At 34.9% G+C, this 288,358-nt stretch overlaps 3 protein-coding genes and 1 long non-coding RNA gene across 5 annotated transcripts; 3 read left to right on the top strand and 1 right to left on the bottom strand.

The window, feature by feature from the left end:
• The first annotated feature begins 121,698 nt into the window (after window positions 1-121,698).
• LOC146996969 (uncharacterized) lies at window positions 121,699-128,676 on the top strand. Its single transcript, XR_015041839.1, has 3 exons — window positions 121,699-121,832; window positions 122,881-122,990; window positions 128,391-128,676. It is a non-coding gene; the product is annotated as an uncharacterized LOC146996969 (long non-coding RNA).
• A 26,945-nt stretch (window positions 128,677-155,621) lies between these two features.
• On the top strand, window positions 155,622-199,570 carry DCTN5-p25 (Dynactin 5, p25 subunit). Its single transcript, XM_085819551.1, has 6 exons — window positions 155,622-155,917; window positions 166,603-166,671; window positions 169,357-169,475; window positions 186,150-186,261; window positions 190,587-190,689; window positions 198,705-199,570. The coding sequence occupies exons 1-6, from the start codon at window positions 155,870-155,872 to the stop codon at window positions 198,800-198,802; spliced, it is 549 nt and encodes a 182-aa protein (XP_085675677.1). The 5' UTR covers window positions 155,622-155,869; the 3' UTR covers window positions 198,803-199,570.
• LOC118198722 (tether containing UBX domain for GLUT4) lies at window positions 198,778-287,750 on the bottom strand. Of its 2 annotated transcripts, none has more exons than XM_085819549.1 (14): window positions 287,550-287,750; window positions 243,226-243,281; window positions 221,359-221,568; window positions 221,205-221,265; window positions 216,899-216,969; window positions 215,438-215,879; window positions 212,503-212,560; window positions 209,113-209,188; window positions 208,781-208,929; window positions 207,660-207,722; window positions 203,669-203,718; window positions 202,929-203,056; window positions 200,959-201,143; window positions 198,778-198,869 (listed from the first exon to the last, which is right to left on the bottom strand). In XM_085819549.1, the coding sequence occupies exons 1-13, from the start codon at window positions 287,634-287,636 to the stop codon at window positions 200,975-200,977; spliced, it is 1,620 nt and encodes a 539-aa protein (XP_085675675.1). In that variant the 5' UTR covers window positions 287,637-287,750; the 3' UTR covers window positions 198,778-198,869; window positions 200,959-200,974. The 2 variants fall into 2 exon arrangements, with proteins under 2 accessions (XP_085675675.1, XP_085675674.1); XM_085819548.1 differs by having other exon boundaries at window positions 200,983-201,143.
• LOC118203543 (lysosomal cholesterol signaling protein-like) lies at window positions 250,565-259,381 on the top strand. Its single transcript, XM_035375827.2, has 2 exons — window positions 250,565-251,108; window positions 256,597-259,381. Exon 2 carries the CDS (start codon window positions 256,645-256,647, stop codon window positions 259,021-259,023), a length of 2,379 nt encoding a protein of 792 aa, XP_035231718.1. The 5' UTR covers window positions 250,565-251,108; window positions 256,597-256,644; the 3' UTR covers window positions 259,024-259,381.
• Window positions 287,751-288,358: the final 608 nt, after the last annotated feature.

Here is a 288,358-nt window from a genome sequence, read left to right as displayed (position 1 = left end):
CTTTACCGTCCTCCAAATCGACTTGACCTCTCTCCAACTTCCACGGTGTCATTTGAACGATCGCGTCGGCTGTTGGAAAAAAATGTCTGACAGCTGAAAACAATATCTCCACACACCTTCACAAAACCTCTTTTCAGGAGGAAGAAGCGTGTATTCAGCTCCAGTGCACAGCACAGACTGATTTAAAGCTGAAACGCGACTGGTTTAAATAGATGAGAATCCTCTATAGAAATAATTTGAATATATCTGGTTTTGTGAATTAAGCCGACTGGGAAAAGAAATTCTCAGAGCTCAGAAAAAAATTCTGAGATGTAAAAAAAAAAAAAAAAAAAAAAAAAAAAAAAAAAACAATATTTTTGTTAATTTTTATCATGTCTTCTAGACATGATAAAATTAACTCCCTTCTCTTTTTGTCTGGGAATGTTGTCTCCCTCTTTCTAAAAATAGACAATGACACATTCTTTCTAAAGAATAGAATTCCAAAAAAAGATTGGATGAGTCATGGTCTATTTTTAGAAAGTTATGTTCATGGTCTGTTCAGAACCGTGTGGGCTCGCCATGGTGCAACATGCTTGTTCTCTCTCTACCTCATCTGCAGCTCTATGACAGCTAACACGCTTGAGCTTTAAAAATGTATGAAAGAAGTTATTTTTAATCCATTTCAGCGATTGATTGGGCTGGGGAAAAAAAGGGCCCTTTCCATGACAGTTAACACGCTTGAGCTTTAAAAATATATGAAAGAATTTATTTTTAATCCATTTCAGCGATTGAGTGGACTGGGAAACATTTTCTTAGAGCTCAGGGGAAAAAAAGGCCCTTTCTATGACAGTTAACACGCTTAAGCTTTAAAAATATATGAAAGAATTTATTTTTAATCCATTTCAGCGATTGAGTGGACTGGGAAACATTTTCTTAGAGCTCAGGGGAAAAAAAGGCTCTTTCCATGACAGCTAACACTCTTGAGGTTTAAAAAATGTATGAAAGAATTTATTTTTAATCCATTTCAGCGATTGAGTGGGCTGGGGAAAAAAAAGGCCCTTTCAATGACAGTTAACACGCTTGAGCTTTAAAAATATATGAAAGAATTTATTTTTAATCCATTTCAGCGATTGAGTGGACTGGGAAACATTTTCTTATAGCTCAGGGGAAAAAAAGGCTCTTTTCATAAGAACTAACACGCTTTAGCTTTAAAAATATATGAAAGAATTTATTTTTAATCCATTTCAGCGATTAAGTGACTGGGAAACATTTTCTTAGAGCTCAGGGGAAAAAAAGGCTCTTTCCATGAGAACTAACACGCTTAAGCTTTAAAAATGTATGAATGAATTTATTTTTAATCCATTTCAGCGATTGAGTCTGCTGGGAAACATTTTCTCAGAGCTCAGGGGAAAAAAAGGCTCTTTCCATGACAGCTAACACGCTTAAGCTTTAAAAATGTATGAAAGAATTTATTTTTAATCCATTTCAGCGATTGAGTCTGCTGGGAAACATTTTCTTAGAGCTCAGGTAAAAAAAAGGCTCTTTCCATGACAGATAACACTCTTGAGGTTTAAAAAATGTATGAAAGAATTTATTTTTAATCCATTTCAGCGATTGAGTGGACTGGGAAACATTTTCTTAGAGCTCAGGGGAAAAAAAGGCTCTTTCCATAAGGACTAACACGCTTAAGCTTTAAAAATGTATGAAAGAATTTATTTTTAATCCATTTCAGCGATTGAGTCTGCTGGGAAACATTTTCTTAGAGCTCAGGTAAAAAAAAGGCTCTTTCCATGACAGCTAACACTCTTGAGGTTTAAAAAATGTATGAAAGAATTTATTTTTAATCCATTTCAGCGATTGAGTCTGCTGGGAAACATTTTCTTAGAGCTCAGGGGAAAAAAAGGCTCTTTCCATGACAGCTAACACTCTTGAGATTTAAAAATGTATGAAAGAATTTATTTTTAATCCATTTCAGCGATTGAGTCTACTGGGAAACATTTTCTTAGAGCTCAGGGGAAAAAAAGGCTCTTTCCACGACAGCTAACACTCTTGAGCTTTAAAAATGTATGAAAGAATTTTTTTAATCCATTTCAGGGTTTGAGTCTACTGGGAAACATTTTCTCAGAGCTCAGGGAATGTGTCTCCAGGTTAAATGCACAGCACACACGGATGGGAAGTCGAAACTCGAGTGGCTTAAAAAATAAATATACGAAAGTTGGGTTATCGAGCTGACTAGGAAAAATTCTCAGAGTTCTGGAAATAATTCTGAGTTCAAGCATGGGACATGAGAACCGAAATGTATTACAATCATCATGTCATCATTGTTTTCGAAAGCCAAAAGAACATCTCATGAAAGAACATCTTTTTTTCCTGGTTGTGGGATGGAGTAGAGTTGCTGCATCTTGAACAACCCACACTGATCTGAACAGAAAAATGAAATGTTCTTATAGATATAAGAAATGAATTGAAAGTGAAAGTAAAAATGAAATTGTATTGGCTGGAAATATTTCTTGGCTGTTGAATTGGAAAAATATTTCCAGAGCTATAAAAAAAAAAAACTCTTCCTTTTTTTCTATTAATTTGATGTCTTCACTTTGTTTACTTTGGAATGGAGAAACCCAAAGACTTTTTAAAACATATCCTTTTTAAAAACTTATCTTATAAACTTTAAACTCATCCTTTTTAAAACATATAATTCCTAGAATGAGTCATGGTCTATTTTTAGAAACAGTGAGACAACATTCCCACACAAAAGGGGGTAGGGTTAATTTTTATCATGTCTAGAAGACATGATAAAATTTAACAAAAAGTTTTTTTTTTTTACATCTCAGATTTTTTTTTTTTTTTGAGCTCTGAAAATTTTTTCCCAGTCGGTAACCAATTGAAAAATTTCCAATCGGCTTTTACTTTCACTTTCAACTCTTTTCTATAAAAGCATTCCACGTTTTCGGTTCAGAACCGTGCGGGCTCTCCATGGTGCAACATGCTTTTTCTCTCTCTACCTCATCTGCAGCTAGGGTGTTTTTCCTTCTTCAAGAAGTGGAATTCTTTGGGAATACTTTACAATTTCACGAGCTAGTTGTTTCTTATATTCCGAAGAAACACTTTAGGGAGGGAAACAGGCATGGTGTGCCTTTTCGTGACACCCATGTGGCTGAACAACCTATCGGTCACCAGGGATATCTCTGGAAGGACCGAAAAAATTTATCCACTGTCGTTGGAACTGTGTTCACTGGAGGGTATTTCTTTTTTTCGCGATCTCCCTTTCAATTTTCTCTGAGATCCTTTAGGAATGGGTGAGGATGGGTAGCGTGAAGCGCGGGAAACCTGAATCAGCAGAACGAAAATCCCTTTGAACAACTATTTAAAAAGGAAATGTAAAAGAGGACCTAACTTTCGTTGAAAGCATTTCTGTGTAGACGAAAGTAGGAAGAGATTTCGAAAAAATATTCTATCCTAGAACTATGAAGTCAGTCCATTGAAATCTTCTTCTTTGATCCATCAATAGCTTCGAAATACGAAAAAGAAACATTCAGCTTGTCTAAGATTCAGGAATTGTAAGAGATTCTTAAAGAATTCTTCTTAAGATCATCATGGGTTCCAGATTTGGGTAAAGAGAGAGGAAGACATGTTACCTTTTCAACAGCCCACACTGTTCTGAACAAAAACGTGGAATACTTTTATAGAAAAGAGAAGAATTGAAAGTGAAAATAAAAAAATGAAATGGGATCGGCTGGGAAAAAATTTTTCAGAGCTCAGGAAAAATTCTGAGATTAAAAAAAATAAAAATAAAAAAAAACCTCTTCCTTTTTCTTTATTAATTTGATGTCTTCACTCTTTTGACCTTGTAGAATGTCAAAAAGTGAAGACATCAAATTAATAAAGAAAAAGGAAGAGTTTTTTTTTTTTTTTTTTTTTTTTTGATTTAGAATTTTTTCTCGGCTCAGAAATTTTGCCAGCCGATCTGATTTCGTTTTTTTACTTTCACTTTCAATTCTTCTCTTATCTATAAAAGCATTCTACGTTTCTGTTCAGAACAGTGTGGGCTGTTGGAAAAGCAACACGTCAATGTTTTCCCCCTCGACTCGATGAGTCAAACAAGACCTATCTAAAGGGTTATTAGAACGAATTCATACTTGTGTATTGAAATCACTCCAGTTTCGACTTAACATCAGTCTGTGCTGTGTATTCTGCTTGGATACATACTTTTCCTTCCTAGAAAGAGCTTTTGTGAAGGTAGGCCATCCATTCTTCACAGCTCTTAGACATTTATTTACAGCTGATTTGATCGACGAGACATCACCTTATTTTTAAGCATCCACTCTCTGGGATCTATGAAAGTTTTTATCGTTTTGTTTCTGTTGAGTCTGTGCTGTAGAGCCCTTATTCTAGAACGTATGCACTGTTTTGACGTTTCATTTCATAGCTGGGGTGATGGGTGGGTCACCTTCCTTTCAAACTGCACCGTGGAGGTAGAGATGTTAGAAAGTTTCGAGCCTACGTGTTTAATTCATGGGTGAACCACGGGTCGTGAACAAAAGAGGACCCTTTCGTGGATCGTCCCTAGGAAAAAGCATAGAACTGAAATGGCTACTCGTGTTTTGTCTATTCGACATTATTCAAAAGGATCTCTACTCTCTTTTTGGTTCGAAGTATGTCTCTACCTGTCGTCTTAGGTGTCTAAAGAAATTAGCTTTTCAGGAAAGGAGTTGTCTTAGGTTTCTAAAGAAATTAGCTTTTCAGGAAAGAAATGTTACTTGAGAAACATGACGAGATAGGTTGAAAGAGGTTTCAAAGAGAAAAGAGATATGTCGTTCATTTTTATCATGTCTGAAGACATGATAAAAATGAACAAAAAGTATTTATAATATATATATATATATTATATAATATATATATTTTTTAATTTTTTAAAAATTTTTTTCAAATCTCTCAGAAAATATTTTCCAGCTCATCTCAAAATGACACTCCTACTCAGTTTCGAAAAAAGAGACTGTGTCTTACTACTCTCTATTTTTTTTTCAAATTTCTAAGAAAAAAAAACACTTTACAGCAACATCTCTCACCATGAGCCTGCTTCATCCTTTCCGAAAAAAACGACACGTTGCTATTGTTTTCATAGGTGTTTCTCTGAGATCCTTTAAAAATGGTTTCAGAATCCACTCGACAGGATTTGTCAAAGTATTCCGAGCTTCACTTCAGAGGACTTGCTAAACATACCTGATTTCAGGGAAAAGAGTTCCACGAGTCGTTGGAGGAGATATCCAAAAAAATATAACGTGGTTGTGAGTCAAAATAAACGAACCCTTTTCACTTGAGCCATCACGAGATTTCAGCCACCACGAGAGGGTGGAGATGACTATCTCGTAAGAGAAGAAATCTAACCGTCCCACCACACCTACACAAACACACATGTTTTTTTAAAAGAATCATGCTTTTAGAAACTCATTTCAACTTTGAATAGGAAAATCGTGTTTTTAAGAGAGGGTCTCATCTAAAACGTAAAGTAAAACATATGAAACATGCCGGGTATAGGTAGCCCTAAAATTAGGCATTGAAACTTTTTAATAGATTCATGATCAACAGAAAATGATACAACGTCTTACTTGCAACTATTTAAAAGAATCCTTTAAACTCATACTTGAAAAAGAAATGAAGAAACATCCAGCTAGCTCTTCTAAAGTTCAGAAAGGTTAAGAGATTCTCAAAGAATTCTTCTTAAGAACATCATGGATTCCCGATTAGGGTAGAGAGGGAGACGTGTTGCCTTTTCAACAGCCCACAGTGTTCTGAACAGAAACGTGGAATACTTTTATAGAAAAGAGAAGAGTTGAAAGTGAAAGTCGAAAAACGAAATGAGATCGGCTGGGAAAATATTTTCAGAGCTCAGAAAAAAATTTTGAGATGTAAAAAAAAAAAAATAAAAAATAAATTTTCTTAATTTTTATCATGTCTTCCAGACATGATAAAAATTAACTCATCCCCCTTTTATCTGGGAATGTTGTCTTACCGTTTCTAAAAATAGACCAGAACCCAATCTTTTCTTGGAATTCTATTCTTTAGAAAGGATGAGTCATGGTCTATTTTTAGAAAGTGGGAGACAACATTCCCAGACAAAAAGAGAAGGGAGTTAATTTTTATCATGTCTAGAAGACATGATAAAAATTAACAAAAAGATTTTTTTTTTTTTTTTTTTTTTTTTACATCTCAGAATTTTTTTTCTGAGCTCTGAGAAATTTTTTCTAGCCGATCCCATTTCGTTTTTCGACTTTCACTTTCAACTCTTCACTTTTCTATAAAAGCATTCCACGTTTCTGTTCAGAACAGTGCGCGCTGTTGATGAGGCAACATGTCTCTCTCTACCCAAGTCTGGAACCCTAGTCACGAGAGAATATGAGACTAGAAAAAATAGTTTAGCCTATTGATTTAAAAAATGTCCCATGCTAGAACTCAGAATTATAATCAGAGCGGGGCTTTCCAGTATCCAGTGCCAAGATTTTAGATTTGGCATGGTGACATGTTCCCAAATTCATAAATTCTTCAATTATAATCTCCTTCATTGACAAATGGCTAAGAAATTCTTAAAGAATATCATGAGATTGGGTAAAGAGAGAGGGTGGAGCAGATATCCAAAACACATCTCGTGGAGATGACTATCTCGTAAGAAAGAAAGCTAACCGTCCCACCACACCTACACAAACACACATGTTTTCTTTAAAAGGATCATGCTTTTAAAAACTCATTTCAAATTTGAACAGGAAAATCATGTTTTTAAGAGAGGGTGTTATCTAAAACGTAGAGTAAAACATATGAATCATGTTGGGTATAGGTAGCCCTAAAATTAGGCATTGAAATTTTTTAATAGATTCATGATCAACAGAAAATGATACAACGTCTTACTTGCACTATTTAAAAGAATCCTATGAACCCATACTTGAAAAAGAAATGAAGAAACATCCAGCTAGCTCTTCTAAAGTTTAGAAAGGTTAAGAGATTCTCAAAGAATTCTTCTTAAGAACATCATGGATTCCCGATTAGGGTAGAGAGGGAGACGTGTTGCCTTTTCAACAGCCCACAGTGTTTTGAACAGAAACTCGAAATACTTTTATAGAAAAGAGAAGATTTGAAAGTGAAAGTCGAAAAACGAAATGAGATCGGCTGGGAAAATATTTTCAGAGCTCAGAAAAAAATTATGAGATGTAAAAAAAAAAAAAAAAAATCTTTTTGTTAATTTTTATCATGTCTTCTAGACATGATAAAAATTAACTCACCTCTCCTTTTGTATGGGAATGTTGTCTCCCACTTTCTAAAAGTAGACTATGACTCATCCAATCTTTCTTGGAATTCTATTCTTTAGAAAGAATGAGTCATTGTCTATTTTTAGAAAGAGGGAGACAACATTCCCAGACAAAAAGAGAAGGGAGTTAATTTTATCATGTCTAGAAGACATGATAAAAATTAACAAAAAGATTTTTTTTTTTTTTTTTTTTTTTCCATCTCAGAATTTTTTTCTGAGCTCTGAGAATTTCTTTTCCCAGTCGGCTTAATTCACAAAACCAGATATATTCGAATTATTTCTATAGAGGGTTCTCATGTATTTAAACCAGTCGCGTTTCAACTTTAAATCAGTCTGTACTGTGCACTGGAGCTGAATAGACGCTTCTTCCTCCTGAAAAGAGGTTTTGTGAAGGTGTGTGGAGATATTGTTTTCAGCTGTCAGACATTTTTTTCCAACAGCCGACTCGATCGTTCAAATGACACCGTGGAAGTTGGAGAGAGGTCAAGTCGATTTGGAGGACGGTAAAGCATTTGAGGGCTATTTTCCTTAAGAAATGCCTTCGTGGAGGACTTTGGAAGGGAAACTGGCTCGTATTCACGTTACACATGGGGAAAAACCACGAAAAAAAACACCCATGCAGCCAGCTTGAAAGTCAGTCGTTCACGTTTAACAAAATATGAAATGGATTTTATAAAAACATATTGGGATCGTATTCAAAATTGGATCATTCTGTTGTTTTATCAGAATATGCCAGTATAAGATTGAACAATTCTATTGAATCACATGATCTTGCCTTCTTGAAAGTCATTTGTTAACGTTTCACAAAATATATATCAGTATAAGATGGAATCATCGTGATCCGTTATCCTGTCTGATGGAGTCAGCTGCGGATCACAAGACCTTGCCTTTTTTGAAAAGGATTTGTTAAAGTTCCACAAAATATATTAGTATACAATGGAACTATCGTGATCCGTTAATTCTGACGGGTCTAGTCAGCTGTGGATCACGACATCTTGCCTTCTTGAAAGTCATTTGTTAAAGAAGTTTCACAAAATATATCAGTATACAATGCAACAATCGTGATCCGTTAATTCTGACGGGTCTAGCCAGCTGTGGATCACGAGATCTTGCCTTCTTGAAAGTCATTTGTTAAAATTTCACAAAATATATCAGTATACGAGGGAACAGTCGTGATCCGATTATACTGACTGCTCTAGCCAGCTGTGGATCACGAGATCTTGCCTTATTGAAAAGGATTTGTTAAAGAAGTTTCACAAAATATATCAGTATACAATTGATAAAATCGTGATCCGTTAATCCTGACTAGTCTAGCCAGCTGTGGATCACGAGATCTTGCCTTGTTAAAGTTTCACAAAATATATCAGTATACGATGGGACAATCGTGATCCATTGATCCTGACTGCTCTAGCCAGCTATGGATCACGAGATCTTGCCCTGTTGAAAGGGATTTGTTAAAGTTTCACAAAATATATCAGTATACGATTGATAAAATCGTGATCCGTTTTTCCTGACTAATGGAGTCAGCTGTGGATCACGAGATCTTGGCTTCTTGAAAGGAATTTGTTAAAGTTTCACAAAATATATCAGTATAGGATGGAACAATCGTGATCCAATTACACTGACGAGTCTAGCCAGCTGTGGATCACGAGATCTTGGCTTCTTGAAAGGAATTTGTTAAAGTTTCACAAAATATATCAGTATAGGATGGAACAATCGTGATCCAATTATACTGACGGGTCTAGCCAGCTGTGGATCACGAGATGTTGGCTTCTTGAAAGGAATTTGTTAAAGTTTCACAAAATATATCAGTATAGGATGGAACAATCGTGATCCGATTACACTGACGTATCTAGCCAGCTGTGGATCACATGATCTTGCTTTGTTGAAAAGGATTTGTTAAAGTTTCACAAAATATATCAGTATACGAAATAATAGCATGTTTTCTATAAAAACAACTATTGAGTAAAACATTTCTAGCCTTGAAAAACAAAAACAGTAGCACGGGGGAAAATATTACCCTACCTCAAAGTATTGAAAGGAAATAAGAATACATTTCAATAAAATGGGTGAGTCAATAAATATTTGTAGTCTATGAAATACAAAAGAGTAAGAAAAAAATGTTCACAAACCTTCACAGAAGCTCTTCCCAGGAGAGTGAGAAGCGTGTATCCACGTTGGGTGCACAGCACAGACTGATCTGAAACTGAAACGCGAGTGGTTTAAATACATTAACGAGTTGCTTCTAGAAACCGACTGGGAAAAATTCTCAGAGCTCTGGAAAAATTTTAACACATTAAAAAAAAAAAAAAAAAAAAAAAAAAAAAAAACTTTCTTTTTTCTTTCTTAATTTGATGTCTTCACTTTTTTTTATTTCTACAAGGTCAAAAGAATGAAGACATCAAATTAAGAAAGAAAAAGGAAGTTTTTTTTTTTTTAATCTTTTTTCAGCTCTGAAAATTTTCTTCCCAGTCGTTAACATTTCGTTTTTGGACTTTCACTTTCAATTCTTGGACCCATGATGTTCTTTTCTTGATGTTCTTGTAGTATATTTCTATACAAATTCACTTCTTTTCCCCAAAAAAGATATCTTTTTTTTATTTTTTTTTACCTTCCAATTTGTATAGCTATATACTGAAAACAGGCATTAAAGTCAGTTTGTAGTATATTCCTATACAAATTCACTTAATTTCCCGAAAAAAAAAAGATGTCTTTTTTTTTATTTTTTTTTACCTTCCAATTTGTATAGCTATATACTGAAAACAGGCATTAAAGTCCGTTTGTAGTATATTCCTATACAAATTCACTTAATTTCCCGAAAAAAACAGATGTCTTTTTTTTTATTTTTTTTTACCTTCCAATTTGTATAGCTATATACTGAAAACAGGCATTAAAGTCCGTTTGTAGTGTATTCCTATACAAATTCACTTAATTTCCCGAAAAAAAAACAGATGTCTTTTTTTTTATTTTTTTTACCTTCCAATTTGTATAGCTATATACTGAAAACAGGCATTAAAGTCCGTTTGTAGTATATTCCTATACAAATTCACTTAATTTCCCGAAAAAAAAAGATGTCTTTTTTTTATTTTTTTACCTTCCAATTTGTATAGCTATATGCTGAAAACAGGCTTTAAAGTCCGTTTGTAGTATATTCCTATACAAATTCACTGCCTTCCCCCCCGAAAAAAAAAAGATGTCTTTTTTTATTTTTTTTTACCTTCCAATTTGTATAGCTATATGCTGAAAACAGGCTTTAAAGTCCGTTTGTAGTATATTCCTATACAAATTCACTGCCTTATCCCCAAAAAGATGTCTTTTTTTTTAATTTTACCTTCAAATTTGTATAGCTACATACTGAGAACAGGCGTTCAAGTCCGTTTGTAGTATATTGGTATACATGGTCTATTTTTAGAAACAGTGAGACAACATTCCCACACAAAAGGGGGGTAGGGTTAATTTTTATCATGTCTAGAAGACATGATAAAAATTAACAAAAATTTTTTTTTTTTTTTTTTTTTTTTACATCTCAAATTTTTTTTTTCTGAGCTTTGAAAAATTTTTCCCAGTCGGCAACCAAGTGAAAATTCTACAGCCAAGACGATTGGCCTTTTACTTTCACTTTCAACACTTTTCTATAAAAGTATTCTACGTTTTCTGTTCAGAACTGTGCGGGCTGTCCAAGGTGCAGCATGCTTTTTCTCTCTCTACCTCATCTGGACCCAGGACCACTCTTCTAGAAAGAGCTTCTGTGAACACAAGCTTTTTTCCAATTTTTGACGTCTCACAGAATAGAAATCATTCCTCCGTTTAGGGGAAAATGTTTCCCATTTGAAAAGCTAGGACCCCTCGTTTGGATTTCATCAGCAACCGTTTATCAAGGTCTAGCGAAATTGGATGATCCATCCATAAATCAGAATTTCCCATCCGTGGTTTTTATGCATCAAGATTTCAACATAGTTTAAGAAAAATCCTTCAATCCTATTTGAAAGGAGATGACATGATATTGAAAGACATTTTCCCATGACGGACATTGAAAGACATTGAAAGACATTTTCCCATGACGAAATCTCTCTATCCCACACCTTCTTCTAAAGTGAAGTTAAAGAGATTTTTTATACCGGGTTTTCAATTTTCACCTCAAATCATACCGTTGACGACGTGTGACACACAAACCGTGACATAAATTTCAGTTTCCATGACAGCTAACACGCTTGAGCTTTAAACATGTATGAAAGAATTTATTTTTAATCCATTTCAGCGATTGAGTGGGCTGGGATAAAAAAGGCTCTTTCCATGACAGCTAACACGCTTGAGCTTTAAAGATGTATGAAAGAATTTATTTTTAATCCATTTCAACGATTGAGTGGGCTGGGGAAGAAAAGGCCCTTTCTATGACAGCTAACACGCTTGAGCTTTAAAAATGTATCAAAGAATTTGTTTTTAATCCATTTCAGCGATTGAGTGGGCTGTGGAAAGAAAAAGCTCTTTCCATGATACCTAACACTCTTGAGCTTTAAAAATGTATCAAAGAATTTATTTTTAATCCATTTCAGCGATTGAGGGGGCTGGGAAACATTTTCTTAGAGCTCAGGGAAAAACAAGGCTCTTTCCATGACACCTAACACTCTTGAGCTTTAAAAATGTATGAAACAAATTATTTTAAATCCATTTCAGCGATTGAGTGGGCTCGGAAAATTTTCTTAGAGCTCAGGGAATGTGTGTCCAGGTTGAATGCACAGCACACACGGATGGGTAGTCGAAACTCGAGTAGCTTAAATAAATATACGAAATTTGGGTCATCGAGTGGACTAGGAAAAATTCTCAGAGCTCTGGAAATAATTCTGAGTTCAAGCATGGGACATGAAAACAGAAATGTATTACAATCATCATGTCATCATTGTTTTCGAAAGCCAAAAGAATTCCTCATGAAAGAACATCTTTTTTTCCTGGTTGTGGGATGGAGTAGAGTTGCTGCATCTTGAACAACCCACACTGATCTGAACAGAAATATGAAATGTTTTTATAGATATAAGAAATGAACTGAAAGTGAAAGTAAAAATGAAATTGTATTGGGCTGAAAATATTTCTTGGCTGTTGAATGGAAAAAATATTTCCAAAGCTGAAAAAAAAAAAAAAAAAAAAAAAAAAACTCTTTCTTTTTTTTCTATTAAATTGATGTCTTCACTTTGTTTACTTTGGAATGGAGAAACCCAAAGACTGTGACTCATCCTTTCTAAAACATATAATTCCTAGAATGAGTCATGGTCTATTTTTAGAAACAGTGAGACAACATTCCCACACAAAAGGGGGGTAGGGTTAATTTTTATCATGTCTAGAAGACATGATAAAAATTAACAAAAAGTTTTTTTTTTTTTTTTCTGAGCTCTGAAAATTTTTTCCCAGTCGGCAACCAAGTGAAAACTTTCCAATTGGCTTTTACTTTCACTTTCAACTCTTTTCTATAAAAGTATTCCACGTTTTCTGTTCAGAACCGTGTGGGCTCTCCATGGTGCAACATGCTTGTTGTCTCTCTACCTCATCTGCAGCCCTATGACAGCTAACACGCTTGAGCTTTAAAAATGTATGAAAGAAGTTATTTTTAATCCATTTCAGCGATTGAGTGGGCTGGGGAAAAAAAGGCCCTTTCCATTACAGTTAACACGCTTGAGCTTTAAAAATATATGAAAGAATTTATTTTTAATCCATTTCAGCGATTGAGTGGACTGGGAAACATTTTCTTAGAGCTCAGGGGAAAAAAAGGCTCTTTCCATAAGAACTAACACGCTTAAGCTTTAAAAATATATGAAAGAATTTATTTTTAATCCATTTCAGCGATTGAGTGGACTGGGAAACATTTTCTTAGAGCTCAGGGGAAAAAAAGGCTCTTTCCATGAGAACTAACACGCTTAAGCTTTAAAAATGTATGAATGAATTTATTTTTAATCCATTTCAGCGATTGAGTCTGCTGGGAAACATTTTCTCAGAGCTCAGGGGAAAAACAGGCTCTTTCCATGACAGCTAACACGCTTAAGCTTTAAAAATGTATGAAAGAATTTATTTTTAATCCATTTCAGCGATTGAGTCTGCTGGGAAACATTTTCTTAGAGCTCAGGTAAAAAAAAGGCTCTTTCCATGACAGCTAACACTCTTGAGGTTTAAAAAATGTATGAAAGAATTTATTTTTAATCCATTTCAGCGATTGAGTCTGCTGGGAAACATTTTCTTAGAGCTCAGGGAAAAAAAGGCTCTTTCCATGACAGCTAACACTCTTGAGCTTTAAAAATGTATGAAAGAATTTATTTTTAATCCATTTCAGCGATTGAGTCTGCTGGGAAACATTTTCTTAGAGCTCAGGGAAAAAAAGGCTCTTTCCATGACAGCTAACACTCTTGAGCTTTAAAAATGTATGAAAGAATTTATTTTTAATCCATTTCAGCGATTGAGTCTACTGGGAAACATTTTCTTACAGCTCAGGAGAAAAAAAGGCTCTTTCCACGACAGCTAACACTCTTGAGCTTTAAAAATGTATGAAAGAATTTTTTTAATCCATTTCAGGGAATGAGTCTACTGGGAAACATTTTCTTAGAGCTCAGGGAATGTGTCTCCAGGTTGAATGCACAGCACACACGGATGGGAAGTCGAAACTCGAGTGGCTTAAAAAATAAATATACGAAAGTTGGGTTATCGAGCTGACTAGAAAAAATTCTCAGAGTTCTGGAAATAATTCTGAGTTCAAGCATGGGACATGAGAACCGAAATGTATTACAATCATCATGTCATCATTGTTTTCGAAAGCCAAAAGAACATCTCATGAAAGAACATCTTTTTTTCCTGGTTGTGGGGTGGAGTAGAGTTGCTGCATCTTGAACAACCCACACTGATCTGAACAGAAAAATGAAATGTTCTTATAGATATAAGAAATGAATTGAAAGTGAAAGTAAAAATGAAATTGTATTGGCTGGAAATATTTCTTGGCTGTTGAATTGGAAAAATATTTCCAGAGCTATAAAAAAAAAATCTTCCTTTTTTCCTATTAATTTGATGTCTTCACTTTTTTTACTTTGGAATGGAGAAAACCAAAGACTTTTTAAAACATATCCTTTTTAAAAACTTATCTTATCTTATAAACTTTAAACTCATCCTTTTTAAAACATATAATTCCTAGAATGAGTCATGGTCTATTTTTAGAAACAGTGAGACAACATTCCCACACAAAAGGGGGTAGGGTTAAATTTTATCATGTCTAGAAGACATGATAAAATTTAACAAAGAGTTTTTTTTTTTTACATCTCAGATTTTTTTTTTTTGAGCTCTGAAAATTTTTTCCCAGTCGGTAACCAATTGAAAAATTTCCAATCGGCTTTTACTTTCACTTTCAACTCTTTTCTATAAAAGCATTCCACGTTTTCGGTTCAGAACCGTGCGGGCTCTCCATGGTGCAACATGCTTTTTCTCTCTCTACCTCATCTGCAGCTAGGGTGTTTTTCCTTCTTTAAGAAGTGGAATTCTTTGGGAATACTTTACAATTTCACGAGCTAGCTGTTTCTTATATTCCGAAGAAACATTTTAGGGAGGGAAACAGGCATGGTGTGCCTTTTCGTGACACCCATGTGGCTGAACAACTTATCGGTCACCAGGGATATCTCTGGAAGGACCGAAAAAATCTATCCACTGTCGTTGGAACTGTGTTCACTGGAGGGTATTTCTTTTTTTTCGCGATCTCCCTTTCAAATTTCTCTGAGATCCTTTAGGAATGGGTGAGGATGGGTAGCGTGAAGCGCGGGAAACCTGAATCAGCAGAACGAAAATCCCTTTGAACAACTATTTAAAAAGGAAATATAAAAGAGGACCTAACTTTCGTTGAAAGCATTTCTGTGTAGACGAAAGTAGGAAGAGATTTCGAAAAAATATTCTATCCTAGAACTATGAAGTCAGTCCATTGAAATCTTCTTCTTTGATCCATCAATAGCTTCGAAATACGAAAAAGAAACATTCAGCTTGTCTAAGATTCAGGAATTGTAAGAGATTCTTAAAGAATTCTTCTTAAGATCATCATGGGTTCCAGATTTGGGTAAAGAGAGAGGAAGACATGTTACCTTTTCAACAGCCCACACTGTTCTGAACAAAAACGTGGAATACTTTTATAGAAAAGAGAAGAATTGAAAGTGAAACTAAAAAAATGAAATGGGATCGGCTGGGAAAAAATTTTTCAGAGCTCAGGAAAAATTCTGAGATTAAAAAAAATAAAAATAAAAAAAAACCTCTTCCTTTTTCTTTATTAATTTGATGTCTTCACTCTTTTGACCTTGTAGAATGTCAAAAAGTGAAGACATCAAATTAATAAAGAAAAAGGAAGAGTTTTTTTTTTTTTTTTTTTTGATTTAGAATTTTTTCTCGGCTCAGAAATTTTGCCAGCCGATCTGATTTCGTTTTTTTACTTTCACTTTCAATTCTTCTCTTATCTATAAAAGCATTCTACGTTTCTGTTCAGAACAGTGTGGGCTGTTGGAAAAGCAACAGGTCAATGTTTTCCCCCTCGACTCGATGAGTCAAACAAGACCTATCTAAAGGGTTATTAGAACGAATTCATACTTGTGTATTGAAATCACTCCAGTTTCGACTTAACATCAGTCTGTGCTGTGTATTCTGCTTGGATAGATACTTTTCCTTCCTAGAAAGAGCTTTTGTGAAGGTAGGCCATCCATTCTTCACAGCTCTTAGACATTTATTTACAGCTGATTTGATCGACGAGACATCACCTTATTTTTAAGCATCCACTCTCTGGGATCTATGAAAGTTTTTATCGTTTTGTTTCTGTTGAGTCTGTGCTGTAGAGCCCTTATTCTAGAACGTGTGCACTGTTTTGACGTTTCATTTCATAGCTGGGGTGATGGGTGGGTCACCTTCCTTTCAAACTGCACCGTGGAGGTAGAGATGTTAGAAAGTTTCGAGCCTACGTGTTTAATTCATGGGTGAACCACGGGTCGTGAACAAAAGAGGACCCTTTCGTGGATCGTCCTTAGGAAAAAGCATAGAACTGAAATGGCTACTCGTGTTTTGTCTATTCGACATTATTCAAAAGGATCTCTACTCTCTTTTTGGTTCGAAGTATGTCTCTACCTGTCGTCTTAGGTGTCTAAAGAAATTAGCTTTTCAGGAAAGAAATGTTACTTGAGAAACATGACGAGATAGGTTGAAAGAGGTTTCAAAGAGAAAAGAGATATGTCGTTCATTTTTATCATGTCTGAAGACATGATAAAAATGAACAAAAAGTATTTATAATATATATATTTTTTAATTTTTTAAAAATTTTTTTCAAATCTCTCAGAAAATATTTTCCAGCTCATCTCAAAATGACCCTCCTACTCAGTTTCGAAAAAAGAGACTGTGTCTTACTACTCTCTATTTTTTTTTTCAAATTTCTAAGAAAAAAAAACACTTTACAGCAACATCTCTCACCATGAGCCTGCTTCATTCTTTCCGAAAAAAACGACACGTTGCTATTGTTTTCATAGGTGTTTCTCTGAGATCCTTTAAAAATGGTTTCAGAATCCACTCGACAGGATTTGTCAAAGTATTCCGAGCTTCACTTCAGAGGGCTTGCTAAACATACCTGATTTCAGGGAAAAGAGTTCCACGAGTCGTTGGAGGAGATATCCAAAAAAATATAACATGGTTGTGAGTCAAAATAAACGAACCCTTTTCACTTGAGCCATCACGAGATTTCAGCGACCACGAGAGGGTGGAGATGACTATCTCGTAAGAGAAGAAATCTAACCGTCCCACCACACCTACACAAACACACATGTTTTTTTAAAAGAATCATGCTTTTAGAAACTCATTTCAACTTTGAATAGGAAAATCGTGTTTTTAAGAGAGGGTCTCATCTAAAACGTAAAGTAAAACATATGAAACATGCCGGGTATAGGTAGCCCTAAAATTAGGCATTGAAATTTTTTAATAGATTCATGATCAACAGAAAATGATACAACGTCTTACTTGCAACTATTTAAAAGAATCCTTTAAACTCATACTTGAAAAAGAAATGAAGAAACATCCAGCTAGCTCTTCTAAAGTTCAGAAAGGTTAAGAGATTCTCAAAGAATTCTTCTTAAGAACATCATGGATTCCCGATTAGGGTAGAGAGGGAGACGTGTTGCCTTTTCAACAGCCCACAGTGTTCTGAACAGAAACGTGGAATACTTTTATAGAAAAGAGAAGAGTTGAAAGTGAAAGTCGAAAAACGAAATGAGATCGGCTGGGAAAATATTTTCAGAGCTCAGAAAAAAATTTTGAGATGTAAAAAAAAAAAAAAAATTTTTGTTAATTTTTATCATGTCTTCCAGACATGATAAAAATTAACTCATCCCCCTTTTATCTGGGAATGTTGTCTTACCGTTTCTAAAAATAGACCAGAACCCAATCTTTTCTTGGAATTCTATTCTTTAGAAAGGATGAGTCATGGTCTATTTTTAGAAAGTGGGAGACAACATTCCCAGACAAAAAGAGAAGGGACTTAATTTTTATCATGTCTAGAAGACATGATAAAAATTAACAAAAAGATTTTTTTTTTTTTTTTTTTTTTTTTTACATCTCAGAATTTTTTTTCTGAGCTCTGAGAAATTTTTTCTAGCCGATCCCATTTCGTTTTTCGACTTTCACTTTCAACTCTTCACTTTTCTATAAAAGCATTCCACGTTTCTGTTCAGAACAGTGCGCGCTGTTGATGAGGCAACATGTCTCTCTCTACCCAAGTCTGGAACCCTAGTCACGAGAGAATATGAGACTAGAAAAAATAGTTTAGCCTATTGATTTAAAAAATGTCCCATGCTAGAACTCAGAATTATAATCAGAGCGGGGCTTTCCAGTATCCAGTGCCAAGATTTTAGATTTGGCATGGTGACATGTTCCCAAATTCATAAATTCTTCAATTATAATCTCCTTCATTGACAAATGGCTAAGAAATTCTTAAAGAATATCATGAGATTGGGTAAAGAGAGAGGGTGGAGAAGATATCCAAAACACATCTCGTGGAGATGACTATCTCGTAAGAAAGAAAGCTAACCGTCCCACCACACCTACACAAACACACATGTTTTCTTTAAAAGGATCATGCTTTTGAAAACTCATTTCAAATTTGAATAGGAAAATCATGTTTTTAAGAGAGGGTCTTATCTAAAACGTAGAGTAAAACATATGAATCATGTTGGGTATAGGTAGCCCTAAAATTAGGCATTGAAATTTTTTAATAGATTCATGATCAACAGAAAATGATACAACGTCTTACTTGCAACTATTTAAAAGAATCCTATGAACCCATACTTGAAAAAGAAATGAAGAAACATCCAGCTAGCTCTTCTAAAGTTTAGAAAGGTTAAGACATTCTCAAAGAATTCTTCTTAAGAACATCATGGATTCCCGATTAGGGTAGAGAGGGAGACGTGTTGCCTTTTCAACAGCCCACAGTGTTTTGAACAGAAACTCGAAATACTTTTATAGAAAAGAGAAGATTTGAAAGTGAAAGTCGAAAAACGAAATGAGATCGGCTGGGAAAATATTTTTAGAGCTCAGAAAAAAATTATGAGATGTAAAAAAAAAAAAAAAAATCTTTTTGTTAATTTTTATCATGTCTTCTAGACATGATAAAAATTAACTCACCCCTCCTTTTGTATGGGAATGTTGTCTCCCACTTTCTAAAAATAGACCATGACTCATCCAATCTTTTCTTGGAATTCTATTCTTTAGAAAGAATGAGTCATTGTCTATTTTTAGAAAGAGGGAGACAACATTCCCAGACAAAAAGAGAAGGGAGGAAATTTTATCATGTCTAGAAGACATGATAAAAATAAACAAAAAGAATGTGTTTCTTTTTTTTTTTTTTTTTTTTTACATCTCAGAATTTTTTTCTGAGCTCTGAGAATTTCTTTTCTCAGTCGGCTTAATTCACAAAACCAGATATATTCAAATTATTTCTATAGAGGTTTCTCATCTATTTAAACCAGTCACGTTTCAGCTTTAAATCAGTCTGTGCTGTGCACTGGAGCTGAATACACGCTTCTTCCTCCTGAAAAGAGGTTTTGTGAAGGTGTGTGGAGATATTGTTTTCAGCTGTCAGACATTTTTTTCCAGCAGCCGACTCGATCGTTGAAATGACACCGTGGACTTTGGAGAGAGGTCAAGTCGATTTGGAGGACGGTAAAGCATTTGAGGGCTATTTGCCTTAAGAAATGCCTTCGTGGAGGACTTTGGAAGGGAAACTGGCTCGTATTCACGTTACACATGGGGGAAAACCACGACAAAAAACACCCATGCAGCCAGCTTGAAAGTCAGTCGTTCACGTTTAACAAAATATGAAATGGATTTTATAAAAACATATTGGGATCGTATTCAAAATTGGATCATTCTGTTGTTTTATCAGAATATGCCAGTATAAGATTGAACAATTCTATTGAATCACATGATCTTGCCTTCTTGAAAGTCTTTTGTTAACGTTTCACAAAATATATATCAGTATAAGATGGAACCATCGTGATCCGTTATCCTGACTGATGGAGTCAGCTGTGGATCACAAGACCTTGCCTTTTTTGAAAAGGATTTGTAAAAGTTGCACAAAATATATTAGTATACAATGAACTATCGTGATCCGTTAATTCTGACGGGTCTAGTCAGCTGTGGATCACGAGATCTTGCCTTCTTGAAAGTCATTTGTTAAAGAAGTTTCACAAAATATATCAGTATACAATGGAACAATCGTGATCCGTTAATTCTGACAAGTCTAGTCAGCTGTGGATCACGAGATCTTGCCTTCTTGAAAGTCATTTGTTAAAGAAGTTTCACAAAATATATCAGTATACAATGGAACAATCGTAATCCGTTAATTCTGACGGGTCTAGTCAGTTCTGGATCACGAGATCTTGCCTTCTTGAAAGTCATTTGTTAAAGAAGTTTCACAAAATATATCAGTATACAATGGAACAATCGTGATCCGTTAATTCTGACGGTTCTAGCCAGCTGTGGATCACGAGATCTTGCCTTCTTGAAAGTCATTTGTTAAAATTTCACAAAATATATCAGTATACGAGGGAACAGTCGTGATCCGATTATACTGACTGCTCTAGCCAGCTGTGGATCACGAGATCTTGCCTTATTGAAAAGGATTTGTTAAAGAAGTTTCACAAAATATATCAGTATACAATTGATAAAATCGTGATCCGTTAATCCTGACTAGTCTAGCCAGCTGTGGATCACGAGATCTTGCCTTGTTAAAGTTTCACAAAATATATCAGTATACGATGGGACAATCGTGATCCATTGATCCTGACTGCTCTAGCCAGCTATGGATCACGAGATCTTGCCCTGTTGAAAGGGATTTGTTAAAGTTTCACAAAATATATCAGTATACGATTGATAAAATCGTGATCCGTTTTTCCTGACTAATGGAGTCATCTGTGGATCACGAGATCTTGGCTTCTTGAAAGAAATTTGTTAAAGTTTCACAAAATATATCAGTATACGATTGATAAAATCGTGATCCGTTTTTCCTGACTAATGGAGTCATCTGTGGATCACGAGATCTTGGCTTCTTGAAAGAAATTTGTTAAAGTTTCACAAAATATATCAGTATACGATTGATAAAATCGTGATCCGTTTTTCCTGACTAATGGAGTCAGCTGTGGATCACGAGATCTTGGCTTCTTGAAAGGAATTTGTTAAAGTTTCACAAAATATATCAGTATAGGATGGAACAATCGTGATCCAATTACACTGACGAGTCTAGCCAGCTGTGGATCACGAGATCTTGGCTTCCTGAAAGGAATTTGTTAAAGTTTCACAAAATATATCAGTATAGGATGGAACAATCGTGATCCAATTACACTGACGGTTCTAGCCAGCTGTGGATCACGAGATCTTGGCTTAGAACTGAAATGGCTACTCGTGTTTTGTCTATTCGACATTATTCAAAAGGATCTCTACTCTCTTTTTGGTTCGAAGTATGTCTCTACCTGTCGTCTTAGGTGTCTAAAGAAATTAGCTTTTCAGGAAAGAAATGTTACTTGAGAAACATGACGAGATAGGTTGAAAGAGGTTTCAAAGAGAAAAGAGATATGTCGTTCATTTTTATCATGTCTGAAGACATGATAAAAATGAACAAAAAGTATTTATAATATATATATTTTTTAATTTTTTAAAAATTTTTTTCAAATCTCTCAGAAAATATTTTCCAGCTCATCTCAAAATGACCCTCCTACTCAGTTTCGAAAAAAGAGACTGTGTCTTACTACTCTCTATTTTTTTTTTCAAATTTCTAAGAAAAAAAAACACTTTACAGCAACATCTCTCACCATGAGCCTGCTTCATCCTTTCCGAAAAAAACGACACGTTGCTATTGTTTTCATAGGTGTTTCTCTGAGATCCTTTAAAAATGGTTTCAGAATCCACTCGACAGGATTTGTCAAAGTATTCCGAGCTTCACTTCAGAGGGCTTGCTAAACATACCTGATTTCAGGGAAAAGAGTTCCACGAGTCGTTGGAGGAGATATCCAAAAAAATATAACGTGGTTGTGAGTCAAAATAAACGAACCCTTTTCACTTGAGCCATCACGAGATTTCAGCGACCACGAGAGGGTGGAGATGACTATCTCGTAAGAGAAGAAATCTAACCGTCCCACCACACCTACACAAACACACATGTTTTTTTAAAAGAATCATGCTTTTAGAAACTCATTTCAACTTTGAATAGGAAAATCGTGTTTTTAAGAGAGGGTCTCATCTAAAACGTAAAGTAAAACATATGAAACATGCCGGGTATAGGTAGCCCTAAAATTAGGCATTGAAATTTTTTAATAGATTCATGATCAACAGAAAATGATACAACGTCTTACTTGCAACTATTTAAAAGAATCCTTTAAACTCATACTTGAAAAAGAAATGAAGAAACATCCAGCTAGCTCTTCTAAAGTTCAGAAAGGTTAAGAGATTCTCAAAGAATTCTTCTTAAGAACATCATGGATTCCCGATTAGGGTAGAGAGGGAGACGTGTTGCCTTTTCAACAGCCCACAGTGTTCTGAACAGAAACGTGGAATACTTTTATAGAAAAGAGAAGAGTTGAAAGTGAAAGTCGAAAAACGAAATGAGATCGGCTGGGAAAATATTTTCAGAGCTCAGAAAAAAATTTTGAGATGTAAAAAAAAAAAAAAAATTTTTGTTAATTTTTATCATGTCTTCCAGACATGATAAAAATTAACTCATCCCCCTTTTATCTGGGAATGTTGTCTTACCGTTTCTAAAAATAGACCAGAACCCAATCTTTTCTTGGAATTCTATTCTTTAGAAAGGATGAGTCATGGTCTATTTTTAGAAAGTGGGAGACAACATTCCCAGACAAAAAGAGAAGGGACTTAATTTTTATCATGTCTAGAAGACATGATAAAAATTAACAAAAAGATTTTTTTTTTTTTTTTTTTTTTTTACATCTCAGAATTTTTTTTCTGAGCTCTGAGAAATTTTTTCTAGCCGATCCCATTTCGTTTTTCGACTTTCACTTTCAACTCTTCACTTTTCTATAAAAGCATTCCACGTTTCTGTTCAGAACAGTGCGCGCTGTTGATGAGGCAACATGTCTCTCTCTACCCAAGTCTGGAACCCTAGTCACGAGAGAATATGAGACTAGAAAAAATAGTTTAGCCTATTGATTTAAAAAATGTCCCATGCTAGAACTCAGAATTATAATCAGAGCGGGGCTTTCCAGTATCCAGTGCCAAGATTTTAGATTTGGCATGGTGACATGTTCCCAAATTCATAAATTCTTCAATTATAATCTCCTTCATTGACAAATGGCTAAGAAATTCTTAAAGAATATCATGAGATTGGGTAAAGAGAGAGGGTGGAGAAGATATCCAAAACACATCTCGTGGAGATGACTATCTCGTAAGAAAGAAAGCTAACCGTCCCACCACACCTACACAAACACACATGTTTTCTTTAAAAGGATCATGCTTTTGAAAACTCATTTCAAATTTGAATAGGAAAATCATGTTTTTAAGAGAGGGTCTTATCTAAAACGTAGAGTAAAACATATGAATCATGTTGGGTATAGGTAGCCCTAAAATTAGGCATTGAAATTTTTTAATAGATTCATGATCAACAGAAAATGATACAACGTCTTACTTGCAACTATTTAAAAGAATCCTATGAACCCATACTTGAAAAAGAAATGAAGAAACATCCAGCTAGCTCTTCTAAAGTTCAGAAAGGTTAAGAGATTCTCAAAGAATTCTTCTTAAGAACATCATGGATTCCCGATTAGGGTAGAGAGGGAGACGTGTTGCCTTTTCAACAGCCCACAGTGTTCTGAACAGAAACGTGGAATACTTTTATAGAAAAGAGAAGAGTTGAAAGTGAAAGTCGAAAAACGAAATGAGATCGGCTGGGAAAATATTTTCAGAGCTCAGAAAAAAATTTTGAGATGTAAAAAAAAAAAAAAAATTTTTGTTAATTTTTATCATGTCTTCCAGACATGATAAAAATTAACTCATCCCCCTTTTATCTGGGAATGTTGTCTTACCGTTTCTAAAAATAGACCAGAACCCAATCTTTTCTTGGAATTCTATTCTTTAGAAAGGATGAGTCATGGTCTATTTTTAGAAAGTGGGAGACAACATTCCCAGACAAAAAGAGAAGGGACTTAATTTTTATCATGTCTAGAAGACATGATAAAAATTAACAAAAAGATTTTTTTTTTTTTTTTTTTTTTTTACATCTCAGAATTTTTTTTCTGAGCTCTGAGAAATTTTTTCTAGCCGATCCCATTTCGTTTTTCGACTTTCACTTTCAACTCTTCACTTTTCTATAAAAGCATTCCACGTTTCTGTTCAGAACAGTGCGCGCTGTTGATGAGGCAACATGTCTCTCTCTACCCAAGTCTGGAACCCTAGTCACGAGAGAATATGAGACTAGAAAAAATAGTTTAGCCTATTGATTTAAAAAATGTCCCATGCTAGAACTCAGAATTATAATCAGAGCGGGGCTTTCCAGTATCCAGTGCCAAGATTTTAGATTTGGCATGGTGACATGTTCCCAAATTCATAAATTCTTCAATTATAATCTCCTTCATTGACAAATGGCTAAGAAATTCTTAAAGAATATCATGAGATTGGGTAAAGAGAGAGGGTGGAGAAGATATCCAAAACACATCTCGTGGAGATGACTATCTCGTAAGAAAGAAAGCTAACCGTCCCACCACACCTACACAAACACACATGTTTTCTTTAAAAGGATCATGCTTTTGAAAACTCATTTCAAATTTGAATAGGAAAATCATGTTTTTAAGAGAGGGTCTTATCTAAAACGTAGAGTAAAACATATGAATCATGTTGGGTATAGGTAGCCCTAAAATTAGGCATTGAAATTTTTTAATAGATTCATGATCAACAGAAAATGATACAACGTCTTACTTGCAACTATTTAAAAGAATCCTATGAACCCATACTTGAAAAAGAAATGAAGAAACATCCAGCTAGCTCTTCTAAAGTTTAGAAAGGTTAAGACATTCTCAAAGAATTCTTCTTAAGAACATCATGGATTCCCGATTAGGGTAGAGAGGGAGACGTGTTGCCTTTTCAACAGCCCACAGTGTTTTGAACAGAAACTCGAAATACTTTTATAGAAAAGAGAAGATTTGAAAGTGAAAGTCGAAAAACGAAATGAGATCGGCTGGGAAAATATTTTTAGAGCTCAGAAAAAAATTATGAGATGTAAAAAAAAAAAAAAATCTTTTTGTTAATTTTTATCATGTCTTCTAGACATGATAAAAATTAACTCACCCCTCCTTTTGTATGGGAATGTTGTCTCCCACTTTCTAAAAATAGACCATGACTCATCCAATCTTTTCTTGGAATTCTATTCTTTAGAAAGAATGAGTCATTGTCTATTTTTAGAAAGAGGGAGACAACATTCCCAGACAAAAAGAGAAGGGAGGAAATTTTATCATGTCTAGAAGAAATGATAAAAATAAACAAAAAGAATGTGTTTCTTTTTTTTTTTTTTTTTTTTACATCTCAGAATTTTTTTCTGAGCTCTGAGAATTTCTTTTCTCAGTCGGCTTAATTCACAAAACCAGATATATTCAAATTATTTCTATAGAGGTTTCTCATCTATTTAAACCAGTCACGTTTCAGCTTTAAATCAGTCTGTGCTGTGCACTGGAGCTGAATACACGCTTCTTCCTCCTGAAAAGAGGTTTTGTGAAGGTGTGTGGAGATATTGTTTTCAGCTGTCAGACATTTTTTTCCAACAGCCGACTCGATCGTTGAAATGACACCGTGGACTTTGGAGAGAGGTCAAGTCGATTTGGAGGACGGTAAAGCATTTGAGGGCTATTTGCCTTAAGAAATGCCTTCGTGGAGGACTTTGGAAGGGAAACTGGCTCGTATTCACGTTACACATGGGGGAAAACCACGACAAAAAACACCCATGCAGCCAGCTTGAAAGTCAGTCGTTCACGTTTAACAAAATATGAAATGGATTTTATAAAAACATATTGGGATCGTATTCAAAATTGGATCATTCTGTTGTTTTATCAGAATATGCCAGTATAAGATTGAACAATTCTATTGAATCACATGATCTTGCCTTCTTGAAAGTCTTTTGTTAACGTTTCACAAAATATATATCAGTATAAGATGGAACCATCGTGATCCGTTATCCTGACTGATGGAGTCAGCTGTGGATCACAAGACCTTGCCTTTTTTGAAAACGATTTGTAAAAGTTGCACAAAATATATTAGTATACAATGAACTATCGTGATCCGTTAATTCTGACGGGTCTAGTCAGCTGTGGATCACGAGATCTTGCCTTCTTGAAAGTCATTTGTTAAAGAAGTTTCACAAAATATATCAGTATACAATGGAACAATCGTGATCCGTTAATTCTGACAAGTCTAGTCAGCTGTGGATCACGAGATCTTGCCTTCTTGAAAGTCATTTGTTAAAGAAGTTTCACAAAATATATCAGTATACAATGGAACAATCGTAATCCGTTAATTCTGACGGGTCTAGTCAGTTCTGGATCACGAGATCTTGCCTTCTTGAAAGTCATTTGTTAAAGAAGTTTCACAAAATATATCAGTATACAATGGAACAATCGTGATCCGTTAATTCTGACGGTTCTAGCCAGCTGTGGATCACGAGATCTTGCCTTCTTGAAAGTCATTTGTTAAAATTTCACAAAATATATCAGTATACGAGGGAACAGTCGTGATCCGATTATACTGACTGCTCTAGCCAGCTGTGGATCACGAGATCTTGCCTTATTGAAAAGGATTTGTTAAAGAAGTTTCACAAAATATATCAGTATACAATTGATAAAATCGTGATCCGTTAATCCTGACTAGTCTAGCCAGCTGTGGATCACGAGATCTTGCCTTGTTAAAGTTTCACAAAATATATCAGTATACGATGGGACAATCGTGATCCATTGATCCTGACTGCTCTAGCCAGCTATGGATCACGAGATCTTGCCCTGTTGAAAGGGATTTGTTAAAGTTTCACAAAATATATCAGTATACGATTGATAAAATCGTGATCCGTTTTTCCTGACTAATGGAGTCATCTGTGGATCACGAGATCTTGGCTTCTTGAAAGAAATTTGTTAAAGTTTCACAAAATATATCAGTATACGATTGATAAAATCGTGATCCGTTTTTCCTGACTAATGGAGTCATCTGTGGATCACGAGATCTTGGCTTCTTGAAAGAAATTTGTTAAAGTTTCACAAAATATATCAGTATACGATTGATAAAATCGTGATCCGTTTTTCCTGACTAATGGAGTCAGCTGTGGATCACGAGATCTTGGCTTCTTGAAAGGAATTTGTTAAAGTTTCACAAAATATATCAGTATAGGATGGAACAATCGTGATCCAATTACACTGACGAGTCTAGCCAGCTGTGGATCACGAGATCTTGGCTTCCTGAAAGGAATTTGTTAAAGTTTCACAAAATATATCAGTATAGGATGGAACAATCGTGATCCAATTACACTGACGGTTCTAGCCAGCTGTGGATCACGAGATCTTGGCTTAGAACTGAAATGGCTACTCGTGTTTTGTCTATTCGACATTATTCAAAAGGATCTCTACTCTCTTTTTGGTTCGAAGTATGTCTCTACCTGTCGTCTTAGGTGTCTAAAGAAATTAGCTTTTCAGGAAAGAAATGTTACTTGAGAAACATGACGAGATAGGTTGAAAGAGGTTTCAAAGAGAAAAGAGATATGTCGTTCATTTTTATCATGTCTGAAGACATGATAAAAATGAACAAAAAGTATTTATAATATATATATTTTTTAATTTTTTAAAAATTTTTTTCAAATCTCTCAGAAAATATTTTCCAGCTCATCTCAAAATGACCCTCCTACTCAGTTTCGAAAAAAGAGACTGTGTCTTACTACTCTCTATTTTTTTTTTCAAATTTCTAAGAAAAAAAAACACTTTACAGCAACATCTCTCACCATGAGCCTGCTTCATCCTTTCCGAAAAAAACGACACGTTGCTATTGTTTTCATAGGTGTTTCTCTGAGATCCTTTAAAAATGGTTTCAGAATCCACTCGACAGGATTTGTCAAAGTATTCCGAGCTTCACTTCAGAGGGCTTGCTAAACATACCTGATTTCAGGGAAAAGAGTTCCACGAGTCGTTGGAGGAGATATCCAAAAAAATATAACGTGGTTGTGAGTCAAAATAAACGAACCCTTTTCACTTGAGCCATCACGAGATTTCAGCGACCACGAGAGGGTGGAGATGACTATCTCGTAAGAGAAGAAATCTAACCGTCCCACCACACCTACACAAACACACATGTTTTTTTAAAAGAATCATGCTTTTAGAAACTCATTTCAACTTTGAATAGGAAAATCGTGTTTTTAAGAGAGGGTCTCATCTAAAACGTAAAGTAAAACATATGAAACATGCCGGGTATAGGTAGCCCTAAAATTAGGCATTGAAATTTTTTAATAGATTCATGATCAACAGAAAATGATACAACGTCTTACTTGCAACTATTTAAAAGAATCCTTTAAACTCATACTTGAAAAAGAAATGAAGAAACATCCAGCTAGCTCTTCTAAAGTTCAGAAAGGTTAAGAGATTCTCAAAGAATTCTTCTTAAGAACATCATGGATTCCCGATTAGGGTAGAGAGGGAGACGTGTTGCCTTTTCAACAGCCCACAGTGTTCTGAACAGAAACGTGGAATACTTTTATAGAAAAGAGAAGAGTTGAAAGTGAAAGTCGAAAAACGAAATGAGATCGGCTGGGAAAATATTTTCAGAGCTCAGAAAAAAATTTTGAGATGTAAAAAAAAAAAAAAAATTTTTGTTAATTTTTATCATGTCTTCCAGACATGATAAAAATTAACTCATCCCCCTTTTATCTGGGAATGTTGTCTTACCGTTTCTAAAAATAGACCAGAACCCAATCTTTTCTTGGAATTCTATTCTTTAGAAAGGATGAGTCATGGTCTATTTTTAGAAAGTGGGAGACAACATTCCCAGACAAAAAGAGAAGGGACTTAATTTTTATCATGTCTTCTAGACATGATAAAAATTAACAAAAAGATTTTTTTTTTTTTTTTTTTTTTTTTTACATCTCAGAATTTTTTTTCTGAGCTCTGAGAAATTTTTTCTAGCCGATCCCATTTCGTTTTTCGACTTTCACTTTCAACTCTTCACTTTTCTATAAAAGCATTCCACGTTTCTGTTCAGAACAGTGCGCGCTGTTGATGAGGCAACATGTCTCTCTCTACCCAAGTCTGGAACCCTAGTCACGAGAGAATATGAGACTAGAAAAAATAGTTTAGCCTATTGATTTAAAAAATGTCCCATGCTAGAACTCAGAATTATAATCAGAGCGGGGCTTTCCAGTATCCAGTGCCAAGATTTTAGATTTGGCATGGTGACATGTTCCCAAATTCATAAATTCTTCAATTATAATCTCCTTCATTGACAAATGGCTAAGAAATTCTTAAAGAATATCATGAGATTGGGTAAAGAGAGAGGGTGGAGAAGATATCCAAAACACATCTCGTGGAGATGACTATCTCGTAAGAAAGAAAGCTAACCGTCCCACCACACCTACACAAACACACATGTTTTCTTTAAAAGGATCATGCTTTTGAAAACTCATTTCAAATTTGAATAGGAAAATCATGTTTTTAAGAGAGGGTCTTATCTAAAACGTAGAGTAAAACATATGAATCATGTTGGGTATAGGTAGCCCTAAAATTAGGCATTGAAATTTTTTAATAGATTCATGATCAACAGAAAATGATACAACGTCTTACTTGCAACTATTTAAAAGAATCCTATGAACCCATACTTGAAAAAGAAATGAAGAAACATCCAGCTAGCTCTTCTAAAGTTTAGAAAGGTTAAGACATTCTCAAAGAATTCTTCTTAAGAACATCATGGATTCCCGATTAGGGTAGAGAGGGAGACGTGTTGCCTTTTCAACAGCCCACAGTGTTTTGAACAGAAACTCGAAATACTTTTATAGAAAAGAGAAGATTTGAAAGTGAAAGTCGAAAAACGAAATGAGATCGGCTGGGAAAATATTTTTAGAGCTCAGAAAAAAATTATGAGATGTAAAAAAAAAAAAAAATCTTTTTGTTAATTTTTATCATGTCTTCTAGACATGATAAAAATTAACTCACCCCTCCTTTTGTATGGGAATGTTGTCTCCCACTTTCTAAAAATAGACCATGACTCATCCAATCTTTTCTTGGAATTCTATTCTTTAGAAAGAATGAGTCATTGTCTATTTTTAGAAAGAGGGAGACAACATTCCCAGACAAAAAGAGAAGGGAGGAAATTTTATCATGTCTAGAAGACATGATAAAAATAAACAAAAAGAATGTGTTTCTTTTTTTTTTTTTTTTTTTTTTACATCTCAGAATTTTTTTCTGAGCTCTGAGAATTTCTTTTCTCAGTCGGCTTAATTCACAAAACCAGATATATTCAAATTATTTCTATAGAGGTTTCTCATCTATTTAAACCAGTCACGTTTCAGCTTTAAATCAGTCTGTGCTGTGCACTGGAGCTGAATACACGCTTCTTCCTCCTGAAAAGAGGTTTTGTGAAGGTGTGTGGAGATATTGTTTTCAGCTGTCAGACATTTTTTTCCAACAGCCGACTCGATCGTTGAAATGACACCGTGGACTTTGGAGAGAGGTCAAGTCGATTTGGAGGACGGTAAAGCATTTGAGGGCTATTTGCCTTAAGAAATGCCTTCGTGGAGGACTTTGGAAGGGAAACTGGCTCGTATTCACGTTACACATGGGGGAAAACCACGACAAAAAACACCCATGCAGCCAGCTTGAAAGTCAGTCGTTCACGTTTAACAAAATATGAAATGGATTTTATAAAAACATATTGGGATCGTATTCAAAATTGGATCATTCTGTTGTTTTATCAGAATATGCCAGTATAAGATTGAACAATTCTATTGAATCACATGATCTTGCCTTCTTGAAAGTCTTTTGTTAACGTTTCACAAAATATATATCAGTATAAGATGGAACCATCGTGATCCGTTATCCTGACTGATGGAGTCAGCTGTGGATCACAAGACCTTGCCTTTTTTGAAAAGGATTTGTAAAAGTTGCACAAAATATATTAGTATACAATGGAACTATCGTGATCCGTTAATTCTGACGGGTCTAGTCAGCTGTGGATCACGAGATCTTGCCTTCTTGAAAGTCATTTGTTAAAGAAGTTTCACAAAATATATCAGTATACAATGGAACAATCGTGATCCGTTAATTCTGACAAGTCTAGTCAGCTGTGGATCACGAGATCTTGCCTTCTTGAAAGTCATTTGTTAAAGAAGTTTCACAAAATATATCAGTATACAATGGAACAATCGTAATCCGTTATTTCTGACGGGTCTAGTCAGTTCTGGATCACGAGATCTTGCCTTCTTGAAAGTCATTTGTTAAAGAAGTTTCACAAAATATATCAGTATACAATGGAACAATCGTGATCCGTTAATTCTGACGGTTCTAGCCAGCTGTGGATCACGAGATCTTGCCTTCTTGAAAGTCATTTGTTAAAATTTCACAAAATATATCAGTATACGAGGGAACAGTCGTGATCCGATTATACTGACTGCTCTAGCCAGCTGTGGATCACGAGATCTTGCCTTATTGAAAAGGATTTGTTAAAGAAGTTTCACAAAATATATCAGTATACAATTGATAAAATCGTGATCCGTTAATCCTGACTAGTCTAGCCAGCTGTGGATCACGAGATCTTGCCTTGTTAAAGTTTCACAAAATATATCAGTATACGATGGGACAATCGTGATCCATTGATCCTGACTGCTCTAGCCAGCTATGGATCACGAGATCTTGCCCTGTTGAAAGGGATTTGTTAAAGTTTCACAAAATATATCAGTATACGATTGATAAAATCGTGATCCGTTTTTCCTGACTAATGGAGTCATCTGTGGATCACGAGATCTTGGCTTCTTGAAAGAAATTTGTTAAAGTTTCACAAAATATATCAGTATACGATTGATAAAATCGTGATCCGTTTTTCCTGACTAATGGAGTCATCTGTGGATCACGAGATCTTGGCTTCTTGAAAGAAATTTGTTAAAGTTTCACAAAATATATCAGTATACGATTGATAAAATCGTGATCCGTTTTTCCTGACTAATGGAGTCAGCTGTGGATCACGAGATCTTGGCTTCTTGAAAGGAATTTGTTAAAGTTTCACAAAATATATCAGTATAGGATGGAACAATCGTGATCCAATTACACTGACGAGTCTAGCCAGCTGTGGATCACGAGATCTTGGCTTCCTGAAAGGAATTTGTTAAAGTTTCACAAAATATATCAGTATAGGATGGAACAATCGTGATCCAATTACACTGACGGTTCTAGCCAGCTGTGGATCACGAGATCTTGGCTTCTGGAAAGGAATTTGTTAAAGTTTCACAAAATATATCAGTATAGGATGGAACAATCGTGATCCAATTACACTGACGAGTCTAGCCAGCTGTGGATCACGAGATCTTGGCTTCTTGAAAGGAATTTGTTAAAGTTTCACAAAATTTATCAGTATAGGATGGAACAATCGTGATCCAATTACACTGACGGGTCTAGCCAGCTGTGGATCACGAGATCTTGGCTTCTTGAAAGGAATTTGTTAAAGTTTCACAAAATATATCAGTATAGTATGGAACAATCGTGATCCGATTACACTGACGTATCTAGCCAGCTGTGGATCACATGATCTTGCTTTGTTGAAAAGGATTTGTTAAAGTTTCACAAAATATATCAGTATACGAAATAATAGCATGTTTTCTATAAAAACAACTATTGAGTAAAACATTTCTAGCCTTGAAAAACAAAAACAGTTGCACGGGGAAAAATATTACCCTACCTCAAAGTATTGAAAGGAAATAAGAATACATTTCAATAAAATGGGTGAGTCAATAAATATTTGTAGTCTATGAAATACAAAAGAGTAAGAAAAAAATGTTCACATACCTTCACAGAAGCTCTTCCCAGGAGAGTGAGAAGCGTGTATCCACGTTGAGTGCACAGCACAGACTGATCTGAAACTGAAACGCGAGTGGTTTAAATACATTAACGAGTTGCTTCTAGAAACCGACTGGGAAAAATTCTCAGAGCTCTGGAAAAATTTTAACACATTAAAAAAAAACTTCCTTTTTTCTTTCTTAATTTGATGTCTTCACTTTTTTTATTTCTACAAGTTCAAAAGAATTTTCTTACAAGGTTTCTACAAGGTCGGAAAATTTTCTTAAAGCTCAGGGAATGTGTGTCCAGGTTGAATGCACAGCACACACGGATGGTAGTCGAAACTCGAGTAGCTTAAATAAATATACGAAATTTGGGTCATCGAGTGGACTAGGAAAAATTCTCAGAGCTCTGGAAATAATTCTGAGTTCAAGCATGGGACATGAAAACAGAAATGTATTACAATCATCATGTCATCATTGTTTTCGAAAGCCAAAAGAATTCCTCATAAAAGAACATCTTTTTTTCCTGGTTGTGGGATGGAGTTGAGTTGCTGCATCTTGAACAACCCACACTGATCTGAACAGAAATATGAAATGTTTTTATAGATATAAGAAATGAACTGAAAGTGAAAGTAAAAATGAAATTGTATTGGCTGAAAATATTTCTTGGCTGTTGAATGGGAAAAATATTTCCAAAGCTGAAAAAAAAAAAAAAAAAAAAAAAAAAAAACTCTTTTTTTCTTTTAAATTGATGTCTTCACTTTGTTTACTTTGGAATGGAGAAACCCAAAGACCATGACTCATCCTTTCTTAAACATATAATTCCTAGAATGAGTCATGGTCTATTTTTAGAAACAGTGAGACAACATTCCCACACAAAAGGGGTAGGGTTAATTTTTATCATGTCTAAATTAACAAAAAGTTTTTTTTTTTTTTTTTACATCTCAGAATTTTTTTCTGAGCTCTGAAAATTTTTTCCGAGTCGGCAACCAAGTGAAAACTTTCCAATCGGCTTTTACTTTCACTTTCAACTCTTTTTTATAAAAGTATTCCACGTTTTCTGTTCAGAACCGTGTGGGCTCTCCATGGTGCAACATGCTTGTTCTCTCTCTACCTCATCTGCAGCCCTATGACAGCTAACACGCTTGAGCTTTAAAAATATATGAAAGAATTTATTTTTAATCCATTTCAGCGATTGAGTGGACTGGGAAACATTTTCTTAGAGCTCAGGGGAAAAAAGGCCCTTTCTATGACAGTTAACACGCTTAAGCTTTAAAAATATATGAAAGAATTTATTTTTAATCCATTTCAGCGATTGAGTGGACTGGGAAACATTTTCTTAGAGGTCAGGGGAAAAAAAGGCTCTTTCCATGACAGATAACACTCTTGAGGTTTAAAAAATGTATGAAAAAATTTATTTTTAATCCATTTCAGCGATTGAGTCTGCTGGGAAACATTTTCCTAGAGCTCAGGAAAAAAAAAGGCTCTTTCCATGACAGCTAACACTCTTGAGGTTTAAAAAATGTATGAAAGAATTTATTTTTAATCCATTTCAGCGATTGAGTGGGCTGGGGAAAAAAAGGCCCTTTCAATGACAGTTAACACGCTTGAGCTTTAAAAATATATGAAAGAATTTATTTTTAATCCATTTCAGCGATTGAGTGGACTGGGAAACATTTTCTTAGAGCTCAGGGGAAAAAAAGGCCCTTTCTATGACAGTTAACACGCTTAAGCTTTAAAAATATATGAAAGAATTTATTTTTAATCCATTTCAGCGATTGAGTGGACTGGGAAACATTTTCTTAGAGGTCAGGGGAAAAAAAGGCTCTTTCCATGACAGATAACACTCTTGAGGTTTAAAAAATGTATGAAAGAATTTATTTTTAATCCATTTCAGCGATTGAGTCTGCTGGGAAACATTTTCCTAGAGCTCAGGGAAAAAAAAGGCTCTTTCCATGACAGCTAACACTCTTGAGGTTTAAAAAATGTATGAAAGAATTTATTTTTAATCCATTTCAGCGATTGAGTGGGCTGGGGAAAAAAAGGCCCTTTCAATGACAGTTAACACGCTTGAGCTTTAAAAATATATGAAAGAATTTATTTTTAATCCATTTCAGCGATTGAGTGGACTGGGAAACATTTTCTTAGAGCTCAGGGGAAAAAAAGGCCCTTTCTATGACAGCTAACACGCTTAAGCTTCAAAATGTATGAAAGAATTTATTTTTAATCCATTTCAGCGATTGAGTGGACTGGGAAACATTTTCTTAGAGCTCAGGGGAAAAAAAGGCTCTTTCCATAAGAACTAACACGCTTAAGCTTTAAAAATATATGAAAGAATTTATTTTTAATCCATTTCAGCGATTGAGTGGACTGGGAAACATTTTCTTAGAGCTCAGGGGAAAAAAAGGCTCTTTCCATGAGAACTAACACGCTTAAGCTTTAAAAATGTATGAATGAATTTATTTTTAATCCATTTCAGCGATTGAGTCTGCTGGGAAACATTTTCTCAGAGCTCAGGGGAAAAAAAGGCTCTTTCCATGACAGCTAACACGCTTAAGCTTTAAAAATGTATGAAAGAATTTATTTTTAATCCATTTCAGCGATTGAGTCTGCTGGGAAACATTTTCTTAGAGCTCAGGTAAAAAAAAGGCTCTTTCCATGACAGATAACACTCTTGAGGTTTAAAAAATGTATGAAAGAATTTATTTTTAATCCATTTCAGCGATTGAGTGGACTGGGAAACATTTTCTTAGAGCTCAGGGGAAAAAAAGGCTCTTTCCATAAGGACTAACACGCTTAAGCTTTAAAAATATATGAAAGAATTTATTTTTAATCCATTTCAGCGATTGAGTGGACTGGGAAACATTTTCTTAGAGCTCAGGGGAAAAAAAGGCTCTTTCCATGAGAACTTACACGCTTAAGCTTTAAAAATGTATGAATGAATTTATTTTTAATCCATTTCAGCGATTGAGTCTGCTGGGAAACATTTTCTTAGAGCTCAGGTAAAAAAAAGGCTCTTTCCATGACAGCTAACACTCTTGAGGTTTAAAAAATGTATGAAAGAATTTATTTTTAATCCATTTCAGCGATTGAGTCTGCTGGGAAACATTTTCTTAGAGCTCAGGGAGAAAAAAGGCTCTTTCCATGACAGCTAACACTCTTGAGCTTTAAAAATGTATGAAAGAATTTATTTTTAATCCATTTCAGCGATTGAGTCTACTGGGAAACATTTTCTTAGAGCTCAGGAGAAAAAAAGGCTCTTTCCACGACAGCTAACACTCTTGAGCTTTAAAAATGTATGAAAGAATTTTTTTAATCCATTTCAGGGATTGAGTCTACTGGGAAACATTTTCTTAGAGCTCAGGGAATGTGTCTCCAGGTTGAATGCACAGCACACACGGATGGGAAGTCGAAACTCGAGTGGCTTAAAAAATAAATATACGAAAGTTGGGTTATCGAGCTGACTAGGAAAAATTCTCAGAGTTCTGGAAATAATTCTGAGTTCAAGCATGGGACATGAGAACCGAAATGTATTACAATCATCATGTCATCATTGCTTTCGAAAGCCAAAAGAACATCTCATGAAAGAACATCTTTTTTTCCTGGTTGTGGGATAGAGTAGAGTTGCTGCATCTTGAACAACCCACACTGATCTGAACAGAAAAATGAAATGTTCTTATAGATATAAGAAATGAATTGAAAGTGAAAGTAAAAATGAAATTGTATTGGCTGGAAATATTTCTTGGCTGTTGAATTGCAAAAATATTTCCAGAGCTATTAAAAAAAAAAAAAAAAAAAAAAAACTCTTCCTTTTTTTCTATTAATTTGATGTCTTCACTTTGTTTACTTTGGAATGGAGAAACCCAAAGACTTTTTAAAACATATCCTGTTTAAAAACTTATCTTGTCTTATAAACTTTAAACTCATCCTTTTTAAAACATATAATTCCTAGAATGAGTCATGGTCTATTTTTAGAAACAGTGAGACAACATTCCCACACAAAAGGGGGTGGGGTTAATTTTTATCATGTCTAGAAGACATGATAAAATTTAACAAAAAGTTTTTTTTTTTTTTTTTACATCTCAGTTTTTTTTTTTTTTTTTGAACTCTGAAAATTTTTTCCCAGTCGGTAACCAATTGAAAAATTTCCAATCGGCTTTTACTTTCACTTTCAACTCTTTTCTATAAAAGCATTCCACGTTTTCTGTTCAGAACCGTGCCGTCTCTCCATGGTGCAACATGCTTTTTCTCTCTCTACCTCATCTGCAGCTAGGGTGTTTTTTCTTCTTCAAGAAGTGGAATTCTTTGGGAATACTTTACAATTTCACGAGCTAGCTGTTTCTTATATTTCGAGGAGATTTCAATGAAATTGTTTATAGATTTCATCTGTTGCAGATGGGGAAAAAGTCTATACTGGATCGCTGGAGACATCTCATCCAGATAGGTCACGTTATATTTTTTCCCACACCTAAATAAACTGGACATGAGCCATCCTTTTGTTTTCTCATTCAACAAAGATAGACACTGCAGACCGTTTTGGGTTTTCACTCTTCGCGAACCGAGACGAGCCGCAGCCACACTTTGCGTTTTCTTTGAGCGCAATAATGGATTACGTGAGCAGCCATTTTGTTTCCCATCTCACCTAGATAGGTCATGTTGTATTTTGTTTCATACACCTAGCCAATTTTGGACATGAGCCATCCTTTTGTTTTTTTTTTTTGTCTATCGAACCAAGATAGACTCTGGAGACAATTTTGTTTCTCGACGGAAAAGTAAATTTTCTGAATGGGTACCGGTATTCGAATACTTTTGTGACCGACTGTACTTCCTCGCAATATGGCTTTTCGCGCCTTAAGCGATCTGACGATGACCTACATAAAAAGAGAACCTTTCCAGTTAGAGCATTGCATGCGCCTCCGATTTTTCAAACGAAATACGCACGTCTGGGAATCGTGGTCCAACTGGTATCACTATTTACATCCCATGCTCATCCTCCACTTCATACATTTAACGGGACAAGCTGCGAGTGCTCAATTGGCTGCCAAACTTCATAAATTGTGGAAACGCTCCCTTCCACCTTACCTGCATACGGATTCTATTCCATCGGACTTTTATACTTGTGAAATTACTTTTGATGACACGAAATTAACCGGTGTTTGGTTTGTCGTTTTGAATATGTCTTTAGTGATATATGTTTCTCCCATGATTGCGTCATTCCATCATGAAACGTTCCTCGACGTGAATCGTGAACAATGTAATTATTGGCTACCGTTTTACCGAAATAATGAATTATGGACCCGAGAAGGATTTAAAATATACGTTTCCCACTTTAGAAAGAATCGTCGCTACTTGAGAGAAGTCATGATTTGGTTATCGTCCCGCTCCGAAGAAAAATATCAATATATGTTGCTCGATTTGAACAAAGTAGCCTACCTTTTAATGATTTAAAAAAAGCAAAAAGAAAAGAATGATACGAGAACTGGTTCGATGTCTTATTCAATACCAGTCCGACCCCACTTTTATATCTTTAAATGTTGTCGATGGTCTCAAACAAAATCTTCGAGACGACGTGATCGATGCTTTTCTCCTGAGTCGACCTTTACTCCATCTCTATCCTCAACTGTATAAAAAGAGTTCGAGCATCATCGATTTCTTGTTTCGCATTTCGGGCTTGCATTTGGAAGAGATTGTTCCGATGGAATCGCAGGACCTGGAAAACAAAATCGCTTCTTTGGAAACTCAATTGGAGGCAGATCGGAAAGCTTTTGATAAACAAATCGAGACGCTCCAACAAGAGCACAGGAACGAAATGCGTTATTTTCTAGCGGAAAAAGAACAATATGTGAATACCGCTCGATTCGGAAAAGAGCATTCAGTCGTGGATTTGCAATGACAATTGGAACGCCTTACATGGGAGAAAGAAACCCTGCAAACTGAGTTGGAGCAGCTGAAACGGAATCACGAAACCTTACAAACTCAGTGGGAGCAATTGAAACGAGATCACGAAACCTTACAGACACAAATTCGAACGCATGAATCTGAAAAAATACAATGGCAGAGGCAAATAGTAGAACAACAACAACAACAACAACAACAACAATTGAATAATAATAATAATAATATCGAGTTTCCAAACCGTTTGATGAACGAATGGCAAATGCTCCACCAACGCTACGAAACGGGACTTGAAGAATGGATGCAACGAACGGAAAGTTTAATCCGCCCTTTGCAAATGGCTTTACAAGAAACGATCGAGCAACTGAAACTTCCTCCTTCTTCTACGACTACGGTCATTGAAACTTTACCGCTCGAATCGCCTCCTTCTCAGCAGCTCATGATCGAGTCGTCGCGATCTAAATTAGAGCAATTACAAGAAACACTCGACCAGTTTTTAACATCATATCAATCGGAACAAAAACAGCACGTCCAGCAATTGAACGAGGAACTGAAAGGACAATTGACCCTTTGTCAAAACGAAAAACGGATATTGGAAAAGCAGTTGGAGCAGGGTCAGAAAGAACGAACCGACCTCCTGCAAAAATGGAAAATCGAGTCCGAAACACATTTCCAGGAAGGTATTCAACGCGTTCTTGACACGCTGCAAAAGAAAAATCCTCATATCGAGACGATTCTTCGAGACGAAATGGCTAAACAAATGAAGGAGTTCCACGAAACGCAGTTTATGACGTTTTTACAGACGATCCTTCCCCCCTCATTTTGGAAACCTTTAGGCGCGAACCAAGATTGGAAAACGTTTTTCTTCCAGCAAATTCAAACGTATATCCAGTATTTACAAAATTGGCAAACCCAGCTTTTGAACCAATTAACACTTCTCGGGAATGCTTTAAATCAATCGCTAACGCCCGACAATTTAGCTCATACCGTTCTTCACAGTCTCCCTTCTTCCTCTAAAAGCATGATGGAAGACACGACCCTCTTGCAACGATTGCACGATCTTCAACAATCGATTGAGAACCAGAACGAAGCGAAGGAGGTCCTACAACAAATCCAAGCTCAACTCCATCGGGATCGTAGCCAAGAACATAAAAAATTACAGCAGAGTCTAGAACATGAAAAACGGCAACGCGTCGCTTTGGAAAAGAAACTGGAGGCCTGAAAACGAATTTGGTAACTCTGATACGGACTAAATGGAATGCGTATTTTGGGGCCACGGATTACGATCAGATTCTCGCGGAACTCGAAAAAGTATTCCATTTCAAAGAAAATCTAGAGAGGACCCTCGAAACGCAATTGGCGCAACTGAAAGGTCATTTTCCCGAAATACCGGTCGTTCAATTCGATAATTTGGCGTCGAGCATGATCGAATGGGCTCGACAGGTCGAGAATCACAACGATTGTGAAGTCGAGCTCCGTAAAACCAAAGAACAACTTTTCGAATTGAAACAGAAACTCGATCAAGTCGAAAGTAATTATACGAAATGTAATGAGTACCTCCTCTACGCCAAAACGAAATTAACCACGTTCCTAAAAACGATCCTTCAGAATGACCCTAGTGATCAAAGAGAAGATTGTCCGCAAGCTGTTGTCCATCAACTCCAAAACGTGATTCACGAGCATCGACAATTTCAAGATCTCGTTTATAAACAAATTGTCACGCTTCGAGCCCAGTTTCCGAACATACCGGATCCCATTGAAGAATTGGCGAATTCGGTGATTTTATATTTCGAGCAGGAACGAGACCTGTATCGACGGCAGTTGGAGGAACGTCCTCACATTACCGAAGTGAAAGAACCCACTACTGTACCGGCCATTACGTATCCTACGGATCAAGTGGAGGAATTACAGCGGGAAGTGAAAGATTTACAAAACCAACTGGAAGTGTCTCGGTCTCGAAACCAAACTTTAGAAAACCAACTGGCTAAAGCTCTCGTAGCTCCGCAGGATGTAGAAATGTCCGATACTTCGAAATATAAACGAAAGCACGTATCGACGGTCGACGAAGACTATGTAAGAGGTCTGTCATTGGATTTACAAGAGGCCAAATACGCTTTAGATCGATGTCTGGACGAAAAAGCCCACTTGCAAAAGGAATTGGAACACATTAAAACCGAACCAACCCCTTCTCCCTCCGTATCGTCCGATTTCAAAATGCTCAGCGACCTGTTTTATCAATTATACGTGTCCTATTTTCGATTACGATTTGATGTCGTGTACGGAAAAACCGTTTTTTCGTCGGAGGAATATATTAGATCCGTGCTGAATAAATTGTATTTCGTGGATCGAAGCATTCGATCCAATATGACTGTGAAAGAATGGACCGATGTTTTATTGCAATACATCAAGTGGGACGTACAAACTCTGACAGGAGGGTTAGATTGGCAGGGGTCGCATACAGCCTACATTAAAGATGAATTCTTAACCTATTGCATGAATCAAACGATTGAAATCATTGACCGGTACGCGAAAGAATTGAGGAAACAGACCGAGATGTTTAGAAGTCATTAAAATAATAATAAAGGGAAACTATGGAATATTCAAAGTTAATCGATCGTATTCTTGCGCACCCGATTTTAAAAGCGGGGATTGACGAAATCGTTGAAAATAACCCGAGAACGTTAAACCTCGTGAGCCGGGAATGGAAAAATATATTAGCCAACAATCCTCAGTTTCAAGATTTTCAAGCTAAAGCGATCCCGTTCCAGCATCCCGTAGAAAAAGGTTATATTCAGATTGAAAATATTAAAGATTTCAATCATCATTATAATATTCTCGTAGCGGGGTATTGGGTTCTCTGCGCTACTAATTATAAGAGGAATCTGAATGCCCATTCTTTCATATGTAAACTCTGTCCTCCTCTGGTGGACATTACCAAAGCCGTGGCCGCCGATCATTCCCAAATGCTGATTTCAGAACAATGTCGGTTCTTCATTGAAAAATGTAGACCTTCTCTCTGTAAAGCGTGTCGGCAAATGAGTCAACGAAATGATCTGAATTCTCAGATGTCTCAAAATCAATGGTGTTTACGCAAAACCAAAGTGTTTGATGGAACGACCCTTTTAAACGTGTTTCAAGAAACCCTGGACCAAGAATTTGTGAATAACGATATGTTTATTGGTATTTTAAATATTAAAATTAATTCGCGGTACTTTTACGAAACGGACGCTTTGTATTGTAGAGTAGGAGGCATTTGTAGAGATATGATTCTCTTTCAAGAAGATGCTCTGAATATGATCGAAAAACCCGTGTTTCAGTTAAATATTTTAGAACCTTCTTCGAGAAATATTATTAACGAAACCATTTCCACTACCTTCGATAAAGAGAAAATCAAAACTGAAAAGGTGGATCCAGACCAGGTTCCCATCAAAAGCAAGATCAATCCAGATCTGTGCAAACCATTCAAGAAAGAGAAGCCTAAGAAGGAGGCTGAGGATGTAAAAGGCAATGAGGATCCAGTCTATTTAGGTGAGGTTTCTGCCAGTTCTATGAAGAACAAGTTTAGTAAATTTGTGTATAAACCGTACGCTCTCAGGTCTCGTCGTGATCTGGATGATCAGGATTAATAGTTAAAAAAAAAAAAAAAAAAAAACTTTTTGTTAATTTTTATCATGTCTTTAGACATGATAAAAATTAACTACCCTCCCCTTTTTCTCTGGGAATGTTGTCTCACTCTTTCGAAAAATAAACTGTGACTCATTCTTGGAATGATTGCCATTAGAAAGGATGAGTTATGGTCTATTTTTAGAAAGTGTGAGACAACATTCCTGACAAAAAGGGAAGGGGGTTGTTAATTTTTTATCATGTCTAAAGACATGATAAAAATTAACAAAAAGTTTTTTTTTTTTTTTTTTTTTTTTTTTTTTTTTTTTTTTTTCAGCCGACTCGATCAACAAGACCATCATTTTTTTTTCAAGAATGTGTTCTCACTTATCTATTTAAGCCATTCGAGTTTCATTTCAGATCGTTTGATGCTGTGGCCTGTGTACAAGCTTCTACATGATGAAAACAGATTCTGTGTCAAGGTATATTACCATTTTGTTTTTTTTCCTTTTTACATAATAGAAATTTTTCTGTACTGACTTTTTAACCCCCCCAACCAAATCAATTTTTTTCTCCAAACCTTTTCGCATTTAGCAAGTTAGGAACCGCGTATCAGAAAACTGCATGGCATTTTTCATAATGAGATTATCGGGCAAATCCTTTCTCGTCAATTGTTTATTTAAAGCCGTTTCTTTGGGATACGTGATGCATTTGGATTGATAGAGATACGAAGATCCTGTTTCTTCTCCCATCACAACAATCGGTTCAGGGTGACAAATATCTTCTAACGTATAAAACCCAACCCCTTTCTTGTACGCGACATTCGAAATGACGGTTTCGGGAACGAGGTCTAAATTGGGTAGTTTATGAAAATCGAATAAACAATGCGCCAGCAGGAAATTGTAAAAAGGAGAGAATTCCGTTTTAGGGTCGACAAAGAGACCTCCATTCGCCATGTCGCATACCTTTATCTTGTCGAAAAGCGTCGCTACATTTGAATTATTAATATAGTGGTATAAACCGCAAAGACGTTGCTGAAGCGTGCTCTTGAAATGCACCATCATTTCTTCTTGCATCTTCGTGGTATTGTTCACGCCTAAACCAATTTCGTTCGTGTTGCCAACACTTAAATTCCGTAGCAGTTCGTAATGGAAACGCCGATCAAACACATCCATGGCGTTATTGCGTTTCAAGTCGGTCGGGTCTTGAGAATACAGGTGGTTGATATAGTGCTCGATGCACGGGTTGAGTTTAAATGTGAGATCGTCCAACTGGACGTCGTGTAAATCGGGTCGGAAATGTTTATCCAGGAACTCGCGTGTCGGTAAAATGACAGTATTTTTCGGAAACGAGAAATTTTCCTTCACAATCAGGAAAGGTCCAACAACCTTGGTATGCGATTCCGATTCCATTCGATGACAATAAATTTGCAATCCATAAGGATTTCGAAGATGGTTCAGGCAGAGAATATTCCGAAACGCCGAAATATTGTCCGACCCACAAGGAATTTTTCGATTACTAAAAATACAATTGGATTCGTTCATTGTCTTGGTTTCTGAAAATCCGGCAAGGGTCAAGAGACATGCGATTTTTTAACAAGTCTGGAGGCAAAGTCGCTAAACAATTTAAACGATTCGACATTCCTGTTAAACGAGCAGGGGAGGTCGCTAAAGTCGTCGCGAAGAATAAACCCCTTCAAAAAGCTTTTGATAAAGTGTTTAGTAAGAAAGCTCTTCTGACCGCAGGAGGGGTGACGGCCGTCGCGCTCGGTTCTCAATATGTCAACCAATACATTCGGGACAATTCGGGCTGTTTTCTCTACAACGGAGGGGACATGGTTTGTAAACTTAAAGAATTGAGTTGTTGTCAACCCGAACCTGTTCACGGGATCGAATCGTGCACGGGATTTCCTATTCAGCAATGGAATGCGTGTGAAGGGTACGACAACGAGAAAGAGGATACGTGTTGTCGATTATGTGATTGTCAATATCACGATTGTACACCGACGCAAGAATTGAAATGCCGTCGACCCACGATCGGAGAAGCTTTAACGCATTTCAGTCAAGACGTGACGGGTTCCATCACCAGTGGTATTTTAGATGTTTTGGGTAATATACCGTACCTAAAACCAATCTTGTTGGGAATCGTTCCTGTCATCATCGGCCTTATTATTTGGAAATTCGTATAAGAAAAGATGGATATCGTTACACTTCAATCCTTAAAAACTCCTATTGATCACCTTCTTCATCATAAATATCGTCCTCGACTGAATACTGTGGTACCTCAATATATCAAATTTCATAAATTTCCGCCCTTCACGAGCCTCGTCACGCTCGAACTGGTGCGCGATCCAGAAGTACGGGAAGCGGTGCGAGACTATATTCAAACGCTGTTTCGAGAAAAAGAGAAATACGGCTATTTGTATTTTTTGAGTGAACAAAACCTCGTACTTCCATTTACAATTCAATGGAATACAGAATTGGTCGTGGATCCATTGAACTTTTTTACTATCATTACGGAAATAGATCAAATAGCCGACCAGTTCGCTCAACGGGGAGATATGACGTACGAAATAACTCGCGTTGAAATACTCTATTTTTTAGTGTTGATTGTGAATATTCAACTCAATTGGATCACGGTCGATTATTTGCTACGATGTAATCAGATGTATGATTACTTGATTGCTGCTCCTAATCGAATCTTGACCAATTCCGAAATGGAAAAGAATACAATATGATCTCCAAGTTACGAAATGCTTCTTCTTCAACCCTCCTGAGCGATCTGAAGTAAAACTTGAAATGTTTAAATAGATAAGCGAGAGTCCATTCTAGAAAGAATTTTGAGATGTCTTGCCAATCGAGTCGGCTAGGAAAAATTTCTGAGAGCCCAGAAAAATTTCTGTAGATGAAAAAAAAAAAAAAAAAAGAAAAAGAAAAAAAGAAAAAAAAACTTTTTGTTAATTTTTATCATGTCTTAAGACATGATAAAAATTAACTCTCTCTTCTTTTTGTCTGGGAAGCATGTCTCACCGTTTGAAAAAAACAAATCATAACTCATCCTTTCTCATGGCAATCATTGCAAAAATGAGTCACGGTTTGTTTTTCGAAACGGTGAGACATCCTTCCCAGCCAAAAAGAAGAGAGAGTTAATTTTTATCATGTCTTAAAGACATGATAAAAATTAACAAAAAGTTTTTTTTTTTTTTTTTTTTTTTTTTTTTTTTTTTTTTTAAGCTCTCAGAAATTTTTTCCAGCCGACTCGATTCACAAGACATTTCAAGATGACATCATCGTTTCAAGAATTGTGTATATCAGTGGATAACTTTCGCACTTCTTGTGAGTTGAGTTCCTAGCTGAGCTAAGGGAATCACCATTTCTCAATCTACAGATATTTGTTTCGTTTTTTTTTCTCTTTACAACAGAACACATGGAGAGGAAACTGGTCGTTCCATAAATTCAATTCTTAACCGGACAATATCGAGAAATTTTCGAGCTTCCCGACTTAGGCGAATGACGATCGGGGACGATGAATTTCTTGGTACAATGATACCTTCTTCTTCTTCGGTTTCGACCGTTTCGGCCGAAAAGCATATTTTATGTCGAGCCAAAGTTAGAGCCAATTGAAAGAGTTTCAGATTGCCGTACCTGATTTCTGGATCCGTGGAACGATTTTGATGATAAAATTCCAGCCATGATTGAACCAGGTAAGGTAGATGAGCATAGGGTTTAGCAAGTGGAACTGGTTTTTCTTCTTCGATTTTGGTCAGACACCATAAATCATGAGGAATGGAAGCATATCGAACTCGGTGAAGCGCATGCTGACAATCGTATTCGTAACTCTCGAGCACATCTGTGACGGGATGGAACAGACACGCCGTGTTTCTATTAGCAGGTTGTTTCGGATGAGATTCGAGCATGACATAACTTAAACATAAGAAAGCCTTTTTGTATTCAAACCCGATGACCGTCGAACAGAGTACGACCGGTTGAAGTGGATACGTGGTTTCTGGTTCGTAAAGAATAGGAATCCAGTGCACGGTCGTGGGGATGGCTTGATATTCCATGTACCGCTGATACGGTGATCGAACGTATAAAATCGTTTCCGGTTCAGAACCGTTGACGACGAGTCCAATGCATTTCCCGTTAGGATTCGATCGAGTAGCATTTTCGAACCCGATTTGAAACGGGTATTCGATCAAGAGTCCGACCTTCTCAAGCGAATTTCTCTGATCGTACGTATTCAAAATATCTTGGACAATATATTGAGGATGGTGCTGATACGTCCATTGTTTTTGAATGAGCGCTGTACTCTTATTGTACTCAATGGGAAACGGGATGGGTTTCTCAGGATTCACGGACGGTAAAAATTCAATAAAGGAAGACGGAAAAGCCGTTCGCGTTTTCAGAGGATCGTAATAAACGTCCGGTCGATCTTTCCATTCGTTGATGAAATTATGGACGAGGTCGTTCTCGTGATGGACCTGGTTGGACAAAAAACAAAGACGATACCTTTTCCCTCCGTCATCTTCTGGTAAATGTAATCTGGGCACGTTATCATCATCAAAGTAATGTCCTCCTGGATACGGTATATCCCATTCGTCTAAATATAGAATTGTATGATTATTTTGGGAGCGGTACACGTTTTCGAACACGGGATTTTGTAAATACCGTTCGATCGTTTTAGGATCTTTCACAAAAAATGGTGTGGCGAAAAGTTTGAAAAGATTGTGGGAGGATTCCGATGAATTCGGGATCGTGGGGAAAATGACCCGTTCGTTTTCTAAAAGAAGAATCCATGATGCATTGCGTTGAAGAAAAACGGTACACGACAAGTCCGACATTTTACAATAGGTGGCTAGGGCGAGAACGAGTGGTTTCTGACTCGGGACGACTTTATCGAAATGAGCGAGTTTTCGAATCACAGAAGGTTGAAGCCGCATATGGGCTAAGGGAAAAAAATCGTATCTTGAATCACATTGAATCCTCCTAAATGCAAGCCATGAAATTGGCTGTAAAGTGTAGCGTATTTATGAATATTCATTATCCTTTGTTTTTGAGAGGGTCGGATTAAAAAAAGAAGAAAATAGACATCTGAGAAAGTATCCGCAAGTGGAAAAGCTTACGATGAGCCGATTTTATAGTTGGCGTAGTATCCGAACTGACATTCGCTAAGGGGTCTAATAAAATCTAAAATCCATGGCTAGAGAATAGATGGGAAAGTCTTTTATGCTTCTGATAAAAACCGCTCGTTGTAAATCCAGAATCCATTGGTTAGAACAGATGCGGGAAATGTATTTGGAATTCTAATAAACAGACCAAACTGCCTTGAGTATCTGCAAGTAAAAAAATCTTGCGATGAGTCAATTTTATAGTTGAAGTAGAATCTTGGATCCATTAAGGATATTGATAGAACTTGTATGTAATTAGAGAGAAAGGAATGAACAAGATAAAATGAGTTATGAATCATTTCTCCGATCCGTTTTTGGATCTAATTATAAGACATTTATGCCTTTTATTCATACTATTCAGCTTTACTGTTTATTTGTCATTACATTAGTAATTTGTCTGACCATCTACATGATTTATGAAACACAGCAAGATAAATATTAGGAAAACTATGTTCCCCCTTCATGGTATTTGTTTTTCAGACATATATATTATGGATTAAGTTATTTCTTTATCAATAGCGTCAGATCCTGGCACCCATTCAAAAAATCATTAATAATAATTTAATATCATTAATAAAATTTTGAAACCTTCTAGTATAAACCTTTTTATCAAATTTTTAGTAAAATAAAAAAGATCCTAAAATCCTTACCTTTTAAATCTAGTGTGTCCCATAGGACAAACCGGTTTGTCCTATGGGACACACTACATTTAAAAGGTAAGGATTTTAGGATCTTTGTTATTTTACGGTCAAGGAAAATTTAAAAGTTTTATGGAATCCTTATATTTTTTTTAATCAATTTACTTTTTAGGTACCAAAAAAGGATTAGATTAAAAAATATAAGACGAAGTGAAAAATAATAGATAATAATTAATAATGAAGGGTAGGAATCATGATGGATACTGAGGAACCTACAACTTTATCTGAAAGGAAAAGAAAAAGAAAAGCATATTTGAAACATTATTGGTCACTGGAACGAGTAAAAGAAGCAAATCGATGGAGAAAACGAGAAAGGCGAAAAGATCCAAACGTTCGATTCAAAGAAAAAGAATACCAACGAATGAGACGATGGAAATATTGGGATAACGCTCTACCTAAACATAGACATAAGCCTGACAATACAGTATTCAAACAATGTCCGTCGATGGAGGAATGTCAAAATATCATTAAACGTATGAATATTTCGGAAGGAACACGAGCTAAGTATGAATTTTATTTTAATGAATTCTATGATTGGTATCAAAAACATGGTGACGGTATAAAATATCATTATAAAAGAGCACTAGAGATATATGAAAAGTATCTGACTGAGGAAAAGAGGAAATCGTATAATAAAATAAAAAATAAAATCGTGTTTTTATACCGTTTGCTCGGTGAAAAAAGGGAGCGCTCGAAACAAATTCATATTAAAAGATGTCAAGGTCCTCTTCTTACATTAAATGATCTCAAAAAACTTAGAAAAATAGTTATAGATCGCTATGAATATGAAGAGATGGCTTTATTTATTCTTGTCATTCTTGAAACTGACTTAAAAGCAAACGAAATTTTAAAACTTCTGAACGAAACAGATCTTCGACGACATTATGCAGAAAAGAAATTGGCATCGTCCAATATATGGGATCAACGTAATCGGTTTTTATATGAATTTTTGGCTTGGGTTATTGCCGGCCCACTTTTCCCTCGATCATTAGATGGTTGCTTAAGAAAATTAAAACGATTCTTTCGAAAGTATTTTCCGTATCGACCCTTTAATCCTTCCTATACCATCATTAAACGTTCCATGAAAATTGCAAAATATCGTAAATATATACGAGAAGAAGCTAAAAAAGAGATGAAATCAGTGTAACTAATGGGAATCAAGATGAATATTGAGGCATCTACAATTTTGTCTGAAAGGAAAAGGAAAAGAAAAGCGTATATGAAATGGTATTGGTCACAGGAAAAAGTAAAAGAAGCAAATCCATTGAGATCTCGAGAAAGGCGAAAAGATCCAAATGGTAGAACTCAAAACACTTAGATAGGTTCAAAAAATAGGATAATCATTTCTTTCTAGTAAAACAAAAAATAATATAGAAGGAAAAATCTCTTACCTTTATTGAAGCATTTGTCGTAACGTAAAAGCTGCGTTGAAAGATGTTACCTCTTCAGCAGTACAGACTGATCTGTAGGGAATGTCGGATTGTTTAAATAGATAAGTGAGAGTCTGGATAATTAAAAAACCACAAGGATCAAGTCGATCGATTTGGTAGGAAAAATTTTCTGTAAACTTAAAAAAAATCCCCCCTTTTCGTCTGAAATTGATGTCTTCAATTTTTCGAAATTGTGAGACATCATTTTCGGACAAAAAGGGGGGGTAATTTTTAATTACACCCAATGTAAGATAGAGTCACGGTTTGTTTTTTCAAAAAATTTGAGACTTTTTTTTTTTTTTTTCAACTTACTCAATTGATTTGGTCCTTACATTTTTTAATGATCCAGTTCCTTACAGATCCCGATAAAACCGAGCTATATTCCTATGCACACACTGAGGTTTTCCTTGAATCATAGCCTTTACTTGTGGAAATTGACACATGCATTCATGCTGATTGAACCCCCTATAGATAAATGTACCATTTTGACAAACGTCTTCCGCCAATTATCCACAATCCGGTCCATTGTAAAAAGCTGGATCCGTACAGTAACACGACCACTGATAGAATCCATTTTTTTCGGTAAGAATAATCATACCTCCTTTTTCAGTTTGACAGGGGTAAGGATTCAGTTTGGGCATACAGAGTCCTCGAACACATTGCATTTCTTCCCCGTTTGTGCAAAGAAAATCACATGTATCCACACACCAGATTTTTTCTCGTCGATAATCTTTAAGCGGTATAGATTCGTTCATGGGAATGGAATCCGATTCTATGACAGAAGTAGGAAAGAAAAATAGAAAGAGACCAAACATCATCAAGAATATATACATTTCAGCCATCTTTTTTTATTTGGAAAAAAACAAAGGATAAGGATATGGAAAGACGAGTTGATCAACACGAAGAACGTCGATCTTGTCGTCAAACGGCTCTTCAGTCTAAAATTAATACTTGGCGAGATGCTTGTACGGCATGCTTTAAAATCATGGATGATTGGGCCACGATCGATTTTAAAAAATTCCATTTCATATTTGAACGATGGGTCTCGATTCTCAATCATATCTTGGAAAATCCAATTCGTCGATTGGACCGTTACGAAATGTCCATGTATTATTGTGAAGAGCCAGGAGGACCCAAAGAGGTTATTCAGTTATATATTAATGAAACCGAAACCGAGGAAGGAAAAATTCCCGTCTACGTTATTTTTAATCTTTTCGAGTTTATTAAAATTCATCGCAATTACTGCTTAAACTATTCCACTTCGAACAAGATGCTAGTAGATCAAAACAGGGGCACGATCAATATGAACACCTATTATGCTAATCAGGTCAATGTAGATCAAACTCGATTTTATCGTAATGAAACGACATGGCAATTATTATTCATTTTTACTTTACATGCCTTGGCTCATTTAGATGTGTTTGATTTATACGATCACGCTTACTATGATACACACCAGCACGTTCGAGATTCAGTTTTCTTCCGATTATATTTCTATGGACAAGTCATTTGGGAAATATAAAGCAAAAAAAAAAAAAAAAAGTCTTATCCTTCCAAAGTTCCTATTGAGTATTTTCAAAAAGTGTTAGAAGAGAAATTAAATCGAAACGTGCGTCGTTCTGAATTGACAGGGACATGTTCGTTGGGGCACGTTTTATTCGACTTGTCTCATTTACAAAAATTTTTTCCCCGCTATAGTCCAGAAGAGTTTATAAAGTTTTGAGACGATAAATTTATAATCATTCCGGGAAATTACTGGTATGACGCTATGAGTGAAGAACTTCGTGTCCAAGACTATGTAAAACGTTTCTTAAACCGTAATAAAGTAGAAATAAATCCAAATATGCGGCGTCGATCTCAACGTCAACGTTCTAGAAGTCGATCTCAAAGTCCAACGAGAGTCCGAACACGATCTCAAAGTCCAACAAGAGTCCGAAGTCGATCTCCAAGTCTAACAAGAGTGCGAAATCGATCCCGAAATCGCTCTTCGAGTATAGATATACCCATTCGGCATTACTTGGCTCCTCTACCCAAAAAAAGAGGGAGAAAGAGAAAGTCCAAACTCAAAGCTCGTGTTGGCTACGATCAAAAGTTTATAAAAGCCCTCGAGACAAACGAATCGGGTCTGATTCTAAAACCGACTCGAGGAATGGATCGAGATTTAAATTTGCCGGGATCTATTTGTCGGGGTATTCGCCAAGTCTGTCGCTACAAGGATCCTCAAACGAAACGTTACATCAATTTTGTTCGTGACGGGAGTGAAGACGATGAGTACGTGCTGCAACTGGAATATTAACAAATGATGGGATTTTCTAACGGATTAAAAGCCAGCGGGACAAGAGCCTTCCAGTGATCCGAATAATATAAATTATAAGGATCGTAATCATATACATAAGACGGTAAAATGGCTTTATCGGTATGATTCTTCCAAGCATAATCATCTCGAAGGGACAATAATACTGATTTAGAAGTGCACGGTGACAATAAACCTTGAATCATGCGTGTTTCCAGTAAAAGAGATGAACGAGGTCCAAAATATTCGGGATCCATAATTTGATGAGTAATCTTGGCCGTTTTATAGTTATACACCCATAGTCGTATGGACTGGGGTAAATATCGAGTACTTTCGTCGTGAGTTAAGTTCAAAAATTCTCGAATGGCAGGAATGTTACTATTCAGATACATTATGAAATTATAAATTTGTTCTTCGAACATCTTGTATTTAAACATATCAAATTCAGCAAGATGGTGACTGGACAGTTTAACACGAAAACATTTTTCCGGATATTGATTTATATTAAAATCTTTAGGATCGATTTGTCGTCGAATAACCAATTTACTACTCTCGTCCGAAGTGATAAATTCCAGTTTATATGGATTGGGTTCTTCTAAATATCTTTGATTCAACTCGAAACATGGGGAGTCAAATCGTTTTACTTTCCCGTCTGATTTATAAACCTCTTTGTAATAAATATCCATGACCACATAACCCAATAAAATGGGATATTTTTTCTGTTTCAATAAATCGAGGACGAGTTGTTTATAATCCATCTTCTTGTTTATCTCACAGAAAGCCACGTTCGAATGAGTTGACGAATAGGCTCATGGGGCATGAGTTCTTGAAAAGTATCTAAAACCTCGGCCAGACTGCGTTGTCGACTTTTACAAATCAGTTGATGCGTTACATCGTTGAAGACAACTTTCTCGGAGAGAATGCATTGACCACGACATTTCTTCTTAAAATAATCCGGATGCATGAGTTTCACGTACCGAATAATGTCTCGAGTCGTTCGTCGTTTCAAGAACCGATGCCATTTCTTCTCGTTTAAAAATTCTCGATGACCGATGCGTTCTCTCTTTTCCACATTCAGAGCTCCAATATCCACGAGCACGGGATGATGGTCCGTGTACACAAAAGAACATAATTTTAAAACGGGAGCCGTTCCTCCGAGTCGATAACAAATACTACACAAGAAAACAATGAACGTGTAAAACGTTTCTGCTAAATATTCCGGTTGAAGAATGCGAGCACTATAAAGTCCAGGATTCATTTCAAAGAGACCTATTGTATATCCCGAACGTTCTCGGAAATGCGTCGCAAAAGGCAACACATACTCCGAACTCAATTGTCGATGAAGAAGGATCAAATCGAAAAAATGTTCGGGCAAGTCACAAGAGCTGCTGGCACTGTAAGATCTCCACTGCATCGAGTGGGAAGTAAACAGGCAGTGGAATCGTCTTTGATTGAAATTATTTAAAATGAGAAAACAGGCATAATCAAAATGCGAAGGACATTTGGAAGGAGCATAATAAACAATTTCTTTCACGTGTTCAATAATAGTATGAGTGGTGGATCGACTCATCTTCTTCTTTCTTTAAAAAAGAAAGATGGTGGTGGTCTGTGTCTTAGATATGGATGAGACGCTTGGATACTTTGAAGGAGAAACATTTCAAATTCGACCCAAAACCAATTTCCTGATCCAGTTTTTACGTCTTTGCAATATCGATATCATTTTGTGGAGTAAAGGTTCGGATGATTATGTCGAGCGAGTGATCAACAGTTCATTGCACGATATTGCACGATATGCGTATCGGATATTTGGCCGCACACAATGTGAAAAGTCGTGCCGAAAGTATAATATTTCAAAATGTTCGGAACATATCAGAGTCTTGTACGATTACGACATTCTTTTAATTGGGGTCGATGATAACGTCAATGAAAATATGGATGAGCGCTATGATTTAAGAATTCACGTGAAGCCGTACAAGCAGATAGATCCCCGTGATCAAGAACTGTATAAAGTCGTGGAAAAAATTACCCAATTTTGTATAGATCATCAACGAGAGTTGTAGATGAAGCAAGATAGGGTTTTGCTATGTCAGCTGGGAACCCCATTCCGTATAGAGAAGTGAGTACGAGAAAGTTATGTGTATATAGTTCTTGAAGCAATGACGTCATTTTTAAACAAACCAATAGTAAGCCAGTTTTAAAAAATGATGATTGAGAAAAAAATCTGGCTGGAAAAAAATCTGTCAGGAAAAATTTACAACTAAAAAAAAAAAAAAAAACTTTTTGTTAATTTTTATCATGTCTTCTAGACATGAAAAAAATTATGACCCCCTTTTTTGTTTTCAATGATGTCTCAGCACCATGTTTCTAAAATACACCATGACTCACCATTTCTAAAAATAAAATTCCAAGAAAAGAATGAGTCATAGTTTATTTTTAGAAATGGTAAGACATCATTCAGAGACAAAAGGGTGGTAGTGTTAATTTTTATCATGTCTAAAAACATGATAAAAATTAACAAAAAGTTGTTTTTTTTTTTTTTTTTTTTTTTTTTTTTTACTCTCCAGATATTTTTCTTCCAGCTCTCACAAATTTTTTTTTCCAATCGACTTCATCAACCAAACAAGACATTGCAAAATTCTTTCTAGAATGAATTCTCGCTTATCTATTTAAGTCATCCCATTTTTGCTTCAAATCAGTTTGTGCTGCTGAAGAGGTAACATCTAAGGCCAGTAGTCTAATAACCAAGATACTACATTCTACTTTGTTCGAAAAGAAGAAATCTATTGAGTAAGAATGGATTATTCGTTGATTATCAAGAATATTCTTTCTTCTCCCATCCTTGAGAAAGCTATCGACGAATTAAAAGAACGTCAAGGTGCTCTCAACTTAATATGTCCCGACTGGGAAGATGTTTTAAATCACGATCCGCTGTACGAGACACATTGTCAACAAAAAGTTCAATTTTCCAAAGGAACTCGAAAAGATACTGTTCACATCCGAAACATTATTGGTTTACAAAATTGCTATAATGTTCTCGTGGCTGGTTATTGGTATTTGAAACCGGGGGAGAACAATAAAACAGGAACTTCGTTCATGACTCGACTGTGTGCTCCTTTAACTAAAATTGGCGAAAGCATGAAAGAGAATCCGCAACACAAATTTGCGGAGAATTGTCGTTTTTTCATGGACCGGTGCGATCCCGCATTTTGCTCTGCTTGTAAAGGAGTCCAAGATAAATTTCAAATTCATAGAAATATGTGGTGTATACGAAAGAGTCGGATCTTTAATGGAGAGGGTTTAAAAAATACTTTTCAGTGTTCGATTGAAAATATGTTTGGTACGACGACTTCTTTTCTAGGTATTCTAAACCTTCAAATTTCTAACCGGTACACTTTCGGAGAAAATTCGTACAAGGTAGGAGGTTTAGTTCGCGAATTTATCTTATTTAAAGAATCTGTTCTGTTCTCGACCGATCTGGATATCGAAACTCCTCTTTCCCTCCCTGTAGTCGAAGAGATGGAAGAAGGGGAAGAGAAGTGTCCCGAAATTATCGGCATTCCCAATTACTTCAAACCCGTTACTCATTTTTAAATAAGAAGAAAGCATTTAGAAATGGATTTATGGAAAATCCATCGTCGACATTTATTATCCAAACGACGTTACCGATTTTTTGCCAAGATGGCTCAAAAAGAAATGGATCAACTTCCCTATCTCACCCCTCATAATATGTTTATTCATCGAGGTTTATCGGAATCGCTGTTGAGTAACAGTTTTGTAATTACCGATCATATGCTTTCCAGCATTATACACCGAAAAGATAATATTGATCCTCAGTACAGTCAATATTTGAACAAAATCGTTCCTTGCCGCAATTTTAATCAACCTCTCCTCCTTCAGTTAATAGCCACCTCGATCGCGGAAAAGGTGAAAACGGAACAGAAAGAATTACCGATGGACACAAGAGGACTTCCTAAAGACCCAATAGAGGATCCAAACGCTAGGAAAGTAAGTGTTATTAAGGGGGGTCCAGGAACCTCCACGGAGGATGCACTGAATCAAATGTTTGGCGTAAACAAGTAATTTAAAAAATAATGGACGACCCTGTCAAAATGGTGAAGGTTCAACGAAACGATATGGTCTACAGTGTTCGAAAGTATTTATTATCAATCCAGAATCTACAAACCAAATATAAATTTTTGCAATATTTTGAACAAATAGGGGCTCAACGAGATAATGCCTGTCTGGTGCATGAAGATCGAGGCGATAAAATAAAAGTTGTGAACCTCTATTGAAAAAAAGAAGATGACGCTTTGGATATTTCTTCTCGTCTTTTATCTTTACCTGATCATGATCTACCTGTTTCGAAACGAGTCACAAACGACTACAACCCATCCTTGGCAATCCATTTCCTACCACCCTCCTCAGCGGACAACGCTTTATTCGACTTGCATTCACGCAACCGATTGTGACGACGATCAAATATGTTTTCGGGGTGAATGTCTTCCCAAACTCCTTCCCCATGCTACTTGTTCTTCAGCTACGGGAGAGTGGGTTCTGGTGAATCAAAAAGGATTGAAATTCGCGACCTGTTTTTGTAAATATCCTCATCTCGTCACGCAAAAAGAACGCGGGGGGAATTGTGACGTAGACATTGCTTGCGGACCTCACGGCCGATTAGAAAGTTTAGACAAAGATCCTTTGAAAGAAGGTAAATGTGTTTGCGATTTTGGATACAAACCGCTTTTGCAAGGTTTCGGGTGTGAAGAAATGACCGCTCACGAACGATTAGCGTTTTCGAAGGAAGAAGAAAAAAACAACGTATGGGATCCGACCGTATTTTCCGAAAAGTATCTCGCGTCTTTCCAAAAACCCGGTTACTTCCAGCAGCCCTGTTCCTTCGATGCTTTTACAGGTCAGTCTTTAAAACATACTTTTTATCATGCAGAATTTGGAAGTTGTGTGTGTGATCCGAGGTATGAGAATATCGGGGTGCGACTCGATCATCCCTATTATTTGAAAAATAACGATAAGGGCTATAATGCTTGCGCGAATATTTTTAAAAGCGAACCTGATTCCCCGATCCATCATGTGAAACTGTTTGCCTATTTCTACATGTTTGATTATTCGCCGGTCGCGTTCATCGAATTTGAAAACTTAGACCCGACTCAATTATCCTATCCTTTCAATTATTACGTGGTCCAATCCAAGAAACATCATCTACAAATCGAAGAAACGTGGCCTTTTGACTACATGCAATATGTTTTTAAGTACCTTCCCTTTACGGTGCATACGCGTCACTGCCACGAAGATCCTATTTTTCATGTCAAAACGTGCTACGAAACCATTATTCGACAAAACCAGCTCACACGTTGCCAGTTGATCGAGCAAGAACTGGATGGAAAATTAAGTCAACACGCGAACGCCTACACGCTCCTGTATCGATATCCCGTATGTCTTTTTTCAGAGGAGGATCGACGCGTTCCCGAAATTTATCAAGGCCATGTCGTTCTGAATCCTTTCCATTTACTGTTGAAAGCCCTCCCAAACCTTCTTCGATCGAACGGTATTCAGATGAAACCGAATGAGGAAGGCATGTGGCATGTCACGTTTGCTCGAGCTCCTTATGTAGAAACATATGCGGCGACGTTAGATCCAGCCGTCTTTCCCGATATTAAAGGAGAACCCACGAAAGCGTTGGAAAAAGGTCATTTCTTTTAAAGAGAAAGAGAGAGAAAATCAAAATAAAAGAAAGGGAGACATATAATCAAAATAAAAATGAAACGCGCTCATGAAGAATCCGAAAAGGAAATGGACCATGAAGAGGGGGAGAAGAAGGAAGAAGAACCTACCCATAAACGAATTAAACAGTCGGACGTGTCTCTATTATTAGAGCTTCAAAATAAACACACGGATCCCGGTCAGCAAATGAATCGAGAATTGGAAACGGCTCGCGAAAAATATCTCGTTTCTTATCTACGGAAAGTCATTGAAAAACTGCCCATGAGTAAACACGTTCTAGATTCAACGACCGAAATTCCAGAAGGCTACGAAGGATTTTTAAAAATGTACAGTATCGCTAAAACATGCGTCCATTCGGAAATTCAGTTAAAAAAATTGATGGCGTTTAATTCCATCTTTGACATGTTGAATGGCGTGATCGGAAAAGTCATTCACGATAAATATATCGCTCCATATTTAACGAAACTCGTCACCGATCACGATTTGAATCGGGCTTTTGCCGTATTCCAAGAAACTCTGCAAGCAGACGATACGAACGTATCCACGGAACTTCATTGCGTTTCGTTTTTGATTCAAGACGAATTGTCAAAGAAGGAACCTCTCAAAGTCCCCAATCCTTTGTATAATCGTTTCACGCAGCCGTCAGTAAATACGTGACAAGTATATTAATGGCGATCGCAGCGAATCATGCAACTGCATCTACGCCTGACTTTGAAATGATCGGAACACCTAGAAAAGGAGAAAAATAACCAATGAAAAAAAAAGCTTAGGAATACGAAAGTCCATTAGTAGCAAAACATGACAATGTCAGTTGGAAAAATTTTCTAAGAGCTGAAAAAAAAAAAAAAAAAAAACTTTTTGTTAATTTTTATCATGTCTTTAGACATGATAAAAATTAACTCTATCCCCTTTTTCTTTTTGGTTGTGAATGATGTCTCACACTTTCTAAAACTAGATTGCTAAGCAAAAGAATGAGTCATATCGTTCTTGGAAATTTATTTTAGAAACATGTTGACACCTGATTCAAACCAAAATAAGGGGTGAGGGGTAGTAAAGTTAATTTTTATCATGTCTAAAGACATGATAAAAATTAACAAAAAGTTCTTTTTTTTTTTTTTTTTTTTTTTTTTAATAGTCAATTCGATGTGGACAAGAAGTTACCCTTTTTTAACCAGAATAAACTTTCACTTAACTATTTAAATCGTCAGTAAGTGCTGTGGCCTGGATCCAAGCTTATACTCCATCATAGGAAAAAACCTTCTTATTTGGGTCCATATTCTTAAAAGAATTTCTTTTTTTGAATGTCTATTCTCCATTCGATAAACCACGCAACCAACACCAGAAACACGATCCATCGAAACTGAAATATATAGAAGAGTTCAGGAAAGAAATAAAATCCATGGAATATAGTTTCGGCCGCTTCATGATACCGTAAACGCCGATCAAGGTTGACGAGCTGTTTAACCGGTTCAGGAGCGATTAATAATTGTCTGTCTTGATTCACCAGAATCACGGAATGAGCCCAATCCACCTCATTTAAAGAATCCACGTTGAATTTTTCTGCCGAGGGGTAATTGGGATAAACATGTTCCGTTACATATCGTAAATGCGCGTCTAAGAGTTGAGCTGTAAAAATAATATTTTTGGGATACGTTAATAACAATTGACTTCTTAGAAATTCTTCCTGATAAGGAATCCAAGCTGATGAACGATCAAGAATCGTTTCCATCATGATATTATTTCATCTACTCTGTTTTTTCCTTCTTTACCTATTCCAATGCTTCATGTACCGAAATTTACTCGTCTATTATTCGGGACAATCGATCCCTTTACATTTCAATCTTCTTCAATGGTATCGACAAGTCCATCAAGAAATCACATAATAAAGGAATCATTAGTGGATAAAACAATGTTTGGTTTTAATCTTCGTTCGACTCTCGCCATAACCATTTTAATATGTCTGGTGACAACACTGGTCATCATGGCCCTCATCGTATATCGTCTCTCCTACGGCAGTGTGGCTTTCGTTTACGATGCTGCTGATCCGAATAAAGTCACGACCAAAGGAACGACAGCGAGCGATTTCTGGACCAACAATAAAATGTTGCTCATTGCTCCAACGGTTGTCAATGTGATCAATATACTAATGGTCGGTTTATTACTTTACGTGTAACCGAAAAGAGAATAAAGACTAGATTCAAAAATACATCACAATGGATACAAAGGCTATCATGGTAATTATCTTATTAGGAATTGTATTTGTCTCGTTACTCAATTTCGGCTACCTGGCAACAGCTATTTACAGTGATGCGACATCCAAAACAGGAGCCGAACATTTTAATCAACGCAACTGGATGTTTTACGGAAATATAATGCTACATATTATTGCTCTGATGCTAGGTGGAGGCATTTTTATGAAAAAGTAATGATTTAATTCAAAAAAATATGACAAGACCTACCCAAGATGAATCCAAAATCTTTCAGAGAAATACTTTCATAGATAACGATGAGTCACTCGTATTCATAAACACGTTCAAGGTGATGGACGGGCGTAACTTCAATCCAAGAAGAAATATACCAACAACTGCTTTTATTGACATCTTGCCCACTCAAGAAGGAAGAACAAGAATGATCAGAGTCAGCTAGAAAAATTTCTCAAGAGCTTAAAAAAAAAAAAAAAAAAAAACTTTTTGTTAATTTTTATCATGTCTTCTAGACATGATAAAAATTCACTCTACCCTCCTTTTCGTTTTGAATGATGTCAACATGTTTCTAAAAATAGATCTCTAAGAATGAATCATACTTTTCTTGGAAATCTAATTTTTCTCAGCTCTCAGAAATTTTCCCAGCCAACTCAATTGACCAGACATCACCATTTTCTTACAATAATGAACTTTCACTTATTTATTTAAACCATCCCAGTTTCACTTCAAATCAGTCTGTGCTATGACCTGAATACAAGCTTCTGTTCAGGTATGTTAATAATATATTTTTTGTTTCTTTGGCTTTTCGCGTTTAGTTTATGTGATTCGTCTTTCGCTATAGAGATCCAATATCTTATAATGGCAATTTTGATTTAAGATGGTCACCATTTTCGCCATTTTCCGTAGCGCTTGATCTGCTCGAGTGTCCATGTTGCGTCTATCTTCATAAGACATATCTAAATACAGCTCATTGGCGTTCGGTTCAATATTTAGGTGATACACTTCATGATTGCGTTCTTTGTCCATGAGAAACTTGAACACATCAAATTCATTTGGCCGGCGATCTGATTTGAACGGTTTCAGGACTCTCGGACTGTAAAGTCGTTTCCCCTTCGGATCAAAGACGAAACCCGGACAAGGTCTACCTTTTTGAGAACGAACTTCCACCTCGTCCGGTTCGACATCTTCTTCGACCTGTCGGCCATTGTCGGAACGATACTGTAATTTAAACCGTCGCCAATTGTCAATAAACGCGTCGAGAGTATCCTCCGATTCTGGAAAATATTGTCGGTAAAGCGTTTCGGCTTGAGTTTGTTCTTCGGGTAATAAATTGGCATACTCCACATATTCAGTGAACAATTTCCGGAAAATAGGATCTTTCTCACTTAAATAAGTGGCCATTTCATCCAACGTCATTTCGTATAACTGTTCGACAAAATTCATGATGGAAGTGCTTTTTTCTTCTTATTATTATTATTGAATTTTCAAAGCGGACATTATATCTTCCATTCTCTCACATTGATAGCGGTATTTTAAATATTTGAAAGATGTGATGGCCATGAGCGCTAGAAAAATGACGAGCGTTAAGACCGTGAAATGAAATTTAAAGTGAGTTTCTTCCTCATGCACAATCAACACGCAAATGGAATAGAGTAATCCGCCCGCTAAAGCAAAGATACCGAACGGTTCTAGCTTCGAAATATTCATGGGGATCCTAAAAGCGACTGGGCAACTCTCAAGTTAGTAAATACTTTATTCCAAAATTCTTCGTGAATAGCGAGCGAATTTTCTAAAGAGGCCTGGAACGTTTCGTACTGAGGCAGAGTTTGAGCAAACGATAAAATACAGTCTTTGGGGTTATTTATCGGCGTATGAACTAACCATTCGCGTAACCGGTTCCACGTCTCGGGCCAACATTGAATTTCTTGGTTGAACCGATCGGCAATCGAGGGACCGAACGTTTCATTCAAAAACCAAGAAATGCAAGCTACAGTTTGTTTCATAATCGTTTCTGAATTCATGGTTCCTTATTTTTAAATATTTTTTTTTCATTTATTTCAGAAAAAGAAAAAGAAGAGCAAAGAATGAATCATTTAGACGAATTGTTTCAGTACCTTCTCCAACACAAGAAAACAATTGTGTTTGGGAACCTGAGTCGATTACCCTATGTGATCAACGATTACATTTCCAAACATTTATCCCACCTCACCATTTTTGTCATTTGTCCCTTTTATACGTACCCGTCTTCCCCTCATGTGCGTGTGATTAAACCGGAAGAATTGAGCACGAACACGTGCGATTTATTATTCTACATTCAACCTTTTCCGCATGCCGTTTTACACCACGACATTAAAACGGCTCAACACCTCGTCATTTTAACGAGCCACATGATTTTTATCGATCGATACCATACGTGTTCCTATTTATCCTATTTTCATTTCCCGGGAAGTTTAGAAAGGTATATGGAAAAAACCAAACAGCTGATGGATTTGGAACAGACGTTCCTTTACAAAACGGATCTACCCGAAGTTAAAGAGTCCAAGAAAGCTCTTTCGATCGGTCCTAGTCCTACCCTGTATCGATGGATCAGTCCCGAGAATCCCTATCCGACTCCCTTAGAAAACATGTCATGGATTTTAATCGATTTCACGTCCTTCCGGAATACGTCGTCACTGTTATTTCATTTTTGGACAGCTTTTGATTACATGCTGAATCATATCGATCGCATTGAATGCTGGCAATTGTGTTTTAAAACGTCCGCGGAAGCTCGTGCTTATAAGAAACTCGTTCAGAAATGGATCGATTATCTCTGTTGTAGGGAATTCCAGCACGGGACCGTGTTACAATTGAATGAAATTCTCTCCCTCACGCCTTTTTATCGAGCAGGGACGGTCGATCTTCCCATTATTTTAGAAAAGAAACGATTCGAACCTTTGGAATATATTCTTTGCACATCGGTTCAAGATGCGTATCGAGCTTCTATGCGATATAACTTAGATCCTGTCGTCGGATCCGTGTTTCGATTGAAATAAAGTCAGAATGAATGATCCTAACGAGGATGATGTTTCGAAGGAAATTCCACCTCTTGGAACACCCGAAGTTATTTATTATGACGATATTCTACCTTCACAAATTCAAAACCAAGTCGACCTTCCCGACGATTTCGAACTTCAATTTCCTCTCCACACGTATGCCAAATCCGATGTAACCACTAGCCCTTACATTATTCGACCGTCCGTTTCTCCTTCTTTTCGAAGTTCGAGTCCAAGTTCAAGAAGAAGTCCAAGAAAACGCAGTCCGAATCCAAGAAGGAGCAGAAGTCCAAGTCTAAGCAGGAGCAGAAGTCCAAGTCCAAGAAGAAGAAAAAGTCAGAGAAATCGTAGTCGTAGTTTAGAAATACGTCATTCTAGAAGAAGAAGTCCTGTAAGAAGAAGTCGTTCGGCTTCCTTTTCATCGTCTGCATCTTCTTCTTCCTCTCCTTCCAATATCAATCGTAGAGGAACACAAAGACCCATTCGTAGAAGACCTATGAGAAAACGTCGAGGATACGTTCTTGGATCTCGAACCGTTCGTGTGGGTCCTAATCGATTGCTTCATAAATATGGTAACCATTCCATTACGTTTGTGACCGAAGGTGGGGCCCACATACGAAATAAGAAAATTCCCAATAAAGCTTGTCGATATCTATTAAGTCATTGCTCACGACGGCATCCAACAGCTCGAGATCGATTGCCACGACAAGCTCGTATTGTTTTGAGAAAGAAAAGAGCTTAAACACAACGAGTTGAAAAAGAAACAATATCCAAGCAATTCAACAAAATAATAAAGTTCACTTACCAAAATGTGTATATAATAGACTTTAACTGAAGCTCTTTCGAGGCTGGTATCCAAAGCACAGACTGATCTGAAACCAAAACTCGAGTAATTTAAATAGTTAAGTGGAAATCCTTTTTCTGGTTTTATCGATCGAACCAACTGGGAAAAATTTCCAAAGCTGTATTAAAAAAAAAAAAAAAAAAAAAAAAAAAAAAAAAAAAAAAAAAACTTTTTGTTAATTTTAATCATGTCTTCAGACATGATTAAAATTAACTATCCCCCCTTTTGTTCAAATGATGTTAATCTGTTGTCTCGATATGTTTCTAAAAATAGAACATGACTCATTTCTTTCTTGGAAATTTATTTTTAGAAATATGTTCGAAAAGATGAGACATCATTCCCAGACAAAAAGAAGAGAGAGTTAATTTTTATCATGTCTAAAGACATGATAAAAATTAACAAAAAGTTTTTTTTTTTTTTTTTACTACCCAACTTTTGCTTCTCCTTTCTACCTCCCCCCCTTTCGTTTCACAGTATATAAACAGCTGGAGCTGAGACGATTTTCTCATTTCATACTGAGGACAAGATGGATCAGGAAAACACTGTAAGCCTGGAGCTTTTGACATTACCCTTGAAGGATCGTCTCAAGTACGTGTTGGATGAAGTCGTGCTGGAAGAATTTAATCAATCTAATTTGTTTACGACTAAAACCACCGTTCAGTTGAGAGTTTTAAAAAGAATAGCTAATATGATGATGTTTCCGTGGACCTTGATTCAAGATTTGAAACCTCTTGTACCCGTCCATCGATACTGCTTAAATACCATTTGGCGTTTATGGATGGATGTGCAACAGCAGTTGGTACAAAATAAAACCATCTCCACGCCAGATGAATGGAATATGATCGAGAAAGTTTTATCTAAAGACTATTCTAGATCGACCGATCTAATAAGACTTTCCAACATCTTATTCAAACGACAGGAAATACCTAAGATAGAAGTCTATAAATTATTTGCCGTAGACGGATTGCTGGGCGAGGATCTGCAAAAGTATGTTTTTAATCTACAGTACGGAGGAGATGAAAAAACACCTTTAAACGAACAAGAAGCTCTAGATTTTAAAGCAGTTCATGCTCGAATCGTCCGTTGTTTATATCACGAAGTTTCCAAACGATCGGAATCTCTTCTCTACGTGGATGTGATTCGACGTACTATAGAAGAAATAATAAACACTACACCTTCTACCATTGATGAAGTAAGCGAATGGGGTGCATTGTATTTAAAGTATCTTGGAGAGGATCTATTTTCAAATATATTTTACGAAATTAAAGTCTGGAAGACAAAAGAATTGGAACAATACCAGGCGAAAAAGAATCAACAAGAAAATAATTCTCAAAAGAGAAAGAATGTGAGAGAGGATCCTAGAATCAAGAAGAAAAACAGAAATAATATGTCGGACCCTACTTTAGCTTCGAGTGATTATTTCGACCCTTCGATTGTCGATTTGCAACCTTTTCGTTATCCTTCTCCCAAGAGTCCACCTCCATCGGAAAAGGGGGAAGAAGATCCTATTTCTCCCGAGAGTCCACCTCCATCGGAAAGGGGAGGAGAAGATCCTGTAGAAGCTTCCTTCGAAAGACTAGAGTGTGAAGACGAAAATGTAGAAACTACAAGTAGTGAACAAGGCAAAATGAACCCCTAGAGACTCGGAACATTTTTTCCATGGCTCTTTAATGGAATATAAAGAGTGAACAGTCCAATAATACATTGAAGGTATGTGGGAGACTATATATATTTTTTTTGGAATAGATTTAAATACTTTAGATGCACAAATATTAGACGAAATGAACTTGTTTTTGTCCTTTACAAGAAGAACTACTAACCATGATAAAATGTTTTTCGAATAGCATCCTTTCCAAAATATTTTTTCATCAGGTTCCATCCTCAACTGTAAAAACTGATTTTGACAAGATTTTATAGATAAGATAGTTCATTAAAAAAAATTTTTGAGAACTGGTTTTTATCGCTATTCCATACGCAACTGTAAAAACTAAAATTTATAGGATTTTATAGTTGAGACAATTTATTTTTTAATTAAAAAAAATTTTTTTTCGAACTGGTTTTTGTATATGTTCCATACGCAACTGTAAATACTGAATTGAATCTCATTTTATACTTGTTACTATATAAAAAAAAAGAATCCTTTTATTTTTGTTGTTAAAAAAGCAACAACATCGAACATTTTTTCGATATATAGGAACAAAGCTCTCCTCCAAGATGAAATGGGATTCGTTTCAAAATAGAAATGAATATACTGTCACTTCTTACGATCTCGATCACGCTATTCGGTATGCTCAAGAAGCGACTCAACTCTATATTTACGAACAAGCTCTTCAAAGTCGGTACGCTTTTATTTTTAAACATACCACCTTCCAAATAAGAAAAGTCGACTCCAAACGGGATTACTACATTCCTAAAACCCTCGATCCGGAACAATGTCACGTCGTCGAAAAATTTGTTTTTACGCAAACGGGATGTGACATGATTGCCTGCTTCCCTTTCCAAGAAAATTTAGAATCGTGTTCCCTGGAAGATGAACCGCGATGGATTCGACTCGGAACGGGTTTCAGTTTAGCTTGCCAACCCGCCTGCGATCGTTTATATTCCAACACGCAGCAGAGTATGGACACGGAATATCGAAATGGAAAATGTGTAGCCGTAAATCTCGCCAAGAAATTATTAGCTCTCTTGCCCGAACAAGTTTTCTTTCAATCAAATCATCCTTCTCTTCCTCGTCATCATGCCGGCCTCAATCTCGTCGAGGGTCATTTACGACTCAACCAGCCTTATTGTGAAGCGTACGGTCTTGTTTTCAACGGGTCTGATTGTGTGACGACGACGGGGCAAGATATTGGCGAATTTTTCTTGGGAAGCAGTATCTATCGATCTATTTCCACTCTGCAAAAAAATCATACGTTACCACCATATCCTCCTCATCTTCCCGACTTTGTACAAAACTGGCCCAAGAAACATGTGAAACGGTCCTTGGTTCATGAATTGGCGATTGATGTAGGGATCGATATCGGATTAGAAGCCGCGCAAAAAATCCTTGAAAAACGGATGCCTAAACTCTTAACCAAATTGAGTATGCAGTCTCTTCCCATTCAATCGGCCATCCTTCAAGCCGTCGTTCGGACCCAATTAAGTACGCTCGCAACACTTTCCAGAATCGCCGCGACAGGATTCTCGGTTACTTCCAATGTGCTGACGGGTATAAGTATTCTGTCCGCCGTACTCGATATATTGGATCCGTTTCATTTCAATAAAGTGCTGACCGCTCGAACTCTTTACGATATCGACTGGCGATTAGACGTTCAGTTTTATCAATCGGAAACGGACCATGTTCTAGAAATCACACCCGATCTTCTATGGGACGTGTTAGAAGAAGATGCGAGCGATCGATACCTCTTCTTTGCCGAGAAAGTGCAAGAATATTTAGATGCTATCCATAAAGTGCCCATGACCGATCGACCCCAAACGCGAATGTCATTTCTCCAAAAATCACGAACAGACGAAAGAACCCCGAAAAATTGGATTTATTTCACGATAATTGTTTATTTGTTAACAGGATTCACCTTCCTATTTCAACCCTACATGCATTACTTATGCGTGACCATCTTTTTCCTATTTGTGTTTTATTTTTATCGTCATTCTAAATGAAAGCTGAAGATTTTTGGAGGGGAAAAAAACGAATGACTTGGAGGGAGAGTAACTAACCAGTGAATAAACTAAAAATCAGTTAGTACTTACAAATTATAAGAAGATGTTTCTTCTTTCACAGCACAGAGTGATCTGAAGTGAAACTTGGAGTTTAAATAGATAAGCAAGAGTCTCTTCCAGAAACAATTTTAACATGTCTGGTTTTCTGGATCAACTCGGCTGGGAAAAAACTGTAAGAGCTGAGAAAAATTTATAGATAAAAAAAAAAAAAAAAAAAAACTTTTTGTTAATTTTTATCATGTCTTTAGACATGATAAAAATTAACTACCTCCCCCTTTTGTCTGGGAATGTTGTCTCACACTTTCTAAAAATAGACCATCACTCCTTTCTAAAGAATAGAATTCCAAGAATGAGTCCTGGTTTGTTTTTTCGAATGGGTGAGACATCCTTCCCAGACAAACAGAGGGGACAGTTAATTTTTATCATGTCTATAAGACATAATAAAAATTAACAAAAAGTTTTTTTTTTTTTTTCAGCTGTGAAAAATTTTTTCCCAGCCGACTCGATGGACAAGATACCATTTTTTAATAATGGACTCTCGTTTATCTATTTAAGCTTTCCAAGTTTCGTTTCAGATGAGTCCGTGCTGCGGATACTGTTCTCCTGAAGATCTTTCAATAATACCACTTTCTCGGATAAAATTCATCACCATTCGCTTTTTTAGCATAACTTAGATAGATATAGAGAAATTCCTCGTTTTTATGATCTTTCGGGTAATACTCATTTCCATTTTCGTCTCGTGCATATCGGATGTAATTCGTCTCTGGCTTTTCCCGAATTCTATCCTGTATATAATATTCTTTTCCAATGCTGGATTTAGGATAAATCTCTCCTCCCCTCGCATTGACAGCATACGTTTTCACATTTACATCCAATGAATTTAACGGGTATTCTCCTCCATTGTTTAATTTAGGATAAAACTCGTCTCCGAAATTGGATTTGGCGTATCGACGAGGAAGCGCTATATATTCATGACCCCGATATTCCACAGCGTAATATTCATTTCCATGCTCGTCTTTGGCAAAAATAGGTCGATTGTCATTATCGAAATAATATAGCTCCTGTTTAGGTTTTTTAGGATCTTTTGGATATCGTTCTTTTCCAAATTCATCTATGGTGTAAACCGAAACCATGTTTTTTTCCTTTACCGATCTTGATATTTACATGAGTCACCTCCGATTATCCAGTTATCTTTTGATACATCTTTCGAATCCAGTCTTCAATCGATTGGCCCGTCGTTTTGAGATGTTCGGAATTATGAACGGTCAAATAAGCCATGTAAGCAGCTAGAGCAAACGTGAGGACTAATAAAAATAAAAAGATGAGCCGGTTCGTTAAGAGGGTGACTGCGACTAGGATGATGCTGATATAAACCGTAAAGTAAAACAATATGCCTTGACCTAAATAACGATCCATTTTTTTTTCTACTTTATTCCATTTGAATCAACGAGTCAGCCGAGACCGGATAGTCATCGGTCGTGACGGGCTTTTCGGTCATTTCACCTGTGTACAACAACGTCATGTCAGGATCGGGGAGGGCTTTTAATTTTCGGTCTTCCCAGTAAGCTGAACGAGGATGCGTGACGAGAATTCTAAAAAACAATTTCATGTCGCGCTCGGTCCAAATTTCATAGACTGAGGTAAGGAGGGGAATACCTTCGGGATGCTGCGTCGCATCAAAAACAGCTTCTCGTCCATCTATTTTATATCGCGCTCCATGTTCCAGTACAATACGACTCAGCTCTTGAACTTCAAGTCGAAGGGTTAATCCAGCCGGTAAAATCCCTTCATAGGCTTCTTCTTTGAGTACGCATACGTGATACCCGTACAGAGTGGCTCGAATTCCTTCTGTGGAGGAAGAAGGACAAAAGACAAAAGGTTGACGCCAATTACAAGTGGCGTATAATACGGAATCGGGAATAAATCGTCCCGATCGTATGCGATGGCCTTCACGACACGTTTCGGGAACGCTATAAGTCGAAGCCTGTTTCACGAATCGCTGCGACCAAAATTTCAAACCTTGCCGTCGAACGCGTTTTTTTTCGAATTTTTCCCTTTTCGAAAAGACACATGTGAGGAGAAGTGGGTAAATAAATAGCCGTTTTCAATTGTTTGAGGAATGGGTACGGCGTGCAGTCGGGATGAGAACAAATATTATAGCCGGGAATATAAACTTCTTCGTTGGTTTCGTCACAAGAGGCACGAGGTTCATGATCAAGAGTCGTCCAGGGCCGAATCCAATTCGCAACGATCGATAAATGATCGAATTTAAACACATCAAGATGCCGATACTGAAACGCGCCGGGGATGCGCGGTCGACATTCATTTCCGTCAAAAAATGTTTGAGGAGGACACGTTTGAATTTCCCTCCGAGCGCAATCAAAATATCGATCGCTCGTATCGCCTATCGCGAGTTTTGACGATGACGACTTATCCTCACAAGCCCATTCAACCGTATATTGATCCGACACTCGATAGCCTGGTTCTAGAACCGTACGTTTTCGGGTTGGATCACACGTGTAAGCTACAGCTCGATCCAAAGATGTTGAAAATGGATAGGAAGGAAGATGTTTCGTATACTCGTGAGCGGGAACGACAGTTTCTTTTGAGCTCGGTTGAACATTTTCACAGAAAAGAGGCGGTTGACATGTTTGGGACGTTTCGTCGTACACCATCGGTAAATGGAATAAGGCATCGCCGGTCCATGTATCCCAGGAAAGAGGACAGGATATAGTGTCGCGAACCATTCCGTTTTCACAAATCGCGTAACCCGGAGAGTACAGAAAAGATCCTTTTTGGACGATGGGGAGAGGTCGTTGCGTATTATCCGGAAATCCGTAGCAGAGATCAGACACGCATCGCCGATAATGTGTCGAATATTTTTCTCCGGGCGAACATCGAATCATTTTCGGTCGATGGCCACGACACTCGATATACGTCACCTCCTCAATCGGAAAATGTTGACCGTCTTCACAGTAAGATACGAAATGTTTTCGCGAAGTGCAAGCGTCGTAGTAGAAAAATGTCTTGGGCGGACAGGCGATTCGAATCGGTTGTTCGTTCTGGCATTCGTAATAAAAACGTCGATTGGTTGGATCGGGTAAAACCGATCCGTCATGCTGATCGATGCAGGGATTGAGGGGAATGCAGGTAGAAGGAGAATGTTCTTCTTGACACATGAGCACGTCTAGAACACGACCGTGCCGACATCGATAATAATAATACATCATGGACTTTTCGCGGGGTACAAAACTCTGCGATCGTAATAAAAACAGGTAGAGGTTTTTCCCCGTTGCGGGGAGCTGAGTATCATCGGGCTGTCCAAAACAATCATCTTTTTCCCAAATCCGTCCTTCCGCGAAATAATATTCGAGTGGGAGAGGAAACGTCCATGTTTTTCCCGTGGAGGTGTGAAACGAAACCTCGTTGTCGTTTGAGGTCTCGATCTGATATTGGAAACGCGTCGTTGTCGTCGGAGGAGAAGAAGGAACTTTCGGGGACGGGACCGAAAAATTATAGAAATACAAGTAGCAGGAGTATAAACCCAAAACGAATAAAAGTATGGCGAGCATCCAGCCTTTATTCATAAACGAGATGTGCCAATTATGGAAAGAGCAAAAAATTCCGAAAAAGGACGCAGCAGCGTGTTGTTCCAAACCGAATTATCGACATTTTTTAAAACAAGATCGCGCGTTGGATGAAATGCCGGCTCTGTATCGTGAATGTTTATCCTGTCAACAAAAAAGAAAGATCTTGGCGCGATAAAAAAGTAAGTCAGAATGGATTCGTATCGTCTAACCCGACGTTATTTTCGTCAATTGCAACGGCTTCACTTCCTCTCGCAAATGCGGCAACGCGATTGGTATCATCATATCGTCATCCAATACGTGATGGATCCCCAAAAAGGACGCCATTTCACACTTTTTCATCCGGCTATGGATACCCATACAGAAGAGTCGCTGGTTTTCTTTGGAAAACGTCGCTTGTTTCTTACGTTTATGTTGAAACGGATCGTTCACCAAGGTTTGAATGCCGAACAACGGTTACAACCGAACGCGTTATTACCTCTCAAATCGCTCGACGATCCCGTCTATGAAACACAACGCAAGGCTATTCAAAATATTTGGGAGGTCGATGCTCATTGGTATACTACGGAGAATAAAAACGATATTGCCGTAAAGAATACGGCTCCTTTCATCAAAACCGAACCTCAAGCTCTGTAATTTAAAATATCCATCGGATGGGTGAGATGATTCGGATACGACACGATTTCAATCGTATGAGGCCATTTTAGCATGTATTTATAATGTAAAAGATCGTGCCGCTTCAGCGTATCGAGCCGGATAGCTGAAATATAGGTTTTTTCTTCGTTGGTTTTCTCATACAAATAACAAATACCTTGATCGACGAACACGTAAACGTCTTGAGGAAACAGTTGCAGAAGCGACTTGTCCTTGGAAAAGTGTCGAATCACAGTATAATGAGAACTCGTAGGGATCGGAACCGGTTCTAATTTATAAAGGAGGAAAGAAAGAAAAATGATACACCCGAGCGCGATCATTCTATGCTTTGTATTTCTAGTGACTCTCTTGAATCTTTTTTATAAACCCAATCTCCGGATGCCTTCTATTCCTCAATCATCATCATTAGCCTTACCAGAAATTTCAACCGAGACGTATTGCCCTTTCCAAAACTTTCAGTGTCTCGATAGCCATTGCGATTGTTCTCAGCTCTGTGAAACAAATCCCACGTTTTACGAAAAACTCACTCTTTCTGATAAAACATGGAATCATCTCGAACCGGGTACTTATTGTATTCCCCAAGGAATCCGGACCGCTTGTCTTTCTTCCTCGGAAATTCCTATTTTTTCGGCCTCGGGATGGCTCTGTGCTCCTCGTTCCTCTTTCACCCATCCCTGTCAACATCCAGAAGCCCGTGATCCTTCTCTCAATGTTTTAATAGATCATCGAACCCAACAACCCGCTCAAGAAGTAGCCGATTATTACGAAACGTTAGAAGATGGATCGTTCCGATACCAATGTCAATGCCATTCTTTAGATCGACGAGGTAATCGAATGATTCAAACATCTCCGTGGGTCTGTTCTGTCGATTACTGCGTTCGAGATTTGTGGAACGTGCCCGGACTAGGATGGGACGCCGAACGACACGTCTGTGAATGTGGACCCTACGTGCATCGAGTTCTGGGCGATGTATCTTCCCCCTGTGTTTTGGAATATACACACATAGACGAAAAGCATAGGTTAACGGGAAAACGAGAATGTATGACCGACCAATCTGTTGAATTCCGACCGATTTATTGTCCAGAGAATCAGTCGGTTTTACGGTTCACAAAACGGGTCTTGCGAGGCACCACAGCGTACGATTATGTCATTGTACATGGAACAAGTGTTCCTAAAATTTCGAGAGGTCAAGAATGACATCTCATTTCAAACGAATCGAGAAAAATTTTCAAACGGACCAAGAATTGAGTCGGTTTGAAAAGGAAGACGAAAGCCCCAAAGAGGAAGGATGGTCGAAGAGACAAACGTTCGCCATTCATTTACTACTGGTAACGGCAGGTCCTACGATTCTTTTCGCTTTACTGGGCAACGTATTGAAGATTCATTATTATGTCGTCTGTTTAATTCTATTATTTTACTTTGGAGCTCTGGCCTACTTGATACGATACCGATTTCAGTGGCTATTGCAAGCTTTTAAAGAAAGCCAGAAATATATTCGTTGAATATGGGACTTGAAGAGTGGATTATATAAAAAAACTTTGAAAAAAAATGAAGAGGGAGAAGAGGAATAAAAAAGGAAGAAGCAATAATTTAACCATGGCGATGGATCCTGTACTTATTCATCTATCTCCCAAAAATTCTGAAGGTAAAGAGTTAGATTTGGAAATATGGATAAACCCCGATGATACGGATGACAAGATTATAGAAATACATCGTCATAATCGCAAAGACAAAACGAAAGAATTTGAACCCTGTTGTCAAAATCCTTTTTTAACTCCCGCTATCCTCCAACGTAGAGAAAATGAAAAGAATAAGACGATAGATAAAACATTAGAATTGACCAAAGAAGCCATCCACATGTTGAAAGAAGTCTTTTCGGGAAATGGAGAATTCAGTACAATGGAATTTGATGCATCGTCCACTGAGGTAAGAGCTGATTTTAGACAGCCGACCAAAAAACCTGAAGTTGAGAAAGCAACAAGTTGTCAAGGTCGTAAACATAAGAAAAGAGTTAATAAAAAGAAATAATACATTTAAAAAGACCTCCCCATCCTTCTATGAATTTCTTGAACAATGAACTGTTTTCACGAGACTCAATCCACATCTTTGCTGGATCTAAAGAGAATCTTGAGAGAAGACATGGCTTAAACTGTTTCCAGAAGAGTTGAAGTGCAGGCTTTTTCAACAGCACAGAGGGATCTGAATCAAAAATTGAAATGCTGAAATATATAGAAGAGAAATTCCATTCTTAAAAAAAAACTGGGATTTCTTGTCAATCGAATCGGGTGAAAAAAAAAAAAAAAACTTTTTGTTAATTTTTATCATGTCTTTAGACATGATAAAAATTAACTCTACCCTCCTTTTTGTTTTGAATGATGTCTCACCTTTCCTAAAAATAGATTTCTAAGAATGATCATGTTTTTCTTGGAAGTCTATTGTTTACAAACATGTGTAGACAACATGTTGATATCATTCAAAACGAAAAGGAGGGTAGAGTTAATTTTTATCATGTCTAAAAGACATGATAAAAATTAACAAAAAGTGTTTTTTTTTTTTTTTTTTTTTTTTTTTTTACTGAAGAATTTTTTCCTCTAGTTCTTAAAAATATTTTTCAACGATATCTCGATACCTCTACCTATTTTATTCCCCCCCTCTCTTAGTATATAAATGGTTGAAAAAGGAATCGGGGTTCATTCTGTTTCGTAAAAAGATAGCGAACACATGGCAACGGATAACTTAGTCATTTCATGTGAAGAAGATCCCTTTGAGGATATTCCAGATACGGAACCCACTTTTTATGGACCATTTTCACCCGTTTTTAGAGTACCGAAAAAGTCTTCTCCTTCTCCAACTCATTCTTTGGAAATACTGTCTTCTCCTCCCTCGTCATCCACTCATCAGTGCTCTAGAAAGAAGAAGTCCTCACAGACCAAGCTCCACCAAAAAATTGTTGGTGTGTTGGCTGTCACCTCTGATGGATATACTCTTACGAACTGCGTCCGGTTCATAGCCAGAGACCTGAAAACACATACGAAGGAATTTATTCAGCAATTGAATGCGGATCTGGAACGACTTCATATTGAAAAACTGTACGTGCCGAATGAACCCACTCGAGAAAAAATTCATCAAGAGGTACATCTCAAGTTTTTATGGACTGTTATTTACAAACCTCAACATCGTCAGCCACAGCAATGTCCATCTTGTCGATCGAAATCTTGTCATCGATTTATGGCCATGCTAGCGCTCCAACAATTAGTGAAATTTGCTGTTCATAAATTTATTCATTGAGTGGATAGGTAATCAAGGAATTTTTCTCTCTTTTTCCTTTTTTCAGATGATCCAGAGAAACAAATACTCTACTTCATATGGTTTAGTGGTAAAGACCTCATCAGGACAGGTGGTGATGATTCATCGAAAAATGCCATACTGTTTTCAAAATTATTTAATTCAGCTTTTAAAAAATAAACGTATCGAACCACCCTTCGATTTGGAAAAAATATCGGTGCTTCAAGATGAATTTGAAAACCATATTTATCCGACTCTCCATCCCAATTTACAAGACGATTATGATCGGTACAAGGCTAAATTAGCTTATGAAGATGAATGGGATTTCCCGCATGGACAAATGGATAAAAGACGCTTCAAGAAAGACGACGACCCTCGATTCAAATGGTTCAGAGTCGCGTATCAGGAATTTGAAGAAGAGTCCGGCTACCGATTCGCCTACCAACCCTCGGACGTGGCTCAGTATCCCTTAATCAAACTAGAACTTACGGGATTAGATCAATGCATTTATACACAATATTTTTTTATAGTCGAACATCCTAAACATTTACGCCGTAATACCTACTTTGATAATTATTCTCCTTTCCAATCTCAAGCTGCTTATAGAATGGCTCTCGAACGCAATATCGGGAGTATTGATGATCGGATGGTCTATCGGGGTTACTTAATTAAAATCGAAGAGGCTCTAAAGTATCTAACACGTCAACAGGAAATGAAAAAGGACGGGAAGGATCAAGTGTTGCTATATTTTTAGAAGGAGATAAATGGAATCCACCCGATTCTATTTGTTATTTAGAAAAGTAAAAAAAATGGAATAAGATCCCTTAGCCACCCCGCATTTCCCATTTGAAGAATCCATCCTATCTATTCTTTTTTAAATGTCTCGGGATGTCATCCGACGCATTCTCTCCACCAAAAAAAAACGAGTTCCTCCCACCTACCCCAAAAAGAAGAAGAAGAAGAAATTTCCCATGAGTCTTTTCGAGAACACTCCTTCCCCTCTCTCTTCCTATATATAAAAGAAGCCGAGAGAAAAGTTGTCTTTTCTTTTTTTTTCATCTCGTCCTCAGGAGAGAGAAAACCAAATGCCATGGAGTGGTTACGGCGAGAGTCTTTTTCCCTCGCGATTCGTTTCCGTTTCGCCAAGACAATTCCCCTCACGTTTTACTTGGGGTCGGGCACGCTCTATTTTCGAGGATCGGAACTCGTGACTTGCCTTTCCCAGCAAGGGACTTGGATGAGTTCGAAAAGTCAACGGACTATTCAGCAATGGATCTCTCGAGCCCCTTTTCGCCCTTACCGATCCTTAACGACGGATCTCTGGATCGATACGTCGGACCGCTCTAGCCGGATTCTCCGCTATACCCCTTTTACCACCTTCAATTCCCTGGAAAGACTCCTCAACGATTTGGGTCCAGACGCTCTCCTCTTTTCGACCTGGCTTCAGAGTGTGATGAGAGAACCTCTTCAAATCCAAGAAGATTCTCAGACCGGGGAAACTTATTTTAGTCCCGTGGAGAACAAGGTGATGGACTTTCAGTTTCAAAATTTATCGGAACTGTTTCAATGTGCTTTATGTTTTTATTCTTCTTAAAGAGGAGTGGGGGGAAAGAAAACCTAAAAATTGTAGAATAATCATAAAAAATAATTTTGTTTTTCTTTAAAAAAAATATTGAGATAGTCCAATCTTGTGGAGGAGGTGGAAAATTCAAAACTATTATCTAAAACAGATGTGGCGGTCAGTCCATTTCGATCCACGGAGGAGGATATGTGTGAGATTCTCTGATCCATAGAGAGTTTCAGAAAAAAAACTGCGAAAGTTTCCCCTCTATCTCCAAAGAATGGGTATCCAGGTTGAATGCAGAGTACAGACTGATGGGAAGCCGAAACTCAAGTTCCTTAAATAGAAAAAAATGAGAGCTCCTTCTAGAAACAATTTTAGATGTCTTGTTTGGATGAGTGAGTCGACTGGGAAAAATTTCTCAGCGCTGTGGAAAAAAATTTTGAGTTAAAAAAAAAAACTTTTGGTTAATTTTTATCATGTCTTATAGACATGATAAAAATTAACTCTCTCTTCTATTTGTCTGGGAATGATGTCTCACCGTTTCGAAAAATAGAACATATCCCATTCTTGAAATTCTATTATTTTAGAAAGGATGATGAGTGATGGTCTATTTTTCGAAACGGTGAGACATCATTCCCAGACAAAAAGAAGAGAGAGTTAATTTTTATCATGTCTATAAGACATGATAAAAATCAAATTTTTATCATGTCTATAAGACATGATAAAAATTAACAAAAAGTTTTTTTTTTTTTTTTTTCAATTCAGGAAATTTTTCTCTGAGCTTTGCCAATTTTTTTTCCCAGCCAGCTCCATCCATAAAACAACACCTCTCAAAATCTTTTCTCACTTATCTATTTAAACCACTCGAATTTTTTTGCTTCCAATGAGTCCACGCATCTTGGCCTTTCTTCCACTCTGCTCTGAGAAAGATAAGGTAGATTGTTTTCGGTGGACCCTCCTGTTGACGCTTCCGATTTATATAGAGAGTTATATATAGATAGGGTCCCTCCTAACTCCCTCTATTGTGACTATTAGTCTTTTCTTCTTTTTTTTCCAAGAAATATACAAAGAATGATCCACAGTTTTTTTTCCGTTAATGAAAAACAAATATGCTTCTACCTTCCGACTTCTTTTTTAGTACCTCTTTAGGTGTCTCCTCCTTCTGGATCTTTTCCTTCTCCTCTCTTCCTCGCGAGCAGGGAATTGGAAATGCTGTTCAGGATGCAACGCTCGTAAAGACTCCATTTTCTTCCTGGAGAGGGCGTCTACGGCAACCACCGTCTTGTCATGAAATTGGAGTTGGTAGTAAAGAGGTCCGTGAATAATGTACACGGAGCGAGTTCGCAGTCGATAGGGAATCATACGATACCCGTCGGCTTCTGATTCCATTTCCCATCCATAAAGAAGGATAGAAGCTTCTCCGGTTTGAAGAATATGAACCCACTCGCGTAAAACGTAAAACAGTTTTAAAAAAGTTGCAGCATCGACGGCGATCACATTTTCCCATCGCAGATAAGCGTGTAAGCGAAAGGTTCCTGCCTCCATCATCGATTGGAAAGCAAAGTGCTTGAAAACTTCGATGGACGAAAAATAATGCAGGATTTTTCCATCGTAACAGGATAAATAGCACATGGTTTCTTGGACGATTTGTTCCATATGCTCCGGGTCCCGAAACCATTCTTCGAAACGGGAGAGAGGTTCCCATTGATCAGCTACTTCGAGATGACAGACGGGCGTGATTTCCACCAGGGTAGGTAGAACTGCAACAGCATCGGTTGACATTTTAGTTTTGCTCGGTTGAGAAGGAAGAACGAGAATGAACCCTGTAGGCAGAAAAACTCGCATCTATATAAATACTAGAGGAAAAAAGGCGGGGGGGAAGGGAAGTTCTTCCTTCCTCCCAAAGAATAAGAAAAGTGGGTGGAAAGGAAAAAATCATTTCACTCTCAGGAAAAAAAAAAGAATTTTTTTCTTGTCAACATGTTGTCTAGACATGTTTCTAAAAATAGATTTCCAACAAAGGTTCATTCTTTTCTTAGAAATCTATTTTTAGAAAAGAATTGACATATCCTTCAAAACAAATTTCTTTTTTTTTCCCTCCCTCCAGCAGCCAACTGGATGGGCAAGCGTTTCGGGTCAGATCAGTCCGTGCTGACATTATTTTTTTTAAATACAATGGAATTAGTATAGGAATGTACTAGAAACTGACCCAAGGTTGAAAAGAAAATATCAAACTCAATACTCACTTCTTGACGATTTCTTTTTTCCAAAAACCTGTTGAAGAATTCTTGATGGGTTATCCAATCTCTAGACCTGTCTGAAGGGAATTCAATCTAAGGTGAGCGCGCATTTACCTGACGCGAAACTCGGAATATCTGCATAAATAACAAAACGTCCATTCTTAAAAACTCATCGTCTAGTTCATTGAGTTGGTTGGAGGGGGAGAAAAATTTTCTAAGCAATAAAAAAAAAAAAAAAAAAACTTTTTGTTAATTTTTATCATGTCTTATAGACATGATAAAAATTAACTGTCCCCTCTTTTTGTCAAGGAAGGATGTCTCACCGTTTCGAAAACGAAACCAAAACTCATCCTTCTCATGGCAATTATTCCAAGAATGAGTCGGTTTGTTTTTCGAAACGGTGAGACATCCTTCCCAGACAAAAAGAAGAGAGAGTTAATTTTTATCATGTCTAGAAGACATGATAAAAATTAACCAAAAGTTTTTTTTTTTTTTTTTTTTTTTTTTTTTTTTTTTTTTTTATCACTCAGAAATTTTTTCCAAAGCTCTGAGAATTTTTTCCCAGCCGACTCGATGATCCAAACAAGACAGATCCAAATTGTTTCTAGAAGGAACTCTCCCTTCTCTATTTAAACCACTCGTGTTTCCAACTTTAGTTCAGTCTGTGCTGTGAATTCGACCTGGATACACACTTCACCCTCCTGGAAAGAATTTCTGTGAAGGTATGCGAGCATTTTTCTCAGCTCTTAGAAAAATTTTACCAGCTGACTTGATCGACGAGAGACATCTCGAACATTCTGTTATCTGCGGAAGTCGTTTCATTTTCGTGCAGTCCATGCTGTGGACTCACCTGAATATCCATTGCTCCCTCCCCCTTCTGGAAAGAGTCGTAGTTTTTTAGATCCTCGTCGCTCTTTTTACGTTTCGTTGGATATCTAGGACGAACTTTTTTACCTTATTCCTTTCAAACTCTAATATTGAGGTTGGAGAGCCGTCATGGAAAATCAGCCATGATCCTGACGAATCTAAACCGAATCCTTGAAAGCAGAGCTATGTCATGTTTTTTTTTGATGACACATTTCCAAGCTCCGAGTGATGAGAAATTTAGAAATTTTGCAGTGTTAACGGAAAGGAGGAGACAGAAACCTGGAGAATGGAAATGAAGCTGAGAAAAAATGCTAAGAGCTCAGGAAAAAAAAGGCTCTTTTCAGGAGGGAGGAGAAGCGCAATTCTAGGTTGAGTGCACAGCACACACGGATCTGAAGTTGGAAACGCGAGGGGTTTAAATAGAGAAGCGAGAGTTTCTTCTAGAAACAATTTTGGATGTCTTGTTGTTTGGATCATCGAGTCGACTGGGAAAAAAAATTCTCAGAGCTCTGGAAAATATTTTTTAAGTGATGAAAAAAAAAAAAGAAAAAAAAACTTTTGGTTAATTTTTATCATGTCTTCTAGACATGATAAAAATTAACTGTCCCTCCTTTTTGTCTAGGAAGGTTGTCTCACCGTTTCTAAAAATAGATCATGACTCATTCTTGGAATAATTGCCTTGAAAAAGGGTGAGTGATGGTCTATTTTTAGAAAGGGTGAGACATCCTTCCCAGACAAAAAAAGAAGAGAGAGTTAATTTTTATCATGTCTGTAAGACATGATAAAAATTAACCAAAAGTTTTTTTTTTTTTTTTCAATCTCATCTAGAGAATTTTTTCTAGCCGACTCGATCGACAAGACATGACATGACCATTGTTTCTTTTTTTTTAATAATGGACTTTCACCTATCCCTTTCAACCCTCCGAATTTGGCTTTGGATCCGTGTCCTTGCTTCCACATTCAGAGCTCTTTTCTTCAACATTTCGTTGCAGGGGAAGAATCAATTCTCTCACGACGTTTAGATATTCTTTCAGAATGCTAGGAAACTCATTCAAAGAAGAAGTATCTAAGGGTGGAGTTGCCGGTTGAGGAAAATTCACGAGTCTTGGAATCGGATTATGCGAATCCGTCTGTATGCCAAACTGTAAAGGTGAACCACCCGCTTTAGGAGAGCATATAATAGTAAGATCCATCTTTTTCCAATTTTTGATTTGAATATACTTGTTTCTTCTTACTCGGAACATTTTCCTTTTTCTTCCTCCTCATATAGGAACTGAATTCCAGGTGGAACGGAAGCATTTGTAATAAACTGTTGTTTCTTGGTTCCACACGCCTGACATTTTCCCGTGACCATCGGCCGTCGATTTTTCGACATGCGATAGTGGACGTCGACCGTATCGGTCTTGGTTCGGCATTTCACACACCAAATGGAATACGAAACAGGTTCCGCGTCAGAATGCTCCATTGCAGTAACACACTCTTTATTATTTTCTTCTCTTTTGAGAGAGAGATCTTAACCAGAAGTGTAGATATAAAATTTAGGATACGTTTCGGATCCGTCCGCTCTTTTCGCATACCCCACTTCTTCACAGAGGTATTCCGTTTGCTGATCCGCTCTTCGAGGATAAAACTCGTTTCCCCAAGCATCGCGAGCATAACGAATTCGATCGCCGGCCGTTAAACAATATTCGACTCCATCCGCCTTTTTAGGATACATTTCATGCCCCGATTCGTCTTTGGCATAAGGGAATAAAACAGACGTATAAAGCGAATACTCGTCCCCATTTTGAAATTTCGGGTAGTATTCTCGTCCAAAAGCCGTTCGGGCATACCGTCGAGGAGCTAAAATGTATTGGTTTCCGTTTAAATCTACCGCATAATACTCATGACCGTTTTCGTCTCGAGCCAAGATAGGATTTCCTTCAGGATCCGTAACGTATAATTCGTAATGAGGATGTTGGGGGTCGGTCGGGTATCGTTCTTTCCCCGATGCGTCTACTCGATAAACAGACATGCTTAGTTCTCGTCGCCTGCTCCTTCCTTCCTCCCACTCGAGACCCGTTGAGATGAGGGTATGAGGTTGATATCTATAAAATGGGTTGACCCTTTCAAACTATTCCATTGTTTAAAGACGGGTGGGTTAGAAAAAAATATTAATAAAAGCAAATATCTGAACGGTTCAACACAACGGGTGAATGGAAAAAGGAATAGTTCTCTCTATCCAGTCACAGGATGGTTTCTTCTTCTTGAACGGCTCACACTCAACTGAAGCGAAACTCGGAACTCGAAATGTTTAAATAGATCATAGAGTCCATTCCAGAAAGAATCCGGAGATGTCTTGTCCAGCCAAGTCGACTGGGAAAAAAATTCTCAGAGCTCTGAAAAAAATTTCTGAGTGAAAAAAAAAAAAAAAAAAAAAAAAAAAAAAACTTTTGGTTAATTTTTATCATGTCTTATAGACATGATAAAAATTAACTTGTCTTATAGACATGATAAAAATTAACTGTCCCCTCTTTTTGTCTGGAAGGATGTCTCACCCATTCGAAAAAACAAACCATGACTCATTCTTGGAATTGTTGCTATTAGAAAGGGTGAGTGATGGTCTATTTTTAGAAAGAGTGAGACATCCTTCCCAGACAAAAAGGGGGTTCATTAATTTTTATCATGTCTAGAAGACATGATAAAAATTAACCAAAAGTGTTTTTTTTTTTTTTTTTTGAGTAACAGAAATTTTTTCCAGCCGACTCGATCGATAAGACGTCCCCATTTTTTATTTAAGAATGGATTCTTGTTTATTTGTGTAAGCATTCCGAGTTTCGTTTTAGATGAGTCTATGTTGTTGAAGAGGAAACATGGGTACCCTCATTTTTTTTTCCTATCTGATTTCTAAGATGAATTCAGTGAGTTCACCTTGACCTTTTCAAATTTTGTTTGTTTACTTTTAGCCCAGAGGTCGACGGATAAATCATTCTGATTTTTTATACATTTTTTTTGTGTCCCTCTCTCTCTTTCTAAGAAACCTATCTCGTTCCAAGTCTTCTCGAAGTGCTATTGGTTCGTTTCGAGACGAGGTCATTTCACATTCCCCCCTCCTCAAAAAGTATATGTATATAAATTAAAGGAAGTGATTTTCTATACACACACTTCACCTTTTTTGAGTAGTGTCACGATGAGCCTATCCAGTAGAGAACGTCTTAGGGAAAGAATGCGTGAACAGAAACGACGCTGGCGAAGCAATTCAGCTAATCGAGAGCGAGAACGAATACTTCAAAGGGAACGTTATGCTGTTCTTAAAAAGAACTCCCGACCGCGAAAGAAACATCTTCCTCCCAAGCAGTGGGAAAGCTATACGAATTTGCAGTATAAGGATATGTGGTCCGAAGAAGCCTATCAAAAATGTATTCGACAATGTAATAAAGAGCAATACAATTTCCTGATCTACGTTCTCGTCCGTTTGTACACTTATTACGCGTTACCTGAATCGAAACGTCCCCCTCCTCTGGATATTATTGTGCAAGGATCTGCCGGAACGGGTAAATCTTTCCTGATCCAAGCTTTATACCAAACTCTGATTCGAACGCCTCTTTTTAGTGAGGCGTGCTCGGTTCTCAAACTCGCACTCAGTGCTCAAGGAGCGGTCTACATTACGGGAGATACTTTGCATCATGCCCTGCGTCTTCAAATGAACGGGACTCTTGTTCGACCTCTGACCCAAGAGACTTTAGACTATTACAGACCCCTGTATGCTCCTTTACGGATAGTGATTTTGGATGACGTTTCCACGATCGGATCCAGTTTATTTTCGCGCCTCGACCAGCAACTTCGACAATATTGTCATGTGCCGGATAAGCCGTTTGGGAATGTGCATATGATTAAATTTGGAGATTTGCAGCAGCTCCAACCGATTCGCGACACGCCCATTTTTTATTCTGAAGGGTGGTGGACGCCTCAATCCACGCTCTACTATGAACTAGTCGAATGTATGCGATTCTCTCTGGATTACGAGGAGAGACTCGATCGTTTAACGAGAAATCACTTTTTAGAACCGGACGATGTGGCATTTTTCCAGTCCCGCGTTCGCAGTTTCGACGAAATTCCTCGCGAAGCTATTATTCTCTGTTTTTCGAGCAAGGATGCAGAGAAATATAATATGAAACGTCTCCAATCCCGAGGGACGTACTGTTCGTGTCTGGCTCGAGACGTGATTTATTCCGAGAGCGAAAAATTGCGGAAGAGGATGATGAAACGGAGTCAACATTTACATCGATCTCAGATGGCGAATCTCGAATCCGTCCTCCATTTACAAAGAGGAGCGCGATATCAATTGACTAAAACGCTCGACAGATCCAAAGGATGGATGAATGGAGCGATTGGAACACTACACCAAATAGACCAGGATGAAGACGGAGTTGTGACGCGAGTCTGGCTGCAATTTTCGAATAGTCTAGCTCCTATCGATCGCGTCTCTATTCGTATTGACACCTGTTCGACGAAAACACTCGCATTTTATCGCGAACAGTTTCCTTTGATGTTAGCCGAAGCGATTACGGCTCATAAAGCCCAAGGAGCCACCTTTCCGTCGATCGCAATTTACATGCACGGACCTTTTAATCGATTTCAGCAATATGTCGCTTTTTCTCGAGTGACTCAACCCCAGGGATTGTATATTCTGGACCAGTTTCGTCCCCGCATGAAATTGGCGAGCAAGCAAAAATACGAGGAGGAACTGGAGCGATTGCAAAACATGTCCCGGATTCCGTATGATATATCGGCTCGAGAAGAGAACCAAGATCCGTACGAGTTTCTCATGAACCTTCTTCAATGTGGGAATCGTCTTTCCTTCCATCTTTCCAATAGAAACATCTCCCAAGAAAAAGAAGTCGTCAAACTAGAAGAAAAACCTTCTTTCCATGTAAAACCTGTTATAAAATGTGAATCTTAAATCTTTTTTTAAAAATTCAATAAAAAGAAATATTCTCCATCAAAACCCCTCCATTCTTTCAAAGCTTCACAAAACGCTCAACAATGTCCACACAACGGGAAGAGAAAAATCGATCTCAACGGTCCACACAACATGTTGACTCCTCAAAATATGTCTCTCCCAAGTGACAGGATGCTTCTTCTTCAACGGCTGACACTCATCTAAAGCCAAACTGGGAATGCTTAAATAGATAAGCGAGAGTTTATTCTTAAAAAAAAAGGCGCTGTCTTGTCAATGGAGAATCGAGTCGGCTGGGAAAAAATTTTGAGAACCGGGAAAAAAAATTCTCTAACTCTAAAAAAAAAAAAGAAAAAAAAAAGGAAAAAAAACTTTTGGTTAATTTTTATCATGTCTTATACACATGATAAAAATTAACTCTACCCTCCTTTTGTCTGGGAATGTTGTCTCTCCGTTTCTAAAAATAGACCAGAACCCATTCTTGGAATTTTATTCTTTTTAGAAAAGATGAGTGATGGTCTATTTTTAGAAACGGTGAGACAACATTCCCAGACAAAAGGGGAAGGTAGTTAATTTTTATCATGTCTAAAGACATGATAAAAATTAACAAAAAGTGTTTTTTTTTTTTTAGAGATAGAAAATTTTTTTTCCTGCTCTCAAAAATATTTTCCCAGCCGACTCGATTCTCCAATTGACGACACAGCGTCGTTTTTTTAAGAATGGATTCTCGTTTATCTATTTAAGCATTTCGAGTGTCACTTCAGATGAATGTCAGCCGTTGAGGAAGAAAAACACAGATTCCCATTTTCTCATTTCCTTCAGAGAGAGAGAGGCCTAGATTTTCGAGACTCGATGACATTTCAAGCATTTTTTGTTTAAGATATTCGACTTCATATTTGTCTGACGTTCAAGAGTATGATATCTCGTGGATGGATCTCTTCCACCTCATTCTCTTTCCAGTCGATTTAGAAGGGGAAGGGGAGATTTTTTTTCCCTCATGGAGGATGTCTCCTGAATACCGTTCAAAGAGTCTATGGAAAAATTATATGGTCAGGGTTACGGATTTCCAGGGCAATCTGCTTCTCAGCTAAAAAAAAGGATCTCTCTTTCCCAGTCTGTCTTCGATTGCCTCGTTAACTGTGAAACCCATCGCTTTTCCGATTTTATGGTTCTCCCAGTATAATCAGACAGTCGGTCACAAAAGTATTCGAACACCGGTACCCTATCAGAAAATGACAAGATGGCGTTTTTTTTTCTCTTTCTCTCTGTGTGTCGTGTTATTCCATCCTAAGTTTTCTTCTCCCCCCCATCTTGGAAAAAACTGGAAAAAATTGGTTACGATCTCTTTTTGAATGGGGAGATGCCATTTTGAGAAAAAGCTGACGACCCTATCTTGGAGAATGAACATGACCGCTCTACACACCCTTTTACTCTCTCTCTCTCTCTCTCTCTCTCTTTGAATTGGGAAGCCATTTTGGGAAAAAGCAGACGACCCTATCTTGGAGAATGGAAATGAACGCATCTCCCTCTCTCTTTGAAATGGGAAGCCATTTTGAAACCCTCTATTCTTGGGGAGGGAGAAAAACTGAAGTCTGCATTTCGCTGTCTCTGAATACGGAAAGCCCTTTTGGGAAAAGCGGACCCTCTTCTTTTGATCTCGGAGAACTGGAAATGAACGCTCTACACGATCTCTCTTTGAATTCAGAAGGTATTTTGGGACCTTCTAATGTTGGAAAACTGAAATGAACGCTCTACATCTTCTCTCTCTCTCTTTCTCTGAAATGGGTAGCCATTTGAAAACTCCCTAACTTTGGAAAAAAACAGAAATGAAAGCTCTACACCATCTCTCTTTGAAAATGGGGGGGTGTCATTTTGAGACCTCCCTCCCCTAAACTTGGAAAAAAAACTGAAATGAACGCTCTACACTTTCTCTCTTTGGACATGGGTAGCCCTTTGGGGACCCTCTCCTCTTGGTAGAAAAAAAAAGAGAGAGAACTGAAGTGAAGGCTCTACACAATCTCTCTTGGAATGGGATCCATATTTCGGGAAACGTGGATCACCTCATGCTGGAAAACTGAAGTGAACCACCAAGATTGGACTCTATATAATATTTTTTTTAATTGACATCATGATCCTCCTCCCATTTGTTAATAAAAATTTTTTTTTTGTTTTGGTTTTTATCCCATTTCCGATGTGATTTCAGAAATGCAATTCCATAACAGTTCAATTTCATTGGAGGTTAAATGATCTAAACAGTCTTTGACCCACCCATCCGTATGATTATTTTCTTCTCCTTCCTGTTGCACCAAATTTTGTAAGTCCATATAATCATTCCATACGGGAAGGGCTGGATCCTCACAAGGCTGTCTTGAAACACTTGGAGTCGCTTTGGGATGAGTGGAGGGATCTAGGATGTCTGGACCCGGCTGCGATTCTACCTCCATGATTTCTGGACCCGTTGGAACTTGTTTACCCGGCTGAAATTCTACCTCCATGATTTCTGGACCCGTTGGAACTTGTGAACCCGGCTGTGATTCTGCCTCCATGATTTCTGGACCTGTTGGAACTTGTGGACCCGGCTGACATTCTACCTCTACGATGTCGGGACTTTTTGAAGCTTGTGGACCCGTCTGACATTCTACCTCTACGATGTCGGGACAGGTTGGAGAAGAAGAAGAAGAAGAGGATACTGGAAGAGGTTCTGTCTGTGAGGAGTCCAAAAGAGATTGCCTGTTTGAACAAGTCGGGGAAGAAGAAGAAGAAGAAGCTTCTGGATTCTGAAGCGGATCTTGCACGCCAGGTAGGTTCCGGTAAGTCGACCGTTTTTTAAGAGGTAATTTTTTTTCTTCCTCCTCATCTTCAATTGTGATGACTTCAATTTCATTCCGTTGTCGGGTCGATTTTGTTTCGGGAAATAACGGTTTGGTCCAGCTCCTCTTATCATCTAAGGAAGGGATGGGTAAAGGTGGCGGAGGGTTTTCTTCTTTTTTTTTCTTGAAACATCATCGGCGATTGGAAAGAAATCTCCTCTTTCAATTGTTTCCAAAGCGAGTACGAGCACCGATCGACGAGAAAGAGACTCTTCTGGGTTGTGACGATGAGATATTGCGTTTTCGGGGGAACGACATAGTTTTGAAAAGGTCTTAGAATATATTTCTTATATTTCATCCTGTCGCTGACTTTAAAACTTCTTTCCTTCAGATTGGGGGACGATGATTCGTAATAGGCGAGAGGAGCGGCTGTGGTTTGAACAATATGAACTTCGTCCTCAGCCGTCGTTCTCACTCCAAACGTAAAATATCGTTTCGTGAGAAAAATATTCTTCCACCGAAAACTCGTGCGCGGATCTGTATATCGCCGGTCTGTTTGAATGGGCCGTCTCAAAGCTCGATCCATCCGATTCCAAGAGAAGGGAGATTCCTCTTTCGTTTGTTGCGATTCGAATAAATTTCTGTATATATTCTGAACGAGCAGGTTGGAGGATTCGACATCTTGGTTGAAAGAAACGATCGCTTGATGAGGTGGTAAATGCGGAATAAATGTCGCACAATGACACGCCAAAAAAATTTTCAAGTTCGAGATTTGCTTTAGCGTCTTCAAATCTTCCCCGTTCGAAATCCGTTGAGTTGGAAAAACGTCTAATAGCGACATGGCTCCCAATGGAAAAGAAATGATCTCGCCCAGTACTCTCGTCTTTTTATATATCTATATAGACACACACAGACACACATAGAGGCTCTATGACGTCCGTTTTTTTTATTTTTTTTTTGTTTTTTTTTTGTTTCTCTCTCTCTTCTTTCCAAGAAATCTTATCTCCATGACCTCTTTTTCTTTTCTTAAAAAGATGAATGTGTGTGGGAATGAGGAAGTGAAAGTAATAATTTAATAAACAAAAAATTATCCAACCATGACCTTTTTTTTTTCAAAGTCAACCTTTCCAATCCAAGGACGTCCAGAGATAGAGGAAGCAGAGAGAGAGGAGGGAAGGGAATGTCACACTCTCTTTCTCTCTATAAATAAAAGGGGAGAGCCCCAAAGTCGTATTTTTGTCCAAGTGGATCATGAGGAGGCATCCCCAGCACACTACGTGTATTCCTTTCAAATATAAATATGTTGATCTTTCCTTTTATATCATCCAAGGAGTCGTTTACCTGAAAGCTTCCTATTTTTCAAAATGTGCGGGTTATTATACCGTGGGGAGTTATCAAAAGATGCGGGACGAATTTTTGTCCGACGAAAACGTGTTGATGGCTCGTGACATTCCACCTTTGGATGCACAAATTTTGTTAATGAAACGAGCCAAATATTTTTACACGTCCCACTTTCTAACCGTCTCGCAAATGAATAGGATTATGGATCGTCTTGAGAAGACAAAAGGGATTCTCGTTCATTTTAGTGAATGGTTGCACAAATGTTTGCACGAACCTCTCTCGATCGAGAAGACTGGGAAGAATACCTATTATATTCTTCTCGAGGACTCTCCTCGTTCGTCTCATCATAGAGAGGCCACGACTTTTGAAAAAATCCTCGAGCAAGAAAAAATAGAATGGTGGAACAACTACCCCATCCCACTCCCCGAGCATCAAGAGGAGCCTGTTCAGAAGAAAAAGAAAAAACCTTTCCAAAAGCCTATCCTCATCCTCCTCGATAATGATGGGGATGAAGAGAAGCCTGTTCAGATTCCTCTCCGTTTGTCAAAACCCGTCGAGGATGAAAAACCTCTCCCTTCCTCAAAACCCCTTGAGGAAGAGAGACCCCTCGAGAAGGAGAGATCTCTCCCATTGTCAAACCTCCTCGAAGATGAAAAACCTCTCCCTTTCTCAAGACCCCTCGAAGATGAAAAACCTCTCCATTTATCAAGACCCCTCGAAAATGAGGGACCTCTCGATTTGTCAAAACCCCTCAAGGATAAGGGAACCAAATCTTCTCTCTCTTTCGAAGAGGAGGGACCTCTCAATTTGTCAAGACCCCTCGAGAATAAGGGAACCGAAAATCCTCTCCCTTTCTCAAGACTTCTCGAGGAGGAGGAGGAGGAGAGACCGCTTCATGTCTCAAGACAGGACCCCCCTCTATCTCTTGAGGATCCGAGGGAAACGATTCCTATTGAAAAACCATCTATCAACGATCCCCAGAAAAGGTCTTCGGAGGAGATTAGACTTCCATGTAGAAAACGAATCTGCCACAATCATAATAATAATAATAATAATAATAATAATATACCCCCTTCTCAACAACAGAATCCTACAACATTTGCAGATAAATGCATTCAAACCAATCCCTTTATAGTAACCCTTTTGATTGGAGAACCCGTGCATTAGCCTCGAAAAATAAAATGAGATTCTAGACTGTTTCTATGACCAGAATGTTAAGCCAATAGATAGGTCTAGCTCAGAATTTTTCTTTTAAAAGAAAATAAATAAATAATCCAAAGACTATTCGTAAATATAAATGGTAAAGTCTTGAGTCGGCTGGAAAAAAATTTTCAGAGCTGAGAAAAATTCTACAACTCCAAAAAAAAAAAAAAAAAAAACTTTTTGTTAATTTTTATCATGTCTTAGACATGATAAAAATTAACGACCCCCTTCCCTTTTCGTCTGGGAATGTTGTCTCACTCTTTTGAAAAACAAATCGTGATTCATTCATGGAATGATTGCCATTAGAGAAAGGATGAGTCATGGTCTATTTTTAGAAAGGGTGAGACATCCTTCCCAGACAAAAAGGGAGGGTCATTAATTTTTATCATGTCTAAAGACATGATAAAAATTAACCAAAAGTTTTTTTTTTTTCAGCTCTGAGAAATTTTTTTTCTCCCAGCCGATTTGAGACTTTACCATTTTTTTTAAGAATGATTTCTCTCTGATCTATTATTTCAAAATTCCAAGTTTCGCTTCAGAACCATCTATGCTGTTGAAGAAGTAACGTGATATATGTATTTTTTTTTTCATGAGTTCTGTCAAGATTGAATTGTGCAGGATCGACCTTGCGAATTTCTTTTCTGTGTCTTTAAATAATAATGATACCGAACTGCTTTTTGTAGAGCGCAATGGAAAAACCTTTTGTATGGTTAGGACAATTCATGTGTTCGATCCCATTGTATTTGAGAATCTCTTGCGTCGATCCCGAAATGTAATAAATGGATCTTTGCAACCATTTCTCTAAAAACCGCCGTTTCATTTCTCCTCGCACCCAAATCATGGAAAAAGGTTCCGTCAACATCGTTAACACCCATGGAAAATAACTGTACGGAATTTCTCCTTCGTACCACGACAAGCCGTGATAATAATCACTTGCCCACACAGCGGTTCGTTTTTCTTTCTCGGTGAGCATTTGCCATGGAAACGGGGGTTTAAAAACAAATACCCCTCGAGAAGTACCGTCCAATGTGACGTAAGCCAATTCTTTCACAATAAAGGCTCCTTGAGAATCGTAGAAACCTTCAAAGTCGAGCACGAGTTCCATGTTTTTTATTTCTTTTTCTTTCCAAGGTGACCTTTATTATTATGATGATGGATGTGTATTGAGATACGCACGATATTATTCAAAAAACAAATATATATACGAATGTGACCTTTCCCAGAATTCATACGACCTGTCACGTGCAACCTTCTCTCTATATATATATAAAAGAGGAGACGGCGAGAAAACGCTATCCATTTTTTCCTTCAGGACACACAGCGAGAGAGAGAGAGAATTTTGTTTTCTTTTTTTCCTCAATTGAAGAAGATGGACATTTTGAGTACCAAACCTCTCAAAGATTCCTACATTGTTCTGGACATGGAATACTTTCACTCTTATGATCCAAAGACGGGAGATATATGTTTCATCTTGAAAGAACTGGGCTACATCACTTGCGATTTAACCTTATGCGGATCCATGATTTTTCTCCCTCCTGTCCATTACGATGACTTATCGTCCCGCAATCAAGCTGTGGTCAACCAGACTACAAATAATCGACACGGCCTGCAATGGACCGAGGGTCGTCTTTCCTACGAGCATCTTCCTACAATCCTGAAAATGCTGACCGAAAATGTGGAGGTGATCTACGTCAATGGATACGATAAAGCCGAATTTTTCAGCAAGCTCTGCCAGCGATCCGTTTATGAGTTTTACATCCCAGGGAAAACCGAGTGGCGGAACAAGTCGAAATGCACGCGACACCAATATTTCCAAAAGATGATTCATTGTGCCGAGAACAAGGTGAGAAATTTTCGATACCATTTGATGGAGGGTAGTTACGTTTTCCGGAAATTACATTGTTACCCCTCCGAGAGCAAAGCTGTCGAAGACGAAGAGGAGGCGGAGGAATCTCCCAGGAGAACTCGTGCGACGATGAGGAGGAGGAGGATGAACTTTCTAATAATAATAATAATAATAAATGTCTAAGTTGGGATGCTTTAGAGACCAAAGAATATTGGTCTCAACCCTTATCTCACCTAGACCTGAAAGAGGATCCTCAAGTGTACTCTTTGTGGTCCTCTTCTAAAATTTGGTCTTCGAGAGAACACTTGAATGTTCATGAATGAAATGGTATGTAAATCCCTAGAGAAAAAAAAATAGAAAAAAAAGTTCTTTTTTTTTGTAATATGTTGATTTCTTTCCAATCCCATTTCTTTTCCATAACTCCAGCCCAATCGACGAGAAGAAGAAGAATTTTCCAAGTTACACAAGACGAATCTTCCAAGTTACACAAGACGTAGAAAGATTTCACAAGGATTTATAAATCACACGCTCCCACATGATATATGTATAGAGAGAAAATGACCCTCTGTTCTCTAGCCAATACGTCAAGACTTCCCTAAACTAAGAGAGACCATGAGTACCGAGGAAACCTTAGCAGAGCAAGTGGAAAGACTTTCAAAGAGATTAGAAGAGTTAAGACGGGATAGATTTACAGTTCCGCCGACTAAAGAGGAAACTATCATCGATTTCAACAAACCGCTGTACTTTCATCCTCTACCCCAAAGAATGAGACGAATGGACTCGCCGTTGAACAGTTCCAATGAGAAACAAAATGTCACTTATTTGAATAGTCAATTTCAACACATGAATATTTCATAAGTATTTTTTTGTTTTTTTTCCCTAAAGCGTAGGGAGATCGGATCAGTAGTTTTTCCCTTTTCATCGTCGAAAAAGATTGGGAGGAAAAATCTTTCTCAGCTCTCTCAGAAAAATTTTTCAGCCTTAAAAAAAAAAAAAAAAACTGTTTGTTAATTTTTATCATGTCTTAGACATGATAAAAATTAACTCTACCCCCTTTTTGTCTGGGAATGTTGTCTCACACTTTCTAAAAATAGACCATCACTCCTCCTTTCCTAAAGAATAGAATTCCAAGAATGGGATCTGGTCTATTTTTAGAAACGGTGACACCCTATTCCCAGACAAAAGGCGGGTAGAGTTAATTTTTATCATGTCTAAAGTTCAGGGTCCATCCATCTTCTTATGTGAAACGGTGACCCTGACGAGATCGAGATAAACAAGTCCTGTGAGTTGTTTTGTAATCTTGACGCGATCCAAGAAAGACTTTTTATTTTTTTTTTTTTTTGAAATAGGCGGGGGGTGGGGAGAGAAAATATTCTCACGACCCTCAGATATCTTTTCATAAATATATTTTTTATCAAAGTGTTTCTTTCATTCCGATCCTTTTAAGAGGTTGGAATGACCCTGATTTAGATGGGGTCGCGATCCCGACAGATGTCGCGCGAGTATAAAAGTGTGTGTCCTCCACGAGATTTCTTCAGAGAACAGAAGAAGACGTGAACTGAGCTGGTAAGTCCCTTTGATCCTATGAATATGGTTATCTATAAACTCGATTTGATTCTTTGTTTCTTTTTTTAATAATCATAATAATCATAACTTCATTTAAAAAGAACTCTCTTCTTAACCCTTTGAAAAGAAAAATATCTCTTTCAAGACGACGACTCTAAAACGTTTTATTGTTTTTTTTTCCCTTTCTAGATCTTCTCTGTTATACATATATACCTTTTCGATTCTTTTTTTTGCTCCTGTTTGTGGAAGACATCACCGTATTCATCGCCATGGCGTGTTCAGAAAACTTTATCGTGCTCGATCTAGAGGGTTTCCAGTCCTACAACCACAAGAAGGGTGAATTTACCTACGTTTTAAAAGAATTGGGCTATGCGACAAAAGATTTTTTGACCGTGGCATCGTTGACGTTTGCTCCTCCTCACCCCTTCCACCAACTGAATGAAAAAAACCAAAAGACGAATGCCTGGCTGACGAGAAACCGGCACGGACTTCGTTGGAACGAGGGTCATATTCCCTACAACCATTTAGGACGCATTCTCCAATCGCTCACTCACAGCTTCTCCACGATTTATGTGGTGGGATGTCAGAAAGCTAAATTCTTTGCTATAGCCTTGGATTATCAAAAACCCGTGACGGAAATTTATGTGCCAGATGGAATCATTTGGAAGTATCGGGAAAAATGTGCCCGACATCATCAAAGGATGAAATATTTCCATTGTGCCGAAAACAAAGTGCGCAACTATCGATGGCATATTACGGAAGGAGATTTTCATATCAATCACGTCTATCCAGACGGAACGGAGAAAAAGGAGAGGATTCAGGAGGAAGCAGACAATCCTCTGCAAGCTTTTGATAATGCCTACGATCAGTTAGAGAAGGATCCGTCCCCAAAAGCGTACGATAACCTCATCCAGAAATGGGATAATCTGTCCTGTTTCCAAGTGATGGAACATCCGGATGAGCATACGCCTTTAAACTTGATGGGCTCTTCTACTTCTTCTTCTTCTTTGTCGTCAACTTCCTCCAATAACTCGAGGAAGACGGAGGGTTGGGGAGACATACCTGAAAATATTCCCCATTACGATCCAGCAGCCTGTTGGGACAAACCTTCCAAAGAATCTCATGAGACCCCCAAAATATCTTCAGAGGATCCAAAGACAAAATCCACTGAGTGTTGGGACAATGAACGGACGACTCATGATCCAAAATCCACTAAGACTATGTCCACTGAGTGTTGGGACAATGAACAGACGACTCATGCTCCAAAATCTATTGAGAGTATGTCCACTGAATGTTGGGACAATGAACGGACGACCCATGCTCCAAAATCGACTGAGACTATGTCCACTGAGTGTTGGGACGATGAAACCGAAAAGACGACAGAGAATTGGGATGACCGTTCTCAAAAGTATTTGAATTGATATATACATAAACTCAGGAGAAAAAAAATAAAGAAAAGATTTTTAGAAATAAGTAGGGAAAGGTTCTCCGCTTTCCCTATATTTATGGAAATGGACTGAGAAGAGAGAGAGAGACGAATCAGGAGACCAAAAAAAATGGGTCTTGGAAGGAATGAGTGCAAATGCATTCGATTCCTTCCGAGACCCATTTTTTTTTTGGGTCCCTCTCTCATCCAATCTTGGAAAAGAACTTTGTCCTATTTTTCTAGGTCCATTCAAAAAGAAATGAATCTTTTGAAATGAATCCAATAATTTTCTTAAAAGAAAGAAAAAAACAAAAAGATCCATTACCTCTTGACGGTCCAAAGTCGAGAATCTTGGAAAAAGTCATCCACTCTCTCCATCCAGTCAAGCTTCTCTGTAGAAAATCTAGTAGGTGCATCTGCATTCTTGAACACCCGGCAGATATTATTGGACGCGAAACGTCGAATGCTGAAATAGTTAACAGTGATCCCATTCTTAAAGAAACGGGGATGTTTTATTCATTCAGTCGAGTGCGGAAAAATTTCTGAGCGCCAGAGAAAAATTTCTCTGGCTGAAAAAAAAAAAAAAAAAAAAAAAAAAAAAACCCTTTTAGTCTGAAAATTGATGTCTCCAATTTTCCAAAAATTGAAGACATCAATTTTCACATTTTCAGACTAAAAAGGGGGGTAATTTATTTTTCAGAAACTTTTCCCAGCCGAATCGATGTGAATAAAACTTTACTGTTTGTTAAGAATGTTATTTAATGGATCGATTTCAACCTATCGAGTTTCGCTTGAGTTCCGGCCGTGCTGTGAGCCCACCTGGATACAAGTTTTCCCCTTTTGGAATAGAATAAAACTTTACTGTTTTTTAAGAATGTTATTTAATGGATCGATTTCAACCTATCGAATTTCGCTTGAGTTCCGGCCGTGCTGTGGGCCCACCTGGATACAAGTTGTCCTCTTTTGGAATAGAATTTCCGTCAAGGTAGGCTACTTTTCCTCTTTTTGCATTTTTCATGTCATTTCATTTGTATTACAATATACTGAAAACGGGCGTTCGAACTGATTTCTAGGCTATTTCTATACAAATGGAGCTCGATCCAAGAAAGAAATGATGTCCTTTTTTTATTTTGTGGACTGCCAATTTGTATTGGAATATACTGAAAACGGGTGTTTGAGTCGGTTTTCAGTATATTTCAATACAAATAGAGCTCGATCCAAGAAAGAAATGATGTCTTTTTTTTTATTTTGTGGACTGCCAATTTGTATTGGAATATACTGAAAACGGGTGTTTGAGTCGGTTTTCAGTATATTTCAATACAAATGGAGCTCGATCCAAGAAAGAAATGATGTCTTTTTTTTATTTTGTGGACTGCCAATTTTGTATTGGAATATACTGAAAACGGGTGTTTGAGTCGGTTTTCAGTATATTCCAATACAAATAGAGCTCGATCCAAGAAAAAAATGATGTATTTTTTTATTTTGTGGACTGCCAATTTTGTATTGGAATATACTGAAAACGGGTGTTTGAGTCGGTTTTCAGTATATTCCAATACAAGTGGAGCTCGATCCAAGAAAAAAATTATGTCTTTTTTTTATTTTGTGGACTGCCAATTTTGTATTGGAATATACTGAAAACGGGTGTTTGAGTCGGTTTTCAGTATATTCCAATACAAGTGGAGCTCGATCCAAGAAAAAAATGATGTATTTTTTTATTTTGTGGACTGCCAATTTTGTATTGGAATATACTGAAAACGGGTGTTTGAGTCGGTTTTCAGTATATTCCAATACAAGTGGAGCTCGATCCAAGAAAAAAATTATGTCTTTTTTTTATTTTGTGGACTGCCAATTTTGTATTGGAATATACTGAAAACGGGTGTTTGAGTCGGTTTTCAGTATATTCCAATACAAGTGGAGCTCGATCCAAGAAAAAAATGATGTCTTTTTTTTATTTTGTGGACTGCCAATTTTGTATTGGAATATACTGAAAACGGGTGTTTGAGTCGGTTTTCAGTATATTTCAATACAAGTGGAGCTCGATCCAAGAAAAAAATGATGTCTTTTTTTTTATTTTGTGGACTGCCAATTTTGTATTGGAATATACTGAAAACGGGCGTTCACGTTGGTTTTCAGTATATTCCAATACAAATGGAGCTCCATGCAAGAAAAAAATGATGTCTTTTTTTTTATTTTGTGGACTGCCAATTTTGTATTGGAATATACTGAAAACGGGCGTTCACGTTGGTTTTCAGTATATTCCAATACAAATGGAGCTCCATGCAAGAAAAAAATGATGTCTTTTTTTTTTATTTTGCGGACAGCCAATTTTGTATTGGAATATACTGAAAACGGGCGTTCACGTTGGTTTTCAGTATATTCCAATACAAATGGAGCTCCATCCAAGAAAAAAATGATGTCTTTTTTTTATTTTGAGGACAGCCAATTTTGTATTGGAATATACTGGAAACGGGCGTTCACGTTGGTTTTCAGTATATTTCAATACAAATGGAGCTCGATCCAAGAAAAAAAAAATGATGTCTTTTTTTTTATTTTTTGTGGACAACCAATTTTGTATTGGAATATACTGAAAACGGGCATTCACGTTGTTTTCAGTATATTCCAATACAAGTGGAGCTCGATCCAAGAAAAAAATGATGTCTTTTTTTTATTTTGTGGACAGCCAATTTTGTATTGGAATATACTGAAAACGGGCGTTCACGTTGGTTTTCAGTATATTCCAATACAAATGGAGCTCCATCCAAGAAAAAAATGATGTCTTTTTTTATGTTGTGGACAGCCAATTTTGTATTGGAATATACTGGAAACGGGCGTTCGAGTCCTTTTTCCGACTATTTCTATACACATTCCACTATATTAAAATGACGTCATGGTTGAGTCCAAACAGAGTCGTCCTCGGATAGAGTCGTCTCCGGACAAAGTCGTCCCCGGACAATTTTATACCGAATTTGTATAGAAATATACTTAAAATGGGCTTGGAGGGGGGGCGGAGTCCAAACAAAGTCGTCCCCGGACCATCTTGATGACCAGACATATTGCCTTTTCAACAGCCCGTATTATTCTGAACAAAAACGTGGAATACTTTTATAGAAAAGAGAAGAATTGAAAGTGAAAGTCAAAAAGCAAAATGGGATCGCCTGGGAAAAATTTCTGAGAGCCGAGAAAAAATTCTGAGTCAGAAAAAAAAAGAAAAAATATATAATATATATATTATATAATATATATATTATATAATATATATTATAAGTACTTTTTGTTAATTTTTATCATGTCTTCTAGACATGATAAAAATTAACTCATCCCCCTTTTGTCTGGGTATGTTGTCTCACCGTTTCTAAAAATAGACCAGAACCCAGTCTTTTCTTGGAATTTAAAAGGATGAGTCATGGTCTATTTTTAGAAATTGGGAGACAACATTCCCAGACAAAAGGGGGGTGAGTTAATTTTTATCATGTCTAGAAGACATGATAAAAAGTAACAAAAAGTTTTTTTTTTTTTTTTTTTTTTTTTTTTTTTTACATTTCAGAATTTTTTTCTGAGCTCTGAAAAATTTTTCCTAGCCGATCCCATTTCGTTTTTCGACTTTCACTTTCAACTCTTCACTTTTCCTATCCACTGTCGTTGGAATTGTGTTCACTGGAGGCTATTTCTTTTTTTGCAATCTCGCTTTTAGTTTTCTCTGAGATTCTTTAGAAATGGCTGTACAAATTTCACCATCTACATAGAGATGATGTCCAAACAAAGTCGTCCCCGGACCATCTTGATGACCGAATATGTATAGAAATAGTCTGAAAATGGGCTTGAGGGCCGGTTTCTGGACGATTCATCTACAAATTCGGCCGCATCCAGAAAAACAAAAATACATCGTTTCTTTTTGGGTGGACAGGAGATGATAAATTTCTTTTCTCTCTCTCCCAAGATTGGAGGAGAGAGTGGCCCAAAAAAATGGGTCTCGGAAGGAATCGAATGCATTTTGAAATGCACTCATTCCTTCCAAGACCCATTTTTTTGGTCTCCTGATTCAACTCTCCAGTCTATGGAATAGGGAAAGCGGAGAACGTTTCCCCTTCCTTAAGCGACTGGAGACCATATCGCATCATCATCATCACCATCACCATCATCCTCTTTCTGATACTTTTCAACGAAGGCTTGATGTCTCTGGATGATTTTGGGGAGATGATGGATCCCGAATTGAGTGATGAAAAAGAGAGGAATCTTTTTCCTTTCTTGTTCGTCTTGCACAGTCTCTCGGAGGGTGATATACGTTTCCCCGTCCTCCTCAATTTTCGTCAGAGGTCTCATGAATATTTTACACATCCAAGGGAAGAGCGACTTGTTATGCAGGGATTTCGAAGCGACGAAGGCCGCTTCATTCGAAGTGAGGACAATCTGGTTCGGTTGACCCCATTCTTTGGAGTAGTTGTCCAAATCGCCTAGTCGAAGAAAATGGTGTCGATTAGGAAAAAAGACTTGGAGAACACTCGTCGTATGCGAGACGTTCGTAGGCAAGAGAGTCAAGATATCTTTGGCATTCCAGTACAGGAATCCTAGATCCACATACGCGTGCACGTAATAGTCATCGTTATATTCCAGTTTGAGCAGCATGGCTTTTGTATTTTTTTTCCGTTCTCAAGGCGAAACACTCGTCTGATATGAACAAGAGCTCGCTGGCGATCCGTTTATATAGACTCCTCAGAGAGAGAGAGGGAGAGGAGAGGAGGAGGAACAAGGTTGATGAATTCTAAAATAAAAAAAAATGATAAAACATGAGTGTTTGTGAAGGTCATAGAGAGATGATTATAGAGTTGTTTTATTTTTTATTTTCTCAAAAGAAAAAACCAAAAGGGTCCCATTCCATACGACATGGCCTTTGAGAAGGTGACGGGGTCATGTGTCTACAAAGTTGATAAACTTTAGAATAAAAAAAAGCTTTCATCACGTAGCTCTCGAGAAGAAAATGACAGGGGTCTCTAGGAGAAGGTCATAGGTAGTATACAAAGGATGGTTGTTTTTTTTTCTTTCGTTCCTCTCAATCCCATGACCTTTGAAAAGGTGACGGGGTGTCCTTTAGGAAAAAAATAGAAGGTCATAGAGAGAGAGAGATAGACAAAGTTGATTTTTTTTTTCTAGAAGTCAACCGTCACGTCGCCCATCACGTGGTCTTCTCGTATATATAGAGAGGCGAGTGGAACACAGACTCTATTTCCCAGAGAGAGAGACTGCTGTGCGTATCTATATTTCTACTCAAGATGATGATCCGCGTCTTATATAATGAGTTTGTGAGCATTCGCTGTTATGTGGATGACGGAAGATTGTTTTGGAACGCTACGGACATTTTGCCTCTGATTCATACTTCCAGTAAAAGAACCTGGGACATTCTCTCCGTGTTTTTCGACGAACACCACGTCTTCAGGAAAATAAAAGATCTTGAGAGTCTCGGCAGTTCTCAAGAGGGATATGTCCTCTCCAGCGAAGAAATGTTACATCTGGCCGAAAATAATCCTAAAAATAATCAGCTTCTGGCCTGGGTGTATAGCATTTTAACTCAGCCGCAGGTTCGAGTTGTACCCAATCAACCCGTTTACCGACTGCTCTATCCGGGGGAGAAATTTCCCTTCATCACCCTCTTTAATCTGGGAGTGCGCTACATACCGCCTCATCCAGGCATGACGGATTCTTCTACTTACCCTAAACAATATGCCAGCGCTTATTGCCAGACAGACCCCCGTCAAGAAAAGGTCGTCGAGACTCAAACGGATCCTCTGGTGGTCTCTTTAAATGTCACTAAAGTTATCACCTTCTAAAAAAAACAACCACCACCACCCAAAAAAAATTTGCTCCTCCTCCAAATTTTTTTTTATCTTCTCGAAAGAAAAAAAAAGAAACTTTTCCATCTAGCCTCTTTCTTTCAATCCCTCTTAAGAAAGAGAGTTCTGAGGAGGCAAAAGAAATGGGTCTGGAAGGAAACGGGTGCATTGCGAGAAAAAGAGGGTCCTCTTTTCTTTTCTCGAAATGCACCCTTTTCCTTCCAGACCCATTTTTTTTGATCACTTCTTCAAACCAATCTTGGAAAGGTGGGGATACAATAAATTGTGCGTAAAGTCCATTTCGATCAAGACTGGATTTTTTTTTTTTTTTGAAAAGAAAACATAATGTTATATATAGATAGCTAAATCTTTATCATGATATTCTTTAAGAATTTCTTAAGCCAAAAGTCAAAGAAGGGGACTATAATTGAAGAATTTATGAATTTGGGAACATGTCACCCATGACAAATCTAAAATCTTGGAAGTGGATACTGGAAAGCCCCGCTCTGATTATAATTCTGAGTTCTAGCATGGGACATTTTTTAGATCAATAAGCTAAACTATTTTTCTAGTCTCATATTCTCTCGTGACTAGGGTTTCAGATTTGGGTAGAGAGAGACACTGTTCTAAACAGAAACGTGGAATGCTTTTATAGAAAAGTGAAGAGTTGAAAGTGAAAGTCGAAAAACGAAATGAGATCAGCTAGGAAAAATTTCTCAGAGCTCAGAAAAAAATTCTGAAATGTAAAAAAAAAAAAGAAAAAAAAAAAAAAAAAAACTTTTTGTTAATTTTTATCATGTCTTCTAGACATGATAAAAAATTAACTCACCCCCCTTTTTGTCTGGGAATGTTGTCTCCCACTTTCTAAAAATAGACCATGACTCATCCTTTTAAAGAATAGAATCCAAGAAAAGACTGGGTTCTGGTCTATTTTTAGAAACGGTGAGACAACATACCCAGACAAAAGGGGGGTGAGTTAATTTCTATCATGTCTAGAAAACATGATAAAAATTAACAAAAAGTTTTTTTTTTTTTTTATACATCTCAGAATTTTTTTCTGAGCTCTGAAAATATTTTGCCAGCCGATCTCATTTCGTTATCATTTTTTTTATTTTAGAATTCATCAACCTTGTTCCTCTTCCTCCCCTCTCCCTCTCTCTCTCTGAGGAGTCTATATAAACGGATCGCCAGCGAGCTCTTGTTCATATCAGACGAGTGTTTCGCCTTGAGAACGGAAAAAAAAATACAAAAGCCATGCTGCTCAAACTGGAATATAACGATGACTATTACGTGCACGCGTATGTGGATCTAGGATTACTGTACTGGAATGCCAAAGATATCTTGACTCTCTTGCCTACGAACGTCTCGCATACGACGAGTGTTCTCCAAGTCTTTTTTCCTAATCGACACCATTTTCTTCGACTAGGCGATTTGGACAACTACTCCAAAGAATGGGGTCAACCGAACCAGATTGTCCTCACTTCGAATGAAGAGGCCTTCGTCGCTTCGAAATCCCTGCATAACAAGTCGCTCTTCCCTTGGATGTGTAAAATATTCATGAGACCTCTGACGAAAATTGAGGAGGACGGGGAAACGTATATCACCCTCCGAGAGACTGTGCAAGACGAACAAGAAAGAAAAAAGATTCCTCTCTTTTTCATCACTCAATTCGGGATCCATCATCTCCCCAAAATCATCCAGAGACATCAAGCCTTCGTTGAAAAGTATCAGAAAGAGGATGATGGTGATGGTGATGATGATGATGCGATATGGTCTCCAGTCGCTTAAGGAAGGGGAAACGTTCTCCGCTTTCCCTATTCCATAGACTGGAGAGTTGAATCAAGAGACCAAAAAAATGGGTTTTGGAAGGAATGAGTGCATTTCAAAATGCATTCGATTCCTTCCGAGACCCATTTTTTGGGCCACTCTCTCCTCCAATCTTGGGAGAGAGAGAAAAGAAATTTATCATCTCCTGTCCACCCAAAAAGAAACGATGTATTTTTGTTTTTCTGGATGCGGCCGAATTTGTAGATGAATCGTCCAGAAACCGGCCCTCAAGCCCATTTTCAGACTATTTCTATACATATTCGGTCATCAAGATGGTCCGGGGACGACTTTGTTTGGACATCATCTCTATATAGATGGTGAAATTTGTATAGCCATTTCTAAAGAATCTCAGAGAAAACTAAAAGCGAGATTGCACAAAAAGAAATAGTCTCCAGTGAACACAATTCCAACGACAGTGGATAGGAAAAGTGAAGAGTTGAAAGTGAAAGTCGAAAAACGAAATGGGATCGGCTAGGAAAAATTTTTCAGAGCTCAGAAAAAAATTCTGAGATGTAAAAAAAAAAAAAAAAAAAAAAAAAAAAAACTTTTTGTTACTTTTTATCATGTCTTCTAGACATGATAAAAATTAACTCCCCCCCCCTTTTGTCTGGGAATGTTGTCTCCCAATTTCTAAAAATAGACCATGACTCATCCTTTTAAATTCCAAGAAAAGATTGGGTTCTGGTCTATTTTTAGAAACGGTGAGACAACATACCCAGACAAAAGGGGGATGAGTTAATTTTTATCATGCCTAGAAGACATGATAAAAATTAACAAAAAGTATTTATAATATATATTATATAATATATATTATATAATATATATATTATATATTTTTTCTTTTTTTTTCTGACTCAGAATTTTTTCTCGGCTCTCAGAAAATTTTCCCAGGCGATCCCATTTTGCTTTTTGACTTTCACTTTCAATTCTTCTCTTTTCTATAAAAGTATTCCACGTTTTTGTTCAGAATAATACGGGCTGTTGAAAAGGCAATATGTCTGGTCATCAAGATGGTCCGGGGACGACTTTGTTTGGACTCCGCCTCCCCTCCAAGCCCATTTTAAGTATATTTCTATACAAATTCGGTACAAAATTGTCCGGGGACGACTTTGTCCGGAGACGACTCTATCCGAGGACGACTCTGTTTGGACTCAACCATGACGTCATTTTAATATAGTGGAATGTGTATAGAAATAGTCGGAAAAAGGACTCGAACGCCCGTTTTCAGTATATTCCAATACAAAATTGATTGTCCACAACATAAAAAAAGACATCATTTTTTTCTTGGATGGAGCTCCATTTGTATTAGAATATACTGAAAACCGACTCGAACGCCCGTTTTCAGTATATTCCAATACAAAATTGGCTGCCCACAACATAAAAAAAGACATCATTATTTTCTTGGATGGAGCTCCATTTGTATTGGAATATGCTGAAAACCAACGTGAACGCCCGTTTTCAGTATATTCCAATACAAATTTGGCTGTCCCCAAAATAAAAAAAAGACATCATTTTTTTCTTGGATGGAGCTCCATTTGTATTGAAATATACTGAAAACCAACGTGAACGCCCGTTTTCAGTATATTCCAATACAAAATTGGCTGTGCACAAAATAAAAAAAAGACATCTTTTTTTTTCTTGGATCGAGCTCCATTTGTATTGAAATATACTGAAAACCAACGTTAACGCCCGTTTTCAGTATATTCCAATACAAAATTGGCTGTCCACAAAATAAAAAAAAGACATCATTTTTTTCTTGGATGGAGCTCCATTTGTATTGGAATATACTGAAAACCAACGTGAACGCCCGTTTTCAGTATATTCCAATATAAAATTGGCAGTCCACAAAATAAAAAAAAGACATCATTTTTTTCTTGGATCGAGCTCCACTTGTATTGAAATATACTGAAAACCGACTCGAACGCCCGTTTTCAGTATATTCCAATACAAAATTGGCTGCCCACAACATAAAAAAAGACATCATTATTTTCTTGGATGGAGCTCCATTTGTATTGGAATATGCTGAAAACCAACGTGAACGCCCGTTTTCAGTATATTCCAATACAAATTTGGCTGTCCCCAAAATAAAAAAAAGACATCATTTTTTTCTTGGATGGAGCTCCATTTGTATTGAAATATACTGAAAACCAACGTGAACGCCCGTTTTCAGTATATTCCAATACAAAATTGGCTGTGCACAAAATAAAAAAAAGACATCTTTTTTTTTCTTGGATCGAGCTCCATTTGTATTGAAATATACTGAAAACCAACGTTAACGCCCGTTTTCAGTATATTCCAATACAAAATTGGCTGTCCACAAAATAAAAAAAAGACATCATTTTTTTCTTGGATGGAGCTCCATTTGTATTGGAATATACTGAAAACCAACGTGAACGCCCGTTTTCAGTACATTCCAATACAAAATTGGCTGTCCACAAAATAAAAAAAAGACATTTTTTTCTTGGATGGAGCTCCATTTGTATTGGAATATACTGAAAACCAACGTGAACGCCCGTTTCCAGTATATTCCAATACAAAATTGGCTGTCCACAAAATAAAAAAAAGACATCATTTTTTTCTTGGATGGAGCTCCATTTGTATTGGAATATACTGAAAACCAACGTGAACGCCCGTTTTCAGTATATTCCAATACAAAATTGGCTGTCCACAAAATAAAAAAAAGACATCATTTTTTCTTGGATGGAGCTCCATTTGTATTGGAATATACTGAAAACCAACGTGAACGCCCGTTTTCAGTATATTCCAATACAAAATTGGCAGTCCACAAAATAAAAAAAGACATCATTTTTTTCTTGGATCGAGCTCCACTTGTATTGGAATATACTGAAAACCGACTCAAACACCCGTTTTCAGTATATTCCAATACAAAATTGGCAGTCCACAAAATAAAAAAAAGACATCATTTTTTTCTTGGATCGAGCTCCACTTGTATTGGAATATACTGAAAACCGACTCAAACACCCGTTTTCAGTATATTCCAATACAAAATTGGCAGTCCACAAAATAAAAAAAAGACATCATTTTTTTCTTGGATCGAGCTCTATTTGTATTGGAATATACTGAAAACCGACTCAAACACCCGTTTTCAGTATATTCCAATACAAAATTGGCAGTCCACAAAATAATAAAAAGACATCATTTTTTTCTTGGATCGAGCTCTATTTGTATTGGAATATACTGAAAACCGACTCAAACACCCGTTTTCAGTATATTCCAATACAAATTGGCAGTCCACAAAATAAAAAAAAAGACATCATTTCTTTCTTGGATCGAGCTTTCTTGGATCGAGATTTGTATTGAAATATACTGAAAACCGACTCAAACACCCGTTTTCAGTATATTCCAATACAAATTGGCAGTCCACAAAATAAAAAAAAAGACATCATTTCTTTCTTGGATCGAGCTATATTTGTATTGAAATATACTGAAAACCGACTCAAACACCCGTTTTCAGTATATTCCAATACAAATTGGCAGTCCACAAAATGAAAAAAAGACATCATTTCTTTCTTGGATCGAGCTCCATTCGTATAGAAATAGCCTAGAAATCAGTTCGAACGCCCGTTTTCAGTATATTGTAATACAAATGAAATGACATGAAAAATGCAAAAAGAGGAAAAGTAGCCTACCTTGACGGAAATTCTATTCCAAAAGAGGAAACCTTGTATCCAGGTGGGCCCACAGCACGGCCGGAACTCAAGCGAAACTCGATAGGTTGAAATCGATCCATTAAATAACATTCTTAACAAACAATAAAGTTTTATTCACATCGAGTCGGCTGGGAAAAGTTTCTGAAAAATAAATTACCCCCCTTTTTAGTCTGAAAATTTGAAAATTGATGTTATCAATTTTTGGAAAATTGAAGACATCAATTTTCAGACTAAAAGGGGGGTATTTTTTTTTTTTTTTTTTTTTTTTTTTTTTTTTTTTTTTTTTTCAGCCAGAGAAATTTTTCTCCGGCTCTCAGAAATTTTTCCGCACTCGACTGGATGAATAAAACATCCCCGTTTCTTTAAGAATGGGATCACTGTTAACTATTTCAGCATTCGACGTTTCGCCTCCAATAATAACTGCCGGGTGTTCAAGAATGCAGATGCACCTACTAGATTTTCTACAGAGAAGCTTGACTGGATGGAGAGAGTGGATGACTTTTTCCAAGATTCTCGACTTTGGACCGTCAAGAGGTAATGGATCTTTTTGTTTTTTCTTTCTTTTAAGAAAATTTATGGATAGATTCATTTCTTTTTGAATGGACCTAGAAAAATAGGACAAAGTTCTTTTCCAAGATTGGATGAGAGAGGGACCCAAAAAAAATGGGTCTCGGAAGGAATCGAATGCATTTGCACTCATTCCTTCCAAGACCCATTTTTTTGGTCTCCTGATTCGTCTCTCTCTCTTCTCAGTCCATTTCCATAAATATAGGGAAAGCGGAGAACCTTTCCCTACTTATTTCTAAAAATCTTTTCTTTATTCTTTTTCTCCTGAGTTTATGTATATATCAATTCAAATACTTTTGAGAACGGTCATCCCAATTCTCTGTCGTCTTTTCGGTTTCATCGTCCCAACACTCAGTGTACATAGTCTCAGTCGATTTTGGAGCATGGGTCGTCCGTTCATTGTCCCAACATTCAGTGGACATAGTCTTAGTGGATTTTGGATCATGAGTCGTCCGTTCATTGTCCCAACACTCAGTGGATTTTGTCTTTGGATCCTCTGAAGATATTTTGGGGGTCTCATGAGATTCTTTGGAAGGTTCGTCCCAACAGGCTGCTGGATCGTAATGGGGAATATTTTCAGGTATGTCTCCCCAACCCTCCGTCTTCCTCGAGTTATTGGAGGAAGTTGACGACAAAGAAGAAGAAGAAGTAGAAGAGCCCATCAAGTTTAAAGGCGTATGCTCATCCGGATGTTCCATCACTTGGAAACAGGACAGATTATCCCATTTCTGGATGAGGTTATCGTACGCTTTTGGGGACGGATCCTTCTCTAACTGATCGTAGGCCTTATCAAAATCTTGCAGAGGATTGTCTGCTTCCTCCTGAATCCTCTCCTCTTTTACCGTTCCGTCTGGATAGACGTGATTGATATGAAAATCTCCTTCCGTAATATGCCATCGATAGTTGCGCACTTTGTTTTCGGCACAATGGAAATATTTCATCCTTTGATGATGTCGGGCACATTTTTCCCGATACTTCCAAATGATTCCATCTGGCACATAAATTTCCGTCACGGGTTTTTGAAAATCCAAGGCTTTAGCAAAGAATTTAGCTTTCTGACATCCCACCACATAAATCGTGGAGAAGCTGTGAGTGAGCGATTGGAGAATGCGTCCTAAATGGTTGTAGGGAATATGACCCTCGTTCCAACGAAGTCCGTGCCGGTTTCTCGTCAGCCAGGCATTCGTCTTTTGGTTTTTTTCATTCAGTTGGTGGAAGGGGTGAGGAGGAGCAAACGTCAACGATCCCACGGTCAAAAAATCTTTTGTCGCATAGCCCAATTCTTTTAAAACGTAGGTAAATTCACCCTTCTTGTGGTTGTAGGACTGGAAACCCTCTAGATCGAGCACGATAAAGTTTTCTGAACACGCCATGGCGATGAATACGGTGATGTCTTCCACAAACAGGAGCAAAAAAAAGAATCGAAAAGGTATATATGTATAACAGGGAAGATCTAGAAAGGGAAAAAAAACAATAAAACGTTTTAGAGTCGTCGTCTTGAAAGAGACATTTTTCTTTTCAAAGGGTTAAGAAGAGAGTTCTTTTTAAATGAAGTTATGATTATTATGATTATTAAAATAAGAAACAAAGAATCAAATCGAGTTTATAGATAACCATATTCATAGGATCAAAGGGACTTACCAGCTCAGTTCACGTCTTCTTCTGTTCTCTGAAGAAATCTCGTGGAGGACACACACTTTTATACTCGCGCGACATCTGTCGGGATCGCGACCCCATCTAAATCAGGGTCATTCCATCCTCTTAAAAGGATCGGAATGAAAGAAACACTTTGATAAAAAATATATTTATGAAAAGATATCTGAGGGTCGTGAGAATATTTTCTCTCCCCACCCCCCGCCTATTTCAAAAAATAAAAAAAAATAAAAAGTCTTTCTTGGATCGCGTCAAGATTACAAAACAACTCACAGGACTTGTTTATCTCGATCTCGTCAGGGTCACCGTTTCACATAAGAAGATGGATGGACCCTGAACTTTAGACATGATAAAAATTAACTCTACCCGCCTTTTTTCTGGGAATAGGGTCTCACCGTTTCTAAAAATAGACCAGATCCCATTCTTGGAATTCTATTCTTTAGGAAAGGAGGAGTGATGGTCTATTTTTAGAAAGTGTGAGACAACATTCCCAGACAAAAAAGGGGTAGAGTTAATTTTTATCATGTCTAAGACATGATAAAAATTAACAAAATTTTTTTTTTTTTTTAAGGCTGAAAAATTTTTCTGAGAGAGCTGAGAAAGATTTTTCCTCCCAATCTTTTTCGACGATGAAAAGGGAAAAACTACTGATCCGATCTCCCTACGCTTTAGGGAAAAAAAACAAAAAAATACTTATGAAATATTCATGTGTTGAAATTGACTATTCAAATAAGTGACATTTTGTTTCTCATTGGAACTGTTCAACGGCGAGTCCATTCGTCTCATTCTTTGGGGTAGAGGATGAAAGTACAGCGGTTTGTTGAAATCGATGATAGTTTCCTCTTTAGTCGGCGGAACTGTAAATCTATCCCGTCTTTACTCTTCTAATCTCTTTGAAAGTCTTTCCACTTGCTCTGCTAAGGTTTCCTCGGTACTCATGGTCTCTCTTAGTTTAGGGAAGTCTTGACGTATTGGCTAGAGAACAGAGGGTCTTTTTCTCTCTATACATATATCATGTGGGAGCGTGTGATTTATAAATCCTTGTGAAATCTTTCTACGTCTTGTGTAACTTGGAAGATTCGTCTTGTGTAACTTGGAAAATTCTTCTTCTTCTCGTCGATTGGGCTGGAGTTATGGAAAAGAAATGGGATTGGAAAGAAATCAACATATTACAAAAAAAAGAACTTTTTTTTTCTATTTTTTTTCTCTAGGGATTTACATACCATTTCATTCATGAACATTCAATGGTTCTCTCCAAGACCAAATTTTAGAAGAGGATCACAAAGAGTACACTTGAGGATCCTCTTTCAGGTCTAGGTGAGATAAGGGTTGAGACCAATATTCTTGGGTCTCTAAAGCATCCCAACTTAGACATTTATTATTATTATTAGAAAGTTCATCCTCCTCCTCCTCCTCCTCCTCCTCCTCCTCCTCCTCCTCATCGTCGCACGAGTTCTCCTGGGGAGATTCTTCCGCCTCCTCTTCGTCTTCGACAGCTTTGCTCTCGGAGGGGTAACAATGTAATTTCCGGAAAACGTAACTACCCTCCATCAAATGGTATCGAAAATTTCTCACCTTGTTCTCGGCACAATGAATCATCTTTTGGAAATATTGGTGTCGCGTGCATTTCGACTTGTTCCGCCACTCGGTTTTCCCTGGGATGTAAAACTCATAAACGGATCGCTGGCAGAGCTTGCTGAAAAATTCGGCTTTATCGTATCCATTGACGTAGATCACCTCCACATTTTCGGTCAGCATTTTCAGGATTGTAGGAAGATGCTCGTAGGAAAGACGACCCTCGATCCATTGCAGGCCGTGTCGATTATTTGTAGTCTGGTTGACCACAGCTTGATTGCGGGACGATAAGTCATCGTAATGGACAGGAGGGAGAAAAATCATGGATCCGCATAAGGTTAAATCGCAAGTGATGTAGCCCAGTTCTTTCAAGATGAAACATATATCTCCCGTCTTTGGATCATAAGAGTGAAAGTATTCCATGTCCAGAACAATGTAGGAATCTTTGAGAGGTTTGGTACTCAAAATGTCCATCTTCTTCAATTGAGGAAAAAAAGAAAACAAAATTCTCTCTCTCTCTCGCTGTGTGTCCTGAAGGAAAAACTGGATAGCGTTCTCTCGCCGTCTCCTCTTTTATATATATAGAGAGAGAAGGTTGCACGTGACAGGTCGTATGAATTCTGGGAAAGGTCACATTCGTATATATATTTGTTTTTTGAATAATATCGTGCGTATCTCAATACACATCCATCATCATAATAATAAAGGTCACCTTGGAAAGAAAAAGAAATAAAAAACATGGAACTCGTGCTCGACTTTGAAGGTTTCTACGATTCTCAAGGAGCCTTTATTGTGAAAGAATTGGCTTACGTCACATTGGACGGTACTTCTCGAGGGGTATTTGTTTTTAAACCCCCGTTTCCATGGCAAATGCTCACCGAGAAAGAAAAACGAACCGCTGTGTGGGCAAGTGATTATTATCACGGCTTGTCGTGGTACGAAGGAGAAATTCCGTACAGTTATTTTCCATGGGTGTTAACGATGTTGACGGAACCTTTTTCCATGATTTGGGTGCGAGGAGAAATGAAACGGCGGTTTTTAGAGAAATGGTTGCAAAGATCCATTTATTACATTTCGGGATCGACGCAAGAGATTCTCAAATACAATGGGATCGAACACATGAATTGTCCTAACCATACAAAAGGTTTTTTCCATTGCGCTCTACAAAAAGCAGTTCGGTATCATTATTATTTAAAGACACAGAGAAGAAATTCGCAAGGTCGATCCTGCACAATTCAATCTTGACAGAACTCATTAAAAAAAAATACATATATCACGTTACTTCTTCAACAGCATAGATGGTTCTGAAGCGAAACTTGGAATTTTGAAATAATAGATCAGAGAGAAATCATTCTTAAAAAAAATGGTAGTCTCCAATCGGCTGGGAGAAAAAAAATTTCTCAGAGCTGAAAAAAAAAAAACTTTTGGTTAATTTTTATCATGTCTTTAGACATGATAAAAATTAATGACCCTCCCTTTTTGTCTGGGAAGGATGTCTCACCCTTTCTAAAAATAGACCATGACTCATCCTTTCTCTAATGGCAATCATTCCATGAATGAATCACGATTTGTTTTTCAAAAGAGTGAGACAACATTCCCAGACGAAAAGGGAAGGGGGTCGTTAATTTTTATCATGTCTAAGACATGATAAAAATTAACAAAAAGTTTTTTTTTTTTTTTTTGGAGTTGTAGAATTTTTCTCAGCTCTGAAAATTTTTTTCCAGCCGACTCAAGACTTTACCATTTATATTTACGAATAGTCTTTGGATTATTTATTTATTTTCTTTTAAAAGAAAAATTCTGAGCTAGACCTATCTATTGGCTTAACATTCTGGTCATAGAAACAGTCTAGAATCTCATTTTATTTTTCGAGGCTAATGCACGGGTTCTCCAATCAAAAGGGTTACTATAAAGGGATTGGTTTGAATGCATTTATCTGCAAATGTTGTAGGATTCTGTTGTTGAGAAGGGGGTATATTATTATTATTATTATTATTATTATTGTGGCAGATTCGTTTTCTACATGGAAGTCTAATCTCCTCCGAAGACCTTTTCTGGGGATCGTTGATAGATGGTTTTTCAATAGGAATCGTTTCCCTCGGATCCTCAAGAGATAGAGGTGGGTCCTGTCTTGAGACATGAAGCGGTCTCTCCTCCTCCTCCTCCTCGAGAAGTCTTGAGAAAGGGAGAGGATTTTCGGTTCCCTTATTCTCGAGGGGTCTTGACAAATTGAGAGGTCCCTCCTCTTCGAAAGAGAGAGAAGATTTGGTTCCCTTATCCTCGAGGGGTTTTGACAAATCGAGAGGTCCTCATTTTCGAGGGGTCTTGATAAATGGAGAGGTTTTTCATCTTCGAGGGGTCTTGAGAAAGGGAGAGGTTTTTCATCTTCGAGGAGGTTTAACAATGGGAGAGATCTCTCCTTCTCGAGGGGTCTCTCTTCCTCAAGGGGTTTTGAGGAAGGGAGAGGTTTTTCATCCTCGACGGGTTTTGACAAACGGAGAGGAATCTGAACAGGCTTCTCTTCATCCCCATCATTATCGAGGAGGATGAGGATAGGCTTTTGGAAAGGTTTTTTCTTTTTCTTCTGAACAGGCTCCTCTTGATGCTCGGGGAGTGGGATGGGGTAGTTGTTCCACGATTCTATTTTTTCTTGCTCGAGGATTTTTTCAAAAGTCGTGGCCTCTCTATGATGAGACGAACGAGGAGAGTCCTCGAGAAGAATATAATAGGTATTCTTCCCAGTCTTCTCGATCGAGAGAGGTTCGTGCAAACATTTGTGCAACCATTCACTAAAATGAACGAGAATCCCTTTTGTCTTCTCAAGACGATCCATAATCCTATTCATTTGCGAGACGGTTAGAAAGTGGGACGTGTAAAAATATTTGGCTCGTTTCATTAACAAAATTTGTGCATCCAAAGTTGGAATGTCACGAGCCATCAACACGTTTTCGTCGGACAAAAATTCGTCCCGCATCTTTTGATAACTCCCCACGGTATAATAACCCGCACATTTTGAAAAATCGGAGGCTTTCAGGTAAACGACTCCTTGGATGATATAAAAGGAAAGATCAACATATTTATATTTGAAAGGAATACGCGTAGTGAGCTGGGGATGCCTCCTCATGATCCACTTGGACAAAAATACGACTTTGGGGCTCTCCCCTTTTATTTATAGAGAGAAAGAGAGTGTGACCTTCCCTTCCCTCCTCCTCCTCTCTCTCTGCTTCCTCTATCTCTTTACGTCCTTGGATTGGAAATGTTGACTTTGAAAAAAAAAGAAGGTCATGGTTGGATAATTTTTTGTTTATTAAATTATTACTTTCACTTCCTCATTCCCACACACATTCATGTTTTTAAGAAAAGAAAAAGAGGTCATGGAGATAAGATTTCTTGGAAAGAAGAGACAGAGAAACAAAAAAAACAAATAAAACGGACGTCATAGAGCCTCTATGTGTGTCTGTGTGTGTCTATATAGATATATAAAAAGACGAGAGTACTGGGCGAGATCATTTCTTTTCCATTGGGAGCCATGGAAAAGACTCCCAATGGAAAGACGCTAAAGCAAATCGCCACCTTGAAAATTTTTTTGGCGTGTCATTGTGCGACATTTATTCCGCATTTACCACCTCATCAAGCGATCGTTTCTTTCAACCAAGATGTCGAATCCTCCAACCTGCTCGTTCAGAATATATACAGAAATTTATTCGAATCGCAACAAACGAAAGAGGAATCTCCCTTCTCTTGGAATCGGATGGATCGAGCTTTGAGACGGCCCATTCAAACAGACCGGCGATATACAGATCCGCGCACGAGTTTTCGGTGGAAGAATATTTTTCTCACGAAACGATATTTTACGTTTGGAGTGAGAACGACGGCTGAGGACGAAGTTCATATTGTTCAAACCACAGCCGCTCCTCTCGCCTATTACGAATCATCGTCCCCCAATCTGAAGGAAAGAAGTTTTAAAGTCAGCGACAGGATGAAATATAAGAAATATATTGTAAGACCTTTCCAAAACTATGTCGTTCCCCCGAAAACGCAATATCTCATCGTCACAACCCAGAAGAGTCTCTTTCTCGTCGATCGGTGCTCGTACTCGCTTTGGAAACAATTGAAAGAGGAGATTTCTTTCCAATCGCCGATGATGTTTCAAGAAAAAGAAGAAGAAAACCCTCCGCCACCTTTACCCATCCCTTCCTTAGATGATAAGAGGAGCTGGACCAAACCGTTATTTCCCGAAACAAAATCGACCCGGCAACGGAATGAAATTGAAGTCATCACAATTGAAGATGAGGAGGAAGAAAAAAAATTACCTCTTAAAAAACGGTCGACTTACCGGAACCTACCTGGCCTTGCAAGATCCGCTTCAGAATCCGGAAGCTTCTTCTTCTTCTTCCCCGACTTGTTCAAACAGGCAATCTCTTTTGGACTCCTCACAGACAGAACCTCTTCCAGTATCCTCTTCTTCTTCTTCTTCTTCTTCTTCTCCAACCTGTCCCGACATCGTAGAGGTAGAATGTCAGACGGGTCCACAAGCTTCAAAAAGTCCCGACATCGTAGAGGTAGAATGTCAGCCGGGTCCACAAGTTCCAACAGGTCCAGAAATCATGGAGGCAGAATCACAGCCGGGTTCACAAGTTTCAACGGGTCCAGAAATCATGGAGGTAGAATTTCAGCCGGGTAAACAAGTTCCAACGGGTCCAGAAATCATGGAGGTAGAATCGCAGCCGGGTCCAGACATCCTAGATCCCTCCACTCATCCCAAAGAGACTCCAAGTGTTTCAAGACAGCCTTGTGAGGATCCAGCCCTTCCCGTATGGAATGATTATATGGACTTACAAAATTTGGTGCAACAGGAAGGAGAAGAAAATAATCATACGGATGGGTGGGTCAAAGACTGTTAAGATCATTTAACCTCGAATGAAATTGAACTGTTATGGAATTGCATTTCTGAAATCACATCGGAAATGGGATAAAAACCAAAACAAAAAAAAAATTTTTTTAATAACAAATGGGAGGAGGGTCATGATGTCAATTTAAAAAAATATTATATAGAGTCCAATCTTGGTGGTTCACTTCAGTTTTCCAGCATGAGGTGATCCACGTTTCCCGAAATATGGATCCCATTCCAAGAGAGATTGTGTAGAGCCTTCACTTCAGTTCTCTTTTTTTTTTTTTTTTTTTTTTTTTCTACCAAGAGGAGAGGGTCCCCAAAGGGCTACCCATGTCCAAAGAGAGAAAGTGTAGAGCGTTCATTTCAGTTTTTTTTCCAAGTTTAGGGGAGGGAGGTCTCAAAATGACACCCCCCCATTTTCAAAGAGAGATAGTGTAGAGCGTTCATTTCTGTTTTTTTCCAAAGTTAGGGAGTTTTCAAATGGCTACCCATTTCAGAGAAAGAGAGAGAGAGAAGGTGTAGAGCGTTCATTTCAGTTTCCCAACATTAGAAGGTCCCAAAATACCTTCTGAATTCAAAGAGAGATCGTGTAGAGCGTTCATTTCCAATTCTCCAAGATCAAAAGAAGAGGGTCCGCTTTTCCCAAAAGGGCTTTCCGTATTCAGAGACAGCGAAATGCAGACTTCAGTTTTTCTCCCTCCCCAAGAATAGAGGGTCCCAAAATGGCTTCCCATTTCAAAGAGAGAGGGAGAGGCGTTCATTTCCATTCTCCAAGATAGGGTCGTCTGCTTTTTCCCAAAATGGCTTCCCAATTCAAAGAGAGAGAGAGAGTAAAAGGGTGTGTAGAGCGGTCATGTTCATTCTCCAAGATAGGGTCGTCAGCTTTTTCTCAAAATGGCATCTCCCCATTCAAAAAGAGATCGTAACCAATTTTTTCCAGTTTTTTCCAAGATGGGGGGGAGAAGAAAACCTAGGATGGAATAACACGACACACAGAGAGAAAGAGAAAAAAAAACGCCATCTTGTCATTTTCTGATAGGGTACCGGTGTTCGAATACTTTTGTGACCGACTGTACATGGGATGTATGAGGCCCACGACATAACGAAAGAAGTTGCGTCTCAAGGTATCTTCCAGATGGACTAGTGAAACCGCCAGGCTCAAATTTTTTTATTCTCGATGCCGAGCCTGTCAGAGTAGAAATCTTTGCCAACTCAATAAACGGCTGACGGGAGGCGTATTTTTACTTCCTCCATAGGAAACGCAACCTGCGACTAAATTTGGCGATTTATCGGGTCTTGGCGAAATTGTGACACCAAGCGCAAGCGCAAAAGGAAATAACGCTGTCGGTTTGTGTTTCAAATTTGTAATGGCCGCGAGTATCTCAAACGAAGTGTAAAATGAACTTTATAAAATTTTGTTTGATGATTATTCCTACGAAGTAATGTCTTCCATGTGTGTCAACATGCAAGACTAAATAAGAAATAGGCTAGTTTCAGAAATAAAGAATGTTTAACTGCTTTGCATGTCATAATTTAAAAAAATAATAAGCATACAAGATGTCGTGATGAGTACGTAAAAAAGAATCTGTGCACTTCGATTAAAGTTTCATTTCAGCATACACATCGATGTGATGTTGCTGAAGCCTGGAATTGCTTGCGCCCAATTGATTCGGTGAAAGAAGTGTTCATCAACTACTTTCGTGGCTGTCTACAAGATTGCTGTAATAGTCATTCCTCCCAAATGGCGAAGTGGGTCAGCTAGTAAAAATCCTTTATTGCTGTACTGATGATGTAGAGCTGCCGCATATTTACAGCTGGCGATCTCATGTAAAAATTTCATAAATTAATGTATTAATTAAGATTTTCAGTTGTTTAAAATCCTTGAAATTACTTTAGTTATGAATCGGATGAACATATATGCATAATTTACCAACATTGAATTGCGAGTTTCTCTGAATAAAATTACCTGTAATTATTTGCCAGGGAGACAATTGAAGGAGCAAGATATCAAGAGTAAGACATGATTTCTAGACGACATGCATTTGGACAACGAAGACGAATCAGCCACTCAGCTCACTACCACCCCAAAAGACCAACCAAACAAAAGTGACACCATTCCCGCAAATAGAAAACCAAACTCCAGCCCCAAAACAAGCAGAATTGATAAAGTGCCAATTATTGTCGTAGATGTCGTACCAAAAGCGGATGAATTCTTAAAAAACTTAAACAAGCAAACCGGAAAAGAGATAACTGGCACCTTAAAAGGACGCCGCCTTGAAATACAGCCCGCAGACTCTGACTCACATCGATTCATTCGCAAAATAGTCGAAGAAACTAAGCTTAAAGCCCACACCTACTTATTGCCCGAAGTTAAAGTTTTAAAAGTCATAATAAGAGGCTTACCCATCACCACAGATCCCCAAACCATCACTCAAGAACTTCTTGACAAAGGATTTAAGGTTAACTTCATTACACTATTAAGAAACAGAAAAGAAAATAAACCAATGCCGCTTTTCTTAGTACATATACCAAAATCAGAAGAAAATAAGGAAGTATTCAAAATCAAACGCATAGGTTATATGAACGTAACAATAGAATAATTACGCAAGAAACCTGGCCCTCCACAATGCTATAGATGCCAGGGATTTTTTCACAGTTCCCTGCTCTGCACCAGAGACTGGGTATGCGTCCGTTGCGGAGGCAATCACAAACCTATAGAATGCACCCGTAGTCGCGACCAGCCAGCCATATGTTATCACTGCAAAGGTCCTCACCCAGCCAACTTTTCAAATTGCCCAGCCAGACCAAAAAACAAACAAGTTCAGTTCCAACCCAGTCCTCCACCAGCAACCAATCCCTGGATTAACAAAAGACAAGACTTTCCTCCGCTGACATCAAACAGTAACGAAAATATCACTCAAACCTCCATTCAAAACGAAATTCTAACAGAAGAAACTACCAGCACCGCAGAATCCTCCCTGTCAGACCTCTTTGACTTCTCTTCGCTAAAAACAATCTGGACAATAGTGATACAAGGACTCAAAAACATCAAAACCAAGAAATCACCTCTTGATAAAATAATCGCAGTAGTCGATATCATTGAAAAAATAGGAAATCATCTTTAGTGCTAATAAATTCAAGAACAGATGCAACATAAAAATCCTCTCTTGGAACGCTAACGGTCTTCACCATAAAAAAGATGAATTATCCAACCTCATTATTGAAATTGAACCTGACGTAATACTCATACAAGAGACTCACCTTAAACCAGCATTCAAAGTACTTTATGCTAATTATAACACCTACCGTACGGATCGTGAGACAGGAAGAGGCGGTGGCATCATCACATTTGTTAAAAGGAGCATAAAACATGCTCAAATTCCTAATCCCAGTACCACTTTCGAAAGTAACACAATAGAAATTGTAATAGTATCAGGTTCAATGTTCCGTCTTACCTTCTTTGGGAACATGCAAGGACCTGACTCGGAACAGTGATCTTACTAAAGCTATGTTCAATAACTGTGGGAAGTAGACAAGATACACAGGAAGGGTATACAAAACCCTTTATTTTTCACTCTTTACAATAAATTCCGTACTTCGGAATACAGAGACCAACTACTTGTGGTCTGCACGTAAGAATATAAAAATATAACTAAACTCTAACTTAAATTTGGAATAATAAACGTGGAAGATTGGCCGTATATTAACAGGAAGCCGTATGTAGTACAGAGAACTGTTAACACTACAATACGTTTAAAAATTATCACGAGGATTAAACCTCTGGCCTGGAAGGCAACCAGCAACTGAGTAAAACTTCTAAGGTAAGCGGCCTGCTTCGACTAACTCCTTCCTCTCTCTCGCTTGGCAAAAAGCCACATTTTAAGTACTTGGCGTCGCCAGACAAACTTTGCATAAATAAGTTAACGCTTTTAATTCTGGCCGGAAGTAGAAAATAAGAAGTGATAGTAAAGATTTAAAATAAAATAAACGTTAGTAAAACTTAAGATCCTTACATACTTCCCGCCAGAGTTAATTAGTTTGAAACTGAGGTCTAAAACGACCTTGTTGAAAACTTTTAGCTCTAGAATCTAACGCGAGGCCAATCTTTTACAAACATTTCTCACTAGAAACTAGAAATTAAAAAAAAAAAATTTGTTTTTACAATAGCAGCTCCATGGACACCCAATTTTTCATCTGTACTGCATCTAAACAGGAGCTTTTATTCAAATCTGGTTCCTTCCAGAGATCTGGAAGGAAAACTAGTTTAATGAAATGTTACACAATCAAATGGCAAGTAACATGCATATTTATATTTCTCTTAACATTCTTATTTCATTCATGACTATTTTAATTATCTCTCCCCGTGCTCTCTGACATATGTTGTAAAAGAACACCAAACACGAATGTGTTTATGTATACGTGTTCAACACTGCCTCCTACAATCAAAACACTAACGTGTTAAAATTCAATATCACAAGACCTCGTAACACACCCTATCTTCAACTCTAAACCCTGAGGTATTATTTTGAAAGTGGCTAACTCTGAAGTGTAGCGTCAGAGAGCCTAACTACATTCATTCAACCTTTAACACATATTCACCATAATTTGGTCTTTTTACAGTCACACGAATAAGTTTAAAATTTGTGGCATTACTTTCACTTTTACCATATCACAGTATTTCTTAACATTTAAAATAACAGTTCACATTGTATATAAGAACATATTAACATGCCGTTAATTTTACGCATTTTAAAACATACATTAGTAGTACATTGTTAACTTCTATTCTTTTCAAAGCAAGTGCCAATTCTTCTACATTGAAATACTACATTTCAAAAAGTCTTTCAGACTAAAACTTCTTTCTTGCCAGAATGTTTTTAAATAAAATTTATACAATAACTTTTACAATATTTAAGTATTTACACATTCCTATTATACATCAACTTTAGTTTTACGCGCGAGTAATTGAAAAACATAATACCAAAATCGGTAACAACTCATTTCTCGCCTTTTTGGCGATAAAGGTAGACCTCACATGAGGTAAAACTTCTTGAAACCTGCCACTTGTAGTAAGAATGAAAGATTAACTTAAGTTTGCAAAGTAACATAAAATTTTACTTATCTTTGTGATATTCGGACATTCTTTTCTGAGCCCAGTCCTGGAAGGTAGCGCAGATTCTGGTTTGATTTATCCTCCTTCTTGTGCGGGCTCGCCTTTCAGTTCCTTCCTCTAGAAGCTTTCTTTTTCCTCCAGTTCGGTCACCCTTGAATACCTTCTTTTTCGCCTCTGCCTGTGGTCTTGGCCGTTTGATGGCAGCTGGTCTTGGCGGAACCGGGATACTTCTCGCTCGTTCCTGCTTGGACCTCGTTGCTGGCCGTTCAAATTTTTCTTGTATCTTTTCCTCCGCCGCTGATGGCCCTTCCGCAGTTCGGCGACATTTGCTGCGGAGAGTCCTGTCCGATAAGTCGATCTTCCGTTTCGAAGCCGGGTTATACCCAAGCAGCACGTCTCCAAAAATATACGTATAATTTTGGTGAAATAAGGGTATGGTATTTTTTGCACGTTACTTTTACGAAATTTATACGAATGAAAAAGGCTGAAGTTACTGTTAACTCTTGATCGTTATTTTCCACACGTTATTTTTACGAAAATTATACGAATCCGAATGTACTGATAAAACTACCGCCATGATGGTATATTTTATTCGTCACTTTTACGCATATTATACGAATCCGAATGTTCTGAAAGAAACTACTGCCTTTATGGTATATTTCATTCGTCACTTTTACGGATATTATACGAAGTCTAAAAAGATTGAAAATGAAGTTTATTAATTCAAAATATTTAGTGTATTTCTGGCATTTCACTTTGTTTTCCTTGTCCACGAACATGAAAAAAGGGGCAGTCATATATGAGGCTAAAATAATTCTATAAATTTTAACATGTGAGCTAAATCTTTACGTGCATTTTGGCAAAAAATTATATTTTCTTAATTCAAACATCTTCAAAATAACTTATTTATTTTCTTATATCAAATTTGTTATTTTTATTCATATCAACACTTATATTAATTTACACAATTTAATTTCTTTTATGAAAATCCTATTACCCATTTAACTGGAATAAGCTGTATATTAAATTTGTGTACTTACTGAGTTTGATACAATACTCTCCTTATTTTATTTAGCAAATGTGGGCAATTGAATTGGAATAAGACTAGCAAATCTTTCATGTCGAGGAATATAATAATAAATACAGCAGAAGATGCTCGAAAACGTTTAACTTCTTGAACAATAGTTTAATGTAGACCAAAGGATCATTAATTATAATCAAAGATATACTAATATTTTTATTTAATAATAATAATAATAACTCTACGAAATTGCAAGCTGAATCCTGATATTTTACATATATTTCAGTTCCTTTAATCTTTGTTATAAAAATCATTTGAGGCTAATTTTTTTAAATTTTGTTTAATGTACGGAAAAAATGATATAGCGATTTTAATAATTTTTATATGAGGAAAAATTAATAAATAATGTAAATAAATAATTATATTATATTTTATATTTTTCCTGAAACAGTTAAAGATATTCTTAATATGAAGATCTACAGAATAAGTACAAGGGTCCAGTTAAATGAACTCAAAATTTGCATAGTTAATTTTACGCTATAAAAATTAACCGGATTTACGATTATACACTGAGCATGCGCATATACAGACATTTCTATTTTTCGTAGAAAAATTTAATTATTACCTTAATACAGAGATGCTGTGAATATAAATTTATATAATGCAAAAGTAAGTTTATTTCATATGCTAATTTAGAGGCTTTCTTAATATGTTTAATTATAAAGAAAAAAAAGCGTTGCAATTCTTGTTCACTGACCAATGGCAAAGCAGACACTTTCTACTTCCGGTTGTGGCGGGATATTTGTGAAGTCAGCACTCAGCAATGGCGGTCGAAAAGAATGGTAAAGTCGCAAAGAATACTGTTTGTTCGTGGATTGGCGTTTGTGACAGAATCCATCGAAGTTACTAATTATTTGAAGAAAGTAAGTGAATATTTTATATTTTCAGTGTTTAATACTCGTACCTTTTTCACCTATATAAAATTTTATAAATAGCGTCTGTGTAGGAAATGTGATTTTCCATGTGTTGTTCTTTTGTGTACGTGCCTAATGATTCATTTTCAGGATTTGGTACTGTTAAATTTTGCACTAGTCTGTTTCTTACTGTTTGTGTCACTCCTTTTTGTATGTGTCTCACCTTTTTATAGTTATGTTATTTTTACTCAAACGTTTTAATATTTATCTTAAAAGCATACTGTAATTAAGCAGGAAATAGCTTTTAATGGAAAAAGAAAGGCAATATTAACATGACTAATTGTTCAGAAATCTGTTATGGAAATGTTATCTACCTTATGCCAAAAAATAAAGCATGTAACTTTCATTTATTTATGAAATTCAAAATTTTTTATTTGCTTAGTGTTTTCCCTAAAAATAATTTAATTTCTTATTTTTGAATTTAGTTTTATAAATTTGCTTTAATATATAATCTTTAACTCAAAGATATTGTGCTATTAAAAAAGGAAACTTTATGCCATAGAAACACAGGTACTTTGTTCCAAATCTGTGTTCATTTTTTTTTATATATATACTGAATTTTTATGCACTAGTAATTACTGAAATATATCCTTTCATGAATGCATTTCTTTTTTGTTTGTTTGATTTTGTTGTTTTAAAAGATCTGCCATAGTTAAAGAAAGAAAATAAAGTAAGAATGCTTTACTTTCAGTTTTGAATAAATTTATTACTATTTACTGCAGCTTCAAGTTTCTCTAAACATAATTTTCGAAGTCAAAACTTGATAGTTATGTTGATTATTAGACTTGCATGAAAAAATTTATTGAAAAATTGGTATTTGATCTAAAATACCTTAAATTATTTGAATGATATTTTACAAAATCATGTATTTTGATATAACTAGATAGTTAAAAAAATTTAAATTGTAAATGTGCAGAAATGCTTATATAAAACCAAGAAATTGTTTATATTTTTGTTGCTTTTTCCCTTGTAAATTAATTATCTATATATATTACAGTCTGGGGAGTCAACACCCTGCTGAATTGTAGTAAACGAGACGTCCAATCTACTAGACCATCAAAGATGCAGATTTGGATTTTCTAGTTCATAGTTATTGAAATCGTAATGGTATGTTTGTTTAAATTAGTACTGTTTATGAATGTGATAAAAATAAATTCTGATAAGATAAGAAATGATTTATTTTCTATTAATTATGAACTGTAAATAATGTAACAAATTTTCTTCATAGTATATTTACTAAACTTTTTTTTTTTTTTTTTTTTTTTTATAAAAGGGAGGTAGTCTTATTTATACAATTCTTGCAGAGATACCAAGAAATAAAACATTTCAGGAATTTTCACTCAGTATATCTTGATGTGTAAAATCGTGTTGTTCAATGCCATATTATTTTTTCACAGGAAAGTAACATCTGCATAAATCAAACTTTTTTAAGAATGATTACGGTTTCTAAGCTAACTTAAAATTTTCAGATTTAGAAAATGTATGTTTAATGTAGCATTAGTTTTCCATGGAATAGAAAAGGTTTTCAAAATGTTCAGTTGTTAGAGGGAAATAATATAAATGAGATTGTCCTGATACAGTTTAAGCTGGAAATGAAACTGAATTTTCGGATAGTGAAGATTTCATTTAAGAATTCTGATAAAACTGATTAATGTAATTCCTCTGCATTTAAAAATTCTAATAAAACTTATTAATGTAAATCCTCTGCATTAAGAATTCTAATAAAACTGATTAATGTAAATCCTCTGCATTTAAGAATTCTAATGAAACTGAATAATGTAAATCCTATGATTCATGTAGGTATTCTTCTGTTATCAGGAGATTCAGAAATGTGTGTTTATATGCATGCATTTTTAAATGTAGGTGCTCGTGTGTGCATGTGTATATTCTTTATGTATGTATGTGTATATGCGCATACATGCATATACACATGCTTACATATCTACAGTGGAACCCCGAGATACGAGTTTAATTCGTTCCAGCATTCAACTGGTATAGCGAATTTCTCGTATCTAGAAACAAGCTTCCCCATTGAAAATAATGGAAATTCAGTTAACCCGTTCCACCCCAAAAAATATCAATTTTTATATCATCATTATTTTAATATCAAGTCAATTTTTCCTAATAAATAACACTGGTAAATAATATAACAATAGTTTAACTTTGTTACCAACATTTTAACTCATTCTCATTAATCCACACCAACAACAGCTTCTCAACATCTAGGAGTACTTTTATGGTGCTTGGAAGCAACGATAATTCCTTTGGCTACATCAGGTTTCTTAATTTCTTCCTGCTTCTTCAGAATAGTATAGATTTTCGATATTGAAAGGCCGCAAGTCTTCGCCAATTCCGTCACCATGCTTATGTTTATCTACGATTTCTTTCTTGATATCGACGGCCATGGCCTCCTTATTTTTCTTTGCAGCACTATCTGAGGCAACAATTTTCTTGCGAGGCATCTTGAAATAATTATTTTCACGTTAAATGTCAAAACAATTAACTTGCAAGTGCACAAACACGTATATAAAAGAACACTGAGTAATCTGACGAGGGGATTCCCCGAGTTGAGCCGGATAGGGAAATGGCGCCACCCATACCGACAGCCTGGCTCATTGCTCGTTACTCGAATTAATGTCGTATTTTGCTCATACTTTTTTCGTATCTCGAGGTTTCATTGTACATTTCTGAATCCCATCCTAATAACGGAGGAGTACCTTTGCCAGTATTGCAACAGAGCTAGAATGAATTATTGTGTTAAATATGTGGAAATTGCACGCTTAAAGTACTGTTATTTTCTAAAAATATTATGTATGTCTATTTTTTACAAGAAGAAAAAATAGCTAAAAGCTTTTAATTTACTCGGATTTATTAGTCCAAAGTGGCTTTGTCCCTAAAGAACTATTGTTTTTGTTTTGCATTGGTTCACTATAAATATCTGTTTCACTTTTCAAACTGTTCCTACCAAATGTTAGAGTCCCTAGTGTGGGATTAATACTCTCTATCTTAGTGCCCTCTATAACCTGTATAACCTACAAGGATTGCCAGTTTAGGCGAGATATCTAGGTAGTCATCATAATACGTACCTTATTTTTTATTATTTTTAAATTAAATTGAAAGTAATAAACTAGTTTTCAAGAATGGAGTTAAACTAGATTTGCATTCAACTCTGGTTTATTGTATTAATGATGTTTTGCTGTAACAAATATGAATTTTTTGTTTAAGTATACAGTCAAAAGTCGTTAATTCGGACACCCATAATCCGGAATGATCTATAATCCGGACCTCAAAGCTCCAAACTTTCTGCGCATGCGTCGCGTTCACGCATGCGCACAGGCATTTATGAGAGCGCGTAAGACCCTTACGGCTGCGAATATGTTTGTGCGCATGCGCGTTTAAATTGTAACGGAGTTATACGCTAAGCTAAAGTTATCTAATTCAGTTAATGTTGCCGATTGCGTTGTTCCTTAATCTTCGAATTGGATCCGGCTTATTATTTTTTGCAGACTGTTAGAGCAGTTTTATAAAAGTAAGCTTGAACTTTCGATTATGTCAAATAGAATTTCCGATATATATTTACTACAAAGCGAAAGTATGTTTTGAAATCCGAAATCTGTTTATCAATTTCACGCTGCTCTGCGGCAGAGGGGGGGGTCAGAAACGTCATTATTAGATTATGATAGATTAGAAAGATTATGTCAAATAGAATTTCCGATATATATTTACTAATATGTAATTTGTATCTACAAAGCGAAAGTATGTTTTGAAATCCGAAATCTGTTTATCAATTTCTCACCGCGGATTGGAAGTTGATCTGTCAGCACTATTCTTATCTTCAGTGCAGATGTTTTTATTTTATTTGATTTATAATTCCGTACTAAGTGTAGTATTTCATCTCGATCTACTCCGTCTTTGATTTATGATTTAAATCAAGTTCCTCGTCATTATAATTCGCTTCCGATAGTGAAGAAAGTGACCCAGAGGTTATTGAAAACGAAAACATTTCGATTGACAAATTCGGTATTCTCAACACAGCAATTATAGGACTTTAACAGCGGAACTTTGTAACTAAACAAGAAATTATGTCTGTTTAATAGAATTAAAGAGAAAGTATTATCACATGAAACGAAGCAACTTACATTGAAGGAAATGTTTAATAAAGTAAACAAATAAATATTGAGCTTTTTCTTTTTGTAAATTTTGATACCCTTTAGATCATAATTGTTATTTATTTCATAAATTACGGTTTCATATTTTTAATTTTGTAATTTTTGCATGCCATCTTCCTGATTTAAACTGATGATCTATAATCCGGGAAAATCGATAATCCGGAATCGCCGAAGTCCTGACGAGTCCGGATTAACGACTTTTGACTGTAATAATTTAAAATGTTTTTTCTAGAGAATGAAGTACTGCCACTAAGGTAAAGGTGCTAACTTGCAAGGTAATTTTCTATTCTACATTAACTCAATCTTTATGTCCTGTTACAGATATATTGGCAGAAATAATGAAAACCTGACATTCAAAAAGAAAAATAATAATGTTGAATGTAGTATATTAGATGGTTAACTGAGGTTTGGCAACTCATTAATAATCTTACACATATTGAGTACGAATAACTTTGACTATTACCGGTATTTTCAATAGTATAAAATTAGGCAAGAAAGCAGTTTTAGCTTAGCACCGATTTTAAATACAACTCTCTTACCAATATTGGTTTGACAAAGGTAAAATAGAATTGAATTTAATAAGTTGGAAATACTGTCTGTCTTTCCATGAGTTAAAAAATAATTTCAAATAAAATTTCTTTTTTTCAGTTTTTCATGTTATTTGTTTAATGTTATTGTAATCTGATTTATCATATTTAGTCACATATTCCATCCCTCTTTGCACTATACTATATAATTCAAAGGACTTATCAGTTTCAGCAATATTTTTTTTACCAGTATACATTTTTACCATAACTCTGTTTCTAAATCATATCCTGAAAAATTAAGGAGTAAAGTACACAAAGAAGGAAAATATGCAAGTAAATAATGGCATTTAGTGTTGCTTATGTGTCTAATATTTGTACTAGATTGTAAAAGTTATTTAATTCTATTAGCTTTTTTAAATTATTCTTTTTGAAATTCAGGTGCTTCTTTGCACCCAAATGGTTAAAGCCCTAGTGTGACTTTGGTACTTTGATCTAACTTCTATTCCTAATAAATAATCCAGCTGCATACAGTTTACTCAATTTCTGCTATGTGTAAGGTAAACAATATTAGCTTTTTTTAAATATATCTTTTACAACTATTCCATCAGGTAGATTTCTTTCATATTTTGCCTTAATTGAGTCATCCTGCTAATTAAGAATTTATTAAAGTTAATATGTTAAGTTTTTGTGTGTATAATTCATTTTAAGTATGTGCAAGCAAATGCATACATTAACAGTTACGTAGAATTATGTTTTGGGTATCAAATTCAGAAAATTTGGGGCTGTTTTTAGAAGATTTATTAATGATTTATACTATATTAATATTGGTAAAAAAATTCTGTGGCTTTTATATGAGAGTATATATTTTAAAATAGCTGCATGATATGGTAGAGGTAAAAAGCTTCATGTGGATCATAAATTAATATTATGTGGCAATTTTTCATTTATTTAATAAAGAAAATATTCAAGCCACAATTAAAATTTTTTCACTGGATTATTTGCATACAAAGTTTGCAGCAAATATTTCCTGCAACAGAAGTGACAATTTTTATTTTGCCAAGACAGGAAATTTAGTTAGTGAAAGCAGTAACCCTATTTTGAGATGTTAAACAGGAAGGTAAATTTTTGAATTTAAATTGATTTTTGAAGGAAGACTTATTTAGTCTTGCTATCATTCTACGTGGCTCTTAACTTTTTTATGGTATTTATAATTTTATTGTTATTCAGCATTCTGTTTGCTTAGAATGCACATGAATGTAGACTTGAAATATTTTATATTGCAAACTGAGATGCCATTGTTATCATAATTAAAGATTTTTGCTCTGATTTTGGAGGAATTTACTGATAATACTTTTGATTGTGTATTGGTTTCTGGTTTATTGAAATGTGTAAAATAGCCTGTTAATGCATATGCGTATGTTAATGACATGTATATGTTTATGAAGTATTCTGTTATATGTATATAGTGTTGTGATTAGTTTTCTGCTTACTCTTTATTTAAGAAAAAGTTATCTGTAAGAAAGTGAATATTCTTTACTATATGTAGGAGTAAAATTGAAAAGGCTAATGCAATATAATTAATACAAAATTAAGTTTTTTCTCATGTACTTAAATACAAACATAGCCATTAAAGACTTTCTCAACCTTGCAGTTCTAAACAAATCTTAAGTATTTTTCACTTGAAATTATAGGCATTGTGTAATGAAATACTCAGTGCATTTTATATGCATCTTTTAATACTTCAACTATATTTAAAAACTGAAAACCTCTGAAGTGTGAAATTATTACAAATTTTTCTTTTTCTTGTTTAGGAGCTGTTCTCAAAACATTGGGTGACAAAGAATTCACTTTTACAAAAATCGAGCAGGATATTAAAGACGGCGAACTATAGAACAAATATGGCGAAGCTGCATGAAGTCTATGTTGAATTTTATTATTGAAAAAAATATGCTCTTCAGATTTAATGTTAGTTTTTATTGTTTAACAGTAATTGCAGTTTTTGAATACTTGTAAAATAAACCTAATTCTTAAATTAATTTCATGTGTATTTCTTTTGCAAGTATTACAGTTCATAATACTTCAAACAACTTGAAATTTTATACTTGTTAATTTATGTGGGATATGTTCATAATAATTTTATAATTTAAATAACTCATTGTCATCATATGAGCATAATCTAAAATGCACAGCGTTTGACAACAAATTAATAAAAAATTAGCCAACTTCTAATTGCTTTCTTTTGTCCAGTTGCCTCTTTTTAAATCATTTAATACCATAAAGCTATTTGGTGAAAAAAATAATTGATATGTCCACATCAACATGCACATTTTATAATGATGTTATAGAAAAAGTCACATGAGATAAATATTAAAAAATTCAATATTCCTTAACAAATTAACTTTTTGAAATTTTATCTGGTATATAAGATAAAATAAAGAACATATTTAGGTAATTTTGAATTTGCATAATTTTATGAACTTATTTATGAAATTAACAGTTACCTTGTAAAAGGGAACTTTTTAAAAATACCTCAATAAAGCATTTCTTTTGTAGAGGTGAACTTTTAGTACTGATCTAATATATTTATAAGATTTTAAACTGAAAAAGACAACAATAATAGATTACAATACATTGCAAGATTGACTGATAAATGTAAAATTTTTACATATCATAATTATGTGTGTAATTAAAACAGAAGCTACTCGATTAACTTGCATGCAAATTAATATTTTCTTTAACATGTTTGGGATAAACTGAATTTTAATAAATAAATATGTATATATTTGTGTATTATCTGAAGATATGAATGAAATATTTGTGACATTAAACATTCATCTTCAAGGAAAATAACAAAGTCAACTTGGTAAACTATTGGAAAAGGTAAGTTTTATACAATTTCCTGGTCTATATTTAACAATTTTAAAATTTAGCACACTCATTCAAATAATCTAAATGTATGATGTTTTCTTTTGTGCTACATTCGTTTACTGAATTTGTTAATTAACTATATTGTACTTTAGATAGAAATTAACGTAGATATTCCTTGTATTTTATGGTATAAAAACTTATATATTTGATAATAATTGACCTAAATCTTCCCTATGTTTTCTTTGCATATACGAATGACTTTGGTAAAAATTTAGTCCGATGTCTTCTCCTCTTTACTGTGTAAAGTGCACATTTTTGGTAAAAAATTTGCATAAATCTCCAATTACCTATTTACTGCATTTTTCGTAAAATGTGCTTATTTTAATCTCTTATTTTTTATATAAATCTATGCAAAAATGTTCTGCATATTATGATTAAAAGATAAAATTAATTTAATATCAAATTTTTACATATCCACCTTTTAGGTATGTACAGCAATATGGAATATATATAACTGGAAAATTTAAATGCAAAAAAAATTAATTTCTATTCAAAAATTACATAACACTAAAAGGCTGAAAATCACTTTTAATATTTCATTTAAAAGTGACTACAATATATGCAATAAATTTTGTAAACCTGAGTTCTATGTTTTAAATCAATTAATGCTATCGTTCGTTTACGTGGCATAAGAAAATGTCCTTCGGAAAAGCAAATAATTTATTTAAAGTGTTATTTAGTAAACAACTGTTTGCTACAGTTGTTTACTAAATTTAAATTTATGAAATGAATTTAGTAAACAAAAATGCAAATGAACGATAGCAATAATTGATTTAAAACACAGAATTGATGTTTACAAAATTTATTGCATATTTTGTAGTCACTTTGAAATGAAATATTAAAAGTAATTTTCAGCCTTTAAGTGTTACATAATTTTTTAATAGAATTTTTTTTTTTTTTTTTTCCATTTACTAGTGCATTTAAATTTTCCAGTTATATATATTCCATATTGCTGTACATAACTAAAAGGCAGATATGTAAGAATTTGATATAAAAAATATGAGATTAAAATAAGTACATTTTATGAAAAATGCAGTGAAAAGGTAATTGGAGATTTATGCAAATTTTTTACCAAAAAATGTGCATTTATACACAGTAAAGTGGAGAATACATCGGATTAAATTTTTACCAGTCATTCGCATATGCAAAGAAAACGTAGGGAAGATTTAGGTCAATTACTATCAAATATATACGTTTTTGTACCGTAAAATACGGGGAATATCTACCTTAATTTTTACCTAATATATACGTTTATATACAGTAAAAAATCGGGGAAATTTACGTAAATTTTTACTAAATATATACGCATACGTGAAGCAAAAATTGAGATTTACGTATATTATACGTAAAAAGTAGCGAATGAACAGTAGTCTCTCGCGTAAATATACCTAAATTTTACGTAAAAGTTACGTATAATATAACGTAAAAATATACGTAAATATTTAGTAATTGCCACTGGACACTTTTTATGATATTTTTACGTTCAACTTGAACGTTTTTTATACGAAAGGCAATTCGTAAATTGCACGTATTTTTCTCGTGCAATTTACGAATGCATGCTGCCTGGGTAGTTGCCGTTATTTCTCCTGGCTTTCTTTGCATTCGTCTTACTTCTCCCTTCTTCATTCTGGGGGTGTTCGTGAGCTCTCTTTTCTGGACGGTGGAACGGCTTCTTTTTCTTGTTACTTTCAATTTTCCAACGGGGAAACTTTCTTTTCAATTGCTCCTGCCTCCTAATGGCTTGTCCTTGTGCTTGACGTTGTTCCACCTCTGGAGCTTGTGTCTGCCGTGCCGGATCCTGCAAAAGATCTTTCAAAATTTGCATTTTATTACAATCATAGTAGGGTTTTATTTGATCAATGTTTGCGAAGCATATTTTCCCATTCCTGGCTTTTAACACCACTACAGCGTGAGTTATTTTTTCTATGACATATGGTCCTTCAAATCGTGAAAAAAATTTGGCAGTTTTATCTTCTGGTGCTGAAGAAAGTGAATGCTTAATTTTTAACACTTCATCCCCTACTTTATAAGTTACTCCCCGTCGTTTCATGTCATAATAAAGCTTCTGTTTTCTCTGTGCTACTTCAGTATTCTTTTTTGCTTCTTTAATTAATTTTTCTATATCACCCATTTTAAATTCTGGGCCTCTTTGTTGCACATAAAATAATTTATCTAACGGCGTTATAATCTTTCTGCCTAAAAATAACTCAGCAGGAGTTTTTCCCGTTGTATCATGTTTTGCGGTCCTAAGGGCGAAAGCAAATTCATTGACATAATTATCCCAGCTTTTATGAAAATTTTTAACATAACTACGGATAATTTTTACTATATTTCTATTGACCCGTTCCGCTATATTTGATTGCGGCCGATACGGGACCATTTTTAAATGACGTATGCCCAGTTTTTGGCACATGTCTTCAAATATATTACTTACAAATATAGGACCATTATCCGATATAACTTTTAGGGGCGCCCCGTATTTTAAAATATATTTATTTAAAATAGAATCAGTAACTAATTTCGCGGAGGCTCATTTTAAGGGAACAATTTCGGTCCATTTACTAAAATGATCAACCATAACAAGGAGATAGCGACTTTTATTTAACTGACTTTTTGGGAAAGGGCCCAATAAATCGATGCCAATTATTTCATTTGGAAATTCGGATTTAATACTATTTAGAAACCCGGCCGGGCGGAAATTAATCCCCCATAACACAAGACATCCTCAGGATATCCTATTTAAGTCGCAATCTCCCGGAAAGCAGTTAGGATATCCTGAGGATGTTGATTCTCACATATCCTGAGGACTTCTTAAGTCAACATCCTGAGGATATCCTATTCAAGTCTCAATGTCCCGGGATATATGAAGATCTCCTCAGGATGTTGATTTTCAGATATCCTGAGGACATCGTAAATCAACATCTTAAGGATGTCCTGTTCAAGTCGTAATGTCCCGGGATATATGAAGATCTCCTGAGAATGTTGTTTCTCAGATATCTTCAGTACTTACTTTTTATGGAAGCTCATATCTGAAAATATTAAAGTAACCTTGTACCACACGCAAGTCATGTTATAAGAATCGAAATCTTACTCTATGGATTACCTATTCTGCATATGAAAATTTAATTGTTATGCTTACACTGGATTTCGTCTTGTATATGTTGGCTGTAAATATTAAGTAATAATATTTTCAAATTTTTGTTGTTGTTTCACAGTGCCTATTGATTAGATAACTTTCTTACAAGTTATAGGCACGTGTTTTCATTCGTTTTTGAGTTTCATATTGAAAGTGTGTTTACGATTAAATTCTAATTGCTACATAATATATTTTGTAAACATTATTTTAGATACTTTTCTAATATCTTTGAACACAAATATTATGTACGTTACAGGTTAACTCAGAAAATCTTTTACGAAGACATTTATCTTATGAACAGATGGGCATGATGTGCATCCATGCCTTATATGGCATTCGAACTTGAGCCCTTCTGTACGGCAATCGGTCAATATAATCACTTACCCGTCTCTGAGGCACTAATCAGAAATATCAAGTTATAAAAGTATTCTATTAAATTCATCGATAGTTCTTAGCATAGAAATAACTATACTTTGAAACTGCAAAAGAAAAAAAAAAATACTTTTTGATCTGTTACACTATTATATTAGTAATGAATGATGTTTAGTGCTGTGCAGTAATAAGTAACAATATATTTTTTAACAAACGAAATTTTAGTTTACAGACGCAGTTAAAAACTAGTCTGTACGAGGTTTAACTTGCTTTAATTTGAATTTATAAACAGAAGAATAATTTTATTGGGCTAAAAAATTCATTGCAGTTTCTTCGTTCATTTTCTGGTAAGTTCTTTAATAATGAGAATTAGTTTTTCAAAGCGACTAATGTAAGAAGTAACTTATTTTTTACCTCTCTGTAATAGGAAAATAAGGTTTGAGAACGGGAAGAACTAACATTAAGTTCTTACTCTCCTCAAACCTCACTTTGCTACCTCTTTAACCATACAAATATTCGGTCTTTGCTAAACAAAGCGCGAAAAAAATATATCCAGCGCTCTGCAGTCTTATACGTTATGCCGACAATGCTACATGACTCCTCATAATTTAACAATAATTGCTGCTTTATTAATTTATTTGTAAGAAAATGCAGTAAACACTTTTCTTCAAGGTATATAACACAAAGTTAAATGTTGTTATGAAAACTCAAAATTAGAGAACGGATTAAATAGATGTTCAAACTTTAAATTAAAATGATTTAATTTTTAAATTAAACGCTTTCATTAAACTCAGCAGTTTTATTACTTTATTTTATACTATAAATGACAATTGAAGTTGAAAATCTTAAAGTTTTGATCATCATTATCATTGGTCGTAAAACTGTTTCTCAAATTTTCTTTGCTTTTGAGAAACCGAGCTCCGCTCAGAATGTAACACCTCTGAGCACTTTTTCTGTAGCCGATGCCCCAAGAAGATTTCTCTTTTGTTAACGTGGCAGATTTATGTGTCAGACCTTCCCTTCTTTTGTATTCCCCTACAAGGGAAACATCCCTTCCCCCTTCACAACAAAGTCGCAAAACGTCCCCCAACGGTTTTAATTGCTCGTAATAGTGATATCCTTGAAGAACCCCAGAAAGTGGAAAGTACACGTACTTACTTTCTGATTTCCAGAATTCAGCTATTCTGCTAAACGTTAATAGCCGTCGTTCCAAATTCTCTTTCAGTTACGAACTGACTTGCTGACGCTTGCAAGCGTTACATTGACAGAGTGTGAAAAGTAAGTTTCTAAATGTTTCCTTTATTCTACAAAAATGATCAGAACTAAAAAAAAATTATCTCAGATATCTAAAAGACGGATTTACAGCAGAATAAATCAACGTATATTATCGGATTCGTCAGAAGATGAAGTAGTATTTAATTATGAAAAAGGACTGTGTCGAATTTTCGCGCTAGCAAATATTCTTTAAGTTCCATTTCAAACTGTGATTCGGAATACGAACTTTTATGTCTCATGAAGAACTGACTGATGACGATTACCAAAACGATTATCCCATTTTAAGGAATATTCCAAATATAGGACTAATAAATATTCCGTTAGACTTTATGTCCCTTGTGTGCTTAGGAGTAGTACAAAAAATGATTACTATTAGGATAGGCGGAGGCACCTTACAAGCACGATTACCACATAAAAATGTTGAACTAATTTTTTTTTTTTTTTTTTTTTTTTTTTTTTAATGACCAGTTTTTAAAGCCTTATGTACCAATTGAATTTGCAAGAAAACCAAGAAACCAACTCTAAAAGAATTGAAACACTGGAAAGCTACAGAATACCGTCAATTTTTACTGTACACTAGCCCACTTACTTTTTTTTTTTTTTTTTTTTTAATTTAACAAAAAGCTACATGATCATTTTTTACTACTTCATATTTCAATTAGACTCTTATGTAAAATACAGAATCAAACGGCAATTGATGAATACGCACAGTCTCTATTAAAACTCTTCGTAGTAAATTTTGGGCTTTATTATGAAAAACAGTATATTGCTTATAATGTTCAGGCCCTACTGCATATTTGCAAAGATGTAAAAATGTTTGGGCCGTTAGATAATTACAGTGCATTTAAATTTGAAAGCTATATATCTTCTATTAAAAAATTGATTAGAAAATCTTCCTCTCCATTACAGCAAATAGCAAGACGAACACATGAACTGTTTAATCATATTGTAGCCATGAATAATGATTCAATCAACATAACCGACTTAAGTTCAGAATTTCAAAATTTACACACATTTGGTCCACTACTTAAAGGTTATTAAATGCTTAATTTTATTATTGAATTTTGAATACAAATTAACTGAAGTCAGAACTGAATTTGTAGAATAATTTAATTATGAATATATCGAAGAATTCAGTTTTGGGCTATTGAATGGTTAAAAATAATCGAAAGATTTTTTAATACTTTAAAGCAAAATTTTCTCTTATAATATTTTGCATTAATAATTCATTTCAAGTCTCTTGCTCAGTTTTAGATATATTTACAAATTATTAAATAAATTGAAATTCAAATTAGAAAATAAATTGTATAAATATTCTTAACATTTCTTATTTTTCCATAGTAACCACAGATGGAGGACCTGAGACTGTCTGTGGAAAATAAGCAAGTTTCAGTTATCACAACACATTCACACACTTTCACTGAAATATAAAGAAGATTTCTGGGGATATACTGGGATGTAACATTAAGCAGTTGAGAATATGTATTTAAGAGGTTAAAGGGATATTGTAACTAATATTTCAAATCCTGATAACATCCCATACGCTGTCGGTGGGACCTAGATAGGATGTCCTAAGGATATACTGGGATGTGACATTAAGCACTAGGTAGGATGAGTTTAGGAGGAAACTGGGTTACTACGGGATGTCCTGAGGATGTAGTAAGTAGGACTTTAAATCCTAATAACATCCCATACGCTGTCGATGGGACATAGATAGGATATTTTAGGATATAATGGGATGTGTTTAGGAGGTTAGTGGGATATCCCGGGATGTCCTGAGGATGTAGTAAGTAGGAGTTCATATCCTAATAACATCCCGCACGCTGTCAATGGGACTTAGTTAGGATGTCCTTAGGATATCCTGGGATGTGACATTAAACACTCGGGAGGAGGTGTTTAGGATGTTCGCGGGATATTCCGGGATGTCCTGAGGATGTGCGCATATCCCGCGAGCAACATCCTCGGGATATCCCAAGGATGTTTTTGTGCTATGTGGGATATAATTAACTGCTTGACATGTTGGGCAGGACTGGACATACGCCCTTGTTAACTTTTGCAGTTCAGGAAAATAGACTGCCTCGCGTACGCGTTGGATAGTTTTTCGAATACCAGCATGAGAAGCTAAAGGGCTGTCATGCAACTCCTGCAGGATATTTAATCTAAGACTAGCTGGGATAACAGGTCGAAGTTCGTTGTTGGAATTCGTAGTTTTTGTATAAAATAATAGACCATCTATTAGTTCGTAATGGGCCGCCCTATTTCTTATCGCCACAATATCTTGGTGGCTAAAATTTTCAGGATCCTTTAAATACTCATAAATGCTTCCAAACTCAGGATCCTTACTCAGTTCGGTTATTACAGTTTCTCGGGAATTTATTGTACATGCTGTGAGCATTGCCACCTTTACAGTATTACCTTGTTCATCTATTTTAATTCTTGATAGGGCATCTGCTACGATATTTTCCTTTCCGGGGGTATGCTTGATTACCAGATTATATTCTAGTAGCTTGAGTGCCCATCTTATTAACCTTGGGGATAAGTTTTTGCCTGAGTGCAATCTAGTTACCGCCGCATGATCAGAGTACACTGTTATTGGCGCCTTTCCAAAATAGACTCGGAACTTTTGCACTGCTAACAGAACTGCAAGTGCCTCTCTCTCGGTCGCGGAATAGTTTCTTTGTGTTTGATTTAAAGTTCGGCTAAAAAATGCCACGGGCTGCTGATTTTGCGAAAGTACCGCTCCTACCGCATAATCCGAAGCATCCGCTGAAATTTCTAAATTCTCATCCTTTTCAGGAAATTTCAACAAAGGGGCTTGCGTTAATGCTTGTTTTAATTTTTCGAAAGCACTATTGGCTTCGGCCGTCCACGAGAATCTTGCCTTTTTCCCTTTTAATTTTAACAATGGCTCAGCGATAGCTGCAAAATCTTTTATAAAGGACCTATAATGTGAACAAAGTCCTAGAAAAGAAGAGAGCTTCTTCGCCGTGTTTGGAGTCGGATACTTTTGTACAGCAATTATTTTTGATTCGTCTGTCTCTATTCCTTTCTGAGATATTTTGTAACCTAAATATTTTAATTCAGGGGCTGCAAATTTGCACTTTTCCACATTAACTTTTAGACCGGCCTCATTTAATAAAGAAAACACCTGTCTTAAATCCTGTACATGTTGGTCGAGATTATCACTAGTAATAATGATATCGTCTAAATAGATAAATGTGGACTTTCCAAGAACAGGTCTTAACACAATGTCCATACATCACTGAAATGTTGCCGGCGCCCCTGAAAGGCCAAACGGCATACGCAAAAATGCATAAGTGCCAGACTTGGTTATAAGAGCAGTCTTAGGCACGTCCTCAGGCCTAATCCCTATTTGAAAATAACCAGTCGTCAAGTCTAAAGTCGTCATATATTTGGTGGATGTTATGTTCCTTAGAATTTCTTCAATTATAGGTAACGGATATACCGGATATTTAGTTATGGAGTTTAATTTACGGTAATCAATTGCGAATCTCCACCTTTTTGGATGTGTCAAAGGATAGTCATTATTTTTCTTACATAAAACCACCGGGCTAGCATAACTACTTGAGATGGGCGTTATGATCTTTTTACGTAGCATATCGGTGATATGCCATTCTATAATTTTTTCCTTATTCTTATCATACCGGTATGCTTTGTGGCGAACTGGCATTGAATCTCGTGTGTCAATACTATGGTTAGTAACCTGAGTAAATCCTGGAATATCACTAAATAACGAAGCAAATTCACTTACCACTTGTCGGATTCTTCCTTGCTCGTCATTAGTCAGGTGGTCAAGATTTAACATCGGCGGTTCAGCCTTTTCTGCACGAACTGGTTTCATTGTCAGCTTAAGGAACGCTTCATTAAAATCCAGTGTTGCTTGTGCCTCTGAAAGAAAATCTATTCCTAAGATTATATGTGCTTGCAGATTCTTTACTATAATAAACATCACCTTTACTTGTTCGTCCTTGATACGGACATACAGTGGTAATTTACCTATACACTTACATGTTTCTCCTTGCGCCGCTAACACTGTCGTGTTATCCGAATTATATATGCGGTATTTCTGAAAATACCTCCTAAAAAAATCTTCTGCAACACAGGAACACTGCGCGCTTGTATCCAGGAGTGCGGTGGCTGGGATATTATTCAACAACACTTCAATCTTCGGAAGAGTCAAATTTTTCACCATTACTGTATTTAACTTGAAGGAAGAGGGGTTTTCTTGGCCTTCGGATTTCCGCACCCTCCCGTCAGCAGAAATCCATTTTAGTTTAACTTATTTTTCATTTCCGTGCTTTCCTTCTTTTTCCCCTGGCCTTGAGACTTTTTTTCTGGATTGCTATTGAACTGTCGACATTCGCCGGCTGTTTTTGAATGCTCGGGTTTCCTTGCCCACTGATTCGCTTTGCTTCCGTAGCCGTGTGCTTGAGTTTGCTGTAGTCTTGGCGCACCAAATTGGTTCCGCTGTTGATATTGGCGTCTTCTTTCAACGTCCGCCGTTCTTCTACTTTCAAACTGGATTGCTAGCTCAAATATATTTTCCGGTGTAGTCGGATTTCTTAATTCAATAAAGTCTTGCACTTGGGGCAGTAACCTCGGCAAAATCACTTGAATTATTTCAGGATCCGGTAGCTAAGGAAACTTTTTGAAATTCGTGCACGGGGTAGAGCATGAAGTGGTCATCCAATTTTTCCAAAAAACTGGTTACCGGGGAGTTTCCATTAAATGTTGCTTCTGGTTTCATCGAAGCGCGCATGGTCTGGACGATGTAACCAAATCCTTCCAGGGCGGCAGCTGGCATTTCTGGATTCTGAGCCGCTTCTGCAGGCAGCACAGGTTCTTCTTGAAACTCGGCCATGGTTATTCTTCTTCGTTGGGCGCCACTATCAGGTTCAATGTTCCGTCTTACCTTCTTCGGGAACATGCAAGGACCTGACTCGGAACAGAGAGCTTACTAAAGCTATGTTCAAAAATTGTGGGAAGTAGACAGGATACACAAGAAGGGTATACAAAACCCTTTATTTTCTCTATTTACAATAATGTTGTGTATAGAATTTGTCTGAAAGCGTTTTAAAAATTAGGTGAATGATTTTCTGATTTATGGAAATTTTAATTTTATTTGATTCTGAATTATTTACTTTAATGCTTTAATTTTGGGGAAAAACAGATGCTTCTGGAAATATTATTTAGTTTAAATGAATATTATTTATTTTCCTCTATTTGCAAATCTTGTACAAACCTTGATTCATTGTGAAAGAAGCAGGGAAAGGGAGGCAATTTTTGCCAAGTCATGATTTCGCGCGCTTTGTCCTTTAGAATGTTCTAGAAGGATTTTTCATTGTGTAGTTGACCTTAAGAGAGGAAGTACGTGACAAAAAGGTCAAAGGTTGCTACTTGTCTTTCAGTGTAAGTCATTCAGGTTTTTGGCGATTGAGGGTCCGGTTGTTGGCTAAGTGAAGAAGGGCGCGCATGCGCGATCACCCTTATTTCCGCATTCTGGAGTTGAAAACGCAAATTTTGCCAAAATTAAGGGGGCGATAAGTGAAGCCATAGTGGGAGCCCGCGTTTTGTGAAGGAGACAAAGGAAATTCGAGTTGGATTCACTCACTTACTGACTGGCGTGTGGAACTTACTTGGGACGTTACTCGTGAAGCTTGCTCTTGGGATGAGTAAGAACAGGCGAGCCGTAATTGCCTAGAAAAAACGTTTCTGGCCGGAAGCTGCAAACACGCTCCCTTGCCGCGTTCTGGTAAAGAGGCGAAATTTGAACGAGTTACCTGCGTGTTGACTTAGGACTTTCAAGACCAAGCGGATAGCCGTCCTGGGCAGCAGTGCTCCTGTTTCTGTTCTACAGTGGTAAAATAACGTCGACAGTATGAGAACCAGTGTAAAGATGAGCCCGGCCGACGTCAATGCTTATTAAGATACGAGTCCTCCACTTCAAGATGTCCAACCAAGTTAAGTGCTATTTTTTGTGTTTGAACTTTGAGTGGGTTTTCAATAATTTTTCTTGGAATGTAAAAACAGCGTCGACTCTTAAATTAATTCTCAGGCCTTAAATTGTTTCCCTTTACCCTTTTAAATTACCAGACAAACCTTAAGTTTTTTTTATATGAATTTAAATGAAAAAAAAGGGTAAATGACAAATTGATGACTTCTCCTTAGACTCTCAGATGAGGTTAAGATTTTTTTTATTGTGATGTAATTGAATAAACTGCTATTTAATCTGGAAACCCATTACAGTATGTTTTCTTTATATATTTAATATGTTTTTCCTATATATCTTGTATATGTTTTTCTTATGTTTTCGATTCTGGTCACGGCACCAATATTCTATAGAAGTTTCGGCACCAAGGTTAAATAGCTTTACTTCAAGGTACCATTGTTAAATAAGAAACTACTATGAAGCTTACTTCACGGCACCAATGTTATATCTGAAATTCCTATATGTTAAATGTTAAATATGAACCTACTTGCCGTGAAAGGTTTCTACTTCCTCTTAGGGAGGAAACTAAACTCTTAAGAATTTTTGCTAATTACCCAAACTTTTAGTGATCGTATAGTGAAACGGTAAAGCATTTTTGCGTTGTGAAAAAAATGCATTCAAGACCAAGCGGATAGCCGTCCTGGGCAGCAGTGCTCCTCTTTCTGTTCTACAGTGGTAAAATAACGTCGACAGTATGAGAACCAGTGTAAAGATGAGCCCGGCCGACGTCAACGCTTATTAAGATACGAGTCCTCCACTTCAAGATGTCCAACCAAGTTAAGTGCTATTTTTTTGTGTTTGAACTTTGAGTGGGTTTTCAATAATTTTTCTTGGAATGTAAAAACAGCGTCGACTCTTAAATTAATTCTCAGGCCTTAAATTGTTTCCCTTTACCCTTTTAAATTACCAGACAAACCTTAAGTTTTTTTATATGAATTTAAATGAAAAAAAAAAAAGGGTAAATGACAAATTGATGACTTCTCCTTAGACTCTCAGATGAGGTTAAGATTTTTTTTTTATTGTGATGTAATTGAATAAACTGATATTTAATCTGGAAACCTATTACAGTATGTTTTCTTTATGTATTTAATATGTTTTTCCTATATATCTTGTATATGTTTTTCTTATGTTTTCGATCCTCTCACGGCGCGGGCCCGGGATGCATTTTTTTCACAACGCAAAAATGCTTAAAAAGTGTTAAATTTTATGTGTGAGGACTAATTAAGGTTTTGATTTGAATTATGTTTGCTTACTGGTTACTGCAGGATATTAATTCTCTAATTTAATTTAAGAATTGAATTTAAGATTAGTTAAACTGTTTTGGTATAATATTAACCAAAAAGATAGTGTTTTAGTACGTGTGATTCAATGATTTCATACTGTGCATGTTAGGTTGTTTACTAGTACAAAAGTATTAGGTTTTAAGAAGGTTTGTGAATTTCAAATTTTGAGGCTTTCGAAATACTCAGTATGTTTTAGATGTAATGATCGATACTTATGTTTTCTGTAAAAGTACCGGAGTTGTCAATGAGTGGAGGTTTTTTTAAGTTTTGCGCGTAACTGGCAGCTGATTAAATTAGCTTGACAATTTGGAAACTTTTTGAATGATTCAAAAAAAAAACTATTAGAGGGCGATATGTCGAAGAAAACGCGCCGTTCTACTAGACAGCCTGACCCATCAGTAGAGATGTTGGAAGAGACAGCCCCGGGCGTAAAGGGTACTTCAGTTTTTGGCTTGGACCCACTGGAGTCAGTTCCTATTTTTACGGGAGGAGAAAATAGCATTAGCCTAGCTGATTTTTTAGATAGACTCGAACTGATAGCTTCACATGTAGGATGGACGGAGTCAGATAAAGTTACGGTAATTCGGGTTAAACTTGGGGGGAGGGGGTAAGCCGCGGAATTCGTTAGGAATAATCCGCGTTTGAGGAGCGAAGCTGGTTTTTCCTACCTGATAGGTGCCTTGAAGGACAGGTTTACAACAGTTCAAAGTCTACATTCCCATATTCGCTCCCTTATACAGGCATTTCAAAAGCCGCGGGAGTCAGTCAGACAATTCGCTGCGCGTATCGAGGCTTTATCTTATAAAACAGTGCCAGTAGAAAGGATGGGCGATCCGGCAGCAGAGACTCAGAGACAGGAATTGCTATTATCTGTTTTTCTAGAAGGATTGCATTTGCACCTTAGACGTCTGCTTTTGCCCCATAATCATAAATCATTTGTAGTAGCGAAAAACCACGCAGTTTTGGAGGAAGAGATGTGGATAAAAAACCATGCTGAGGCAGATTTTCAGTCAGCTGAAGTTAAGGCGGTCCATACTACGGGTACGGTAAATTCCAAGGACACTCTTTGCGTTTCGGGTGAAAATGTAGAGCTTGTAGAGGCTATTAGATTGCAACAACAGAACTTAACCCAGTTCACACAGATGATGAATACTTTGCAGAGCCAAATGCAATCTTTGATGGTGCATAATCCTCGGTCGAGATCCTTACAGCCTAGATGTTTCCGTTGTAACCGGGTAGGACACATAAGCAGAAATTGTTATGTAAATGGCAGGTCTAATAACGAGCAGGGTAGATCAGATCACAGATTTCGACAAAGAGAGGCAGGAACGGCGAATACACTTAATTCTCATATGGCACCCGAACATTTGACCGTAGCATCTCAGGATCGAGGTGCAACTGGTAGCGAATTGAATCACCAAGCTCAGACATTTAATTTAAACTAGAAAAGGGTGGGGAGAAACACGCTTCCATTTCTTCCTCGAATGCCCTTTTGGAGGTGCCATCCGTCTTTGTAGTCACTACAGGAGAATCTTCATTACCAATAGTAGAGGGTTCTATATTACAGACAGAAATTAAATTTTTGATAGATTCGGGGGCAACGGTTAATATTATAGAGGAAAAAATTATTGCAGGGTTAGGGGATAAAGTTTCATTTTCTCCTTGTAAACTTTATTTAAAAGGAATTTCTAATCAGAATGTTCTAATCACACGAAAAGTTTCACTTCCCGTAGTATTGCAAGGCAGGATTTTTCCTGTTGAATTTCTCATTAAGGACAAGGATTTTTCTTTGCACTATTGTGCCATTTTAGGAACACAGTTTTTACTTGATAATGCACTCATGCTGGATTTTAGCACTAAACAATTACTTGGGCAAAATTTTGCTTTACGTTGGTGTGACAGTTCAAATTGTCTCTTTCCGAGACCGATAGATTCCTTGGATTATTGCTATGCAGTTCGTAAACATAAACTTTTGCCGTTTTCTGAGAATATAGTAAAGGTAATTGCTCCTACGTTTAATGATTCGCATGACACAGTCCTATTAGAGCCGATTGATAAAAACTCTCATAGTAAATTCTCTGTGGCAAGATCAGTTAATTTAAATAATGATTCTAAGACTTTTACGTTAAGATAGCAAATTTTACTCCACAGACTATTCATATTAACAAAAGAACTAAGTTAGCATCTATTCTTCCTGTTACTGTGTCTTCAATAGAAACTGCTTGCGTGAATAACACGACGACCATGGAGAAAGGAGAGGATTTTGAGTCGTGGGGGGGGGAGAATTTGACCTTTCTCACTTGTCACCGGATCAGCAGCAGCACCTGACTAAGATTTTAAGCCATTACAATGACATTTTCGCTTCTTCTGTAACTCAGCTAACGGGGTGCGATACAATTCTACACAATATTAACCTTAAGGATAGTATTCCGGTTCGACAAAAGCCATACAAAGTGCCTTTTCATCTTCGCGAGGAATTAGATAGGCAAATAACAGAATTATTGGATTCCAATATTATTCAAGAAAGCGATAGTCCATATAGTGCGCCGGTTCTTTTTGTAAAGAAAGCTGATAATACGTATAGATTAGTGACGGATTTTCGGAAACTTAATGAAAAAATTGTTGAAGATTCATTTCCTCTTCCTAATATGCTCGAGCTTGTGGAACAATTGGGTGATGCGAATTTGTTTTCAACGTTGGACTTAAGGTCAGTTTACACCTGTCAGAGCGGCTCGGAGCGAGTCGCTCCTTACGATTACTTTGACAATGTAAACGCTCACTTCGACGGAGTATAAACGTAGGGAAGAAGAGTCAGCGCTCCGTTTCTACTTTGAACCTGTTGAAAAATCTCTCCGGGCAGTTACTCCGAGCAGCGTTCGCAGGGACGTCGTGACAATGAGTTCTATAATCTGAGATTAAGCGATAGCCAAACCATGGCATTTTTTAATGCATACGCATCTTATGAAGTGTTTTACTTCTATAATTATGTGAGCTTATATTCATTTTTCTACAAGCATCCCTACATGAGGATGCAATAAATATATGATAAACTATAAAAATAAAAAATTAAAAAAAATTATGAAAAAGATATGTAGATCTGTTTTATTGGGAATATTTAAATTTCTTGCTTTGTATAAAAACATTCTGGGCAACAATTCGTTACAATTCCGCTTGGATGTGAAACATGTTCAGCTTGGATGTGTGAGTGCAAGTACTGAAGGTGTATTAAATTTTTGATACTGAAGGTAAATTAAATTTTTGATAGATTCGGGGGCAACGGTTAATATTATAGAGGAAAAATGTACTGAAGGTAAATTAAATTTTTGATAGATTCGGGGGCAACGGTTAATATTATAGAGGAAAAAATTATTGCAGGGTTAGGGGATAAAGTTTCATTTTCTCCTTGTAAACTGTATTTAAAAGGAATTTCTAATCAGAATGTTCTAATCACACGAAAAGTTTCACTTCCCGTAGTATTGCAAGGCACAAATTATGCTAGATGAATTCTAATCTCCTTAAACTATCCGTTTTAGCATTTTAAAAGTAAAGTATAATCACTATATTTACGGATTATTAATTTTGTTGATATCACTTTGTCATCACCAGAAACACAATTTCAGTATGATCCAAAAGTAACAATTTGCGATAAATGTCTTCCTCTTGGAACTATGTCATAATATATATATTCTTTTAGTGGTAATATATGTAATGCTCCCAAGTTTTTTGCTACTTCTTATTTATTTAAGATTTTCTGAATAATTAGGTAGATATCATGCAGTTTACTTCTGTCGTGTTAATGGTAGCTTTGAATAAATATTCCATGTGTTCATTTTGCATTCTTCTCTAGAAATAACACAGTTCCAGTCAGAACTCTGCATAATTAATTCATGCACAGAAAGCTGCTGATTCTGTGGATTCTGGATGAATAAATATATTCTTTCTATTAATAAATAATAAAACACATTATTACTTTTACATTATTTTGTAAATGATTAATTAGGTGTAAATAAACAGTTGTATATAGTAGAAAAACTTTGTTAATTTGACTTTCAGTAACCACAGTTGACTAAATAACTTCTCTCAAACTGAGTTTCTTTTAAATTCTTGTATCTGATATGCAATAACGTTTTTGTAACTTTGGACATTCTCGTCCGAAATTCATTTAATAGTTCATTTGATACTCCTAATTCACAGCGGCAAGCTACCCAATCACGTACCCATTGAGCAGAAATTAATTCGTTTGAAACTGCTTCGCAGACTTCAAGCACTGCAGCCTAAGAACATCTATTGTATGTTCAATGCATATTCTTTCCTGCAGCTGCGACGTCGGTATCCATTTCGTAAGCAAACGGAGGCGAGTTGTCAGTCCACTCTGATTGGTGTAAACAATCTATCAGAGTACAGGTCCGTTCACTCGGTTCGAAACGCCCGGACGAGCGGCTCGCTACGAGCAGCTTTGACAGATGTAAACTGGCCTTTAACTTCGGGATTTTTCCAAATGAAGATCCACCCGGATGACACATTTAAAAGTGGTTTTTCGACCCCTTCCGGGCATTACGAATGGCTTCGGACACCTTTCGGTATGCGCAATGCACCCAGTTCCTTCCAAAGGCTCATGTCTGTTGTCTTAGCCAATCTGTCCCCGTTAAAAATAGGCATATACATAGATGACATTGTGATAGCTTCGAGTACTTTTGACGAACACCTTGAAAAGCTTAAAATAGTTTTTGACAGACTCAGAAATCATAATCTTAAGTTGAAACCGTCCAAGTGTCATTTTCTCAAAAGCCAAATAACTTATCTAGGATTTAAGGTATCAAAAGGTATCTTACAACCAGATGACAGAAATTTAAAAGTTGTACAAGCATTTGTTGCTCCTCGGAATAGAAAAGAAGTTAGAAGGTTTCTCGGGCTTGTAGGTTTTTATAGAAGATTTATACCTAATTTCGCACAGAAGGCTCTTCCTCTTACACAGCTAACAAAAGACAAAGTTGCATTTAAATGGACCAATGAAGCTCAAAATTCCTTTGACACTCTTAAAAATGAACTTTTAAAGGAACCTATTTTAACTCTACCCAATTTTTCCAAACCGTTTTCGCTTTGTACGGACGCTTCCAATTTAGCCTTAGGAGCTGTTCTTTGTCAGGAGAATGATACTGGGTTCTTGCATCCAATTTGTTACGCAAGCCGGAAGTTAAAAGATCCGGAGACCAGATACAGTACAGTTGAAAGGGAAGTTTTAGCAGTAGTTTGGGCTACTGCCTTTTTTCGCCAGTACCTTTTAGGGAAAAGGTTCACAATTTATTCAGATCAAGCGTCTCTGTCCCACGTACTAAAATTGAAGGATCCCACTTCTCGGATAGCTAGGTGGATTATGGGCTTGTCCCAATTTGACTATACAATAATACATAAACCAAGGAAATTGAACGTAACAGCTGATTTCTTGTCTAGAGCAGTAAATGTAACGCATCTTGTTCAAAATTCTGTCAGTCCAGACTTATTACAGACATTCAAAGAAGAGCAGGGTTCAGATATGCATTGTAAGCAGATTATTTCAGATATAAAAAAAATTTGACTCCTAGTCCTCGTTTTTTGAAATTTTTTATGCGTAATGGCATTTTATATTGTGAATATGCTAAGCAACGTACCCGTTGGCAAAAACTCCACAGGTTGGTTGTTCCACGATCTTTAGTTTCACGTATTCTGCAAGAGCACCACGATTCGCCGGTGGCGGCGCATTCCGGGTTCCATCGCACACTGCAACATATTCAAAAATCCTTTTATTGGAAAGGCATGTATAGGGACATTCATAATTATGTAAAATCTTGTCATTCCTGTATCGGAAGGAGGGGTCACCGGCCTTCTCACAAGGCTCCTCTTCTGAGAATGCCTGTGGCTTCTCGTCCGATAGAAAGAATAGCCATGGACATTGTTGGTCCCTTACCCATTACTTTACAGGGAAATAAATACATCTTAGTTATCACTGATTATTTTACGAGGTGGCCCGAGGCTTATCCTTTGAAAGACTTTACTTCTGAATCTATCATAGAAAAACTGGAACTTTTTATTTCGGCTCACGGTGTGCCTTTACACGTAGTTACTGACAGGGGCTCGAATTTTATTTCACATGCAATAAAGGAAGTATATCAGAAATTAGGCATCACTAAGCACACCACCACCAGTTACCACCCGCAGTCTGACGGAGTAGTTGAACGCTTAAATGCTACTCTAATAAATTCTCTCAGCCACCTTGTGAGTGAGACACAGGAAGATTGGGACAGACATTTGCCCTTCGCACTTTTAGCGCACAGAACTGGACGGCATAGCGCGTTACTGGACTGCCCAGCATTTTTTCTTTATGGAAGAGATTTAAATTTACCTATTGATTTGTTGACACAAACAGACTTTAAGACTTATCGTGACACAGACACTTATTCAAGGGATTTAATTTTAAGACTCCGCAGGGTTTTCTCTTTAGTAAATAAAAACTTAACGGAGGCGGCTGAAAGACAGGAAAAGATTAGAGACAAGGTTGTTTTTTCAAAAAATATTAAAATAGGGGATATGGTGTATCTTTATACTCCTGTGTTGCGGCCTGGATTGACTAAGAAATTTGCGAAGTTTAATAAGGGTCCATTTAGAGTGGTCGAACAGGTCACCAAAGTGAATTTTAAAATTGAGTCAGTTACGAGCCCACAGCAGTCGCAGGTAGTACATGTGGATAGATTGACAAAGGTACCTGAAAGTATAAACTTTCCTTCATTGCAGGCGTGCAACTCTGATGCTCCAGAGAGAATTCATAATCAATGTGCTGATATTCCTTATAACCTGAGACGTAGGGATTCGCAGGGTTTTGTTGCTTACTAATGTAGGGCTTTGCAAACATTTATTTTTGGACTCAGTAAATCAGAATTTAGCGAAATATATACATACATATATATATATATATATATATATATATATATTTGTTGTTGTATATAGTTTGACTTTTTCAGTTTGGCCAAACGTTATTTTGTATATGCATTAGGTTGTATTATTATTATTTTTTTGTGTGTGTATTGGATAAAATTATAATTGGTATTTGCACAGCGTATTCGTTATGTTAATTCTCGGAATTGATTTTGGTTGGATTGAACTTTTGGACAATCACGTTTTCTTTTTTTCTGATTTTTTTTGTGTGGGGTATTTCCGGCTGGTTCCGAGGTTCCTTGTGTTGTAACGTTCTTTTCTTTTCTAATGCTTGGCCCTGATCAGGCCGCTTCTGTTCTTAGATGTGATTGTTTGGGATTCATTCCTGGAAATTATTTAATTTCGTAGTACTTAGGGGGGTCTTTACTCTTTGTTTGAATACGTTCATGTGACATATTTTATTTGGAATTGTTTGAATTATTAGTGTGTTTATTTTCTCAGGAATGTATTTTATGTATCTGCGGCGTGTTAATTATCTTATTTTTATTTATTTCATTTTTTTTGGTGCGAACAATTGGATTAGATTATTTCTTTCTTCGGGTGTGAGTATCCGAACACATTCAGTGGCTTATCTATCGTAAGGGAAAAATTGACAGATACAGTCTTCTTCAACTTTGAAAGAGTGATTGTTCTTCCTTGGTCGAAGGTGAGACGTAGGAGGGTGAAATCTGGTTTCTTTTAAGGTCAAGTTTCTCTACTAAACCTATTGTGGTGCTGAGTTCTTACATTCCGGGGTTGTTGCTTTCACTTTCTCGCGTTGAAGGCTGCAGGGGGGAGTTGCTAACACAATGATTTCTAACTACAGGGTTTTCTCTCACTTGCATTGACAACTCCGTACTCATTTAATGTACTCCATGAATGTGCTCAGCAGAAATTGTCACAATAGTAGAATGTGCTCGACCTCAGGTGAAATTGTTTACATTAATGGACTGAAAAGGAATGAATAGATAAATAAACGTTCAGAAATGTGGCCACACAGAGACTGCAACACTAGTGTGATGTAATGAACTGAAAAAAAAAAGGAGAAATTCTTTTTGTCATGAAATTACTGAATGCTTGATCTTAGACATATTTTGTTTGTGATTAACGCCTTATTTTTTATTTTTATTTTTGTATGTGTTCTGAGTATTTCTAGGTTTAATTAATTAAGTGATTTAATTGATGTTTTTGATTAATTGTTTTTGATGATCTTCCTTGAGTATTTTAATTAGTAATTGCTTTGATTAATCTTGTTGTTTTCCTTGCACATTTTGGACTTGAAATTTAATGTGTCAGTAACGTCACTGTTACCAAGGAGTCGTGTGAACTATTGTTACATTATGTTATCCTTTAGCCTTATTGCACAGTATGAGTCATGGTATTTCAAGAAGTGTCTGTCTTCTAAATTTTGGTAAACCAAAATTTAATTCCTTAGGGGAAAGGAATGTTGTGTATAGAATTTGTCTGATAGCGTTTTAAAAACTAGGTGAATGATTTTCTGATTTATGGAAATTTTAATTTTATTTGATTCTGAATTATTTACTTTAATGCTTTAATTTTGGGGAAAATCAGATGTTTCTGGAATTATTATTTAGTTTAAATGAATATTATTTATTTTCCTCTATTTGCAAATCTTGTACAAACTTTGATTCATTGTGAAAGAAGCAGGGAAAGGGAGGCAATTTTTGCCAAGTCATGATTTCGCGCGCTTTGTCCTTTAGAATGTTCTAGAAGGATTTTTCATTGTGTAGTTGACCTTAAGAGAGGAAGTACGTGACAATAAGGTCAAAGGTTGCTACTTGTCTTTCAATGTAAGTCATTCAGGTTTTTGGCGATTGAGGGTCCGGTTGTTGGCTAAGTGAAGAAGGGCGCGCATGCGCGATCACCCTTATTTCCGCATTCTGGAGTTGAAAACGCAAATTTTGCCAAAATTAAGGGGGCGATAAGTGAAGCCATAGTGGGAGCCCGCGTTTTGTGAAGGAGACGAAGGAAATTCGAGTTGGATTCACTCACTTACTGACTGGCGTGTGGAACTTACTTGGGACGTTACTCGTGAAGCTTGCTCTTGGGATGAGTAAGAACAGGCGAGCCGTAATTGCCTAGAAAAAACGTTTCTGGCCGGAAGCTGCAAACACGCTCCCTTGCCGCGTTCTGGTAAAGAGGCGAAATTTGAACGAGTTACCTGCGTGTTGACTTAGGACTTTCAAGACCAAGCGGATAGCCGTCCTGGGCAGCAGTGCTCCTGTTTCTGTTCTACAGTGGTAAAATAACGTCGACAGTATGAGAACCAGTGTAAAGATGAGCCCGGCCGACGTCAACGCTTATTAAGATACGAGTCCTCCACTTCAAGATGTCCAACCAAGTTAAGTGCTATTTTTTTGTGTTTGAACTTGAGTGGGTTTTCAATAATTTTTCTTGGAATGTAAAAACAGCGTCGACTCTTAAATTAATTCTCAGGCCTTAAATTGTTTCCCTTTACCCTTTTAAATTACCAGACAAACCTTAAGTTTTTATATATGAATTTAAATGAAAAAAAAGGGTAAATGACAAATTGATGACTTCTCCTTAGACTCTCAGATGAGGTTAAGATTTTTTTTATTGTGATGTAATTGAATAAACTGATATTTAATCTGGAAACCTATTACAGTAGGTTTCTATTATGTATTTAATATGTTTTTCCTATATATCTTGTATATGTTTTTCTTATGTTTTCGATCCTCTCACGGCGCGGTCTCGGGATGCATTTTTTTCACAACGCAAAAATGCTTTACCGTTTCACTATACGATCACTAAAAGTTTGGGTAATTAGCAAAAATTCTTAAGAGTTTAGTTTCCTCCCTAAGAGGAAGTAGAAACCTTTCACGGCAAGTAGGTTCATATTTAACATTTAACATATAGGAATTTCAGATATAACATTGGTGCCGTGAAGTAAGCTTCATATTAGTTTCTTATTTAACAATGGTACCTTGAAGTAAAGCTATTTAACCTTGGTGCCGAAACTTCTATATAACAATAACTTCCGTACTTCGGATATACACAGACCCGCTACTTGGGGTCAAAACGTAAAAGTATAAAAATAAAACTAAACTCTAATTTAACTTTAAAATAATAAACGTGGAAGATTGGCCTTATATTAACAGGAAGCCGTATGTAGTACAGAGAACTGTGAACACTACAATACGTTTAAAAATTATCAAGAGGATTAAAACCTCTGGCCTGGAAGGCAACAGCAACTGAGTAAAATTTCTAAGGTAAGCGGCCTGCTTCGACTAACTGCTTCCTCTCTCTCGCTTGGCAAAAAGCCACAACTTAAATACTTGTCGTTCGCCAGACAAACTTTGCATAAATACTTTAACGCTTATAATTCTGGCCGGAAGTAGAAAATAAGAAGTGATAGTAAAGATTTAAAATAAAATAAACGTTAGTAAAACTTAAGATCCTTACAAACTCTTCGGTTTAACGTCCAGATTCGACGGATTCTTTGCTAGAATCACGTGCCCCACTGTTAAATCTTACTTGCTCTTGTCAGTACGTTTTTGTTTCTCTTCTAGTTTCTGTTGATATGGCTGATTTATTGGTAGTTAAACAGAAATGTCAGTCATACGCTGCTGGATTTAAGTTAAAAGTTATTTCTTTCGCGGGAGAGACTAATAACTGTGCTACTTCTCATCAGTTTGGGGTTGACGAAAAATTGATTCGCCATTGGCGCAAAAATAAAGTAAAGTTACAAAAATCCCGAAATCGAAAAAGGCGTCGCAACATGGAAAAGCTCCTTTTCCAAAACTCGAAAATGACTTGTATGCTTGGGTTTTAGAGTGCCGGCAGAATGGTTTCATTGTCACTAGAACTGGCATACATTTACGAGCAATGAAGCTTGCAAAAGAAGAAAAGTATGGTGCTCCAAACACTTTTCGTTCATCAACACAGTGGTGCACTAAATTTATGAATCGCCCTGGTTTGTGTTTATGCCAACGCACCAAACTGGCGCAAAAGTTACCATCTGATTTGGAAGCAAAGGTTCTGGAATTTCAAAAATACATTATCGATGTAAGAAAAAGGACTTCTTTTGAACTTTCCCAAATAGGGAATATGGACGAAACATACCATGTGTTTCGATCTACCAGAAAATAAAACAATTGACTGCAAGGGGGAAAAAAGCATTTTGATAAAAACGACCGGGCATGAAAAAACCCATTTTACGGTCGTTCTTTCGTGCTTGGCTGACGGGAGTAAGCTTCGTCTGTTGATCATTTTTAAAAGAAAAACTTTACCGAAAAACGTTGTGTTTCGATCAGGTGTGTTGGTTCACGCCCATGAAAAGGGATGGATGGATGCTGACGGAACAGTCGATTGGCTTAAAATGTGTGGGATAAAAGACCGGGAGCAGCTTTCAAAACACCTTCTCTTTTAACATTTTTCTGAAGAAGTGACAAAAGTGACAAAACACCTAAAAACGACTGTGCTTGTAATTCCGGGAGGATTGACATCCGTCATTCAACCCCTAGATGTCTGCCTCAATAAGCCCTTCAAAGTAAATGTTAGAAAATATTGGGCAGAGTGGTTTAGTTCCGGTTGACCAACATTTACAAAGGGAGGCAACATTAAAAAGCCCGATATTACATTAATTGCTCAGTGGGTTAAAGATGCCTGGAACGAAATACCCTCTGAAATGATTATAAAATCATTTAAAATATGTTGTATTAGCAATGAACTAGACGGCACGGAAGATGATGCTGCTTTGAAAGTGAAAATGACGACGAAGGCTCTAGTAGTGATTGTAACAATACAGAGTTCGAGACTGAAAATATGTATGATGACGAACCAATGACGACAGAAGAGTTCTGTGAAATGTTTGGCGAATCTGACCATGAATCGGACGTTGAAGGATTTTGATTTTGTTTATTTACCAAGGTATTTTTTATCGTATATTTACTTTTTTTTCTCAGATGATTTTGAATAAATGTAGTACTTAAAAAAAATTTCGAAGTTTCTCGATCGATTTCGGAAGTGGGGGTCGACTTATACACGGGTATATACGGTAAATCTTTTGCGGACTATATGGAAGATACATTCACTCTTAATCCCATTCCGTACGACAATAACCATATTGAACGGGTCAACCAGGTGGTCAATAACTTCCTTAATACTACTGCTCCGTACAACTTCACTTTCCTGACTCCCCCAACAATCGTTGCCAACACCATCAGCGCCTTACAATCAAAGAAAGTCCCAGGGCACGATGGCATCTCGACCAAAGCACTGAAGCATCTTCCGATCAACGCTCTTACCTGCCTAACTAAGATAATCAACAACATTATCAAATTCGCTTATTTTCCTAACTCATGGAAGCAAGCTATAATAATTATTTTTGCTAAACCGCAACAAAATCCAACTCTCTCCCACAGAACTATCGCCCTATCAGTTTACTTAGCCACATGTCTAAAGTTACTGAGAAAATCATACTTTTCCATATCCAAAAAATTCACCCTTCCATGAATTTTCTCCCAGAAGAACAATTCAGTTTTCGTAATCATCATAGCACTTGCCACCAACTTCTTAGAGTTATCAACATTATCACTGACGGCTACAACTGCAAACTTCCGACCGGTGCTATATTTCTCGATATCGCGAAAGCTTTTGACAGGGTATGGCATCGAGGCCTTATTTACAAACTAATCACTCTCAATTTTCCAGATCATTTTATTCGCTTAATAGCCTCTTTTCTCAACAACAGGACATTCAGAATCAAACTCGGTACTGCTTACTCTACCAGCAGAGTAATCAATGCTGGTGTCCCACAGGGGTCGGCACTTTCGCCGTACCTTTTTAATATTTATATACAAGATATCCCTAAAGACCCTTCTGTTCATCTTGCACTCTTTGCCGATGACACCGCCATACTTACTAAAGCCTGCACTGTTATCGCCGTAAGAAACCAACTCCAAAGCTATCACATAAAACTGGAAAAATGGCTTATCCTTTGGAGGATTAAAATTAACACTGATAAAACTAAGGAAATAATTTTCCGTAAAGGAAACATGAAATACTATCCTCCACTCCCTGAAATATTTGACGAAGAAATAGACTGGATTAATGAAACCAAATACCTTGGAGTCACCCTTTACCAAAAACTTACCTTCAGAACCCATTTCCGGTCCGTAGTACAAAAATTTAAAATCACCACAGCTACTATGCGACCTCTTCTTCGTAGAAAAAGCAACTTATTTACTACAAACAAATTAATTCTATACCGCTCCATACTGCGCCCAGCTCTTCTTTCTGCAGCACCGATCTGGGGACATGCAGCTAAAACCAATATTAAACAATTACAAATTCTACAAAATAAAATTTTACGAGAAATTATCAATGCTCCTTGGTATATTCCCAACATCTATATTCGCAGAGACCTTCGAATCGAACTTATTCAAGAGTATATTAAACGATTAGTGGTCAACTTCTTTTATTCAGTACAAACCCACAGTAATAGCCTTATTAGCACTCTCAGACACTCCCCGCGTCCCAGAGATAAACACCGCTACCCTTGCGATATCCTCCCCACATAAGATTCACAACCTTAATTCATTCACGAAAAACTGACTCTGCGGTTTTACCACCCGCGGCTACATCTTATAACGACACTGAACGTGACACCCCCCTTTTTTCGCCGCCGCTAGTGCGGACCTCACTCTCTTTCAACCGTCTCCCACACTCATTTCACCCCTTCTCTTTCTCCCCCCACCCGTTCTTTATCAGAAGTCGAGTAAAAAGATGTTTCTACATCTTGACACTCGAGAATAAAATACGATCTGTGTGTGTGTGTGTGTGTACGATCTGTGTGTGTGTGAAACTCGCTGAGGAGAGTTGTTTATAGTAGCCTTGATTATAACCTATATTCTGCAAGCATCCTATTACGCCGTGTCTTTGACAGTTATTATATTCTTCACATTCATTTTATGAATATTTCCAGTAGTTTTGTTTTATTTACGATCACTGAAGTTCAATCACATCAGAAGAGGAATTTCTGAAAACAGCATCAATTATTTTTTTTAGTGCTTTTCCAAAAGGTTATCTTATTGAAAGCGAAAAGACGTAGCAAGGTGCAAAATTAAATGTTACAGGCAGAGATTGATTTGTTTATAAAAATTTGAGAAACTCATTTGCTCTAAACCCTGGTTCATAATTTCAAATTAAAAATGTTTGCCGGCATCAACTATTAGTACTGTTCTACCCAGAGTAGTATGCGGTGTTACTTATAATACGTTGTTTATAGTTTTTTTAAATATTTTGTAGAGACCTCCTTTTCTACAGACGTTTAAAGAGGAGATATTAAACTGCAACATGGAAGCTGAAGATGTATTTTATAATAAAATGGAGTACATTGAAACCGTAAGTTCTACAATCTGCTTCCTTCCCCATGTTGTAAAAATATAATTATTTTAAAAATAACATTAATTTTGTTTAATTAATTTCAGTTTAAATTGTAATACATGGATTCTGGTTAAATTTTAACGGTAAAAGGGAAGCACTTCCGCAGAGAACTCGGTAAATGTAAACATCACCAACTTTAGCGATAATGGTTCAAACCTGGTAACCCAAGGGATTTATTCTATTCGCTTGTTCGAAGTTTGCAACTATTCCTCTTGCATTCAAATTTTGTTGAATTATCACTGTCGTTGTTCGCATTTGCAGATTTATATTATACTTCTTTTATTTATTATTATTTTTTCTGAATTTTTTAACAACAAATAGATAGAAATATTTGGTACTTTTCCGTTTCGCCGGCGCAAATCTCGCCAAGCAGACTTTATTGGCGACAACATACTGTATACACATAAAAAATTTTAGTTCTAAGAATTCTTTTTTTTTTTTTGAAGGCATAAACATTTTAATATCGCTTAAAACTTTATAAAAAGCCAATAAATAAAGACAATAAATTTGTAAAAAGACATTAATTTAAGAATTTACTATGCTTTCATGGTTCAACATCCTAATTCGCCGGTTCATATCACGTGACTCCAAGCGATCTCATCTCACGTAAACTACTCTACAAAAATCTAATGCTCTGCGTAATTATCTACATTAATTTCAAGTTAAATCTTAATTTGGAACACAAGTTTAAATGCAAGAAATATTTCAATGCGTACGAATAGCTTATTCAGAAATTATGTAAAACTGCAGTGCTTTACTTCACTAATGCATTCTCATTAGAATTGATGAATTTAACCCTTGACTTTTCTTTTCTATATTTTCGGCTTCGGGTAAGCGCTGTGATTGCATCCTAATTGACCTAATTACCGAAAATGGCTTTAGACATAAAACTGAACTGTCTGATAAAAATTCTATGTAATTATATGCCAGTATTGAAAAAAACAATCAATCTGATAAGAAAAAGCTGCGACTTGTTTTGAAAATGAGGCATAAAAGGTTACCAGCGAGAATATTCCGTTTGGCATCGGTTGTACCATTATTGGCGACTTTATCGCTTGCGCCGGCAAAACGGAAAAGTACCAAATATTTTTGTAGATAGTGCCTAGATGCCGGTTCTCGGTTCGAGATGAAAGGAAGAAAATATGGAGGGAGGGGTGGATGCTAATTTGTAATGCGGCTGTTCACGTTGTGTTCTTAATTATTAACATCTCTAAGAACCATGAGCAGAAAGAACATGAGGTTCTTTCTGCTCATGGTTCTTAGAGCTCATAGTTCTTAGTTTCCAACCTCTAAAATAATTTGTTTTCGTAGGCCGCAAAAATGTGCATGTGCATTTTAAACAATTAAGTAATGCTTTTATTTTTATTATTTGCTATTGTCATTTAAAATTATGAGAATAAATCAATTTTTATGGCATAAAATTTTAACAAGATAATATATTGTTAATGCTTTTCTAACAATAACCTTTCAGAGGATGGCAGGTGTGACATAAATAGATGATTAAATTGAAATAAAAAATATTATTGGTTATCAAAGATAACAGAATAGTTGGATGCCAAAATTAGCAAACCACTGCTGGTGTAAGGAATATATTGTTTTCTGTGTTAACTGGAATTTAAGACCAATTTTTTTTAGTATATCATGCTTAACTGGTTAATTTCAGTATATTAATACTAATTTATATTTTTTAAATGAATATTTATTTCTGTTATAAATGCTTATACTTAATACATTCTTTTCTGGGCTAACTTGAATTTAATACAAATTTATTTTCGTATATCACGTTTAACCGGTTAGTTTTACATCTACATGCTTATTATCTGTGAATTTTTACTACCATATGCTTAATATATTGTTTCATCTGCTAACTTGAATTTACATGCACTAAAAATCACGTTTACGGCTCGGCTCATCGTCGATGAACCGCGAGCTTGGCGAGAAAAAATGCAACGGCACCAACGGGTTCTTTCCCGAAGCGCCAAGGAGTTCTCTGCGAATGAAAACTCTGGTAAAAGTTTACGATTGGGTGCCCCTTGTTTTTTGGCTATTCTTTTTTGACGCCAAGATCGGCGCCAGGAATTCAAGATGGCCGCAATACAAAATCAAAATAAGAAGTCAAAGAGTTACACAAACTCTGTGTCCATGTACACATCGATCTGTTTTCACTTAAAAAAACATCCTAGAATTGCACAAACTAGGCATTGTGCACTGGCTTAAATTTGTCCATGTACACATCAATCTATTTTCATTTAAATAAAATCAGGAAGCTAAAACAAAGTTAAAACTATCATGGTAACCAGAAGTGAGGTTTCATCGTCGAAACTATCGCTAATCGAAGGGGCACCTAATTCTACACTAGAGACATTTTAACTTCTACCGTAGTAGCACTTGTGAAATAGAAATGCTCAAGTGACTTAGTACCATAAATTTCTGGGAGAGAAAGCACCTTCATTCAACTGTGGTGGTAACGTTAAGGGAAGTCATTATGTAGATTTTTACACATGTTGTTTTTTCCGAGATGTGCTTTCAAATAAAATTATAGCCTTAATTTTCAGCAAGATATATTGTTTATACTTCTATCAGAGTTACATGGAAGATCAAGTATGTATCCATTCTTGATCTTCATTCTGCGAAGAAGTTATCGCATCATTTGCATTGCAGACTATTCAGACTATCCAAGCTACTTTTCAATCTCATCATTAGATACAAATTTTAGGGAAAGTGCAGATTCACCCACTGCTAAGTGTGTTTTTAACAACTGCATGTACACATTGACCTATTTTCACCTAAAAAAAATCCCAGAATTGCACGAAAATGCCATTGTGCTCTCCCTTGACTTTATCCATGTACACATTGACCTATTTTCACTTAAAAAGCCATAGAAAATTGACAAAAATCCAATTCTTCTTACTCTTAAAAGTGCTAAACAAATAAGTGGGCGATTCTGCATTTTACCCCAAATTTTCATATCTCAGAACTTAAGATGGCAGAAAAAATTCGATTAGCCAAAACGATACATTAGGAGAAGTTAGCATAGATTTCAAATTCTATATATTGATATATTTTTATTTTTGATTCATTAAACTTCTATTGTGATGACAATTCTTGTATACTTCTTTCCAATAACTCATGTAAATGCATATTGTAATCTGTAAGTGCACATATTTAAAACTAACAGTGTGTATATATGCTAATTTATGATTTTTTAACCTACCATTTCAGTGAAAACAAGTATTTGTTTCCATTGCCATTGTACCTTAAAAAACATTCTGGAATATAAAATAGTCATTTAATTTATTTTAACTTTCAGATGGTAAAAGTATATTTAAAGGTACCCCTTGGCGATTTTTGGCGGTACATGGATGCCGAGTTTACGCAATTCTTTGACTTGTTATTTTGACTTGCATAGCGGCGATTTTCAGCACAAAAATTGCCGCTACACAAAGCCAAAATAACAAGACAAAGAATTGCACAAACTCGGTATCCATGTACACATCAACCTATTTTCACTTAAAACAATATCCCAGAATTGCATAAAATGGGCATTTCGCACTCCCTTGACTTTATCCATGTACACATCAACCTATTTTCACTTTAAAAAAAAATCCCAGAATTGCACAAAAATGGCATTGCGCACTCTCTTGTGTTTGTCCATGTTTACATCGATATATTTTCACTTAAAAATGTCAAAGAAGCACCCAATTCAACAGTAGAGGCAGACAAAAAATGCATAATCTCAATAAACTACATTTTAAACTAAACAATAAAATAACATAAAAAGGAAAAACCTGTTATGCATATCAGCACTACACCAAGCAAATATCTACTTACCTTATTTAGAAATTCCTTCGTCTTCAGTCTGTGGCACACAAAATTCCTTAACAGCTTTCAAAAACTTCCTAAAATTATCCCAACTCGAATCCGTGTATTGGCGTCACCACATAAATTTACAAAAATAAGGGTAAAAAATATCATACGTAGTTCCGTACTGTCTGGAAAATGGCTACTAAGTAAATCTTGATTTACACGCCAGTCAAACTTTTCCCCTTTTGTTCCAAATCGTGCAGAAACTTCAAATTAATCTTACTACATTCAGCCATTCTACCATCTAAACAGTGAAACAAGCAATGTACTTCCTAACAATACACACCCCAAAAGCCCTTACAAAACATTCCATGATTAAAAATTTCCCGGAATAATGCAAACGATTATGTCATAATAGGGTTTCCATAACATTCAAGTACTCAGGTTACCATAATCGAAACAACAACTTCATGATAATACAAGGGGTACCCTAAAATAAACTCTTAACCCTTCAAATTTCTGAAAACTTGATTCGAATCTAATATTAAAATGAGTGCATAAGTATTTATCCATTGAGTATCCCATGATTTATATTATTTCGGAATTTCTTCTCTTTTCATGTAAAATTATGGCTCACAGACAAGCCTTAAAAAAAAAAAAAAAAAAAAAAAAAAAAAAAGAGTTTAACCTGGAGAATGGGTTATATGAATGAGTTTCAAAGATTTTTTCATGTGTAATGTGATTATGAGCCATTTTTCCTTAAAAAGATCTTCACAAAGACATCTCTTTCTTTAGGCAATAGCCCCCCCCAAATGGTTTGCCATAATGCGAATAATTCGAATACTAATCACGTTGAGTGATATTGGTAAACTTTTTTTTGATAATCATGTAGTTTGTGATCTACCACTTTTAGTTATTTACTTATTTTTTTGTCAGTGGCAATAAAATACATTGTTGTTTTAATCATTTCTCTTTCCTGCCACTCAATTTCATGTTCCAATTTTAAAACAGTATTTTAGTGGCACCACCTAAGAAATAAATAGCTTGTCTAAGCAGTAGATTGTATACTACATGATTATTCTTTTCTGTGTTCCTCGGACTTACTATGTTATATAAAACGTTCCATTTTACCAAATGATGTATGAAAATTGAATGGATAAGTTTGAATTGTATGGGAATGTTTAATTGCAAAGGGAAAGATTCTATGTTCTGTGTATAATTATGAGGTGCATTTGGTGAATAGCCAGTGCACATTGCTGAATTTGTGCAATTCTGTAATATTTTTTTTTTTTAAATTGAAAACAGATCATTATGTACAGGAGAAGAACAGTGCCAGAAAATGTCAGAAGGAGTTTGTAGAAAGTGTTTTATTTTATTCCTTATTTAGAAATTAAAATTTGTATGTTAACTTGCTAAAGTGTGTTTTCTTTTGATATGGTGATAATGTTTTTGGCAAACATATCAACTTTTAATATTAGGTTGTCCGGAAAATAATGCAGTTTTTAACCTATATCTTTAAAGTATCATAACTAAACTGAAAAACAATTTTATTAATCAAAATAAGCACCAGCCAAATCAATGCATTTTTGCCAATGAGATATAAGTTTATTTATGCCAGTAGAATAATATTCTGGAGTTCTGGACGCAATAAAGTTGTCAAAGGCGTTTTTGACCTCGTCTTGGTTTTTGAAGCATTTCTTCTGAAAATGTTATCCATATGTTTGAAAAAATGGTAATCGGTCTGTGAGAGGTCAGGCAAATATGGGGGAAGAGGAAGGATCTCGTATCCCAATTCGTCCAATTTCTGTAGGGTCAGTTGCACGACGTCCGGCAGAGCATCGTCATGGAGAACTGGCCGCTTTCTGTTGACCAATACCGAGCACACACTTTGCAATTTTTGGCAAATTTCATTGATTTGTTTAGATTACTTATCTGCTGTAATCATTTCACCCAGATTTAGGAAGTTGAGGTGGACGAGACCAGCCTCAGACCACCAAACAGTCACCATAATTTTCTTTTGGTGCAAATTTGGCTTTGGAAAGTGTTGTGGTGTCTGACCGCTGTCCAACCACTGAGCTGAATGTCCCCAGTCATTGGAGAAAATCCACTTTTCATCGCACATAACAATTCGATCAAGAAAAAGGCCATTTTTGTTGCGGAGAAGAAGAGCAGAGGATACTTCAAAGCGGTGATTTTTTAAAATTTCGCTCAATTCGTGAGGAACTCACTTATCGAGCTTCTTTGACTTTCCTATACAATTCAAGTGATCAGAAATCGTTTTGCTTATGCCAGGCTCTCGAACAGTTATGCACGGGTTTGTTTCAACTAAAGTCTTCAAATTACAGTCAAAAGTCTTTAATCCGGACTCGTCGGGACTTCGGCGATTCCGGATTATAGATCATCAGTTTAAATCTGGTAAGATGGCATGCAGAAATTATAAAATTAAAAATATGAAACCGTAATTTATAAAATAATGAGCAATTATGATCTAAAGGGTATCAAAATTTACCAAAAAAGAAGCCTAATATTTATTTGTTTACTTTATTAAACATTTCTTTCAATGCGCGGATGCGTAAAGCATACCTTACCCATAGCCGAAATTAGAAAATTGCAACCAGAAAACTATTTGATTTGTATTCGTGGTATTTATAATGACAAGGAATTTGATTTAAATCATATCAAAGACGGAGTACATCGAAATTAAATAATACATTTAGTAAGGAATTATAAGCCGAATAAAATAAAAACATCTGCTCTGAAGATAACGATAGTGTTGACAAATCAACTTCCAGTTCATTGTGCGCCGTGACGTCTTCCCCCCCCCCCCCGCGCAGAGCAGCGTGAAATTGATAAACAGATTTCGGAACAGTTAGATAAACAAAGAATATGCCTTTATCCATTTTTTGTAGCAATTCGTTTTTTGTTTGATGGACATCGAAACACACTTTCGTTTTCTAGATCCTTTGGGAGCTCCAGCATCGGAAATTCTATTTGACATAATCAAAAGTTCAAGCTTACTTTTAGAAAATTGCTCTTACAGTCTGCAAAAAATAATAAGCCGGATCCAATTCGAAGATTAAGGAACAATGCTATCATCAACATTAACTCAAATAGATGATTAGATAATTTTAGCTTATAGCGTCCGTTATACATTAAACACGCACGCGAAAACGTATTCTGCACCTGCGCAGACGCATATGCGCAGTCTTGGGCATATGCGTCATAAATGTCATAAATGTCTTGGGCGCACGAGTAAAACGCCTATGCGCATGCGTCAATGCAGCGCATGCGCAGAAAGATTTTAGCTTTGAGGTCCGAATTAACGACTTTTGACTGTATTGTCATCAACAGCTGAAGAGCGTCCACAATGCTCTTGAACTTCCAGGTCAAATTCTCCACGACAAAACTTTGGTATTACCGTTGAACTGTAGTTTCATTAACACTTTTCTCACCTCATAATTAGTTGACATTTCGAGCCGTTTGTGCTGTGCTGTGGCCTAGTTTCTACTCATAAAAGTAAATTTGCAGAAAATCCTGTTTTGACATCTAAACAAAAACACTTAGTAATTATTTTTGAAAATAATTTTGAAACAAAATGATTATTATATAAATATAGAGCAAAAATAGAGCTACAAAATGATATATAAACTAATGTAATTCAAAATATTTTTGTTCCTAAAAATGTACAGGAAAAATAAACAATTGCAAAAACCTGCATTATTTTCCAGACAACCTGATATAAATATAAAAGATGTGGTAATCTTTTAAAAAAGACTCCAGAATTGCCAATTTGCACTGAAATAGTAACTTTTATTGATGATTGTGTCAGCTTTCTTTATGAAGGGAAATGTACACTCTTTTGCAAAAAAATCGAAGCGCCAAAAAGGACTTTTGCAATAGTAACAAAATTTGGTATGCAAACACATCTTGATCGAACATGCAAATGATCAAAGTTTCAAGGCAAATAAACAGGAATTGCGATCATAATGTGCATTTCTAGTGCACAATTCGCAAACTATAAAACCAGCAACAGAGGCGGAAAATTTATCTTTTTTTGTTGCTGCCATTGTAATTCCATAAAGAAGCAACTAAAGGTGCCATTATGACGATATCGAAGATCTTGACAGCTAAACTACTTTGAATGTGGTTGCATTTTAGGGTTGCGTGAAGCTGGGTGATCATACCTAACAATAAACCGCCATCTGCAGCATACAGACACTGGTGTGCAAAGATGTTGGTAGCAATGGTTGCTACAAGGAAATTGCCAACGAAATGAAGGCTCTGGAAGGCCAAGGAGTACAAATGCAAGGTAAGATAGGATGATTGATCTCCATGCTTGAACTGCCCCAAGTGTCGTTTTCGACTATTCAACGCACTACAGCCACGTCAATGCCTCCCGTTGTATCGTCTACCATCTCACACCGCTTGTCTGAGGTGCGGTTACATTCACAGAGGCCTTTAAGACATTTGCTTTTGACCCCACAACATTGGCGGCGGCGTCTGGAGTGGTGTCCTAGCTGATCATCATGGCTGCCATCAGACTGGCATCCTATAGTGTTGAGAGATGAATCTGTGTTCACTCTTGAAGCAGATGATCACCTTGTTCGTGTCTGGAGAGGACGGGGCCAGCGGTCCCAATCAGCCTTTGTTTTACAAAGGCATACAGCTATAACCCCTAGTGGGATGGTGTGGGGCTCTATTTCTTATGACAGCAGGTCATCTTTAGTCATCCTTTGTACGTCTTTAACAGCTCAACGATATGTTGATACCATCCTGCGGCCGGTTGCATTACCCTTCATGGCACGTCATCCTGGAGCCATTTTCCAACAAGATAACGCCAGGCCACCACCGTTCACATATCTCTGGACTATCTTTGTGTGGTTGCTACTCTTCCTTGGCTAGCAAGGTCACCAGACCTTTCACCAGTCGAGCATGTATGGGGCATGGTAGGCTGTGAGATTAGGCCACTACAAAATATAGCAGATCTGGAGTGACAACTGTTGAATGCCTGGCAGAATGTGTTGCAGAATGACTTGCCTTGACGAATTTAAGCATGCATTGCTGCCAGGGGCGATTCGACCAACTACTAATTTGAACACTCAATGAGTGATTGTGAGCCGTGAACAGGTACTATGACCTTGATTTTTTAATCATTTTATTCTCTGTGTATGAGCTATACACATATTCAATTTCATCAAAAACAACCATTTCCTTCATCGTGCTCTGATTTTGAAGAGTGTATATTAGGGCTGGTACTGCCGTAGCAGACAGCAAATTTTAGGGGTGGTAAAATTTTTAAAATTTAGACAAGAACCAAGCTGCCAAATTTAGTGACAGGACAATTTTTAGAATTTAAAAGAGGCATTAAGCAACAAAATTTAGGGGTGGCAAAAATTTAGAATTTATGGAGCCATACGGCAGCAGAACTTAGGACCCATAGAGATTGCAGCAGGCAACAAAATGCCTAGTGCTGGCCCTGGTATATATGCAGATTTTTACAGAAAACATATTTTTCTTAGCATGAGATGCCACAATTGGCTATCTTTCTCTAATGAATAACACTTTTTACACAGAAAATTTTTTTTAAAATATCATTTGGCCAGAAGCATTTTATATTCCATTAAAGACTCCAAACCAGAGGTTTCTTAAAAAAAAAAAATAATAATAATAAATTCTTTCTTTACCTTTTCAGTTTTATACAGTGTTGCATTTGAAAGCTCATATAAAATTAAACTGTTGATTTTAAACCAAATATAGGCTCTTTCCTGCCATAGGATTACATGTGACAAACAGTTTTCTACAGATGCCAGTTCTGCACATTAGAATTATTCTAATGAACATTAGAATTATTCTAATGTGCAGAACTGGCATCTTGTAACTATAGTATATCAGAACATCATCTCTTGTAATTATAGTATATCAGAACATCATCTCTTGTAACTATAGTCTTGCTTTCAGAGTATTGTTAATGAAAAGTTTTTTAAATAGGCCATTCTGTTTATACTTTATTTACAAAAATGTTACTTATATTTAGAAAACTTGTACCATAGTCAGAATGAATAAATATGTAATAGAAGTATATTTTCACACTGAAAGTATCAAGTTAGTATGTGTATCTTTCTAGAGAAAGCTGATGCATTTCATCCCATAGTAGAAAAAAGAACCCAAAGATATTTAAAAAATTAAATATTTAATTTTATTACAGGAATGAAATTGTGCTTAAATCTGAGGCAAGTAGGAAAACCATGTAGCTAAATTCTGGAGATCCTCTACAGTGTTTAAAAATAAGATCTTGGCTGTTCAAGAAAGAAATCTTTCATCTGTGTACCGTAATGTTGAACATGCTTTGTATATTTCATTTATAAAACCTGGGCTCAAAATTTGCTTCTTAAGAGGCAGTAGTTAATCCAGGGACAAGGATCCATTTAGGCACACTAAATATGAGAATTTTTATCACAGCAGAGGATAGCTACAATATTTAAAATTATCATAAAATAATTTCTAAAATTGTATCTTATGAAATAACTGAAGTAGACACGGCTGTCACAGATGAATAGTTATCAAATATAATGTAAAGTCTGAGATCCAGAATTGTCTATTTCAGGCTTTGGAAATTTCTAGATTTTAGATTATCAGTTTAAATCTAGTAAGATGATGCATAGATATAGCAATATTGGAGCTTTGAACAGCATGCCATTTATGAAAATTCATGATACAGCCCTGAGCTTATATATTTTAAAAAAGCTAATGGTCGGTGAGGAATATTACAGAATGTTATCCTGAAAAGAAATTTAAATCTATGCCTTTATATGAATGAAAAATATTTTTTCTTTTTTTAGGCCTCTGGCAACAAGGTCAGTCGTCTTTCTGTATTATGTGGCAGCCAAAATATAGTCTTAAACGGCAAAGTATGTATAATTTGTAGTTTGCATTTATACTTCAATGTATTTATAGGTATAGTAAAATTATATTTATATAGTAAAATTTATGGTCGTATGGTGAAATCTAATGAAGAATAAATAAATACTTTTCACTGACTATGTTTAAACTTAACAAATTTGAGAATATTAGTGAAGGAGTATTAAAATATTGATTAATATATTGAAATTCCTGAAAAAGGAATAAGAAGAATTAAATTTATAAATTTTTTAGAATTCATCATAAGACTTTAAAAAATTTTTAAGCTTTTGCAGTGATGATCATCATTAGATATATAAACTTTTAAGTTCAAGCATAATAACTGTTTTGTGTTGAGAAGTTGATAGGCTGTTCCTTCCAAGTGATTCACATTTGTAGTATTGTAGTAGCCTTGGGGAACTTTTTGAAGGTACCACTTTGTCAAACTTCTTTGAAGATTTCAAAAAAGGTGAAAGCAAATGTTTGAAAATTAAGGCATCATAGCCAAAGGGCTTCTTCAATATTCTGTGTGTCTGAATGTCATCCTTTACACCAAATCAGTATTTCTCAATTTGTGTGCTGCAGCATATCACAAGAAATTGTCATGAGAGTGTATCATGGGAGATTGTAAAATGCATCATAAGGGTTTTTGACTAATAGTTTGTCAAAATACCTCATGATACAGGGGTTTTATAACTTTGAAATAGAATTTATAATTATCTCAATGGTTTCTAAAAAAAAAAAAAAAATCTTTTGAAATATATTATTATTTATTTTGAATATATTATTCCTGTATTTTTATTTGATATTATTTTTCCCAGTTGTATTTGACGTTGATTCAAATTGGCTTTTTCTTAAAGTCAAAGGATTTGTGAAATAAGTAAATTTTTTAATTTCTTTAATATGATTGCATTGCTGTGAACTAATTAAAAAACGCTGTATTCATTTACCATTATGGACAAATATTTAATAAAAATCTGGTGTTTTACAAACAGAAGACAAACAAAGAAACAAACAGAGTATAAAGATGAGTACACTGAATTGAGATTCTTCGCAGCTGAAATAGAAGACTCTTAAATATCATTCTGTGTAGTCTGCAGAAAGAAACTTGCAAATAAGCTCTCATTCCTAGTAAAAATGAAGTTTCATTCCAAATGAAAAGACATTTGGAAACTGCATATTAAATTTTATCATCCCACTTTCATTTTTGCGGTCAAGCACCGATACTGAAAACCATGTCATTTCTACTTATTGACCAACTTTTTCCTCAATATTAATTTTTTAATATTGATTTTGTCATACTTTATTGCATAAAAACTCATAAATTATGCATAAAACTTTGGAAACAATGTAAAATTGATTAGCAATGAACATTCATCTCAATTATATGAACTCTCAACAGACTCTGACTGAATGCATGGTATTGCTAAACGGCAATACAGAATTTTATGTACAATAAACCCTTGCTGAGTGCTTATTTGCAGAACGCGATTTTGACACATTACCTAGTTTCTATTTAATTTGCCCAATGAGTTCCATTCATACACGATTCAGAGTTCATTTTTTAACAATGAACTCTTGCTGGTATCAGCTTCAACCAGACATGATCAACAATTTTAAAGGACTTCCATCAACTGAAAATAAAGCTTAAGATATTTTATGAGTTGCACAAGCAAATAGTGGTAAATCATTTCCATGGAGAGGCCAAAGAAGGAAGAAGATGAAGAATTAATCGAGAAATGATGAATGAAGAATTGAGTTATCGTACAACATCAGCAGTGAAAGCAGTAATAGTGAAAAAGAAGAAAAAGGTGTCTTATAAGAATTTAAATAAATTGTTAAAAAGGGCATAAAAACTGTCTGATTTTGCAAAGGATATCAACCCAAAGGAAGAAACAAGAGGACACCTTTATGAGAGGCATTGAAAATCTCTGCTGTTCTTGCCATGAAACTTTTGAGTTATATGAATCATTATCCCAAGCAGAAATTAATTATTTTCTGAAAAATACTTTTCAGATGATTAGCTTTTTTAATTTCCTTTTTAGGAATTAATCCCAGAAGACAGAAAGTAATTATTATCATGCAGTTTGTTTCTTAGACCAGCATAATAGAAGTAATATATTTTAATAACATTATATCTAAAGAATTAATGAAAAATTTAGAAAAGCAAAAATGTTTTCATCTGTATGATTAACAATTTTAATAACAGATGGTGAGAATTTTGTGTTCTATTTTTTCAGCCCATTCAGTTCAGATAATGTAAAAACAACAGATATGATTATTGTTTATACAAGAAGAAGATAAATTAGAGGTTGAAATTTTATAACTGATATAAATAATGTTTGACATTTCACAAAGGTGAAATTATTCACATGCAGCAGTCTATTGTCTTGAGTGATTAAATAAAAAATCAGTTGAAGCAGCATTAAAGTTTAATAAACATGTGAACCATATTTAATTATTATTTTTTATCTATTAATTGAAGGACACATTATAATATCTTTAAATTCATTTAAATTCTGGATTTTATTATATTCAGAATTACAGATCTCCTTTCTTAATTTTGTATGATTTTTATTGCTTTTAAATGAAATTTCATATTTTAAGAGATTTATGTACACTGTCATGTGCAAAATTTTTATATGTTCTGAATATGTTCTACTCAAAGTAATCCATTTGTGCTATTTTTTTAACAGACAATTATCCAAACTGAATGCGTAATTCGTGGAGACTTAGCTAATGTTAGAATAGGAAGGCATTGTGTTATTAGTAAAAGAGCTGTGATAAGACCACCTTTCAAAAAATTCAGTAAAGGGTAAGTATATGGTATCATTTATGTTTTATGAATATGATAGATATTATAAAAAACACAAAATCCAGTATACCAAGAGTAATCTCTTGGTTACTCTTGGTATACTGCGAAGGATGGGATTACAAAATGGAATAAAAAAGCCAAAATAAAATATAAGAACGCTTTAGCATAATATTATCACTAAATTAGTTGTTAATGTTGGTAATGCCAGAACTGTATCGTTCCCCTACAGACTCTTGGTTATTAATGTATGATAATACCATATTAGAGCGCATTGTTGATTGCACAAACATTTATATGGACAAATCTGAGGATAATTTTCAAAGATACAGTGACTGCCCGCCCCCCCCAAAAAAAACTAATTTAATTGAAATAAAAGCCTTAATCAGTCTTCTTTACATTTGTGGAGTACATAAATCCTCCCATGTTAACGTTGTAACTTCTTGTTTAGTTTGTTAAACTTAATAACTTCTACGCTTTAAAAGTAGACTCAACTAATGAGTATATCTCAAGAATTCAAAACTTTTATTATTACATTTTTAAACAGTTCACATGACATTCAGCTATCACAGTAACACGTGCATCACAACAACGGAATCGCATAGCATGAACGCCATTACAGTTAAAGTTATAGTTATTTACAGTTACAGTTATAGTTGTAGTTATTTACAGTTACAGTTATAGTTGTAGTTATTTTAAATATACATCACATCCCTTCCTCCAGTTTATAAACAATAATAAAAATAGCAAATAATATCAATACAAGTATATTCACAATATGACATACAATAAAAAAGTTACATAAAAATGATATATGCAATATGTTACATTATTTTATTCCATGACAAAGTCTCTATATCTTGAAGGTTGTCTAATCAACCGTCCACTTCTTGTTATTGTATTATTGGATAGATTATTCTGTTGATTTCCTATATTAACAGGCACAGAAACATTTTCAGGGCTTACATTTGAATTTTCCTCTTTATCTAATACTATATCATCATAATCATTATTAACTTTGTAAGGTGATTTTGAAAATTGATATGGCGTCTGTTTCTTCGTAATATTTCCCCATTTGAATTTCTTACAATATAGGATCTAGGAGCTTTATGTTTTGAAATTATTTCACCTTTATCCCATTGTCCAGTTCTAAAGTTGAACAAGGTTATACTATCTCCAGGTTTTAACTCAGGCAGTTTCAGTGCAGTTCTATCATAATAATATTTTTGCCTAGCTTGTAGTGCACGAAATTTAGAATAAGGTTTGTTTATTTTAGTATTTAACAATTTATTACTGATAGGTAATTTTGTCCTTAATCTTCTATTAAGTAACAGTTGTGCAGGAGACAAATTTATTCCACTAATTGGGGTATTTCGATATTCTATTAAGCCTACACTTATATCTTGCACTTTTCTCATGATATTTTTCACTATTCCTACAGCTTTTTCAGCTAACCCATTACTTTGAGGATATCTGGGGCTACTAAATTTAAGTTCAAAATCCCAATCGTCAGCAAATTTCTTAAATAAGTAGCTATTACAGAGATTATTGTCGCAAACGATTTCATTTGCAATACCATGCCTGGCAAAGATGCATTTTAACTTTATCATAATTTCATTTGCTGTCTTATCTTTTATGTTAGAAACCTCAATCCATTTAGAGTAATAATCGATAACTACTAAGTAATTTTGATTACCAAATTGCAAGATATCAAGGGGAATTTTTTTGAATGGTTTAGTTGGAATTTCATGTTGCATTAGAGGTTCTTTTTGATTTCTATTTCTGAACTTTTCACATATTTCACATTTGAAAACAAGCTGCTCAATGTCATTTGTCATACCTGGCCAGTAAAAATTTCATGGGCTCTACTTTTAAATTTCTCAATTCCAAAGTGCACTTCATGAATTAATTTCAACATATCTTTTCTCAAACCATAAGGTACAACTAATTTTTCATTAATAAATAACAAGTCGTCATTAATATAAAGATCATTTTTAACTTTAAAGTATGTTTTTACACTATCTACTTTTTTGTAACATTTAGGCCAACCCTCTTTAATATATTTGATAACTATTTGCAAATCTGGATCTGATTCAGTTTCTTTCCTAAATTGCACCACTCTTCTTTCACTCATAGACAAATATTAATGTGAACAACATTTAGCATTTCAGGATCATCACTGATAGTTTCATTCACAGGATATGCACGTGACAAAGTGTCAGCAAAAATCATTTGATTACCCGGAACATAATTTATCTCAAAATCATACTTTAGTAATTTTAAGATCATCCTTTGCATTCTAGACGAGATTTTATGCAATGGTTTCTTAACAATTGCCATTAACGGTTTATGATCACTTTGTACTGTGACTTTCCATCCATAAACAAAATTGTGGTACTTTTCAAAAGAAAATACTATGGCCAATAGCTCTTTTTTGATCTGTGCATAGTTTTTTTCACTTTTAGTCAGGCTGCGAGACACAAATGATACAGGCTTACCCTTTTGAATAAGACACAATCCTAGGCCATCCTTCGAACTATCACACTGTATAATTATATCCTCATTACCACTGAAAACTTTTAAAATTGGAGCTTTGGTTAGCAGTTGTTTGATGTTGTTAAATGACTTTTCCTGAGTTTCTCCCCAATTAAATTCTACCTTTTCTTGAATGATTTCTCTTGAAGGAGCAGTAACTTTAGATACACTAGGTATGAATTTGACAGAAAATTTAACATTCCTAACACCCTCCTTACTTCAGTTTTTGATTTTGGTGTTGGCATATCAATAATTGCTTTAATATGACTAGGATTGGCTTTTACACCTGACTCAGAAATAATTTGGCCTACATATATGACTTCCGGTACTCTATATTGTAATTTATCAGGATTAAATTTTATATTTAGAGACCTAGCTCTTTCAAAAACCTTGGAGATAATTATATCATGAGTAACCTCATCAGATCCTGCAATTATGATATCATCAAAATAAACTTCCACACCCTCAATATCACCAAATAATTTTTGGTTTCTTTTCTGAAATATTTCTGGGGCGGAGGATATTCCAAATGGCATTTTATTAAATTTATATCTTCCATAAGGAGTATTAAATGTACATAGTTCAGAACTAGCTTCATCTAGCTTTACATGCCAAAATCCATCTTTTAAATCTACAACTTAAAATACTTTTTTACCTTCTAACCTACTAATTATATCATCTGGAGAAGGAATTTGATAGTGTTTCCTTTTAATTACTTTATTTAGATCTCTAGGATCCAAGCATAATCTCAGGGTTAGCATTAGGTTTTTCAACTATAACCAAACTTTGAACCCAATCAGTTGGTTTATTTACTTTCGATACTATCCTTTCTCTCTCAAGTTTATCTAAAGTATCTTTTAATTTAGGCTGTAAAGCCTGAGGAACATGTCTTGGGGGGTGTATTACTGGTATTGCATCATCTTTAAGGGTTATATGATATGGTTCGTCAGGAAATTGCCCTGTACCTGTAAATACATGTTTATACTGAGCAATTAAATCATTTTTATTAATGATATTGCACTTTAAGGAATCAATCCTTTCAATTAGCTTTAATGCAGAACAAGCTGTTAACCCTAATATAGGCTTAGATCTTACATCAAGAACATAAAACTGTAAAGGTACATTCTTAAGCCTTTCAGTTTAACAATTAATTATAAGAGTACTTTCTGGTTTAACTTAAAATTACCATATGCAGTTAAAAACAAATCAGTTTCATTAAGTTTAGGCTTAAGTTTAACATTATTTAAAACATACAAAGGCAAAATATTTATTTCTGCACCAGTATGTAATTTAAAATCAACCTTGAAAGACTTATTATTTACATACATTGTAATACTTTTCACCCATGTTTCACTTACCTTGTGAATATCCTTATTTATTTCATCAATAAATTTGTTAGATCTTTGATTGATTTTGCACTTATTTTAAATTCACTATGCCCGTTTACTGGTGAATTTATCATTACAGAGTCAACAAATACACTATGTTCATTATATATACTAAGTTCATTATTTGGTATTCGCAAATGTTCTTGGGACACCTAGCGGCAAAATGGTTCTTTACTTTGCATTTCGCACACGTCTTTCCGAAAGCTGGACAGTCCCGCTATTTGTGCCTTCTTCCGCACTTTTTGCAGTCATATTCTAGTGCTGATTGCTTCTGCTGCGACGATAATTTCGGTGGCACTGACTGTTTTGATTGATGCTGCTGTTTTCTATATTTCTTCATGCTGTTCACAGTCGCTGGATCATCTTTCATGTTCCGGAGTTGCTCTTTGCTTGTTTCAGTGGCACGGACTATTTCTATAGCTTTTTCTAATCCTAGGTTAGATTCTCGAAGCAAACGTTCGGTCAGACTCCTATCCTGAATGCCTAATACAATACGGTCGCAAATCAATCCATTTTCTTGTTCAGCAAACTCACAAGTTGATGCTAAAGTCTTTAACTGAGTGACATAACATTCAATTGTTTGTCCTTCTTGCTGGCTACACGAAAAGAATTTGTAATGTTCATATACGACATTCTGCTGTGGTGAACAATAATCTTCAAAAGACTTCAAGACCTCTTCGTACTTCTCCTTATTCTCAAGTGGCTCAAATCGAAATGTGTTCTAAATTTCGAGTCCTTCAGTACCGAGTAAATTCAAAAGGATTGCAATTTTAGTCTTATCTGGCTTGGCATCTTTTTCCGTTGCAAGTAAATAGTTTTCTAGCTCTTGCTTCCATTTTTCTTTAACAGTTCCGATGGAGAATCTTAGCAGAGCAGGTGGTCTGAAATCCATTTTGCTCCTGACACCATGTAACTTCTTGTTTAGTTTGTTAATTTTAATAACTTCTATACTTTAAAAGTAGACTCAACTAATGAGTATATCCCAAGAATTCAAAACTTTTATTATTACATTTTTAAACAGTTCACATGACATTCAGCTAGCACAGTAACACGTGCATCACAACAACGGAATCGCAGAGCATGAACGCCATTACAGTTAAAGTTATAGTTATTTACAATTACAGTTATAGTTGTAGTTATTTTAAATATACATCACAAACGTGAAAGATATTTGGGACACTGGGGAATGGTACAGGGCTGGAAATATTCCACTGGACTATGTCTTATAAGAGACTTTTATTTCTGCTGGGTTGCCTAAGATTTGATGATGTTATAGATCATATGAAAAGGAAAGAACTTGATAAACTTGTTCCTGTAAGATCTGTGTTTCACTTATTTGTAAATAACTGTAAGAAGTTATATAGGCTTGGTGGGTACGTCACCATCGATGAAAAACTAGAACCTTTTAGAGGCAGATGTCCGAATTCAGGCAATATATTCCCAGTAAGCCTGCAAACTACAGCATTAAAATGTTTGCTCTAGTGGATTCACGGCCCTTTTATACCTGGAATTTAGAAATCTATGTAGGGATACAACCTGAAGGTCCTTGGAAAACAGAGCGGACAAAGGTGTTATGAGACTTGTCACACCTATTTTCAACACAGGAAGAAACCTCACTGTTGACAACTGGTATACAAATGTTGGTCTAGCTAAAGACCTTCTACGTAAAAAACAAAAGTTACTCTTTTTGGAACAATAAGAAAAAATAAAAGAGAAATACCGAAAGAATTCACTTGCTCCAGAAAACGAGAATTGCATTCTCGGATTTCAGAAACACATGACTTTAGCGTCATATACCCCCAAAATGAAAAAATGCATGCTTTTATTATTAACTATGCTTAATGTTGATGCTATATCCTTCATCTGCTGATGCCAAGAAAATCTGAAATTATTACTTTTTACAACCTGACGAAAGGTGCAGTGTGTGTAGTAGACAAAATGTCGGCTTTATATTCTATGGCTAGGATTAGCAACAGAAGGCCAATGGTTGCATTTTTTAGTACGTTAAATACAGCTGCTATCAACGCTCAAGTCCTGTGATTGTCAACTGATAAACCTGAAGAAAAGTACCATAAAAGGAGGCTCTTTTGAAGAATCTTGCATTAGAACTTCTAAGGGAACATAATGAAAACAGGAGAATCAAACCAAACATTTCCAGGAGCTTGCAAATGGAATTAAACAGAACTCAGCCTGAACAAGTTGAGGATCCTCCATGTAAAAAAATTAAAAGCTGCTACAAGGAAAAAATGTCATATAATGTCCCGCTATGAAGGATAGAAAATCTAAAATATTATGCACAAAATGTAAAAAAAATGTTTGCGGTGAGCATAGCTCCATAGTGTGTAATATGTGCCAATATATACAGTCAAAAGTCTGTAATCCGGTTGTCCATAATCCAGAATGATTTATAATCTGGACCTCCTGTATAACAGACGGTATAAGCTAAGCTAAAATTATCTAATTATCTATTTCAGTTACTGTTGCAGATTGCATTGTTCCTTAATCACTTGCACTACACTTCACGGTAGCGGTGCTGTGTGCTACAATATACAATATAACAAGGAATAAAGTGTCTCATTTATGCCGCTCCGCGTCTGCGAGTACAATCCAGAGTTGTAACTCGAGAAATAAACAATCTTGTTGTTAAGCGATGTGTGCACCACATTATTTTAATTTTTGTGCGTGGTTTGAGACAAAAGCATCTCGACATATGTAGCACATCTTTTTAGCGCAAGTGGTTAAATCTTCTAATTGGACCCGGCTTATTATTTTTTGCAGACTGTTAGAGTAATTTTATAAAAGTTAGCTTGAACTTTCAATTATGTCAAAAAGAATTTCCGATTCTGGAGCTGCCAAAGGATCTAAAAAGCGAAAGCATGTTTTGATGTCCATCAAACAAAAAGTGGAATTGCTGCAAAAAATGGATAAAGGCATATGCTTTGTTTCTCTAACCATTCCGAAATCTGTTTATCAATTTCACGCTGCTCTGCGGGAGGAACGTCGCGGCGTACAATGAACTGGAAGTTAATTTGTCAGCACTATCCTTATCTTCAGGGCAGATGTTTTTATTTTATTCAGCTTATAATTCATTACTAAATGTAGTATTTCATCTCGATGTACTCCGTCTTTGATATGATTTAAATCAAATTCATTATAAATATCACGAATACACATCAAATAGTTTTCTGGTTGCAATTTTCTAATTTCGACTATGCATAATGCATGCTTTACGCATGCGCGCATTGAAAGAAATGTTTAATAAAGTAAACAAATAAATATTAAGCTTTTTTTAAAATTTTGATACCCTTTAGATCATAATTCCTCTTTATTTCATAAATTATGGTTTCATATTTTTAATTTTATTATTTCTGCATGCCATCTTACCAGATTTAAACTGATGATCTATAATCCGGAAAAACCCCTAATCTGGAATCGCGGAAGTCCCGACGAGTCCGGATTAAGACTTTTGACTGTATATATATACAGTCAAAAGTCTTTAATCCTTTATATATATATATCAGTGTTAAGTTTGTAGCTTCATATGTAAGTAAGAATTAATGCTTTTAAACTTTCAACATTAAAAGTTTAAAAACATTAATTCATTAATTTAGTTACCTTCTTCAACTATTCAATTATCTTACCTTATTCAATGTTATATGTGATGTAAAAATTTAATGAGATTTTTCTAGATATTAGTTCATTGTTTTCAAATATATAACTTCTCTTGATTTTTATGAATTGTAGTATAAAATATATATTATTGGTGCAATAATAAGCCTCATAAATTAAAGAGAAGTGCGCATGGGCTTATTCCACCCAACGCGCGATCTCACGTTACAATTAGAACGCATGTGCTGCCGGGTTAAAGATTAAAATTTTTTATTAAATATGTATATAATGGTACACAAATCTCACTTGAGTTTTTTTTTCATGTTTTTTTTTTTCAGCATTATTCGCTTTCGAGGGCCGTAAAAAATTGCCAAATTATCGTTGATGCCAATGCTGCCAAAAACAATTGTGGCAACCCTAATAATTGCGGCAAGAAAGGATGTATAATAGTAAATAACTATCTAAGATTGATGCTTTAAAATAGATGAAAGGTTAATTTCATATAATATTATAATTTATATGAAAAAGGCTAAACATGACTGAATGGAAGCATAAGAGTAAATAACTATTTCAGATCATTATTATAATTTATATAAAAATTCCTAAACATAACTGAATGGATGCCTGCATCGCTATTTCGCTACCGACTTATCGCTAAAGCATAATTTCATCTCGTTGGTTAGTTCTAAGCACTGGCTCTCAGCCCACCAAGCAGGCGAAACCTGCCATATTGCTATGAGGGGACAGGCCAAGCCACAGACATAAAAAAACAAAAACAAAAACAAAAAAAAAAAAAAAAAAAAAAAAAAAAATTAAGTAGATACATACATTCCAAGCACTCTAGGTGAATAAGTGCATAAATGCGTTGTTTCCATTTCTGTCTTTTTTCTGAAGTTTAAAATCTTTATAAGTTTTACTTTCAACTAGTTATTATTATTCAGATCTTCTTTATATTATCAAAATTCATTTTAAATTTATAAATTACCTCAATTATTTCTGTTTTCAGTATGATTTTCTGCTTTGTTATATCTCAATACCAATATTCTTCTTATTCTCATTCACCATTTGCATAATATCTTTTGCAAATTTTCTAAACAATTTATAATTGCTAAATAAATCCTTAAACTTCGCAAATTTATATTTTTCTCTCACACTTCCAGTCAAGCAACAGACCTCGACGAAATGCTTTGAATCGCCGAATTTATTACAAACTTTACATATATCATTTCCCTGGAGGTGGAACCTTTTTAAGTAAGCAGGGAACCTTCCATGTGCAGTGAGAATTTGATTAACATCTGCATCTCCTATTCAGAGAGATCCCATAAATTTTTCCAGTCTCTAATAAGCTTGTCATATATTATAGTACATGTCTTCTTTTTCGAATCTTGAATAAAAAACCTTTTCGGTCCCAACCCCCAGGAAGGCTTCTTTCGCTAGAGCATCCGCTCTCTCATTCCCATAATGACCAGCGTGAGCTTTGATCCAGTGTAAATTCAAAATATGCTTCTTTCGTAGTTCTAAATATATATGCTTAATTTCATTAACAATATTATTCTTTTGAAAGGGGCGAGAGAGTGCCATAAGAGCAGATAAGGCATCCAAGTATAAATTAATGTAATACCCCACGGATAATTTCTTGATCCAGGATAAAGCCATTTTAAATTGCCAACAATTCTGCTTGATAAACTGAATTTCTTGGTTTTAAAGTAAACATTTTGTAATCAATTTCAATACCGTGGAAAAATACAACAAAGGCACAGCCAATGCTCTCCGCAAACCCTGATTCATCTGTATGAATTTCAATTTCTCCAGCTGAAATATAGTCTTTATCGTAGGATATACCGTAATATTCGCTAGGATAGCTTGAAGTCAGATCATGTTCTAAAAAAGCCTCGCTGGTAATTGCTTTATCTTCATACATTATTATCTGTTTTATACCATATTTCAGACAAAATTTGTCATAAGTAAATTTAAGTTGTAGTGAGAGAGGCGGTACACCAGCCAGTAAGCACGAACCTTCTGTCGGGACTGTTCTAAATGATCTTGTAATTGCAAGTGTCCAGGCCCTCTGCAATGAGTCTATTTTCTGCCTTCTCTTGACCAGCTTCCCTGCTCGGTCACCCCATGTGCCAATACCATAAAAATTTTTCGGTATAATAACATTTTTGTAAATATCCCTCAGGGTAAACTTTTGTCAGAAAGAGTAATTGGAGTAAAAGTATTTTTATAATAATTAAAAATTATTTCTATCTTTCATTGTATTGACTTAAAATGCTCTAAAAAATTCAACTTATCATCGATCACTACACCCAGGTATTTAAAGGTATTCACAAATTTTATTCTTTTTTGATATTTCAATCTGGGGGGTCTAACCTTTCTCCCTCCCCGAGGGAAAAACATACCGTTTGTTTTTTCAATATTAAATTCTATATTTTGCTCAGTACTCCATTTATTAAAAACATTTTCAAGCAAGTTAAAAGTACCCTCTATTTTTCTGAGGGAGTCTCCTGCAATAGTTACCATAATATCATCAGCATAACAGGTAATATTCGTATCAGGTACATTTTCTTGTAGTAATTTATTTGCTATGAGGCTCCAGAACAGGGGAGCCTTGGGGACAGCCTTTTTCAATTTTATAATGAAGATTAACTGTATTAAAGTTGCCGATAGAAATTAGTTCTCTATTTTCCAGATAACTTTTAATTATATCAAATAGATCTCTTGAGATGCCAATTTCTTTTAATATAGACAGTAGGAAGAACCAGTTAATAGAGTCAAATACCCCTCGGACATCGAAGGAAACCAGGAGTACATGTTTACTTTGTCGCTTTTCTCAGACTTGTTGGATCACATTGTATAATGCTAGATCAGTAGACATATTCTTTCGAAGATCATATTGATTTCGTTAAAAAATGCTCAAGTCTTTTTGTGATGAGTTTATCTAGGATTTTTGCATGGGTCTTTAATAAGCAGATGGGTCTATGTCCACCTGTAGATTTAGGAACAAGAATCAATTTTCCAAATATCAGGAAAAGTCGTTAAAACCATACATTTGTTGTAAAGTAATATATAAAAAGAGGTGAATTCCCCCAAAATAATTCTAATTAAAGTAGTCCCGATTCCATAGAGTCCAGAAGCAGTGCCATCTCTGAGGCTAGAAATAACATGAAATATCTGTTCATAAGTAAACGCCCGCTCTACCTCCTTGTCGCCTTCCATAAAAACATTTTGATAATCAAGATAATTAGAACAATAATCCAGCCTCAGGGTGTCTTTAATCAACTCATCATAACAATCCATGGCAGATGTGGATACACTACAATTATCTCTATATAAGATAACTTTTTCCTTTCTTTTATTTGTGGCATATTTATAAAATTTGTCATAATAAATCTTCTTTTTATTGAACAAATAATTTCGTAAGTCTCTTTTTGTCTTTTTAATTGCTTTTTTAAATACCGCTAAAACTCTTTTGTAATTAATTTTCCTTTGTAATCTTGTCTCCACATCCAGACACTTTATCTGAGAACTTTTTCTTGCAGCTTTTGTCTTACATCTTAAAATATCTAATTCAGGGGTCCACCAGGTTGTCCTCTGACACCAATTCTTTATTTTACGTCTTAAAAATTTATCCATGTTTATTTTAATCTTTTTTTCCAGCTTGAGAACCACATTATTCAAACTGTCTCCGTCTCTAACGGTCATGAGTTCATTTTCAAGTTTCATAATGTCTATTTTCAGTTTGTTGACAAATTTTTTCGTTCTAAACGAATTGTAAGAATAAGAGAATTCGTATAAATTATTAATTTTTATAGCATTTAAATCAACATAAATACATCTATGGTCACTTATCTAAAACGTTCATTTCCACAGAGCTAAAATCTATATTTGGTGACCCTACTACCAAATCGGTCCAACCAATTCCTACAGGGGAGAAGAAAGTCGGAGGTGAGTCATCTTTGTTGAAAAGTTTCAAATCATGAACCATAATAAAATCATAAACTAAAATACCTCTTTGGTCCAGTGCCGTTTCACCCCAATTAAAATTTTTAGAATTAAAATCACCTAATATTATAAAGTTAAAATTGTACAATTTTAAAACGTTTTCTAAAGCATATAATGCACATTCAAATCCTCTGCCGGTGAGAAATAAACCGAAATAATACCAAAGTTATTTTGACCATCAGACATGGAGACAGCCACAATACAATCTTGTACTACGTCCACTACAATTTCAAGTTGTTTCTTGGTAATAATGATAGCGGTTCTACCCATTTCTGCATGTTCAACTCTCCAAGTCCCCACAGCATGCGCAATTTTATTTTGAATATAATTGGGCTCTTGTAAAGTAATAACATCTAGTGTTTCTTTGATAATGGTATCAATTGCAGAGAGCCTACAAGCAGCAGCAGCGCAGTGATTTAAATTACAGTTTAAAATTTTCATAGATAAAAAGGGTTGAGGTAAAAAGAATATAAATATATAATAAGATAAAATATGAGTTCACTACTTTGTTGCAAATATTTTATACAAAAATTGGTATAATCAGCTAAAAATTTTTTATAATTAAAATCATAAAATCACGGTCTCTAGATCAATTATAAACAAAATCTAGAACAGCCGCTGTGCGTAAAAGATCAAATTGAAAGGTAAGGGAAAATTCTTTTCATTACAAGAATTCACTAGAGTGCAGAAATGTAAATCACAAATAAGACTATGATTTAAAATGTCCCAGCCGACCAAAATAAAAATAATAATAATAATTAAAAAAACTTTATATATCAAGATGATCCTTAATAAATCTAATTTCTTCCAAATACACAGGACATTCCTTACAAAGAGCATCATGTTCCTCATTATAATTAGTACAGCGAACGAAATCAGAAGAGCACTTAGAATGCAGGTGATTCTCTGCACACACTCCACAAACGGTTGTGTTTTCACAAACTCTTCTAGTATGCCCGAAGGCCAAGCAGTTGGTGCATCATTTAAGACGAATACATAATTTTACAGAATAAGATTTCCAACCGATTGTTATTCTCTGATCCTCCAAAACAAAATTTTGACACTCTCGTGAAACATGAAAAACTCTATGCGATATTTCCTGTTCTGAGGCTTTCATTTTAAACAATGGGCGAACACAGTTAGCACCACATGAACATTCCATTTTTAACGCCTCTATAAGTACTTCGTCTGAAAGAAAATTAGTCATGGAGCAGTTAAAATTTGAAAATACGTAGAAATATGCTTTTACATAAAAGCACAATAAAACTTGAAAGGCAAAAAGTTTTCGTATAGCTGCAAGACAACTTTCAAATGTAAACAAACAGTCTCCCTGTAAAGCTTATCTCAGTCCGAAGTTTCAGATATTCATAAAAACATGAAAACGGTATTAAAATCCATGCAAATCAATTTGTAGGTAAATAAAACCAGGTAGAATCATAAAAGTACTTCGAAAGTTGTTTTCATAGTACATAAAATTCAAAAGAATGTCGAAAGCACTCAGTCACCACCATGTCAAGGCCAGCTACACTGAAAAGTAAGATTGTTTATAAAATGCAAAATAATGCATTTAAGCACACAGAAAATAGATAAACATGATATCGGAACATCTACAATTTAAGAAAATATCACTCAAAACACTCTATAAAAGGATTCCACAACCAAAAATAGCCCCGAAATAGAGCTCACCAACTTGCGTGTTGTTTCAGCCGAGTTGTGTTGATCCACACTGATGAGTACACAAACTGAATCGAATAAAAATAAAACTTGAGTGTAAAATAACAGCTTCTTAACACAAATTCAATGTAAATAGAACATAATTCGCAATATCGGTAAAGCCTGATTAGCCTTGGCTCCACCTGAATAATCACTGGTAGAAAATTACAGCATGCAAAAATCCTTGTCAGCAGACTCAATGCAAACAGCCATCTCGTTGGTTGTTCAAATGTAGTTTTCTATAATTAATGATGCCTTTTCTTTGAAAATATTCTCGGTAAAGTGCAGAATCACTCACTTATTTGTTTGCCGCATTTTACAAGTGTAAAAACAATTGGATTTTTGTCAATTTTCTTTTACTTTTTAAGTGAAAATAGGTCGATGTGTACATAGATAAAGTCAAGGGTGTGCGCAGTGCCATTTTTGTGCAATTTTAGGATTTTTTTAAAGTGAAAATGGGTCAATGTGCACATGGATACCGAGTATATTGCCGACTTTTTGTCATGGGCAATTCTCAAATTGTTAAATCTATAGGATATCAAAAAAGGATTTAAAAACTAAACTAGTATTTCAGTGGCGTTTTAAGAAATATAGAACTATGTAAACTTACGCAATCTGAAATCAACTCGTACGCTAGATTTGGCGCGCTCTTAAATGGGCACGTTTGCTAGATTTGGCGCTTTTGCGCATACATTTTCGCTGCAATTTTCTTACGGCCCTCAAAACAGAATAGTACCGTTTTTTCTTTGTTTTTAATGCATATGTTTTCAATTAATTACAATAACTTGTATATTTGTTCAACCACCTTAGTAGAAGTAGGCAAATTTTCAGAATGTATCCAACTGTGGCAATTAACTGCATGATAATTCTTCAGGCAGCCATGCGTATAATAATTCTTTAGTATTAGCTAGCAAAATTGCTATTTTTGCATGCATTCTTTTTGTTCTATTCAAAATGGTTTTATAGAATATTTATGATACATATTTTTTTAAAATTCAATTTAAAAATATGCACTTGTGGGATTTGCTTGGCATGGACGAAATCTATAGTATTTCTGATATATAGTTTTTTTTTAAAATTCACTAAAAGAAACAAACAAACTGCTTTGAATCTATTCTTAAATTTATTGCCTTGAGAATTTCTACTGGGGGGGGAAGCTAGTAAATAGGTTTTTTTGATTGATTTTAAGGATAAATTACAATCTAATTCAGAAGTCAAACAACAAAAATCAATGTTATATTTACAAAATTTTCACAGGACTAGTTTCGATGGTTTTACCGAACCACCATCCTCAGCTGCAAAACCGCAAATGAACAAGATACGAAATAGTGATTAGATAAGATAAGAAGGCCTGGACAAGAATAAGCAAGTGGCACCATCTGTTGGTGAAACCAGAACTAAAACATAATTTCTTTAAAGGCCGAAGGCAAATTTGGATTGGAATTAGGATCGTTAACTAGAACAGAAAGATTTTTATGAATGTGATATGCCTCTAGAAAATCCAGTTCACCAATGGTAAATGTTTTTTGAATAATTTTGGCAGCAGAAAAATTGAAAGTGTGATTTTAGGACCAACAATGTTGGGCAACTTCTCTATTTCCTTTTTTCTAACATATGCCTCATCTTCCTTAATGCGAAATTTTAAGGCTCTCTTAGTTTGGCCAATGTAAATTAAACCACACTGACAAGGAATCCTATAAATACCCCAGGAATTCATATCCGGAATGGGGTCCTTGAGTATGGAACTCGAAATTTTATTGATGGGAGAATAAACAACCCGAAAGTTAAATTTCTGCAAAATATGTGCAACTAAGCTAATTGATGGAAAGAAAGGAATGACAACAGAATTTTTATAATCTCCTAAAACAAGAGTTTGCCTTTTAGTGTGTTGAGATGAGAATTTTTTAACTGCTTGATTAATAATGTTGGGTTAAAAGCCCCTGTCAATAGCTATTGCTTTTAAATAATTTAGTTCTTCATCAAGGGCTAGTTTGGAGGAGCAAACTTGAACAACACGGAAAACATAGGAATAAAATGAAGCTAACTTTTGTTTAGTCGGATGGCATGATTTAAAGTGTGGTGGAAGGCAAACCGATGAAGGTTTACGGTAAACCGTAGTATTGAAGTTGGATGTGTTACGTGTGACCAGAATGTCGAGAAACAGAAGAGAATTGCAAGTCTCAAGTTCAAAAGTGAACTGAATAGCAGGATCAATAGAATTCATTGTTGAAAGAACTTTATTTAAATCATCTTTATTACTTTCAAACAGGGTAAAAGTATCGTCTACATAGCGGAACCATGCCGGGAAGTTTAAAGTTTCAAACAATTTTGATTCATAATAATGCATGTAGATATCAGCCAGGATGGGCCTGAGGGGGCTTCCCATAGCTAATACCTCAGTTTGCTTGTAATATTTATTTTGGAAAACAAAATGTGTTTGTTTCAAACAGAGTTGAGTGAGAGAAATTAGCTCATCAATTTCGATGCAAGAGAAATGAAATTCGTGAAGTCTGGTTTCTAGACATCTTAATGCACCCTCCACTGGGACATTGGTGAATAATGATTTAACATCAAAAGAAACCATGAGTAAATTAATAGGAGAAATGTTTTTAATCTTTTTTACAAACTCTATTGAATTTTTTATGGTATAAATGTTATTGTCTAATAGCGTGGAAAATCTAGAAACTAAATATTTAGCTAATGGATACGAGGCAGTACCTAAATTTGATACAATAGGGCGGAAAGGAATACCACTTTTATGAATTTTGAGAAGAGCATATAATCTGGCACTATTCGCAACAGATGGGATAAGCGAATGTTTTAAGTTGCTTGAAATGATTTGCGAAGATTTGATCGCAGTTTTTATTTTTGACAAGTCCGAAGGTGAAGGATCTTTAGGGATCGGATTATATGGTCCTTTGTTTAAGAGTTTAATGACACCATCGATGTAAGTGTTCTTATCCATGATGACTATCTGGCCACCTTTGTCGGCCTTTGAAATGATAATATTCGGGTTAGAATGAATTTCGCGCATTGTAGCTCTTTCTCTCGCAGTTAGATTTGGTTTCAAAGGTTTATTATTGAATTTCACGTTATGAGCAATAATTGAGGGTTTACAGTCGTAAACCTTCGATTCCAAAGATTTTTGCTCCTATCGAAAAAGCTTTCAAGTTCAGTAAAGTTTCAGATTCACAGAAAGAAATGATAGGCATCTTATCGCTCGTAATGTGAAATTACGAGCTTTCATATGCTTTCAAAGTTAATGTATTTAATTAATTAGTTTGTTATCAATCATCATATTAAAAAAATAATGAAGATCTGCAATCTTGTCTCTTAAAATAACTATATTTAAAGTACAGTCATTGTATTTTGCAATAATATGTTATTTTTGGACTTAATTTGTTCCTAATAAACTAACTTTTAACAGAGTGGCTTTCTTTCCTCTCCATATTGGGGACCATGTGTTTATTGATGAAGATGCTATTGTGAATGCAGCTCATGTTGGTTCATATGTTTATATTGGAAAAAATTGTGTTATAGTAAGTGAAGCTTATGTTATCTTTTTACCTTAAAGAAGAAAAACTTGCATTTAACTCTGTATATAAATAAATGAATATTAACAAATATTCTCTATTATATAAATGGCACAAGAGAATTCTTTCTTTATTTTTTAACTTTACTATTAGTTTCTTATAAATAAGTGAATAGTTAAATTTAATATAAACAAGAGCTTCCAATTTTATATTTCATACATGTTTGGTCTTTTGCAGTGTATTGTAGCTATTTATAATTAAAACTCTAATATTAAAAAAAAAAACTTTGTTGGTATTTTTAACTTTTATAACATAATTCTAATGCATAGTGAATGGGAGGGGAGATGGTTCAGTTATCTTCCATTCTAGTTTATCTTGAAGTTTTTTATGTTTCAAAATTGCAGCTTAGGATATATATTAATTTTATATAGTCAAACCGCACTATAATAAACTTGATTTATAATGAACCCCTGGATATAACAAAAGAAGTTTTTGGTCCCATCTAATTTCCTATAACATTTAATGTTATTTTATAAGCCTATAAAACCTCTAAATATATGAAAATTGTATGTAACAAATGAACAAATACAAATTTTGTTGTATATTGCAAGCATTTATTCAGAATTTCTGCGATTTTCTGTTGAAAAATTTCTAATCCTTAAATTCATCCACGGCTATTAGGATAACGAAAAATGCCTTTACATTACCATTCTTTTATCTTGATCCCCATCTTTCACTGTTTTCTTAACAAAGGCCATACGAGGTAGGTGTAGCATCCAGTTCTCGGAAAAACAGGACACCCAATATACATATCTTAGGAGAGCCTATTTTGTCATATATTGAGCCAGAAAAGATTGATCAACTAAGGCAAAGAATTTTAATCAGCCCTTTGCAGTCATAACGCCTTAAAGAATTTTCTTTGGTAAAAAAAATGTAAAAATATCCGACATTCAGTTATGATGAACCTCCCTCACAGATTGACACTGCTAATCTCCAGCAGCTTGTTTTAAATATAGGATTTTAATGTTCTCTATCTTGAAAAGGATCCATTCCAATAAGTACAATACCAACAAGTAAACAAGTACAAGTAGGACTATTGTTCTTGTTTAGTTTAAAATTATATTAAGTATTAAACTGTAATCTGAATGAAAAAAAAATCAACTGGCATTTACAAAAATTATATTATATTATTATTATTATTGAAAATTTTAATCGTAAATTTTTGTTTCAGTTGATAGTTTGTAATCCAAATTTCTCAAAATGCAGTTCAATTTAGTTTTAATTATTTTGTCAGAAATAAATGTCTTTTTCAGAGATGTTCATCTTAGGGAGATGATTTCTGTCAGATATATTGTTCTGCAATTTGAGTTTATAGAAATCTTTTCAGGTAAAGAGAGTAATATTTTATTGGATTAATTAAAGCTTTACAGCAAGGTAGGCAGCTATAAATAGTTCAAGGAGAACAGCAAATAAAATCAATTCTCTTTAGATGAAATAATATCACAGATCAGCAAAATCACAGGCAAAGCAAAATCTGAACTGCACAACTGTACTCATCAGCTGTGAACTGAATCACTTCAATTGACTGCATGCAGTCACATAAGGTTGTCCAAGCACTTCTGAAGGTTTTCAGCAAAATTGCCTTTTTTCTTTTTACTTACAGAATGTTGTTCATGATTAAAGAATTATTTATTGCCAAGGCCCTTCTGGCTGTATCTTTGATTCTAACTGAGCCATTTTTATAATTCAAATACTGTTTGATTTAGAATTATAAGATCTACAAAATAATGCATAAAATAAACACATGCACAACTAAGTGAAATTTAAAAAAAAAAGTGTGTAAAATTGTTAAAATGTACCAAGTAAGCTAATAAGTAAACAAAAATGACACATAATATTATAAAAATACATCAAATTCCAAATACAACCAAATAAATACAAATATTTACATACATTTATGACAATATATTTCTTGTCAGATAAATGTTAAAGAAAATATTTAGTAAATTGTTAAAATATTTTTTAAATTCTAAAATATTCAGTTTAAAAGCTAATTTTACATAATATTTTTTCTCATGGTTCATGAATCTTTTGACATATGAGCCAGTTTTCCATATAAAAAGTACAAAGGCCTTCATATGCTTTGCCATATTCACATAACCTAACCATTTGACATGTTATCAGATAATAAATTCAAATATTTCATTTCTGATGTGGCAAATAAAGCATTATAATTATCATCAATGGCATGATAGCTGTTAACCCTTAGCGCTCTGCACGTTTTTGGTACCACTGCCTACCAGCAACTCCGGCACATTTTCGCAGGATCCGGTGTTTTTAAATGCAGCATCCAGAATATCTGCACAAATCTCTTTCTTGTAAGTATTAGTACTAAAGTAAGGGATGTGACTATTCTCCTTAACTGACCAATAATCCTGCATATTTGTATGCAATATGGGTATCATACCCATATTGATAATAACTCCAATAAAAGCCCAAAAAACTCATCCTCTTCCACCACACATCACGTTTTCCAAATAGAATTACTAGATATTTCTTTATTCTTTAGAACATTTTCTACGTAATTGTTGGTTTCTTTTATAATTTCATTTCCCATTTCGTTTGTGAAAAATAATTTGAAATATTGTATCGGCTGTACAATATTTGTAGGAATTTGTGGTTCAATGACCTTTGGCGATACACTAAAATGTATTCTATCCGGAATATCTAATTCTTCCGTGACATCGCACCATTCATCTAAGTCTTCCGGTGACTCTTCGCTTTCACTTTCAATAACTACCATTCCTCATCTCTTTGGTAGTATAATTTTGGAACCACTACTTGAAGTGTCAGAATTATAATCAACATTGTCTTCCACAATATCTTCTAACAATGAAAAATCAAAACACATCTTCACTATCACTCAGCTCTATTATTCTCATCACAATAATTATTTTTTTTCCATGTTGCTAACCATAAAATGGGTCAAATAAAGTTTCAGTCGCAACAGTAGCGAGAGATTGAGTTAGTTTTAACTAGAGATAATAATTGCCTACGCCGTTTTAGCTACAGATAACAATTGCCAATGCCGACGATTTCGTAATATCTTACGCCTAATCATGTTAAAAACATTGGGCTCCACAGCGGAGCATACAGAGTTACGGAACAAATAACGGATGGCTCCGTAGTGGAGCCTACGCAGTTACCGAACAAATGACAGACGGCTCCGTAGCGGAGCCAACAGAGCGCTAAGGGTTAAAGGACCAGGTAAAGTTCAGTATTCTTATAGCCACACTTGTAATGTATTGAGCAAAACATCATTCTTTTGGCCTTAACATATTAAATATTATCACTGCTCATATAAATCCTATATAGTTCATAATTAAATCATTTTCTTTGAGTATCAAAGTTTTATTGCATCAATTTTTTTAAAAACTTTTTCTTCAAAAAATGCCAACAAAGTTTGATTTTTTTTTTTTGGTTAGCCTCCAGGTATGAAGCATATATTAAAATGGGTCATATTATAATTGAATGAAATATTTTAGATTTTCACTTGATTAAGCCTTATTTTAGAAATGTTCAAAAACCACATAGGCATCAATTAGCAGATAAGATTTTGTATATTTTAATTCTAATATCATTATTAGAATTGGTTTCAAAACCAAGATAAATAAAACTATCCACTCTTTTAAACCTAACCTGATAAGTATCTAAAAAAGGCAGGGCAGGGGTTCTCATTCAGAGGGAAATTTCATAGTTTTAAGGGGAAATGCAGTCAGGTTACTGTTAAGTGTTTTAGTTTATGGATACGAAAAACTACTCTTACTCTGCATTTTCTTATTTAATGTATAAAACACATTAAAAATAATCTAAATATAAATAAATGTATATGTACTTTACAAGTTTTGTAAAGGAAAGGGGGGAATTAAAGTTTAGCAGCAGTGAAAGGGGTGCATGGGGCAGAAAAGGTTGAGAACCACTGTGCTAGGGTGTTTTCAAAAATATCAGATTATTTTTTATCTGTATGAAGCCCGGCCTTCCTGAACTAAAAGTTTCTCTCAAGCCAATTCTTGAAATTAGATCTGTGCCACATCATTATACATTAAAAATCTGCCAGGAAATTTTACAAATCGTGAATAATCTTTCTAAGGGCAAGGTTGAAAGTAGAAGCCCAAAGCATCACATTATCTTATTCCATTATTAACATGAAAACAACCTGACAAATTTCTTTTAATTTTTAGACAAGAAATTATTTTATCCATAATAAGTTCTATGGCTAATTAGCTTTTCAGAAATTTATTATTTTACTTTTTTCTCCCCTTAAAATTCAGGGTCGAAGATGCGTTTTGAAAGACTGTTGCATGATAGCAGATAACACAGTTCTACCCCAAGAAACAGTTGTACCAGCATTTTCTATGTATTCTGGATCACCAGGTATGATTTAACCTTTAACTGCTGTGAGCGGTCTTTCAGACCACGCGACATTTTCCATTAAATGCTTCCCCCCCTTAGAATAATTAATGGGTATTGCCATTCCTAGTACCTTCCTAAACCAGTTGTCTAAGGTCACATACCAAGCTGCATATGGGTAGCTCTATTTCTTCTTTTATTTTTTTAAAATTTTCCCCCTCAGCAGTCTGTGGGAACGATCACAGCAGATACGATTCAAATTTCGGCAAATAAAGTTCACTTCTCGTTGTTGTTACATATTTTGCTTTTTTATAAATATTCTTGAAATGGCTTCAAATGCATGCAGGAAATGTTCTATATATCTTACCCAAGACCAAATTGAATAAATACTTCGAAATTGGTCTAATTTTACAGTTCTCTGATGAAAGTTCCCATGATGAAATTATTGAAAGCGACCACGGCTCAACTTCAGAAATATCTGCCAATGAAAATGAAAATCCATGTTCTCCTTCTACAAGAGATTTTAAATTGGAAGAAATGAATTCAAATGGTCTATTCAAGAGCCCAACAAGGGTGTTCAAACTCGTAGTCACAATATTATTCTTCGTTCAATCTATTCAGCTGCTCGTCGAACCCGACGTTGGCCTATGGCAATACTTCAGAAACTTGGACATCTGTGCAATAAATGCATTCGTATTATTTCAATCTTATCCCATTGGCTCCGAAAATGAAACGAAAAGATTTTATTAGCGATTCAGTTGGTGCAGTCTCATGTAAAGCGGAGGACAACTTCATCATTTTTACCTAAAGAACTCAAACTTACAATAAGAAGAGTTTTCAGAATAGATAAAGGAAACACTGCGATTGAAGACAATAAATTAGATTAAAAAAAAAAAAAAAAGGACGTGCTATATTTGTCCACCGAGCAAAAAAAAGGAAAACAGTTTACAAATGTATAGCATGCAAAGAACCAGTGTTCTACAATGCAGAAGAAAAGTAGTATATATAAAATGCAGCTCGAATTATAATTTTTAAAACAAAAATTCATTTTCTATATTCGTATTAAAGCATTCTTATTGCAAATTTTAATGTAAAATAAAAAAGTTGAATTTTAAAATTTACTTCTTTGATCCAGATACATTAAGCGAAGGAATTATTATCATTATATATATATATTTTTAATAAACTGATTTAAGTATAAAAATTGCTTTATATCTTCATGAAAAAGTTAAATATATGAAATTAAATAACATTTATTCAAATAAGAAACATATAATAATGTTTTGTTTTTAACAGAAGCGGTCTGAGAGACTGCTCACAGTAGTTATGCAACAATTTAAGTCACAGTAGTTAAAGGTTAAATAATTATTATGAATAAATACAAAGTAAAAAGCAGTTCTGAATCCAACTACACATTGATGCACAGTGGGAAACTTCAAGAAATGAAGGGCAGAATATTCCAAAACCAAAAATGAAATATGAAACATCTTTTGTTGCATCATCGATCAGTCATTTGGCAAAGTGAAAGAAGTAAAAAAAATAAAACCGCATGTTTCTGAACTGACAAAGATACCAATCAAAGTTTTAAATTTAGAAATAATCTTAGAAAAACAATAAAAGTAATCTGTATCTACGAAGTAAGTAGTGAAAAAAATTAAAAAATTTGTTCCACATTTCCAGCATCAAATGTAGACAAATTCAAAAAAACTGCAAAATAATAAATAGAAAAATAAAAAATTATTTGAGCAAATTTGAAAATCAAAATTTGCAGTACTTGAATACAAAACAATATGCAAACTTTTTAATGCAATATTTGAAAAAACAAAACTATATGCAATTTTTGAAAACATACAGGCTGTGTTAACAAAATAAAAACCTTAATCATAAATGATCAATAAAAGCTTAAAAATATAATAATAATTTACAGTTTGAGTACATACAGTCCAAAAACATACAAGTATGAAGCTTGTGAAAGAAATCTAACATATGAAAAAAGTAAATGAAATAAATAAAAATTTAATGTAAATAATATAAAATAAAAACTAGAGGATTTAGTTCTTAAAATCTGTAACACAAGAGCAACAAAAATTTTGAAATGAAAAATTATTATCACAAAAACATGTACATACATGATGATTTCAGTGCAATTATATGTGAAATTGTTGTACTTTTCTGTATAATGCAACATGAAAATCTATTGACGATGCTATGCCAGAAAAGTAAGAATTCAGAGGCAAGTCTATTTAACATTCAGTAAATGTCCATCTCGCTAATTTGGTGAGATATCGCCAAGCTGGGAACAGTTTTGGCAGCTAATTTTGTTGCCAGATTTGGCCAGAAATTGCTAAACTTGGACACCATTTGACGAAATTTTAGTCTGATCCCTGTATCACCATAATAGGTATTGTAATTGAATAACTGTAATTGATTTCATATATAGCAGTAACTGTATCTGGCCATTATATGCCTTCCAGTAATTTCAAGAAGCAGAAAATACAAGAAATATCCCAGCAGCCATTTGAAAACTATACAAGACCAGAAACAGAATCTGCTCTGAGTGGTTAGTTCAGCATGAGTCACAGTACAGAGATATCGCCAGGTTAGCTTCACTCTAGGTGTGCTTTGCATTGCGTTGTTTTTAACATTCGTAGTAGTTTGAAGTGTAACTACTGATTTTATTCTGTGAAGAGTTGTATGGCTATTTTTGTGGAAAGTTAATATTAGTTATCAGGTATTAAACTCTGAAGTATTTCTTTTGATAAAATAAATTTTACCAACCTATCATCAAAGTATCTATTACGAACCTGTAAGCAAACAACAGTATATTTGCTTGTATAGTAGCAAAACCTAAAATGTTTTAAGTAATGAATTTAGGTAAACAATGAGTTTGAAATTGACTCAATAAAAAACTTCTATTGTAACATAAACTATGTAATAGTAAAAGTGAATTATTTGGAAAGGGAAAAAACATTGAATTACTTTCCTTTTTCATTTCAACAAACGATTTGAAATGAAAATATATATTTGATTGTATAGTAACAAAGCCTAAAATGTGTTTAATGAATTCCAGATAAACACAAAATTTTGAATTGATTAAACTAAAAAATAATTCTAAAAAATTCTTTTGCTCTTGTGTTACAGATTTTAAGAACAAACTCCTCTATTTTTTTTTCATTTTATATTATTTACATCAAATTTTCATTTATTTTCTCATATGTTGGATTTTCAAATTTGCCTATAATTTTGTTTTTTCGAATATTGGATTATTATTTTTGCAAGTTTCAGTTTTGGACCGAATCTACTCAAAATATTTTTATATTTGTCTATGATTTCTCATATTTTAAAAATTTGTCTATGTTATAATTTTGCGATTTTTTGCACTACTTCGGCCTCTAAAAGTTGGACTGATAAAGACACAGATTACTTTTATTGTTTTTCTAAGATTATTTAAAATTTTTAAACTTTGATTTGTTCAGTAACATACTGTTTTATTTATCTACTTCTTTCATTATTCCCAACCTGTGATGATGATCAACGAAAGATGCAAGTTTCATTTCATTTTGGGTTTTGGCATATTCCACCCCTTATATCTCCTGCAATTTGCCAAAGTACTTCTGGTTTTTTGTTTGGGAATGTGTGCATGTGATTTATTCTGAATTGAGTATGTGGTGAATTTTAAATCTTCTTTTTATTTTGCATCAATAATTATTGACATTCTTTTTTGAATTCAATTAATTTTTTAATTATTTATGAGAACTGGGAGATGAATAATTCCTTTAACACTTGATGGTCATATGTTTACTCTAAGCCACCAAAGCTTTTTTACTACTCCAGTTGTTATGTCAGCTGTCAACTACCACAACAAAGAACCATACTGATCTTAAATTACATTAAACCGACAAGCTTCATTAACATTGCATATTATGTATTGTTTGTTCAATGAAAATTAATTCCGACCAGCATGATACCTATGTATAAACTTAATATGACCACAAAGGGTTAAATTTGTCGAATTTTATCCAGAATCAGGAGACAGTCCTATAGGAGGAGACAGACAGTTTTTATAATTTCTTCCACCTGAAAGGATTTACATATATTATTGTAAAACTCAGAATTTAAGTGTTAGAATTCAAAAGTTTCTGTGACCCATCAAAATTAATATATTACATACACCATATAAGTAGCTCAAACATCCGTTTGTAATGCATTTGTTATATTTCATGCTTTGATCACAGCTGATATTTTTGAGAACATAGACTCAACAAGATGCTGATATTCCTAAGGAATCTTAGTCTATGCTGACATAATGGCACCTTTTATTTTATTTAGATTAGATAATGCTGAGACCCAGCTTTAATGTGATTTTTCAACTTCATTCCTCAAGTGCTGAATAGGGTTGAAGTCGGATGACTGAGTTGACCAAGGAAGCAATTTGCACTTTGAGTCATGCTCTTCAAACCAATTTCAGATCAATTATACGTGGTGACAAAGTGCTAAAAATAACCATCTACATCATGAAACATTACTAGCCTTGAGTATCTGTGATTAGCAGTAATACTGAGGTGTAAGCTATGATGCTGACAACTGTCTCCAGACAAGACACCCACTATGCTGATCCCGTGATTTGTGTGATAAAGTATGAAACAAGATTTATGAAACCAAAAATCTTTTTCCCAGTTGTCAGGGATCAGTTTTGGTGCTCCTGGTTCACAACAACCATGATTTCCTATCTATTACTGATTGCATAAGCATCCTTGATAGTATTAAAAGCTTTCATGTTGCATTCAAACGAGCATCCATTGTACTGCTTATTGGAATATGCTTTGTGATGCACCTGAATTGTAATGAGCTGCAGTTTTTTGTGTTGTTGCAGACAGTTCAGACCAGCTGTCTATTGCTTTTTTTTTTTTTTTTTTTTTCAAATTCACCAGCAATTGGTGATGAGGATATGAATTCTACTGTACATAAATTGCTTCCAGTTTATGGGCAACCAGATGCCACTACTAGCAGAAACTAACTCTAACCAACATTACATATTTTGTGAATATGTAAGTAGTGTAAGAGGTGGGTAAATAAATTGTCATGTAATCAATCCAAACTTAACAGTTGACAGTCCAAAATTATTATGGCTTTGCATCTATGATGACTATTCAAAAACAGATCAAACTTTAGCTGTCCTTGCTTATTTGCTCATTATACAAACTTTCAGCAACTATCTCTTTCAAAGTACTTCTTTCCATCATCAGTACACAACTGCCGTAATTTCTTCTTCATTTTTTGATGGCATACATACTCTCACCACATTTTCCTGAATTTCCTCTTACTGGAAACAACATGCTTCCAAAGTGGTTTTAAGTTAAGGAAAGCTTGCTAGAGCAAAGTCCAGAGAATAGGGGGCTGGGGTGTAATGTTTTGTCAAATAATTGGTGATGAGGGATATGTGAGTTAGAGCATTGTCATGATGCAGCATTCATGCTTGATTTCCTCATAGTTCAGATCTCTTCCTACACACAGCATCTCTCAACTATGTTAGAATTCTTTGGTAGACTTCATACTGTCTGATCATGGTAGTCATCTGTTGAAGGTCGTTCAGTTCTTGGACCTTCAGCAATCTAATTTCTGCCCTTCTTAAAATACTGAAACTAATAATAGCACTCCATTCAAATCACTCAGTCATTTTTGTATGTTAGGTTAAGCATTTGGAATGTTTTTGTGAAAGTTTTTTCTAGTTTTACAGAAAATTTTACACAGATGCACTATTCCTCCAACATTTTCACTAATCTGATAAGTAGCGTATGCGCAAACTCAGTCAAGCAGTAGTTATTCGATAACTGACACATACATTGGAACCCAAGCCGAAAGTCTTTTCGAGAGGTTGGTGTAGGGATAAAGGAGTGTGAGACCCTTGGACTCCCCTCCTCCAAGTGTTCTCACTTAAAATTGGGGTGGAAGCTTAACAGTTATTCAGAAATACCTCAATGTGGTATTACGGAAGTCTATTTGTACATGTAGTAGTACGGAACCACAGAGACTCTGCATAACTATAGAGAAGCTAAAAATAAATGTATTTTCAAATTCCTAACGCACACTTATCAGAAATAGGCAAGAAAAATTGAAATGTTATATAATTTTTTTAATCTTTGTAAATTCCTGATGATGTGATTGTAACATGTGACAGTAAGATGAAAATTCTGAATTCAGATCTATATGTCAACAGTAATGTTTTGTTATCAATATACCTTCTTTGTTTTTGAAGAAAATATGTTCACAAAAAATAATCTTGTTATTGCTGGACATTTGTCATAAAAATATTCCAAAACAAAATATTTTAGGAATAGATTTGTCAAATTAATAGTGATTTTATCACAACTGAAATTAAAGTTATCCTTCCCTAAAAATATTCACTCTAAAATAACAATGAAATATTTTTCTAAATTACAAAAAGTCTTTGACTATGTAATACATATACGAGAGAAAAATAGGAAATTAACAGAAATCTTCAAATGCAGTCCAGCTGAAGAATTGCTGAATGTTAAATATGAAAGAAAGAGAAGTCACACAGGCAAGTGCTGATGATGAAATGTCAAAGTGATGAAATTTTATCTAGGCTATATCTTATGATACATTTTGCTAAAAAATTAATAACTTTTTGCAGTATTAATATTGCCAGAAAAAATGTAAGAAAGACATGACCAGATATTCATACTTGCATACATTATTCCATGTTTCTTTAAAATATAATTAAAATGCAATATTTGTTTTAAAACACGAAGATTTTTTATAATTCATTAATTATGTTTGAGGGACAGCAAAGTGGTCGCCTAAAGCTGAAATCATACACTTACAGGCACCAGTAGTATAATAAATAATCCATATAAAACGATAAAATGTTTGAAATACAATATATTTAAATTTGACCAGATAATATATCATGTTAAGGTATGGGTCTCCTGACAAATTTAGCAAGACATTATGAGGGGAAGAAGGGGAAAAAAAAAAAAAACTTGTGCAGTAACAATGTTTATAGGTGCATTCTGTTTCATGAATATTTTTCATAATAATTTCCTACATATCTGAAATATGTATCCAAGATCGAATGAGATTTTTAATCTTCACGATTGATATTTCATTTAAATGTAAAAATAAGAGAAATGACCTGTTTCAAACAGATATAGCCCTGATTAACATGACACAGCTGTTTGTTAAAAGTCTTATTGATAACTACTTTTTATGATGTAAAATTCAAAATACGAAATAAATGTTAAGACTGAACTATGGATTTGAATTATAATTCACTAAGTTGAAAGACTATAAAATTTATGAAAACTATGATCATGTGGTTATTTTAAAAATAAAATCTTTGAAATAATAATGAATAAAAGGCTGAAATCACAAAATGTTGGTAAATTAAATATATACCAGTTTCTATTATAAGTAATAAAACTGTTTGGTTATATGAGCGTTTTGTAATTTTCCTCCAGTGTAACAAACATATATGCTATTTTCCAATCTGTCTTTTATATTCTATGAAAGCATTCCTACTACAGGCAATTGCAATTCAGATAATCCAGTCACTATCAGCAATAAATTATTTTCAAATTTAGTAAAACTAGAAAATTTATTGGTTGTAACAAAATTCTTATTTAGTAATTCCAGGCTTACCACACCTACACTGGAATTGCAGTCTGTTATGTTAAATTAATTATATTTCTTATTTTTCCTTACTTGGCTTATATTATTTTAAACTATTTTATCGTTTTTTATGGTAAATTACTTCAAAAGTATTAAGCAAGTACTCTAGTACAAATAGTTTGCAAAGAAAGTAGGGATGAATTATATATTAGTCAAAAGGTCCGCTTAAGTTGATTTTTGCACATAAATGTAGTATTATGTATTTCACTTAAAAATTGACTTCTTTTTTAATATTAATCTTATTCATATTTTTTAAATAAAACCTCTTTAATTTTATAGATAAAAAATTAAGCATTTTTAAAATTTTACCCTTAATATTCACTTTGTATCATACTTATTTTTTACAGGATTGTATTCAAAAGATTTGCCAGAATGCATTCAAGATCTTATGATGGATTTCACAAAAGGATACTACCAGCATTTCAAACCATTAACACAAAATTAACTTTATTAAACTTATTGAAATTACATGTTTATGATGCACTTCTTCCTATACATTCATCATTGTCTACCTGAAATATCAAATTATTTATATTATTAACTTCAAAAGCAAGTTATATATATGATTTTTTATATAAAAATACATAAAATTGGAACAACACTTCATGTATCCTATACTAATCCATAAAACGCTGAAATAAAATTTTGTATTTGCTATGCTAAGCAACAGAAGTATTTTGCAAACTAGACTGAAATTGAGGGGGCAGTTTCTCAATCACAAGCACATTAAAAAAAAAAAAAAACTGAATATTGTTATAAGCATACAACAAACACAAATTTTACTCTAGATATGAAATTACTATGGATTAATACTGTTATGTATAATTAGTAAGATTTTATATTTTAACCCTTTACTGCTCATTGTGTGAATTTATATTAGCTTTATAAGAATAGAGAATATTTGTTAAATATTTTTTTATATATGTTGTACATGATTTTAATAAATATTAAAACTCTGGACCTCCTGAATATGTGCCGAGTGTGCTTCCAATTATACCACGAAGACATGTGGAAAGAAGGTAGAAAATACCTTATACAGTCATTGATTTAAACACTTTTCATAAACTGAATATGTAGGCACTGGTAAGTCTTTAAAATTAAACATAATGCCAGAGTATAAACTGTTTCAAATCAGTTTGCAAGGATTACTGAAAATTTATTATCTGTAACAAAAACTAATTTTAAATAAAAGCAAGTTGGCTAAAAAACTGAATACTCTATGTCATTTACTTCCACCACTGAAATAATATTTAGACTGCATTTTTTCAAACTTTTATAATCTGAAATTTATAACTTATACAAATTTTCTTTTGTTCAAGATTAAGCAAGCCAAGAATGATTTACAATTTTAAAATTTATATAGGTTTATGTATATTCACAGCATGAGATGTAAACATTTGATGATTTTTGAAGTGCAATTAACAAATCATATGGATGCCATAATGGTTGTATTTCATTCATTGCAATTGAGATCTAGTGCCTCATCGCATGGTGGATCTGTTGGTCTGCTGTGCTTTTCAGTGCCAATTATATTGTTATTATGACCTTAACCGAGATACACTGCAGCTTTGGATTTTAAAATGGTGCCAAGAAGGGAAATGTAATTCATTATATATCTGTACCATCACACTGAACAGGATACTCTATATGTACTGAACCTGACACTGCAGGGAGCCTCCATATTACGCGAGTACAGTCAATCAAAAAACCTCTCAAAGCAGAAATAATAGCTGCCCTATAAGGCATATCTAACAATACACATGGATGCATCAATTTTGAAATTAACTCCAAATACTAAACACTGGCTTTCCAGGGTCACAATTCCCGGGGACATGAAGGGTGGAGTGGCTTGATGATGAACCATCATCTGGCCATCATGCTACCTACTTGAATGACGTGTCCTTCTACCTGCCAGGACAGCATAGGCAGCTCTTTCGGGGATTAGGAATGAGTCAGGTTTTTTTTTTTTTTTTTTTTTTTTTTTTAAATGCCCTTACAGTCACAACTTTTAGAGTATAGCCTAAAACTTTTAAGATATCCAAACACAAGAAAATGTGAATTGGGTGACAAAAGACATTTTACACAGCCGGCAAAAATCATCTCACAGCAGAGCAAATATTTAAATACTGTTGAGCCAAAAGATCAAATTCTCAAATGTATTTCAAGGAATTTCCTGAGATCAGCAGAATCAGGATAGTTTCTAGATTGACTATATTGCATATGATGTATTTCAAGGAATTTCCTGAGATCAGCAGAATCAGGATAGTTTCTAGATTGACTATATTGCATATGATGGGAAACACTCAGAAAATTTATTTTTAATGTGTATGTCAGAATAGTTCTCAATATAATATATTATACCTTAAAAAGTTGCTTGTAAGAAATAATTGGTTATTTATACAACATTCTTCTTAGCACTTTAACTTTTGTTACATCAGTTACAATAAAAAACATAAAATTATAAGAAAATAAAAAAGAGAGTTAAACATTTGTGATGTGAAATCTAAAATAATTCGATGACTTAAATCATAACATTATTTTAGATTTTACAACACACATATATATATATATAAATTCCCTTTTCTTTTCTTTATTACTTACAATAGTAATTAACATCCTATTTACTTAATTTCAGCCACTTCGGAATTTTTTTCTCTTCTCGTTTCACATTCTGTTGAAAAGCGGCTGTTGTAGAAGGAAAATTCTCACTTGTATTCTCTGATGCAGTAGGATCATCTGCATTTTCACTGATGTCAGCAATTGGTACATTTGAAAAACTTTGTTTCCTTCATGTATTTAAATAAATAAAAAAAAAAAGTTCAGAAACTTATATTTTAAGAAATTTGTAAATACTGCTCAAAATTTTATTAACAACAATTATTTTTTATATGTCTAGTGTTAGTAAATTAAATTTAATATTTGAAAAACTTTAAAATTTTAACAATTTCAGCTATCAAAAAATTAAACTATTGTGAAAATTAAAAAATTGAAATATAGATTCTCTGAAATCTCTGGATGAGAATTATTAATACGTTATAAATAAAATTAATTTTTCTTTTAACAGTAATGTTTAAATATCTCTTAGTTAAGCTTAATCTTAAAATTTAAAAAATTAAATTTAATGTTGATTTCAAAAAGAAATTTAATTCATTCAGTTAATGACCTAAACGGTATGTTTTCTGTTAAATTTATGGTGTTAATAGCTTACAGTGCAGAAATAAACAATGTTCTACCAAAGGAAACATTAAATGATCATACGTACTATCAACAGTTGAAAAAAATTATGAACTTATTCAAAGAAAGAAGCTACAATATACCATATTTCAAATCTTGATCCAACATTAGGAATGTGATAAAACCACAGTGAATGAGAATCAAGATATTGGTTTCTTTCTTTAAATTTAGATGATCCAAAATCAGCCAATTTACGAACAGTTTAAAGATGAGCGAGTGAAATTCTTATGAAATCTTATAATTATTTATTATCTGAGAGTCGGCTGATTATGGCAAAGCATTCAATATCTGAATATTAGAAAGTTGTGTGAATGCACATAAAATCAATTAAGTTGAATATTCCAAATTTTTTGCATTCAGTTTAGAAGACATTTTGCAGACTTGGATTTCAATGTATTTTCAGTCTAATATTAAGTCAATCAAAGTTAGCTGCATCTCAAAATACAGAGTCGTTATAAAAGTATACCCTTTCAATATTTTATAGAATAAATTGTGAAGTTCTTTTTTCCTCCAACATTCTACATGGCAATGCAGGTGGTCACTGTGTATCGTGTGAATAGATAAAATGGCTGCATCTTACTGGACAAGTAATTTAGTGTTTCAAAATTCAACAAAAGGTAATTCTTTACCATGATTCAATATAAATTTTGATCAAACTTCATAAAATCAATTTTAGACTGAATTTAATGTGTACAAGCTGTTTATGCAAATGCAAAGTCTTCGGCAATCTTGTACATCTAAAGAATAAAGATGAACAGGTTCGCAGTTCCAATAAAGCTCAAAGAAATCAATGACGAAGACCAGTCTCAACTATAACCTGTAGCTGGAAGAATTCTGCAAAACTGGCTACAATATATTTATGCAAATTGCAATTTCTACATCATTTAAATGAGTCTGGCGAAGATCTTCTACACTGAAATTACAGCCATTTTACTTAATTAATGAAGTGATACATGATGATCGCTCATATCACCCATGAAATACTTCCAAAAAATTTACGGTCTGAATGCATTCTCATATTTCATCATGCTATCTTTCAATGTGCTTTTTTTTTTTTTTAAATAAGTTATTGAAATTGTATATACTTGTCTTTATGCAGTTAAGAATGCTAATTATAGCCATTGATTATGATGGAATTTATTTTTTAAGGTTATTGTTCATACAAAGCACTGAATATGATCCAATGTATTGCTCCATTTTGGAAAATACTTTTGGAAATCTTAGTTAAAACAAATCAAAGTTTAACAAAAAGCAATGCAATTAAGCTATTTTTAATATAATTATAGTTATATCATAATTATGCATATTATTTCTGCATTAAAGCAATTCTAATATACCTGGATTCAGAAGCTGCTAATGAAGCAGCTCTAGGATCGGATAACTTATTCAATAAAGATTTGTCCAAGTAATTAGATTGCTGAGCTTCACATCCAAAATATATCACTGCTGCAGGTACTAACATAGACTGAAACATTAATTCAATCATTAATTATTAAAGTAACTGTATTCATAAAAATTTATCCTATTGATATTATTAATACACACGGTTGTCAACTTACAAGTAATTAAGAATACATAAATAAAAATGATTCCATTTAATAACCTGTTAAATTTTTAATAAAATAAAATTTTAATTTCAAAAGCTTCACAATTCAATTTTAATAGCTTCGTAAAATTAAAAAAATATTAATAGTTTTCATATTCAAACATGCTTCAAAATAGCAGGAAAAATAATTGATTAAAATAACAACCAGTTTTAAAGGTGCCACCTAAAAAGTAAATAAACTAAAAGCAGTAGATTTCATACTACATGATTACCAATATGAGTAACAAAAGATAGCATTTCTTAGTAACAAGAGTCAAGCTATAATATTTAATTAGAAGCCAAATATAAGTTTTAATAATCTAATTTTCTATCAAATACATGAATATTTTTCTCATATAATGTTAAATGGTCTCATAAGCAGTAGTATATTTACATATTTCTATAAGATAATGATGCTTATGCTTCAAATTTTGTGTGAAAAACAAACTGAATTCTTTAAAAACAATGATTTACTGCAATAAAATGTTTTACCTCCAATATTGTTTTTGAAAGATTTAATTTTTCTTTTGGTGGAGTAATATCTAGGAGAGAAAAAACTGACTGTTAGTACACTTTTAAAATACAAGCAAAATATTTTATAAAAAAAAGACATCTGATTTTACCGTGAAAAATTACTTGAGTTGCAGGGAAAATTCTAGTCACATTAAGGGCATAACTTGTTGGGTATTTATTTTGCACAGACAGATTATATAAGCACTGCAAAAAAGTAGGCACTTTACACCATAACATGTTTTTACTAATACTATGTCATAGATCTCTCCTCTGTAAAACTCAGATGCTTAGTTTGCATTGCATTATCTCGTAATAATTTCACAAAATGCAATGTTAACTCAATTACTTAACTCAGCGGCGTGAATTTAAGATTTGACTCGAAGAAGTCACAGAAGAGACAGCGACATATAATGATTCATTATAGTTCATGCTTAAAAGATATAGTTTATCTGAATGTGCTTTTGTTTCTCTCATAACTTACCTTTATACATTTTTATAGCCATACCTGCCAACCTCTAAAGATAAAAATTCAGAAGATTTCTCTCCCAAATTCAGAAGAACACGAAGAATTAATATCATGCTTTGATATTAAAAAAATAACAATTTATACAAATAAAAAAAAGAAAATTGCACTTACATTAGTAAATCTCAATTAAGTAGTAACTAAAAAATTTATTAGCAAACATAAAACAAGAACTTAATGTTACACAAAAAAATTATTGCAATGAATTTGGAAAGCATTTTTTGGCTTTAGCCAAAAATTCTTTGAAAAATTTCCTGTCATAACAATTAGTTTCCTCAATAACATTTAGCAATTAAAATGTTTTCTAGAGTTTTTGGTGAAATTGAAAAACGAAACATAGTTTTGTTTTTCTTCACAACACTGAAGACTCTCTCGCACTCAGCATTACTGTATGGAATTACGAGAATAGCACATAAAACTCTTGTTAGTCTATCATATTTTGGTGTTCCATCAGCTCTTTTTATTCTTTTTAAGGTACCAATGAGGACATCAAGTTAACTTCTCCAGAACAGGCAAAGTCTTCAAACTGTGCAGCAGAAAATTGGTTCTGTAGTTCATCTAAAGCATCATTATGGTACAGTCAAAAGTCGTTAATTCGGACACCCATAATCCGGAATGATCTATAATCCGGACCTCAAAGCTACAAACTTTCTGCGCATGCGTCGCGCGTTGACCTTTACCGCTGCGAATTTGCGCGTGCGCAAAATATGTTTACAAATGCGCGTTTAATGTATAACGGATGGGATAAGCTAAGCTAAAATTATCTAATTATATATTTCAGTTAATGTTGCAGATTGCGTTGTTCCTTAATCTTCAAGTTGGATCCGGATTATTATTTTTTGCAGACTGTTAGAGCAATTTTATAAAAGTAAGCTTGAACTTTCGATTATGTCAAATCGAAGATTCAGTGTCAAAGAATTTCCGATATATATTTACTAATATGTAAAGGATATACAAAGCAAAAGTATCTTTCGGAGTCCATTAAACAAAAAAATGGATAAAGGCATATTCTTTGTTTATCTAAACTTAAACGTTTGTTTATCTAAACTTTGTTTATCTTTAACGCTGCGGTGGTGTGCAATGAATTGGAAGTTGATTTGTCAGCACTATCCTTATCTTAAGGGCAGATGTTTTTATTTTATTTGGCTTATAATTGCTTACTCAATGTAATATTTCATCTCGATGTACTCGGTCTTTGATATGATTTAAATCAAATGCCTCATCATTATAATTCGCTTCCGATAGCAAAGAAAGTGACATAGGTTATTGAAAACGAACAAATTTTGATTGACAAATTAGTGGGTATTCTCGACACAGCAATTATAGGACTTGAACAGCGGAACTTTGTAACTGAACAAGAAATGATGTCTGTTTATAGAATTAAAGAGAATGTATTACCACATAAAAATCGAAGCAACTGATACAACTTACATTGAAAGAAATGTTTAATAAAGTAAACAAATAAATAAAGCTTTTTTTTTTGTAAATTTTGATACCCTTTAGATCATAATTGTTCTTTATTTCGTAAATTACGGTTTCATATTTTTACTTTTATAATTTCTGCATGCCATTTTACCAGATTTAAACTGATGATCTGTAATCCGGAAAAATCGATAATCCGGATTCGCCGAAGTCCCGACGAGTCCGGATTAACGACTTTTAACTGTATTCATTTTCTTTAATTGTTAACAAAAATGGAAATTTATCAATAAAAAAATGAATCTTTTCAAAAGATGAATTTTTAATTTGTTTCAAATTTGCCACTTCAGCATTTAAAAGAACTTCATTTTGCAAAGGAAACTTCCTAACAATGTAATCACAGGCTGAGGAAAAGTACTTTCTAACACATTGAAAAAATTCTTTTTTCTCATGATCTTTCAAAGAATTTACAAGTTCCCTGGTTTGATTTCCAATTATAAGATCATTGTCATCCTTTTGATTTGCCAAACTATTATAGGCAACACGAATCAACACACTGTTTTTCACAACGGACGGTTTTACAAACTTAGTATAAAGTTCTTTCAAAAGATCATTAAGAATTTGGATAAGCAGGGGAGATTTTGGCGAAGCTGATTGTAGAAGGGTATTTATGCTTTCAAAAATCTTAATGGTACTTAACACAAAACTACAATATGCTTTGTTCAGATCCGAAGAAAGAAGATAGAAAATCCTTTCCTCCCGGCTAATAGAAGACTGTTTCTTCTTCCCTTCAACTTCTTTAACAAAGTTGACCTTTGAGGAAACAAGTTCAGCGCATTTGGATTGGCTGGTTAAGCGGCGAGTTGGGAGCAAATGCAGGTTTACTGGATTCGAAGTAGTCGGTAGTTGGAGGTAAAACACGATGCAAATGGCAAAAATCGTTGAATTGGCGAAAAATTCTAAAATTTCGAAAAAAATCACTAAAAACACTTGAAAAAGGATTACGATAAAATGGATAAAAAATGGATTACGATTGTAAAATCGTAAAAACAAATGCATTTTCGTAAAAATTACGAAAAATTCGTAAAAGTTGGCAGGTATGTATAGCAGAAATTCTGAAACTGTTCCCTTGAAGAGACATTTCATAAAGGCTTAAAACAGCTAAAACTTTCCCAGCAACTTAATAATAAACAAAGCATATACAAACTGCCCATACAAGAAAGAAACTATTCATGCTCACAACAATATATTTTTTTAAACAAGATGAAAAGCTGTCAGAAAATGTAATTAACTATATGCAGACATAAATTATATGATAAAGATGAAAGTTTAAAAGAACAATTATGTCACACTTCACAGAAAGCAGCAAAATATCTTAAAACCAACCTTGTTATGTGATCTTTGCTTATTTGCTATCAAAAATTTCTGAACCACACTTCATTCAAAATTTCAAACTCAAATTTAGAGGATAAAACAATGGGGCCATGACTTTGTGAACTGTAAGATTTAGCAATAATGATAAGAACATGGTAAACAAATATTAAGTGAAAAATATTTTGAATAATGCAATTTTTTCAAACATATGATATAACTGTATTAAAAAAATACAGTCTTTTGTAAAAAATCTATATCAATATATAATTACTGCTAGTTATCTACCTTTAGCTGTTGTGGCTTTACTATGCACTGAAATGAAATATTTATATTGCTTGAGCTTATTTTAATTAAATGGCATGCTGTCCTAACCCCCCCCCCAAAAAAAAAAATATTCTCTAGAAATTCTTTTAACAAGAAAATTTTCTTGAAGATTTACATCATGAACTGGCCCAATTACAACTGGCAACTGTATTAATAGGAATCAGATGTATAGTTTCTATTGAATTAAAAAAAATGTTAAATTAGTAACCAAAAGTTCAATTACTAAAATCAATATTTTGATAATTCTTATGCGTGAGCGCACACGCACACATGTACATATGTAAGTATGTTTCAGAAATTTTTATAAAAATGTAATCTACAGAAACTTACATAAATAAAAATTCAAATCCTTATTTTCTAAGAAATTTCTCACAAAATCAGATATGGCTTGAACTGAAAAAAAAAAAAAAAAAAAAGTTTCATTTTATTATGGATATGAATAAAATAAATCTAAATAAAATTACAGATGGTTAGAAAATATAAAACTGAATAATTTGAATACATGTTTGTCATCATTTCATGCATTTCACTGGAACTTTTTACAGCTTTCAATATTGGCTGAGGATGAAGGCTCGATGACGCATTTAACACAACTGAGCCTGAAATATCACAATCTTTATTTTTGCGCATATCAAATCATCCTTTTGCAGACAAGACATTTTTCAATCATCTCTGAATACAATAATTTCCACATACATGGATTTTAAAATATGACATCATTTTAGGCAAGTAAGCAGCAACGCGGATAAGGAGCGTCTTGCCAGGAGGAAAGCATAAGGACGCATAAGCATAAGCAAAAAGGATGCAGCAATTCAAAGAAATAAGGGAGGGAGCTAAAAGTTTCAGTTTGGCTTAAAAAGTTTTGGTTTACAATTATTTGATTGGGCAACAGGTATCTGCATTAATTGTTACGTAACATGGAAAGATCTTGAATTTGGGAGAACAGATGAATTTAGCATAAAATCTAAAATAGTTAATTTTGAGGTCACCAATAATTCCTAAAGCAGCCATCATATTTTGTTATACCTTACATACATACACAACTGCCTGGTGGTGAAGTGGCTAGCACATCGAGCAGCTGCATCACAGGTCCTGGGTTCGATTCCTGGGCTGGACAAGGTTGACTCAGCCTTTCATCCCTTAAGTGAATCGATAAATTGAGTACCAAGTTCGTTTAGGGACTAAACAACAGGGGTCCTGCGACAAGCTGACCCAGGGCATATGCTGATGCAATCTGGGGCCGAAAGGTCAAGAAACCACGAAAAGGGTACTGCAGGCCATGGCCCAATAGGGCTGTTGTGCCACAGAGTTTAATTTTTTTTTTTTTACATACATACACACTCAAAGAATACGGGAAAAATAGTGATAAAAAGGCACATAAAAATAATGCCAGTAATTTCATGGAAAATTATAAATCAACTCATAAAAAATGATAAACTTATGTACATTACCTTTTTCATCAACCATGAAAACTGCTTGTAAAACTAATTTTTCAGGAAAGTAAACACGAATAACAGCTTGATGATAATAAGCAAGTTTTTGCACCACTTGTCTTTGCCTTTGTTCTTTTGTTAACAATGGTTGATTTTCTAATTCATCTCTAAGTAATCAAAAAGTAAAAAAATATTATTTATATTCATATCAAAAATGGCAAAGTAATTCACTATTCTTTTGCTAACAATAGTTTGTTTTCTAATTCCTTTCTAAAAGTAATCACAAAAGTAAAAAATATTATTTAAATTCACATAAAAATGGCACAATAATTCAATACTTTAAAACTTACCTAGTTCTTTTATATTCAGCCAACAGATATTTCACATCATCGACTGTCAGTTCAAAAAATTCATCTGGTAAGTCAGCTAAAAATAAGAAATAACACCTTTACATTTTATGAATTTTTCATTTTTCAAATTCAGGCAATTTGGTAATCATGCAGTATGTGATCTACCACTTTTAGTTAAATACATATTTCTTAGGTAGTGCCATTAAGATGTTATTTTTAAATCTGAACATGTAATAAAATGGCAGAAAAAAGAAATGATTAAAACAGCAACAAATTTTAGTGTTAATCTAAATATCAAATCTAAAAAATAACTTGGTAGATAATTATGCAGTAAATCATATACTATATAATTACCACTGATTTTATATAAAATTTTAACAAGTTTTGGAAATTTTAGAGAATTTCATATTGTGCAGATTTTACGGATTTCAGGACAGAAAAGATAATATTCAGACTAAAAGTGCAAAATAAATAAGGCATATTAGATACATTTAATTAAATTATTATATACATTAATACAATAATTAATTATATGCATTAAATTATTACATATATAAACTGATTATATTATATTTTTCATTTATATTAGGCTCCTCTATTTTTAAATCAGCATGAATCTGCTTCCCCTTTTCTCTCAGGAGTAGTCCTGAAATTAGGTACCCCATCACTCCGCCGCTGCCGGAACCACTCGTACGAGACAGCATCGAGGTTTGCCGATTTCGCCTCATGCAAAGATTTCTGGTTTAGGATTCTGGTGTTAGAATCACTGTTGCTGTAAAATTTCAACAGCTTTTCTTTATTGTTCCGTATATCATACATAGTCCGTGTGACAATTTCATACGATTCTGCTATAAACCGAGCAGTAGCACCTACCTCCATCTTTAGCAGAATTTCCACTTTTTTCATTAACATCAATGCAACGTGTTTACGTTTTTCAATGTTACAAGCAGTAAAATCACGAGCGCGCTTCTTATCTATCAATGTATTAAAAAGTGCTGTGGATAAATTCTTAATTTATCTAAATTCTTAATTTTGTGGATAAATTCTTAATTTATCCACAAAATATCCAGATTAAAAAAAAAAGAAGACATCACTAAACAATCTTGTGAAATAACAAAGCTCAGAAAGTATAATAACATGAAGCGTGAACTTGAAAGAAGAGTTGAGTTAATCTGCTTTTTTACCTCGAGGTAAATTGGAAAGGAAAAAACTCTTAGCATGATGTCAATAATTTGGTATTTCAATTAAGACTCATCATTATTCGGTAATTATAACGTCATTATCCAAAATTTTTCTTCGATAGTTTGTACTCCAAGTTGTGGTTTCCGGAACATATAAACTAAATGTTTATATTCTGAGAGGCAATGCGGATTTCAGGTCGGAGGATTTTCGATATTTGACTGTATATATCTAAGGATCTTTATTTAAGGCAGTGCCAATTTATTTGTGTCCTCTTAAGGACCAAATAATATTTAATGTAAGGCAAATATTTCAATATATATCCTAGAATAATAATAATAAATTTATTTCAAGATTAGTTTTAGTTTTTTAGAGGTTCCCAGGCATCCATCTTGAATTTTTATAAAACTAATTAATTTCATGAATTAAATGCGCTAAAATATAGGCTATAGGACTTGCATAGCAAAAATTTTAAAATTCACTAGATCTAAGATCTGAAATGAAAATTTTAACAATAAATTTTATTCCACAGGCATACATATATATGCACAACAGAAAAGCACTGGTAAACATTACTTTTCAACATAATCACAATGATTGTAACAAGAGCATCACATTATTGCTGAATGTCTGAATCAGTTATGAATCACCTACCACTTAACTGCTTCTTCTAAGGTCAGAAAAAAGGGTACATGTTATAGGAAGGACAATCCAGGAAAACTGTGGTAAAAAAATCATGCATGACAGTGGTTGCATGCACTCAGGTGTTAGTGTACAACAGCCATCATTATTTGAAAGAAATTCCTGGTTGCTTTCTGCAAACTGCTGGCACAACAGCCTCAATGTGCCACAATAACTGGCAGCATTAATTTCTAGTCTTGAGGAAATGAAAGAGTACACCATGGAAGAAACTTCATGGATGAAATTGCTTTGTATGTCTCTTGGAAGGTGTGAACATAGATGCTTGCTCTAACTTGGATGTCGTAAAATGCATATTTGTTTCATCTCCTGTAATAATATGGTGCAGAGAATATAATGGCTTTTTCATTAAACCATAGCACATGAAAGACAAGTCCATTCTTGAGGATTTGAAATTATTTTAAAAATCATTTGCACTTACACATGTAATTTGAATGGCTCTCCTTGTAGCTCAGCTGCATATGAAAGATACTGTGCAAACTGCCCCCTGAGATGCTGAGTTTCTTAGCAGCATTATATTCAATTTATTGAATATAATCAATAAATTGAATATGATGATAATTCAATTCAAGATTCAATACTTTAATTCAAGATAATTCAATTTATTGATAATTATCTTGAATCAAAGCTTTAAATAGGTGCACATTATTATCTATTGTTAACATGCCTGGACTGACCAGACTGCTGCATATTTTACACAAAAGTAATACATTTTAATGAACTCAATGCACAAAAACCAAACTTATTTACATGTCATTATATAACAATATATTTCAACAAGTAGGCAATTTCTGCTGGCAAGGTTTGCTTTAGATACAGAAACTATATCATGTTTCACATTTCAACATTCAACCATGTTTCAGTTAGTGCAGCTACCATATACGTGATATTTCATTCTGCTAAATAACTTTTATGCCATATACTGGTAATGTTAAAATAATACTGTTTACTACTCCCCATGCAGGAAATTTGACAATAAAAAAACTATTACACTCATGAAACTAATACACCAATTTAACTGTCCGCATAATAGATTTGATAATCAAAACTGAAGGAAATTTGTTCACTGTTAGAACTATAAATGTAATTTTGATTTTTGAATGTTTTATGGATGTTTTCAGATGACAACCACAAAAGCATATCAAAATCCATTTTTTTTCCTTTTCATCTCTTCAGTTGAATTATTAAGCGTTAATTATTTTGTGTTAAATTAAATTTTCTTTTCACTTGCTCTCCATGATTACCATCGAGTAACTTCTAAGATTTTGTTTAACTGATTTACTTTGTACATATACACATAATGTAGTTACCAGATATTACCAAGATTACATTACTAAACTCCACATTAATTCACAAGTCACTTAAATTATAAAATTATGATTTAGCAAGAGAATATAACTGGATAGAGAGAAAAAAAAGAAGAGGCAGATACTTTTTAGTATACACCTATGAATTTAATGTAAATCATAGAAACAAAACTTCCCCCCTTTTGGATAAAAATCTTAATTTTACCTTTTTTCACATCTGTTATATGGTCTAAACTGTACAAAACAGCATGCCTTTCAGCAATCTAAAATATATAATTTATAATGATCACAATGGAAATATAATTACAAAAAAAGTAAAATTTTACTTGCTTAATAAGAAAATTATTTCAATATATAAAACAAAATCTTATAATAAGAATTTTTTATTGTGTTAAAGACCTATTAATTGAAGTTATTGAATTATTTTCATTTTAAGTGATAAGTGGATTTGACACATGTTCTTATCACAGGGAATATCAACAAACACTTCTATAACAAAGCATAAATTTTAAACTCGCTTATAATTAGCGGAAAGATTACAAATGTTTTAACAGAACACAGAACAGACGCATAAAACAGAATGTGCTTGAAATCAAAATAATAATAAAGATAATAAATGGGGAATTAGAATTTAAATCTATCAACTGAAATTTGATGAAAACATAAAACATGGCAGTTTCAATACAAACATACCGACAAATCACCGTAAAGTCTGCATGGCATTTTGCCAGAAAGTTAAAATGAAAATCTACTGAAATAGGTAACTAAAAAGACATATACACAGCACTGAAGCCTACAAAAATATATGTGCTTAAAAAGCTATAGCAAGACCCCCTCCCCCCCAAAAAAAACCTCTTTGCGTCTTTTGATAACTTTTCTAACAATTTAACATATTTTAACTTATCAATTTAGTTTCAAACATTTATTATTTTACTTAATGCTGCAACTGAAAGAATCATTTTGAAACCATATTTAATATTAAAAATATATCATTTATAAGACAATGCTACAAAAAGAGACTGTAAATCTTACATGGATAGCAAATAAGAATACATGTATGTCGAATTAGATATTTGAAAGAAATCTCACAAAAATTAAAATAACTTATTTTCCAATAAAATTTATTATTTGATTATTCCCCCTCTAAAATATCTTGGAATTAACAAAGAAAGTGAAACTTAAACATTTCTTAAACATGCCATTCCTGAATTAATAGACAGGTGTCAAGATTCCTAGCACTGGCCCTGCTGACAATAATTATTCTAAGATGACCATTTCTGCAAAAGATTGATATTATATGGAACTGTGGGTGGTCATTTTAGGGCACATTCAATATGCATATATTAAGACATACAAAGTGTCCCGCAAAACCCTATCTGATTTTAAAATTAAATAATTCAAAATATAGATCCACAGAAAAATGACACTGTTAATTTAGAAAGCCATAAAAATCTGACAGAGAATTTCCAAAACTAGTTGTAAATGCACCTAACAGATGATACTGCACACTGTAGTTGCAAACAAATCTCTAAAATAACTACTCTGAAGAACACGTTAGTCTTCAGAGAATTTTGCCCGCCAAATGCGAAGGAGGTTAGTATACTGTGTAATCAAAGAGAAGAGTTAAATGATAGCATCTCAATGATCGAAAATAATGGATTTGATGTTAGCTGCATATGATTCACAGATGAAGCCCATTTTTACCTGAATAGCTTTATCACTAGAGGAAATTGGTTATTTTGGATTGCTGAAAATCTGAATTTGTATCAAGTACAATCATTATATTCCCCAAATGTTACCACTTTTGTTGCAATACTTAGCATAAGCATTACTAAGGCTTTTTTCCCTGAAGGATGGTTTCATGATAGAGAAAACTGGTTATATTGGATTACCGAAAATCCATATTTGTTTGAGGAAATATCCATATTCCTTTTAAGGAATATAGTGTCAAGCATGACCACTATATACCTCAACAGTTACTGTTTTTGCTGCAGTTTCGAGCAGTGACATCATTGATTCATTTTCTTGTGAGAAATAATCACAACTGAACAATATATTGTGGATTTGGAACAATTTGTTGCCACATTACAAGCATTAAAAGATCAACTAGTTATTTCATGGTTCATGCAAAACCCAAACACACTGTATTTCAGTGGATTTTACTCTTCTTGAGAAATATTTTAGGTAGGTCACTGTTAGAGACTATTCTACATTTACTGACACAGGCATGAACTGGTCTCCATATGTAGAAACTGTATTGCACTAGATGGCGCTGTGTGCACTTGAATTCCTTGGACTCCTGCAGAACCTTGATGACTAAGAAAGATGTAACACGAACGTGAAACAATAACTAAAGTTTATATGTGCTTCTCTTTGTTGTAAATGTATTTAATTGTGTTGTCAATAAAATTTTGAGAAAATGACAAAAGGCGAAAATGCGTCTGACAGGTAAGCAAAATTTCTTTATAATTTATTATTGAGTTTTAGAGACAAAGAATGTATATGCGTATTTACACCATACTTGCCCAATTTTACCTTCTGTGATTATTTTTTGTGGAGTACATTGAAGGGTGCTGTTTTCAGGAACAATCTAGTAATGCTGGACAAAAGAAGGGTTGATTTGTGAGGCATGTACGTCCATTTCCATTGACACATTACAAAAGTAACCGAAAAATTCATTCTTCATTTGTGCCATTTCTGTGCTGCAAAAAGTATACATTTTGAATTAACTGTCATGTGATTGCAACTACTGTTTGCAAAGAACAGTTTACAGCTTATTTTTCATAATGTAATACAACTGCAGTAGACAGCGCCATCTGCCTGCAACATTTGTGACAAATTCTGAAATTTGTGTATCAGATTTTTATGGCTTTCAAAACATAGTATAAGATAAAAATCCACTTGCTTTATTCTTCTATCAACCTCTGTTAAATCCAAATTATTAAACTGTTGTTAAATCTAAGTTATTTAATTTTAAAATCAGGAAATAATTTGTGGGATACCCGATTTTTAGCTGCAACGAATACAAGAAATTATAATCAGCATAACAGTTATATAACTACAATAATTGGTATTTTACATTTAGGACACACAATCTTAATAGCTTTAGAATATATCTGTTTCCATAAAGATGAACTTACATACTTAATGTCCTCTACACTAACAGATGAAGATTCATCTTCACATACAGTTACATCATCAACTTCCATATTTTGGTTAGAAAGTTGACTTTCACTATTTAAATCTCCACTTGAATCTTTTTCCTCAACTGCTGGTGCCTTTTTGTCATGTACATTTTCAACATCCATTTCTTTTCTCACATTCTGTTCTAAATCTATAGTATCTTCATTTGATGCATAATAATTTTGTTCTGAACTAATAGAATTTAAATTATTTTCCACATCATTACGTACATCACTGTACCTTGTTTCAGTATTACTTAAACGAGGTTGTTTTCTGACTTGTTCATTGGTAATATTCTGTTCCTCAAAAATAACTACTGATTCAACATTAGATGACTTAGTTAAAGGAGCAGAAATATGGGCTTGATGCTCTAATTCTTCAGGTTTCCTGTACAATAACCTAGAAATATATTTTAATATAAGAAACAGTCCAATAATGAGAAATACCTACTTAATTACTTTCATTCTGAAGTCATCTACTTTAAAATAAACAGGCATGAAACACAGCCAGTTAAATAAGCCCAATTTGATTAATATATGAAAACTATTCAAACAAAAATTATCCAATTAAAAGCAATATTATTCACCTCAGTACTTGCTTACTACGGACTTCGATGAAGAAATATCAGCAAATATTTTTCAGGAATGGAAGCAGTAAGGTTCCTTTATTTAATTAACCAGTTATTTTATGTTTTAGATCTTTATTGTCACTTGTCCCATTCATTTTCCCACTACAATACAAATTAGTTAATTTGTAGTGAAGGCGAGGTTTTAAGATTGTATTCTGCCTTTCAAGGCCAGGTTACTCGCTTACTATCTTAGATAAGATCTATAGTCTTTGACCATGAATTATAATTGCAGATAATTAAATATCTATGCTGGTTAAGTACTGAGTCATTAATTCAATTGTGCAATTATCACAATAATTTTAAATTTAGTATAAGAATATGATTTCTGATTTTAGTCCAAGACACTATATTTTGAGGAAGTTTGGCATAACTGTAGAATAATTTCAAGCAATATGTCATGTTCAAATTCTGTTTAATTTCCTCTCCAATTACTTTCTTTACACAACAATTTCTGGGACCCCTTTTGAGTTGGACACTCATTAGTTTAAACGTGCAAATATTCAAAATATGAAATGAAAATATCATAACACCTCATAAACAACCTTATGCTTCCATTCTCTGATATTTTCAACTGTTACAATTTTTACAACTTAAATTTTATAATGGCAATTTTTGTATTGAAAGAAAAAATAATTTTCTTCACTCATAAATAAAATTAACAACACAGTTATTAACTAAAGACAAAATATTAAACTAATACATATTTTATATTTAGTTCAATTATTTCCTCATTAAATATGTTCTGAGTTAACAAAATTTCTACATATTAAAGCAGAAAAATATAAATAACCTTATTATAGCTTTCCCTTCTGTTAGGCCTAAGCTCCTAAGTGAGGTAGTTTTCAAAGCATCTCCAGATAACTAATTAAAAAAATTAGCTGTTAAAGATTAGCAAAATCTGTATTTTTTGCAATAGCTGAAACAATTTAATTTCATTTGATGAAAATCTTTTATTATACAAAAAGAATTTTTATACAGATTTAGAAAAACTTGTAAAATATATATATATATATATAATCACACACATAAGTAAAATTTTATTTATTTCATAATCAGAACTATTAATGAATATGAGAGACTGTGTGACACATCTTTATGACAGTTACAAGTTATGTAACTAAGAGTTGGAAGTATTGTGAAAAAAAATTTAAAAATATAGTCTACATGAGAGTTATTATTGGGTAATACAGAGGAGGTTCACACATTTTTTTAGATGATTTTCACTGTAATTATAGAAATAGTTTACCTAAAATTTTTATGTTTTAAATGCTCTATTTGATAATCCTTATTTTTCACTACCTTTATACACTGTAATTTCCAAGACAATGAAGCTTTTTATAGTATCGGAAGAATTATCTTATCCCGTTGTTCTCGAATAGCTTTCTAAAGTCGAAAGAGGTTGCAAGTCGACGTTTGGACAACCAGTTTTTTAAAAGTCCAAAAGCGCAAAAATACACTGGTGATAGATCAGGAGATTTAGTAGGGATATGAGTGAAGGGTATGATCTTGATATCCATTTCATGTTGCATTTTTCCAGGAAATTAACAGTAGATTTTGATGTGTTGCTACTTGTTTTGTCTTGACGTAGTTCTACTGACTGATCACACCGTGTGTATTTCATATTTGAAAATTGGGTATAAAATATGTTTTTGATAATATGTGGAGTTGATTTTAATATTTTTTCTCTGCTCTTTTTATTTTAAATGAAAAATCAGAAACAATCATAAATCCCTTAAGACAGCGTTTTCCAAAGTGTGGGTCGTGACCTGGCAATGGATCGCAGAAAAATTCAGCTGGGACGTGGCAAAAATTGTAAAAACACAAAAAAATCTGTAACATTTTGCTCTAAATTTAATATTTTTCAAAACATTTTCAAGTACTGCAGGTGGCAATCCTTTACCACGATTTCCTACCAGACTGTTTAAAAATTTGGATGCTCTGATTGGCTGATTTTGATTCGTCATTCAGTGCCTTCTCTGGTACATGCACCATAAACTTATGTGTATCAAAACAAGGTTATGTTTGAATTTTTGTTACCTATTTTATTTGACAATAGTTAGTATTACCTATTATTAATAGCAACTTCATATTGGTAAGTAATAAAAATACTTTTTCTTATAAATCATTAATAAACAAATTCTTTTTATTAAAGATTTCAACCTTTTTTAAAATCAATAAATGGTTAATCAAGAAAACCACAGATTTAAATGATGATGATCAACCAAGCACGAGCAAAGCTGAACATCATGATCGTGAAGAAACTGTGCCTGAAGCACCTAAAGCAGATATACAGCACCAAAATAACAAGCGTAAAGCTACTTGGACTCGCAACTAATGTGAAGAATATTTACGCTTCGGGTTCATTGCCGGTGGCAGTCAAAATAATTTGCCGTTATGTGTTATTTGCAATGAGCAACTTTGAAATGAAAATATGAAACCGTCAAAGTTTAAATGGCATTTTAAACACACTCCATTTTGAGTACTCTGATAAGCCAATTAACTTTTTTACTGATAAGAAAAATGAATTGATTGCTGCTAAAAAAAAATGGAAAAATACACTCTTACCTCACCAGTAAAATAAAAACCTCACTTTGACATCTTTTAAAATTTCCAAATTAATAGCTGAAACTGGGTATCCTCATAGTGCTGGAGAAAAATTATTTACTTCCCGCTTTGAAAATTGTTGCAAATAATTTATGCGGACTAAAGGAAAAATGTTTATTTTCGGTGATACCATTATCAAATAATACAGTTAACCAGAGAATTGATGATTGCGCAAAACATTTAGAAGAACTAGTTGCTCAAGCAAAAAAGAGCAAGTTTTTTCCCTTGCAAAGAGATGAAAGCATGAGATGATGTCGAGGATAATGCAAATCTAATGTGTTTTGTCAGATATATTGACGAAGACACCATAGAGAAGAAAATTTTTTGTTTTGTAAAAGGCTACTGAGAAGAACGACCTCAGATGAAATTTTTAAGGCTACCAATGATTTTGTCACTAGTCACGGTATTGACTGGATAAAGTGTGTTGGGCTAAGTAGCGATAGAACATGTGCAATGGCAGGGTGTCATAAAGGTTTGTTTAAAAAAATTCAAGAATTAGCAATTAATTGTGTATGAGTGCACTGTAGTATCCATAAACAAGCATTGGTGGTAAAACGAATGCCTTTAAATTTAAACATAACTTTGGAAGAATGTGTCAAGTTTGTAAACTACATAAAGTCTGGTTCATTAAATAGGAGACTTTTTACCGAATTATGCAAGGACATGGGGAGTGATTATAAACACCTCCCTTTGTATTGTAATTCAAGATGGCTTTCAAAAGGAAACATTTTAAAACGTCTGTTTGAGCTAAAAGACGAAGCCTTGGTATTTCTGAATGAACACCCACCATCTAAAAAAGATGCTATTTTTCCATTTAAGTATAGATTCCACGATTTTGAGTGGTTAATAAAAGTAGCTTACTTGTGCGACATATTTGCTACATTCAATGAATTGAATTTAAATTTGCAAGGCTTTGGTTTAAATATTTTCGTAGTATCGGAAAAAGTCGCTGCAATAATTTAAAAAAATGACTCTGTGGAAAGAACAACTTTCAAAAGGAAATTTAAAATCTTTTGAAACATTGCATAAATTTATTGAAACCCATTAAAACTACGATGAAGATTTACATCTTGTAACACTATCAGTTTCAATTCAAGAACATCTTTCGGAGCTAATAAATAGTTTTAAAGACTACTTTCCGGATATTCTTTCAAATAATATGTGAATTAAAGATCCTTTTTCTGTCAATACTAAAAAGGAAAAAATGCTTAATCTTAGTGAACAAGAAGTTGATAATTTAATTGAAATTTCATGCGACATCGATCCTAAAAAACTGTTTGAAACTGTACCAATTATTAATTTTTGGTTGCGCTGTCAAAAGGAATATCCAAGCGTAAGTTAAAAAGGCAATACAATTTTTAATGCCTTTTGTCACCACTTATACGTGTGAAACTGCGTTCTCAGCCTTAGTGTACTTAAAAAATAAGTATCAAAACAGATTGGATATTGAACCTAAATTAAGAATAAAATTAACATCATTAAGTCCTAATTTGAAATTATTATATGATGAAAAACAACATCACCCTTCACACTAAGGTTAAAATATGCAAAACAAAATTTACTTTAAGTTTTAAATGAAGATAATAGATTGTCTTTAATTACTTATATTTTTGTTATCTTATTATTTTGCAATTTTTGTGTATGAAATAAACAAAAAATAACTTGAATTTTGATTTTTATTAAAAAATAAAATTAGTTTTGTAAATAAATGTTTTTTTTATAAGGTGGGTCACGAAAAAATTTAAAATCTCATACCGGGCTGCCGTCAAAAACGTTGCTTAAGATATATATATAACTATCCCTCTAAGCTATTTATAACTATTGTCTAATAACATTTTATCAACTTTAAAATACTGTAAACACATTCATGCATTTCATTACATACAAGATACTAGCACCTAAATCAGAGTTGTAGCTAGGGTTTTCAGCGCCCAGGGACAACTGAAGATTTCGAACCCCCTACTGCTTGCCAAGGCTGGAAAACATTTAATTCTAAAATGTCGTAACATCAGTTAGGCGCCCCTTGGATTCTGCGCCCGGGAACAGATAACCCCCTCTAGCTACGCCCCTGACCTAAATATTAAATTGTATTAATTATTTCTGTATTTGATTAATATAAAAAAACAAAGAGAAACAAGATGCAGCTATATGTAAAGAAGCCAGAATAGTTAAAAATTACTTATGGCATGCCTGTAAATGCAGCATATGTACATTTTGATAAAATAATAAAAATAGTTCTATTAATTCCATCTCTATTAACAGAAAGTATCTAAAATGTCATTAAATTCTTAGCATTAAAATATGCAAACAGAACTTTATATATAATCCCTCCCCAAAAAAAGAACAATATACCTTAAATCAAATACAACAATTTAAAAAAAAAAACATTTATTTTTTAATGAACTTTTACTTTAAGTTAAAATAAATGAAACAGTAAGTATACAAAAGGAAGCTTATGCTGACTCTAAATAGTTATTAATCACATAAATTACCGTTTGTCGCATATAAATGCAAACAGTTTCTCCTTTTTCTTGTAAATTATCAGTATCAGTCCTAAAATACAATATAAAATGTAATTACTGATAAAATAAATTTATGACAGCATACCTTTTAAAATAATATACTACTTGTTAAACAAAAAAGTACCTTGAACGAAGACATTTCTCTATAACATCTGAAACTGAAGAAGATGGTGGAAAATCTTCCATGAATCGCTCGCCAGATTCAAGCTGTAGACCAACAGTTACTAAACTCTCCTTGCGAATATTTTTAGCTGGACGAAGTTCTAATAAAGCATTATTTGGTAAGTTAGCAAAACGAATTGGTAAACTCAGATCCAGAGATTTATTATAATGGCTAAAATAGAAAAGTTAAATGTAAAATTAAATTTGGAATGCATTTAAAAATATCACAATAATAAGCAATTATGGTAATATATAGAATACTAAGAGAAGGGATAAACAAAAATAACATCTAGGATTTCGCACATCTTAAGTGGTCAGTACTGTTTCATCTAATTTGATTATGGGAATGCCTATCTGCCTGAGGGAGACTTCATGAAGGACTTTCAAAGGGAAACTGGCTCATGTATACATTACACATCAAAAAAACCACAAAAACACCTAAGTAGCCAGCCCATTTGCCTGGAATCAAACCCAGGTCAGAACTACTCGCATTCAGCAACTTTACTGCTTAGCTGCTGGTGAGCTAGGTGGTCAGTACAGTAGACAGCTCTGTAAATTAAACATTTTATTGATTCATATTGAAGTATACTTTTACTTAGTCACCAACTGTGATAATAACTTAGCTGATGCATTCTGAAAATTGGTGATGGCCTGAACCAGCCTTGACTACAAAACAACACAATTCAATAACAGACATATTTATGCATATTTTTTAAATAATATATATTTTAGCGAAAGCCTGACTATCTGGCATTCAACTAACAGAAATATTTAAAAATTTTAGAAAGCTTTTTTTCACACAAAAAATTTAGTGAATTACAGATTTTTAATGCCATTACACAGCATTAATACTATTAATACATAAATGTTGTTGCCAGACAGTGAGATTTTGCGCTGATAATGGATAAGCATGACGTCTCAAGACAAACATAAATTTGTTTTCATTTAAATGTAAACTCAATGAGCTCTTGATGAGCCAGATTATTTTTGTATTTATTTACAGGAGAATACAAGTTCTATTTTTTCCTCACATTTTTAGAAAATGATTAATATTTAATACTGCAGTAAGAGCAGTATTTTCAAAGTTACAGGATCTAGGCATCAAAAACAGCCACAATATGAGACTTTGAAAATGAACGGACAATGCGATATAACGAGAAAAATTACAATAAGAATTTTTTTTTATATGCTATATCCATATTTTTGTATCCCTTTATTATCTGACCAAATACTTCTGTTCATTTAAATTTCTATCAGAATGATGTGCCATCTCTACCAATTTTCATTTTCAGCAGGATTTCACAACAATCCAAATATGTCCCCTTTCATGTCTGTGTTTTTATTTTTTAAAATCTTACATAATTTAAAAATAGGATTTTTATATTCAAATTGGTAACAAATAAGATGATTGTTTTTTACTTTTACAGCAGGAATTTTTCTCATTGGTTTGGCTTTTCTGATGTAAATCTTAAATTTTTTAATGATAAATTATCCAGAATTCAGTACTTCCTGAGCTTTCCAGACAGTCGAGCTTTCACTATAATACATGACGTAATAGAATTCAGTACAATAATGTCTTCAATAAGTAAATGAAAATAAAGGTTTATTTACATTTTAAGACAAATTTTAAAATCGTGGATAAGGAAAATGTTATAGCTTATAATCATGTCTTTCAAGTCTAATAAACATCTACTAGAAGATATGCCAATCTTATATATTGACATAAGGTAAGAAGCAAAAGAATTAATTTTAAAATTATCCGAAATTATTAAAAAAAGAAAAAAAAAAAAGAAAAAAAAAAAAGAAGTGAACATTTTTAATTCATCCTTACTGAATATTAACTGCAGAAAATGTATTTTTGGAACTACTCTGATATGCGCCCTCAAGTCGTCAAATTTCTCGCCAAATATTTTTGGCGAGAAACTTTACGCTGCCATATTACTATCTAAATTTTTTGTCTACATTTTGAACTTTTAGCCTAAAATGTCTCCAAAAACGCGGTTTTCGCACATGCAAAAACTACGTTTTGAACACACAATCTTCTATACTATTAAAATCTGTGTGCCTCTGTCTGTTTGTGTGTTTGTAACATCATCTCCTCGGGAACGGCTGGGTGTAGAGCTTAGCGGAAGGTACCGTTGGATTCAGAATTCCCGTGGCTCGCCGGATTGACCATCGGCATCTTCGTGCGACTTTAATTAGCCGAGATATTAATTAAAAACTGATTTTCTCCCTACATTTCCCTACGTTTTGCACTTTCTTTCACGGGTTTCCCCTATTTTAGGGATTTGGCCGAGTGCCAAATTCGTTTTTCTCGAATATCTGCGGAACGGCTTCGAGTTGCGATTCGAAACGCATATCCCCGTATTCGAAAAAAATCATCGAATCCATCGATACCGGTACGACAATAATCGGCGGAGTTATTAATTAAAAACTGCGAAAACGTTATTTCATTTTTCGGAGTGGCAACCGTCTCGGAATTAGCTGAGATAAAATTGCTTTTTCGAAAGCGCCGGGGGGATGACAATTGCTTCCGCTCGAGATTTGTGCTGGCGAAAGGTCACGTGTCAATTTCTTTTTTCTTAAATATCTATGGAACGGCGCTGAGTTGGAATTCGAGGCAGGTGTCTGCGGATTCCAAAAAATTCTACGAATCCAATGATACCGTTCTCATCTTCGTAGGACGTTAATCAGCTGAGATATTAATTAAAAACTGTGAAAACGCTAATTTTCGGGCTCATATTTCCGATTGCAACAGTTTCTTGAATCGCCGCAGATACAAATCAAGGTTATATTCTAAAGTTGAATAAAGCACGCGATTGCATGTTACCTAACTGTATTTTAAAAATATTTCGTTAATGTAGGCATTTTAAATAAACAGCTGCTTTTCACAATTTTTTTTTAATTTCAGGTTAGGATGATTGTCACGTTAATTCTTTTATTGATATTGAATAAAAGTTATTATATTACATTAAATTTAAATGATGACGTTCTTGAAGTTGTACAACTTTAATCAGCTGGGATATTAATTAAAAAATCTGAAAAAGCTATTTTTTAAAAATATGTTGTTATTTTTTTAATAATAAATTTGATTTTTTGGAATAATATATTTTTTTATGTTATTAGATACGTGCACTTAATTTAGATATTATCTTTTAATGCAAATGATATTTTAAATAAGTTCGTAGCAATAAAAATTAAATTCACACTTTTTTTTTTTTTTTTTTTTTTTTTTTTTTTTTAGATTAAAGATTTTTCTTTGCTCCTTTGAGATGGTATACGGTAACTTTCGAATCCCGGTGAGCAGGCAGGCTACACTCATGTTTTTTGTGATTTTACGCATATCTGTTGTGTATGCAGTGTCTTCTGGATGCATAAATGAATAAAGCTGAACTCTGGTAGTTCGGTCCTAATTTCGAATCCCGGCGAACGGGCTGGGTCCATGGGTGTTTGCGTGATTTTACGCATGTGCCTCGTGTACGCAGCATCTTCTGGATGCATAAGTGAATAAAGCGGCCGAAATTCGCTCAAAACCTCTGATTACTGGTAGTTCGGTCCAACTTTCGAATCCAAGCGACCGTGTTGGCTCAATGTGTGTTTTCGGGATTTTTCGCATGTGTAACGTGTATGCGGTATCTTCTGCATGCATACTTGAATAAAGCGGGAGCAGCCCGCGCAAAACTACAGAACACTGGTAGTTCGGTCCAACTTTCGAATTCCGGGGTACTGTACATAAAATTTGGTCGCATACGTGAATACAGCGCGCGGATACCGGGTAAAACCGCTGAACACTGGTAGTTCGGTCAAACATTCGAATCTCTGCGAGCGGGCTGGCTGCATGGGTGTTTTCCTGATTTTCCGCATGTGTATAGTGTATAAAGTGATTTCTGGATGCATATGTGATAAAAATGGGCGCAGCCTGCTCAAAACCTCTTAACGCTGGTAGTTCGATCCAACTTTCGGTGTCGGCGAACGAGCTGGCTCCCCGGGTGTTTTCTTGCTTTAACTCATGTGTATCGTTTATGCAGTATCCTCTCCATGCTTATGTGTATAAAGCGGGCGCAGCCCGCTCCACAAAATCGCTAAACACTGGTATTTCGGTCCTACTTTCGAATTCCGGGGTACTGTATATAAAATTTGGATGCATACGTGAATACAGCGCGCGGATACCGGGTAAAACCGCTGAACACTGGTAGTTCGCTCAAACTTTCGAATCTCGGCGAGCGGGCTGGCTGCATGGGTGTTTTCGTGATTGTTCGCATGTGTATCGTTTATAAAGTATCTCATGGATGCATACGTGAATAAAGCGGGCACAGAATACTGGTAATGCGGTAATTTCGAATCCCGACGAACTGGCTGGCTCCATGGGTGTTTTCGTGATTTTACGCATGTGTATAGTGTATGGAGTATCTTCTGGGTGTATATGTGAATAAAGCGGGCAGAGCCCGCGCAAAGCCACATAACACTGGTAATTCGGTCCAACTTTCGAATACCGGCGAACAGGCAGGCTCCATGTTTGTTTTCGTGATTTTACGCATGTGTATCGTTTATGCACCATTTTCAGCATGCATACGTGAATAAAGCGGGCACAGCACGCGCAAAATCGCTGAAAAATTGTATTTCGGTCCAACTTTCGAATCGGGAGCGGGCTGGCTGGAGGGGTGTTTTCGTGATTTTACGCATGTGTACGGTGTACGCAGTATCTTTTGCATGCACACGTGAACACTGTTTTGGGCGGGCTCCCGCCCAAAAGCGCTGAACACTGGTATTTCGATCCAAATTTCGAATACCCGCGAAAGGGCTGGAAGCATGGGTGTTTTCGTGATTTTCCGCATATGTATAGTGTATGCGGTAACTTCTGGATGCATAGGTGAAAAAAGCGGGGAAAGCCCGCGGAATGCCGCTAAAAAATGGTAGTTCGGTTCAACTTTTCAATACCGGCCAAATTTAACATAGGATATCTTTTAAAAACGAACAATGATAAGCGGGCTTCAGCCCGCTCAGCTGGCGGGCTTGCCCGCTAGTCTATACTATTAAAATCTGTGTGCCTCTGTCTGTTTGTGTGTTTGTAACATCATCTCCTCGGGAACGGCTGGGTGTAGAGCTTAGCGGAAGGTACCGTTGGATTCAGAATTCCCGTGGCTCGCCGGATTGACCATCGGCATCTTCGTGCGACTTTAATTAGCCGAGATATTAATTAAAAACTGATTTTCTCCCTACATTTCCCTACGTTTCGCACTTTCTTTCACGGGTTTCCCCTATTTTAGGGATTTGGCCGAGTGCCAAATTCGTTTTTCTCGAATATCTGCGGAACGGCTTCGAGTTGCGATTCGAAACGCATATCCCCGTATTCGAAAAAAATCATCGAATCCATCGATACCGGTACGACAATAATCGGCGGAGTTATTAATTAAAAACTGCGAAAACGTTATTTCATTTTTCGGAGTGGCAACCGTCTCGGAATTAGCTGAGATAAAATTGCTTTTTCGAAAGCGCCGGGGGGATGACAATTGCTTCCGCTCGAGATTTGTGCTGGCGAAAGGTCACGTGTCAATTTCTTTTTTCTTAAATATCTATGGAACGGCGCTGAGTTGGAATTCGAGGCAGGTGTCTGCGGATTCCAAAAAATTCTACGAATCCAATGATACCATTCTCATCTTCGTAGGACGTTAATCAGCTGAGATATTAATTAAAAACTGTGAAAACGCTAATTTTCGGGCTCATATTTCCGATTGCAACAGTTTCTTGAATCGCCGCAGATACAAATCAAGGTTATATTCTAAAGTTGAATAAAGCACGCGATTGCATGTTACCTAACTGTATTTTAAAAATATTTCGTTAATGTAGGCATTTTAAATAAACAGCTGCTTTTCACAATTTTTTTTTAATTTCAGGTTAGGATGATTGTCACGTTAATTCTTTTATTGATATTGAATAAAAGTTATTATATTACATTAAATTTAAATGATGACGTTCTTGAAGTTGTACAACTTTAATCAGCTGGGATATTAATTAAAAAATCTGAAAAAGCTATTTTTTAAAAATATGTTGTTATTTTTTTAATAATAAATTTGATTTTTTGGAATAATATATTTTTTTATGTTATTAGATACGTGCACTTAATTTAGATATTATCTTTTAATGCAAATGATATTTTAATTAAGTTCGTAGCAATAAAAATTAAATTCACACTTTTTTTTTTTTTTTTTTTTTTTTTAGATTAAAGATTTTTCTTTGCTCCTTTGAGATGGTATACGGTAACTTTCGAATCCCGGTGAGCAGGCAGGCTACACTCATGTTTTTTGTGATTTTACGCATATCTGTTGTGTATGCAGTGTCTTCTGGATGCATAAATGAATAAAGCTGAACTCTGGTAGTTCGGTCCTAATTTCGAATCCCGGCGAACGGGCTGGGTCCATGGGTGTTTGCGTGATTTTACGCATGTGCCTCGTGTACGCAGCATCTTCTGGATGCATAAGTGAATAAAGCGGCCGAAATTCGCTCAAAACCTCTGATTACTGGTAGTTCGGTCTAACTTTCGAATCCAAGCGACCGTGTTGGCTCAATGTGTGTTTTCGGGATTTTTCGCATGTGTAACGTGTATGCGGTATCTTCTGCATGCATACTTGAATAAAGCGGGAGCAGCCCGCGCAAAACTACAGAACACTGGTAGTTCGGTCCAACTTTCGAATTCCGGGGTACTGTACATAAAATTTGGTCGCATACGTGAATACAGCGCGCGGATACCGGGTAAAACAGCTGAACACTGGTAGTTCGGTCAAACATTCGAATCTCTGCGAGCGGGCTGGCTGCATGGGTGTTTTCCTGATTTTCCGCATGTGTATAGTGTATAAAGTGATTTCTGGATGCATATGTGATAAAAATGGGCGCAGCCTGCTCAAAACCTCTTAACGCTGGTAGTTCGATCCAACTTTCGGTGTCGGCGAACGAGCTGGCTCCCCGGGTGTTTTCTTGCTTTAACTCATGTGTATCGTTTATGCAGTATCCTCTCCATGCTTATGTGTATAAAGCGGGCGCAGCCCGCTCCACAAAATCGCTAAACACTGGTATTTCGGTCCTACTTTCGAATTCCGGGGTACTGTATATAAAATTTGGATGCATACGTGAATACAGCGCGCGGATACCGGGTAAAACCGCTGAACACTGGTAGTTCGCTCAAACTTTCGAATCTCGGCGAGCGGGCTGGCTGCATGGGTGTTTTCGTGATTGTTCGCATGTGTATCGTTTATAAAGTATCTCATGGATGCATACGTGAATAAAGCGGGCACAGAATACTGGTAATGCGGTTCTGGTAATGCGGTAATTTCGAATCCCGACGAACTGGCTGGCTCCATGGGTGTTTTCGTGATTTTACGCATGTGTATAGTGTATGGAGTATCTTCTGGGTGTATATGTGAATAAAGCGGGCAGAGCCCGCGCAAAGCCACATAACACTGGTAATTCGGTCCAACTTTCGAATACCGGCGAACAGGCAGGCTCCATGTTTGTTTTCGTGATTTTACGCATGTGTATCGTTTATGCACCATTTTCAGCATGCATACGTGAATAAAGCGGGCACAGCACGCGCAAAATCGCTGAAAAATTGTATTTCGGTCCAACTTTCGAATCGGCAGCGGGCTGGCTGGAGGGGTGTTTTCGTGATTTTACGCATGTGTACGGTGTACGCAGTATCTTTTGCATGCACACGTGAACACTGTTTTGGGCGGGCTCCCGCCCAAAAGCGCTGAACACTGGTATTTCGATCCAAATTTCGAATACCCGCGAAAGGGCTGGAAGCATGGGTGTTTTCGTGATTTTCCGCATATGTATAGTGTATGCGGTAACTTCTGGATGCATAGGTGAAAAAAGCGGGGGAAGCCCGCGGAATGCCGCTAAAAAATGGTAGTTCGGTTCAACTTTTCAATACCGGCCAAATTTAACATAGGATATCTTTTAAAAACGAACAATGATAAGCGGGCTTCAGCCCGCTCAGCTGGCGGGCTTGCCCGCTAGTCTATACTATTAAAATCTGTGTGCCTCTGTCTGTTTGTGTGTTTGTAACATCATCTCCTCGGGAACGGCTGGGTGTAGAGCTTAGTGGAAGGTACCGTTGGATTCAGAATTCCCGTGGCTCGCCGGATTGACCATCGGCATCTTCGTGCGACTTTAATTAGCCGAGATATTAATTAAAAACTGATTTTCTCCCTACATTTCCCTACGTTTCGCACTTTCTTTCACGGGTTTCCCCTATTTTAGGGATTTGGCCGAGTGCCAAATTCGTTTTTCTCGAATATCTGCGGAACGGCTTCGAGTTGCGATTCGAAACGCATATCCCCGTATTCGAAAAAAATCATCGAATCCATCGATACCGGTACGACAATAATCGGCGGAGTTATTAATTAAAAACTGCGAAAACGTTATTTCATTTTTCGGAGTGGCAACCGTCTCGGAATTAGCTGAGATAAAATTGCTTTTTCGAAAGCGCCGGGGGGATGATAATTGCTTCCGCTCGAGATTTGTGCTGGCGAAAGGTCACGTGTCAATTTCTTTTTTCTTAAATATCTATGGAACGGCGCTGAGTTGGAATTCGAGGCAGGTGTCTGCGGATTCCAAAAAATTCTACGAATCCAATGATACCATTCTCATCTTCGTAGGACGTTAATCAGCTGAGATATTAATTAAAAACTGTGAAAACGCTAATTTTCGGGCTCATATTTCCGATTGCAACAGTTTCTTGAATCGCCGCAGATACAAATCAAGGTTATATTCTAAAGTTGAATAAAGCACGCGATTGCATGTTACCTAACTGTATTTTAAAAATATTTCGTTAATGTAGGCATTTTAAATAAACAGCTGCTTTTCACAATTTTTTTTTAATTTCAGGTTAGGATGATTGTCACGTTAATTCTTTTATTGATATTGAATAAAAGTTATTATATTACATTAAATTTAAATGATGACGTTCTTGAAGTTGTACAACTTTAATCAGCTGGGATATTAATTAAAAAATCTGAAAAAGCTATTTTTTAAAAATATGTTGTTATTTTTTTAATAATAAATTTGATTTTTTGGAATAATATATTTTTTTATGTTATTAGATACGTGCACTTAATTTAGATATTATCTTTTAATGCAAATGATATTTTAATTAAGTTCGTAGCAATAAAAATTAAATTCACACTTTTTTTTTTTTTTTTTTTTTTTTTTTTAGATTAAAGATTTTTCTTTGCTCCTTTGAGATGGTATACGGTAACTTTCGAATCCCGGTGAGCAGGCAGGCTACACTCATGTTTTTTGTGATTTTACGCATATCTGTTGTGTATGCAGTGTCTTCTGGATGCATAAATGAATAAAGCTGAACTCTGGTAGTTCGGTCCTAATTTCGAATCCCGGCGAACGGGCTGGGTCCATGGGTGTTTGCGTGATTTTACGCATGTGCCTCGTGTACGCAGCATCTTCTGGATGCATAAGTGAATAAAGCGGCCGAAATTCGCTCAAAACCTCTGATTACTGGTAGTTCGGTCCAACTTTCGAATCCAAGCGACCGTGTTGGCTCAATGTGTGTTTTCGGGATTTTTCGCATGTGTAACGTGTATGCGGTATCTTCTGCATGCATACTTGAATAAAGCGGGAGCAGCCCGCGCAAAACTACAGAACACTGGTAGTTCGGTCCAACTTTCGAATTCCGGGGTACTGTACATAAAATTTGGTCGCATACGTGAATACAGCGCGCGGATACCGGGTAAAACCGCTGAACACTGGTAGTTCGGTCAAACATTCGAATCTCTGCGAGCGGGCTGGCTGCATGGGTGTTTTCCTGATTTTCCGCATGTGTATAGTGTATAAAGTGATTTCTGGATGCATATGTGATAAAAATGGGCGCAGCCTGCTCAAAACCTCTTAACGCTGGTAGTTCGATCCAACTTTCGGTGTCGGCGAACGAGCTGGCTCCCCGGGTGTTTTCTTGCTTTAACTCATGTGTATCGTTTATGCAGTATCCTCTCCATGCTTATGTGTATAAAGCGGGCGCAGCCCGCTCCACAAAATCGCTGAACACTGGTATTTCGGTCCTACTTTCGAATTCCGGGGTACTGTATATAAAATTTGGATGCATACGTGAATACAGCGCGCGGATACCGGGTAAAACCGCTGAACACTGGTAGTTCGCTCAAACTTTCGAATCTCGGCGAGCGGGCTGGCTGCATGGGTGTTTTCGTGATTGTTCGCATGTGTATCGTTTATAAAGTATCTCATGGATGCATACGTGAATAAAGCGGGCACAGAATACTGGTAATGCGGTTCTGGTAATGCGGTAATTTCGAATCCCGACGAACTGGCTGGCTCCATGGGTGTTTTCGTGATTTTACGCATGTGTATAGTGTATGGAGTATCTTCTGGGTGTATATGTGAATAAAGCGGGCAGAGCCCGCGCAAAGCCACATAACACTGGTAATTCGGTCCAACTTTCGAATACCGGCGAACAGGCAGGCTCCATGTTTGTTTTCGTGATTTTACGCATGTGTATCGTTTATGCACCATTTTCAGCATGCATACGTGAATAAAGCGGGCACAGCACGCGCAAAATCGCTGAAAAATTGTATTTCGGTCCAACTTTCGAATCGGCAGCGGGCTGGCTGGAGGGGTGTTTTCGTGATTTTACGCATGTGTACGGTGTACGCAGTATCTTTTGCATGCACACGTGAACACTGTTTTGGGCGGGCTCCCGCCCAAAAGCGCTGAACACTGGTATTTCGATCCAAATTTCGAATACCCGCGAAAGGGCTGGAAGCATGGGTGTTTTCGTGATTTTCCGCATATGTATAGTGTATGCGGTAACTTCTGGATGCATAGGTGAAAAAAGCGGGGGAAGCCCGCGGAATGCCGCTAAAAAATGGTAGTTCGGTTCAACTTTTCAATACCGGCCAAATTTAACATAGGATATCTTTTAAAAACGAACAATGATAAGCGGGCTTCAGCCCGCTCAGCTGGCGGGCTTGCCCGCTAGTCTATACTATTAAAATCTGTGTGCCTCTGTCTGTTTGTGTGTTTGTAACATCATCTCCTCGGGAACGGCTGGGTGTAGAGCTTAGCGGAAGGTACCGTTGGATTCAGAATTCCCGTGGCTCGCCGGATTGACCATCGGCATCTTCGTGCGACTTTAATTAGCCGAGATATTAATTAAAAACTGATTTTCTCCCTACATTTCCCTACGTTTTGCACTTTCTTTCACGGGTTTGCCCTATTTTAGGGATTTGGCCGAGTGCCAAATTCGTTTTTCTCGAATATCTGCGGAACGGCTTCGAGTTGCGATTCGAAACGCATATCCCCGTATTCGAAAAAAATCATCGAATCCATCGATACCGGTACGACAATAATCGGCGGAGTTATTAATTAAAAACTGCGAAAACGTTATTTCATTTTTCGGAGTGGCAACCGTCTCGGAATTAGCTGAGATAAAATTGCTTTTTCGAAAGCGCCGGGGGGATGATAATTGCTTCCGCTCGAGATTTGTGCTGGCGAAAGGTCACGTGTCAATTTCTTTTTTCTTAAATATCTATGGAACGGCGCTGAGTTGGAATTCGAGGCAGGTGTCTGCGGATTCCAAAAAATTCTACGAATCCAATGATACCATTCTCATCTTCGTAGGACGTTAATCAGCTGAGATATTAATTAAAAACTGTGAAAACGCTAATTTTCGGGCTCATATTTCCGATTGCAACAGTTTCTTGAATCGCCGCAGATACAAATCAAGGTTATATTCTAAAGTTGAATAAAGCACGCGATTGCATGTTACCTAACTGTATTTTAAAAATATTTCGTTAATGTAGGCATTTTAAATAAACAGCTGCTTTTCACAACTTTTTTTTAATTTCAGGTTAGGATGATTGTCACGTTAATTCTTTTATTGATATTGAATAAAAGTTATTATATTACATTAAATTTAAATGATGACGTTCTTGAAGTTGTACAACTTTAATCAGCTGGGATATTAATTAAAAAATCTGAAAAAGCTATTTTTTAAAAATATGTTGTTATTTTTTTAATAATAAATTTGATTTTTTGGAATAATATATTTTTTTATGTTATTAGATACGTGCACTTAATTTAGATATTATCTTTTAATGCAAATGATATTTTAAATAAGTTCGCAGCAATAAAAATTAAATTCACACTTTTTTTTTTTTTTTTTTTTTTTTTTTTTTTAGATTAAAGATTTTTTTTTGCTCCTTTGAGATGGTATACGGTAACTTTCGAATCCCGGTGAGCAGGCAGGCTACACTCATGTTTTTTGTGATTTTACGCATATCTGTTGTGTATGCAGTGTCTTCTGGATGCATAAATGAATAAAGCTGAACTCTGGTAGTTCGGTCCTAATTTCGAATCCCGGCGAACGGGCTGGGTCCATGGGTGTTTGCGTGATTTTACGCATGTGCCTCGTGTACGCAGCATCTTCTGGATGCATAAGTGAATAAAGCGGCCGAAATTCGCTCAAAACCTCTGATTACTGGTAGTTCGGTCCAACTTTCGAATCCAAGCGACCGTGTTGGCTCAATGTGTGTTTTCGGGATTTTTCGCATGTGTAACGTGTATGCGGTATCTTCTGCATGCATACTTGAATAAAGCGGGAGCAGCCCGCGCAAAACTACAGAACACTGGTAGTTCGGTCCAACTTTCGAATTCCGGGGTACTGTACATAAAATTTGGTCGCATACGTGAATACAGCGCGCGGATACCGGGTAAAACCGCTGAACACTGGTAGTTCGGTCAAACATTCGAATCTCTGCGAGCGGGCTGGCTGCATGGGTGTTTTCCTGATTTTCCGCATGTGTATAGTGTATAAAGTGATTTCTGGATGCATATGTGATAAAAATGGGCGCAGCCAGCTCAAAACCTCTTAACGCTGGTAGTTCGATCCAACTTTCGGTGTCGGCGAACGAGCTGGCTCCCCGGGTGTTTTCTTGCTTTAACTCATGTGTATCGTTTATGCAGTATCCTCTCCATGCTTATGTGTATAAAGCGGGCGCAGCCCGCTCCACAAAATCGCTGAACACTGGTATTTCGGTCCTACTTTCGAATTCCGGGGTACTGTATATAAAATTTGGATGCATACGTGAATACAGCGCGCGGATACCGGGTAAAACCGCTGAACACTGGTAGTTCGCTCAAACTTTCGAATATCGGCGAGCGGGCTGGCTGCATGGGTGTTTTCGTGATTGTTCGCATGTGTATCGTTTATAAAGTATCTCATGGATGCATACGTGAATAAAGCGGGCACAGAATACTGGTAATGCGGTTCTGGTAATGCGGTAATTTCGAATCCCGACGAACTGGCTGGCTCCATGGGTGTTTTCGTGATTTTACGCATGTGTATAGTGTATGGAGTATCTTCTGGGTGTATATGTGAATAAAGCGGGCAGAGCCCGCGCAAAGCCACATAACACTGGTAATTCGGTCCAACTTTCGAATACCGGCGAACAGGCAGGCTCCATGTTTGTTTTCGTGATTTTACGCATGTGTATCGTTTATGCACCATTTTCAGCATGCATACGTGAATAAAGCGGGCACAGCACGCGCAAAATCGCTGAAAAATTGTATTTCGGTCCAACTTTCGAATCGGCAGCGGGCTGGCTGGAGGGGTGTTTTCGTGATTTTACGCATGTGTACGGTGTACGCAGTATCTTTTGCATGCACACGTGAACACTGTTTTGGGCGGGCTCCCGCCCAAAAGCGCTGAACACTGGTATTTCGATCCAAATTTCGAATACCCGCGAAAGGGCTGGAAGCATGGGTGTTTTCGTGATTTTCCGCATATGTATAGTGTATGCGGTAACTTCTGGATGCATAGGTGAAAAAAGCGGGGGAAGCCCGCGGAATGCCGCTAAAAAATGGTAGTTCGGTTCAACTTTTCAATACCGGCCAAATTTAACATAGGATATCTTTTAAAAACGAACAATGATAAGCGGGCTTCAGCCCGCTCAGCTGGCGGGCTTGCCCGCTAGTCTATACTATTAAAATCTGTGCGCGTCTGTCTGTGTGTTTGTGTGTTTGTAACATCATCTCCTCCGGAATGGCTGGGTGCAGAGCTTAGCGGAAGGTACCGTTGGATTCAGAATGTCCGTGGCTCGCCATATTGACCATCGGCATCTTCGTGCGACTTTAATTTGCCGAGATATTAATTAAAAACTCATTTTCTCCCTACATTTCCCTACGTTTTGCACTTTTTGGTCGGGTTTACCCTATTTTAGGGATTTGGCCAATTGCCAAATTCATTTTTCTCGAATAACTACGGAACGGCGCCGAGTTGGAATTCGAAACGCATATCACCGGATGCCAAAAAAATCAACGAATCCATCGATACCGGTCCCATCTTCGTACGACAATAATCGGCGGAGTTATTAATTAAAAACTGCGAAAACGTTATTTCATTTTTCGGAGTGGCAACTGTCTCGGAATTAGCTGAGATAAAATTGCTTTTTCGAAAGCGCCGGGGGGGGGCAATTGCTTCCGTTTCAGATTTGTGCTGGCGAAAGGTCACGTGTCAATTTCTTTTTCTTTTTTTTTTTTTCAAATATCTATGGAACCGGGTCGAGTTGGAATTCGAGAGAGGTATCGCCGGATTGCAAAAAATTCTCGGAATCCATTGACACCATTCTCATCTTCGTACGACTTTTATCAGCTGAGATATTAATTAAAAACTGTGAAAATGCTAATTTTCCCCCTCATCTTTCCGAGTGGCTACAGTTTCTTGAACCGCTAGAGATAAAAATCAAGGTTATATTCTGAAGTTTTAATAAAACACGCGATTTCATGTTACCTCACGGTGCATTGAAAATATTTCGTTAATATCAGCATTTTAAACTAACATTCTTTTAATTTCAGGTTTTTATAATTGCCACGATATGTTATTGCCAAATTCTTTTATTACTATTGAGTAAAAGTTGTTATATTACATTAAATTTAAATGATGGCGTTCTTGAAGTTGTACAATTTTAATCAGCTGAGATATTAATTAAAAAATCTGAAAGCGCTATTTTTTTAAAATATGTAATTTTTTTTGGAATAATAAATTTAATCTTTTTGAATAATATATTTTTTCATGGTTTTCGATACGTCTACTTAATTTACATATGCTTTTTGAATTTAAATGATATCCTAAATTAGTTCGCAACAATAATAATTATTAAATTTTTTTTACGATTCAAATTTCTTAATTAAATTTTAATTGAATATGAGCTTTTCCTTGCAGCAACGACACAAAAGAATTATTTAAATTTAATTTAACTTAACTATATTCTTGTGAAACAACTTTGTTGAAACTTTGTGCGGATTCTGTAAATTTAAACATTTTTTTTTCGTTTTGGGTTTTAAATTGAACATGTGATCCTTGGAGACGGTATATGAGAACTTTTTTTATTATAAATAATTATGAATTATTAATCGTATTAATATATATATATTGATACAATTTTGTGTGTGATTATGTTGAAGTTTATAAAAAATAAAGGAATTTTAATAACGAATCTATTGTTTGAATAACAAACCCGAAAATTTTCACGATTTCTCTTTCTACAACGGCCCATTAGCGGCACCGTAAAGTCAATGAACATTGGTAGTTCGGTCCCTTTTTCGAATCCCGGCGAACGGGCTGGCTGCATGTGTGCTTTCGTGATTTTCCACATGTATATAGTATGTTCAGTATCTTCTGGATGCATACATGAATAAAGAGGGCGCAGCCTGCTAAAAACCGCTGAACACTGGTAGTTCGCTCCAACTTTCGAATCCCGGCGAGCAGGCAGGTTACACGGGTGTTTTTGTGATTTTACACATCTCTATCGTGTATGCAATGTCTTCTAGATACATAAAGGTATAAAGGGGGGGGGGCGCAGCTCGCGCAAGAAGGCAGAACACTGGTAGTTCGCTCCAACTTATGAATCCCGGCGAGCAGGCTGGTTGCCTGGGTGTTTTCATGATTTTCCATATGTGTATCGTGGAAGCAGTGTCTTCTTAATACATATGGGCATAAAGCGGGCCCAGCCCGCGCAAAACCGATGAACACTGGTAGTTCGGTCCAACTTTTGAATCCCAGCGAGCAGGCAGGCTACGCATGTGTAATGTGTATGCAACGTCTTCTGTATGCATAAGGGAATAAAGCGGGCGTCAAAGTCACTGAACACTGGTAGTTCGGTCCAACTTTCGAATCCCGGCGAACGGGCTGCTGCATGGGTGCTTTCGTGATTTTCCGCATGTATATAGTATATTCAGTATCTTCTGGATGCATACATGAATAAAGAGGGCGCAGCCCGCTAAAAACCGCTGAACACTGGTAGTTCGGTCCAACTTTTGAATCCCAGCGAGCAGGCAGGTTACACGTGTGTTTTTGTGATTTTACACATCAGTATCATGTATGCAGTGTCTTCTAGATACATAAATGAATAAAACGAGCGCAGCCCGCGCAAGAAAGCTGAACACTGGTAGTTCGCTCCAGCTTACGAGTCCCGGCGAGCAGTCTGTTGCGTGGGTGTTTTCATGATTTTCCATATGTGTATCGTGGAAGCAGTGTCTTCTTAATACATATGTGCATTAAGTGGGCCCAGCCCGCGCAAAACCCATGAACACTGGTAGTTCGGTCGAACTTTTGAATCCCAGCGAGCAGGCAGGCTACGCATGTGTAATATGTATGCAATGTCTTCTGTATGCATAAGTGAATAAAGCGGGCGTCAAAGTCACTGAACACTGGTAGTTCGGTCCAACTTACGAGTTCCGGCGAGCAGGCTGGCTGCATGAGTGGTAACCGCTGACTGGTAGTTCGGTCCAACTTTCGAATCCCGGCGAGCAGGCGGGTTACACGGCTGTTTTTGTGATTTTACGCATGTGTATCATGTATGCAGTGTCTTCTGTATGCATAAGTGAATAAAGCGGGCGCAGCCCGCGCAAGAAAGCTGAACACTGGTAGTTCGGTCCAATTTACGAGTTCCGGCGAGCAGGCTGGCTGCATTAGTGGTAACCGCTGGACACTGTTAGTTCGTTCCAACTTTCGAATCCCGAAAATTTGCGGGCTGGCTGCATGGGTGTTTTCGTGATTTTATGCAAGTGTATCGCGTATGCAGTATATTCTGGATGCAAAATTTAATAAAGCGGGGGCAGACAGCGCGAAACCGCTAGACACTGGTAGTTCGTTTCAAATTTCCAATACCCGCGAAATTACATTAGGAATTCTTTTAAAAACGAACAATGATAAGCGGGCTTGCCCGCTAGTTTAGCTAAAAATCCGAAACAAAAACAAAAAATTTAGATAGCAAAAACGTAAAGTTTCTAACCAAAAATATTTGACAAGAATCCATGTACACAGCGACATGTTTTAACTTAAAAAAACATCTATGAATTGCACAATGTAGGCAACGAACGAATCTACAAACTACGCACACCTCGCTTTAATAAATTAACATAACAACAATAAATTTCAAAGAATACCATGTACACAGCATCCTGTTTAAACTTAAAAAAAAATTCTATGAATTGCACAATTTAGGCAAGGAAGGAATCTACGATCTACCCACTCCTCGCTTTAATAAAATAACATAACAACAATAAATTTCAAATAATACCATGTACACAGCGTTCTGTTTTAACTTAAAAAAATTCTACGAATTGCACAATTTAGGCAAGGAAGGAATCTACGATCTACTACGCACTCCTTGCTTTAATAAAATAACATAACAACAATAAATTTCAAATAATACCATGTACACAGCGTTCTGTTTCAACTTTAAAAAACATTTATGAATTGAACAGTCTAGACACTAAACAACAACAAAAAAAAAAAAAAAAAAAAACTAAAATAAATTTCAAACAATTTAAAAAAACAACAATAACGACAGAAATTCATACTAAAGAACCAATGAACATAACATTCTACAAAATAAGAACAAGGATAAAATAAAATGCACTTAATGCACTTACCATGAATTAATGCGTTTTCAAATAGCAGAAATATAAATTTCATACCGCCTTTAACATGCCGCCACGTAATCACTATCGTATTTACACGAGAGCCAGACACACTATCCAGAAAATTTATACTATGGTTCACAAATAAATAAAATCACAAATCCCTACTTCTATCATGCACTGCCATTAAAAATAATCTCCCAGACCCTCTTTCCACACTTCCAAATACCCACTACCCCTCAACAGGATAGCCACAATCATATTTCCTTTTGCCGAACTTCAATTCAACAAGTACCATTTTATCTTTCCCTCCCATCTTCTCAGACACAGAGGCGAACCAACGAGCTCCAGTGAAAGATTTTTCAACGTCAACAGGGCTGCCATAGAACACGCAATCGTGCCAAAAACCAGCGCAGAACACATATCGCCACATTTGGTGAAATTAGGGCGTATATTAGAGTTGTACCGTATTTTTATTTAAAATACAAGAAACAAAATTAAAAGACATTAACATATGAAATTTATTTTTGGAAACCCTCATTTAATTATGATATTATCTACATTTACAGGAAATAATTTTTCATTCTAGTATTCACGATATATATCACAAAATAAGTAAGGCGGCATTTTTATTCACATTTTGTACACATGGTCTCATTTAATCAAAAATTATTATTATTTCTTACAGATTTGGCAAGAAGCTTCTTTGGGACAAAATTTAAATATTTGCTTAGATCTTGTAACACTTATTTTAATGTATTACATTTCATAACAAAATCAAGGAAATGGAAAAGTAATTTATTGGCTCTGCAAGATTAGCCTTTTCTCATTTTGTTACCCTATGAGTACATAAATAATAGAAAACAAAAAAGAATTAACAAATTACAAAAAGTGCAAATAACGTAATGATATTGGAAGAGTGGGTTGACCTGGCAACACTGTGGACTTCCCATTTGGAGGAAAGGGTGATAGAATATTTGATGCACTTAGTATGAATTTGAACTGCATAGAATCATAGTTCTCTCTAGGATTTTTTTTCATGCATTCTGAAAATGAGTGCCATCAAGTCGGAGTAATACTGTGCTATCGGATTTTGCTTCCGACTTTGCACGCATAGAAGTTTCAGCAGGTGTTTTGTTAAGGGTTTAGGTTTTCGGATGATTTAAACCATTTTTAAAAGGAAGAAAATCCATGAAAATGAACCTCGTAGGGGAAGGCCTACAATAGCAAGAATTGACAAAAATGTTGTCAGAATCTGGAATCATGTGTTCTCATCGTTGACTGACAGTCAGAATGACTGGAAAAGAGTTGAATTTAAATCACACCATCATTCATCAGATTTTGAAAAATGAATTAGGGATGAAGAAAATATGTAAGAAAATTGTTCTGAAAAATGCTTTTGAAGGAACAGAAGAAAAGCAGGATGACACATGCCTTGACTTTTTGGATTGGATTGAAAATAAACCTCAAGAATATGAGGATGAAATGTGCCATTATTGGAGATAAATTTTGGATGTTCGAGTACAAACACTAAAATAGCACATTTCAAAATCAACACTCTCCAGGGAAGGGGGAAAGCAAGAATGAGTACCAAAAATTTGCTGATTTGCTTTTTTAATGGTCAGTGAGTCATGTACAAAGAGTCTGTGCTTCCAGGTCAAATGGTGAGCCAACTGAGAAGGTCATAAAAGGATTCAAAAAACAGTTATGCATGCCTGTGAGACTAAGATCAATTTGTGGCATCAAGACAATACATCTTGTCATACTGAATTTTTAATTAGTGAATTTTTGGCAAGTAAAAACACTCCTATGACAAATTGGCTTTCTTATTTATTATTTATTTATATTTTATTGAGTGCATTTGATATTTTTTCTATTTCCAAAATTGAAAACCCACCTCAAAGAATGTCATTCTGGGGCACAAGAAAACACTAAAATGGCCCAACTGATCAACGAAGACAACTTCAGTATCTGAGTTCCAGCACTGCTACGAAAAATGAAAAAAATCATCATGAATGCTGTATAGCTTTTTAATACGGTTCACTACTTTGATGGAGACAAAGCGAGGCTAATTTTAATTGAATAAAAAAATCAGTCCCATTACTTTATTTACACCTCTTGCATATGAATGAGATTTCAAAACACAATGACTAATTTCATTCTACATTAACCAGAAAACAATTAAGTTAATTACCTTTCTTATGATTATAAATAACTCCCATTGATCTAATTTAATTTGAAGATGCATTTATAAATTGTACTTGCCAGTGGGCACAAATAAAAATCATTAAAAAAACTCAGTAGAAATATTGATATATGAGTAAAACAATGTAACAGAAAACTATTTCTAGAATTCATCTAGGCTTTTTTAAAACTCCAGTACAATCTTGAGGGAAGGTAGATACAATATTTACATAGGAAATCATGACTTCACGGGCTACCTGCAAGTTAGAGGAAAAGATATGAAGACAATAAGAAAATGAAAGTGTAAGCAGTGTTGAATCATTTATAGTAAGAAAATGAAAGTGAAAGCAGTGTAAAATGGTTTATTAGGTAAAACTTAACAGTATCACTGGTATACCAAAATATGGTTACACAAGAGTTCAAATTATTAATCATTTGCTGTGATGAATGTGATGGATTGCCAAAGATTTTCAAGGATACGTAGAGCTTCACAGATACCGGAAGTGACAATAGAGATTCTTACCATGAGATCCATGTCAGAAGCAATCTGTTCACATAGACTTGAAAGTCTCATGCAGTGAGATAACAATTTTAGATAAAAGGGACATACAATGCATCCAAATATGCAGTCCATATACTCACATACACAAAGGCATAGCAAGCTGGAGCCAACATTATATTGCAACCACAAACTGACCACTCACAGTCTTGGGAACATTACTCAGTATTTTAAGCAGAACCTTCTCCAGAAAAATTTGATACTTCTGAGCATCAGTTCAGAGTGGTAACAGGCATAAGCCAACTAAAACAACAACGATGCTTGTTCTCTGTATAACACACAGTGCCCATCACTTATTAATTAATGGTTAAGCAGTGTTGTGCTGTACATGAACACATAACACGTGGGCTTTCCTGGGCTTACATGTGTGCACTGTGAGGATTAAAAAACAGCTAGCAAATTCAAGGTTGACCACCCTTTGCTGCAGAAACTACATCATAAATGCTGTACTTCATGGATAAACTTCTGCTTATAGTAACTGAACATATTGCAGAAGTAATGGATGCTAACACAACACGCATTACGCACGAAATATTAAGTCTGAGCTGCTTCAGTTATAACAGCAACCATTTTCAACAGCACATAGATTACAGCATGCAACATAATCTCTTTCAAGATGCGAGTTTAGGTCTTTTGTGACCACCCAGTATCCTGCATCCTAACCCTGAAGAACTATGTTTACACAGTTATGATGCAAATATGCAAATATTTAGCACTTTGGTCTGGTTAGATACTTCTTTTGATGTATTCTTACAACTCATACACCATTCAATTTACATACATACAAAATGCACATCCACCATGCACTCATAAAATTAACATTTCTAAAACAATGACATGGCAAATTTAAAAAAGGAAGCCCTGGTGACAAACACGAAGTGCTGCCATAGAGTGCCACTTAACTATTTCCAATCTTGTTTTCCTATGTAAATAAATATGGTTCATACTGATATTATGTATATCTACTCAAGTTTCTACTGGGGGTTTGAGGAAACTCCATACAATATTTTACCCACATATTTGTCCTTGATTTTCCATTGCTTTAAGATAAAATAAGCAATATATGGTCTAAACTATACAATTTTACCTGAAAAGTAATTTACTTCATTATGCATATTTATATAATTTAAAACTTACCAAATATCAAAATCTTCAGGTTTTAAGTGTTGCTTGGAACATGCTTCTTCCAAGACCTGGGGGAAAAAATAAATCCTTTAAATAAATTTATTGTTTATATCTTTAAAAATATTTCAATATAAATTCATTCAATTTATGTAAATAAAAAATTTATATATAAATATGTAAGGACGAAAATAATGCAAAATTTATTTCAATGCATATATGTAGATTTATTTTATAAAGTATGATAATTTTTTTTTTTCCAGTTAACCTAATAAGAATTTCAATAGCCTTGATTCAAATCAATGTGAAAATTTAAAGACGTGGAAAGAGATAAATGGTAGCCATGAGTGGCAAGGAAAGGACAAATATTTGAAGAAACAAATGTGTTAATTTCGAAGTCAAACAAATTTAATTAAAATAAGTAATTTTTGAGTGACTGGTGATAAATGCACGGTCCCAGTTCAAAAGAAATGAGTCAAAATATATATTGGGCCATTCGTAAAGTTCTGATTTTTTTTTTTTTTTTTTTTTTTTTTTTTTTTTAATAATGAAATACAAATGAAGTACAGTACAAAGTCTGTAATCTGGACCTCAAAGCTACAAACTTTCTGCGCATGCATTTACGCATGCACATTTAATGTATAACGGACGGTATAAGCTAAGCTAAAACTATCTAATTATCTATTTCAGTTAATGTTGCAGATTGCATTGTCGTTAATCTTCTAATTGGATCCGGCTTATTATTTTTTGTAGACTGTTAGAGCAATTTTATAAAAGTAAGCTTGAACTTTCAATTATGTCAAAAAGAATTTCCGATTCTGAAGCTGCAAAAGGATCTACAAAGTGAAAGCATGTTTCGATGTCCATCAAACAAAAAGTGGAATTGCTGCAAAAAATGGATAAAGGCCTATCTGTCTCAAAATTATGCGAGAAGTATGTCATTGGAAAGTCCACTATATATGACACAAGAAAAAGGAACTTTTTGTGGAAGCATCTTAAACAACTTACATTGAAAGAAATGTTTAATAAAGTAAACAAATAAATACAGTCAAAAGTCTTTAATCCGGACTCGTCGGAACTTCGGCGATTCCGGATTATAGATCATCAGTTTAAATCTGGCAAGATGGCATGCAGAAATTATAAAATTAAAAATATGAAACCGTAATTTATAAAATAATGAGCAACAATGATCTAAAGGGTATCAAAATTTACAAAAAAAAAAAAAAAAAAAAAAAAAGCTTAATATTTATTTGTTTACTTTATTAAACATTTCTTTCAACGCGCACATGCTTACCTTACGCATAGCCAAAATTAGAAAATTGCAACCAGAAAACTATTTGATTTGTATTCGTGATATTTATAATGACGAGGAATTTGATTTAAATCATATCAAAGACGGAGTACATCGAGATTAAATACTACATTTAATAAGGAATTATAAGCCCAATAAAATAAAAATATCTGCTCTGAAGATAACGATAGTGGTGACAGATCAACTTCCAGTTCAATGCGCGTCGCGACGTCCTCCCCCCCACGCAGAGCAGCGTGAAATTGATAAACAGATTTCGGAACGGTTAGATAAACAAAGGATGTACCTTTATCCATTTTTTTGTAGCAATTCGTTTTTTGTTTGATGGACATCGAATCATACTTTCGTTTTCTAGAACCTTTGGGAGCTCCAGCATCGGAAATTCTATTTGACATAATCGAAAGTTCAAGCTTACTTTTATAAAATTGCTCTTACAGTCTGCAAAAAATAATAAGCCGGATCCAATTCGAAGATCAAGGAACAACGCAATCATCAACATTAACTGAAATAGATAATTAGATAATTTTAGCTTATACCGTCCGACGCGAAAACGTATTCTGCACTTGCGCAGACGCATGTGCGCAGTCGTAAATGTCTTGCGCAGACGCATAAAACGCCTATGAGCATGCGTCAACGCGGCGCATGCGCAGAAAGATTTTAGCTTTGAGGTCCGGATTATAGATCATTCCGGATTATGGGTGTCCGAATTAACGACTTTTGACTGTATTAAGCTTTTTTTTGTAAATTTTGATACCCTTTAGATCATAATTGTTCTTTATTTCATAAATTACATTTTTTATATTTTTAATTGTATAATTTCTGCATGGCATCTTACCAGATTTAAACTGATGATCTATAATCCAGAATTGCCAAAGTCCTGATGAGTCCGGATTACGGACTTTGTACTGTAGTACAAAAACAAGAAACTTTCATTGAATTACATAAGCACCATTTTACTCTGCCATCTATCATCCATCCAGGCAGCTAAAACGTTTTTTTCTTTCTCTCTCTCTCTCTCTTTTTTTAAGTTATTAGGTTTATTTGTAAAGAAGTTACTAATGTGCAGTTTGATAATATCCAAAATCCAAAGCAGTGAACTTCAGGCCATTCACATAATTTTGAAGTAACCTGAGCGATCTGCAGCTAGACAATCTCCAAAGTAGTTAACTTCAGGCCATTCAGAGAGTTTTGAAGATTGAGGCAAGCAAGAACACTTTAACAGGCTCCTGGGCATAAGCCACATCTTGAATATAACATGTTGAAGAAACTGACCATCGCATTCTAAGGCTAATATGAAATTGTAGGAACTGAGATACCAAAATCACTAAGGTGTATATACAACTTTAGGTGCTAAAAAGGATTCAGAACTCTTTGAAAAACACCACTATACAAAATATTTTTTCCACCAATGTTGAGAAAGTGCCAGCCCATTTACTAAGGGAATTCACAGAAATTCAGAGCAACTCATGTCTAATACGAGAATGGAGCAACTATCCCCGAATTTTACAAATACTTGCCTTCATAGTTCTCAGAGAAAGAATGCTAACTATGACTATGCATTGTACATGACTTCCATGACAAAAATGAACAACTCTCCGGCAAAATCTAGGTTTACAGGCATTCCTCTGACCTTTGTTCTGAAAATTCCTAGTGCAAGTAGCATGTCTCCAGAGAGTTGAAAACTTCCAAGAAAATGACACCAGGTGACAGAAACAATAAAGAGATATCCATCTAATTATCAGAATTTCCTTACATGCCTTATTCACTTTTATGCTCACTACATTATTAAGTATGAAACTGAATTTTTCTTTCTTGTGGTCTGCACTATTGTACTCTGAGACATTGAGTTTGACATGCCTGCTTTAACAAATATAGGGACTGAAGTAAAACATCTCAGCCATATACTGAGTAAGATTTTGCCTGGCACTCATCAAAATGTGGGGCTGAGCACTCGCATGATGAAAGACAACATCTTGAGGACTAGTCAGTTTTGGATGCTTTGATTTAATTTCTGCTCATCTGGGAACAATATTTTTTCAAATTTATCACCTGATTTGATGGCAACAATTCATAGCATTCAATTCCTATGTGGTCCCAACATGTAAAAAACATTACTTTTCTTAGATACAGCTCTCCTCTCAATACTACTAAAGAAGGTTCTTTTGGCTTATTCGACAATCCATTTCTTGTATAATATAGTATATTATCCATTTCTCATCTCCAGTAATGAGCCATTTCAAAAATGGAATTATTCTTAATTTCTTTTCAGCAAAGAATCACATGTTGAAATTCGAGTAAATATGGGGTGACTGTACATCACATCAGCTTACATACCCGACCTAGTTCAAATGATCACATACTATACTTTTCAGAATATTTAGTTTACCTTACAGTTCCGAAACTGTTTAATGTGAAAAGATGGTTGTTCAAGGTAGGGATAATCCTTGAGGCTGAAATTTCCATCTTTAAACTTCTAAAAAAACTGTACGATCAGACACAGCACTTTTTTCCCCACACGTGACACAAATTTTACAAGCAGTCTGATTGGCATTTAATTTTTTTAAAAAATAAATGAGCATAATATGATGAAAACTGATTTTTGAGTTTTCCATTCTTATCACTGCACTGTAACAAAAACTATGCCATAGCACATACCAGAAATATGCAACAGGAGCAGAAAATACTCTATTTAAAATTCTGCATTGATCAAGGTCACTCCTTATTAGCAGTAATAAAATGATTAGGAAAAAAATGCACTTTGATTTGAAAAACCACTGAACGTTTTTAATTACCCAATATAGTTTCTGGCTAGAGATGATGATCACGACACATTTTGCTAAAAACAATTGAAATTAAAATTTTTATAGGGGTTTTGCAGAATAAAATGTGAAACAGAAAAGTATTTTTAATAGCTGAATCAATCAGAAGAAAAAAATCTGCCCCCACATAACAGAGATATCCTCAGCAAAAATTTGAATCAAAATGTCTGAAAAATAGTTTTGATGTCAGGAAAACATATATGAACAGGTTTTAAATTCCTTTTCATACAAATACAGTAGAGTTGCGGTCATCCAACCTAGTTGGTAGGGGGGAAGTCCAAAAGATCACTACCTGTTGAGTGTACAAACATTGTCACGAAAAACTTTCAGCAAATGATGAATCACTGAAAATCTTCAGAGATAAGTTTCGTAACTTGTTAGACATGGGAAGCTTGAGTGGTGATTAAATATTTAATCCTGATGAAACATAACTAAATTTCAAAATGATACCAGTCAAAACACTTACAGCTAAGTCTGAAGTTACAACAGCTGGCTACAAGCCAAGTAAAGAAAGAGTTATAGAAAACCTTGCCACATGCCAACCTTGCCTTGTGGCCTACAGTTATAGAAAACCTTGCCATAGCCAAACCAACCAGCCAACCATAGGTTTTGTCGAAATATGCCAAAAAAAGTTCAATTCTCATTTCAGAGGAAAAAGAATACTTATTCACCAACATTAAAAGTGAATTTAATTTTTACCATTTTCCACTTTTTGAATTTTTAAATTCTGAGATTTTATTGCTAGTTCTATATAAAAAAGGACGTTTTAGGGAATCTCAGAACTAGAGTTAAAAGAAATCAGTCTAGGGAGTTCATGGTTTGATTGAACAATCTTTCTGATACCAATGTTTGTTCAATTCTTTGTGCTCATATTTCCATCCTCACTAACCAAGGATGGGACTACTGATGTCACTACTCTTTGTTCCATCCTTGCTGACTCATTTGATTCACTCTCAGTTCTCAATCTTTCTTTATCAAGATTATTACTAATGAGCTGTCAGTCATAAACAATTCAGTTCAGTGAAGGAACAGTTCTGTTCTGATAAAAAGAGCAGTTTTGCTCATTCTAAACTAGAGATGAACAAAACTGCTCTTTTTATATTTAGTAATGCAATATCTTTTACATATTCTGAATAGCTTCATTAACTATTACACACAAAATACTGTTGCAATTACTATGAACTCATTATAATTGTTCCCAATTTTCTGCTATTCGTAAAGTTTTTCCTATTTTATATAGCTTAGAATAATTTTTCATCATTTGCACTTAAATTTTATCATACCTGATTTTATTTGGCTGAACTAAATGCACTTATGCATACGTACAGGATCATCAAATAGGCAGCAATTATATGTGATGTTTGTTTTGTTAATTACATTTAAACCTTATGAAGGTTATCTGCTTAAGGAGAAAACTTTTCATGGAGGATTTTTTAATAGAAACTCATTTGTATTCATATTATGCATTATACGTGAGGAAAACAGAAACACTCATTCACCAAGATTCAAACTTCTTTCAATTAGATTTGAGCCTGGGTTTAACTACTACAATTGATAGTAACTATTGTAACTGTTCAGCAAAGCAATCTGTGACAGTGCCATTGGTTAACTGATTAACCATGAAAAATATTTAATATACTTATCTGCATACAGAGATTTGTAAAGGAATCATACTATAGCCATGTATAACAGAATAACTATGAAAACACTACAGCCATTTCACATCATATAGTATAATCGAACTCAGATATTCTTTTCATCTATATCTGATTACATCACACAGAGCTTTTTAAAGGAACTATACTGATTCTGTGTATCACTATAAAAATACTTCAGTAAGTCCACTCACTAGACATTGAATTCAGGATAATTTTCTCATTTATATATGATTTCACATATTATGATGAAACAAAACATACACACCAGTCCACACTCTAAGGTTAATAAAATTTAAAAAAAAGAAAGGGGGAGAGGTTTGATTCAATAATAAATGTGCACATTTCAATTAACTTAATTAAAAACTAACCAAATTCAGACTTTTTTAACGTTAATTTTAAATAAAAAGGTTTATTGTTAAAATATGGTAAAACATTTGAGGGCTATTCACCTAAAAAGACTAATTGTATTTGACCTTTTTATGGGCCACTAATTTGTATAATGATTTGCAAATAAAAATCATGAAAACACTCAGACACAACTTGTTTTGCCACCAACCACCAGGTTATTAACTAGCAAACTAGAATTTAGTTTGGCAGAGAGATGATAGAAAATCTTCTCTAGAAATTAGCTATTATACCAAAAGTTGAATACTTAAACCAGAGGGGAGGACAACTTCACAAGAATTCAAGAAATAACAGCAATAAAAACACATGCACAAACATTTGCATGAGTTTACTTCAGACAGTAGAACTGTTACATATGTATTTTTATTTTATTGAAGCATTAATTATTATGACTTAATTAACAGATACAAAAGTTAAACTTTCAAAAAGATATGGTACATTCCCCTCTTCCTTAACATGTAGGCAATATACATGTAGGTAAAACAGCTGAATATTTATTGCTGATTCCAAATTACTGTTGATTATGGCAGTGCACACAAGCAGTATCTTTGTAAAGGACTTTTAAGAAAAAGTGTGTCATATTCTTCCTGCACACTGGGGAAAAGTACAAAAACATTTATAAGGCCTGTCTATTTACAGAGATTTGAATTTGAGTAAAGAGACAATTGCACTAACTTCGCAGTCTATTATAATAACTTCTTAAGTAATTTAAACTATTTTAATTAAATAAACAGAATTGATTATGAAAAGAATATGTCAAAATACAAAACGACTACTGTAAATATTTATTTCCAACCTAATTAATTTTCTTAACAGAACAAATCTTAATAATAAGTTATTTGATTAACAATAAAATAGTAATTGTATTTTTCATTTAAACTCGGACAACCTAAATTGTAGTAAAAATTATCACAGTAAACAATTTTGCAATAATTGCAATCAGACATAATTTTACGATAGATATTTCTTTGCCCTCGCATATTTTACATATGCCGTCCACAGTTATATTGTTTAGTGCTTAATTATATTGTATGGTGTATAAGGTAAACAAACAAACAAATATATATATATATATATATATATATATATTATTGACGTCATACTACCAAAGAATCCCTTAAAGATTCTTTGATACTACACCCCACCTTACGGCCCTTTCTTACGCGCTGCGGATACGCGCAATATCATCTGTCGTCTGGAGATTCACGATAACGCTAGACATGATGATTCGTTTTGACCTTGAATTCATTTTGAATAGGAAGTGACAGATTTTGTGCCTATTAATAGGATATAACGATAGGCTACAATCTCATGAAAAAGAAAAGAGATATATTTGCCATTTTGGGTAGCGTATAAAAAAAATTTGACCGGCTCGGTCGCCCTTTTTGCAAAATACTGATACTGCAACACAACGTTTTGTCTAAATAATTGGCTGGCGTGGATAGAAAATATTATTTAAGCTTCGGAATTGTTTGAAAATAACAATTTTTATTCATGTATCATTATTTAATTTAAATTTATATCTTATAAGAAGAGGGAAGGCCTGTCAGCGAATGTATTTTCATCTCGTGAATTTCACCTACAGCTGTCATTACATAATAGCAGTAAGTAGGACAAGTTATTAAATCGAGCGGTGAGCCATCGAAGCCGAGTGCGATTAATTATTATGTAACTGCTCAATTTCATGCACAATAAATTTTTAAATGGGTAAGTATATTTCTTCATTAATTACAGCTTTCTTCAAAATTAATACTAAATCGACTTTTTATACAGCAAATTTTGTTTACTATATGAGATTGACGAAAATATTTTGATTTCAGAATAGACAATCATTGCATATACAATAAAAGTACTTAATGTTCTTTTAAAATAATAATCACAGATTTATAAGTTTAGCACATGATCTATTCAATTAAGTATCTCATGGCACATAATTTTTCAAACAATGATCTAATGATATTGCTTATAGTTTGGCACTGAGTAATAGATTTTATGAAAACTTAATGTTATTTAAATATGTATCTTTATACCTTTTATTTCAGATTACTTAACAAGCTATCTTATATACTTTAAATTAAAAAAAAAAATGAATTATTTACTTGAGAATAACTGATAACCTCCCAGCTAAATTTTATTAACTAACACTTTAAAAGAACTGTGCCACCACTCCTTAAGCTCAAAATATCTTTCATAATATTTTATTTGTCTTTAATAAATTATCAAATAAAACCAGTAACATCCTTTTTCCCTGAAACAAAAAACTGAGGACAGTTTGGTTTATTATTGCAAAGCATTCAAGGGCTATCTGCCTAAGGAGAGGGAGGACTTTCTAAGATAAACTAGTAAATATATTACACATGGAAAAAACCATAAAATATATGGCAAAATATGATAAATCATGAAAATAAAACCCACCTTATAACAGACTTTAAACAAACATGAAATTAAAATTCTGAAGAAATTTTGGTACTCTTTTGTTATTGGGGACTGGATTCAGAAATGTATGTGTGTGTATATATATATAGACACATAACATATGCACTACTTGCTTATATACATGCATGAACACATCCACACACATATGCATACATATATACATTTATAAATCCGTCCTGATAACAGAAGAGTACCAAAATTTTTAATATAAAATCAAAAAATGAAAATAAGAGGGTTATCATCTGAAAATATTTTCTCATTTGAAACTGATAATGCACCAGTCAATTCTGAATACAAATATTCAGTTTTTATGAAATTAAAAATAATTAATTTAATAAAAGCTAATTGTAACTGTCATGTTCTCCATATTGCTCATAAATATGCATTAAAATAATTTTTGATGTGAAATGTTTAGTATTATAAGTAAATAGTGAATTTTCATCAAACACCTGCAATATCCCAACACTAAGAAATTGTTTCGATTTCCTAGATCAGGCATTATGAAAATGAAACATATTTCTACCAGATGGGTATATTTGTATAAAGCTATTGATAGGTTTCAGAAAAATACACTTGCCATTAGCCTTTATTTTATAAATCAAGGAGAAAAAGAAAGTGATCCTACAATCTGGGAAACTGGGCAAGATCATGAAAATGGTATTGATGATAAAAAAAAATCTGTACCAGAACTGATGCTATATTTTCTACATTCCTTTTTGCAAATTTTATATATACATATATATAAAATATATATTAATTCTTGAAGGAGAAGACATTGATATCAGCAAATTACATACTGTTTTTTCGGATCTTAAAAATGATATATATATATACCAAGAAAAGCACAGTGAAGAGTGTTTTTAAGATTTTGGAATTTAAGTAGGCTTTCTGAATTTTCCAGAAAATAAAACAATTCAAACAAGAAACCAGTAAGGATTTTATGAAATATTTAAACAGTTGGTACGATTTCAAAAATGTATTTTGTTTAAAATTTAATTTTAAAAATAATGTTCCAACTATACAAATTGCTGCGGAATTTATAAATGTATAAACAAAACTGACTTCAAAGTAAAAGGTGACAGTATTTTTAATGAACCTTCCACAATAAAGGAAGTAGGAAATTTGGAAAAGTTAAAGTAAAAAAATAATTCACATATGAGCATTTATATTAAAAAAAATAATAAATAAAGGTAATTTCAAACATTCAAATATAATTGAACGTGTATTTAGCATTCCAACTTCTAATGCACATGAATAACTTATGGTGGTATGAAAGAAATGGTAAGGCAGCACAAATAATTCTTTGATGTATGTATGTTACTTTTTTTCAAATTCATATATTATCATATTGTATCTTTGTAAATGTTAGTATACGTTACTGTTTTTTTGCTTTTAAGTATTATTCATGCAATTAATATCGATAACAGACTGTTTTTAATTATTTTATGATATGTTACAAGTGATTATTATGCTAGAGTTCTTGGAGTGGCAGGGTCGTGTAGAGGTTTTCAAAGTCATAGCATTACTACATTCATAATATAGTAAATTTTAAGATTTTTAACTTCTTCAATGATTTTCAAGTTCTACTAAATAATCCAGCAGAAGTTCTTGTCTTCTTTAACTTGTTCAAAAACTACTAAGTAGATTGGTAAAAATATTATCAAAATTCTTCTTGAAATTTCTGGTACTGTTAGCGATAAATCTAAATTTTACAGGACTTTTATGAAATTTTGGTAAGGCATAAAGATTGGCAAATCAGTTATTTGTAGTGAAGAAAGAAATTTTCCATTTTTTTGTGAAAGGCAGATATTTTGTTAATAACAGTTCTTTCTTTATTTTTGCAGAAAGAATAGCAGATTTTTTTAGTTCATTTTCAATTACATCATTGTAGAATTGTTTTCATAAATACTGAAATTATTGTTTGCTTTATCAATTTTAGTTATGGTAAATTGCTTTTTTAATTGTGAAAATTTTAGAAGTAAATTTTTCCAGTTTTTGATTCCTTAAAATCCTTGAATTTTTTCAATTTTCTTTTTGAGTAATTATTTCATTTTCCCATTCTTTAGATTTGAAGGTAACTAAGTTGAGAACTAACTTTCAAGATGAAATTATCAATATCTGTAGAAATACTTTCTATGCAATGTAGTTCATTAATGAATTTTTAATACGTCTAAACTTCGTTCTTTTTTCATAAGCAGTCCAATCTCTCGTTCTTGAATAATGTCCAGATTTCCTGTTATAATATGCTTGTGCTCTTTCTTCGTCAACAAATGCCAGAAATTTTTCTTCATCACATAATCATGGTGCTGCAGAATCTTCTTCATTACGGTTAGAAATAAAACTACTTAGTTTCTTGTTGTACTTGAAGCAAACTCAAATTTTAGAAATTATTACAGGAATTGATTGATACAGTTAGAAGTACAGGAATTTTTTTATTTTTGAAAGGAACACAGTTGAATTTTAATTTTATGAAATCAAGTACCAAATCTTTAATGAGATTATTTCCTTTGAATTTATTTTTGACAAAATTTTGAATAATAAAATGTCTGTGAGGAAAGGAATAAAGATAGTTAAGAATATATTTTTTTGAAATGTTGTTCTTCAAATAAATCTTTAAAATTTGACTGTAAAATTTGACTAGATTAAGAGAAGTTTTAACTTTTTTGTTATTTCCTCTGGTACTTCTTTGTGTTTTTTTACTAAAAATATTGAATTGTTCATAAATGGTAGCATAAAAGGCAGATTTACTATTAATACAAGAGTTTAATCCATAGGGATAAAGCGTTCTTAACTGCAAAACATATAGATATTCCTTAAAAAGTCTATTTTTAAGATTAGGTACTATATCTAAAATTTTGATAGTAATATTATTAAATTATTATATATTATCTAAATCTTTTTATGTATTTACATGTTTGTTTAATTTTAATTTTAAATTACCTAACATTTTGATAGTTATTTTGATAGTCATGAATTTTAAAATGTTCAAGTTCTTAGGTAGTGGAACTATTACTATTTTTGCCGTTTAAAATTTTTTTAATGCAAGATCTATGGTTGTTAATTCTAATATTAAGATTATTCTTATTTTTTCCTATATAAACCAGATTTCATGTATTACATGTAATAGAGTAAATGCAGTTAAATGTTTTTCATAGTGTGTTGTTTAGTTGCTGTAGGGTTTTTCTTTATGTCTTTAATAGTTAAATACTAATATATTTTACATCAGAATCATATTGTAAATAGTTCAGTAACCTAAATCTTCCATTCTTAAGGAAATTTAAAATGGTTTTGAAATGGTGTCACTGCACAGCGAGAAAAACCTCCCAGAAGCAGCTATGTCACTATTTAACATGGGAGCGCGTGCCCTGGATCCAAAAGACCCAGCTCCAGTTTTTTGAAGAAAACAATTTTACGCTTCAGATAAAAGTGTCACATTTATGTCAAAATTTTATGATCAAACTTAAAAAGAAAAAAAATGCAAACTATAAAAATTAAAATTTTAATTTCAATTTCTATAATATTCTTTATGAAATAAATTTTTTAAAGGAATAGAAAAACATATTATATTAATATAGAATTTATTAGGAATTCATTATATTATTATTCAGGTTTATCAGGAATATACTGCCTGAAAGAACATCTTCCTCGGAAGATTTCCTCGAAAGTTTTTCATTAATTGTTATGAACTCACCGATAGTGTAATATTTCTGGCAGTTATTAAAAAATCTTCAAAAAACTCTCTTATAGGATCAAGTTTATCTCATTCGTTCTTGACGACACGAGTTCCTATGTCATCTAAAAGCAAACATCTTTATAAAAAAGAAACCATTTGTAGGACATAGTTTTGTGGAAAATTTCCAAGCCAGTTCCGTCTATTGCCTGCAGATCCCGCACATTTACATGAGATGACTTATGTCACAAAAATATAAAAGACCTATAAAAGTGCGAATTTCAGTTAGAGTTGTGTTATTGGCATCTCTCTCTTTGAAAGCTGTTAGAAATAGATGCAATATAAATATTTGTATAACTGACGACTTTCAGCAACATTTGTTCACTTAGTAAAATTTCCTACAATTCATTTGAAGTCTACACATATTTTGCCTTACCGATGTTTCCAGGCAATTTAGTAATAATATTATGAGCAGGAGTTATAACATCAGCTTTAGACTTTCTTTTTACCGTTGGGTTTTTTGTCTTTTCCAATAAAGCAATAAATGTCATTCTAATTTTTGTTTTCAGAATGCATCTCGATTTCTGAATCAGTATCATGAGAACTAAAAAATTCACTATAACTTTCATCATCAGAAGAGAGAGTTTTTTTTTTTTTTTTAATGTCTGTAAGCTATGGATTATGCTGATTTTGCAAAATCAGCATTTATGGCTACTCTATTTTATTTAATTGAAAAATATAATTTAATGTCAAAATAGGATACTTGAAAATACATTAATATTTAAGTTTAAAAATATACTAACATTCAATACTAAAAGAAAGGTTTACAATAGCATTTTATTTATTTATTTATTTATTTGATAAAAATTGGTTGGTTGAACCAGTTCTGACCCCAATCAGTTCAATAATCATAGTTCTTTATTATAAGTTGACACTGCTTAATTTCATTGCTTTTGTAGAAGATATTGTATGTATGTTGTGTGTATGTAATTGTTTTGATAATAATGTATTTTCTATGTATGAATTACTTTAATAATGTCATTTTGAAGTAGAAAATTCAGAAATACTAATTATAAGTTTTATATGCAGGTTAAAATGTGCTGAAGAGTATTTCAGGATTTGGAGAACTATTCAAAAATGAAACCTAGAATTTCTGTAGACGAAACTTTACTCCCAGCTCTGCTGCAGTGCTTTGGAATAATATTTTTAGGTTACCTGCTGGGAAGAACGAAAGTTTTACGTAGTCACGAAGCTAGTGGATTATCAAAATTTGTACAGTATTTATCTCTACCTGCTTTGATATTTGTTGAAATATCAACTACAGCTTTTACAACTGTAAAATGGGAATTTATTGCAGCAGTTTTTGTTACTAAAGCATGCATTTTTGCTTGTGTTTCTTTAATGGCTATAATATTAACCCATCCTCCTCATCTAGGAAAAGTTGGCATTTTTGCAATTGCTGTAACACAAAGCAATGATTTTGCTCTTGGTTATCCTCTTCTCATGTCACTGTATGGTAATACACATCCCAAATATCCAGCATATGTTTATATAATAGCTCCTATTCAACTCTTAATATTTAACACAATTGGATTCTTTTTAATAGAAACTGAAAAGCATGATAGTGAAGGTTCAAGAAGATATCATTTTTTCAGCATCCTGAAACGAACTATTATGAATCCTGTTGTACTTATGACTCTAACTGGTTTAATTTGGAATGTTACTTATGGGCAAGAAATGTTACCAATTTTTAACTCAATTTTAAAAGCTTTCAGTTCTGCTTTCCCCGCCACCGCTCTACTTTTAGTTGGGTATACAATGTCTAAAAAGAGTGAAACATATGAAAACCAAATTCCTTTGACTGTAGTGCTTCTTGTGCTCATGAAAAATTTAGTTTCCCCTATTCTATTCCAGAAATTTTCAGCACTTATGCTAGAGGGAAGCACAGACAGAGAGATAGAAGATTTTAGTTGTTTTGGCTTCTTATATGGAACAATACCAACTGCACCAACTGTTTATGTTTTTGCTACACAGTATGAAATATGTGTTGATATAATAACAAAAACCATCATTAGCAGCACACTATTTTCAGCCCCTCTGATGTTTGCTTCAGCATCTGCAATTTCTCTTACACAAATGGGCATCAAAAACACAACATTTTACATAAGCCAAACAATCAGTTATTTGGGTTGTGCAAATTTATTTACTTGCATGTGGTTGCTAGTGTTATTTTTACTTGGAAGGCATTGGAAAAGCATAAATTTTAATGTAACACTCCATCTTGTTGTTACACAAACTTTAACTGCAATTGGGGGCCTGCTATTATTTTTTTCACCTCAAGAACATACAGTAATGTTCTATGCTCAGTATATAATCACCACTGGCAGTATATATGCAACTCGAATGTGCACTGTATTACTTGCTGTTCTACTTCTTCTTGCAAGATGGAGAAGTTTGTGTTATATTTTACAAATAAAAAATCATATTTCAACATTATCGATAGTAATATGTTACATATTGCCCTATGCAATTGCAGCTGCTTTATTAATTAAAAAAGGATCCTCACCTTATGACCCAGTCTTTCAGTTAGGGTTCATTCAGATTCTTTCGACATTTATTTTAACATTAATATGTTTGTTTAGCACAATACTTTGCCTTATTTCACAGCATGTTTGCTTCAGAAAGAGACTAAACAAGTATAATCAAACTTCATATCAACAATATACATCACCTCACCATTCTTCAAATCCTAATACTACTTTAAATAATATGTGTACTGACATTGAAGACTTGGGTAAAAACAGAGGTGAAAGTTTTGCAGATGAAACTGAAGATCTGATTTCTGATGCTATTAGTCAAAGACTGTGTGATTCAAGCTATCAGTGTAGTAATGAACGAAGAAGGTTGTGTACGATTGAAGTAACAAACTATATTCACCAACAAGAAAAAATAGGATTGTATGATGACCAACAAATTTTAAAACACACAGCCCTGTTAATTACACTGAGTATAGCAATGACACTTAGTTTAGCAGTCTGTGTATGGAAACTCATGAGAGAAGATATAAATGGCATCTATATAGAACTTGAGTTTCTAGACATTATAATGAGTTACAGTGGGGGAATTGTATGTTTTTTTGTTTTTGGATTAGATAGAGGATTCTTAGATATAATACAAGCAAAATGGTTAAAACTGAAACATTATTACGAGAATTTTTACTACAATGAATCTACATCTTCACCTAGAGTTTGTGAAGAGTTTATGTTGCTATATTATGAAAAATGTAAAATGGAAATTGCACAAATTATCACTTTCAATGGCACTTCCAATAGTCATGCATTTATAGGGCCAGACTTGATAGAATGGCTTCTAGAAGCAGGCATTGCTAGAGAGGACAAAGATGCTGAAATATATTGTAAAAATCTTTTGCAAGGACATGTGATACAAAACTTAAATGGAAATGAAAATTTTTTTGACAGTTCATCGTTATTTATATTTATAGGTACACCCATATAAAACTCCAAAGTTTTAGCGCAAACATGGTACCTGAAATAACAGTTCATTATTTCTTATTTTTTCTTTTTTAATTATCAGTAACATAATTTTAACATCCAAGCTCAATATTTCTTGTTCCTTTCCAATACTGTGAATAATTTTAGAATTTAACAACCAAAATTTCTATATTAAATTATATCTCTTTAATCTACAAAATTTATTAACTTTTTTTTTTTTTTTTCAAGTTACTGTTTTCTTTTCCATGAAAAGTTGCACAGTTGTACAAATGTGAATTATTGTTTTATGGAAAATGTCAAATTTGAATCTTGAGCATTCACTATAGATTGTACAAAGAATAAAAAATATGCTATGTAATTAATTGTATGTTTTTCAATATTTTAAACAGCAATTTATATTTCCAGTATGGTTAATTTATCATATGTTATCATAAGATTATTTTAACTCATGGTATTATGACAACTTCTTTACATAGGAATTTCCACAAATCATCTATAAAAGGTATTTTACATAACATACTATCCAACATAATATAGTATGTAGATTCCTGTAACATATTTGAATTTTTAAAATATATTTCGTAGCACAGAAAACTATATAATCATTCACAAAACTCTATTTATTAACAAGGTCTTTAATAAAATAACTCTATTCAGTTTACCACAGAATAATCTAAGAAAACATGAAAATTCAAAACTTCTGTTTCAGATATTTCCAACAACATAATACAGCCATTAATTTAAATTTTACAGATGCACATATATCAGTTATTATATATATTCATGTTTCATAAAGTAGTCTACCTAGATATTTAAAAATTAATTTGTATGTAACTTTGCTTTTATATGCTGAATAACAAAAAGTGTAAAACATGCCCTCACGAGATGAAAAATTTATATGAATTCAAATTAGAACGAACATCACATGCAAAGCTAATGTGCACACCATAACACGGCATCCCAGCATTTTTCATGAACAGCAGCTGTAAGAAAATTTTAATATGCTCTTACCACCCCCCAAGCAGTTAACAAAATTGTGTAATAAAGTTTTAATGAACAAAAATGAAAATTTGCATAAATCTTTCAAAAAAATGAATGGCTTTTTTGTTCCTGTTTATTGCATAAAAGTTTTTCGAATTGTGGCAGTTTGCTGTCAATAGCATTTCACATATTTGCTTGTGCATCTAAGCAATTTTTTAATTTTCTTTTGACTAACAAAAGGCACTAAATACCAGATTCATATAAGTACATCATCATAAATGGGAGAACAGTTAGTGCCTTTTCACAAAATTCTCAGAATATATTCATATGGCAAACACCAATATTATTCCAGAGTATTGCTTTCAATCTGCATTTCAAGAACACAATTTGTACACAGTTCTAAAAGATTTCTTTCAGTTCTTCATCATTACACATATTCTTCAAACTGAAAGAGTATGGGTTTATAATTTATATTTCTGAAGTTCTCAGATCTTCTTTAAAATCAAATGATTTTGATAATATTTCCAAACAATCCACAAATTCCTCATATACCGTATATACTCGCGTATAAGTCGACCCCCACTTCAACATAAAAAATTCGTAGAAAATAAGAAACCCGCGTATAAGTCGACCCCCCACTTCCGAAATCTATCGAGAAACTTCGAAAAAAATTTTTTAAGTACTACATTTATTCAAAATCATCTGAGAAAAAAAAGCAAATATATGATAAAAAATACCTTGGTAAATAAACAAAATCAAAATCCTTCAACGTCTGATTCATGGTCAGATTCGCCAAACATTTCATAGAACTTTTCTGTCGTCACTGACTCGTCATCATACCATATTTTCAATCTCGAACTCTGTATTGTTACAATCACTACTACAGCCTTCGTTGTCATTTTAGCTTTCAAAAACAGTATCATCTTCCGTGCCGTCTAGTTCATTGCTAATACAACATTTTTTAAATGATTTTATAATCATTTCGGAGGGTATTTCGTTCCAAGCATCTTTAACCCATTGAGCAATTAATGTAATATCAGGCTTTTTAATGTTGCCTCACTTTGTAAATGTTGCTCAACTGGAACTAATCCACTCTGCCCAATACTTTCTAACATTTACTTTGAAGGGCTTATTGAGGCAGGCATCTAGGGGGTTGAATGACGGATGTCAATCCTCTCGGAATTACAGTCACAGTCGTTTTTAGGTGTTTTGTCACTTCTTCAGAAAAGTGTTAAAAGAGAAGGTGTTTTGAAAGCTGCTCCTGGTCTTTTATCCCACACATTTTTAAGCCAATCGACTGTTCCATCAGCATCCATCCATCCATCCCTTTTCATGGGCGTGAACCAGCACACCTGATCGAAACAAAACGTTTTTCGGTAAAGTTTTTCTTTAAAAAATGATCAACAGACGAAGACTTATTTGATAAGTCGTCCAATTCGAGTGCGGGAAGAAAACAACTGCATTATACAAAGAAATTTTTGAACTTCCGATTCTTTTCATTTTTTATGGCCCCGCGTATAAGTCGACCCCCCCCCACTTTGAAGTCTTTTTTTTTTGTCCAAAATATCTCGACTTATACGCGATTATATACGGTACTTCACACATTGACATAAACAATATGCATGGCAAATCTGTTATCAATGCATGCACAGGAAATGTGTTTTGTATGTGCACCAATGTTGTGTATGTAATTTTTAATTATTTATTTTAAATTCTTTGTACCCCTGGAACATGCAGCTCTCCACCACTACACTTATTTTATACTGAAGTCAAAAATGTAATTTTATTCATTGCAGAAATGTGAGTTGAAACAATTATCATAGCTATTTCATACAGAAAATGCACACTTGTTATCTCTAACTTTGTTTGAACATTACAAAGCTGACAATATTATGGTACATATAAATTATTCAACCAATAAGAATGGCACATCCAGGAAAATGTCAGAATAACCTTTGACAGTATAGACATAGCTGAAACTTATTTTGCATTATATGGATTTCAGGAAACAATTACTATAACACAGCTTAGGCAGCAGTGGGATTCAGCCGGTTCAGCAAAACTGGTTCCTAAAATACTTTTCAGCTTCATGAACCAATTTTTAAAACTGAAATATAAATATTAATTTATTACTACTTGATAGCTAATTTTATGATTTATTTCAGTTGCAAACTTATTTAGTTTGTAATTAATTTTGGAATCTATCACTGACAGTAACTGTTGTAAATATACCTATAAAGTAACTAAAAAAGTTCTTGCAGTTTTCAGTGTTCCAATTAATGAAGTGCTCACGGAGAGGAAAAAGTAACTCATGTGCTGGAAGATGATTTAATCACTGACCTGCCCTAATAATAATACAGTCAAAAGTCGTTAATTCGGACACCCATAATCCGGAATGATCTATAATCCGGACCTCAAAGCTACAAACTTTCTGCGCATGCGTCGCTTTCACGCATGCGCACAGGCATTTACGAGAGCGCATAAGACCCTTACAGCTGCGAATATGTTTGTGTGCATGCGCGTTTAATGTGTAACGGAGTTATACGCTAAGCTAAAGTTATCTAATTCAGTTAATGTTGCAGATTGTGTTGTTCCTTAATCTTCGAAATGGATCCGGCTTATTATTTTTTGCAGAATGTTAGAGCAATTTTATAAAAGTAAGCTTGAACTTTCGATTATGTCAAATAGAATTTCTGATATATATTTACTAATATGTAATTTGTATCTACAAAGAGAAAGTATGTTTTGAAATCCGAAATCTGTTTATCAATTTCACGCTGCGGATTGGAAGTTGATCTGCCAGCACTATCCTTATCTTCAGATGTTTTTATTTTATTTGGTTTATAATTCCGTACTAAGTGTAGTATTTCATCTCGATATACTCCGTCTTTGATATGATTTAAATCAAGTTCCTCGTCATTATAATTCGCTTCCGATAGTGAAGAAAGTGACCCAGAGGTTATTGAAAACGAAAACATTTCGATTGACAAATTAGTCGGTATTCTCAACACAGCAATTATAGGACTTGAACAGTGGAACTTTGTAACTAAACAAGAAATTATGTCTGTTTAATAGAATTAAAGAGAAAGTATTATCACATGAAACGAAGCAACTTACATTGAAGGAAATGTTTAATAAAGTAAACAAATAAATATTAAGCTTTTTCTTTTTGTAAATTTTGATACCCTTTAGATCATAATTGTTCTTTATTTCATAAATTACGGTTTCATATTTTTAATTTTGTAATTTCTGCATGCCATCTTACCAGATTTAAACTGATGATCTATAATCCGGAATCGCCGAAGTCCCGACGAGTCCGGATTAATGACTTTTGACTGTATAATGCTCAACTCGTCCATTGTTGAAAAGAAATGGAGGTATTTAAGCTTGCTCGTTTGCAATTATTTTTTGTGTGACATTGTTGAAAAGAAATGGAAGTATCTAAGCTTGTTCATTTGTAATTATTTTTTTGTGTGACTTTAAGATGGGCCTGTTAACAGTCGTATCAAGTCATTGAATATGACAAGCCTTTGGGAAAGATGTCGTGAATGAATGCACTGCCAAGGACTAGTTCCATAAGTTAGGTCAGGAGATCCGAGTTCTTTTTGTGATGAACCCCACAGTGTTGGATGACTAGGCCCAAAGACCACCATAGAGGAGAGCAGTAAAACAAATTCAGGAAGTGGGTACCTTTGTTTGTTAGCAGCCAACAAGGAGTAACATGACAGAGCCTGTTTGTCATTTCTGCAGTCTCAGCACTGCAACATGCCCATATTTGGTCAAGTGCTCACAAGTGATGAAAAGTGCATACAATAATTTAACAATCCCCAAACATACCACTGATTGTCACCATGAGACTCTGCTTCACACCTTAAGATTACCTCTATACTCATAAGATTATGCTTTATGTATGATGTACAGTCAAAAGTCGTTAATCCGGACTCATCGGGACTTCGGCGATTCCGGATTATCGATTTTTCCGGATTATAGATCATCAGTTTAAATCTCGTAAGATGGCATGCAGAAATTCTAAAATTAAAAATATGAAATCGTAATTTATGAAATAAAGAGCAATTATGATCTAAAGGGTATCACAATTTACAAACAGCTTAATATTTACTTGTTTACTTTATTAAACATTTCTTTCAATGTAAGTTGTTTAAGTTCCTTCGTTTTATGTGATAATTCTTTCTCTTTAATTCTATAAACAGACATAATTTCTTGTTCAGTTACAAAGTTCCGCTGTTCAAGTCCCGTTAATTGCTGTGCCGAGAATACCGACTAACTTGTGAATCGAAATTTTTTCATTTTCACTAATCTCTCTGTCACATTCTTCATGTCTTTATCCATTTTTTGCAGCAATTCCACTTTTTGTTTGTTGGACATCGAAACATACTTTCGTTTTGTAGATCCTTTGGAAGTTCCAGCATCGGAAATTCTATTTGACATAATCGAAAGTTCAAGTTTACTTTTATAAAATTGCTCTTACAGTCTGCAAAAAATAATAAGCGGGATCCAATTCGAAGTTTAAGGAACAACACAATCATTAACATTAACTGAAATATATAATTAGATAATTTTAGCTTACACCGTCCTTTATACATTAAACGTGCAGGCGAAAACGTATTCTGCACATGCGCAGTAGTGAAGGTCTTATGCACACGCGTAAAACGGCTGTGCGCATGTGCCAACACGGCGCATGCGCAGAAAGTTTTTAGCTTTGAGGTCCAGATTATAGATCATTCCGGATTATGGGTGTCCGAATTAATGACTTTTGACTGTACTAACCACCAGGTGGTTCAGCATTACCATCAAAACATACTAGCATTAAGAACCTATATCCCAGAAGTTACAATTGGCACAACATGCACTGCAGCAGAATGGAGCAAGTCCTGGTTAATCTGCAAATACATGCTTTACCATGACAAAGGGAGACCACACATGGTGATGATGACAAGAATACCATTCAGTGATTTGACTTGGAGATATTGTGCTCACTGGGTCTAATGCCTAAAAATTACCACCTGTTCCATTCATGGGAAATGCTTTGATGATGAGACTTACGACATGCAATCAGAGGGTTTCTTACTTTCAAATCCTGCAAGTTTCATCGCTAGGGCATTGCTGAGCTTCAGGAGCAATAGCCAAGGATGCTGGAGCTGATGGCTTTGAGAACTAATGCTGAGTACCATGTACTGTATGTCTGTATTTTGTGTAATCACAAACAGCAAAAATTTTTGAGTTGCCTAGTCTATGCCTGAGAAGAAGAGCAGATTAGAAAATTTCAAACTCTAAATGGGTTAATCCTAAAAGATTTATTGATCAGCATAAACAGCAAATTTATTAATAAAGGAAGCAGAAAATAATAGTAATATAGATGGGATTCTTAAAATAAGATTATTTTAAAATTCAAAAGAATGATAGAAACAACATTAGGAATAGTGCTTTTTGCTGTATCTCTTAGGAAAATTAAATATTGATCATACACTCATGAGGAATAGCCCTCAAATCAGATTTTGAAAGAATATTTGTAATTTCTTCCCTCACCTTTTATCTACAGTCAAAAGCCGTTATCCGGACTCGTCGGGACTTCGGCGATTCCGGATTATCGATTTTTCCAGATTATAGATCATCAGTTTAAATCTGATAAGATGGCATGCAGAAATTATAAAATTAAAAATATGAAACCGCAATTTATGAAATAATGAGCAATTATGATCTAAAGGGTATCAAAATTTACAAAAAAAAAAAAAACGTTAATATTTATTTGTTTACTTTATTAAACATTTCTTTCAATGTAAGTTGTTTAAGTTCCTTCGTTTTATGTGATAATTCTTTCTCTTTAATTCTATAAACAGACATAATTTCTTGTTCAGTTACAAAGTTCCGCTGTTCAAGTCCCGTTAATTGCTGTGCCGAGAATACCGACTAACTTGTGAATCGAAATTTTTTCATTTTCACTAATCTCTCTGTCACATTCTTCATGTCTTTATCCATTTTTTGCAGCAATTCCACTTTTTGTTTGTTGGACATCGAAACATACTTTCGTTTTGTAGATCCTTTGGAAGTTCCAGCATCGGAAATTCTATTTGACATAATCGAAAGTTCAAGTTTACTTTTATAAAATTGCTCTTACAGTCTGCAAAAAATAATAAGCGGGATCCAATTCGAAGTTTAAGGAACAACACAATCATTAACATTAACTGAAATATATAATTAGATAATTTTAGCTTACACCGTCCTTTATACATTAAACGTGCAGGCGAAAACGTATTCTGCACATGCGCAGTAGTGAAGGTCTTATGCACACGCGTAAAACGGCTGTGCGCATGTGCCAACACGGCGCATGCGCAGAAAGTTTTTAGCTTTGAGGTCCAGATTATAGATCATTCCGGATTATGGGTGTCCGAATTAATGACTTTTGACTGTACTAACCACCAGGTGGTTCAGCATTACCATCAAAACATACTAGCATTAAGAACCTATATCCCAGAAGTTACAATTGGCACAACATGCACTGCAGCAGAATGGAGCAAGTCCTGGTTAATCTGCAAATACATGCTTTACCATGACAAAGGGAGACCACACATGGTGATGATGACAAGAATACCATTCAGTGATTTGACTTGGAGATATTGTGCTCACTGGGTCTAATGCCTAAAAATTACCACCTGTTCCATTCATGGGAAATGCTTTGATGATGAGACTTACGACATGCAATCAGAGGGTTTCTTACTTTCAAATCCTGCAAGTTTCATCGCTAGGGCATTGCTGAGCTTCAGGAGCAATAGCCAAGGATGCTGGAGCTGATGGCTTTGAGAACTAATGCTGAGTACCATGTACTGTATGTCTGTATTTTGTGTAATCACAAACAGCAAAAATTTTTGAGTTGCCTAGTCTATGCCTGAGAAGAAGAGCAGATTAGAAAATTTCAAACTCTAAATGGGTTAATCCTAAAAGATTTATTGATCAGCATAAACAGCAAATTTATTAATAAAGGAAGCAGAAAATAATAGTAATATAGATGGGATTCTTAAAATAAGATTATTTTAAAATTCAAAAGAATGATAGAAACAACATTAGGAATAGTGCTTTTTGCTGTATCTCTTAGGAAAATTAAATATTGATCATACACTCATGAGGAATAGCCCTCAAATCAGATTTTGAAAGAATATTTGTAATTTCTTCCCTCACCTTTTATCTACAGTCAAAAGCCGTTATCCGGACTCGTCGGGACTTCGGCGATTCCGGATTATCGATTTTTCCAGATTATAGATCATCAGTTTAAATCTGATAAGATGGCATGCAGAAATTATAAAATTAAAAATATGAAACCGCAATTTATGAAATAATGAGCAATTATGATCTAAAGGGTATCAAAATTTACAAAAAAAAAAAAAACGTTAATATTTATTTGTTTACTTTATTAAACATTTCTTTCAATGTAAGTTGTTTAAGTTCCTTCGTTTTATGTGATAATTCTTTCTCTTTAATTCTATAAACAGACATAATTTCTTGTTCAGTTACAAAGTTCCGCTGTTCAAGTCCCGTTAATTGCTGTGCCGAGAATACCGACTAACTTGTGAATCGAAATTTTTTCATTTTCACTAATCTCTCTGTCACATTCTTCATGTCTTTATCCATTTTTTGCAGCAATTCCACTTTTTGTTTGTTGGACATCGAAACATACTTTCGTTTTGTAGATCCTTTGGAAGTTCCAGCATCGGAAATTCTATTTGACATAATCGAAAGTTCAAGTTTACTTTTATAAAATTGCTCTTACAGTCTGCAAAAAATAATAAGCGGGATCCAATTCGAAGTTTAAGGAACAACGCAATCATTAACATTAACTGAAATATATAATTAGATAATTTTAGCTTACACCGTCCTTTATACATTAAACGTGCAGGCGAAAACGTATTCTGCACATGCGCAGTAGTGAAGGTCTTACGCACACGCGTAAAACGGCTGTGCACATGTGCCAACACGGCGCATGTGCAGAAAGTTTTTAGCTTTGAGGTCCGGATTATGGGTGTCCGAATTAATGACTTTTGACTGTACTAGCCACCAGGTGGTTCAGCATTACCATCAACACATACTAGCATTAAGAACCTATATCCCAGAAGTTACAATTGGCACAACATGCACTGCAGCAGAATGGAGCAAGTCCTGGTTAATCTGCAAATACATGCTTTACCATGACAAAGGGAGACCACACATGGTGATGATGACAAGGATACCATTCAGTGATTTGACTTGGAGATATTGTGCTCTCTGGGTTTAATGCCTAAAAATTCCCACCTGTTCCATTCATGGGAAATGCTTTGATGACGAGACTTACAACATGCAATCAGAGGGTTTCTTACTTTCAAATCCTGCAAGTTTCAACGCTAGGGCATTGCTGAGCTTCAGGAGCAATAGCCAAGGATGCTGGAGCTGATGGCTTTGAGAACTAATGCTGAGTACCATGTACTGTATGTCTGTATTTTGTGTAATCACAAACAGCAAAAATTTTTGAGTTGCCTAGTCTAGCCTGAGAAGAAGAGCAGATTAGAAAATTTCAGACTCTAAATGGGTTAATCCTAAAAGATTTATTGATCAGCATAAACAGCAAATTTATTAATAAAGGAAACAGAAAATAATAGCAATATGGATGGGATTCTTAAAATAAGATTATTTTAAAATTCAAAAGAATGATAGAAACAACATTAGGAATAGTGCTTTTTGCTGTATCTCCTAGGAAAATTAAATATTGATCATACACTCATGAGGAATAGCCCTCAAATCAGATTTTGAAAGAATATTTGTAATTACTTCCCTCACCTTTTATCTACAGTCAAAAGTCGTTAATCCGGACTCGTCGGGACTTCGGCGATTCCGGATTATCGATTTTTCCAGATTATAGATCATCAGTTTAAATCTGATAAGATGGCATGCAGAAATTATAAAATTAAAAATATGAAACTGCAATTTATGAAATAATGAGCAATTATGATCTAAAGGGTATCAAAATTTACAAAAAAAAAAAAAACGTTAATATTTATTTGTTTACTTTATTAAACATTTCTTTCAATGTAAGTTGTTTAAGTTGCTTCGTTTTTTATGTGATAATACATTCTCTTTAATTCTATAAACAGACATAATTTCTTTTTCAGTTACAAAGTTCCGCTGTGCAAGTCCTATAATTGCTGTGTCGAGAATACCGACTAATTTGTCAACCGAAAGTTTTTCGTTTTCAATAACCTCTGTCACTTTCTGCGCTATCGGAAGCGAATTATAATGACGAGGAATTTGATTTAAATCATATCAAAGATGGAGTACATCGAGATGAAATACTACATTTAGTGAGGAATTATAAGTCAAATAAAATAAAAACATCTGCCCTGAAGATAAGAATAGTGCTGACAGATCAACTGCCAATTCATTGTGCGCTGCGGCGTTAAAGATAAACAAATGTTAAATTTAGATAAACAAAAAATATGCCTTTATCCATTTTTTGCAGCAATTCCACTTTTTGTTTAATGGACTTCGAAACATACTTTCGATTTGTAGATCCTTTACATATTAGTAAATAGATATCAGAAATTCTATTTGACATAATCGAAAGTTCAAGCTTACTTTTATAAAATTGCTCTAACAGTCTGCAAAAAATAATAAGCCGAATCCAATTCGAAGATTAAGGAACAACGCAATCTGCAACATTAACTGAATTAGATAATTTTAGCTTAGCTTATACCGTCCGTTATACATTAAACGCGCATTCGTAAACGTATTTTGCGCACACGCATATTCACAGCCGTAAAGGTCTTACGCGCATGCACAGAAAGTTTGTAGCTTTGAGGTCCAGATTATAGATCATTCCGGATTATGGGTGTCCGAATTAATGACTGTATTTAATAACCTATATTGAAAAGTTTGTCTTTCGAGCAAGCATCATACAAGAGAAAGTTAAGCAGGAAAATTCTGTAGACAAAAGCAAAAATATACTGATAGTCTTAGGATTAATCCTCTGAATCCAAAATGTGCAGTTGAACAGTTCTCAATACTTCTTTGTCATAGTGCCCCCCTGAGATTGAATTGCTAATCAACCAAGATATCTCGCCAAAATCTGGCTGCGTGTTCTTAAACCTCGCCATGTAATCATATATTAACACCATACTGCATTTCTTATTGCTAATTTTTGATGAAATTTTCAAATTCGAACTGTTTATTTAAAACTACATTCACTGCTTTATTTTGTGTGAATATGGCATCAACAATCTTTAATTTACTAAGTAATGAGGTGTATGCCATAATTTTTTTTTAGAAAGATGTTTTTTACCTGACAAACGAATATGTGAAAACGGCCTCAACATGAAACTTTATGTTAACGATGAAACCACTTGGAAGGGAAAGGTTAAAAATTGAAAAAAAAAAAAAAGAGAGAGAAGGACCTCTATGTTGGAAATTGGTTACAGAATATCATTCGTCACTGCTATTAGATTTAAGTATTTTGGGGCAGAGGAATGGTACAAACAGTTTAATATGGTGGAAATGGTGTAACAAACAGCTTAATATGTGTGAAAGTGCTGCAGGTGACTGGAACAATTACATATGATAAAATAATAATGATAAGGAGTCTTAAAAATATTCTTAAGAAACTATGTGATTATTATATATTGTGTATATTATTACATTCACACTTCACGAGCTTGGCGAAATTATAGCCGAGATCTTGGTGCAAATCTAAAGTTGCCAAATATGGTTGGAGGCCACTATAACAAAGCAGTACCCAATTCTCTAGTTACACAAGCCAAAAATTCAGCCTATTGTGGAAAATTACAAGGTACCAAAAGAAGAGAAGAGTAACATGGAAGTAGATTTACCCAATATTACTTGGTATAAGGTTGCCAAAGCTTTCACTATATTTGTTGAATTCATAAAAATTAATAACCACAAAAAAGTTGAGAAGTAATAAATCTTCATATTCTTCTCAATATTCGAGAAGACGTGTGTATTGTGTATTTAATTATGGCAAAGCACACAAGGGCTATCTGCCTAAGGGGAGGGATGCCTTCGTGGAGGACTTTCTAAGGGAAACTGGCTCATATACACGTTACACATGGGGAAAACCACGAAAACGCCCATGCAGCCAGCCCGTTCGCGGGATTCGAACCTCGGACTGAACTACCAGTGTTCAGCGACTTTACCGCTCGGCCACTGGTGGGCATTCGAGAAGACAAACACTGCTTAAAAATAAATTACTCATATTCTGTAATTTGCCTTCTAGTATATTTTCAGTCATTCAAATGTCCTTTTTTAGAACACGAGGCAATTCTTCTTCTGATGATATGAAATCTGACTGGTCTATGATTTCTAGTAAATCTATGCAATTTCCACTCCGAAGAGAAGATTTTATTAAGTCACCTAAGAGGAAAAGCCAAGAACAAGAAAGTGAAGACCTCATCCAAGCTTGATGTCACTCAAGATAGGATTTCTGAATCTCCGAATGACATTCAAGAACAAATAATGAAGATGATACGTGCTCAAGGTATGGCAGAACTCATGAGTCGCATAACTGAAGGAAGCTCCACCTCAGCAGCATCAGAGACTAACTCAGCTGAAAATGCTCAACAGAGAGAAAATGAAAAGCCGAAGGAAAATGCAGGGAAATCTCCAATAAAGACAGCGAAGAATTTACCAGAGCCTACACAGATCGAAATTCCCTGTGAAAATAGATTTGATAAATTGGATGAAATTCAGAAGGAGCTGGATAGTGACCCCAAAGCTGAAATTCCACCCCCTGTTGTTTTCAAGCAAGAATTAATAGACTAGCTAATTGTTGAACGTGACCTAAATGAGATATGCAATGAGGAAATAGATGCGAGCATAAAACTGAAGTTAATTTATGTAAATACGAAAAACATGGATGATTACAAAAATGCTAAGAAAGTTTTGAAGGAAAATGAAATACCGTTTCATACGTACCTGACAGAAAAAGAAAAACCGCTAAAGGTTAACCTGAAGAATCTACCAGAGAAAGTCACCGAGGAAGCAATGTTTAATGACCTAGTCAGACGAAAATTTCCAGTCACAAAGGTTAAACAGTTCTGCCGCAGCAAAAAATTCAATTCTGAAAAATTACTTATTTGGCTAATTGAACTCAAGAGAAATGATGAAGGTTGTACCGTCTTTTCAGTAAATAGGTGGCGCTCTTGAAGCGCGCCGATGAAAAATATTTCACTTGACTCTTGAACATGAAGAATGAAGCATGTCATACCCTTTTGATGCTTGATTATGTTTTCATGGCTGCTATAGGCGGAAGTAATATACTATATCATTAAGTTTATCGTTAATAAATGTTATTTCTGTGTTCTGTGAAATCTTGAAGTTTTGATTTGAAATTCTAATGCTCTCCCAACCTGTTTCCTGAAAATGAAATCAACTTGAGAAATTATGACTCATGAAGAGACACCATACAAAGTTTATGCAATCCATCAGTTAAACTGCATGTTTAGCGTCAACATACGAATAGAGAAGTACAGCCCCAGGAAACGTTCGATACAGTGCTTTAGATGTCAGGAGTGAGGGCACTCCCAACATTTATGCACGAACGAAGTTAGATGTTGCAAATGCGGAGATAAACATCGAAGCAATACCTGCCCTAAGAAGCAAGATGGAACCCCCACCTGTTTATTTTGTGGAAAAAACCACGTCTGCAGCTATCGTGGATGCGAAGAGTACAAGAAAAAATTTGAAAGAAAAATAGCCCCACGCAAGCTGACAGAATTCCCTACTAAGAATGCAGAATTTCCGCCACTCACAAAAAACGATGAAGGAAGCAAACCCACACCCCCGAAGGGTTAGTATAGTGAAAAGTTGAAAAGAAACTGCATCAAGTCCCAACAGAAGCAGGAGATGCCCTTAACTGGTTACGTGATGACAAAATCCAGGAATTCTTTGGCAGAATCATCGAACTTATTGAAAACATCAATAAAGTGAAAACTGTCGCAAATAAATTATCGTCCGGCTTTAAAGCCGTGATGTATTTAGTGAAGATTGCTGACGAAGGACATTAAGGATTTTGCTTTTCATGAAATGCAGTAAATTTACGATCTACTAAATATTTTCAATACTTTCTTTACTTATTCTATGCACCAGCTTATCAGTTTTTTCAAGCAGCATCGAGCAGGGTCAGTTTCTGGGAGGAGGACCTCCTACGTAACTGGCTCTGTCGAATGAACAGCTTCTACTCACACACAGGACTTTCGCTACAGAGAGGACTTACTCACCAGTTTGACAGCTTTTATTAGCATGCTTACAATCTTAAATGCTAATTGTTTCTCATCTTAGATTCTCAGTCACCTAACCTTACGTAACTATTTATGCACTTATTACGATTTATGCATCTACACCATTACAGAAATGGACTGGTTATTTTCTGGCATAATTTGATACGTCTAATTGTTCTACAAGGGGTAAGACCTTCGGCCCAGGTACCCAAGTGTTTTGATGCACCGTTCTACTGGAGGTGAATTTGTCTTATTATGAGTTAATATTATGCTAGTTTTCTTTCACTCAATGATTTTAAATGTAAAGGCTACAGTATTAGCTTATTTTATTTTAATTTACGGAATAAAGCATGAATTTTATTTATATTAGTCTTAGCTTTTTTTAAGGGAAGCAAAATATGCCTTGCCCTTTAACGCCACTGACGACAACGCTGTTCTGCGAGGGGGGATGTCGCGGCGTGCAATGAACTGGAAGTTGATCTGTCAGCACTATCCTCATCTTCAGAGCAGATGTTGTTATTTTATTCGGCTTATAATTCCTTACTAAATGTAGTATTTCATCTCAATGTACTCTGTCTTTGATATGATTTAAATCAAATTCCTCGTCATTATAAATATCACAAATACACATCAAATAGTTTTCTGGTTGCAATTTTCTAATTTCGACTATGCGTAATGTATGCTTTATGCATGCGTGTGTTGAAAAAAACGTTTAATAAAGTAAACAAATAAATATAAAGCTTTTTTTTTTTTTTGGTAATTTTGATACCCTTTAGATCATAAGTGCTCTTTATTTCATAAATTACGGTTTCATATTTTTAATTTTATAATTTCTGCATGCCATCATACCAGATTTAAATTGATGATCTATAATCCGGAAAAACCGAAGTCCCGATTAAAGACTTTTGACTGTATACTAGTAAAATTCGTTGTCTTATACAAAGCCAAAAGCTTAGTAACTTGACCATTTAGACAGAACTGGTGGAAACTGCTGTCATTCTCATCCTGTATCATCATGAGGATGAATATGGGTTTATGAATGACTGACACAATGTACATATCAACATAGTAAAAGATTAAAAAAGGTGAGACAAGACCATAGTAATGTGACAATCACACCGACAATATTTTAAAGGAACAATACTTGCTTCTGGGTCAGACTGCAACTACAGAGTTTTCTAGAGATATTCTCTGTACAATTTAAAATTCAGGATGTCATCAGAAAGTTGAAATGACGAAACTAATAGTAATTTTATTCCAGAAAAAGGGTAAGATGCTGAATAAGAGTTAGAATATGCAGAAGGGGAAAAAAACTCCATTATAGTCTCCATTATACTCCAAATACTCCATTATAGTCTTGATGTATTAAATATTGAATTACTGCCTATTTTGTTGCAGAAGAGTTTTTTCTTTTTTTTTTCTTTTTTTTTTCTTTTTTTTTTTTTTGTAGTTCATTACTGAACCTCGGCTGCACAAGAAAGTATAATTAGAGGGAAGGGATGATAACATTTCAGATACTTATGCATTAGTACAAACACCTTGCCATTTTTTAGCGATTTTTTCAAATGAAAAGTCACTTACCGAGTGCAAGTTGGTGATTTTTATGGAATTTAAGAAAATTTCCTACCTCTATTAATCATAAGTCAGCAAATATTACCAACATATCAAAAGAAAACACACAAATTATTAAATAAAGATTATATAATACCAAAATAAATAAACAAAACACTTTTAGATTTTGCTAAATCATTCTGTAATTTTTTGCTCTTTTCTTCTCCCCCTGTACACAGTGATGTGTTTTCACTTAAAAAAAATCTGAGAATCGCACAAATCCAACACTGCTATCAAACAGGCTGCATCTCCTCCTTGTTTCCTTTAGCGGTTTTGGAGCAAAAAAACAATATTCCTCAGAAATTTTATTGCCATTTCTTCCACTGCTGACAAATTCTACAAACAAATATTTCTAAATTGAATTTAAGTAAAAAAACAACATGATTTGTCCACAAAAACCACTGGAACTCAAAAGGTAACAAAAGGAATGCATTAAAAAATGATGCCATTGCTTCACTGAAATAAAATGATTGTAAATGTTGCCTGAAGAATGTTTATTGCAGGAATGCCAAAATTTGGCACATTCTGATAATTTTGTGGCTTCTACTAAACTGGTTGTGATAATATGTATGTAAAACATTTCAAAAGTGTATGTATTGCTCATGCATTTTGATAATTTTGTGGCTTCCACTAAACTCTTTACGATAATATGTATGCACCACATTCCAAAAGTGCATACAGAACTTACTTCGAGAAAGAAAATCAGTATTATCACATTATTTGACCAACCATCCTGTCAAATCACCGATCACTGGCGCAACTAATTTTCTGCCAACCTAACACTTGGAAAACAGTAGCTATTTTTAAAAATGGCATCATGGTGAAAATTACATAAAATCGGAATGAATTAACAAAATTAAAAATGCAAGAAATATACAAAATAAAACAGTAAAAAATACACAAAGCAAACAACCATAACAAAATATGGAACTGCTCTCATATACGCCCTCGGTTGGCGACAAATTTCTCTCCATGTCACCATATTAGTACCTAATTTTTTTGTCTACATTTCGAACTTTAAGCCTAAAATGTCTGCAAAAACGTCATTTTCGCACATGCAAAAACCATATTTTGAACACAAAAATCAAGCTAAAAATCCGAAACAATAACAAAAAATTTAGATAGCAAAAATGTAGTTTTTAACCAAAAATATTTCAGAAGAATCCATCTAGAAGCAAAGGAATCTACGAACTATGCACACCTAGCTTAAATAAATTAATAATAATAAATTCCAAAGTATACCATGTACACAGCATTGTGTTTAAACTTAAGAAACATCTACGAATTGCACAATCTAGGCAGCGAAGGAATCTACGAACTACACACACCTCGCTTTAATAAATTAACACAACAACAATAAATTTTAAGAAAACCGTGAACACATCGTTCTTTTTGAACTTAAGAAAAAAATATCTATGAATTGCGCAATCTAGGCATTGTGCACTAATCAACAAAATAAACTAAAATAACTAATATAAATTTCAAACAATGAAAAAAAAAACAATAACGACAGAAATTTATACTAAAAAAACACTGAACATAACATTCTACAAAATAACAACAAGAATAAAATAAAATGCACTTACCATGAATGAATGCTTCTTAGAACAGCAGAAATACCAATTTCATGCCACCACGCAATCACTACTGTATTTATAGCCAGACTCACTATCCACAAAATTGATACTACCTTTCACAAATAAATGTTCAAAACCTTCTTTTTCTAAATCCTTGTAGGATTTCCAGCCATCCAAAAAAATTGTTGTACCAGGCTCAATCCACTCTTTAATACACTGCATCAGAGTTTCTTTACTTTTATCATGCACAGCCACCACAAACAATACCCCACACCTTCTTTCCACACCTCGAAATACCCACTGTCCCTCAACAGGATGGCCTGGATATTTCTTTTTGGCGAACTTCGAATCATCAGATTTCACCACTTTATCTTTCCCTCCTATCTTCTGAGACACAGAGCATACAAAGTCCGGCATATATAAATCAGTCACAAATCACTTAAATACCACACAGCACACGAACCAACTAGCAACTGAAATCCAAATTTCCACATAAAAAGGTTGCCATAGAAACCAACATCGTCCCTAAAACCATCACAGAACATGCAATCTCACCAAAAACCAGCGCACAACACATATCGCCGCATTTGGCAACCTGAGGGCGCATTAAGAGTAGTACCCAAAATATTCTTAACTAAATTAAAAATACAACAAACATCCATAATAAAACATTTTCTACCTTCTTAGTCTTCTGCCCATATACACAATGACCTGTTTTAACCTGGAAAAAAATCAGGGTTATTCTATATTTTAGGGTACCTCTTGGTATTATTAAGTTGTTGTTTCATTTACAGTAACCTAAGAGTGAATGCTATGGAAACCCTATTATGATGTGATTGGTTGTAATGCATGATTGTGGTGGTTTTGACTATTGGGAAAATATTTGTAAGAGCTTATTTATGTGTCGGATGTTGGTTAGGAACTACAATGCTTATTTTGTGCTTTACATCACAAAATGCCTGATGATGGTACGATTAACCTGAACTTTCTGTATGCTTTGAAATGAATGGGAAAGAAAACATTGAATGACAGGCCTGTAAATGAAAAATTAAATGTAGTGAAATTTAAGGATTTGGAAACTGGAGTTTATATCTACACTATGGAAGATGTGTAGGGTGTAATAAAAAGGGACTTTCGAAAGAAATGCCACCGACAGTCTGGAGGATATTTTTCCTATTTACTTTCGTGAACTTATGTGGCGATGGCAGTATACAGATTCTAGATAATTTTAAATAGTTTTTGTGATGCTGTTAAGGAATTCTGTATGTCACACATACCAAAGAAACACAGATTTTAAATAAAGTAAGTTGATAATTCCTTTTCGTACAGCAACGATTAGATAACATGTATTTCCATTTTCATGTTATTTCCTTCTTGATTTGGAATGCAGTTTATTAAGATTATATATTTTTTGTTTTAATTATGTTTTGGATGCATTTTACTTGGAAGGGCTTTGGACATAAACAGGAATGGTGGCAAAAAATTGCCGATTTTTGCCAAGGAGTACCCTGAATTATATATTTTTATCAAGAATCAGAGAAGTGCAGAATTCTTGGCATCGCAAAGCAAACTGACTTCACTTCAGAGAAAACCATTATTACAATAACCTAAGAACTTTTCATGGACTACTTGAGCTGCAGGATTTCTATGATTTCTGCAACATTGGAGATAAATAAATGCATAATTTTTTTGCATTTTATTACTTTTAACAATAATAATAAAAATCAATCTGGACAACATTTATAGAGCGACGACAGATCAGAAGACCAATGTGGAAACTGTAAAACAAAGTAAAGATAGTTTCTCTCCCAACCTCAAACTTCAAAACACTCCAGCAATAAAGTTACAGTTCCCCACTTCTCTTACTTTCTAGCTTTGTAAATTCATGTTCTGTCTTGTGTTCTGAGTGTAACTTTAAATTAAATTTGTAATTTATGAACAACTAAAGTACTGATTTTGATACTTACGTATTACAACCACCTTGGCCCAATTTAGGGATTTTTTACACATGCAATTAAATAATAATAATAATAATAATAATCTGAAAGTTTTCAGATTTTAAATTATGTTCAAAGGGGCATTTTTTAACGTTTTGTGTGTTACCTTTATTTGTTAAATATCATGTTCTTTGCACTTTAAACATAGAAATTCAGTTCAATAGCAATGTCGCAAAATAATTTGATCTTTAGAATTTCCAATACACTGTTCCACGCGCTGGAGATAAAAGGTCCCCCCCGGTAGAGTGTTGCCATTGCTCGCTTTGAAATCCTTGAGTTTGTTAATAAAAAAATTCGTTTTACAAAATATGAAATCAATAATAAAACAAATTCTAAATTTTAAATTTGATATTGCACATGCCCATATTCGTAGGAGGATTACGTCATTCAAAATTCGATGACACTATGTACAGTTGTTTTATCACAATGCGAGAAATATACATATATTTATGCAGATTTTTCATTACATAATTTCTTTAAATATAATGCAGAACTCTAACATTTGGTGGCAACAGTTTGAAAAGTCAAACGGACATTTACAGTGATTCAACAAAAAATCGCAAAACGAAAACAATAGTCCTTCAGAGACTTTGAGCTTAAAAAAAAAGTCAAAAGTCGTTAATTCAGACACCCATAATCCGGAATCCAGAACACATATAATCCGGACCTCAAAGCTAAAAACTTTCTGCGCATGCGCCATGTTGACACATGAGCATAAGCGTTTATGCGTGCGCGTAAAACCTTTACGACTGCACATATGCGTGTTTGCAAGCGCAGAATACGTTTTCGCGTGCATTAATGTATACCGGATGGTATAAGCTAAAATGATCTAATTATCTATTTCAGTTAATGTTGATGATTGCGTTGTTCCTTAATCTTCGAAGTGGATCCAGCTTATTATTTTCTGCAGACTGTAAGAGCAATTTTATAAAAGTAAATTTGAACTTTCGATTATGTCAAATAGAATTTCTGATGCTGGAGCTCTCAAAGGATCTACAAAAAGAAAGTATGTTTCAATGTCCATCAAACAAAAAGTGGACTTGCTGCAAAAAATGGATAAAGACATGAAGAAGGTGACAGAGAGGTTAGTGAAAACAAAAAAATTTCGATTGACAAGTTAGTCAGAATTCTCGGCACATCAATTACAGGGCTTGAACAGCGGAACTTTGTAGCTGAACAAGAAGTTATGTCTGTTTATAGAATTAAAGAGAAAGTATTATCACATAAAACGAAGCAACTTAAACAACTTACATTGAAAGAAATGTTTAATAAAGTAAACAAATAAATATTAAGCTTTTTTTTTTTTTTGTAAATTTTGATACCCTTTAGATCATAATTGTTCTTTATTTCATAAATTACAGTTTCATATTTTTAATTTTAGAATTTCTGCATGCCATCTTACGAGATTCAAACTGATGATCTATAATCCGGAATCTCCGAAGTCCCGACGAGTCCGGATTAACAACTTTTGACTGTATTAAATTATAAGCATTTTTTCTTGCATTTCATTTAAACTTATTTCCTCAAATTTCATTAGAGATATATGGTTAGAGTTTACTTTAGGGTACCCCTTGTATTATCGCAAAGTTGCCGTTTCATTTACCACCAAGTTGTTGTTTCATTTATGGTAACCTGAGTAGTTGAATGATAAGGAAACCCAATTATGACATAATTGGTTGCATGATTGCGGTGAATATGAATGATGGGAAAAGATCTGCAAGGGCTTGTGGTGTGTGTTGGTTAGGAAGTACATTGCTTGTTTCATTGTTTAGACGATAGAATGGCTGAATGTGGTAAGATTAATTTGAAATTTCTGTGCGACTTGGAACGAAAGAGGAAAAGTGCATTAATTGACTGGTTTGTAAATGAAGGTTTATTTAGTAGCCATTTTCCGGACAGTCTGGAGTATGAAAGATATTTTTTACTCTTATTTTTGTGAATTTCTGTGACGACGCTGATGTGTGGATTCTAGTTCAGATAATTTTTGGAAGATTTTGGATGCTGTTAAGGAATTTTGTGTGCCACAGAAGTAAGTGGATATTTGCTTTGTGTTGTTTTGCATAACAGGGTTTTCCTTTTTTATGTTATTTTATTGTTTGGTTTAAAATGTAGTTAATTGAGATTATGTATTTTTTCTTTGCCTCTGCTGTAGTATTGGGTGCTCCTTTGACTTTTTAAGTGAAAATATATCGATGTGTACATGGACAAACTCAAGGGAGTGCAAAAAGCCTAGTTTGTACAATTGTGTCTGATTTTTTTTTTTTTTTGTTTGAGTGAAAATAGGTCGATGTGTACATGGAAACCGAGTTTGCGAAATTCTTTGTTTTGCTATTTTGGCTTTGTGTAGCCAAAATAACAGGAATCGCACAAATTCGGTATCCATGTACCACCAAAATATCGCCAAGGGGTACCCTAAAATATACTTTTACCAAGATATATTTCTCATTCAATTAATCCAGTTCTCACTTCGCGACAAGGCAAAAATACATAAAAACTCAAAATATCTTCATTAAAAATTGAAAGATGTAGAAAAACATAAAACACTAAATAGAGTTCAAACAATTAAAGAAGAGGAACTACTCTTATACATGCCCTTAATTGGTAATAAATTTCTTGCCAAACAATTTTGGTGAAAAACTCTACAATGCCATATTACTATCTAAATTTTTTGTCTACATTTCGAACTTTAAGCCTAAAATGTCTGCAAAAACCACATTTTTAACACACAATTTAGCGCAAAAATCCAAAACAAAAACACACACACACAAAAAAAAAAAAAAAAAAAAAAAAAGAATGAAATAGCAAAAAACGTAAAGTTTCTAACTAAAAATATTTGACAAGAATCCATGTACACAGCATTCTGTGTTAACATAAAAAAAATCAGCGAATTGCACAATCTAGGTATTGCACCCAAATCGACAAAATAAACTAAAATAAATTGCAAACAATTCAAAAAAACAACAATAACGACAGAAATTCATAGCAAAAAAACAATGAACATAACATTTCACAAAATAAGAACAACAATAAAATAAAATGCACTTACCATCCTGAATGCTTCTTCAAAAAGCAGAAATATCAATTTCAAACATCAGCAAAACTCATCAATTTCCACCACTTTATCCTTTCCCCCCCTATCTTCTAAGACACAGAGCATACAAAGTCCAGCATACATTTGTGAATAAAATTTCGGCCATGCCTTTTAATACTAAATTTACCTTGCATGCAATTCAAAATACGCAACTGAAATTTTGCCACCATGTGTTTCATTGCAACATAAGCCATTTCAAAACGCCCACCAAACCAACCAACCAGCAAATAAAACCACTCCAGCAAAATCATGTTTCATTGTCAAAAGGGTTGCTATACAAACAACATCACGCCAAAAAGCCTTGCGTAACACACCAGACGTTCCGCAAACCAGTGCAGAACACATATCGCCATACACCTGAGTGCATATATAAGAGTAGTAACAAACAAATTTACAATTCAAATTAGTCTCTACATAAAAACAAGCAATTCAGCCAGCAGGCAAAAAGGCAGATTTTTCGGTGCACAAAACTGAAAGTTTCCTTTTGGTCCCACTCAGCAAAAAGGCACTGAAGGAGCAGAAAGACTTAGTTGACTATTCTGCTAAGTTTCAAATGCAAACAAATATGGCTGCTACCGTAAAAAAAATTAGGCTTAGCAGCACTTAAACTACTTTTAAATTGTTCATAATTCTACAACTATTGCATGTATATGAACTAGAGAAATAAAAACCTTAATTGGAAGATAAGAACAACATAATTCAATCCTTTTTAAAACAAAAAAAGACACAATTTACCAACACATAATAATAATAATAATAATAATAAAAACTGAGCTCACCGAGTCGAGTAACAGAGTGGGTCTATATGTGTATATTTTTGGTGCAGCCAATTGCAACCAAAAAGGGAGGTGCACAATTACATGTTAAAGCAGTCCTATATACAAAACTTCAACATTCTGAGGCTTCTCATTTTTCAGTTATGTGAGATACATACCTACGTACATATAGACGTCATGAAAAAATCTCTTCTGAATCCATTTTAAATCTTTTTTGCAATTCGTTTTGAGAAAAAGAGTCCTTTATTCTGTCCTTACATAGAGATGCCAAGCAAAAGCATTCTTAAATTGTTTTGATATCGGTCAAAATGCATATTTTGGTTGAAATATGATATCCGGAATTTTTCGTGATTACAATACTTCTTTTACTTTGTACAAGGAAGGAAGTAAAAAATAATGGCATGAGTCATCGTTCTAGTTAATCACATAAACTTACTTATTACATACATAAATATCATTATATTTTATACACTACTCAGGTATTTAATTCCAAAAAATTTATCAATAAAACTACTAACAACTTTTTTTTTGTCTCATTCTGATGGAAATTTAGCGGCGATCACTTTAATACCATACTCAAAATAGTTGTTTCCATTAGCGATTTTGCAGTAAAACATTGTATTCCTGCAGAAAATTTACTGCAATCTCTTCCATTCTGGTAAATTCAACAAGCACACATTTTGAAACTGAGTTTAAGGCAACAAAAGTATCATCACTTGTATATGAAAACCTTCAAATTTAGAACACAGCAAAAAGAATATGTACGAAAATGGTGAAGTTGCTCGACAAAAGTGTTATGAGTATGGTTGCCTGAAAAACTGTCTCTCTCGAAGACAAATTATTTTAAATGATTCTGTGAAGGAGAAGACTAATGCAGCCATAATATACCAAAATAATTCAAACTAAAAATCAACACTTTCAATGTAAGTCAGCATACAATTCAACCCTTTATGAAGCTCTAAGGTTTTCATTTTGTGGATATGCATCAATTGTACAGAAGATGCCAGAAAATTGTGAAAAGGAATCACAGAATTTCAGCATTTTATAGATTTATAGTAAAGAGACCCTGAAAGAATAATCTTCTCACTTAGAGGAAAAAGAAAACTGCTGACCAAATTCTGGTACATTTCAACTTTACAGTAAATTATAAGAGAAAAAGACAAAACAATTTTGTCGATGAGAAGTCGAAAATAACCCATGATTACTAAGGCTGTTCACACATTTTTAGATGACTTTCATTGTAATTACAGAATTATTTTACCTAAAATTTTTATGTTTTAAATGTTCTATTGGTAAAAGCATATTTTAGGGTACCCTTGGCGAAATTTCACGACTTCTGGCGATACATGGATACCGATTTTGTGCAATTCTTTGACTCGTTATTCTGGCTTGCGAAGCGGCGATTTTTGCCCCAAAAATCGCACAAAGAAAAAATAACAAGACAAAAAATTGCACAAACTCAGTATTCATGTACACATCGACTTATTTTCACTTAAAAAAAATCCCAGAATTGCACAAACTTGCATTGCGCACTCCCTTTACTTTGTCCATGTACACATCGATATATTTTCCCTTAAAAAGTCAAAGGAGCACCAAATTCTACAATATAGGCAAACAAAAAATACATAATCTCAATAAAATACATTTTAAACCCAAACAATAAAATAACATAAACAAGGAAAAACATGTTATACACTTAAGCACTACCAAAAGCAAATATTCATTTACCATGATTTGCGAGTTCGTTTCGTACCCTCAGAGCCACGTAAAAATCAAAATATCATTCATACTCAAATGACTTTTTTCAAACCAGGTACTCTTTCTGATCGAATGCTTCACATAGTGACCATCTGAAATTTTCTTCCTACGAACCCATTCAAATCCATCTAAACGGTTTTCACGTTCGACTAGATGCATATCCTTCCTACATAAAGGACACTTATAATGGCTACTAAGTAAACCTTCATTTATGCACGAGTCAATTAAAGCTCTTTTCTCCTTTCGCTCTAAATCGTACAGAAAATTCAAATTAATCTTACTACATTCAGCCATTCTACTGTCTAAAGAATCAAACCCACACACACCACAAAAACACTTACAAAACATCCCATGGTACAAAATTTCCCAGAATCATGCACCCGATTACGTCAGAATAGGTTTTCCATAACATTCAACTACTCAGGCTACCATAAATGAAACAACTTGGCGATAAATCAAACAACAACTTCGCCATACTACAAGGGGTACCTTAAAGTCTACTCTACCTGTTCTATTTATAACGCTTGCACTTCACTATCTTTATACACACTTTTTATCTTCACCATCTTTATCACGTCACTATCTCTATACACTGTAATTTCCAAAGACTGACTTTTATAACATTGGAAGAGGTATTTTATCCCACAGCTTTCCAAAGTCTAAGGCCGATGTTTGGACAATTCCCTTTTTAAAAGTCCAAAAATACATTGGCGATAGATTAGATTTAGTATGGATATGAGTAAAGGGTTATATTTAGGTTAATCTTTGGATTATGGTAACTTGGCGATTTTTTGGCGAAACTTCGGCCACCAACCCTGCTACAGTAACCTGCTAGTTTTTGTTTGGATGCCATTTTGTTTTCACGAAGTAAAGGCATGTTTTTTGTTTTACTCAACATTTTTTTCTAACAATCTGCTAGCCGAATTATGCTTATGCTAGAACTTTTATGGAACAAAAGTGCTTAATCATGATGAAGATTAAGTGCGAAATTGGGAGATAGTGCAGAATCGCAAACTGCTTGCCATGTTGCACATACACGGTATCCATGTACACGTCGACCTATTTTCACTTAAAAAAACATCCTAGAATTGCACAAAAACAGCATTGCGCACACTCTTGACTTTATCCATGTACACTGCTAAAGTCCTAGCTAGTAACCTTTATCGCCTTACCAAAATATCGCTAAACTACCTGTTACCATATTCCAAAGATTAGCCTATAAAGGATATGAGTAAAGGGCCTTGATATCCGTTTCTTGCTCCATTTTTTCCAGGAAATTAACAGTACATTTTGACATGTCGCTGCTTGATTTATTTGTCTTGGAGCAGTTCCACTGACTGATCGCACTGTGTATAAAGCAAAGGTATTTCATATTCGAAAATTGGGTGTAAAATTTGTTTTTGATAGTATGTGAAGTTGATCTTAATATTTTTTCTTCACTCTTTTGATTTGCCGTTATGTGAAAACACAGCAAAAATCATAAATCCTTTAGAAAAACTTTCTTTAGATTCCCTGAACCATGCTTTAAGATTTTGTTCCCTCTCTTTGATGATTATGAATGAATCTCTTTTTTATTGCAGTCATTAAGTACATCTAAGATTCATCTATTGTGACAACATTTTCCCATTTTTGTCCAAAGATTCAAATCAGCATTAATCACTTTGTTTACAGTCGACAGTTAAGCATTTTAATAATTTTGCAACTGTCCTTAGAGGATCATTTTTTCAACATTAAATATTTCACTTTTGCAATATTCGAAACATTCCATTTTTTTCCCTTGGATATATGTTTGGAACAATCTTTCCACTTGAAGCTAATATCTAACTCCCCCCCTTTGTTGTTGACAACATTACCTGTCATAACTTACCGAAAAACCATGGCTATCACAACATTTTCAAATACCCAGATATAAATAATTTCCGTTAGGAGGAACACAAACATAGCCTTCCATCCACTGTGTTTTTGCATGAAAACAAAACCGGGTAAAATCCTAGTATACGGTGCAGCCTGGGCGCGATTTTGAAAATTATCGCCAACACCAAAAATGATCCAAAGAACGTCACGATTTTGAAAATTATCGCTCACACCAAAAATGATCCAAAGAACGTCTATATACTATACACTAATACTATGTGTGTATATACATAATATATACTATATATAACTATATATATTCTTTGAATGATCCGTTTACTACTCATTGTACATGTCCCATTTTTACTGCTCATCATAAAGTCGCCAAAAGTAGCCAAATCCCGTGTGCACCGGATACTAGGATTAAACCCAAAACCGTGAAGTAACAGTTGAAAATTTATACTTTCAAAAATATAGTTGCAGTTAAAAAAAAAAATTCCAAGCAGAAGACTTTTTTTTACAGCAAAGTAAAATCGTATAAAATTTGTGCAAACAGCTTCTGTATTATGTGTACAGCTAATTTACAGAAACTCCCTTTATTCATCATGTTTAAAAGCAAAACCAGAGATATTTCTGAAAAGATACATTACTATATATAAATAAAGAAAGAATTGATTTACTAAAGCTATGATGATAGAATGGGTTCAGTTGGTGTGGTCTTGTTCAGTTTTACCAGTTCCTTGCCCTTCAGTTTTATGCAGGACATAAAATGTAAACATAGAGAAAATTAAGAGAGAAGAAACTGCATTTGGATATCTTGGATAATAAGACTCCAATTCTTCAATCCCTTTATGTGTGCAACAAGACATTCAATGACAAGTTGAGAAAAATGTACACAGATTGACTGTCTAGAAAGCATCAAATGCTCATGTCTGATGAAGCAGGCTAATCTATCTGAAGATGTGTATGGACTGATGATGTATGAAATAGCATAGTTACTCGTAATGCACTCCAATTCTTATTCATAATGCATTTAGAGAATATTTGATATTCAATATGCTTATGACACTATGAAAGCAGTTAGTTAAGGTTCTGCAGGATATATAACACAAGTTTATTTAATCATAAATTATTTACACATGTACAGTGCTTAAATAATTTACATGGGTACATATATTTCACAATTTTTTAACCGTACAAACCCTTTTATGAATAAAAAAAAAAAACATAAAAAGAATCTGAAAAATTTCTTTTGCGAGTCTTATATATTGATGTGTTAAAGCAAGCATCTTACCACCTCATTTGCTTTATTTTTATTTAAATTTAAATGAAAATTTATTTAAGATAATCACAACATAAGAAAAATGTGCAGTTATTTTAAAAAGCTGATATGAAAAGTTCTATCGCTTAAGTACTACTACACCAAAACGCAAAATTTTAGACTATCGAAATATATTTATTCATAAACTGATCAATCATTGTCAAAATTTCAAAAACATGAAAATATACATAAAACTTCTTTCCGCCTTGTTAGCCGAAAGAAGATTTAAATAATCTGGTTGACACACAGGAATAAAAATTGTCATATTTTAATAGCAAAATAATGACTATTACCTGAAGTATACTATTATTTGGAGTGATTTTAACAGTTTCTCGTCGCCCATTAGGGCACAAAACAATAAGAGAAAAAGTGCGAGACATATCTTCAATAAATCAACTGATTTACTAAATTAGCAAAACAGAAATCAAAACTACCGTTCGCTCCAGCAACACCAAAACACTACCTATTGAGCGGCGCACTTTCAACTATTTTGACCAATCCAAAGACAGTAGACAAATTGTTTTGCATTTATTAAGGCTTTCTGTCTGTAGCAGGGAAATCAACTTTTCTTTTTTTTCGGGGGGGGGAGGAAGAAAATATATAAACAAATATATAGTAACCATATTCATAAATATGCTATATACTTGTATAAAGACCATTATGTAAATAAATTGTATATAATTATTAATTAAAAAATATTTTTATAGAATTAAGAAAGTAAATTTATGCTGTGTGGCTTGCACATGGGAAACAACACAAACTCGTCGACTCTTTTTGTTTTAGGCTCACCAGCGGCCGAACGGTAAAGTCGCTGAATACTGGTAGTTCTGTCGGAGGTTCGATTCCCGCTAACGGGCTGGCTGCATGGGCGTTTTTGTGGTTTTTCCCATGCGTAACGTGTATACGAGCCAGTTCCCTTAGAAAGTCCTCCACGAAAGCATCCCTCCTCTTAGGCAGATAGCCCTAGTGTGCTTTGCCATAATTAAATACACCAACACCAACTTTTTGTTTTAGTACAATTTATGGGTAATTTTTAATTTATAATTCAATATATATATATATAATATATTTAATTATATATAATTCATATATGATGTCCTGA

Source organism: Stegodyphus dumicola, chromosome 6 (genome assembly GCF_044657685.1).
Source record: "Stegodyphus dumicola isolate Sdum_Otavi_A_Nest chromosome 6, ASM4465768v1".
NCBI classification, from domain to species: Eukaryota; Metazoa; Arthropoda; class Arachnida; order Araneae; family Eresidae; genus Stegodyphus; species Stegodyphus dumicola.
Note: the sequence above shows the minus strand (reverse complement) of the source record. Positions and strands in the feature narration are given on the sequence as shown.

Coding starts and splice junctions, on each gene's coding strand:
- DCTN5-p25 (XM_085819551.1), top strand. CDS start 155,870: ATGGAAGCTGAAGATGTATTTTATAATAAAATGGAGTACATTGAAACC. Junction 166,672..169,356: donor ATATAGTCTTAAACGGCAAA/GTATGTATAATT, acceptor TTTTTTTAACAG/ACAATTATCCAAACTGAATG. Junction 169,476..186,149: donor TTCAAAAAATTCAGTAAAGG/GTAAGTATATGG, acceptor AACTTTTAACAG/AGTGGCTTTCTTTCCTCTCC.
- LOC118203543 (XM_035375827.2), top strand. CDS start 256,645: ATGAAACCTAGAATTTCTGTAGACGAAACTTTACTCCCAGCTCTGCTG.
- LOC118198722 (XM_085819548.1), bottom strand. CDS start 287,636: ATGTCTCGCACTTTTTCTCTTATTGTTTTGTGCCCTAATGGGCGACGA. Junction 243,282..287,549: donor CAAATAATAGTATACTTCAG/GTAATAGTCATT, acceptor TTTTTCCCCCAG/GTCTTGGAAGAAGCATGTTC. Junction 208,930..209,112: donor GCTGAATATAAAAGAACTAG/GTAAGTTTTAAA, acceptor TTGATTACTTAG/AGATGAATTAGAAAATCAAC.